Consider the following 262064-nt stretch of genomic DNA (forward strand, 5'->3'; position numbering starts at 1 on the left):
CGGGGGCGAGCCTGGCCGCCAGCACCCTCCCCACGTGCACCCTGGGCCTGGGTCCCGTGGCCACCCCCTGACTGCTCCGACATCCTCTGCACTCCCGTCACTGTTGACCTGGGTGGGGGCTGCAGCAGGGGCAGCAGATGGTCTGGGAAGGGCTAGGTGGCCCTCAGAATGCCTTCTGAGTACCCCAGGGGCGCCATGTGCTCATAGCAATCTTTGGCCATCTTTGGCCGGCCCTTCCTTGCCCTGGTGGGAGTCAGTGAGGATCAACTTGGAGAGCAGGTGCCCCCACTCTGGCCAGCAGGAGTCACCCCCACAAGCCACAGAGAGGAAAATTGCCCCGAGGGTCACTCCAGGCTCGGGCAGACACCAAAAAAAGAGGCAACTGTCCAGTCTGCGGCTCTGCACCCCGGAAGAGCCACGGCACCAGATTCCCCAGCACAGCGGCTGCCCCTGCCCCGGGGAGCACAGCAGGTGAAGCAGTTAGCACCGCCCCTGGAGGCCCGGAAACGGTATTGTTTCTGTTATTAGCAAAGTAACGGACCCGAAGCACCCACCCCACTTCGTCCTTAGGAGCGGGAGCATCTCAGAGGCTGGCACTGAGGGCCCCCATCACCCCCAAAACTCCTCTCTCAGCTGACAGGGTCAGAGCAGGGAGAAGAAACCTAGGGAACTGTCTCCCGAATCCACGTGCAGGCTCGGTAAACACCCTTGTTTCCACTTAGCGCTCCTGGGAGCCCACCTGAGGTGGGGCTGGCTGGGTGCACTGGGATCCCGGTGTTTGAGACTCGAGTCACCTGTGCTAATGGCCCTCCGCCAGGACGCAGCCCGTAGCCCCCACAAGGGCAGCAGCTGTCCCAAATGGATCCACAAAGACAGCTGGCTCCAACTAAAGCAATCCGTGCAACTGCTTCCAGACCCCGGGCTCCCCGGCCAGCCCATCTCCTGGCTGGCTTGTCCCGCGGCTGCCGGCCGGCAGACGCGTGATCCCCGCTCTTGGCAAGGATCTGCACCTGCTTGGCAAGAACACGCAGGGCCTCTCCTCCGGGCCCGGGCTGATTGGGCAGCGTCAGGGGGCAAGGTTCATTTCAGGGGCTCAGGGCCTACGCGCAGGCCCGCAGAGAGACAGAGAGGTGAAGTCAACACTGGCAAGGCAGACAGGAAGGATGTCCTGGACGTGGTCCATGGTCCTTGTGCCTGTCTCTGTCCAGCACCGCCCCAAGTGGCCCCCGGCATCTCCCGCAGGAACAAAGAGGACCGGCTCCCAAGCTGGGGAAGCCCTGAGAGGGGGAGCAGAAGGAAGGGAGGGGAGCGCCTGTGGGGCTGGCGGCAGGGCCTCCCGCGCTCCTGCTTTGAACCTCTCACGCCAGCCCCGGCGGGTGCCCCGCCACGCTCCAGGCTCGACAGGTATGGCCATCTGAAGCTTGGAGGCTGGCCTGGCCCTGCCAGCTGCTCGGCATCTGACCGCTCCCCAGTCCTGCGTGTGCAAGCTGGACAGCAGGCGGACCAGAGGGGGGCGAGACGGCAGTGGCAGCCTGACAGGCCGACTGGTGCTGCAGATGGCTGGTCCCCACCCAGCCTCCCGCCCCCACCCCTCCAGGCCCCGGCGTCCTGCGTGCATCTCCACGAGACAGGAACAGAGCAGGAGAGACATGCCACTAGCCAGGGTAAGCACCTGGACTCTCAGACCTGCCAGGGACCGTGGTCACCTTTAACTCCTTCAGTTTACCAGGAAGGCTCAGAGAGGGCAAGGCGCTTGGCCAAACACACACAGCCGAGCAGAGGCAGAGCCCAGAGAACTCTGTAGACATTCAGAGTGCCTGGTCTGGGACCTGTTCATGACGTCACACTGCTAGGGGGTTAGGAGTGAACTGGCCTGGACGCACATGTACTCATGCGGAGACTGATGACGCGGTTACAAAGTAGCCTGCAGATGGTGATGCACCGTGGAATCCCATTGTCACAAAACCCCACGAATTCCGCACACCAATAGCAAACCTGGGGCGTGGGCTCCAACTTGCTCAGGGCAATGGCTAAGGGAATTTTACTACCTATTCTAAAATTTTCCCTGACGTTGGGCTATTCTGACCAAAAGCCCAGTGCTATTTTTGAGCACGGGAAACAATGGAGAGGAAGGTGACGCGGGGTGAGCGGCAGAGGCGGCCGCTCCGTCCCACTCGCCGCCCGCAGCAAGCTGGGGACTTCAGATTCGGATCCGTGCCTCTCACGGGCGACTGGGGGAGTTGGGGCGCCACGGGTCTCCCCGGTCGGAGGAGCAAGAGCCACTTTCCGCCTCTTCACCCCACCCCTCTGCAGCCCCCCAACTCAGGGCTGGGGGAGGCGAGGCGGAGGGGGGCTGGGCAGGGGTGCGGAGGGCGGGCGGCGCTGGCCCATGCATTATGGAAGACGGTGACAGCAGATGAGGGAAAGCCGGGAGGGTGGGGACGGGAGGGGCGGGAGGGGGCAGGAGGAAGCCATCTCCAGGGCCCGGGCGCCGCCGAGGACCGGAGCCAGCCAGTGAGCGGAGCCGGGCAGAGGGAGGAGCACATCTTGATGCAGAGATGCTGCAGTGGCTCCAGGCGCGCACACACACTCGCGCCCTCGGCCGCCGCCGCCGCTGCCGCCGCCGCCGCCGCAGCGCCCAAGCCGGCGGGCGCCCGGAGGAGCGGGCCCCACGGCTGCCAGCCCGGCCGAAGGGCTCGCCCGCTCGGACAGCGTCCACCTGCGCCAGCCCACACCCTCCTGTCACCCCAGGTAGGGGCCACTCCTTTTTGTCTCCTCCAGCCCCGGGGCTGCCCGGGCACTGCCACCGCGGGCAGGGGCTTCTGGAAATATCCCTCTTGTAACTTGGGAGGGGCCGGGAGGGGAACACCCAGCTGGCCGGCAGGGGCCGGTCTGACTTCTCAGCCCAGCCCCAGGGTGGCTCCCCACCCCCACCCCCACCCTGTGTGCGTGGGCGGCATCCTGCAGGGCCTCCACAGCCCCAGCTGACCGGAGAGCCAGCCCCCCGCAAAGTGTCCAGGAATTCCTGCTGGCCGGCTGCTCAGGGAGAGGGCAGAGGCTCCTGGGCCATCCCCGCCCCGTGTCCAGGTCCGCCCAGTCTCTGAAGCTGAGCCCTGGGCTCTGGCCTGCCCGGGACAGGTCCAAGCATGGAACTGAGCTGGAGTCCCTGGGATTTGGGGTCACCCGGGGCTGCCTCTGCAGGGTTGACCTCTTTGTCAAGTCTGGCCTCCGCTGGAGGTGGGGGTGGGGGCTGTGTGAGAGAGAGGAAAGAGTGGAGCACAAGTTTGAGCGAAGGCCTGACGGGGCGCTGGGACTCCAGGAGGGGAAACTGAGGCAAGTCACATCCCCGAGGGTGGGGGCTGGGGCTCCCTCCCTTCCCCCTCCTCTCCTCCTCGCTGGTGGGAGGGAGGGCTTTGCTTGAAGTTTGTCTTTCCAGTGAGGCAGGGGGCTGGGGCCAGACAGGTGTGAGGAGGGGGGAGGGGCACGGCGGGGTGGGGGTGGGGCTCTGGAAAGAGCACCCTGGGGCTTACATAATGAGCCAGAGGTGTCCAGAACTGAACCCTGCCACCTTCCCCAAGGGCTGGGAAGCCAGAACAGGGGCTGTCGCGAGGCAGTGGCTGGGGAAGGGGAGCGTCCCGTGTTATACCCTTCAGTCTGGGTCTCTGGGGGGCTGTGGGTCAGCACTGTTGGGTGGTCTGGGGGTGGGGTGCCGGCAGCCGGCAGTGCGCGCCATGGACCTCAGCTCCGGGCAGCAGTGGGTTGGAGAGGAAGGGGGCCAAACAGCACCACCCCATGAGCACCTGCTCTCAGTGTCCGCCCGGGAGAGCCTCTCAGTCCACTTAGGCTCCGAGTCCCTCTGCTGCCTCGTCCCATGGCCCACCCAGAGGGACGGAGACCAAGGGCAGCAAAGGGTGGACACCTGTGGGAGAGGCCAGTCTGACCGCACTTCCTGGGGGTGGGGCAGGAAGACAGCTGGGAAGTCTGAACAGGTGCCTGGCCTTGGGAGAAAGAAGTGCCTGCTAGTTAACCCCTTCCTAGCCAGGCTGCTGAACCTTGACAGGGCTTCTGCCACAAGGTCATGGGGAGTCCGTCACCAGTAAGAGAAAGGCAGGAGGTGAGACAGATGGGAAGGGGTCCCCCGAGCTGATGGTACCCATCACACCCAGGGAGCGAGGGAAGCAGAGGAACACTGCCCAGGAGATGCTCCCAGCCCCGCCAGCTGCACGCACACTGACTCTGCCCTCCCTCCGCCTCCTGCCTGGCTGAGCTCTTCCCTCGCACCCCTCCCCTGGTCCAAGCCCAGCTCCGGCTGCGGCCCCCACGCCCCGCGCTGTCCCCGCCAGATCTCACTCCCTTATGCAACTCCATTCCAGCACCTTCTCTCCAGCCCTCATTCAAATAGACTCCCGTGGGAAGGGCTCGCGGGCATTGCGCTCGAGGGGTGGTGGGAGCTGTGGCTGACCACGCGCCCCACGGCATCCTCTCCAGTTCTGAGGCCATCGGGGTCGGGGGGACCACACAGGTGGGATGGGGTGGAGGGTGTGGGTTCCCCGCCAGGAGCCTCCTCCCGAGCCAGTGTGGTAGAGAAGGTGAATTTCTGGGGGATCTGTGAGCCTGGGTGTGGGTGGTATTTGTGTTCTTGGAGGGACTCCTAGGGCAAAACTAGGAGAGCGGTAAAGAGGTGGTGGAGAAAGGAGGCAGAAGCAAAGCTGTCGTGAAGCAAGGTGCATTCGAGTTAGACTGCAGGAGACGCCTCCTGGGCCGTGGCCATGGCGGGGGGTGGGTGTGCTCTCCTTCAGGATGGGGTCTGGTCCAAGGTTAGAGGCAGCTGGGACAGGGCTACCTCTCCCAGCTGCCAGTGATCCTCTCTCAAATGGCAAAAGGCGGGTGAGCCTAAGGACCCGCTGAGAAGCCAGGCACATGTCCGCCCCTCCAGCTGGCTACCTCGCCACCTGGACCAAACCCCCAGGGCCGTGGCCAAACCTGCGGCACTGCAGGGTGTTCCGGCGTGCTCTGCGGCCTGGTGGTCACCATCCAGAGCCAAGAGGTTCTTTCTTTGGTTTGCTAAGTCCTGGCTACAGAATTCGCCCATTTGCTTTGTCTCCAAAGAGGGAGCAAGCAAGCACAAGGGCAGGTCACGTTCTCCAAAGCCCAATAGCCCACCCTGGGGTACACGGGAGCCCCGTTGCACCCTGTGGGAGTCCTTCCTAGCTCAGAAGCCTTTTGCCTCCCATGGACGTCCACCCTCCTCCACACTCAGGGCGCCCCGAGAACTTCCCAACACACATTGCCCTACCCCTACCAGAGGAGCACCCCACCAGTCCCCACCCGGGCCCCTGCAGAGCCTTGGCTCCAGGGATGAGTCGGACCTTCCTGCTACAGAGGCGCTGCCCAGGGCGGGCGGCGGTTCCTGGCCTGGGCAGAGGAAGGGAGCTAAGCTCCAAGCTTAGACCCGCCCCCTGGCTGGAGGCGGGCAGCTGAGGAGTTCGTGCTTGGGTGTGGCTGGGTGAAGGGGTTGAGTGCGACTGTGGGGCGAGGGGGACTCCTCCTGCCCCTCTCTGAGTGGCCAGGTCTGCTGCACCTGCCCAGGCAGCCTGCGGGTTTGCGATGGTCTTAAGCATGACACGGTGCAGCCTGGATGTTGTGACTGTGTGGAAGTAAGCCGGGCGCCGACAGGCACAGGGTCCCGCAGGCTCGGGCGCAGGGGCAGGAGGACGCTTGGTTGGGAGCACTGGTCTTTCCCGGGCACACATGCAGCCAGATGTGGGCTGGGTCCTACTCTTCTCCCCGTCTTACAGATGCGAGACTGAGGCTCAGGAGTTGAGCAGTGAGCTCCATCACCAGGGTTGTGCTGGCGGGGTAGCCCCGTGTGAGCTACTGAGGACCAGTCTGTTGAGTCGGTGGCCTGCCCTGTTAACTTGAATGCTATGATACCAGATGGAGGCCACGGCGGGGACGCCAGGGCTCCCGCAGCCCTTTGTGAGCGGATGATAAATCACTCCATCTCTGTCTCCCACCGGGCCTGGTGCCCCCCCCACCTCCACCCCCAGGAGTGGCCAGCTCAGACCCCACCATGCTCCACTCTCCATCTGTGGGGAGGAGAGAGGGAGAGGCTGGGCCAGGAGCTGGGCACCCTAAGAGGCATATTTGGAGAGAGTGGTCTTTCGTTTTCTGGTGGGCTCTGTGCAAGACTCCTTAGCCCACAAGTCCTTGTTGTGCGCTGTGCCTCCTACCCTTTGTTTCCTGTGCCGGGCTACCCAGCCAGCTCCCCTGGTGCCTCTGCACCCCCAGGTGGCCCCGTTCCCCCATGTGCTGTGTCCCTCCCAGGCCCCGCCCCTCATGGGGACAGCCTGTGCCAGCCTGTGCCCGCCTGTCCCTGCACCCCTCACCAGGGCAGCTGGCCCGAGTGAGGCTTGGCCAGCTCAGGGTTGGCAGGGCCGGCTCGGGCCTGGCGGAGCTCCACTGCAGACTTGGTCTGGACGAAAAGGCCGCCTCCGTCCTGGGCATTCTAGAACGCGTGGGGGAGGGGTGGCTGAGCTGTGAGCGCAGGAGCGCGTTGTCGGTCGCAAGCGCCTGGTTAGGGAGCGTCAGGCAACATCTTTGCTGTCTTCCCGTGCTCGGCGCGGTGCCCAGTGTATGGTCAACAAAGACTGTGATGGAAACAGGTGCCAGGCCTGGCAGGGGGCTGATTGCCTCACCTTCAAGGGGGCTGTCAGCTCCGACTCTTTGCCCAGACTCGTGTGTGTGTACCCAAGGCCCTGGCGCACAGTGGAGCTCAACGTGCACCTGTGCAGGCGCATCTGAGGGCAGCCTCTCCCTCACATCTCTGTCCCCAGAGTGTACCCAGGGCCCTTGGGCTGGGGAGTTCACTGATTTTTTTTTTTTAAATCGGGATTGCACTGTAGTTTAGGAAGAGCAGTAGGATTGGATTGTCTGTGACCTATGGTAATGACCTCCAGTAATAGAAGTAACAGAATTCTGACCATGGTGGGAGTCGGGGTGGGGGGCAACCGTGTGGATGTCTGTCTCTACCTCATCCCAGCACACTCGGGGTAACGCCAGCAGCCCCAACCCCACCCCCGCCCCATGCTCCCAGGCCGGTGCCTGGCCCCGCACTGAGCTCCCAGGATGGGCAGGCTGGCAAGGGGCAGAGAGCAAGGCCAGACACCCCGGGGGGCAACACAGCAGTGCCCAGGGCGTGGTTCTCAACTTCCTGGAGGAGGCTTCCTGTGTGGCTACCTCGAGGGAAAGTCCACGGTATCAGTGAGGCGCCTGGGCTGGAGCCCCCTCCTCTCTCCACAGCTCCCCACTGCGGTGTCCAGACCAGTGCAGCAGCCCTAAGGCTGCACAGTTGCGAAAGCCCTGCTGGGCGCTCGGTGCCTCCTTCACCCTCAGGGCGGCTCCGCCAAGCGTCCTACGCTCTCGACTTTGCAGACAGGAAAACGGAGGCTTCATGGGGGAAGACGCTGTCCGAGCTCACGGGGTTGTTTGGAGAGGAAATCGGTGCTGGAAGTCTGTCTGTCAGATTCCATGTCCTGGGGGGCCCTGTGGTGCCCCAGCGCCTTGCTGCTCTGACGATAACACCTGGCATGCGCAGGGGTGTGCTTTTAGGGTTTCCTGCGACCCACGCCCTGCTGAGTGGCCTGGGCGTGTGCTGCCAGTTTGCCTGGGTTACCCCTAGGGAGTGCTGGAGATCTGTTGGCCTTGTGTGTGAGCATGTGTGCGCGTGCCCCCCCGCCCAGGTGAATAGCCACACTTGTTCCCAGTTGGTTCAAGTCATACCATGTATGCGCAGGCACTTTGCTGAAGCAGGTGACACGGTCAAGCCCCTCTGGGAGCCCACGGCCTTCTCATGCAGGCAGACGCGGCTCCGTGGGTGGGGCCTCCAGGTTGTGGTCAAGAACAGAGCTGAGCATGTGCCCCATGGGTGTGTAAGGGCTTCCTGGCAGGGGTAAGGATGACCAGGGCCTTTGACTCGGTCTCGGCAGTGCCAGGATTTCACCAGGGCTCTCTTCGTCCCTGTGGCCTGGCTGGTCAGGATCATTGCTAATGGGGGCCAAGGTCATGACCCCATCATTCAGTGCCCCTAAGGTACCTGGGAGAGTGTAGGGGTGAATCAGCAAGGCCCCTCTCGCTGCCAGGAAAACCAGGCTGGTCTCTGGAGACTTAATGCAGCTCCCAGAGGGGCTTGGCAGCCCCCACGCGGGCTGCGGGGATACAGTGGGAGGAGGAGAGGGGGTGCCAGAGGAAGATGTTACTGGCTCCCCACGGCAGCTCCCGGCCCCATTCTCTTTTGGACCCTACATCAAGAGAGCGCACTAGCGCGGGCAGGTGGATTCTTGCCTCCCAATTAGTCACTGCCTTTGCCTCCAGAGCGGCCCCCCTGCTGGCTGGAGGAGGGCCGGGTGGGGTATGGGGTAGACCCAGACTCCCAGGGGGCCCGTAGGAGGCACTCAGCCGGGGGAAGAGCTCCTGGGTAATGGCCAAGCCCCTTCCCCTGGGGCCCTGGGGAGGATTAGCATTCCGGCTCCCCCTGCAGCCTCACCCCCCCCACCCCGCCGTCACCGCCCCAGCAGAGGTAAAAGCATGACGGCCCCAGATGTGCCTGGGGCTGGGAGGGGTGCTCCCCGGCTCACCGCCGGCTGTCTGCCTCCCCAGGTCCTTCTCAGCCTCCAGCCAGACGCTGCCCGAGCTCGGCTGAGACTCCGGCTCTCCGGGCCGCACCCCTGCCTGCAGCGCCCACCATGGGGACACCTGCCAGGAGGAAGCCCCACCTGCTCCTGCTGGCCACCGTGGCCCTGGTCTCCTCTCCAGGTAAGAGGGTCCCCTGGGCTCGGAAGCCCAGAGGGGCTGATTAAGTCGCCGTGTCGTCGCCATGGTTTTGGTGGTGCTTTTAGGAATAACAGCAGCGTTGCTGTAGCACCGCTGGGGGCATTTCCTTGGGAACGTTTCCTACGTGTGGGTCTTCCCTTCCCTTGGAGGGAGGGGTAGGAGGAAAGCACTTTTTTGCTTCTTTGCTGCTCACTGTAAATGGAGGAAGAGAGGTGGAGAGGTGCGTGGCTCACCCTGGCCACACAGCGAGATTCTGGCACCGCCGGGTCTCCACCCTCTGGGCCCGGGATGATGCCCCCAAGGCTGCCTCTGCAACGTGGGGCCACTGAGACTCAGCCACACTTATACCTTTTTTTTGTTTTGTTTTAAAAATTTATTTAAAGAGAGAGAGGCAGAGGGAGGGGCAGAGGGAGACGGAGAGGGAGACGGAGAGGGAGACAGAGAGGGAGAGGTCAGTCTTCCATCTGCTGGTTCACTCCCCAGATGGCCACAATGGCCGGAGCTGCACCGATACGAAGCCAGGAGCCAGGAGCTTCTTCTGGGTCTCCCATCAGGTTCAGGGGCCAAAGGACTTGGGCTATCTTCCACTGTTTCCCTAGGCCATTGCAAAGAGCTGGATTGGAAGTGGAGCAGCTGGGACTTGAACCGGCGTCCATAGGGGACACCGGCACTGCAGGCAGCAACTTTACCCGCTATGCCACAGCGCCGGCCCCTTCACTTATGGCTTTAAAATGATCTCAGGTGCACTGGCCACATTTGTTCTGGGCCATCTTAGCACAGACTCTAGAACATTCCATCAAATCGAGAACGTTCTCCTGGATAGAGCATCCTTGCAGATGGACTGACAGGGAGCAGGAGACGGGGCATAGCAGGGAGGTCAGGCGGCGGATCTCATCCCAGAGGAGGCCGGAGAAGGCGAGGGACGGGGGCTATGGGGGCCCCCGTGTCCTGGAACAGGAGGGAGGTGTCTGGCACCTGCTCTCCGAGGGCTCTGCTGGGACCCCAGCCCAATCGACGGGCGTCTCTTTCTGCCCTAAAGGAGGAGGAGCATGCTCCGTGGTCCTCTGGAGTGCCACCCGCCTGGTACCCCACCCCCTCCCCTCAGTCCTGGCAGGGCCCCAGCCGCCGTTCTCACTGGGGGCTGCCACGGGTGTCCGCCCAGACCTCGTCTGTCGGAGCTGCTTCCTGACTGCTGGGAAATGGGTGGAGTGGGGAGCCCTGGGTGCACCAAGAGGGCAGAGGAGAGGTGCACAGGCCTCTCACATGCCCTAAGTCGGGGACAGAGCAGTGTTGGCCCCACCCCATCAAAGGCTGGGTCCTGGGCAGCCCCCAGGGTCCTCAGATCCAGAGGTACAGAAAGGCAACCCCCAGGGGCCAGGGCCCGGGGCCCGGTTGGCCATCTCCCAGAAGTCAGGGAAAGACAAAAGGACCGAATGCCGGCACTCGTCCCTACACCTGCCAGCAAGGGGCTGCTGCTCTCGGTTTCCTTGCTGGCACAGCTGTGGATCCCAGCACCGCAGTGCTAGGGGGGCGGCCAGGAGTACCCCCCAACCCCTCAGCTCTGCAGCCCCTTCCTCAGCAAGGCCTCTGACTCCCGTGTTTGGGAAAAGAGTGTCACCCGCACAGGGAATCGAGGGAGAGTCGGAGGATGCGGAACAAGGACAGCAGGGAAGGGCTGGTGTTGCCTGGGTGTGCGCATGTGCGTGTGTGCATATATGGGGAGAGAGCACGTGCAGGTGTGTGTGTCATGGGATAAAGTGGAGGGTTGTGCGTGTGCAGATGAGTGTGAGTCGCTGTGGGAGATGTGGGGGCAAGGGTGGGTGTGAGAGGGTGGAGGGCGGGAGGCACTGCATGGGGGCTGCTCCGTGGGTGGTGGCGGCCATCTGGAGGGCCTTCAGCCCCATGGCCCTGCACAGGCCCCGAGGCTGTTTTTCCCATGTGGATCCCAGGGCCTCACTGCGAGTGACTCTGACCCCGTGCATCTGAGCTGCAGAAGGGCCTGGGGTGGTTCTGATGGGAAAGTGAAGTTGAGAATGCTGGGAACCAGGCGAAGAACGCTGGGGAGCGGTGCCGTCAGGCTCAGTGGGTGAGACACCCTCGTCCACATCAGGGTATCTGCATTTGATGCCCAGCCCCGGCTTCCTGCTAACGCAGACCCTGGGAGGCAGCAGATGATGGCTCGAGTACTCGGCTTTCTGCCACCCATGTGAGAGACCTGGGTGGGGTTCCTGACTCCTGGCTTCAACCTGGCCCAGCCCCAGCTGTTGTGGTTATTCGGGGAATGAACCTGCGGATGAAAGAGCTTTATATCTTTCTTTCGAAACAATTTTTTTTAAGATTTATTTATTTATTTGAAAGGCAGACTTACAGAGAGGCAGAGGCAGAGAGAGAAGTCTTCCATCCGCTGGTCCACTCCCCAAATGGCCTCAATGGCTGGAGCTGCACTGATTGGAAGCCAGGAGCTTCTTCCAGGTCTTCCATGCAGGTGCAGGGGTCCAAGGACTTGGGCCATCTTCTATTGCTTTCCCAGGCCATAGCAGAGAGCTGGATCAGATATAGAGCAGCCAGGACTTGAACCAGTGCCCATATGGGATGCTGGCCCTGTGGGCGGCAGCTTTACTCACTACACCACAGTGCCAGCCCCACAAATAAATTTTTAAGAAGTTTTTTAAGCAGGATGCAGGCTGCAAGGTGAGGCTACCGAGGCCAAACCCCCAGGTCTGCGCCATCTTGCTGTGAGACTTGGGGTGCAGTACTTTAATGTTTCCAGATCCCAGCTTCTACATCAGTAAAGTAAGAAAATGACAGCGTCTCGTGGAGGGGTCTTGACAGACCTGGAGCCCGGTGTCTGACACAGACAGGAAGCTTAGCTCACGCAGTAGCATTGGCGCTGTCTGTTATTGCCTTTGCTCTTATGTGATTATTATGAATAATGGCACCTGCTTATGAATGCATGTCCACACACGTCTGAAGATACACGGTGCTGTGGATAATGTGCGTGCATGGGGGACGGGCGTGTGTGTCCCCGGCCCTCGGAGTAGCATAAGGAGGGCCACGTGCACCTGAGAGTGACGCCGTGTGCAGGTGTCGGCTGAGTGCACAGGAGAAAGATAGACGACCTTGATGCATCCCGTGCCCTAGCCCACTCAGTGCCCCCCACCCCGCAGAGCTGCTGGCGTTGCTATTGTACAGGGTGATTCCCAGCAGCCTGGCTGCCTCCCCGCTCCCTCCCTCCCCTCCCAGCAGGCTCAGCTGGGGCAGGGGTCCCCTCCCTCGGCCACCATCATTAACTTGGGATTAGGCTGGGCTCTCCGACAGAGATGAGGCAGCCTGGGGCGGCAGTGAGCGGGGGGCTGCCCGCACTGGGCCATTTCAGGGAGCCCTGCCTCCTCCCTCATTCTGAGAGCTGCTAAACAGCTGCCCCCTCCCCCAGGGGGCCAAGGGCTGGGCCTCAGCTGCAGCCTGGCTGCCGCCCGCCCCCCACCCCTGGAAGAGAGCTGACAGCTGGATGCTCTGAGGCAGGAGGCACTAATTGGTTAGGGGGAGCCCTCCACCCACAACCCACCAAAGAGGGCAGGCAGGCAGCGTCATGGAGAGGTAGGAGCCAATTATAGGGGCCTGTGCCCACCCAGTGCCACAGCAGCCAGGTGAACTGGGCCCACCAGTCTGCAGACTGAGCCACCCTGCCCTGGTGATGTAGGACAATGGTGCATGCAAAGAGAAGCCCGGGGCTCCGTCTGCATGCTGGCTGCCCATCTGTTCAGCACTCAGGAGACCTGGGGTCTGGACCGACCGTGCCTGACTTGCCAAGGGACCGTGGGCAAGTCACTCCCTCTTCTGGGCTCCCCTTCCTTGATTTGCAACACTGGGATTTTGTAAGAAGGCCACCTGCCCAGCCTTCCTCCTGGCCTCCATCCCCATCCCGGGCTTCAGCTCAGCCTACCGCTAGGCGTCTCCTCTCAGGGCCCTGGAGGTGAATCTGGAGGTGGGTGGAGACTTCTGTTACTTGCCCAAGGTCAAGCCTGGCCCCAGCCAAGCACTGTTGGCTGGGCCTCATTGAGGGACATTGGATTCTGGGAACACACAGGTGCCCCTGCCACACACCCCCTGCCCTGCGGATTTTCTCTGGAGCTCTGCCTCCGCTCTGAGGACCCCGGCATCTTGACCCTAAATGCCACCGCGCCACTTGCCATTTCGTACTCTCAGCACCGCGTCTCCCTCCCTGGACTCGAGCTCCTGGGGGACGAGGGACTGTGTCTCAGTCATTTTTGCAGCTGGTCTCTAGCCCTGTGCCAGGTACACAGCAGGTGTCCCATACCTGCAGGTGTAGGATGGGTAATTGAACTAACGTGACCAGATGAGGCCTGTCCAACCCATTTAAGTCCAATGTTAAATTCATTAAAATAAAACACACAGCTGGGCCTCTCCGCCTCACTAGCCCCATTTCAAGTGCTCAGCAGCCCCAAGGGCCCGGTGGCTCCCGCTCTGAGCTGTGCAGGACACGGGACGCCCTAGCCATTGCAGGAAGCTCAGATGCAAGCCCAGGCCAGGCCTGAGCAGGGCCCCAGGCGCTGAGGCGGCCTCTGCCTGTGTGCCCCCTGCAGCCTGGACCGCGGCCCCGGGATCGCCCGCCACCTTTGGGCCTGTCTTCGAAGAGCAGCCCCTCGGCCTGCTGTTCCCCGAGGAGTCCACAGAGGAGCAGGTGATGCTGGCGTGCCGCGCCCGGGCCAGCCCCCCGGCCACCTACAGGTAAGGACCCGTGGTGGCTGTGTGCGCAGTCTGGTTCTCCCTCCCCCGCCCCCGGCCCAGCTGCAGACACACAGATTCCACTGCCTGTCCCCTGCTGCAGGTGGAAGATGAATGGTACCGAGATGAAGCTGGTGCCGGGCTCCCGTCACCAGCTGATGGGGGGCAACCTGGTCATCATGAACCCCACCAAGGCGCAGGACGCCGGCGTCTACCAGTGCCTGGCCTCCAACCCAGTGGGCACCGTCGTCAGCAGAGAGGCTGTGCTCCGCTTTGGCTGTGAGACCCGGGGCGGGGCGTGGGAGTGGGAGTGCAGGGCCATGATGTGGAGGGAAGAGGGGCTCTCCCGCCCTCCCACCACGTGTCCTGGTGAACTGCCACTTCCCAGTGGAGGATGCCTTGGGGAGGAGGTGCCAGGCTCGGGGGGAGACGCCTGAGCCCCTGCTGCCCCCCCACCCCCGCAGTCCTGCAGGAGTTCTCTAAGGAGGAGCGGGACCCAGTGAAGACCCACGCGGGCTGGGGGGTGATGTTGCCCTGTAACCCACCTGCCCACTACCCAGGTGAGTCGGGGCCCTGGGTCGGGTTAGGTGGAGGGCACAGGAGGGCCTCTGGCTGCTCAGTGGAGGACGGGCTGACAGGTGGAGAGTGGCCCCGCGGAGGGTAACAGACCCCGGCTCTGGGTGAGTCTGTTTCCAGCTCCATCCCTGCTTCCCCCTTCAGCCTGGAAGTCCCTGAGGGCTGTGCTCCCTGGGGACATCTTCCCCCCAGGGGTCCCCTTAATTCAGAGCACCGGGGGCTCTCAGCACTGGGCCTGCAGGTCCCACTGGCACGCTGGGGTCCCCCTGCACCGTCCTGTGAGCCCAGCAGCCCCTGGTTTTCCTCACCCTGCCACCACCGCCACCCAGGCTTGTCCTACCGCTGGCTCCTCAATGAGTTCCCCAACTTCATCCCGACGGACGGGCGTCACTTCGTGTCCCAGACCACCGGGAACCTCTACATCGCCCGCACCAATGCCTCAGACCTGGGCAACTACTCCTGCCTGGCCACCAGCCACATGGACTTCTCCACCAAGAGCGTCTTCAGCAAGTTTGCGCAGCTCAACCTGGCGGCTGAAGGTCAGGAGGCAGCGCGGGCGGGGAGCCAGGGAGCTGGGGGCAGCTGCACTCAGGGTCCAGGCCCGGCCCCCAGTCCTCCTGCCGCAGGGGGCTGGAGACCCCCCCCCAGCCGTCCAGACACTGTGGGTGCTGACGGATGCTGAGGCCCTAGGCGCAGGTGCGCCTGCCCTGGCAGCATTGGTGCTTGGTGAGCAAAATCCCTCTCTTCCCCAGACCCCCGGCTCTTTGCGCCCAGCATCAAGGCCCGGTTCCCTGCAGAGACCTACGCACTGGCAGGGCAGCAGGTCACCCTGGAGTGCTTCGCCTTTGGCAAGTAAGTGGAGGAGGGGCAGTCCCTGAGGTTGGGCACAGGCAACGCCAGGCTGAGGGCAGGCTCAGTGCTCAGCCATCCTGGTACCCCTGGCAGGCTCCTGGGGCGTGCTGGGCACACAGTGGGTCTGGCCCACACTTGCCAATGCTCTGGCTAAGGCATCCCATGTCAGGGGCCTGATCGCGATTAGAAGACCTGGCTCCTAGCAATGATGCAGGCTCAGCGGCCGGGGTAGCGCCTGCAGGCTCCCACCCACCCAGCCTGCCTGGTTCACACCCCAGCTCTGCCACGGGCTGGCTGCTGGCCGGGCCACTGTGGGTAAGCTGCCTCACCACTCTGTGCCTCAGGTTCCTTGCTTGCAAATGGTGATAGCAGGACGTACCTCCCAGCACTGGGATGAGCAGCGAGTGAGCCCATGTGGGTGGGTGCTGAGGCCAGTGCTGGCATTCACTGAGTGTCCTGTGGCTGCTAACAGGGACTTGCTGGGGTTTTAGCTCAGAAAGTTCTCTGCTTTGCTTTCTGAGGGACGGGATTGATTGGCACGCATGTGCTCCATGAGGGTTTGTCGAATGAGCGAAAGAGCAGAAAGTGTAGCTTGGCCCACTGTTCTTCCAAGCGTCTCGGGATGGCCACTGCTTTGTGGATGGTTATGGGCTTCCGGAAAAGCACACAGAAGGACAACGCGGTAGCCCCTTGCAACTCACTGATGCCTCAGTCCCTGGCAGTACCCTGATAACTCACAAGAAAGTCTCTTTGAAAAGTGGGGCGAGGGGAAGAGGGTCCCAGGAAGACCTGGGCACGGGGCACCGCTGGCAGGTGCGGGGTGTGGGCCAGCCCGCTGCAGGGCACTGACCCCACGACAGGCCTGCGACACCATTGCCGCAGCAAGTGGGTAGAGGAGCCGTTTCTGGCCCCTTTCCTACTCGTGCTTGGCAGGTGTCTTCTGCCCCCCACTCCCCAGCCCAGGTGCCTGCCCTGAGGCGTCTCGGGAGGGTCCGAAGGTGTGCGGGTCCCAGGAGCAGCAGTGCTCAGCCCATCCCCTCTGACTTTGTCTCCCCTGCCAGCCCTGTCCCCAGGATCAAGTGGCGCAAAGTGGACGGCTCCTTGTCCCCGCAGTGGGCCACCGCCGAGCCCACCCTGCAGATCCCCAGCGTCAGCTTTGAGGACGAGGGCACCTATGAGTGCGAGGCGGAGAACTCCAAGGGCCGTGACACCGTCCAGGGACGCATCATCGTGCAGGGTACAGGGCCAGGACATCTCCCCTGCCCCCCTGTCCCTGAGAAGGGACCCCAATTAGGGCTGCACTGGGTGCGGGAACAGAGGCTGGCGCACGGCTGGCTCGGAGCGCCCGTCGGGGTGCAGCACTAGTGGGCACTAGTGATTGACGGCCCTAGAGGGCCACCATGCTTGTGCCTGCCTCCTCCTGCCCTGCCCTCCATCCTTCCCACCCTAGAATGTACATGGCGCCCCCTGCTGTGTGGCACGAGCACTGCACCTTGCCATTCGGTTTTGTGGAGGCTCCTCCCAGCTCTACCAGGTTTTCTCTCCCCTCCTCCCCACAGCTCAGCCCGAGTGGCTCAAGGTGATCTCAGACACGGAGGCCGACATTGGCTCCAACCTACGCTGGGGCTGTGCGGCTGCCGGCAAGCCCCGGCCCACTGTGCGCTGGCTGCGGAATGGGGAGCCCCTGGCTTCCCAGGTAGGAGACCCAGGGCCCCTCACCCCTGCCAAGTGGACAGCCCCTCTGGGTTCTAGGTGCCTCTTTCCCTGAGAGTCCCATGGCCACCGGCTGGGGCAGGACAGAGGCCCAGAGCCCTGGGTCCAGGTGCAGCCACAGAAAGGGCCGTGGCCCTGCGAGCATCCCCTCACCCCTCTGGGAAGCCCTGGGAGTCTGAGTGCTGAGACCTGTGGGGCCGTTGGGGTCTCCCCTGCATGCGCCCCGCCAGCCCCTCCTCCCTGAGCCCGAGGTCCTGATACCCCTGCCCTGCTGGGCCGGGCTCTGCTGCACAGAACCGGGTGGAGGTGTCGGCCGGGGACCTGCGCTTCTCCAGGCTGAGCCTGGAGGACTCGGGCATGTACCAGTGTGTGGCAGAGAACAAGCACGGCACCATCTATGCCAGCGCCGAGCTGGCCGTGCAAGGTGAGGCCCTGAGCACACGCGGGGGTGGGGGACGGCTCCGGTTCCCACCATGGCGGTTCTTTCTTTAAAAAAACTTTTTAGGCCGGCGCCGCGGCTCACTAGGCTAATCCTCCGCCTAGCGGCGCCGGCACACGGGGTTCTAGTCCCGGTCGGGGCGCCGGATTCTGTCCCGGTTGCCCCTCTTCCAGGCCAGCCCTCTGCTGTGGCCAGGGAGTGCAGTGGAGGATGGCCCAGGTGCTTGGGCCCTGCACCCCATGGGAGACCAGGAAAAGCACCTGGCTCCTGGCTCCTGCCATCGGATCAGCGCGGTGCGCCGGCCGCAGCGCGCCGGCCGCGGTGGCCATTGGAGGGTGAACCAACGGCAAAGGAAGACCTTTCTCTCTGTCTCTCTCTCTCACTGTCCACTCTGCCTATCAAAAAAAAAAAAAAAAAAAAAAACTTTTTAGATTCTCTTTTTATTTCAAAGGGGCGGGGAGGGAGGGAAGCGGGGAAGGAGGAGAAGGAATCTTCCATCTGCCGGCTCCCAAATGGCCACAAAGGGTGGGGCTGGGCCAGGCCAAAGCCAGGAGCCAGGAGCCAGGAGCTTCATCCAGGTCCGCACATGGGTGCAGGGGCCCAAGCTCTTGGGCCATCTGCCGCTGCTTTCCCAGGAGCGTTAGCAGAGAGCTGGATGGGAAGTGGAGCAGTCGGGACTTGAACTAGCACCCATAGGGGATGCCGGTGCTTCAGGTCTTGGCTTTAACCCACTGCACGCCAGCCCTATGACCAAAGCACTTCTGAGCTCAAGTACACGCGCACATGCACGCCTGCAACCTCGGTTCCCATCAGCCTGAGTGGGAGCCCAGCGCTGTCTTCATTGCTGCACCAAACACCCACCCTGAGCTACTCAGCTCCTGGCTCCGTGTCTCCATTTATCCAACGTGGGCAGCAACAGTTCTGTCCTTGGAGGTGGTTGAGCGGAATAAATGAGACCACAAAGGACGCATAAAGGGGGAGGGGGAGGGGCAAATAAACACAAGATAAAAAGTGAATCATTTCAAAAGGCAAGAGAAACACAGGATGTGCAGGTGTGTGGTGCAGCAGCTGAGACTCCTCCTGTTGGGATGCCCGCATTCAAGCCCCTCCACCTCCTGACTCCCTGCTAATGCGCTCAGGAGGCAGCAGGTGATGGCTCAAGTGCTTGGGTCGCTGCCAGCCACGTGGGAGACCCGGATGGAGGGTCAGGCTCCTGGCTTCAGCCCGGCCCGGCCCTGGCTCTTGCAGGCATTTCAGGAATGAACCAGAGAAGGAAGGTGTCTCTCTCCCTTTCAAATAAATGAAAATTAATAATTTTAAAATAAGAGATAATACAGCATAAAGCAAATATAGGGGAGCAGGGGGACAGGAGGGCTAGTTGGTCAGAGAAGAGATTCCTGAGGAAGTCAGGTCTGGGCTGACAGGAGTGGTGAGAGCCAGTCACATGAAGATCTAGGAATTCCTTTAGAAAAAAAAAAGTTTATTTGAAAGGCAGAGACTGAGATCTTCCATCTGCTGGTTCACTCCCAAAATGGCCACAATGGCCGGGGCTGGGCCAGGCTGAAGTCAGGAGCTTCATCTGGGTCTTCCATGTGGGTGCAGGGCCCCAAGCACTTGGGCCACCTTCCACTGCTTTTCCCAGGCCATAGCAGGGGCTGGCTCAGAAGCGGAGTAGCCAGGACTTGAACCTGTGCCCCAATGTAGGGTGCTGTCATCGCAGGTGGAGGCTTTACCTGCTGAGCCCCACATTTTGGGAATTTCCAGGCAAATTTTTATAGCAAGGGCGAAGGTCTCGAGGCAGGAAAGGATGTGGCAGCTTCAAAGGACCAGAGAGTGGCCAGCTGGCTGAGCACAGGGAGGGAGGGAGAGACGGAGCCAGGGGTGGCTGGGGTGGGCCCTGGGGAGGAGCTGGACTTCACTCTGGGGTCCGTCCGGGATTGCACCTGCTGGGTGGACTGCAGAAGGAAAGCACAGCAACAGGAAGGCCCCTAGGGGGCGCAGGAGAGGTGGTGGCTTGGGGTGATGAGAAGGGCTGGGTCCAGACTGGCTTCTGGAGGTGGCGGCTCCGCTGGCCTCAGGGTGTGTCGAGTGCTTGTCTCCATCAGCATCACGGGGTTACTCCTGGCCGGGGTACTAGGCAGCTCTCCCCTTTCTTTCCAGCGCTGGCCCCTGACTTCCGGCTGAATCCCGTCAGACGCCTGATCCCTGCAGCCCGCGGGGGTGAGGTCACTATCCCCTGCCAGCCCCGGGCGGCCCCCAAGGCTGTGGTGCTGTGGAGCAAAGGCACAGAGATCCTGGCCAACAGCAGCAGGTAGCACCTCACCCCTCCCCGAGCCCCGCCCCCTGCCTGTGGCTCCCGTGAGCCCCAAGGAGGGCCAGCTCCGCTTTGTCCATGCTGCAGAGTCACCGTGACTCCAGACGGCACCCTCATCATCAGAAACATCAGCCGGTCTGACGAGGGCAAATACACCTGCTTTGCGGAGAACTTCATGGGCAAAGCCAACAGCACGGGAATCCTGTCTGTGCGCGGTGAGGGCTGTGGCTGGGCTCGGCGGGGTGCTGCCCTCGCCACCCTTCTGCCCTCGTGTCCCCATTTGACTCCTAGTTTGGTTCTGAGGCAACCCCAGGATTCCAGGTTTGCTTGGGACCGCCCACTCGCCACCATCCGGAATCTGGTGCTGCCTGCCTGCCTGGCCCACATTCCTGGGGCTGCAGAGGGCTCGGGCCATCTGTGGTGACACAGCCTCTGCCCTGCCCTACAGCCCCCGGCCTGGGCCCTTCTACTCCCCCCACCCCCCACCCAGGGGACTTTTTTTTCTTGGCAGATGCAACCAAGATCACCCTAGCCCCCTCGAGTGCTGACATCAACCTGGGTGACAACCTGACCCTCCAGTGCCATGCCTCCCATGACCCCACTATGGACCTCACATTCATCTGGACCCTGGATGACTTCCCTATCGACTTCGACAAGCCCGGGGGTCACTACCGGAGGGCCAGCGCGGTGAGTCCCAGGCCCACAGCTCCCATGGGGCCCTCACTCAGAAGCCCCACCCCAAGCCCAAGAAGCCCCACCTTGGGTTGATACCCCGTGGTTGGTGCCACCCACAAAACATTCACTTGGGAGAGGCTTGGGGACAAACCTAGAATTCCAAGTGCCTGAAGACTCGCTCCCCTCTGCCGCTCTCACTGTTCTGCTCAGTGCGAATTCACTTGGACTGGCATCAGCCCCTGTAACTTAACTTTGTGGGTCTCCAGTGCTAGTAAGTGTCTGCTCCCACTGAAGACAGGAACACTGAGATGCACAAGGGCCCCCGGCCGTCACAGAGCAGGGCTCCCAAGCTCTGCCTCCGGTCCGCTGCTCTGACCCACGCTCCTGGCTGTCCCTGTGTGCAGAAGGAAACCGTCGGGGACCTGACCATCCTCAATGCCCAGCTGCGCCACGGTGGGAAGTACACGTGCATGGCCCAGACGGTGGTGGACAGCGCGTCTAAGGAGGCCACGGTCCTGGTCCGAGGTGACGGGGCTCCCACTCCCCCCCCCACCGCCATGACCCAGAGGCCAGCTGGGCTGCTCCCGCCTCCCTCCCCGGCCCCCTCCCCCCACAGCCCTGGGGAAGGACTTCCCACAGAGCCTGCTGAGCTGGAGCCATCCCCAGATTCTTCCCGGGTTCTCAATGAGCAGGATATTTTTCTGCCAAAGCCAGACTTTACCACCACCAGAAGTTTGGCTCGGCAGCTTAGCCGCCACCTGGGAAGCCCACAGCCCTCCTCGCAGAGGGCCTGGCTTCAAGGCCCCGCTCCACTCTCCATTGCAGCCTCCAGCTCACACACACCCTGCAGGCAGCAGGTGATGGCTCAAGGGGAGACCCACACCCAATTCCTGACTCCTGGTTTCCACCTGGCCCACCCTTGGTTTTTGTAGGCACTTGGGGATTGAACCTGTCAAATAAAACACATTCCGAGACAGGACTCCTTTCCTGACTGCAGTGCTGAGAAGCTGTTCCACCCCTCTGGGCGTGGCCTCTGTGATGCCCCAGCAGGAGCCACATCACTCTGACCACACGGCAGGCCCTGCCCTGCCCCATCCTCCCACCCTGGGGTGTGCTCCCTGCATCCTCTGCCGTGTTCTGTCTGTTCTGCACCAGCCCCAGTGGGGCCTGGAGGCGGGCTCAAGTTTGAAGCAGCCCAATTCTTACTCACCGTGTTCTGACCTCTTGGTGCAGGTCCACCAGGTCCCCCAGGAGGCGTGGTGGTGAGGGACATTGGGGACACCAGCGTCCAGCTCAGCTGGAGCCGGGGCTTCGACAACCACAGTCCCATCGCCAAGTACACCCTCCAAGCACGCACTCCGCCTGCAGGGAAGTGGAAGCAGGTTCGGACCAGTAAGTAACGAGGCCCTGCTGGGGTCAGCGCTGAGAAGGCCTGGCTGCATGCGGCAGGTGCGAGGGGCCGAGAGCCAGGGCTGAGCCAAGAGCTTCAGGGCGAGGCAGTGGGGAGACAGTCCCCAGGAAGGTGGAAGGCCAGAGGCAGCAGTGTTGTCTGTGCCCTTGAAGAACTTGCTAGAACAGTGAGAACATCCATGAAGGGGTGGGGGCGCACACAGCAGAACAAAGGCAGCAGGATAGGGAAGCCACCTTTATTTGAAAAGCAGAGACAAAGATCTCCCTTCCACTGGTTTACTCCCCGAATGCCCAGAACACAATCTAGCCATCACCTGCTGCTTCCCAGGGCGTTGTGTCAGCAGGGCAGAGCTGGGGCTGGAGCACAGGTGTAGTTCCCACCCCTCAACCGTTCCTGAGGTGTGTGCAGGCCCCGCAGTCGGGGCTGGGCGGAAGGGGCAGTGCAGGCCCAGTGCCTTCCTCTGCATCCAAATGAGTGACTGCTGGCGCAGTGAGGCCCTGGTGCCTTGCAGATCCTGCCAACATTGAGGGCAATGCCGAGACCGCCCAGGTGCTGGGCCTCACGCCGTGGATGGACTACGAGTTCCGGGTCTTAGCCAGCAACATCCTGGGCACAGGGAAGCCCAGCGGGCCCTCCAGCAAGATCAGGACCAAGGAAGCAGGTCAGTGTCGGTGTCTCGACAAGAACCACTGCCAGGCAGACAACCCAGGAACCCTGAGCAAGCAGCCGGTACCCCGAGTTCTGACTCGCACCTGCCCTCGGAGCCCCTGAGAAAGGAGCACCCGTTAGGGCCAGGGCCACTGCTAGACCATCGTGGCCAAAACCCTCGTTCTAGCACTCGGTCAACCTGACTGCGTGAGGATCCACAGATTTTTTTTTTTTTTTTAAGCTAACTTTTTAAACTGAAAAAAGGAAACATGAGAATGAGTCAAAGGCTGAACCTGAACCCAGGACCTCGGCAGGGCACAGGCCGCTGTAATCTGTTCCTGAGGAAGAGGGACACGAGTGTTCCACTGTTTTAGGGGAGGTCTGTTTGGACCTTTGGAACGGTCTGCCAGCAGCCCTCAGTGAAAGGTGTGCGGGGAGGCACAGGCCCCAGCAGGTACTCGCTGGGGGCTCCTGAGTGTCTCCACTGCATTTGCAGCTGGGGACCCAGAATGCATGCCCTGGAGCCCACCCTCCTCCCGCGGACGCAGACCGCGAGGCCCTGTGCCCACAAACACGTCCAGGGAACTCTCCTGAGTCAGAAATCCCGGAGGCTGCGTTGTCTCTGGACCTCAAGCTTCCTGGAGAGTCGAATGTGGGGTGGAGAGGGGTCTCCTCTGTGCTGGTGTCCCAGGAGTTGGTGGGCACAAGACTGCTGGGATGCAAAGGTATGGGCTTTCAAATCCCAGGTGCTGGGTTCAAGTTCAAGTTGTGCCACGTATCAGCTTGCTGGCTCGGGCAAGCCACTTATCTGCTCTGAGCCTTGGTCTCTCCACCCACAGAGGGCGATAATAAGGCCCGCCTCCTCACAGTGGGCATGGTTAAGGCCTTAGGATACAGTCATCGGCGCCAGTGCAAAGTCTCCAGTTGCTGGATTCCCTGCAGATTCCCCACAGCCGAGTTACTCCCCGCCGAGCCGCGAAAGCTCATGGAACACATCCTTGTTTTAGTACCAGCCTTGCCTAATACTGGAGACAATCAGGAAATTAAATCTGCCACTTACACAAAAAACAGTCATAAAACACCCTAGAGACCAAACGACATGCATTTTTTCGTTCATTTCCTGCATTGGCTGCACTTCTGGGCTATTTCTCCCCCTAATTTAAAGCAAACTGGGGTTGGTCCCTGGGACTCAGCTTACATCAACAGGGGTGAGGAGTCACTTATGGGGCTGCTACTCTCTGCCAGCCAGGGCTTCTCTGATCTCCTTCCCGCGCTGGCCCCGAGGGAAACATGGCCAGAGTGACAGCTGCAGGATGAGACCAAGGCTCCAGTGACAGGGTGTCCCATCCCAGGATGCTCTGCCCGGACAGCCTCAGGGCCTTTGTTCCCTCACAGCCTTGCCACTAACAAGTCGCATCTGTGTCCCTGGCAGCCCCCTCGGTGGCACCGTCAGGACTCAGTGGAGGAGGGGGAGCCCCTGGGGAGCTCGTCGTCAACTGGACGGTAAGCTGGCAGAGACAGAGGCAGGCGTGTGCCTCCTGTCCCCGTGCTGTTGGGGTCAAGGCCTTCCCTAGCTTCTGCTTTAACGCAGCACAGAAAGGACTCCTGCCGGGTTCAAACTCAAAAGCCGACAACTTTCCCGTCCCCTCCCCTGGCATCTGCCACAGGCACAGGCATCCTGGGCTGCCCCCCTTTGAAGGGTGGGTGGAGCCAGCGGGTGGGCAGGGAAGTGCGCCCACGGCCCCGCGCCCACGCCACGCTCTTGCCCCTCAGCCCATGTCACGGGAGTACCAGAACGGAGACGGCTTCGGCTACCTGCTGTCCTTCCGCAGGCAGGGCAGCGCCAGCTGGCAGACCGCCCAGGTGTCCGGCGCCGACGCCCAGTACTTTGTCTACAGCAACGAGAGCATCCAGCCCTACACGCCCTTTGAGGTCAAGATCCGCAGCTACAACCGCCGTGGGGATGGGCCTGAGAGCCTCACCGCGCTGGTGTACTCGGCGGAGGAAGGTGGGCTGCCCCTGGAACCGCCATGTGTCCCCAGGGCTGGGCGGGGCGGCAGCCACTCAAACTCTGAGCTCCATTTGCTGGGAGCTGGTGAGGCCCTGGGGTGTAAGCCCAGGCCTCACTTCTGGCCCTTGCTACCCTGGCTCCTTGCAGGGCCAAGGCAATGGGAAGCACCGTGGGCGCTGGGGGTGCTCTGAGAGTCCCCCTTGGCCTTCTTTCTGGGCCCTGGCCTCTCCTCCAAAACCCTCAGCAAAGGCTGCCCCGGAGGCCCTGGGAACCCAAACCCAAACGCATTCTGCATCCATCCCCAGAGCCCAAGGTGGTGCCTACCAAGATCTGGGCCAAAGGGGTCTCCTCCTCCGAGATGAATGTGACCTGGGAACCCGTGCAGCAGGACGTGAATGGTATCCTCCTGGGGTACGAGGTGAGCAGCAGCCTGGAGCCTGGGAGGGGTGCTGGGATTCAGGGCGGCGAGGGAACCCCCGCCAGCTCGCCCAGCGCTCCCCCGGACTTGCCCACTGGCTGCGCACTGAATGGCCAGTCTGTGCAGTCACACGTATGCAAACTTCATGAGACCCCACGGCTGATGCCCGCTGGGGCAGCAAGACTGGGAGGCAGTCTTGAAGGAACCACTGGGCTACAGCTAGCCCTGGGCCCAACAGTCTCTGGCCTCAGACTCCACACAGGGGTATCTGGGAGGAGACATGGTGTAAGAGAAAGGAACAGAAGGAAAAACAGAAACTGTCAGGCCAGCGCCGCGGCTCACTAGGCTAATCCTCCGCCTTGCGGCGCCGGCACACCGGGTTCTAGTCCCGGTCGGGGCGCCGGATTCTGTCCCGGATGCCCCTCTTCCAGGCCAGCTCTCTGCTGTGGCCAGGGAGTGCAGTGGAGGAGGGCCCAAGCACTTGGGCCCTGCACCCCATGGGAGACCAGGAGAAGTACCTGGCTCCTGCCATCGGATCAGCGCGGTGCGCCGGCCGCAGCGCACCGGCCGCGGCGGCCATTGGAGGGTGAACCAACGGCAAAGGAAGACCTTTCTCTCTGTCTCTCTCTCTCATTGTCCACTCTGTCAAAAAAAAAAAAAAAAAAAAAAAAAAGGAGATTCCAGGCGGGGTCCACTACTGATGGAATCAACTCATTCTAGTGAAGTCAGCTTGGGATTCACGCTCACTCACTCAGCGGGGAGATCCTTGATGCGGAGGGTGTTCAGCAGATCTACCAGTGTGGTTGCTGCTAAGATGGGCCTGCATTTACTGGGCAGCCCTCGTAAGTTGGCTGTGGCTGGGGGCTACCTTCCAAGTACAAATGCGCATCCACATCCCCTAGCAGAACCCACTGGGCAGAGCCTGTGCCCCCTCCCCCCACCTGTGCATTAGGCACCTCGGACAGGGTACCAGGAGCTGCAGGGGGAGTCACACTGGTGTGGCCCGGCTCCCTGGGATCTCAGGCTCAGGTCCTGCTTCTCAGACCTGAAACTGAGCCACAAGCCGCCAGGTGACCAGGAAGGAGAACAGAAAAGCGGCAGTCAGGGTAACCCTGAGACCCCGGGCTTGACCGCTCATCCTAGGGTCCCCCTGCTCTTTCAGATCCGATACTGGAGAGTTGGGGACAAAGAAGCAGCTGCTGACCGAGTGAGGACGGCAGGGCTGGACACTAGTGCCCTGGTCACTGGCCTGCATCCCAACACCAAGTACCACGTGACCGTGCGGGCCTACAACCGGGCTGGCACTGGGCCTGCCAGCCCTTCTGCCAATGCCACCACCATGAAGCCCCGTGAGTCTGGCTGCCTGGGGAGAGGGTGGGCCAGGGGATGAGGGAAGCGCTGCAGGAGCCAGCCCTGGGCTGCACAGAACAAGGCCACAAGTGGAAAGAACAGAGCGGGTGGGAGGCCCAGACTCTGAAGCCCCTCTTTGCTCGCCAGCCTTTGGACCTGCATGGGCTTCGTTTCTTAGGAAGTGCAGAATTTCTGGGTACAACTGTTGTAGGCAGATACCTGGGAAAGGGCTGGCTGAAGGCAGGGGTGGGCGTGCAGAACCTCCGGAAGTCTCCACAGTGCTCCCTCCCTGGCAGCTCCACAGCGCCCTCCTGGCAACATCTCCTGGACCTTCTCGAGCTCCAGCCTTAGCATTAAGTGGGACCCCGTGGTCCCCTTCCGAAACGAGTCTGCAGTCACTGGCTACAAGGTGAGGAAGGGGATCCACCAGGCCCAGGATGGGGAGGAACAGCCCCTCTGTGGCTCCAGGGAACATGGGGAACTGCAATCTATAGCAAGAGACCTGGCTGAGACAGTGGCCCAGAGTCTGACTATGAGAGGCACGCGGTACACGAGTGGCTCTCAGTGGCTTGCAGCAAAAACCATAAAGGCAGGGCAGGGACAGTTTGGCTGAGCAGTTAAGGTGCTGGTTAAGATGCCTATGTCTCCTCTTGGCGTGCCTGGCTTCAAATCCAGGATCCACTCTCGATTCCAGCTTCCTGCTAATGTGACCCTGGGAGGAAGCCGGTGATACTCAAGTACTTGGGTCTGCACGTGGCTAAAGTTCCTAGCAGCCTGCTTCTGCTCCTGGCTTGCGGCCACTGTAGGCATTTGGGGAGTGAACCAGCAGATGGTGTCACTGAAGAAAGGCCCAGTTCATGGGGCAGCGATGGCCTGGGTGGAACCCGGGGTCCTTCTAGCTCAAGGTGCTGGCAAGCACAGGTCGGCTGCTCGCAAGCTGCCTTCCCATCAGCGAGGAGCCTGGTCAGCAGGAAACTGAGGGGGTGTCGAGGCAGGGCCTCAGAGGCCCGTCCCAGTGACCAGAGCTGGTAAGACAAGGGTCAGCCCCGTGTAAGGAGGGGCCACCTGGACACCTCCCTCCCACAGATGCTGTACCAGAATGACCTGCACCCGACGCCCACTCTCCACCTCACCAGCAAGAACTGGATAGAGATCCCGGTGCCCGAGGGCATCGGCCACTCCCTGGTACAGATTCGGACCACAGGGCCTGGAGGGGACGGGGTCCCGGCCGAAGTCCACATCGTGAAGAATGGAGGTGCTGCCCGTCCCTGACCCTTGTCCCCAGATACCTGATGAAGGGCTCATTCCCACCCAACCTCACTCCAACCCCAAGGGGAAGGCAGGGAAGAGCCCAGTGCAAAGTAGTCCCAGCCTGCGTCCCTTCCTCCTCCCACATCCAGATGGCCAGGGAGTGAGCATGATCTCTTTAAGGGCAAAGGCAAAAGTCCTTCCATGCACTGTGCGAGCCAGACCCAAAATACCACCTGGCCACCCGCACTCCCAAGGCAAGGGCCTGTCCTGAGGGCGAGGGCTGAGGCCCAGCCAACTCCCCCCCCCCCCCATTTCAGGCACAAGCATGATGGTGGAGAACGCAGCCGCGCACCCAGCCCCACAGCCCAGCACCCTCCTCTCCCGCTCCGTGGCGATGCTGATGCTCTTCCGCTGCCTGGAGCTCTGACCTCGGCACCCACCTCCGACGGACTCGGCCGCCGGCCCAGGCTCCTTCCCGGTGCCAAGGTGGCCCAACACTGTGCCCGAGAGCGGCTGGCTTTTGATCCCTACTTCAAACAGTGCCCTTTTTGTAGGAGGTGGGGTATTTCATATTCTGCCTCAGGACAGAACCCACCCAGATTGTTTTCTTTAAATCATGAGGCACTGGGACTTCCAAGATGATACTGAACCCCCTGCCCGGGCCTTGGAGGCGGTCTGGATGGACAAACGGGCATCTTCAGATTCAGAGCTGGCACCCTGAGGCCAGAGCCCCACGCCCAGCAAACAGTGGATACTGAGGGCTAAAGAGGGACAATGGGTAAACAGCAGCAGCCGACACTGGGCGCTCTCCCGCATCCTCTTGGAATGCACGGCTGGACCTCCACCATCCTCCATACTCCCTGGAGGCCCCCGCCTGTGTGGGCAGCAGGGAACCAGTGCCTGATGCCCGGGGCTGGAGTCTGTGTCCCTTCAGTATCACAGTGGGAGCTGCAAGGATCTAGAGGCTGACACCTGATGGAAAGGGGCACCGCCTTGACTGGAGGCAGGCGTCAGGAGCCAAGTGACGCTGCCCTCCCAGTCGACACTGCCAACCCGCCCCGTCACCCCCCGAGTGACAGAGCCACTGCAGGTGATGAAAGGGCTTAACCCCCACCAAGACCCACCCTGCACAGCCCCTGCAGGGTTTGGGCAGAAGACAGGGATCGTGGCCCACCCTCTGCCTCCAGCTCTGCTGCCAGACCTGGGCTTCTCCCACCTGCAGGCCCCACCCTCTCATGCCTGTGAGGCAGTGCAGCATTGACTCTGTCCTAGAGTCGGAGGCGAGGGCATCAGCGTGGCCCTGCGTGCTCCCAGGAATGCCCCAGATCACCTGGCAAGATCTGCCCCAGACTGCCTGGCCCACTCCTGCGCATTTCTCCGGAAGAAAAAGGGGTTAATAAAGGGGACCTCTCCGCTGAGCTCTGGGTACATAACCAGTCACAGACATCAGAGCTAGAAGAGGTCTTAGCTGATTCGCACGGGCACCTCACTCCAGATGAGCAGAGGGCGGCGCTGAGGGGTTGGGGACGTCCGCCATCAGCCTGGAGGTGAGCGGGCTGAACTCCTGCCTCCGGTTCAGTCTGTCCAGAGCAAGGAGGCAGTGCTGCACGTCCAAGGCCCGAGTCAGAAGGCGGTGACGGTCAGCAGCGGGAGCAAACTCTGCTTCAAGAGGTTCAGGCTGGCGGTCACCAGGCTGGCATGGATGGGGCCAGCCCAGGGCATGGCATGTTCCAAGAGCCATCAAGCCCTTCTTGCCTTGCGAGCCCGGCTTCTGCTGTGACCTCCAGGCGGCTTGACCCTTCTTTTGCCCTCGCTGTTGCTCCGAGAGGCCAAAGCACGGACGGGTTCCCCGAATCCCGCAGCAGTGGCAGCATGACCGAGAGCCCAGAGCCTGTGCTCCAACAGGTGGCCTTTCACACGAGGGAGCGGCGGGTCGGCCGTGGCCTGCACGCTCCCTGAGCCTGTTCTCTGTAGTTTACAGTTAGAGCTCTATTTTGTTATGGTTTTTTAAACTTTGAAGTCCTGCTCTCTTTTCCTGGGCAGGTTTATGTTTTCCCACGACAATTTTCTTCAACTGGAAGCTCCCACACCTGCTCCCTGCCACCACCAGCCCCCTTCCCTGGAGCTGTCACACACGTTCCTGATCCCTGGCGAGGGTGCTAGGGGCTCGGCTATGGGCCTTGAACTTGGCCTGGCGTCCCTCCTGGTCCTACAGAAAGGGGACCCATGCGGAGAAAGGCACCTGGCTCCACGGTAGGGAGGTGGGGGGTGAGCCCGTTTCACAAAGGACTGAACCAGGCAAGTTAGAGGCTGCTGCCCTAAGCTTGCCTGAAAAACATACTTGAGATTGAGACTCTTAACTCTAATAAGGCCCATTGGGGAGAAGAGAAGGCAGCCCTGCTGGGAGGCCCACAAAGGGTTTTAGCCAGAAAAACCTAACCACTGAGCAGGAAGAATTCTGGGATATAGAACCAGATCACAGCGGCTATAATCCCCCGCAGAGGTCAGGGAGGTAGTGACTAAGGTTTAGTAAGAGGGTGGGTGACCTGGGGATATACAAGACAGTAGAATGGAACAGCTTGACGGGGTGGCTTGGAGAAGACATGAGTAGATAGAGGACCCTTGGGAGGGAAGGGAATCTGATTTTGTGTTTTCTGCTGATGGCTGGGGGAGTGGTACCCCCTGCTCCAGCCATGACTCAGCTCTGCCATGACTCAACTCATTCAGAGGGGACAGTGAGGGCCATCACCCATAAACCTGTACCTTGCCCTGCAGCTTAGCAGCCAGTCAATGTGAGGACTAGGGACAGATGTCCAGCCTGGGACACCTCTTCGGGCTCAGGGAGACCCCCCCTCCCACTCTGCACACACCTGAGTTCAGCCTACAGAGCCCTCTGCCCCTTAGCCCTTGTTGCTTTGTCAGGCAGGTGTATGCCGGAGTCTCAGAACAGCAAATGGTAACAACGGTGCTAGGTGGGGAGTGCCAGGGCCAAAGGTGTAGTAGGGGAAGGAGGAGGTGTCTCTTGATAAACAGGAGACGCTGAGGCTGGACATCAGGCGGAATTTCTGCAGCTAGAATGAGTAAAAGAGGACTTCAGAGGACGGGCGGGATTTGGGTAGCCTAGGTTGAGTGAAGTGATTAGAAGGGTGCGATGCTGTAAATGACCCTCCAAACTGAGACTCCTAGAATCAAAAGGTGCTTTGGCCAAGGAAGAGGTGTGGACACCCCATCTGCTGTGGGCCCTGTACCTCAGGGGAGGCCACGGAGGGCGAAGGCTCACCCCAGGAATTCTAGCATAGCTCAGTGCTTTCCCCAGCACATCCTGCCCCGGGGAAGCCCAGGGCAGCTCGGAATGTCGGGCTCCCTGGAGCTCCTCCCTAGCAGAAGGCGGCTTTCTTCCTGGCCTCAGACTGGGGCACCAACTGGTGTCCTCTAGGTCAGAGGGACAGCAGGGACTCTCACCTGTGCTCCCTGGCACAGATGTGCTGCTCTGCCTCCCTAGGTCAGACCTTACCTGGGCTTCATCCTGCGTATGAAGGGAGTTGCCACAGAGGCTCCTGGAGCAGTGGCACTTCCCTAAGGGACTTCGGTGAACTCCATGGAACAGGCACCTGGCAGCTGTGGGGTGCCCCGTGGACTTGTACATACGGTCATGGGTTTGAGGAAGGCTGGGCAATAGAGGAAAACTAGAGAGGAACAAACTGGGTCAGACAGCTTTGCCCAAAGCCCCAAGCGGCCGCAGGGGAGGAAGGTACTCGGTACCCTTCAGTGGGGTACATCCTGCCTTGGCCCTGAACTCCTCCAACTTACCCACTCCATCCGGGGCGTGCACAGCATAGAGAAGCTCACAGCCAGGGAAGTGCTAGAGCTTCGTCAGACCCCTGCCTTGACCTGTTTTTGTTCACACAGAGCCATTCCCCTGGCCCACTGTTTTTCTCTTGTGTAACTTCTAATGGTAGTTACTTCCTGACTCTGGTAGCAGGCAGTTCTTAAATAAAGATGGTTTCTCAACCTGCAGGGCAGTGCGCACAGCTGTGGGTGCTTTTCTCATCAGGCCAAAGCCTACCTCTGCATCCTGCTGCTTAAACCCAGATCCTGTGCCCCGGTGTTCCTTCAAGGGGACCACGCTAACTCCACGATGCTTCGGCCAAGTGTCTAGTACTGGACTAAAGTGCAACGCTAGCTGCCTTCCCTAACTCGAGTCCAGGACTTCACAGTCCACTGTGCCCTGCCCTGTCTCAGAGGTGGGGCAGACAGGCAGCAGAGGCTGGACTAGAACTTGGGTCTGGCCGGCACGGTGGCTCAATAGGCTAACCCTCCACCTGCGGTGCCGGCACACTGGGTTCTAGTCCCGGTCGGGGCGCAGGATTCTGTCCCGGTTGCCCCTCTTCCGGGCCAGCTCTCTGCTGTGGCCAGGGAGTGCAGTGGAGGATGGCCCAAGTGCTTGGGCCCTGCACCCCATGGGAGACCAGGAGAAGTACCTGGCTCCTGACTTCGGATCAGCGCGGTGCACCAGCCGCAGCGCGCTGGCCGCAGCGGCCATTGCAGGGTGAACCAACGGCAAAAGGAAGACCTTTCTCTCTGTCTCTCTCACTGTCCACTCTGCCTGTCAGGAAAAAAAAAAAAAAAAAACAACAACTCTCAGGTCTGAAATCTACCCATTTCCTAGGAGGCGGGGATGTGTGTAAAACTTATGATCTTTCCAAAGCAAGAGCAGTGGTTAGAAGGCTCCTGTGTGTGTGCCCAGGCCAGTGTTCTCCACCTTGGCTATGTATCAGAGCAGCTATAAAACTTGTTTAAAAAACAAAGATGCTTTGAACTCATGATTTACACATATAAGTTGTCTTCAAAAATTCATGGACAATCTGCGTATCTTTTAATCCCATTTTCCATGAACTTTTTGAAATTAAAATCAATTATTTGAAAGGCAGAGAGAGAGAGATCTTCCATCCTCTGGTTCACTCCCCCAAACGGCTGCAACAGCTGCGGCCGAGCCAGGAGCTGGGAACTCCATCCAGGTCTCCTACATAGATGACAAGGACTCAAGCACTTGCGCCATCGTCCACTGCTTCCCAGCACGTTAGGAGGAAGCTGGATCAGAAGTGGAGCAGCTGAACTTGTACTGGTGCTCCAACATGGATGCAAGCATCCCAAGCTTACCCTGCTAAGTCACAGCACCCGTCTCTCCCATGAACCGTTCACAGCACCCATGTCTGTAGGAAACTGACAGGGCTAGCAGCAACGACTGCCAGCCGCAATGAGCACATCCAGTGCACACACCTTGGCTTCCAAATGCTGCTCCCACACCAAAGGAAACCAGAGTTCCTTGGAGAAATGGCAGATTCACAACTGGGGCAAGGGAAGTCCAAGTGTGGCCCTGAGATAGCTTGAACAAGAAAGCAGAAAAATGCTAGTCAAATCAGACCACAGCAAAAGTACAAAACAGCTGGCTTAAAGGGACTCATAGGGTTGGTGTGGTACAGTGGGTTAAGCCACCACTCTAGACACCCACATCCCATATCAGAGTGCTGGTTCCAGTCCTGGCTCCTCTTCTTATTTATTTGAAAAATAGAATTACAGTGGCCGGCGCAGTGGCGCACTAGGTTAATCCTCCGCCTGTGGTGCTGGCATCCCATATGAGCACTGGGTTCTGGCCCCGGATGCTCCTCTTCCAGTCCAGCTCTCTGATGAGGCCAAATTGCTTGGGTGCCTGCACCCACGTGGGAGACCAAGAGGGAAGCTCCTGGCTTCGGATTGGCGTAGCTCATTTGGGGAGTGAATCAGCAGAAGGAAGACCTTTCTCTCTGTCTGTAACTCTACCTATCAAATGAATAAAGATCTTCAAAAAAAAGAAAAGAAAAATAGAATTACAGACAGAAAGAGATCTTCCATTCTCTGGTTCATCCCCCAAATGGCTCCAATAGCTGGAGCTGGTCTGGCCCAAAGCTAGGAGTCTTTTCCAGGTCTTCCACGTGGGAGCAGGGGCCAAGGAGTTGCTTTCTCAGGTGCATTAGCAGGGGCTGGACAGGAAGTGGAACAGCTGGGTCTCGAACCAGTGTCCATATGGGATGGCGGTGTCACAGGCAGCAGCTCTCCCTGCGATGCCATAATGACAGCCCCTCTCCTCCACTTATGATCTAGCTTCCTGCTAATGTGCCTGGGAGGGCAGGTGATGGCTCAAGTACTTGGGATCTTGCCATTCAAATGGGAGACCCGTATGGAGTTCCAGGCTCCTGGTTTCAGCCTGGCCCAGATCCAGCTATTGCAATATTTGGGGAGTAAACCAGCAGATGGAAGACAGCTCTCTCTCATCTCTCCCTGTCATTTTGCCTTTCAAATAACAACAGAAATGACAACAGTAATGGATTCTATACTGATTGACAAGAAAAATCTATTGAGACCTCAAAAACAGCAGGTAAAAAGAAGCATCCTTTAAAGAGAATTATATAAGCTATCACATACAGAAATGAACTCAACCCTTTCACAACCAATCCCCAACATGTAATAAGGCAAGGATCATCAACAAATGCCACATGGTTCATGTGAACAGTGTTTAGAAAACGAGATAATCACAAAGCATCACCCCACAGGGTGTTCACTACCAAGAGGAAACACACGTGTGCACACGCACACACACAGCCCTTAGGAGAGATCTGGCAGCTACCACCTAAGCAAGTCAGCAACCTTCCTGTCAACGAGAGTCACCCTAACACTGTGAGCCTCCCCAAGTGACGCTGAAAGCACGTACCCCCCATCAAAAACACTCACGAGCCGGTCCCCGTGAGTCTCATCAGGAGGAAATGACAGATCCAGCCAGCCATGGTTCACTACAGCTGGGCCAGCTAGACTCTGCAGCAAAAATCAAGTCATGAAAAACAAGACAGGGGTCTGCGGGAGGAGAGAGATAACCACCGTCAGGATCCATCCAAAGGCTCTAAGGTTTTAGAATTCAGAGAAGCTGAACGTGAGTTGACTGGAGAATCACCTTCTGAGTTGATAAAGACAGTGCAGGTGAATGGGGGCGTGACCCCAGAGTGCAGGACCATGACACAAGCCCAGCTGTCATGCAGCTGAGCAAAAACCAGTACATATTCAGAAAGCTAATCGTGACAAAATGCTCATGGGTCAATCTAGATAAAGGGTCTGAGAATGGTCACTAAACTTTCCTTCCAACTTGTCTCAGGCTTTAAAACTTTAAGTTAAAAGGAAATCATAGAGAGCCTTTTGACCATAATTTAAACTAAATTAGCATCAGCAGGGTCAGAAGCTCCCGCAGGTGACCCTGACACAGCTTTAGAGAAACACTGGGCTTTGGTTTCTGCTGCTGCGCCGGCAGCTGGAGGAGAGGGAGAAATGCCTTCATATTCTCAGGGTCAGCTCAGCCGGGGGCCAACAGCCGTTCCCCTGCGGCTTCCACTAGCCAATCACCTAGAGCACGGCACATGGCGGCCCCCGTGCCCCTAGGCTCTTAAGCCTGGATTTCCGATGCCCTCCCTTTGGGGCCTTGGCTGCTTTAAGAGACCAATGCACTTGGCCTTTTCAGGAATAAGTCTCAGGGGACTCAAAAAGCAAAAATGAAAGGGGCAGTAAGCAAAGCAAGGAACTGTCTGGATGACCAGGAGAAGAATCCAGTGCTTTGCTAGGAAATTCAATTTTACACGAAACACAGGATTCACCTGGGCTGTCAGGGCTGTCACTTACACACCTGAGTCACAGATTGGTCCTAACAACCTCTGCCCAACCTGGGCACACATCCACTCAAGAAGCAATTCGTCTATCATCTATCCTGAAGGATTTGGGGAAAACAAACCAGACTGACGATTACGGAGTAGCTTAAACGCCAGAATTTTAAAGAGCAAGACAAGAAAATGTTGTTTCCATACAGCTACTGTGAATTATTTTTATTGAAGAGGGAAAGTGATATTTTCACTAGAAAAGCTGTTAATAAATCCTACAGGAACGCACTGCTCAGAAGAAGAACGCAGGTGGGAGGCATGCAAGTCGTAAAGCACAGATAGAAAATGAACACGAGGATAGGTCCCTTCTCAGGAGTGGCAGGATGCCTGCAGTCAGCTGCCTGCGTGCCCAAGGAGCAGGGGGTCAGGACAGAACCCATCTAGGACGGCATCAGAAATGACTGCCCACAGCTCCCATGAGCTTGTCCCTGCCCCACCCCCACTCATGCTCTGGGCAGTGGGAGGCCTCCCTGTCGGCTGACCCAGGATCAGGCCAGGCAGCCAGGACACGCCCCCCAAGGAGCTCCCGTCAGTCTTTCAGGAGCAGTCCTAGTTGGAGGTGTGCCTCAGCGCCCTGCAGAGGGCGATGCTCACCAACACCCCACCAACCACTCCACCGCAGATTCCTAGGCCCAAGGCCAACGCCACCTTCCTTTTCCACTGCGGGTGGTGAGGCATGGAATGGTTGCCCGGACTGACTTCCAGGCCCTCAGCCACTAATTTCTGATCATCAGTAAGGGACTGATGGAAATTCAGGTTCACCAAGTTAGGAGGAAGGACCCTCAGCCCAAAATACAGCCTCTTGACGAGCTTCAAGTTTCTTAACAGCTGCACATCACAGCGGTAAGTCCCAGAGTCGTACTCCTGGGCAGATAAAAACCTCACAAAGTAGGAACGGGCTTGGAAGGGTCTGAAGACCTCATCGTTAGTTGAGATGATACCCCGAGCAAGTCTCCAGGTGAACCGGAAAGCTTCCTGCCCGACCTCCAGGATCTCCGGGCTCAGGCAGCTGAGCTCCAAGTGCTGGCCGACGAGAAGGGTGAAGTGGAGCATCCCACAGATCCAGTTGGTCAGACACTCCAAGCGCTGAGATTCACACTTCCTTCTCACTCCGTCGGGGCCCACCTCACACACAGTCTCCTCCTTGTAGCCGAGGCCACAGGTGACAGTGCAGGCGGTGGCATTGACGACCACTTTCCCCACAGCTTCTCGCAGCTTCTTAGGGATGGCCAGTGTGTTGGGTGAAGTCAACACCAAAGGCAGGCAGGAGGCCAACACCAGGCTTCCAAGCAGGAAACCAGAGGCCAGAGTCTTCTGGTCTCGGCAGGCTTTCGCCAGCCTCAGCCGGCACCCTTCAGGCATCCCAGGTGAGTGCTCCCGGCTATTGTCACCTAACGCCTTCAGTGTCAGCCAGGGTGCGGGCGTTGTCAATAAAACAAAAGTCCGGTCCTTGTGGTGAAGGTGAAGCCCCAAGGCAGGGGGAAAATCACAACGCTGTTGCTCCCTATCTACACCTGCTAGTGACCTCTGACCTGCCTTCATGCTTCTCACATCTTTTTAATGCGTGTAAATCCATGTCTTGGTGAGACAAAGACGAAAAGACTTTAGAAACAGTGAATTTCCAAACTGCCCAAAACAGTTAAGTTCTACTCTTCTAACACCCTGCCCCTACAGTGGGTAGGACCTTAGTCCAGGGATGGGGAATGTCTGGCCGCTGGCCACACAAGACTTGCGGAAGTCGTTTGGTCTGGCCCAGTCAGGGCAAATGCAAGTGGGATTTGAGATTCTATAAATGTATAGCAGGCTAATTTCTGAGTTGATTATCTCTCATGGCCCGCGAATGATGTTATAAATATCTAAATGGCCCTTTGCAGAAAAAAGGTTCCCTACACCTAAAGAACTTCAAGACTCCAAGTTAAATCTAACCGTAGGAAAAAATGGACATTAAAGTCTAAAAAGGGGGGCTGGCGCCGTGGCTCAATAGGCTAATCCTCCGCCTGCGGCGCCAGCACACCGGGTTCTAGTCCCGCTCGGGGCGCCAGATTCTCTCCTGGTTGCCCCTCTTCCAGGCCAGCTCTCTGCTATGGCCCAGGAGCGCAGTGGAGGATGGCCCAAGTGCTTGGGCCCTGCACCCGCATAGGAGACCAGGAGAAGCACCTGGCTCCTGGCTTCAGATCAGCGCGATGCACCGGCCACAGTGGCCATTGGAGGGTGAACCAATGGCAAAAAGGAAGACCTTTCTCTCTCTCACTGTCCACTCTGCCTGTCCAAAAAAAAAAAAAGTCTAAAAAGGGGAAGAATAATTTGAATTCAGTTCAGTAACTTGACTTGCTTACTCTGCTCCTAGACCTTTTATAAAAAGGATTGGGGGTGGGCAGCGCTGTGGCATAGTGGGTAAGCCACCACTTGCAGTGCTGGCATCCCGTAACAGTGCATGTTCAAGTCCCAGCTGTGCCACTTCCAATCCAGCTCCCTGCTAAAGTGCCCAGGAAAGCAGCAGAGGATGGCCAAAATCCTTGGGCCCCTGTACCCATGTGTGAGACCCAGAAGCAGCTCCTGGCTCCTGGCTTTGGATCGGCCCAGCACCAGCTGTTGCAGCCATTTCGGGAGTGAACCAGCAGATGGAAGAGCTCTCTCTCTCTCTCTGATTCTGCCTCATTGTAACTCTGCCTTTCAAATATATAAATAATTTTTTTTTTTTTTATTTGACAGGCAGAGTAGACAGTGAGAGAGAGAGACAGAGAGAAAGGTCTTGCTTTTGCCGTTGGTTCACCCCCCAATGGCCACTGTGGCCAGCGCGCTGCGGCCGGCACACCACGCTGATCTGAAGTCAGGAGCCAGGTCCTTCTCTTGGTCTCCCATGGGGTGCAGGGCCCAAGGACTTGGGCCATCCTCCACTGCACTCCCGGGCCACAGCAGAGAGCTGGCCTGGAAGAGGGGCAACCGGGACAGAATCCGGCGCCCCAACTGGGACTAGAACCCGGTGTGCCAGCGCTGCTAGGTGGAGGATTAGCCTAGTGAGCTGCGGCGCCGGTCATAAATAAATCTTTAAATTAAAAAAAAGAAAAAAGAAAAAAGACTAAGGAGGCCGGCACTGTAGCACAGTGGGTTATGCCACTGTCTGCAAGGCTGGCATTCTATTTTAGTTCCAGCTACTCTGCTTCCAATTCTGCTCCCTGCTAATGTGCCTGGAAAGGTAATGGAAGATAACCCAAGTACTTGGGCTCCAGCCACCCACATGGGAGACTCAGATGGAGTTCTTGGGTCCTGGCTTTGGCTGGACCATCTCCGGCTTTTGCAGCCATTTAAAGAATGAATCAGGGAATGGAAGATCTTTCTCTGTCTCTCCCTCTGCCCCCCTGTCAATCTGCTTGTCAAATAAATCTTAAAAAAAGAAAGAATTAACCTCTTTGGACTGAGAGGCAAGTGACTTACCCTTCCAGAATGTGTATTTCCTTCTTTGTAAACTAAGATCTCCTTGCCCATTTCCCTACTTGGAGTAACAAGTGATACGTTGCACACAGAAACACTATGTGAACCATGAGCCATGCTCCTGTGTGACGAGTTTTAAATAGAAATGCAAGTTCATTAAAACAAGAGCCACAGCGCCCTTTTAAAAGCAGAAGCTTCATCAGCAAGACGGGCCACACTGAAAGCAATCACACCCTGTTTCAGGCGCTCCTCTCCCAGGGCACCAATGGTGTTTTCTGGGTTGGACGATGCGCAAGGCAGCCTGACTCCGCCCGTGCCTTGTCCCCCCCCCAGCATGGCGGAGCTCGTCACTGGCTCAGATGGAGGTTGCTATGAAACAGCTATGATGTCAGAAGCCGGCTCTCCATCCCCAGATTAACACACAGACACTCTTCCACTGACGAACAGCAGGCTCTGATCTCTGAGACATCTTACTCTTTAGGAGACGATGGGTGGTCAATGGATTTTAAAGGTATTTAATGTAGGAGGGGAAAAGCTAATAAAGAAGACTTCAACTGCACTCGGACCAAGAAAGATCTCTTGGCATTCGTTTTTGTCACCTGCAGAACGCCTAGCACAGTGGCCACTTCAGAGAAATCTCAGAAAACCTACACGGGGTAAAATCATCTTAACAGAGATCAATCCTACATGATTTTTGATTGGCACCAACTTTTGCTAAAATTGCTATTTATTTGTAATCTTATCTAGACATAGGAATGTCCCTTCTAGCTCTGGATTTCCACACAGAAACGTCTTAACAGCACAGTAAGCCACACTTTCTGTGGTACAAAGGCACAGTGGCTGGTGATCAGTGTTTACAAACAAACATTTACACTTGTTCTTTAATAAACATCCGATTTTATTTACAAAGCATTAAAGCTTCAGCAAGAAGTACCCAAGGCTATGTCTCATCTTGTACAAAACTACAGAACATTTTAAAAAACAAAACGGTGTTGAGCAGGGTCGGGGGGATGACAGACGGGAAGAAGAAAATATACAGATATTGTACAAATCAAGAAACTCAAACTGAAATGGACAGAAGGCCTTAGGAACTGGAAACACATTCCAAGAGCATTATGAATTGTCAGGAGCTGCTCCAGGAGGCAACCTGACAGGGTGTAAGCTGACTTACTCGGGAGCCAGTTAGGCAGTAACAGAGCTTAGACATCTAAATGCACAGGCAGAGGAAACCACGCTACTTCCCACATGGAAGTCAGGCAGAAACCCTGGCTCCCCACAGTTTGCACACTACTGCAGTGCACAGCACAGGGGGAACGGGAATGGACATGAATCAGTCTGCAAGAGAAACATGTCTAGTGAGCCACCTACCAATTCAACCAGTCGTCTAACTTGGAGGAAATTCACAAAACGAGCAGTCAAGGAGAAAGTAGCGCAACTGAAAACGGGCATTTTGCAACTGAGGGAGTGCTCTTTCTTCAGTTACTGAATATCCTGGCTCTAAAAGATGGGACGGGACAAGGAGGCTCCTATGACGTGTTCTACTCTGATTTCTATCCTAAAGTCCACACAGCATTCAACTTGTTTGGCTACCTACAGCAGCATCCACCAACGGCCAGGGGTTTCACGATTGGCCCAGGATTTGAAGTCTCCCTCGCTCCAGCGGATGCGTTCTCTGCTCAGCTGAAAGCCCCCCGCAGCGAGGCTACCGAGCCCTTTCCAGACCTGGCTTCCTGACTCGGATTTTCAGAAAATTCCAAACACCTAATATACACATCCATCCAATCTGCTACTTTTTATATAAAGAACAGCAAAGGGGGACGGGAAGCTAAGCAACCTTTCACAGAAAGGAAGTGACTGAAAACACAGCGAGAAAAAGGGGCGTGGACACGGGCAGGGGAGACCAGTGACAGGTGGGGACAGATTTCCACAGGCAGTGGCGAACTACGCACCTTGGTCTTGGGTGTGAACTCTGCTGCTGCTGCTTTGATTTTGGATGGCTCTACTTAGTCCTTGCACAGACTCCCCCACCCCAATAAAAAAGTTTGCTGAGAAATACCTTGGTTTGTTTCCATCTCCAGAAGCCAGCACAGAAAAACAATATCAACTACTGATGATTCTTTGCTAGAGATGGATAAAATTAGCTATCTTCAAAAACCATGATTAATGAGGACGAACTGATACTAGAAGAAAACATGCAAAGAACAAGGAAAAACCCTGAATCGCTTACTGCCCATCTTCTGGAGAAGAATGGGGTGTGGTAGGAGCGGGAGGAGCGGCTGCCTCCTTTATCTTCCCTTTCCAAAAATGTTAATCTTTCAAGCATTTTTCTTTCCTGCCCATCCTTTGTACCCAGTATAGAAATGCAGGAGGTACCCGGGGAGAGATAAGTTATAAATGAAGGAGAATATGCAACCCAAGTTCTCCTAGGCTGCAAAACTTCAGATAAGGACAAGTCACCTGGGGACATGCACTGAGGACAGAAAGCAAACAGGAGATAGAAAGTGACATGTCAGAAGGCTGCTGGGCACAACACAGCTGGATGAGCAAAACACAGGTGTCTCTTCTCCAGCAACACAACTAAGCCTTAAGGTTTAAATGACACAAAAACCCCTATTTGATGTCTTCACAAATCCTCATTCCTGAGAGCCTATTTGGACTTACGCTTGAAAGGGAAGGTAGGGGACATATATTCTTCCATAATTCACTTCTTCATTCAAACATAAACGCACTCCTTCCACCTCCAGGATGGGAGGCAGAGGCCTTTGTTTTAAATTAAAGTCAATCTCAAATGACTGACCACACTGTCCAGAGGCCACATGATGGCAAAGGGGGCAAGCACGAAGAACTTCAGGGTCTTCACAATAGTTCTGAGATTGCTCCTCCTGCTAAAGAAATCAGACACAAAGAGCATCACTTAGTCACTGACAAAAACACTGGCAGAGGCTGGCTGATGCACTGCATGCAAACAGGCAGGGATCAACAACTTCTCCCTTTAAGAAAAGGTCTAACCAACTCCCCAGTACTCTTTAGTGAAGCAACAGATCACCCAATCCCAGCCCCACCCCAACACACAGCTCCAGCCTGCCCCAAGGGAGGGAGGAAATGATTAGAGGTACACGTTTGCCAAGCTGCAAACCATCTTCCAAGATGTTAACACATAATGCTTTAACTTTTCAGGAAGTGATAGAGCAAAGGACATTTCAGGGCTCTAAGCCTTTCGTACTGCAGCCTCTCAGTTACCAGACGATCAGTGGTGAGCACAAAGCCCTTGTCCAGGCGCACCTGCTTCTCGGGTGACACTCTCACTACCCTGGAATCCCGAACAAGGGGAAATGGTAATGAGGGCCTCCACCTGTCTCTATGCACTCAGCTGATCAATCCTAGAAGGTAAAACCAAACGGACACTTCCCTGATTACTCCACAGAAGCTGTTCAATCTCCAAGGGACATCCTTGAGTGGACTGCTCTGAAAATTAACTAGGAAGTGTAAAAAGAGAACACGGTGAAGAAATCCCTCCCAGATGTCACTGGAATGGGAGAGGACCTGCTGCCTGAGGTGTAAGGGTTAGAAAATAGTGGAAAACAAGTACCCAATCATAAAATTCCTCTTTGAACTTGACTTTTAAAGTTCCAGTACAAATGAAAATCAGCAATAAGAATATCTTTACATTTGCCTGAGAACAGACAGACATTACTAAGTACAGTGCTACACTGCAAAAAATCAAAGTTAAGCTTTTCATAGTTCAGCAAGATAATATAACTCAGCACCTGTTTTTCAGACCTCTCCCAACATAAAGCATAATAATGAACCTCTTGAGATTTAAAAAAAACCAACCTCTGGGCAGGCACTTGGCGCATGAGCTAAGACACCACTTGGGATGCCTGCATCTCATGTCCCAGCCTGGGTTCGGGGCTCAGTTCTGCTTCTGGTTCCAGCTTCCTGCTGATGCGTATTGCAGCAGGCAGAGGGTGGCAATGGCTCAAGCACCTGGGTCCCTGTCTCACTTGGGAGATCCAGATGGAGTGCCAAGCTCCTGAGTTCAGCCTGATCCAGCCCCAGCTGTTGCAGCTATTCGGGGAGTGAACCAGCAGACAAAACACAGACCTCTTTGCCTTACCAAAAACCAAAATCTTGACATGGAAGAACACACTCCACAAGACTCAACATTATGTTGGCGCAAGTCCTTGGGACCCTGCACCTGTGTGGGAGACCCAGAAGAAGCTCCTGGCTTCGACTGTCCCACTTTGGCCGTTGTGGCCATTTGGGGAGTGAACCAGTGGATGGAAGACCTCTCTAACTCTGCCTTTCAAATAAATAAATAAACCTTTAAAAAAATAAAATAAAACATGCTTTTACCACCTTCAGGCTCGTCTCACTGACTGTTTCCACAGGTACCCTGACCACATTAGTATTAACAGTTTAAAAAAGAAAACAACTTTGCCATATTAGGCCTAAGCTGTGATGGCAGAATATGGGTGGATCATAAGCCAGCAGCTTTACTCACGGGCACTAAGATGACTAATGAGCACACTACACTGACTGAGAGTGGTCCGTGTTTCTATACATCCTCCTCCCTGGGAACAGACGTGCATTCACAAGGAAATGCGAAAACAGGCAGGAAGGGCTGCGGGGGCCTGCGGGCTGCAAGGAAGGCTTCAGATGCAGCCCTGCCCTCACCAGGGACTCACACAGACAGGCCAGGCTGCTCTGACGGCAGGTCTCCTGCCGGGCTTCCCGGGAATCCAGGTTCACCACTCTCCCAAACATGCGGCTGCCACCAAGATCCATGCGCCACCACAGCAAGTCAGTAAAGCCGCACACAGCCCTCCCCAGGATGCCTTGCAAGCAGGCACCCCCTGCCACCTGAAGTTTGAACATGGTTTGAACATGGAGGTGGTAACTGATTATCAATGGAGCACCCCACGTGGGGAAAAGTCTCGGTACTCAGTGGTATGGTGTTGGGTTATTAAGTGCTGAAGTCTAAATCCACCAAACCTAAGGTGGAATACTCTACATGATGAGCAACTGAGTCTGTATCGGCTTCTCTGTAGAAGACAATTCATGTTCACCAACAGTAATTAACTGACATCAGCGATAAATTAAACAAGGAATCCTGCTTTGTTTTCTAGTACTTATCATTTGGATTAACAAATTTAGCTTAAAAATTTGAAGTGGGGTAGGAAAGGGATCCAAATACAACCACTGAAATGTTATCAATCCCTCCTTGATTCTACTCAACTGGTCACAAAAAAATGAGAGCACAGTATTAATTTTTAAAGCAGTGCTAGGATGGGCATTTGGGGTAGCAATCAAGTTGCTGCTATGGCCTAGGAAAGCAGTGGAAGATGGCCCAAGTGCTTGGGCCCCTGCACCCATGTGGGAGACCTGGAAGAAGCTCCTGGCTCCTGGTTTCAAATCAGCTTAGCTCCGGCCATTGCGGCCATTTGGGGAGTGAACCAGTGGATGGAAGACCCCTCTCTCTCTGTCTCTCTCTCTCTCTCTCTGCCTCTGCCTCTCTTTCAAATAAATAAATAAATCTTTAAAAACAAAAACAGGGGTTGGCACTGTGGTGCAGTGGGTTAACGCCCTGGCCTGAAGCACTGGCATCCCATATGGGTGCCGGTTCGAGTCCAGCTGCTCCACTTCCAATCCTGCTCTACTATGGCCTGGGAAAGCAGTAGAAGGTGGCCCAAGTCCTTGGGCTCCTGCACCCACGTGGGAGACCTGGAAGAAGCTCCTGGCTTCGGATTGGCTCAGCTCCAGTTATCCTGGCTTCGGATTGGCTCAGCTCCAGCTATTTCAGCCAATTGGGAAGTGAACCAGTGGATGGAAGCTCTCTCTCTCTCTCTGCCTCTCTTTGTGTAACTCTTTCAAATAAAAAAAAAGTCTTTAAAAAGAAAGAGCTTCTATATATAAAACAAAAAACTTACAAAACACACATTAAAATAGAAATAGATTCTAATCCCCCCCCCCCTTTTTTTTTTTTTTGACAGGCAGAGTGGACAGTGAGAGAGAGAGAGAAAGGTCTTCCCTTTTGCCATTGGTTCACCCTCCAATGGCCGCCGCGGCTGGTGCGCTGCTGCTGCCGCATCGTGCTGATCTGAAGCCAGGAGCCAGGTGCTTCTCCTGGTCTCCCATGTGGGTGCAGGGCCCAAGGACTTGGGCCATCCTCCACTGCACTCCTGGGCCATAGCAGAGAGCTGGCCTGGAAGAGGGGCAACCGGGAGAGAATCTGGCACCCCGATTGGGACTAGAACCCAGTGTGCTGGCGCCGCAGGCAGAGGATTAGCCTAGTGAGCTGCGGCGCCAGCCTAATCTGGTCTTTTCTAAACAAAGAGATCACTTAGCCTTGGTTCACAAGTATTTGATAGGAAACTGAAATTGTTCTCCATCTCCCAATAAAAATCCCTTATCACCTAAAACTTTAAGTTTCAAAAGGCTTAAGCATTAAGCCACACAGGTACTGTAGCTTCTCTTTGATGGTATCCTATTTTCAGATATTGGGGGGAAAAATCCTTAACGTGACACTGCTTCTAGACTCCTGAGAGAGAAGATCCACCTGCCGGAGCAGAACACCTTGGAGAAAGATCCTACAGGTAAGGTGTCAGAGGCACCTGAAACAAACGTGTATGTCTTGCTCTTCACTGGACATAAACAACCTAGAGCAAATGCAAATGAAAAAAAAGAATCCATCCAGGGGTTCTTGTCCTTTTTGGATCATGGATTCCTATCATCTGATGAAAACTCTGGATATCTTCCTCAGAGAAATGTACAGAATGTTCTGCATACAGGACCACAGACCCCCTGAAATCTATTTATGGACCCAAGTTTTACAGCCGTTGAATTAAGCCAATTCCGGTTTAGTTTGCTCTTAGCAGCAATTTAGAATGCAGAGAGTTTTACTGCTGGGGAAAAGGAGGGAAGAAAGAAAAAACAATGCTGCAGTTAGACGGAGTTGGGGCTGTACAAAGCAAGGCCACAAAGCAAGCTGGGCAGCGCTCCCAATGTGTCCTTACCTGGCAAGGGCTGGCTGAGCTCCGCCTGCACTTTACCCTTCGCTGATCCTTCCAGAGGTAAACCTCTGTCCCCTTTGTAGAGTTTCGGTTTAAATGGAGAATCTTTCTCTTTACCTTTTGATCCTTTAGGCCGGCCTGCTTGCTTCTTCTTGGATTTGCCATCCCCCTTCACACCCAGTAGTGGATGGACTTCTGCAGAAGGACAGACAGGCATGGAAGGACCTGCACCAGCCCTGTCCCCCAGCCCGGAGCTCGTGTCCCACGTCCACTCACACAGGGGCACCAGCCCTGTCCCCCAGCCCGGAGTTTGTGTCCCACATCCACTCACACAGGGGCACCAGCCCTGTCCCCCAGCCCGGAGCTCGTGTCCCATTCCACTCACACAGGGGCACCAGCCCTGTCCCCCAGCCCAGAGCTCGTGTCCCACGTCCACTCACACAGGGGCACCAGCCCCGTCCCCCAGCCCAGAGCTCGTGTCCCACGTCTACTCACACAGGGGCACCAGCCCTGTCCCCCAGCCCAGAGCTCGTGTCCCATGTCCACTCACACAGGGGAAAGACATGGAGAGTGGCCACAAGGCACGCGGCCTGTGTGGTTGGTGCCAAGCCACAGCAACCATAAAGTGAAAAAGCAGCTGAACGAAACAACACTGAGCTGGACCACGCGCACACACGCACGCAAACACATGGGAGAAGAGAGGGCTTCTGAAATGGCCAACCCGGGCAAGACTGCTGACCCTATCACCTGCTGTTGAGCCCTGGGCATGTTATGGAATATCTCACAAACAACCTCAGTCTCTGGTCTCTCCTTTGTAAAGTAGAGGCAGTGAAGCCACAGGAGAAAAAGTCACACAACTGTGAATGGAACAGCGTCAACACCAGGGACGTGTGGCTCCGTGATCAATCTGCAGTGGCTTAAAGAAAAGGGGAAGGCGGATGCCCGAGAGTAACCACAGGCGCGCGTGTGCAGAGACAGACAGACACAGACACACACACACACACACACACACACCCGTGACTGCCCTTCCTGGGCTACGACAATGGTGGTTTCCATAGCCACACAGCCAAAGAGGGCATGAGGAGGAAGGGACTGTCCAGGTCTGAGTTGGACTTCATTACCTTAAAAACCACTCTGGGGAAAAAGAAAAAAAGACAAGGAGACGTAAAGTGCGTCACCGGGGGCAGGAGCTGAAGGGCACAACATCCCCATTTTAAAGAGAAGTGAGCACAGGAGCAACCGTGACAAAGGGGTAACGCCCTACAAAAGACTCTCGTGGGAAAATTCCTTCCAGGTGGAATGGCTCCAGCAGGGAACTGCCAGTTACCGTGAGGAGCAAACAGTGGCGGCGCAGGGGAAGAGGCGGCTCTTACCGTCGTTTGGGACTCCTTGAAGTTCGATGTTGGTTGTTTTGGGCTTCTTCTTGGGAGGCTGGGACCCATCAGCTGAAGACTGCCTCTTCTTCTCTGAACTAGCCCCTTCGTCCATCAAGGAGGTTTGGACTGCATCCGGTGGGGGGCCATAAGGATTTTCCTCTGGGTCTTCTACCTCAGGGGCAATGGGTAAATACAACAGAGCCTTTGAATCTTCCAGCTCTTCATCACTATTTGGAACAGGATCAGACAAGGGATTGGAAAAAAGAGGAGACAGTTGCTTAAACCATGAGCCCTTCCTCTAGCACCTACATGAAGCATAAGCAACAGGTATGATCAAGGACTTCAAGAAAGCCAAGCTCCATAAACGGAAACCAGACAACATGATCAATAAAATCAATCATAAAAACAAACAGGATAAACGGAATATTTCAGTTACTGCAAATTCTCTATCTGGGCAAGGGAAGAAAGCTAGGACTGCAGAAAACAGACTTAATTGTATTTCTCAGACACCAAAGGGGTTCTTTCTTCTGGCTAACAGGCAGATGGGACTGAAGAGACGGGGGACTGAGGACGCCCACCAGAGGCTGCGGCGGAGCTGCCTGACCCCTCCTGCCAGGCCGCTCACCTGCTACAGAAGGCAGCAATGGGGTCCACACTGGTGACATCCACTTCCTCGTCTTCCGCAGCATCAGCCCCTGCAGCACAGAAACACAGCAGAGGGTTGAGAGGGAGCAGAAACCTGCCTTCGACTTGCAGTGTACTGATTTTCATACGCTGAAATTTACGAGAAACAAAGGAGGAAAACCAGTTCATTTTGAGTATAACAAACAGTGCAGAATTTCTCCCACATGCTAGAGTGAGGACCAGTAACACTGGGAATGGTTCTTCAGTGGGGCCTTCCTAGTCTAACTGGGGAGTCAGCTACAGATGATGGCTTCAACTTAATGCCCAAGTGCCACCGTTATATGAGTGTGCTCAGGAGGTGGCAATAAAGAACAATCTCTGTGGAAGTCTGTGAAGACGTCACAGAACAGAATCCAACAATGCCACAGCAGCCCGGAACACCTGCATCCCTGGAGTCTTTTTCCTAAAACACACGAGGTATGCAGTTACCTAAAACACAGAAGTGAGGACCACACTTTTCAGGCTGCAGAGAACTAACCTCAGTCTCAATTTCCTGACTCCTGACACCATCAAGTAGCCCTGGAATCACCGATCACTCCCTGACAAGGCCAACGGGCCTGCTAAACACACACAAACCCCTACCATCTGTAACACCCTGAGTTAGACACCTGGAGGAGAGACAGTCAAATCTGTATGCTCAAGGAGATTTTTATCTAGAAGTTCAATAGAGATAAAAATAACAAAGATCAGTCATAATCATAATAGAAAATGACATCTGAGTGCTTATTATGGTCTAGGGATACCCTAAGTGCTTTACAGAAATTGTAAAGCATTCCCTGAAAACCTAAAAGGCAGGTACTATTTCCCCAGCTCACAGTTCAGGAAACTCAGATTCAAGTATGGAGCAATTACTTTGTGCAAGGCAGTCTGACCCCAGAGCCCATGCTCTTGACCCTTCTCACTGACAATGGAATGACAGCATACATGAGACACAGGGCACTCGGCACGTGTGGCTGCTCTGCCAGGTGCTACACATAAATCCCCACTTAATCGTCTGTAGTTAATCAGAAAGTACAAAGTGAAATGTCAAGAGAGCTGCTGGAGCCCTGGCAATGCCCACATAAGCTCTCAGTTAACACCTTCATAAATTAAGACTCTAAACTCCACGGAACCAGATAAGTCTAAAGAAAAAAGTGACATTTTAGACTAGGTACTGAAACAAATTTACAACTCCAATCAAGACCACTACATAAAGCCATCATTTTCCCTTGAGGAAAACGTTACCTGTCTGTTCAGGTTCACTCTTGTCTTCATCTTCAATATCGAACTCCGATTCCCTTTCCTCGTACTCTACATTTTCATCCAACTCTTTGAAATCTGGTGCAAATGCACTCCAATTTTCCTATTCCATACACACACACACAAAAAAACCACTAATTAACCATAAAAGTAGATTAATCATACAATATGTTGTGGCATAGTAGGCTAAGCCTCCACTTGCAATGCTGGCATCCCATATGGCACCCGTTCTAGTCCCAGCTGCTCCTCTTTCAGGCCAGCTCTCTGGTATGGCCCAGAAAAGCAGTGGAAGGTGGCCCAAGTACTTGGGCCCCTGCACCCGCAGGGGAGATCCGGAATAAGCTCCTGACTTCAGATTGGCCCAGCTTCAGCCACTGCAGCCATTTGGGAAGTAAACCAACGGATGGAAGACCTTTCTCTGCCTCTGCCTCTCTCTGTAACTCTACCTCTCAAATAAATAAATAAAATCTTTAAATATATATATATATATATATATATATATATATACACACACACACACATAAATGAAAGATTCAGAATTCCAAGATTAAATTTGGTAGAGTATAAAAATTAGGTATATACAGGTTGTATTATCTTTTTTTTTTTTTTCTGACAGGCAGAGTTAGACCATGAGAGAGAGAGACAGATAGAGAGGTCTTCCTTCTGTTGGTTCACCCCTCAAATGGCTGCTACAGCCGGCGCGCTGCACTGATCTGAAGCCAGGAACCAGGTGCTTCCTCCTGGTCTCCCATGAGCGTGCAGGGCCCAAGCACCTGGGCCATCCTCCACCACCTTCCCGGGCCTCAGCAGAGAGCTGGAGTAGAAGAGGAGCAACCAGGACAGAACCGGCGCCCTGAACGGAACTAGAACCCAGGGTGCCGGCGCCACAGGTGGAGGATTAGCCTAGTGAGCCGCAACACCGGCCTTCAGGTTGTATTATCTTAAAATATTTCCTATTTGAAACATTCCAAGTTATTAACTCAGCTCTTTCATAGGTAACTGCTGTCTTTAATCCTTTTAAGACGTAATTTGGGATGGAGCTATGGTGTAGCGGATAAAGCCTCCGCCTACAGTGCCGCATCCCATATGGGTGCCAGTTCGAGTCCCGGCTGCTCCACTTCTAATCCAGTTCTCTCCTGTGGCCTGGGAAAGCAGTGGAAGATGGTCCAAGTCCTTGGGCCCCGTACCTTGTGGGATACTGGGAGGAGGCTCCTGGCTTCGCATAGGCACAGCTCTGGCCATTGCGGCTAACTGAGGAGTGAACCAGTGGATGGAAGATCTCTCTCTCTCTCTCTATCTCTCTCTCTCTCTCTGTCTCTCCTTCTGTGTAACTCTGACTTTCAAATAAATAAATAAATCTTTTTTTTTTTTTTTTAAAGTAAAAAGTAGGGCTAGCGTTGTGGCATAGCAGGTTAAGCTGCCGCCTGCAACACTGGCATTTCATATGGCTGCTAGCTCAAATAATGGCTGCTCCGCTTCTGATCCAGCTCCCTGCTAAGGCACCTACAAAAGCAGGAGAGGCCAGCCCTGGTACTTAGGCTGCTGCACCCATGAAGGAGACCCAGACAAAGCTCCCGGCTTTGGCCTGGCAAAGCTCTGGCCGTTGCAGCCCACTGGGGAGTGAACCAGCACCTGGAACACCTCTCTCTGTTAACTCTGCCTTTCAAATAAATAAATAAATCTTAAAAAAAAAAAAAGGCTTAAAGTAAAACCAGTATGTAAAACAAAAACTGAGCTGAAAATAAGAAAAGTCAAAGAAAAATATCTCTCAACTAAGTAACAAAAATATGTTAACAGAAAGAACACTAGATTTCCTTACTAAAAACAGAACTAGTAAATCGGCTTGAGACTAAGACCTTCCCATTAAAGTAAAGTGAAAACAGATGCACTTTCAAAATTAAAAAAGAAAACAAATGCACTGAAACTACTTCATTAGGTCTCAGGACTCACAGCAAAAGAATTCAGGTAACTTTTAGTGTATTACATGTAAGGCTCTTTGGTAAAAAGGGAGTATCTACTTTCAAGGCAAGTTAACCAGAAAAACACTTACGACTTGATTCTGTGCCCAGATAGATACCACTCCACTAGAAATGGATGCTATGATGGGTCGAACAGGATGCCACTAAATTTTAATGAAGCAAAGAAAAACAGGCCATAAGAACAGATTCAAAATATTCTGGTCAAGGAACAAAGCAATGCCCCGCTGCACTCACAGCCACATCCAGGAGAAGTTCTCCTCGCGTCCCGTGGAGAATCTTCACCAGGTTGCCGATGCTCTTCTCCCAGATGTACAGGGCATGCTGCCGGGCCGAGCCCGCCACGATGTATTCCCCATCCCCAGAGAAACAACACTTCTTCCACGGGGTCCTAGAGGACAAAGAAAGGACCCAAGGCGATCTGGCACCCACGCCCATGCAGCACTGTCACTCACTCCTCCCGTGCGACACGCACCTGTTCACCAAGTCCTGCAGTTTCTGCATGGGTTCCGGCTCCCCATCTCTTCCGCAGGTTAAGATTTCTCTGCCATCATAAACTCTGATTATTCGATCTGCTGTGTTAATTAAAAAGCAACTATAGAAAAACCAAAGACACCAGAGGTCAGAAATCCGTTCTATGACTAAGATTAGTGCCACACAACTAAGGAACGAGGGAGAAACTAGGTGAAAACCTACAGACCAGAATACTTGTGTATCCACTGGTCCCCTTCCAAACCAAAACACAATCTGAAGTGAGAGTGTTTTATACTTCCTGCATATTCCTGAACACAACCGTACCTAACTGAAATGTGAGACCTCCACACTTACACGCTGAAGTCACAAGCTACAGTTAAACACACACAAACACTTCATTTCTTTAATCTGTTTTATATACATATATTCTTTTTAAAGATTTATTTATTTATTTGAAAGGTGGGTGGAGGAGAGAGAGAAATTGATTTTCCATTTACTGGTTCACTCTCAAAATGGCTACAGTGACCATGCTGGACCAGGCGGAAGACAGAAGTCAGGAGCTTTATCCAAGTCTCCCATGTGGGTGCAGGGGCTCAAGTACTTGGGCTATCTTCTCTGCTTGCCCATGCACATTAGCAGGGAGCTGGATCGGAAGTGGAGAAGCCAAGCCTCAAACCAGCACCCACATGGGTTGCTGGCATCTCCAGTAGCAGTTTAACCCACAATGCCAGCCCCCAATATATTCTCTTTAAAAAAAAAAAAAGATTTATTTATTTATTTTGAAAGAGAGAGAGAGAGAAAGGGACACAGAGAGATCTTCCATCCACTGGTTCACTCCTCAGATGGCCACTACAGCCAGCACTGGGCCAGGCCAAGGCCAGGAGCTTCATTTGGGTCTCCCACGTGGGTGGCAGGGGTCCAAACATTTAGGTCACCTTCCACTGCTTTTCCCAGGCCATCAGCCAGGAGCTGGATAGGAAGTGGAGCAGCCAGGACTCAAGCTGGCACCCACATGGGATGCAGGCACACAGGCAGCAGCTTTACTCACTAAGCCACAATGGTGTCCCCCAATATATTCTTCTTAATGAGTTAATGAAGCTTGTCACTTTAAAATGTCCAATTTTTTACTGGAATGACACTGGAAAGTTCAGAGATCTATCTAAAATACAATTTATTTCAGATTTTCTTTCTTTTTAAAGGTTTATTTACTTGAAAAGCGGAACAACAGAAAGGGGAGAGAGGGAGAGAGACCTTCCTTATAGTGGTTCAGGCCTTAAATGCCCACAACAGCCAGGGCTGGGCCAGGCTGATCCAGGAGCCAGGTACTCCCTCTGGGTCCCCCCCCTGACTGGCAGAGATCTAACACCTGAACCTCCCAGGAGGTGCATTAGCAGGAAGTTGCTGGAGGCACTCGAACATGAGATGACGGCACCCTAAGCAGCAGTCTAACCTGCCCTGCCACAACGCCTGCCCTCGTCACTTTCTTACACACTTCACTAACGTGAATTAGGAGCCGGCACTGTGGCACAACAGATTAAGCTGCTGCCTGCAATGCCCGCACCCCATATGGATGCCAGTTCAGGTTTCGGTCGCTCCACTTCTGATATGGCTCCCTGCTAATGCACTTGTAGGGGCAGCAGAGGTCGCCTCAAGTGCTTGGGCCCCTGCATCTATGTAGGAGACTCAAAAGAAGCTCCTGGCTTTGGGATGGCCCAGCACTGGCTGTTGAGGCCATTTGGGGAGTAAACCAATGGATGGAAGATCTGAGTCTCTCCCTCTCTCTCTCTCTCTGTAGCTGACTTTCAAATAAATAAATAAATCTTTAAAAAAAAAAAAAAAAGGGAGAGAGAGATATTTTGAACTAAACTGGAATGTCAGTTAAGGATATACAGGTGTTCCTAAACAAAATAGAATGAATGTTATCTCTTACTAACAACCTATTTCTTCTAATTTCTGCTTATCTACTTCTAACTGGGTAACCAAACTTACCACAAACAACATCTGAAACTGAAAGGGTGAACAAACGTTACGTGACTGCACATCCAGCTACAAGGTGCACCTGACGCCATCCATCTGATGACAACAGTTCCTCTCTACCCAGCACTTACTACAAGCCAGGCACTCTCCTTCCAAGCACTGACCACTCAGATACCTTTATGTAAAAAAAATGGCAGGAGCCAGTGTTGTGGCACAGCAGATTAAGTTGCTACTCGCAATGCCAGCATCCTCTATCAGAGAGCTAGTTCAAGTCCTGGCAGCTCCACTTCCAATCCAGCTTCCTGCTAACTTACCTGGGAAAGCAACAGAAAATAGTCAAATACTTGGGTCCCTGAACTTGGATGGCTGAGCCTTAGCCATTATGGCCATCTGGAGAATGAACTAGGGATGGAAGATCTCTCTCTCTCTCTTTTTCTTTCTTTCTTTCTTTCTTTCTTTCTTTCTTTCTTTCTTTCTTTCTTTCTTTCTCTCTTTCTTTCTCTCTTTCTTTCTCTCTTTCTTTCTCTCTCTCTCTCTCTCTCTCTCTCTCTCTCTCCCATCACTCTCCCATCACTCTCCCATCACTCTCCCATCACTCTGCATTTTAAATAAATCCTCAAAAAGAAAAGAAATGGCCCTATAACCTCTAAGTAAGGAAGATGTGACACTGGTCCAATGCAGGAAATTTTATAAATTCAAGAACCAACTACTAAGATTTTCTAACACCTTTAAGGGAGAAAAAAATTTAACTGTAAAATATAAACAAGCTGCAAATCTCAACGTATTTCTGCAGTCTACTCACTTTTAAAGCTGTCTTTAAACAGGTCTTCAAAGAAGGAGGTACCTTTCTCTGAAGGGAGGAGAGAACCTCCACTTTGAATATGACCTTGTCTAAACAAGATAAGAGTCGGTGAACTCAAAAGGCTTCCATAGCCTTGGAAACTCATGACTGGTGCATAGGGAGATTACTGATGCCATAAACAGGAGTGTCAATTTGTAAAGTCAACAACAGGAGTCACTGTGCACTTACTCCTCATGTAGGATCTCTGTCCTTAATGTGCTGTACATTGAGACTTAATGCTATAATGAGTACTCAAACAGTATATTTCGCTTTGTGTTTCTATGGGGGTGCAAACTGTTGAAATCTTTACTTAATGTATACTAAACTGATCTTCTGTTAAAAAAAAAAAAAAAGAAGAAGAAGAAATTATCAATTCCCAACTTGACTCTCACTGGGATTAAACATGACAATAGGTCTGATCTGATTTCATCATCATTTAAAAAATCATCTATTATTTTTCACTTTATGTTTGTGTGGGAGCAAACTGTTGAAATCTTTACTTAATGTATGCTAAACTGATCTTCTGTATATAAAGAGAATCGAATATGAATCCTCATGTGAATGGAAGGGGAGAGGGAGTGGGAAAGGGGAGGGATGCGGGTGGGAGAGATGATATGGGGGGGAAGCCATTGTAATTCATAAGCCGTACTTTGGAAATTTATATTCATTAAATAAAAGTTAAAAAAAAAAAAAAAAAAGCTGTCTTTAAGGACAAGGGCCCACTCACCTCCCCTTCCGGGCAAACTCAATTGACTTTATGGCTGTGGTATTGCTTGTTCCAGTGGTTACTCTGAAGGAAGCAACAAGATCTTGAGAATCTGTTTTTAAGACCAAAATCTAAGTTCAAAGGAGAAAAACAAAAGTTAATATTCTGGTAACAAACAGTAATTACATCTGGCTTCTGTGAAGTGGGCAGAGACTGGGTAAAAACACAAATGTCTACTAATCCCAAACACCTCAACACCATTAGCTGGTATTTCCTTTACCTCTTAAGATAAAGGGTCTTAAACTGTTATTAAAACTTGATGTTTAATAGCCAAAAGCTGGAAGCAATCTAAGTATTCATCAGGTGAATGGACAAACAAATGTGATGCACACATACAACCGAACCTTGAACAAGAGAGTAATTCTGATGCTGCTACAACATAGGTCAACCTTGAGGACATTATGCTAAGTGAAATAAGCCTGTCTCACAGAACACACACTTAGGCTTCTGCTTATATGAGGTACCTAGGATAGACAAGTTCACAGAGACAGAAAGTGGAACGGTGGTTTCAGGGGTTAGAGAAGAGCAGGGAATGGGAAATTACTAGTTAATGAGTACACAGCTCCAGTCTGGCAAGATAAAGAATTCTGGAGACGCACAATTGTAATGGTGGCACATCAATGTATTTACCATCACTGTACAGCTAAAGAGGGTAAATGGTCACACTTACGTTATATGTACCTTACAGCAATTTTGTAATGTCAATTTCTAAATCAGCCCATGTGACCTAGTTCAAAAATTCAATAATATGAGACTAGTCCTGTGGCATAGTGGGTTAAGCCAGTGCTTATGGCACTGCCATCCCATATGGGCACTGGTTCGAGTCCCGGCTGTTCCACTTTTTTTTTTTTTTTTTTAAGATTTATTTTATTTATTTGAAAGAGAAACAGAGAGAGGTAGAGCCAAATGACCGCAACAGCCAGAGCTAAGCTGATGCGAAGCCAGGAGCTTCCAATGGGTCTCTCCCACAGATGCAGGGGCCCAGGCACTTGGGCCATAGCAGAGAGCTGGATCGGAAGTGCAACAGCTGGGACTTGAAGCGGTGCCCATAAGGGACGCTGGCACTCAGGCTGGGGCTTTAACCAGCTAAGCCACAGCACTGGCCCCTGTTCCACTTCTAATCCAGCTCCCTGCTGATGCTCCTGGGACAGCAGAGGAAGATGGCCCAAGCTCCTGGGCCCCTGCACTCACATGGGAGACCTGGAAGAAGCTCCTGGCTTCCAGATCAGCTCTGCTCTGGCCTTCATGACCACTTAGGGGAGTGAACTAACAGATGGAAGATATATTTCTCTGTCATACTCCCTCTGTGACTCTGACTTTCAAATAAATAAATAAATCTAAAAAAAATTAATAATAACCAACGTGCATAATAGAACCACAAATTCTAAGTATAGAAAGAACTTTAAAGCTTGCCCAACCTCTTTTTCCAGAGAAGCACCTTTTACGATGTATCCCAGACACAAGAATCTACATCTTCCCAACATTCCAAAAGGTAGGGCAGGAGTTTAACAGGAAGAAAGAGGGTATGGAGGCCTCAGTACTACAGGACAAGCTTGGCTAATTACATACAGCCCTATAAAAATACATAGTAAGACATTTTCATCAGCAGAGTTCCAGATGATAATATGATTTAAATTTAATTAAATAATTTTTCAGGGGCCATCACTATGATGTAGCACGTAAAGCTGCCGCCTGCAATACTGGCATCCCAGTTCAAGACCCGGCAGCTCTACTTCTGATCCAGCTCCCTGCTATGGCCTAGGAAAGCAGTAGAAGACAGCCCAAGTGCTTGGGCCCCTGCACCCACGTGGGAGACCCAGAGGAAGCTCCTGACTCCGGATCAGCACAGCTCCAGCCGTTGCAACCAACTGGGGAGTGAACCAGCGGATGGAAAACTTCTCTCTCTCCCTCTCTCTCTGCCTCGTCTTTCTGTGTGTAACTCTTTCAAATAAATAAATGAATCTTTAAAAAAAAAGTAATTTTACAATTTAGTGTCAGCCTTTCATTACCAAAATCCAGTAAAGGCCTTTCCATCCTTTTCCAGGTCCAAGAATCTCTGACCATTCTAAATCCAAATACCAGCAATCATGATGGCAAGAGAAAAACAGGGTACAATCAGCTACAAGTAGGAGCCACATTTAGTCCAGTTGTAAAGAAATTCAGAAAGGAGAATAAGGAAGCATGAAATGAATCAACGCCCAAGATGCCTGATCGTGGGCCTGGCACTGGTGTAGTGGTTAAGCCACCACCTATAACACCAGCATCCAACATGGGTGCCAGTTTGTGTCCCAGCTGCTCTGCTTCTGATGGGACTCCCTGCTAATGCACCTGGGAAAGCAGCAGAAGATGGCCCAAGTGCTTGGGCCCTGCCACCTGGAGACCCAGATGGCTTCCAGGCTCCTGGCTTCAGCTGGCTCTAGCCTAGCTGCATCTGTTTTAACCATCTGGGGAATGAACTAGCAAATGGAAGATTTCTCTATCTCTACCTCTTGCTCTGTAACTCTGCCTTTCAGATAAATAAATAAATTCATCTTTAAATTAAAAAAAAAAGTGTTACCCATGTTTCACCACCCTCCAGGTTTCCAGGCTTACCTTGCCTTTTGCATTTCCTGTATAGATATATTCTCCTCGCCTATCAAAAGATGCCACCACGTTCAAATCGGAGTCATCGTCTACCGGCAGAACGACATGTTTGGAATCTGAAAGGGTCAACATGACAGGAGCAGATTTCATGGGACACACGAGAACCTTGTTCCTGTTTAAAAATATGAATGGTATATTGGCTGTTGCTTTGACACTGGCAGACTGATTCCCTGTCCTCATCCCTGATCCCTGTCCTCTACCCTCATCAGCTCTCTCAGTTCAGACAGATTTGAAGTAATGAAAACAATAAATCTACCTGTCTAGTAACAGGGGAAAGACTGAGTAAAATTATGGGGTCCCACCTTAACAAAGTAATAACTAAAATACATACGGAGACGCAGCAAACTAGCAATGCTAAAACACGAAAGTAAAACAGCAAACTACTGATCCCAAAGGTGGTAAAAAAAAAAAAAAAAAAAAAGGCCTGCTTATGCACTCTAATACATATTGTGCTATGAGGCACTACATAACAAACTTTATCCTTAAAGGAAACTTGACTAAGAGAGAACCCAGAGAAATGAAAATAGTTGCATGGTAATGATGGTGAGTAACTTCCTCTTTTTTTTTTTGTTTTATAAAGATTTTATTTATTGATTTGAGAGGCAGAGTTATAGACACTGAGAAGGAGAGACAGAAAGAAAGGTCTTCCTTCCTCTGGTTCACTCCCCAAAAGCCTGGAACAGTCAGAGCTACATTGATCCAAAGCCAGGAGCTTCTTCCTGGTCTCCCACATGGCTGCAGGGGCCCAAGCACTTGGGCCATCTTCTACTGCTTTCTCAGGCCATGGCAGAAAGCTGGATTGGAAGAGGAGCAGCCAGGACTCGAACTGGCACCCATATGGTATGCTGGCACCACAGGCAGAGGATTAAACTACTGCGCCACAGTGCCAGCCCCAGTAACTTCCTCTTAAATGTAGTTTTAATATTGAGCTTTTGAGTTTTAATGAGTAGGGGAAACCCTACTAAAGAAAATTCAAATAATCAAGGCTGAAAAGTTCCAGTTATTATATTTATTCCCACCTTTGCCGATCCCAAAAGTCTTAATACTGTCAGTTTTTAATAATACAACACTCTCCTTCAAATGTATTCAGTAAAAACCAACCTAGACAGAAAGATTATTTTATGTAGAAGATTTGAATAGATGTTTGCATTTGTCTCCTAAGAAATTAAATGGGGCAGGCATGTGGCAGAGCTGCTGGCATCCCATATACGACTACCAGTCTAAGGCTCAGCAACTCCGTTTCCAATCCAGTTCCCTGCTCGGGTGTCTGGGAAGCAGCAGATAATGGCTAAAGTGCTTGGGTCCCTGCCACCCACGTGGGTGACCCAGATGGAGTTCCAGGCCACTGGCTTCAGCCTGGCCCAGATGTGGCTGTTGCAGGCATTAGGGGAGTGAACCAGTAGATGAAAATCTGTCAGTCATTCTGCCTTCCAAATGAATAAAATAGAAATCTTCTGTAAAAACAACTTAAATGGAAACTGTCATGAGACTAGAGCTAGCTCATTCAGTTAGACCCCCCCACCCCAGGAAAGGAACAGCTTAGATTAAACCTACTGATCTCGTGGATGATACTGGACTTTTAAGATGGGTGAAGGAAACCGGAATCTCTGGTCGCAGTCGCCTGAAAGAACATCCCACTGTGACACTATATTATCGGTGGAAGCACTGACAAGCTTATGCCCATCTCGACTCCAGCTAGGAAGAAAAAAGAGCAAGTATCTAAGTTAACATATATAATATTTTATATTCATCTAAGTTAAAATACATCCTTTTAACTTAGTGGTAAAGTATACCACTCTTTCAAGAAATTTTTTTCTTATTAACAACTGTACATATTTTTGGGCCATAGTCTGACATTTTAACATATGCACACAACAGGTACTGATCGAGTGAGTGTGATCATTTCCATGAAGTGCTTGACATGACTTTAACATTGGAGTCCTGGAGCCACCCTTCTCTACTTGCTCGTGAACGACCTCATAGGTTATTATGAACTAGAGTCACCCCATACGCCAGGTGATTCCTCTAACCCAACTCTGATGTGGTACCTGTACCCAAACTCCCTCTATTTCCCTGCCTCTTCCAGCCTGCAGTAACCACCATGCTGTGTTCAGACGGAGTTGTGGTTTTTAGCTCCTACATACAAGGGAAACCAGGTTTTGTGACTGGCTTATTTCACATAACATGATATGCTTCAGGTCTATCCATTTTGCTGCAAATGACAGGATTTCATTCTTCATCATGGTTGCATGGTACAGTCCACTGTGTAGGCACTCCACTTTCTGTACCTAGTTAGCTGATGGTGAACAGCTCCCTGCTTCCGTGCCCTGTGTGATCAGCACGGTGGAGCAGGGCTCTCTGATGATTTCATGGCTTTCAGATAAACACCCAGGAGGGGGATTGATGGATCACCTGACAGTTCTATCACCAGATTTTTAACGTATCTCCATACAATTTTTAGTGGTTGCACTAATTTAAATTCCCACCAGCAGTGTATAAAAGTTCCCCTGTCTCCACATCCTCACCAGCATTTACTTTTTTTTTTTTTTTTTTTTTAACAACAGCCATTCCAACAGCAGTGGCATGATATCTTGTTGTGGTTTGATTTGCATTTTCCTGAGGGTTAGTGATACTGAGCAGTTTTTCACATATTTGTCAGCCATTTGTATTTTTTCATTTAATAAATGTCTATTCAGGCCCTTCGCCCACTTCTTGACTGGACTAGGTTTTAGTCTTTTGAGTTCCTTATAAAGTCTGGATATGAATCTTTTGTCGGGAGGGTAGCTAGCTTGCAAATATTTTCTCACATTGCAGTGCCTGGCTCTCCATTATATTGATAGTTTCCTTTGCCACACAGAAGCTTCTGAGTTTGACATAAATAACAAATTCAAACATCTAAAATCATTTGGCCCTTAGGTATTGTGTATATGTGTTTTTTTTTTTTTTTAAGGAACTGAAAGGTGCGGAATATCTGAAACTTCTGAAGTTGTCCCAGAAGTAGGACCATCACAGTGTGAATAAAACAAACAAAAACGATAAGGATCTGTTATTTGAAGAATTAAGAAAGAATCCCTCCTACCAAGTACAGCTCAACACCCTGGACACCACATAGAAAACAAGCAGACTCTCAAAGGTGGTCACTGACTAGAAACTATAACCCCTGAGGATGACATCATGAGCTCTTTGGATTTTTCACCTCTCCTATCATGGACTGAGTGACGGAGACGTCAACAACCCAGCGAGGTCAATGAGCACTGGCAAAAACCCCAAGAGCCTGGCTTCTTCAGCTCAAAGGACTCAATCCCTCTGGACAGGCACAGGGTCGGCCAGCACGGCCCGGGCGAGCCCAGACATCCACTCTCAGCAGGTCTAAACAGTCACCAGCCCCCATCCCTGGACTATGTCAGAGAAGGCCTGCACCACCCTCAGCAGGAGGAGGCCCCATCACCAGCGCTGGTGAAGACCACATGAGGAGAACCAACAAGGTATTTCTATCCTTCCAAGACGGGCTGGGGTCAGCAGAGACCTGCTCAGAGCCTCACCTGCCCATCAACAATAATGAGGCTAAGTGAGGACCCCCAACTGCTATAACAAAACGGCAATCTCCCTTCCCCCACTGCTGCAGCACCTGAGCCTGCTCACACACAAGATCTACAACTTCACAATATCCAAAATGCTCAGACTGCAACTGCAACTGAAAAAAATTACTTGTCAATCTAAGAACAAATAAAATCTGAACTTTAGTAAGAAAAGTCAATAGATATTAACACAGAAATGGTAAAGATGTCAGAATTACCTGACATGACTTCAGTGCAGTCATAACAAATTCTTCAATGAGCAATTACTAACATGGCTGAAACAAACAGAAAACTGGAAAGTCTCATCAAAGAAACAGAAGAAATAAAATAGACCCCAATAGGGATTTTGGAACTGAAAAACACTCAATTTAATAACTGAAATTAGAAACTCAGTAGATTCAGCCACCAATGGAAAAGAGAGAGGGAGGGAAGGAGGGAGGGAGAGGGAGAGAGGGAGGGAGAGAGAGAAGAGAGAGAAGAGAGAGAGAGGGAGAGGAAGGGAGGAGAGAGAGGGAGAGGGAGGGAGGGAGGGAGAGAGAAGGGAGAGAGAAGAGAGAGAGAGGGAGAGAGAGGGAGGGGGAGGGAGAGGGAGGGAGGGAGGGAAAAGAATTCATAAACTGGGGCTGGCGCTGTGGTAAGCTAAGTTTCTGCCTGTGGTGCCAGCATCCCAAATGGGCACCGGCTCAAGTCCCGGCTGCTCTACTTCCCATCCAACTCTCTGCTATGGCCTGAAAAAGCAGTGGAGAATGGCCCAAGTGCTTGGGCCCCTACACCCACATGGGAGACCCAGAAGAAACTCTGGCTCCTGGCTTCAAATCCATCCAACTCTGACTGTTGCAGCCATCTGGGGAGTGAACCAGTGGATGAAAAGACCTCTCTGTCTTTTCCTCTCTGTCTGTAACTCTGCCTCTCACATATACAATCTTTAAAAAAAATTCATAAGCTAGAAGATGGAATGATAAAAATTACCCAGTCTGAACAGAGAGAAAATAGATCTAAAAGACAAACTGAACAGCATAAGGGACCTGTAAGACAGTAACGAAAGACCTAAGATCCATATCATCAGAGTCCTGGAATGAAAGAATAAAGACAGCGATGCTTAAGTAGCTGAGAAAATAATGGATGCTATTTTCCCAAATTTAGTAAAAGAAAATCTTCAGATTCAAAATTTGAGCAACTGTCAAACATGATGGGCTCAAAGAAATCCACTCCCAGATACCCAAACTTCTTAAAAACCAACGACAAAGAAAAAAATATTGAAAGTAGCAAAACTGTTCTCCTTACTTATAGGGAAAAAACAATTTGAGTAAGAGCAGATTTCTCATTGGAAACCATGAAGGCCAGAAGGAAGTGGCATGACATCTTTCAAGTGCTAAAAACTGTCAACCTAGGAAGAACAGGAAAATTAAATCATGACATCTGTTGCCAGGAGACCTATCCTAAAAGAATGGTTAAAGAAAGCTTTCGGGGCCAGCGCTGTGGCATAGTGGGTAAAGCCGCCGCTTGCAGTCCCAGCATCCCATATGGGCGCTGGTTCGAGTAGGAGACAGTGTGATTACAAACCTACAGAAACTTATCAAGATATTTACAGTAATAACATCTGAGTGGTATTATAACTAAGGAAAATTAGTTCTTTGTGTTAGTTTTCATAATTTCCTAAAATGAGAATACATTGCTATGTAATAAAAATATATTCATGTATTTTTGATAGGAATTCTAAAATTAGATTATGATGGTTGCATGACTCTGAATATATATAAACAACTGAATTCTACACTTCAGCTGGGTGAATTGCTATTAAAAATATGTGTCTATTTAAATCTTTGTTGCAAAAACACAACAGTAAGAAAGAAACACAAAGAACCTGGAAGGGAGCCAGTGCTACCATTTTGCATGTTAGAGAAAAGCTGTGAGAGGCCAAACCTAGACAGGGATTCAGGACTCTTCCCCATCTTGCCTTTACACCATCACTGCTGCTTCCATTTAAACCAGAGGAAATAGCTGCACGGTAAGTAACCAGATCTGATGAGGCGCCTCTTTTTGATCCCAAGTTCATTAAAAAAAAAAAAAAAAAAAAAAAAAAAGCCCCACAATACAAAACTTCTGATGTGAACAAAGCAGTTTCAAACAGAAGTAAAATCAATAGACATATATCTGAGTAGATTTCAGCTTTATAACCTTAATCACTATGTTACATTAAAGGACTAGGCATGCTTATCGTCACTAAAATTGATGGAATTCAAGAATCTGCACAAGGCTGGACAAGCCAACCATCCCATCAATATTGCAATTACACTACAGCTGCAATCTTTAAATATCTCATTTCAGAACTGCAATATAAGACAACGCCTGGTACAGATCCACATTACAGCAAACTCCTTCCTACAAAGGTGTTTCAAGGACACCATGGTTTAGTCAGGATCTACATAAACTATGAGAAATTACCAATGGCTAAGTATTCAAAATTCTGAATTTAAAAAGAGCTACCTGAACTGGCAAATATACAGGCACCATTCTTCCCCCTAATTTAACCTACATTTCTCATACTAGTTTAAAATATCCTTACCATAAGGAACAGACTGGATGGATGTGTGCACTAATTATTTTAGCAATGCCTCTCGTCAAGAAATCCCAGATGACAATTCGGCCATCGTTACAGCCAACTGCGAGCAGTGTGCCCCACCTGTTAAAGGTGCACGTCAGGGCCATGCTGATACAATCCAAAGTCCCATCAGCTTCCTAAAAATGAAAAAAAATACACAGACAGTAATACTAGGTATCCAAATGATCTCTTTAAGGTTCTCTTAACACTTCTCTTGAATTTCAACTACAATACATACTAAAATAATCTCTGTGTGTCTTATACCTATTAGATGAGCCAGAATGAAGAAGTATTTATAAAAGCTAAACAAGAATTTCTGGAAACTGAGAAGGTGTTGTGGTACAGTGGGTTAAGCCACCACTTGGATGCCTGCATCCATAGAAGAGTGCCTGATTGAGTCCTGGCTCCTCCACTTCCAATCCAGCTTCCAGCTAATGTGCCTGGGAGGCAAAGGGCGATGGGCCAAGTATTTGGGTCCTTGCCACCCACATGAGAAACCCAGAAAGAGCTCCCGGCTTCAGCCTGGGGCAGCCCTTGCTGTTTTAGGTATTTGGGGAACAAACCAGTGGATGGAAGATCTTTCTCTTTCTGTTCTCTTTCTGTGTGTGTGTGTGTGTGTGTGTGTGTGTGTGTGTGTGTGAGAGAGAGAGAGAGAGAGAGAGAGAGAAATTGACTCTGCTTTTCAAATAAAGAGGATTTTTGGAAATGGATGTGCTCAATCTCTTATCACTGTAACTTTGTACAGACTTCCTAAGGGCAAACAGGTAGAGTCAAAGCCATCAGCCCAGTAATCAAAGCTCTGAGAATTTATTCTTAAAAAAAAAAATCATAACAAAAAATCATGGAATAATCTACACAAATAATATTAATCAATATAACGCCTTTTAAAATAACAACAATGACTATACAGGAATATATTCCAATTATTAATAAAATATTTTTGTGTTTTAAAGGTAAGGTACACTGGGGCTGGGGCTGTGGCATAGTAGGTTAAGCTTATCCCTGTGGCGCCAGCATCCCACATGGGCTCCTCCACTTCTGATCCAGCTACCTGCTGATGGCCTGGGAAAGCAGTCACTGGGCCCTTACATCTGCATGGGAGACCCAAAAGAAACTCCTGGCTCCTGGTTGTGGATTGGCCTAGCTCCAGCCACTGCAACTATTTGGGGAGTGAACCAGCAGATGGAAGACCTCCCTGTCTGTAACTCTGCCTCTCAAGTAAATAAATAAATCTTTTTTTTTTTTTTTAAAAAGGCTATAGCAGAGCTGGATCAGAAGTGGAGCAGCCGGGTCTCAAACTGGCGCCCATAAGGGATGCCAGCACTGCAGGCAACAGTTTTACCCACTACACCACAGCTCCGGCCCCAATAAATAAATAAATCTTAAAAAAAAATGTAAGGTACACTTATGCATATTATTACTATGGAAAAACATTGATCAAAACTAGAAAAGGACAGAGGGAAAAATAATCTCTGTACAGGTGACGGTACTATCTCAAAACTGTACATTGACAACAGCATTATGAGATTTCCAGCAACACACCTATTTACTTCCCCCAGCTCAAAATTATTTAGTTCCTTTCCAGAGCAGATTTATCACACTCAAGGCTTCTTTGTCAAAAAACAAGAATCAAAAAGCGATTTCTGTTCAAACACAAACACTGGATAGTTTACCTTGTTTCCAAAATCACGACAAAACTAGTCTCTTACCTCTGGATAGTTCTGCCCAAAGGACTCTGCAACAAAGAAAGAGAAGAGTTGATAGAGACATGCCACACGGCGCGGATGGACAGCGCCGGGACAGCGCCCAGCAGGCGCTGCAAATGGAGCAGGGCTCCACAGGGTCAGACCATTTTCATTACCACACCAGGATGGCATCTGCCTTTTTTCTCATCCCATAAACACACTGACAAGACAATATGACCTGTGGTACTGTCACAGAGCAGAAGCAGGGCAGATCTGAGAACCTACCCAATTTCTCTTTAACAAACACTGAAGAGAGTTGTAAAAATATAAAACAGTCATTCTTCTACATATTTTGCTTTCAAAATCAAAATAACTACATGTAAAAACACATAATGAGGGCTGGCACCATGGCTCACTTGGTTAATCCTCCACCTGCGGCGCCGGCATCCCATATGGGAGCAGGGTTCTAGTCCTGTTGCTCCTCTTCCAGTCCAGCTCTCTGCTGTGGCCCAGGAAGGCAGTAGAGGATGGGCCAGGTGCTTGGGCCCCTGCCCCGGCATGGGAGACCAGGAGGAAGCACCTGGCTCCTGGCTTCCGATCAGCACGGAGTGCCGGCCATAGCGGCCATTTGGGGAGTGAACCAGTGTAAGGAAGACCTTTCTCTCTCTCTCTCTCACTGTCTAACTCTATCTGTCAAATAAACACACACACACACACACACACACACACAAAGAGTTAGATTTATTGATTTTACGGGTTATTTTAAAATAAGCCTTAGGGGCAGGCACTTGACACAGCAGTTAAGTTGCCCCCACATGAGTGCCTGGCTGGAGTCCAGGTCACTCCGTTTCTGATCCATCTTCCTGCTAATGTGCACCTGGGAGGCAGCAGGTGATGGCTCAAGTCCTTGGGTTCCTGCCCCCACCATGGGAAAACCAGATGAAGCTTCAGATTCCCAGTTTCGATATGGCCCAGCCCTGGCTATCACAAGTTCTGTGGGAAGTGAACCAGAGGATGGAAGATCTTTGTCTCTTAAAAAAAAAAAAAAAAATACAGTAAATAAAATAAGCTTGAAAAATACCTCAGTTTTCAGGGCCAGTGTTGTGGCACAGCAGGTTAAACTATCGCCTGCAAGGCCAACGTCTCACATGCACACCAGTTTGAGTTCTAGCTGCTCCACTTCTGATCTGGATCCCTGCTAATGTGCCCGGGAAAGCAGCAGAGCACAGCCCACGTGCTTGGGCCCCTAAATGCACGTGGGAGACCTGGATGAAGCCTCTGGCTTCGGCCTAGCTCAACCCTGGCCGTTGCAGCCATCTGGGGAGTGAACCAGTGGATGGAAGATACTTCTCTCTATAACCCTGCCTTTCAAATAAAATAAATCTTAAAAAAAAAAAAAAAATCTCAGCTTTAACTTCCACACTGGTAACCATCAGGAGATATAACCCACAAGAAGAAAAGTTCTCTGGGGCTCCTCAATTTCTTGGGATCACTTGAGATCAGAAAGTTTGAGAACTGCTGACATAGGCAGGTCTAGCCAGTCTTTTCCTTTTCTTTGGGCATTTCAGTTTATCTCCGTATTTACTAAAAAGAAGACCAAGGAAAGGCAAGAATGCAATCAACCAATTAAATTATCTTAAGTCCCAACTATTCTCTAAAAACTCTATTAATACAGCAGCCAACCAGCAACAATTGCCACCCTTCCCAATACAGTGCCCTCCCCTTTCCTGCAATCTGGTTACCCACGGGCCAACAATATGAAACAGAAAAATTCCAGAAATGAATGATTTTAAGTTTCAAGTTGCACACCATTCTGAGTAGCATGATGAAATCTCACCCCAACCCACACTGTACTTCCAAGAAGTGAATCACCCTTGCGTCCAGCATAGCCATGAGGTGTACACTAGGGGCCCATCAGTCACTTAGTACCATCTCAATTTCCAGGTCACCTGTCACGGTACTGCAGTGAGTGTGCTCAAGCAACCCCAAAGCCTCATTACCATGTATGCATATTCAGGAGACAGCATACTGCATGTGGGGTTTGGTTCTGTACATTCAGGCATCTACGGGGATCTTGGAAAACAGCTCCAGTGGAAAGGGGGGGGCTCCTATATTAGCATTTAGGTTGTAACATCATCTGGCAGTTTTCTATACTTATTTCCTAAGCCAGGAACACTTTGGTACAGACATCCCTGAATGCATTTCCTATACTAAATGAGGCCTTGGAATATTAGTAACAATCACCTTGAGCTAAAAGACGGCTTCACGACGGTGTCTGCCACAAGTTTCATTTTAGCAGCAGCACCATCTGTCAGCGTTTATTTATATAATTACATAAACATTTTATTACACTGGGTTTTAAAACTATACTCTGGGAACTACAGGCCCAAAAAAAGGTATTTTACATACTGGGTGTCCAAATAAGAGTTCATCTTAGAAGAAGCTTGAAAACCAGCTTTATTAGACTTTGCCCTTCATAAAAATTAATGCAGGGGCAGGTGTTGTGGTGTAGCAGGTTAAGCTGCCACCTGCAATGTTGGTATCTTATATGGGTGCCAGTTCATATAAGTGGCTGCTCCACTTCCAATCCAGCTCCCTGTTAATGTGCCTGGGAAAGCAGTGGAAGATGTCCCAATTGCTTGGGCCCCTGCCACCCATGTGGGAGGCTGGATGGAGCTCCAGGCTCCTGGCTTCAGCCTGGCCCGGCCCCAGATTGTTGCAGCCATCCGGTGAGTGCACCAGGGGATGCAAGATACCTCTCTCTGTGTGTCTAACTCTTTCAAAGAAATAAATCTTTAAAAAAAAAAAAAATAGAAAACCAAAAAGTGAAAGCGTTAAAACTAATCAAAAAAGGATCTGTATTTAAGAAAAATGAAAATAAAGGTAAATAAGTGACAGAGAAGGTAAATATTTTGATCTATTTTCTTTCAAACTTAAGGTGGCTGAATGCATAAAATTATCCAAAAAGAGAATAACAGAAATTGCTGAAACTGTATCAAGATGGGTTTTTATGAGTGGTGGACACTTGGCACAGAGGTAAGACACCACTTAAGATGCCTGCATCCCATATCAGAGTGCCTGGGTTTGAGTCCTGATGGAGTCTCATGGAATCTATTCCTGATTCCACCTTTCTGCTAATGTGCACCCCAGCAGGCAGTAGGTAAAGGCTGAAGTATTTGGGTCCCTACCACCGCTGTGGGAGAACCGGAGTTCCTGGCTCCTGGCCTTGGCCTGGCCCAGCCCTATGTGTTGTGGGCACTGGGGAGTGAATCAGCAGATGGGAGACCTCTTTCTCTCCTTCATTCTTTTTTTTTTTTTTTTAAGATTTATTTATTTATTTGAAAGAGTTACACAGAAAGAGAAGGAAAAGCAGAGAGAGAGAGGTCCTCCATCTGCTGACTCACTCCCCAGCTGACTGCACCAGCCAGAGCTGGGCTGTTCTGAAGCCAGGAGCCAGGAGCCTCCTCTCAATCTCCCATGCGGGTACAGGGCTTCTATTGCTTTCCCAGGTCATAGCAGAGATTGGATCAGAAGAGGGGCAGCCGGGACTCAAACCGGCGCCCATATGGGATACTGGCACTGCAGGCAGTGGCTCATAAAATAAGTAAATAAATTCCAGGTAAAATAAGTAAATAAATTCCAGGTAAATAAATTTTTTTTTTTCAAACATAAGGCCAAATTTATTTATTTATTTAGAGAGACAAAAAGAGACAGCTCTCATCCACTTTTTCACTCTGGAAATGCCGTAACAGCCAACATCAAAGCTGGGAACCAGAAACTCAACCCAGGTCTCCCATGTGAGTGGTGGGAACCCAATAACTGAAGCCCTCACTGCTTCCTCCCAGGGAATGCATTAGCAGGGAGCTGGAGTCAGGAATCACACCCAGGGACTCCGATATGGGATGGAGGCATCCCAAGCAGCGCCTCAATGGCTGCATAAAACACCCACCCCAAGAAACGGTATTTTATATTGTTAAGTGAAAAGAGCAAGTTGCAAATGTATACAAAAAGGTTATATTTCAACAAAGAATAAAATCAAAGCCCTCACAAACCTATACATAGTTAGATTTACATAAGCAAGGAAAAAGGTATAAAAAGGTAAACCCAGTTAACATTTGAAGGGGGGCAGAAAGATAACTTTATATTTAAAGATTTATTTTATTTATTTGAGACAGTTACAGAGAGACACACAGAGAGAGGGTCTTCCATCCCCAAATGGCCACAGCAGAGCCAATATGAAGCCATGAGTTTCTTCCAGCTCTCCCACGTGGGTACAGAGGCCTGAGCAGTTGGGCCATCCTCCACTGCTTTCCCAGGCATGTTAGCAGGGAGCTGGACAAGAAGTGAAGTAGCCAGGACTGGAACCAGTGCCCTCTTAGGGTAATGGTGCTGCAGGCGGAGGCCCAACCTACTATACCACAGAGCCAGCCCCAAAAGATAACTTTCCCTATATGTATATTTGTAATATTTCCATTATTTTGGTAAATATCTGTTCATTTGAAAAGCATCTAATGCAGGAATAGGGAAACTTTTTATACAATTTGGATTTTAAAAAAAATTATTTTTATCCATTTGAAAGGCAGGTTGACAGAAAGGGAGAGAGAGAGAGACAGAGAGATCCATCCACCAGTTCTCTTCCCAAAGAGCCACAATGCCCAGGGCTGTGCCAGGCCAAACCCAGGAGCTTATTCTGAGTCTCCCATATAGGTACAGGGGACCAAGGACTTGGGCCATCTTCTGCTGCTTTCCTAGGCACCTTAGCAGGGAGCTGAATTGGAAGTGGAACATCTGGGTCTCAAACAGGTGCCCATATGGGATCCCAGAGTTGCAGGAGGTGGCTTAACCCACTATGCCATGATACTGGCCCCAATTGGGATTATTTATAACATCATTTGTGGGCCCTACAACATGATCTACTTAAAGATGAACTTGCTAAGGGACTGGCGCTGTGGCGTAGTAGGCTAAGCCTCCACCTGTGGCACCAGCATCCCATATGGTGCCGGTTCATGTACCATCTGCTTCTCTTCTGATCCAGCTCTCTGCTTATGGCAGCCTTGAAAAGCAATGGAAAATGACCCAAGTACTTGGGCCCTTGCACCCACGTGGGAGTCCTAGAAAGCAGCTCCTGGCTTCAGGCTTCAGGTTGGCCCAGGTCCAGCCATAGCGGACATTTGGGGAGTAAACCAAAGGATGGGAGACCTTTCTCTCTGCCTCTCCTTCTCTAACTCTGCCTCTCAAATAAATAAAATCTTAAAACTTTTTTTTTAAAAAAATGAGCTTGCTATAGATTTCCTGAATTTGGAGTTCCATCTGCAGTTGCTCTGCCAGGGTCAGAACAAATTATCTTGCTGGCCATATACTGTCCCCAGGCAGGACTTCCCCACCCCTGATCTAATGAAAAAACCTTAACAAGTCAAAGACCCACGGGCTGCACCCACAGCAGGGGATGCTCACCCACACAGGTGGGCTCTGTGTTTCTCTGAGGTGCCCACACCTCCACTTATTAACAGCTTACTTCTCATTGTACACGGATGTGCCAGATCCTATACGGAGACTTCTAGACTCATATTATCTCATTCAACCCTCAATTCACTACTAAGTGGCTGTCATTAACCCCATTTCACAGATGAAAGTTTGGCTTAACAGTTAATTGCACAGTTAAAAACTGGCAAAACTGGGATGTGACCTAGAAACCATGTGAATGTACTTCAAAAAGATCACGGAAACTGTGTATTACGAAAAAATTATGCACAGATTTCAAAATTTTTTCACCAAAATACACTGTTTTAATTCCCTTTTCCATGAACTTTTTGAAGCACCCTCAATATTCTTAAATATATCCACACTAAAACACTATAGAATTTTGGCTAAATTTGATCTCAAATTACTACTGTAGGTTTTGGCAAAACACATCTGCCCCTTATTGAAAGTCAAAATTTGCCCATCGTGGGGCCAGGGCTGTGGTGTGGTAGGCTAAGCCTCTTCCTGTGGCACTGACATCCCATATGAGCACCGGTTTGTGTCCCAGCTGCTCCACTTCTGATCCAGCTCCCTGCTAACAGCCCTGGAAAGCAGTGGAAGACGGTCCGAGTGATGTAAGAAGGCATAAAGGATAAATGCATTAGATCTGTGAACTGGAAGACCACACCTTCTCCACACCCCCTGCGGGATCACATGCCCCTACCTGACCACCCCTGTACGCCCACCTGCCAATCAGACTAATTAACCACTCCCCTTTGGAAGTGGATAAAAGGCTAGAGCACGGTGGGCCTCGTGCCCTTGATCCCCTTGTTGCCCCGCGCCTCACGCTCTCTGCCTTTGCTTCACTTCGCTACCCGTGCTAAGCTGCTTGTAGCTGCCCATAACCAAACGCTTGTTGCATGTGGCGCCTGGCCTGCTCTCTGCTTGGTATGGCCCCAAGTTAACTTCCTGACTTCCCCTTCTGCCTTAGAACCCTCACTCTCCTGAATAAAATCCTCACTGAATAAAATCCTTAAAATTTACCATGTTTGCCTGGTCTATTTGAGTCAGTATTCAAAATTCATCTCTGAATTTGTGGCAAGAGCCCACACCCTTGTTGATATGGGAAACATTGATAAGCAAATCGGTTTCACAAGTGCTTCAGTCCCTGCACACACATAGGAAACCCAGAAGAAGCTCCTGGCTTCAGACTGGCGCAGTTCCAGCCAACCTGGGGAATGAACTTGCAGATGGAAGACTTCTCTGTCTCTCCCTCTCTGTACTCTGCCTCTCAAATAAATAAATATGTAAATAAATAAATCCTTAACAACAACAAAACATCTTCCCATCTCCTTTCAATGTCTTCCTCAATCACTGACAATGATCCTCAATCATCAACAGTGGTATCAGGTGCAAGCCCGTCCAGGGCCAAGGAATGCACTCCAACCCCACTGAGTGAACCACCTTAGATCTCTTCCCACTGAGGGCTTTTCTTGTTCACCTTATTTTTCCTCTTTGCCAGAGAAGCAAAACAGCTTAAGCATTACACTTTCCTCTTTGCCTATGGTCGGCACATACATAAAAGATACTTGAATGAGTGGTTTTTAAATTTATTACTTGAGAAGCAGAGAGAGCGTGCACACTCGAGTGAGCTCCCATCCACCAGTTCACCCCCAGGCGCCCTGAGAATTCCATCCTGGTGTCCCAAGTAGGCGGCAAGAACCCAATTACTTGAGCCAGCAGCAAGGCTGGAGTCGGCACTGAAGCCAGGCACTCGGACCTGGGGCCAGGGTGTCTTAACCACTAGGCCAGAGGCCGCCCCATCCTTGCCCGAGTGCTGAATGAGTGCCTGCGGTGTCACACCATGCAGCAAAGGCACAAGACTTCCTTGTTCACACTCCTCGTGACACGGAAAACCCTTTTTTGGTGCCTCTTTCATTCCTGGCTTCCAGCCACATGAGCTTCCCTCCCACATGCTTCCAAGTGGGTGCCCCCTCACAGGCCCACCTGTGGCTACGCGCCCCTCTTCTGCACCGCCCATGGGCGTCGGAGTCGAGGCAGCTCTCAGGGCCCCCAGTGGTTTCTTCAGCTACCTCCTCCTGTTTTCCCGTTGGAATCCTTGCTCCAAATTGCCTTTCACCCTTCCAGACCCCTCAGTCCTCCTCCCTGAAGTCTGGACTGCCACGAGCGCCAGCATTTCCCAGATCTCTTCTCCACTGGCCCTACTGCTTCCTACTCGGCAGGAGTTCGGGTCCCAAGCAGTGGTTTCCATTCTGCCGCCTCCATCGAACAGGCAATGACACTGTCGGGATTTCTTTTAGACAAGTCCAATTTCTACACAATTGGTCCCACGCCACCCCCATCCCATCACTACCAGAATTACTCCACCCCCGGGATCTGACTTGCCTGCCTCAGCCTGTTTTCACAAAGCTGCCAGAGCCAACGCTCTAAGGCATCCTGTCACTCGCCTGCTTGAAAGCCTTCCCTACTCCACAATATATTTCCCTAGAATCGTACAATCAGTTATACAGAAGTATAAATCTAAGAAACAATTCCAATCCGGGGCCAGCACTGTGTCCCAGTGGGCTGTGCATGCTGAGTCAAGTCAGGGATAGCAGCCAAAGATGGTCCAAGTGCCTAGGCCTCCACCACCCGCATGCGAGACCCTGAGTCTGGCTTTGGCCTGGTCCAGATTTGGCCATTTGAGAAGTGAGCCAGATCTATTGCTCCCTTTCTGTTATTCTATCAAATAAAATCTTTAAAAAATAATTCCAGGGGCCGGCACCATGGTGCACTGGGTTAATCCTCTGCCTGCGGTGCCAGCATCCCACGTGGGTGCCGGTTCTAGTCCTGGCTGCTCCTCTTCCAATCCAGCTCTCTGCTGTGGCCTGGGAAAGCAGTGGAAGATGGCGCAACTGCTTGGGCCCCTGCACCCGCATGGGAGACCGGGAAGAAACTCCTGGCTTCGGATCGGCTCAGCTCCAGCTGTTGTGGCCATTTGAGAAGTGAACCAACAGAGGAAGACCTTTCTCTCTGTCTCTCCCTCTCACTATCTGTAACTCTACCTTTCAAATAAATAAATCTTTAAAAAAATAAATAAATATACTTCCAATCTGGCTGAAATTAGTATTTTCATTTTACCTTTGGCTACTTCCCTGTCAGCCCCTAACACAGAACCTCAGTTACCCCCTGCCTAGCACCAGCTGCAGACTCCCAACCTTCCCTGAACACTGCACACACACTCAGGCCTCAACATCTGCCCCGACTCTGGTTCCCTGCACGGGAAATCGCCTGCTCCGAGGCGGCCCTCTGCTAAAACCCTGTTCCACCTGTGAGTGACAGCCCCTCTGCGAAGCCACCCCCAGTCCTGCTGTCAGCCCCGCCAACCACGCAGAATTGCTTGCTCCTGGCTGCTCTCCCAGCTGCAGTCCACTACGTGCTCCCTCTCCAGCGCTCCACACCACAGTTTGTGTCGTCTTCCAGGGCAAAAGCACTTATCTTATTTTAATGTTTTTTCAAAGAGGAGGGCTCAACCCATCGCATATAAATTTAGCTGAGTCACAAGTTTAATAGGACAGAAAACATCAGGAGACTCAGCTCAACAAGCACAATTTCTAGAGATTTAGTGCGTGTTTGTGTATAGTGTGTGTTGTGTGTATAGGCTGTTTACTTCTTACCAGAAGGTGTGGTAAAAATGAGTTTGAAAAGCTGTCTTAGGGCCAGCGCTGTGGTGTAGCGAGTTAAGCCACCGCCTGCAACGCTGGCATCCCATATGGGCACCAGTTTAAGTCCCGGATGCTTTACTTCCGATCCAGCGCCCTGCTAATGCACCTGGGAAAGCAGCAGAGGATGGCCCACATAGGAGACCCGGATGAAGCTCCTAGCTCCTGGTTTCAGTCTGGCCCAGTTCTGGCCAGGGACCATCTGGGGAGTGAACCAGCAGATAGAAGATCTCTCTTTCTCTCTCTCTCTCCCTCTCCCTCTCTGTAACTCTGCCTTTTAAGTCAAATAAATAAATCTTTTAAAAAGAAAAGGAAAGCTGTCTTTATTTAACTTTGTGTCTCCAGTGCTCTCAGAGGGGCTGCAGGTAAAGCCTAAGCGAGGCCCGGGCGACCACACGAGGCGCACATTACCCTTCACGTCCCGTGTCCCACCAGTGCCCTTCGGTGCGGGCCCACAGTCACATCTCTTCCTGTCTCTTCTGCATCTGCAATCATTAACTTCCTGGCTTTAAAACTCAGCTTCCAGAGATTTTCATCTTTTGAACCCAGGCCCTTTTTTAACTTGTCTGATACTCCAGTGCTAAATAAATTCTGCTTGCTGGTTTCACCCTCCGGAATCTTCCATTTCCTGCCATCCTGCTACCTCTATCAGAGGACTGGCCTTTCCTGAACTCTTAACAAGGCTCCCCTCGGCCCCTACGTCCCCTCCCACGCCTTCCTGAAATCACTGCTATGTCTGTGGGGTCCTACACTGCCCAGAGACTAAACAGAGCGGCCCCTTCTCTGCTGCCCAGGTCACTTCTATGGGAAGGCCCCACACTAGCCATGTAGCCACACTGCATGGTCAAGTATGAGGAAGGCACTTAAAAACACGCCCAGCTCACAGGAAGCACTACTTGGACATCACTGTTAGCTAACTTATCGTTACCACTTATTCCTCCAAAGTATCCCCTAATTACAGGCAATCATCCAAGATCCTCCCACTTCTCCTCTGGTCCCATCCTCCAGGCACAAGGTTTCGATGAGCCCGCCTCCGGGATGGTTATCAATCTCGCACACCCAAACCTGTCTCCTGGGCCCTCAAATGCACACTCCACACATCCAAACCCAACTGAACGTCTCTCCCAATGTCCTTAAATTTGATCGATAGCACCACTATTCCTTCCCACTTGTCAATTTACTCTCTTCCTCACCACTCGCACTTATCAAATCCTGTCCACTCCCCCACGTCTTTCCTCCCGTATCACTCATCTACTCCAGCTGTGCAAATCCCAACTGAAACACTCAACCCACACCGCTCTCAGATAAACCTCACGCCCACCACAGCTCCGACCGCCTCACCCACCACAGCAGAACCCTGCAACGGAGGCACCCCCCTTTCCTAAGCACAAACGTCCCAGTCTGGCCTCCAGGAACCTCTACAGAACAGGCGGCGCCGGCCCCGTCGCCTGGCCCTCTCTTCACTCACAGCACCACACGCCGGTCACGCAGCAGAATCCTCCAGGGGTTCCCTCGCTGTGTCCTCACGCAGACATTTCTACCAGCATTCCTCCCCGCAGCGCCACACGACGGCCACTCAAATCAGCTGCAGGAGCTGGGGGCCTCTCTCCCGCTGCCCAAGGGCACGCACGCACTCTTCTTTGCATTTGGTAATGAGTCTTCCAGGGTGCTTCCAGCCACCGCTTCGGTAGTAGGGCTCCGTCCACACCTGCCCTCATCTCCCTCTGCACAAGCAGCTCCGTCCACACCCACCCTCATCTCCCTCTGCACAAGCAGCTCCCTAAAGGCAAAGACCTCTCCTTAAATTACCTCTGTAGCCCTCTGGACAGTCTAATTCTTCTTTTTAAGAGAAACCTAACCCTTAAACACGGCCAACGGTGGAGGCCTCCCCGGGAACCCGACATCCCTAGCGACCATGCTCACAACACCTAGCACCAGTGCAAAGACCTCGAGAACTTGAGCAGGAGGCAGGGAAGGCGACAAGGGACAGCTGCCTCTGCGGTTCCCACCTCAGCGTCCCACACATCATTCCCAGCAGCTAGAACCTTAAACCGCTCGTCAGGATAACCGGGTTCCAGTGCCAGCCATGCCATTGGCTTTGCTTACTGGCTCCTCACGACCGTTTGAGCCTTTTTTCATCTGTTCGATAAGGCACTTCTAGAATACCTCCAAATCCCCTCCTTAGACATCCCGTGATTTTACAAAAAGACCTGCCCTGTCCCGGCGCCCAAACCCCTGAAACCCTTTCCCAGCCTCACTTCTCAGAGCCCGTCCACAACAACTCTGGTCTTGCCTGCCCGGGGCTGCCCCGGCACCTGCGGTCCTTGAAATCACAGCTCTGCGTCCCTGTCGCTCCTCAACCGACCTGGAAGTGGCCTCGGGACAGGCAATGCATGCCGTCTGGTCAGAAGCTGGGCTCCCAGCGCCTGTTACTGCTCCATCCAGGGGCGCCCAGAGACTCGGCGCAGCACCGGATCCCCGAGGCTGCAGCCGGTGCCCCCTCCCGCCGGGTCCCCTCCCTCCAGGACCACACGGTTCTCTAGGACGCAGCCACAGCCCTCCTCACCGAGCAACTCGAGGTTCATCCCTGCTGATTCTGGCCGCCCGGCAACAAAAGCTCGCCCCCCGACTCGCTTCTAACACCTGCGTCTAAGTGCAGAACGCCGAGGAGAGCCGGGCGCCAGCTCCGGAGACTTTCTGACTTGGAAGGACCCGCCGCTTCCGCTGGCTTCCCCCGCCTTCCTTGTTCGTTTCCAGCGGGCTGCCCAAATGTATGCCTAACCAAAAAGTAATACACGCTCCCTCGGAACTGATTAGTTGTGATCCTTTTTTTCAGCTATAAAAGTGCTGTCGCTAATAGTGACTTTTAAAAGGGCGATAGTTTGAGGCCATTTTCTCTGGGGACCTGTAAATCAGCTAGAAGTTTCAGGCATATGGTTAACCTACTACTTCTTGCTCTGTTGTGTGTTCAGCGGTGTTGTCCGGGCGGGCTGCCTGGGGCTCCGCAGGAAAGGTTCCGGAAAGAAGGTCCCATTGACGTAGGAAAGCGGGAAAGCCCGTCCCCTGATGCTGGAGTGTGCAATGCGGCCGCGTGCTCTCCTCGCACGCAGGCTACCTGTGGGTCTCTCGTGAAAAACTGTTTCCTATTATGAAAATATGCCGCTGGTCCCAGAGAAAAGTACGGTGGCATTGTGTGGGCCTTCGTCTAAGGTTTTACCGAGTACCCGGCACTGAGCAGAAGCCGATCTGGAGCGAACCAGCGCTCCATCCGACCAACCTGCGACGAGATACCGTGGGCGGGAACTTATTAGATGCTGGGGGTTGTCACAAGAAGGAGAGGCAGAGGCTCCCGACCCGGGCTGGGTCCCGCTGTGTAGGCTGCAAGCCCGTCTCCACCCCTGGCCCGCTGCACCCCCAGGGCAGCGCTGCAGCCTCTGCACCCCGGCTTCTCGTGTTGTAAAATGGGGGTGATGGTAACAGTACTTACAGGGTTCCTGGGAGGATCCCACGAGCTGACACATGGTGCCTAGACGAGCAAACACCCAGTATGTGTTAGCTGTGATTTACAAGTCGCTTCCCGCTAAGGCATGTCATTTTCTTGAGACCTCGAGTATTTACCCCGTCTGAACAAATGCAGTGATTTAAGCTGCGGTCTGCACTCCTTCACGTGCCCTGAACACAGCCAAAATGCCATCCAAAGGAGTGGCCTGCGGCTGGGCCAGTGCTGTGGTGTAGCAGGTAAAGCTGCCGCCTGCAGTGCCAGCATCCCACGTGGGCGCCGGTTCTAGTCCTGGCTGCTCCTCTTCCAATCCAGCTCTCTGCTGTGGCCTGGGAAAGCAGTGGAAGATGGCCAAGTCCTTGGGCCCCTGCACCCACGTGGGAGACCTGGAAGAAGCTCCTGGCTCCTCGCTTGGGATCGGCACAGCTCCAACCGTTGCAACCATCTGGGGGAGTGAACCAATGGATGGAAGACCTCTCTCTCTGCCTCTGCCTCTGCCTCTTTGTAACTCTGCCTTTTAAATAATAAAATAAATCTTTTTAAAAAAATAAAAATAAAACCACTTTAGAGGGGCGAGCTTTGTGAAGCCGCTGCCTACAATCCTGGCATGCTGTATGAGCACCAGTTCCTGTCCTGCAACTCATTTGTGGGCATTTGGGGAGTGAACCAGCAAATGGAAGACATCTGTGTGTGTGTGTGTGTGTGTGTGTGTGTGTATGTCCCTCACTCATTCTTTCTCTCTCACTCTGCCTTTCAAATAAATAAATGTCCTAAATGCTCACAACAGCCAAGACAGGGCCAGGTCGAAGCCAGGAGCCTGGAACTCCATCTGGGTCTCCACACTGAGTGGCAGAAACCCAAGTATTTGAGTCAAAAGCTGCTGTCTTCCCAGCCTGCACATTGGCAGGAAGCTGGATCAGGAGCACAGAGTAGCCAGCACGCAAACAAGGAACTCTGATATGGGAGGTGGGTATCCTAAAAGAGTCTTTTTTATTTTTAAAATTTATTTAATTCTTTGAAAGAGAGAAAGAGAGAGAGAGAGAGAGAGGCCTTCCACCCACTGGTTCACTCTCCAAATGGCTGCAACAGCCAGGGCTGGGCCAGGCCAAAGCCAAGAGCCAGGTGCTTTTTCCAGATCTCCCACGTGGGTGGCAGGGCCCAGACACTTAGGCCATGCTCTGCTGCTCTCCCAGACCATTAGCAGGGAGCTGGACAGGACATGAATATGGGATGCTGGCGTTGCAGGCGTCGCTTTACCTGCTATGCCACACTACCAGTCCCCAAAGCTGACTGCTGCACCAAACACCGGTTCTCATATTTCCTTTTTTATTTTCTTTTCTGTTAAGATTTAAGATGAGAGATTGTCTATCCGCTGGTTTACTCCCTAAATGGCCACAGCAGCCAGGTCTGGGCCAGTACAAAGCCAGGAGCCCAAAACTTCATCCTGGTCTCCCACATGGCGGCAGGGGCCCAAGTCCTTGGGCCATCCTCTGATTCCTTCCCAGGCACCTTAGCAGGAAGCTGGATCAGAAGCAGGGTAGCTGAGACTCAAACCAGCACTCCAATATGGACATACAACACATATGCATGCCTGATAAGTCATAGTATCTTTGGTTTAATAAACAAGGCAATTGGCGGACTTTTCCTTACAAGGGTTAAACTTTATTATTACTACTAACTACAAAAGGAGAGTACCCAGCTCCATGTATTGAAAGGGAGGAAGAGAAATTTAAATTCTCCCTTCCAGGCCTGAAGTCACTTGTACCTGTCATCCAGACGCTGTGTGAGGAAGGGCTTGGTCTCAGCAAGGCTGAGCTCCCATCTCACTGAACCCTGAATTAGGCTGGCTGGTACTTATTCTCCTCCAGGTAAAATGTCAGGAACTCTGCTGGAGCACCTCCCAGTGAGCCAAGGTTTGCTCTGGCAGCTGGCTCAATGCTCAAATAACAAGGAGTGCAGCGGGGGCCGGGAGAGCGTTGTAGGGTTCCAAGAGTTTCAGCCTGTAGTTTTCAATCTTGGAATTTCTGGGGCACTTCAGAAACCACAGGTGCCCGAGTCCCACACCAGGACCAGAATCTGCCTGAAGCTCGTGTAGGCGCTGCGATGTTCCCAAGTTTGCAGGTGATTCTGATGTACACACAATTTGCCACCAAAATGATCAGAAACAGAGTGAAGGATTTCTCAGAAAATGGATCTTTTTAAAAAAATATTTATTTGAAAGGCAGAGCAACAGAGAGAGAGAGAGAGGGAGAAACACAGAGGGAGATCTTCCATCCAATGTTTCACTCTCCAAATGGCTTCAACAGCTGGGCCAAGGTCAGGAGCCAGAAATTCCATCCTGGTCTCCCACAAGGGGGGCTGGAGCCCAGGTATTGGGCCATCTTCCTCTGGTGCATTAGCAGGGAGCTTGATTGAAAGCAGAACAGCTGGGACGCCAGCGTCACCTGCTGTGCCACGATGCCAGCCCCCCAAAAAACATACTCTTGATCACAATGGTGCATATTGTCACAGAGATCACAGACTCCAGTAGTGAGAGCTAGGAGGGAAAACAGACAGGAGCATCAACAGGGCTTTCAATTCCCTAGGGAGGATAATCGGAAGGGAAAAAAGATAATCTTTTTTTTTTTTTTTTTGACAGGCAGAGTGGACAGTGAGAGAGAAAGGTCTTCCTTTTCCATTGGTTCACTCCCCAATGGCCACTGGGGCTGGCATACCGCGCTGATCTGAAGCCAGGAACCAGGTGCTTCTCCTGATCTCCCATGCGGGTACAGGGCCCAAGTACTTGGGCCATCCTCCACTGCCTTCCCAGGCCACAACAGAGAGCTGGATTGGAAGAGGAGCAACCGGGACAGAATCCGGTACCCCGACCGGGACTAGGACCCTGGGTGCCGGTGCTGCAGGTGGAGGATTAGCCTATTGAGCCGTGGCACCGGCCAATCATTTTTTTAAATATTTATTTTATTTGAAAGGCAGAGTTATAGATAGGCAGAGGCAGAGAGAGAAAGAGAGAGAGAGAAGTTTTCCATCCGCTGGTTCACTCCCCAAATGGCTGCAACATCTGGAGCTGGGCTATTCCAAAGCCAGGAGCCAGGAGCTCTCACATGAGTATAGGGGCCCAAGGACTTGGGCCATCTTCCACTGCTTTCCCAGGACATAGCAGAGAGCTGGATCAGAAGTGGAGCAGCTGGGACTTGAACCGGCTCCCATATGGAATGCCGACACTGTAGGCGGCGGCTTTATCAGCTATGCCACAGCACTGGTCCCAAGATACTTGAGGATACACCTCCAACAATAGGAAAATACACACGCAGAAAGTTATCCATTGCAGTATTGTTTGTAATTTCAAAATACTAAAATGTTTGACATGCAGAGACCTGCATTTTCATTTTTCAGAGGGTCCAGCAAATTATGTAGCCAGTGCACTCTGCCTCAGTGTGTCCACCACAAGCTTGCAGAGAGAAGTGTGAGCGCCCACTCCACGGGGCACCGTATCCTGGTCACCGTTGACTGGCCTCTGGGTTTGACCCAAGCCGAATCCAACTCAATTCCTTTCCCAAGAATTTGCAATGGGGACTAAATGACCCCCAGAATCGGATGCACCTAACGAAGAGAGTAAATGTGAATTAGGAGCGTGTTGGCTCCTGGTAGACAGAAGCCATGTGGCTGAAGATTGGGACATAAAGCGGGGACTCAGGAACAAGGCAAGTCCACCTTTACACCCCTCAGGCCCCGAGAGCGCTGCGCGAACATCTTCTCTTTCTGCTGTGGATCGCGGGCTTCTTTTGTAGCAGGATTCATGTACAGAGACAGGACCCCCAGGCCTCCTAACAGGAAGCAGTCTTTTATTATGCCCGCATAAGGCCCAGGTGGAATTTCTTACTGGAAATCTTGAGCCCGAACAAGATTTTTTTTTTTACACACATACTGAGCCGTCTGCTGTCTGGCAAGGGTTAACACCATGGCTCTGTATTAACAAGCAGAACCTGAAATGGTTACACAGAAGCAGAGAGAGTACAGTTGAAGCATTCACAGGCCAGCAGATAACCACATTTCATTCCCAGGACAGATGTCTCCCTTCTTCTTTTAACCTTGGGAAGGCTTCTACCACACTTTCATCATGTCAGTTAGACTCAAGTTTAATTAAAAGACAGAGGCCTCTGCCTCACTATGAACTGGGCCCTTGTTGCTGGAGCTGGTTGATTGCAAACAGTCCTAACTGACCCGATGCTCAAAACCCATTTGTGTTCGAAGAGTATAGGGAGGGGCCGGCGCTGTGGCATAGTGGGTAAAGCCACTGCCTGCAGCACCAGCATCCCATAGGAGTGCAGGTTCAAGTCCCAGCTGCTCTACTTCCGATCCAGCTCCCTGCTAACGTGCCTGGGAAAGCAGTGAGATAGCCCAAGCACCCACATGGGAGACCCGGAAGAAGCTCCTGGCTTCAGATCAGCCCAGCTCCAGCTGTTGCAGCCTTTTGGGGAGTGAACCAACAGATGGAAGATTTCTCTCTCTGATTCTCCCTCTCTCTGTACCTCTGCCTTTTAGATAAATAAATCTCTAAACAAACAAACAAAAAGTATAGGGAAGGGTGCCTGGGCAAGGAAGGGCAAACAGCAAGAGTATCGTTTGTGAATATCCGCTAAATAAATGAGTCGATCAGTTTAACTGATATAAAGATTTTCAGATTGGTTTAAGACATTCAAAATAGTCCTTTGTGTATCTGCAAAAAAAAAAAAAATACTTTAGACAAAATGCCAAAAATAAAAAGACAAAAATGACAGAATTAGGACACTTAGGTCAAGCAAATGCAATCAGACAGCAGGGGGCGGGGACGACTTGCTCAAGTACAGCTGACGCTCTGTGTTTGGGGCTTTGACAGAAGGCACTGTGGGAAGTTTTCAGTTTAATCGTCCAGCAGAAGATAAACAATAACTTGAGACCTCCACCTCCAAACCTAGAAGCTGTTCTAGCTTCTCAGAGTGGAGAGAAGTGAACTTCTCTGTAGGAAGCACACGTCAGCGCTCTGTGATCCCGGGTTATGCCTGAGTGGTCGATGGAAATGTAGTCTCTCACACCAGTGCTGCTTCAGGACTTCCCAGTTATTTAAAAAAAAAAAAAAACACAGTTCTAGCCTGTGCAGGACACTGTTATTTCTGGTGTTTTTTTTTTTTTAAAGATTTATTTATTTATTTATTTGACAGGTAGAGTTAAAGACAGTGAGAGAGAGAGACAGAGAGAAAGGTCTTCCTTCCGTTGGTTCATCGCCCCCAAATGGCCACTACGGCCAGAGCTATGCCAATCCGAAGCCAGGAGCCAGGCGCTTCTCCTGGTCTCCCACGCGGGTGCAGGCACCCAAGCACTTGGGCCATCCTCCACTGCCCTCCCGGGCCACAGCAGAGAGCTGGACTGGAAGAGGAGCAACCAGGACTAGAACCCGGCGCCCATATGGGATTCCGGCGCCAAAGGCGGAGGATTAGCCAAGTGAGCCAGGGCGCCGGCCCTCCCATAGTTATTTAAGATACGTCGATGGTTCCTGATAAATGAACAGGCATGCGTTTCAGATGGGGAACCCGTGAGAACTCTGTCCCTCACATTATAAGGTAGCCAAACACGGTAGAGAAGCCACGGCCTGAGAAAGCAAGCAGAGAGCTGAGAACAAAACAACTACAGTAGAAGGCGGCTCTGCAGGGCAGGCGCTCGGCCTGGCAGTTAGGATGTGGGTTTAAGGTGCCCTCTGCCCGAGCAGGGGAGCCTGGGTGCAGATCCTGCTTGGCTCCACAATCTAGCTTCCTGCCAGTGCAGCCCCTGGGGGTTGCAGGTGATGGGGGACGGGCAGGCGATGGGCAGCCCAGTTAGTTGGGTCCCTAACACCCAGGTGGGGGACCTCTATTGAGTTCCCGTTTCTCAACTTCAGCCGCCCTGGCTACTGTGGGCTTTTGGGAAGTGATCCAAGGGACTTGACACCTTTCTCTCTCCCCCCATCTTTCAAAGCATATATTTAATATTTTATAGGTATATACTTGTATAGGATAGTATAGTAAAAACAACTTTGGGGGTCAGCATTGAGGCCAGGCTGACATCGCCTACAAACTACCATGCCATATCAGAGTGTGGTTCAAGTCCCAGCTGCTCCATTTCTGATCCAGCTCTCTGAGAAAGCAGCAGAAGATGACCTAGGTACCTGAGCTCCTGCACCCATGTGGGAGATCCGGATAGAGATCTGGGCTCTTGGCTTTGGCCTGGCCAGCACTGGCTATTGCAGCCATTTGGGCAGTGAACCAGCAGATGGAAGATTTCTCTCTGTTTTTCCCTCTGTATGTCAGTCACTCTGCTTTTCAAATAAATAAATCTTAAAATGAGAAACATTTGTACAGCTTCCTGCCAGGCAGTTTTAAAATTTAGAGGACATTGGTGATTTTCTGGAAATATTTATGTTTTCAAATCTAACCCCACTCTCTGAGGGCTCTTTTGTTTTATCATGAGCAAGCCAGATAGGAAAATCAGGTCTTCTGACCACCACTCCAGTGGACTTCTTGTCCTTGGACTGGTGTGCACGGTCACCTTCGGGAACTGTCTGGCAGCTACCTAAACTTTCGTTTCAGAGGCAGTCCCAAGTGGCTGACTGTAGACTAGGACATCATTGGCCTAAGGCATTCTTAGAATAAATAAAAAAGCAACTGTAACTAGACAAGAAAGCTATGGATGGTTCCAGGGTTGGTTCGCCAGCTCTCCATGGCTTACCATTCTACTATCGGCACTGGCTGGCCCTGTCATTCTGATTTTCCTAGCCCTGCTTATAGGCCCATGCATTATAAACTGTGTTACTAGATATGATAGAGAAAGAATTAGCACAGCGAAGTTAATGGTCCTGAAAGCAAATTATGAATCCTAAAAAGTACTAAAGAAGATGAACCCAGGTTTGATTAGTGTCTAGAAAAGGGGAAATGTAGAGTCAAAATCAAAGTGGAATGAGTGTGGCTAAAAGCTAACTGCAGACCTCTTGCTTCTGTACATATTAGCTTTGCTTGCTAACAGCTAAGGGTGGATCTTGTGAAACTATGTGGGCTCAAATTCCCAGGAACCACATTGACATAATGTCCTTCACTGCTATCTTACAACCATATCTTGGATCTGTTAATGTTAACTGTTATCTTACAACCATATTCTGGTTTTCTTTTTATTGTTCACTGCATACCAGGGGCCCGATTTGAAATTGTGAGCCCTAGTGGACAGAATACTATAAAAAACTGTGTAACTCGCTGTTGGGGGCCGCACTCTGGTAAGGAGTGTCGGTCCCGATTGGTTACCTTGCCTCTCATTTGCTTCTCATTTTCAATAAAATTCGTGTGTGACTGTCACTGGTTTTCATAATATTCCATTTTTAGCTGATGAGTGGATGCAACAGGGGTCACGTGTCCATCTTCCCTTTTGTTGTTGGAGTCAGTGGCTGAGCCAAGAGGCAGTGAAGGAGACAAAGGTGACTGCGACCCAGGAGGGGAAGCCTTGGCCAGGGAGGGGGCGGGGCTGCAGCTTCAGCCAACCTGTCTGAGCTACAGGGGGCTAGGCCACATCTTCCCATTTCTCAGGAGAAGTTGGAAATTCAGATTTTGGTGGGGGGAGATCTCTCAATTTTTAACTCAGTGATTAATTTTAAAAATTGTAAAATGTGGATAGACTGGGATTTGTGAGCCATCAGATTGGTCTTAGGGTTCTGGGGTTGGCTTCTTAGTTTTCCTGATTTTTTTTTTTTTTTTTTTTTTTTGGACAGGCAGAGTTAGACAGTGAGAGAGAGACAGTTTTCCTGATTTTTAAGAAAGGCTCTCCCTGTTCCAAGATTATTTATTTCTCATGGTTTTACTTTTTTTTTTTTTTTAAAGATTTATTTGAAAGGCAGAGTGACAGAGAAAGGGAAAAACAGAGAAAGAGATCTTCCATCTACTGGTTCATTCCCCAAATGGCTTCAACAGCCAGGATGGGCCCTGGCCAAAGGCAGGAGCCTGGAACTCCATCTGGGCCTCCTAAGTGGGTGCAGGGTCTCATGTATTTGGACCATCTTCCCCTGTTTTCCTAGGCTCATTAGCAGGGAGCCATTGGAAACAGGGTAGCCAGATTTTGCACTGGTGTTCTGATATGGGGAGACAAAACATGCAGGCCAGGGCCGCGGCTCACTAGGCTAATCCTCCGCCTGCGGCGCCGGCACCCCGGGTTCTAGTCCCGGATGCTCCTCTTCCAATCCAGCTCTCTGCTGTGACCCGGGAAGGCAGTGGAGGATGGCCCAAGTGCTTGGGCCCTGCACCCACATGGGAGACCAGGAGGAAGCTCCTGGCTCCTGGCTTCAGATAGGTGCAGCGCGCCAGCCATAGTGGCCATTTTGGGGGTGAACCAACGGAAGGAAGACCTCTCTCTCTCTCTCTCTCTCTCTCTCTCACTGTCTATAACTCTACCTGTCAAAAAAAATGCACTCTCATGTTTTCAAAGGAATTTTTTGTATTATTAAGATATATCAACTAATTAATGTAAGCAGTGATGTGACTACTTTTGAGGTAAGGAAGAAGACAGGGGTCAAGCCTAAATTCATACAGATGTGCAGTGTAACATCCCCCCCTCATTTAATGAACACTGTTCTCCCCCCACACAGTGTTTCAAAGGTCTTTATCATACACTAAATTACTATTTGTATTTGGGTAATTTCTGGGTTCTAGGTCATTGCATTAATCTGCCTTCTATAGATGTACCAGTACATCTTTTTTCAGTCTTGTTTGTTTGTTTGTTTGAGAGACAGAGGCAGACAGATCCCTCGTTTACTGGTTCACTCCCCTAAGTGCTCACCTGCCAAGCTAGGAAGCAGGCACTCAGTCCAGGCCTCCCACACGTGAGTGGCAGGAGCCCAGTTACTTGAGCCTCATTGCTGCCTCCCAGGATCTGCACTGGCAGGAAACTGGAGTCAGGAGCCAGAACCAGAGCTGGGAATGGAACCCAGGCACCCTTGAGACGGAACCTGGGCTCCCTGGCCACCAGGCCAAACGTCTGCCGCACCGCGTGCCCTTTAGGAGGGCTCATTTGGGGTTCCTCTCATAATGTCTTAGATGGCATTTCTTCTGAGGCTCCATTAAATTCATACATTAATTTAATGGTACCTGAAGTACACAATATGGCTTTCTATTAAGGAATAATTTGGTTTCTCTTTTGTTTCTGTGACCTGACAAGTTTTGAGCACCTCCTCTTTCCAGCCCTTGCTACTCTGGGTTTTATATCCTAATTGCTAAGAGATAGACAAGTCAGAAAGGGCGTGGCATCCCCTTTATTTCCTGTGAAATGCACACTAAGATCCAGCTGTTCACCCATGCTGAGCTTGGATTAGGTGCTGGGGAGGGAGAGAGGGAAACAGGCTGAAACAGCAGGAAATACCAAAGTCCTTTCCAAATGACAAATACGATTATAGAAACACGGAAACTCACTGTGACAAAATACTCTAGGCCAACGAAGACAAGAAGTTGTCTGTGAAGGTATTTCCAACCAGATGACACAACAGTCATAGGAATACTGTACAAAGAACTCTTGACTTTTGCTCAGTAGGCTTTATCATATTTAAGTGACCTTCCCCAAATGTGGGACATTATAATGGGTGAGGACACCTTTCAAGTTTCCATTCTCAGGTCCACCACCTCTGAGCTGTCACCCCTGGAGCAATTTCTCATCCATAAAATGCAGCTAAAGGAGTCGGTGTTGTGTGCAGTGGGTTAGGCTGCCTGTGACAACCTATGGGCACAGGTTCAAGTCCCAACTGCTTCAGTTCCGATCCCACTCCCTGCTAATGCACCTGGGAAAGCAGGGGAAGATGGCCCAAGTGCTTGGGCCCCTGCACCCACATGGGAGACCCCTGAAGCTCCTGGATCCCTGCTTCAGCCTGACCCAGCCCCAGCCATTGTGACCATTTGGGGAGTGGACCTGTGATAGAGGATCTCCCTCCCTCTCTCTGTAACTCTGTCTTTCAAATAAACAAATTTTATTAAAAGAATGCAGCTAAAGTGCCTGTGCCATACATTTTTCTGAGAATCAAGTTCATTAATACATGTAAATGTAGGTATGTTGCAAGGTGTCTGACGCGTAACAAATCTTCCCAGGCAGACGAATCGAATAATTCACAGGCTTTTATTGGGGTTCTGCTCCCGGGCGAGGTGTCCACGCACCCCCCCCACCCCCACCCCCCCACCCCCACCCCCCCCCCCCCCCCCCCCCCCCCCCGTCCCAACAGAGCAATGGAGCTGGGGCCGGGGAAGTCGCGCGTCAGAGATTGGGAGAGCCCCTTTTGTAGATTCAAGGCATGGGGGTTAAAGGTTGAGGCGGGTCTGATCCTCATTGGTTGATCTTTAGGCACCGGGCACCCGCAGGGACCTTGACAAGGACTTTCTTCCTGGGAAGTAGGCCTCTATTCCCGGAAGTGTAGGCCTTCCCTCCTTGCGGGTCCCAAAGCTGCTATATGTAATATTAAATACATGCACTATTAATATGTCAGATTTTCCAAAGAAACACCGAAAAATATTTTTTAGAGTTTTTATGGAAATAGTGATTAAACTTATCAAATATTAATTTGATTATCTAACGTATGATGTTCATTGATTCCTGGTAGAGAATCATCTTTGGACTTTTTTTAAAAACACTTCCTTGGCCTTGATTAATTATGTTTTTGAAATATTTCCACACTTCATCTGGTGTCATTTTCCTTAAAGAATTTTCATCTATAATTGAGAGTCCCTATACAGCTTTCTTTTCATGGCATCCTTGTGAAGTTTTGCTACCAACAACACTTTAGCATCATAAAAGGAGCGGGAGAGTCAGAAATGTTTTTCTCATTGTCCAACCTAGTTTCAATAGTCTTAAGATATTCAGATTTTTTAAAAGGAACACAGAACTACCTTGGTGGTCCTGTGCCTTTTTTGATGCCGATTTTGTTCAAAGAATAACAACCATAGAAGCTTCAGTTGTATTGTTTTAGACAACTCTCAGAAGCTCTTTATTAAGCAGTTAATTAATTTTTTACTTGAAAGGCAGAGTGACAGAGAGAAGGAGAGACAGGGAGAGAGCTTCCTTGCGCTGGTTTACTCCCCAAATGACTGTAACAGCGAGGGCTGGGCCAGGCCCCACATACTTTCTGATCACAGATTTAACTCTCCAGTAAATAAAGAATTCAATACTGTACCTCAAGAGTGTGGACAAAGGCTTTGTACAATAATCAAATCTCAAAATGTCAATTTTGTTCATATACATTACTTTTTTTTGTACTCTGTATATTAGTTACCACATTTGTCTTTTGGGGACTGGCTTATTTCACCAAGTAAGCATAATGGTCTTCAGTTGCATCCATTTTGCTGCAAAAAACAGGATTTCATTTCATTCCTTTTATGGCTGAGTAGTATCCCATCACGTAATAAACCACAATGTCTGTAACCTGTCACCAGCTGATGCACAGCCGTGTTGATTCCGTATCTTAGCTATTGTGACCCAGTTCATTTAACAACAGGGATCCACTAACCTTTCTGAGGCTGGAAAACAAGACTATTAGGGAGAAGGAGAAGGAAAAGAGAAGATCAATCCTTAGAGCACGTGCTAGGCTTGTGCTGGGCCCCCCCAGGCCCTCACCAGTGATTCCTGACCAGTGAAACACCACCGGATGACTGATCAAGTCTCATCCCAGACACTGCTCTAAGACTGTTATCATCCCAGGCCAGTCATCCTCCACCTTGAGACTGTTCCCTGTATACTCCTTAAGTGACAAAGACAGAATACCTGACACAAAGGCACACATGGGCTTATATTAATTGCAGTTCAAATTCAAACACCTACTTTAGCCCAGCAAATCCAGCTACAAAGCGATCAAAAACTGGTAACTCAGGAGGCCGGCGTCGTGGCAGCATGCGAGTGCTGGTTTGTGTCCAGGCTGCTCTACTTCTGATCCAGCTCCCTACTAACGTGCCTGAGAAGGCAGTGGAAGATGGCCCAGCTACCAGGGCCCCTGTCACCCATGGGGGAGACCCAGATGGAGCTCTAGGCTCCTGGCTTGGGCCTGGCCAGCCTTAGTCATTGTGGCCATCTGGGGAGTGAACCAGCAGATGGAAGATCTTTTTCAGATAAATAAATTGTTTTATAAAAAGCTGGTAACTTTTCTGTAGGGGAAACACATATATGTGGGGAGCAATCCGGACTGGACTGAGTTACTGGAATTAAGACTTATTCTATGCATCTGCTCTCCCACAATATGGCGCTGGGAGAGAAGTAAACAGCTTCTGCACAGCTGCCTCCAGTTCAACCAATAAACTGTAGGACTTGCTCCTGATTGGAGAGCAGCGTACTCGGCGTGTGGGCAGCCGAGTTGGGATTGGCAGAGGAGGACTATAAAGGAGGAGAGAGACGGCATGAACCAGGAACATCTAAGGGGAACACCTAAGGGAACACCTGTGCAGCCCCCGAGAGAGCCGGCCGGCGGTGTGCCGCTCCCCTGCGGAAGTGGGGAATGTGGCCAGGGGGAACTGCCCTTCCACGGAGGTGGAAGGGATAGTAGCCAACCCGGGAAGAACCAGCAGCAAACCCGGGGAGGGCCGAGCAGATGAAAGAACAGCGCAGGGTCCTGTGTCGTTCCTCCACGAAGAGGGGGAGCGACACATATATTTTTATTTCTTGCGCTCCTCCACAAGGAGATGGTCTATTTATTTCCCCTTCCCAACATTTATTCACTTTTCCAATCTCTTAAAAAAGTAACTGGTCTATTCATGTTTTGTAATTCTTCTCCACAGCGTTTTTGTTACATTTCATTGTCCTAAGAACTTGTCCAGCTGCTTGCGTGGTCCACAAATTACATGGAAAGTTCACATTTTTTGAAATTGTCATCATGGGTCATAACTTATAACCATTTTTTAAAAGATTTATTTATTTTACTTGAAAGTCACAGTTACACACAGAGAGAAGGAGAGGCAGAGAGAGAGAGAGGTCATCCATCTGCTGGTTCACTCCCCAACTGGCCGCAACTGCCAGAGCTGTGCTAATCTGAAGCCAGAAGCCAGGAGCTTCTTCTGGGTCTCCCACATGGGTGCGGGTGCCCAAGAACTTGGGCCATCTTCTACTGCTTCCCCAGGCCATAGTAGAGAGCTGGATCGGAAGAAGAGTAGCCAGGACTCGAACTGGCATCCATATGGGATGCTGGCACTGCAGGCGGGGGCTCTACCCGCTACGCCACAGCACCAGCCCCTATAACCACCACTATGCCAAGCACCAGCCCCTATAACCATGTTCTATTTGCAATACTGAATAGTAAACAATAACTTTTAGGAACTGGAGGCAGATACTGCTCAGTGAAGTGTCTCAGGGTAACTACACGGTTCCAGCCTGGAACCCGAGCAGCTCCGCCCACTTCCAGAGCCTGGGTCTTCACCCCAGCCCAGCATTCCACCCCTCCTCCACCCTCGTCAGGGCCTCTGGGATTCCACACATAGATAGGCCCTGACAGCCTGTTCCTGGACACTTGGGCCTCCTTGTTATTGATCTGCCGGGGAAGCCATGCTCAGAAAACGGGGGGAAAGGAAGAGGACTGGGTTGTAGGGCTGCACAGCATCCCATGGTGTAAGTACTGTCCCACAACCTTCCTCCATCACCAAATTTAATGTTGCCTCCAACGCTTCGGTATCACAAATACGACGCAATAAGCATCTGTATCTAACTTTGCGTACTTGGACAAACATTTCTATAGAAAGGGACAAGTCGCTTCTGGGGCAGAGGAGTCCTCCCGAGTGGGGTAGAAGAGGCCGGCGGAGAACTGTCTGGTGCCCCCGTGTCTCGCGCCCATCTGTTCTGAAGGCTGCAGGAACAGGGCACCGTCCAAGAAGCAGCGAGCAGCCCTTACCAGGCACCGACTTTGCCCACGTGTTGATCTTGCACTTCCAGACTTCACAAATGGGAGAAACACATGCTTGTTAAATTTACAACTGTCTGTGGTATCTTGTTAACAGCAGGAACACACTAGGACAGGTGAATACCCAGTTTTATCAAAACTAGTCATCGAGGCTGCCGCTGTGGCGTAGTGGGTTAAGCTGGCGCCTGCAGTGCTGGCATCCCATATGGGGACTAGTTCGCATCCAGGTTGCTCCACTTCCAATCCAGCTCCCTGATAATGTGCCTGGGAAAGCAGTGGAAGATGGCCCAGGTGCTTGGGCCCCTGCACCCGCATGGGGGACCCGGAGGAAGCCCTTGGCTCCTGGTTTCAGATTGGCCTAGCTCTGGCTGTTGTGGCCATTTGGGGAGTGAACCAACGATGGAAGACTTCTCTCTCTGACTCTCCCCCTCCCTTTCTCTCTAACTCTGCCTTTCAAATAAATAAATAAATCTTTAGACTCTACTAAGGAACCGGCCATCCCCAGAGGGCCAGGATGTGCCAGGAGAACCGCACTCAAAGGAGGCTTTTCAGGTAGCAGGATCGTGCTACAGGGAGAAATTCTGAAGCTGGTCTCTCCCCACGGAGCCACAGCCGACACAGGAAGGCACCCACATTGCCGTACTCAAGGGCAAGCCTGCGGAGGGATGTGTTCTTGCAAATCCATGCTCAGTCTGAAAGTGCGCACACGGGCTATTTTTCCCAAGCTAACCACCGTGGGGGAGGAGGCCAACACCAGGATGATTTCGGGTCTATGCACACAGGGTAGGGCCTATTTTAATGGTGAAGGGTGGCTAGAAAGGCTAGAGTTAGTGTTGTTCCCGAGCACCTCCTCTGCCGTGTAGGAGCAGGCGGAGAACCATGAGGCAGCCCTCAGCGTGCCGCAGCCTCACAGACACAGCGAGGGCGTAAGATGTGCTGCCATCTCCTGGCCAAGCTGGCGTGGCAGCGGAGCCCCAGGCAGGGGCAGGATGCTTCACGTGATGAGGTGATCAGTGACAGCAAAATGAACAGATGAGCGGGGAGAGGCCCGCTGCACGCCGACCTCCCCTGGTCACCGCGGATGGCGCTGCCCTCTTCCCTGAGGTCTGCGCTCCCTGTCCCCTGCCCCACCTTCCGCTGGTGGCACACAGGGGCCGGGAGCGATGTCAGGGCTGGGGAAGGTTCCTGACAGTGGAGAAACATGTTTCGTCGCTCTCCTGAGGTCACAGAAAGACATCAGACTACTTACCAGTCCTGCTCGAAGATGGATGAGGGGGTCCTGTTATATGGGCAGTGACATAAAGGAGACCCAAAGCCAAACAGGTGTAAACCTAAAACGTTAATGTAATCTTTATTATATACGGCACATCTGGTATTTATGCATCCTAACAGGTAGATAGAATATTCTACAAAAGGAAACCCAGCCATCCAACATTTCTCTAACCAGACTTGACCCATAGTTGCATCTCGGAATTAGCGTGGCCCTGCTGTAACAGTATCATGGGAAGAACCATGTTGCCCAAGAAAGGAGAAAAGTACAAATACTAGAGTTTGTGCCAAAGTAATTTTCTTTTGTTATTGCACTTTTATTCTACATACTTAGTATGTTACAATTTAACACTGTAATAAACATTAGTGCTTTAAAACAAATAAAAACCATTACATGAAGACAAAAGACAGTAAGCTGTCCAGACTGATTTTGGGCAAGCTGGCCTCCCCGATGCTGGCTGTCCTACCCAGGATCTGTGACCACTCAACTGGACTAGATGTTAACAAAGCAGTGAAGTTAGAAGGAAACCTGTTTCAAGAACAGTAGTGCTACAGGGGGTTGCAAAATGCGTGTCTCGAGACCACCCTGTCCTTCCCCACTTGAACAGTGCACTAGCTCTTACACCACACCCATAGTTATGACTTTTTTATTTAAAGAAAAAAAAAAAACAACCCTGGTTATTTGATCCAGCAAATCCAAAAAGCAAGCTTTGGAAACTCAAAGGAAACAACTACTCTTTTGGCAGCCACTCTTCCGGGGCTGTCACTCCTGCTCTGGTGCTGCAGGGAGGAGGGATGTCTCACAAACGGAGTAGCGGAGCACGCTGCCCCTCCGGAGCCAGGCCAGGGGGTGCCCGTCCTCACCAGTCCCGCTGGGCTTCTCAAAGCTAAAGTGTCATTCAGTGCAGCTGTCACCTCGCAGCCCTGCCACCCTGAGCCACTTTTCCCATCAGGAAAAATTTTCCAAATCCTCTCTGGCTGCTCAGGCAGATACAAACAGGCATTGGAGAGCTGACGGCTACGAGCCCATCCTCCCACTCCCGCCTGCAGTGGGAACGCATCCCTTCCTCCACTGTTTCCTTGGGTCCTAGTGTTCCAAGTTACGGGGAGCTGCGCCTGGGCTCCATCCCCTTAAAGTTGATGGAGTCAGAAGCGACTCTCTTTGGTCTGAGAACAATGAGCAGTGCCCCTCCCCAGAGAAGTGAAAGGCCTGCTCCTTAGTGAGCCCCTGTCTGCAGAGGAGCACGGAGGACAGGGCATGCCCTTGGAGTCCCTCATCTCCCAGCGAGCAGTCCTCAACCCAGCCAGACTGACCCAAGGCCCAGGGCGGGCCGCAGCAAGGCGCCTTTCCACTGCCGCCTCCCTCTCAGTCCTGAAGCTGAGGTTTTGAGGGGCCAGACTGCAAGTCCAATACAAATCAGCAGGCCACGCACGGTTCCTGGGCCGCAGTAAACTGCCTTCACAAAGTCCACCTGAGGGACAGAACGCAGTCCGGGGAGTTCTTTCATGCCACGCCTCCTCCCTCAGCTACAATCCCCCATATCACCCAGGAGCACCTGTGACCAAAGCTGGAGGTCAACTCTCAGGATATCCGCCATGCTGAATGCTCTCCAGCCCCGGTGCCACCAGACTTCTGAATACCTAGTGTGAACCCAAGCAATCTTCCATACAGTACATGTCACGGCATCCCATCACTTTAACGACGATGGGTGCCATGGAACAGAGTCCATGATTAGCTGACAATGTTACAAAATAAAAGTAAAGTATACAATGATACACACACAAATTCTCCCACTCAGCCTGCTGAGTATTTAAATAACACCCCCAAATGTCCATATGTGGGCTCTGGCTGGCCTGGAGACTTTGCATCTTCTGTCAGAACACGTTTTTAAAATGAATGGTGAGGGTAAAACAACTGCTTGGCGTGAGAGCCACCCCTCAAGGGACCAAAACCATAGGGCAGGGCCAGAAAACCAGTATGTAAGAGCAAAGGGGGTGGGGTGGGACAGACACAGGAAGAGGACCCTGGGGGTGAAAGATGGACTCTCTCGTGGGTGGGGTGTGAGCTAGGACTTCAGAGAATGTTGGGAATGTGGTCTCCCAGAGGGAAGCAGAAACTCCTGATTAGAGCAAGAGTTGGAGAGTCTGGAAAAGCCAGCCATGTGAGCCCTCTCTAGAATTCCATAGAGAACAGACTTAACAGAGACCACTCACCTCTCTTGACACTAGCCCTCCAGGAAGCCCTGTCCCAGGCCCCAGGGGGGCAAGGCGTTCACGCAGAGAACAGGCTGGAACAGGCTGACCAGAAGGGAAGCTAAGGAGCTGTTAAGCATTCTAAGGCTGAAGGCTACAGCACCCAAAGCCACAGGGCCAGTCACTCCCTGGCTTGCAAACAAAACAAGAGTTAGCAATAGCACGGGTTTGCTGGGTGGCAAGTGTTTAGGGGGGCCACTGGCCTCAAGCTCAAGGCGATCAGAATCAGAGCTCAGGAGAGCCAAAGAATTAAAACTGAACTTTAAAAGTCACACAAGCATCGTTTTGCAGACTCCTTGTCTCAGTCACCTAGGGAAGCCCAGCAGCAAAGGAGCCATTCAGGGCGCACGCCTCTCTGAGGACCTGTTTCCCACAATCAGGAGCAGGCCCAGGGGCCAGAGCACAGCTGGGGGTGGCGTGGGGGCTCCCTTCCTCTGCCCACAAGCAGGACTTCCACCCCACCCGTACAGCAGACCCCCACCTCCCACCTGGAAGGGAGGGGCTGTCAGACACTGACATACAGCAGCAGAGGTGCTATTCCTAGCTAGTCATACTTCTCCTAACAGATTACAGTTAAAATAAGGTAAGAGGGGCAAGTTGCAGAAGAAATCTTGGTTAGAACTCTTACTGATCAAGGCTTAAAAACATCAGTGTGTTAGACTCAGAAAAGAAGTGTTTCTGATTTGTTAAGTTTTCAAAGGAAGCCGGGGCCCCTCCCGTGGGTTGTTCACGGCTCACGTCCCACGGCTCACGCTGCTCTCGGGTCTGCCCTGCCTGCTCACTCTGAAGTACCATGATACGCAAGCTTTCCATCTCGAGATCACAAAGAGGGGGTGAGATCCAAGGGCAGAAGACCAGATTCTGCTCTCAGGTTAGCAGTAACTCAGAATCCCATAGCTTATATTTCTATACATACATATGCACACAATGTTTTTTCTTTTTGTTTTTGTGGCCTCTTGGTGACGTAACAGTGAACCCCTCCCCCAGAAACCAGGGATCTGAGGCCCTGCAAATGTAAACACTGGCGGCACGAGGAGCAGGCAGCTTTGTTTGCACCTCTGACCACTGCAGCCACAATCCCTGGTTGTGGACAGCAGCAACCAGGCCTCTGTAAGGTACCTGGGCCCCACATTCCCCACAGTGCTGAACTCAGCTCAGCTGTCTGGGGCTCCTGACCACTGGGCAGAATCCGACCATTCCTAGCTGGAGCTGGAATCATGTCAACAAGTTTTAAATACTACTGCCGCTGCCGCTGCTGTGCCCGGCTCGTGGTCTTACACACGGATACAGTGAGTACACAATGGAACCTTCGTCTCCTCCTCGGTTCTGAGGCCAGACCGCCACATTCTTCAGCCTTCACACATCTGAGACAATCTTCTGAGGAAGGGATGGCTTGGGACTCCACTGAACTGCTGACTGCCCCCAACAGCCATCCGGCTCTTCGCCGTCCAGGGGTCCTCTCCGCTGGGGAAGGCCTCTAGCTGCCCAGCAGGTACCAATTCCTTCCTAATGCACAAATGTCAAATTCTCCCCGTGGCCACAAGCTGAGGGGGGAAGGAACAGAGCGGAAAGGGAGGCCTTGGCTCTCAGGTGGAGTCATCTAGTCCCCTGTTTGGCCGTTCGGAACTCGACGTGCAGAGCCGGTCCATGATGCCCTGGAGCATGGGCTGGACGATGCCCAGGAGAGGCCTCTTTGAGGGGTCACCGTCCCAGCAGGCTTCCATCAACTGCCAGCACTCCTCATCAAACACAGGGAGGCGCTCTGGGCGGGCCCCTGGAGAAAGGAGCAGGACAGAAGGTCAGTCAGCGACAGGGGGCCGGCGCAACGGAGCAGCGCACACAGCTCAACGCTGGGATCCTGCAGCAGCGCCCAGGATACTGAGAGGCGCAGTGAGCTCCATCGCAAACCTCCAGGTTAGAGTCCAACAGCAACAGGGCTGAAAAGCCGGAACACACTGGCATTGCAAGTAGGAAATTCAGAATTTTAGAGGAAAAAGCCTTCTTGAGATAGATCAATACACTATTGCCTGGAAGCAATAGTCTGATTTGAATGTCTTTTCTGGGGGCAGGCATTTGGCATAGCAGTTGTAGTATCAGTTAAGATACCACTTGGGGGCCAGTGTTGTGGTACAGAGGGTGAGCCACTGCTCGAGACACAGGCATCCCATATCAGAGTTCAAGTCCCAGCTGTTCTGCTTCTGATCCAGCTTCCTGCTAGTACATCCTGGGCAGGCAGCTGAAGATGGCCAAAGGGCCTCCCCTGTGGAAAACCAGGATGGCGTTCCTAGCTCTTGGTTTTGGATTAGCTCAGGCCCAGCCGTTGCTGCCACTTGGGGAGTGAACCAGTGGATGAAAGATACTGTGCTCTCCTTCTCTCTCTCCCTCTCTATCATTCTGCCTTTCAAACAAACAAACAAAAAAAGGCTACCACTTGGGATGCCTGCATCCCACACCCAGAGTTTGAGTCCCATTTCCACTCCTGAATCCAGATCCTGCTAATGAGCACTCTGGAGGCAGCAGGTGATGGTCCAGAGGGTTGGGTCCTGCCACCCTTATGAGAGACCTGGAATGAGTTCCCAGCTCCTGGCTTTAGTCCAGCCCACTCCTGGCTGTTGTAGGCAGGTAGGCAGTAAACCAGAGATGGGAGATCTCTCTTTTCTGTTTGCTTTTCAAATAAATAAAATTAATTAGTTAGCTCATGGATTGCACAACAGCTTACACACGCATGCGGAGTGCCCCCAGTGCAGTGCCAGGGCCTTACGGGAGGGTCAGCACAAAGCAGTGCTTGCGGCTCTTACCTTTCCGCACGTTGTTCCAGAGGTGGTCCTTGCTTGCACACCTCTCAAACGCCTCAGGGAGCTTGACAGAGCCTGAGCAGATATACCAGAAAAGAATCCCAAAAGCGTAGACATCCACGGAATTGTCATACTTCCCTGGAGCAGGAGGAGATGGAAAGCGGTGAGCAGGGAGAGGGAGGCAGCAGCACCACCCGCCCAGCTGCAGGGCTCTGCGAGCTTCTTCCTAAAGCTGCCAACGTCCACTGTGTCTCCCTAAACCCCGCCTGGGAGGTGGGGCACATCTGCAACAGTCGGGGACTTTTGTTCATGGAAAAAATGGAATTAAAAGATAATTTTACTTTGGTGCAAAAAATTTTGAAATCCATGCCTAGTTTTTTCAAAACACACATTTTCCACGAACTTTTGGAAAACACCTTATAGGCATGGACTTCTAACCTCTTCTGCACTGAGATAAACTTATCAGTTAATTCCACCTGCCAGTAACTTTTTAAAGTCCCCTCATACATCATACAGTATTTAATTTAACACTTAATTGCACATTGTCTTTGTCATATACTACCTCCAAATTATTTTAGTGTTATCTGTCATAATATATCTCCATGTAATTTTAAGTTCTTTAATGTGAGAGGACAACTATTCAGTAAGGAGTTATCCAATCAATAGTCCACAGCAGCCAGCATTGTGGCACAGCAGGTTAACCCCTGCTTGTAACGCTGGCATCCCATGTTGGGATGCCAATTCAAGTCCCCACTGCTCTGCTTCTGATCCAGCTTCCTGCTAACGCTCCTGGGAAGGCAACGGATGAATGGCCCAAGTGCTTGGGCCTGCGCCACCCATGTGGGCGACCAGGAGGAATTTCCTGGCTCCTGACTTTAGCTTGGCCCAGACCTGGCTGTTGCAGCCATTTGGGGAGTGAGTCACTAGATCAAAGATCTCTCTCATTCTCTTTCCCCATCTCTGTCTCTCCCTCTCTTGCTCTGCCTTTCAAATAAATAAATAAATCTTTGAAAAATTTTTACAATTAAATAATTGGCTGATTATGGCAATGATGTGCTGATCACCCAGAGAAAAACCCAAAAGAAAATTTAGTGACCCTCATTTGGGTCTCTTTCACTCTTTTACCCACTTCTTCACTTTTCCCCATTTGCCTGAGGTTCCCCCTGTCTGGTTTCTCCCTGGCCTGTGGGAGACCTGCAGGTAGTTACTTGTGGATACTACTTAGCACTCAAACCCGCTGCCCCGAATCCAGCCTCACCTGTGAAGAGCTCGGGGGCCATGTGGATCGGTGTCCCCACAATGCTGCCCGACATCATGGCCTCTGGCTTGCAGAATCCTAGGTCGGTGATCTTGGCCCGGTTCTGCTTGTCCAGCTGCCAACAAAGCAGGATGAGAGTCACCGCTTCTGATCCCGCACGCAGCGCTCTGTTGGGCACCCACGTCCAGAGCAGAGTCGTTCTCACCGACCCCGGCTTCCAACCTCCCTGCCTCCACTTCAATCCCGTGATAGCCTCTTCCCCATATGGTGGGCAACCTGACAGCACTGATGTCTTTGTCTTTCTCTCTCTCTTTGTACACCACATCACTTATTACATGAAATTTTTTTACAATACAAACTAAAAAAAATACAGAAATGCAATCTATGAAATCAGCTAAATGCAGAATGGTTGCTTTCGCTCTCTTCAAGAGGCCATTTCCCCCACTTCAATCAAATAACAAGAACAGGTAGAAACGGCCAGTCATTAGCTTCCCACTTTTGCCTGGAGATGATGATATAAATGCATTTCAGAGACAGTGTCCTCCACCTCCGTGTCCGCAGCCCTGAGCGTGCTGTGTGGCACATGCCGGGATCCTCGTGAACCTCTGAAGAAGGCAGGCAGAGGCCCAGGAGGGACACCGAGGAAAGGGCAGTGCTGGCCAAGGCATCCCCTGGAGCCCCCGTGGCTCTCCCCACACGGCCCAGGAAAATACATCTGTCCCATTTGGCTGCTGCTCCCTACCATTTCAGGGAGATTTTTCTCTTTTCTCAAACTGCTGTCAACTTAATATGCTGTTTAAGTGTTTCCAGAAACACCTTAAGGATGCTCTATGTCAAAAGATTCTTGATAACTTAGATAATAGGACTGTGAGCCCATGGCCTTACTTTTTTAGCTGCAGGCACCCAGCTCAGCTCTCATCCCACATCTCTGATCAAACCTTAGGCAACAGCAATACCTGGACTCCCCCCAAATATCAATGTCATAAAAACAAAAAAGGTAAGGAAAACTATTGTAGATTAAAGGATATTGAAGAAACACGACCACATGGAGCGGGCATCTCCCCTAGCAGTTGAGATCTCGCATCCCACACTGGTGTGCCTGGGATCCTTCTTGCTAATGCCGACCCACAGGTCCCTGCCACCACGGGGGAAACCTGATTGGGTTCCTGGCTCCCAGCGCTGTTGCAGGCATTTGGGGTGTTACCTAGTGGATGGGAGCTCTCTGTCTACTGTAGCTTGCTTTCTCTCTCTGCCTCTCAAATAACCAAATTCTTAAAAAAATTTACAAAGAGAACATGGCAACAAAACACATTGTATGATCCTTGGATTGGGTCCTGGATCAAAAAGACAACATTTAGGACAATGGAATGCAATTGGGATAATTGGAAAACAGTAATACAGATTTCATGTTAAGTAACTATATTGTACCAATGTTAAATTTGAGTGTGATATGACATTTTAGCTTTATAGAAGAATGCCCTTTTTTCTTAGCAAATACATACTTAAGTACTTAAAAATGAAGTGCTGGGGCCAGCACTGTGGCACAGCAGGTTAAAGCCCCAGCCTGCAGCACTGGCCATCCCACACTGGTGCTGGGATACATCCCAGCTGCTCCACTTCCGATCCAGCTCCCTATTAACGTGCCTGGGAAAGCAGCGGAGGACGGCCCAAATCCTTGGGCCCTTGCACCCACATGGGAGACCTGCAAGAAGCTCCTGGCTCCTGGCTCCTGGCTTCAGAACAGTTCAGCTCCGGCCATTGCAGCCATTTGTGGAGTGAAACAGCAACTGGAAGATCCCTCTCTCTCTCTCTGTCTCTACCTCTCTCTTTCAAATACATAATAATAATAAAAAAAATAAAGTCAGGTTTCATAAAATCAAATTTCCACATCACCATTTATTAGTTTTGTGAACCAAAACGATTTGAAATAAATGAAGTGTTATCCGCAACTGACCATCGTACAATTCAGGAGAAGAGCAAGGTAAGTGTGAGTGTGTGTGAGTGTGAGTGTGAGTGTGTGTGCACATGTGTGCCTGCCAGTTTACACAGTGAGAAGGAGAGAGTGTGAGCACTCTGGGAAAGAGGTATAAATGTGGATGACGGGTATATGAAGCTCCATTGCACCACTATTTGCACTTTTCTATAGGTTTAAAATTTTTCAAACAGTATAGGGGACAAAAACCTCAAGCAATAAAAGCTGGGTCTATGTTGAAACGCGTCCCGTCACTTAAAGTTCAAGGTCCCATCTGTCCCGTCTGCTGCTCACTGCTCTTCCTCTGGACTTCTCTTCTGTGTACGTGTACCCTCCAGAAGGCCACTCGGTCCCGGGGAAGGGGAAACAGCGCCTTCTTACCAGCACATTTTTCAGTTTGATGTCACGATGGACGAGTCCCTGGCTGTGCAGGAAGCGGATGCCCTCCACCACATCCAGTGCTATCTGCAACCGCGTCTCCAGGGTCAGCCCAGCCTTGGGGAAACAAAAGAGCTCACTGGCCACAGGCAGGGCAGCTCCTCAGCCGGATCTGCCTGAGCAACTGAGGCTTCCTTCCGTGGGAACTAAAGAGAGCACTCAGAGGCACAGGAGGATGGGACAGTGAGTGTGGAGAAAGGGGAAGAGGGAAGCAGAGGAAAAGCACGGAGGAGCAAGCTGTAGCGGAGGCAAAGCCAGAGCCAGGTGAGCAACCTCAGGTGTGACTGGGAGAGGCGCAGGCAGACAACAGAAAGCAGGCGCTCATTTCTAACTTCTGAATGGACTCTGGAGCTGCCCTGGGACCCAGGGCAGACTCCACGCTGCTTCACAGGCCTGGTTAACCCGACTTCGGCTATGGATCTGGATACCAGCATCACTCCCATCACTTTAGTTCAGGGTCTCTCGGGTTCTGGAAAATGCTCCCTCCCTCTCAGAGGACGCTCTGCAGGGGCTGTGAAACAGCATCAGACTGTGCTGCACCCTGCTCCTCCAGGAGGAAGCGGGGAAGCTACCTGGAGTGTTCGTGACTCCTGGAAGCTTGCGTGGCACAAGAGGGCTCTGTGAGAAGGGACCCTCCTGGAGTGGGAGGGCAGCCTCTGCCTGCTCCTCAGCTCCAGTGTAGGAAAGAGGCAAAAGGAACCTTTCCAATCCCCTGTGGTACCTTTTTTCATACAAGGGGAACTTCATTTCCAGCTCAAGGCTTCCCGTCACACAAATAAATCCTGCAGCAGCACATAGCAGTTCATAAAGAATCAAGATCATCTCAGTGATGTCCGCTCCAAACCTCACTGGGGCCCAGGTCAGAACGTACACTGTGCAGCCTCTCACTACCTACGACACAACGTGAGTTCTACAGCAGCGCCTGCGTAATTCTACAGCCTGTGTCACAGGCTCCCCACGTCTCTCTGTACATCACCTCCCGCCACTCCCCACTCAGGCCATCTGGCTCCAGCAGGCCCAGGGTCCTTACTGTCGTCAAACACCTCTGGCCCGGTACAACCTCTTCCTTCCAAATGCTACTTCCAAACATGTAGGTCAAGCTCAGACTCCAGCCTTCGTGAAACAGTCACTGACAACAGTTCTCCTAAAAGCTCGTGGCAACAACAATTTTCGACATCCTGTAATGGCGCCTACCACAGGGCCTTGTACAAAGTAGTCACTAATAAATATTTGTTGAAGAAATGACCAAAACTGCCTTTCTCCACTGAAAGCAGGAAAGATGGAGGATCAGAGCTGCAGGAAGGCTGTCTGTGCTCCGAGGAGCCTCGGTGTTTAGCACCACCGCGGAGGGCCGAGGGGAGAGTGACAGGATTCCAAATGTGCGCTGGGGCAAATGTCGGTGGGAAGCAAATGCAGTAAGATCTAGTGACTCCAACCAGATCTTACAAAAGCAAGAAGCTCTGATCAGACAGGAACTGGTGAAAGGCAGGGGGCAGCCATGGCTCCGGCTCCTGGCTGGACCTTGCTGGCCCCGCCTCACCTCACCTTCAGCCCCGTGTAGAGGTCCCGGTGCAGTCGCTCCATGATGAGCAGCACAGCGATGCTGGAGCCCCCGCCGTAGTTATAGTCGATGACGGAGCCATGGAGATCCACCAAGCGCTCATGCTTTGGCAGAGACCTGTGGCGAGGAGAGAGGTCTGGGCTGCAGTGTCCGGGCACTAATCCTCACAGCAGGCTAGGCAGCAGGAGGAGGAAGTAACCTCAAGGGCATGCTTAGCCCAGGTGCAGTGGCCGGGACCCTGAGTGCAGACTGAGGGCCCGAGGATCAGCCTCTCCACTGAGGACAAAGAATCACAGAATCTAAAAAGAGACCAGCCTTAACAACTGAAGATGACACTCAAATGGAATGATGGGTCTGAGAAAGTAGGACGGCGGGGAACGTGCAAAGACAGTGAAGGCCTTGAAGGGAATACATGTCTGAGCCAGACACAGAAATACTGGTCCATGGCGTTTGTGAGACCGAGGTATGGAGAGAAGGCGCGTGCTCCAACTCCCGGTACAAAACTTAGGCCAGGCTTCGAACCTCCTTGGATCTTTCCCACAGAGACAAGCGAGGCCAAGACCCACCTCATGTAGTGAAACTCCAAAGCCAGATCATTCCAGTGCTTCTCATCTGGAGGCACAACTGACTTGAGGGCACAAGGGAAGTGCCCGCCCCAGCTGTCACACAGGTACACCACACCATACTGGCCCCGGCCCAGCTCCTGGCCCAGTTTAGGTTTACCTGTAAGGCAGAGACAGTGATAAGGCGGGAGAGACGGAACTTGCTGGGAAACCTTAGTAACGCTCCTAGATGTGAATCTGCCTGGACGCCATGGAGTTATGATTATGCCCGGGGAAGAAACTGGTGGCACCATAAGCCAGCGGCAAGTGCCTAACTAGTTTAACTTACACCATCTTTGATGGCATTTTTGGAACTATATAAACCAAACAGGTTTTAGGAATTCAAAACACATCGGAAAGTGTTTAAGCGACTATGCAAGGAAGCAGCTGTAGACACTGGGATCCTCCAAATTTGGACATAAGAATATCAGGCACCCGGGACCTTCCTCCAATTCACTTTGGGTGAAGCAAGGACTCACGATGCAGCAAAACATCCTGTAAGGAACGGCTCTCCAGAGAAAGGCGGGCCAGGCGGGGGGCGTGGTCCTTCCGAACCTTCAGCCAGAGATCCTCGGTTTTCTCCAGGCGGCCAGAGTGGCCAGCTTCCAGCTGGGAGGGAAACAGGAAGAAAAAAAATGATTTTCAAGTCCCTAGCTTTGGCTCCCCCACCTGTTTTATAGGAATAATGTTTACCACAGATGGATAATTGTGAGAATTAAATCGGATGCATGTAAAAATATTTAGCACATAGCAGACTCTCAACAAAATAACTTTTCCTCTTGGATGAATAATCACATCTGTACACATACATATACATACACAAACATACACACACACACACACAGCCCAAGCAGATAAGCAGATGCCACATAATTAGAAGCTACTATTTAAGGTGGAAAGTCATTGCTTTCAGTCATTCATTCCCAAAATACTAAATAAACATGTATACTAAATAAACGTGTATATAATTCCTACTCCTGGGGAGGCTGTTGTGGCTCAGAGGGCCAAGCTGCACCTGGGAAATCTCCATCCCACACTGGTGTCCTGCCTGCTTCTGACCCAGCTTCCTGATAATGAACACCCTGAGAGGTAGCAGGTTCCTGACACCCACGTGGGAGACCTGGATGGAGGTTTTGGCTCCTGGCTTCAGCTTGGCCTAATCCCAGCTGTTGTGGGCATTTGAGGAGTAAGCCAATGGATGGAAGATCTCTTTCTCTCTTTGTCACTTTGCCTTTCAAACAAATTAAACTTAAAAAACAAATTCAGACTCTCCTATTTCCTTTCCTCACTCTGGGAGAAAGTAACTGAGTTCCCTCCATTCTCCTAGAGCTAAAAATATTCATGTGAAATAGTCATTGATGAAACTCCTGTAATATAATATTATTCTTCAACAGAATAAAAAAGAAAATATACTGAAGATTTTTAAAAAGTATATGATGAAGGGCCATCCCGATGCAGCAGCTGAAGCCACTGCCTGCGATGCCAGCATCTCATATGGGTGCCGTTTCCACTTCGCACCCAGCTCCCTTCTAGCACTCATGGGAAAGCAGAAGACGGCCTAAGTGCTTGGGCCTCTGCACCCATGTGGGAGACTCAGAAGAAGCTCTAGGCTCTTGGCTTCAGTCTGGCCCAGCTCTGGCCGTTGTGGCCATTTGGTGAGTGAACCAGCAGAGGGAAGATTTCTCTCTGTCTCTCCCTCCCTCTCTCTCTGTAACTCTGCCTTATAAAGAAATAAATTCTTTACCAAAAAAGGGAAAAAAACAGTATATGGTGAGCAGGCAGTGGCTGCTCCCCTCTGGCGGAGGCACCTCTCTGCAGGATCCAGCTGTACTGTCTTTCCGGTATACCAACCTGCCGCAAGGAGGCTGCGAACGCCTCGTGAGAACTGTTGAGCCGAGTCCGGAACTGGCTGCAGATGCTCTTGGCCAACTTGGAGGCACTGAGGCTCTCGATGGCTTCCTGGGCCACCTTCCTCTTCCACTCCAGCGTGATGGCAGGTGGGCTGACCCATGTGATGCGCTGGATGATCTGCCAGGGTGCGGACAGTGAGATGGCTGAGAGATCAGAAACGGGAAGCACTACAAAGACCCAACGCCCTTCTTTCTTCTGGGGTACCCACTCATCAGGAGTAAGCTCTGACGACAAGAGCCATATGAAGTCCAAGGTGCCCTCAATTGCATCTACGGCAAAATCAGAACTCAGCCTAGAGGAAAGTATCAAATACGAGACCTGGTCTACGTGCCCACAACCTCAACGCATTACATTCAGTGCCAGTGAGTGTCTGACAGATCACTTTCTGAAGCTAGGAAGTAACGCTACATAGCAGGCAGAGCTAATCCAGAACAGGAGCCACACTCAGGGCTTCTGGCAACAGCAAAGCCTGGTTCTGAGAAAACACTGAGCTTGGGGAGAAGAAATACACAGAAGCTGGTGAGGTAGCCTAATGGCTCCATAAGACATCATTTACACCCCCTACTTATAAGAGCTAAACAGAGTACTTGACTATACAATTGAGAAGGCATACACCAGAAGCCTCCCAGGCAGGTAGCCCAAAACACACGGGTTCCCCGACCATGACAGAAGGTCCTAGAATCTGTCCCTACTGGAGTCACCAGGATTCATGGGAGCCAACAGGGGCTGACAACATGTTTCTCTAAGCAACCCTACCTGCTTGATTTGCTCCCACAGCATCCTTGTAACCGAGGACCCTGAGTGAAACGTGACTTCCACGTGATAGGCGGCGTTTAGGATCTGAAGGAGAACACAGGTGAGAAGATGGCCTGAGCGGAGTGTGCTGCAAACATGTGTACATGATAGTCACTGCGAGAACACCGTCCCGGTCTCAGGGTTTCCAATCTATCTGTCAATATACACAGACTGAACTCGAGCTGCCCATCTGCTTCATAACTGTTTAGGTCCTTTTTCTTCAGCTCCACATGCATGAGCTTCCCTGCGATATTTCAGCTCATCAGCACCTCCCACAGGCAGTGGTCTTGTAACAGGGAAACAAAAATAACATTCAAAGTGGATTGGCAAATAATTGAAAGGGAAGTCTTTTGGAGCCAGCGTTGTGGTACAGCAAGTTAAGCTGCCGCTAACAATGCTGGCATCCCATATCAGTGTGCCAGTCTGAGTCCCAGTTGCCCCACTTTCTGTCAATATTCCTGGGAAAGCAGCAGAGGATGGCCCAAGTGCTTGGGCTCAGCCACCCACATGGGAGACCCAGGTGGAGTTTCTGGTTCCTGGATTCAGCCTGACTCAGCCACAATCATTGTGGCAATTTGGTGAGTGAACCAGCAGACGGAAGATCTCTTTCTCTCTCTTGTCTCTCCCCCTCTCCCTGTTACCCTGCCTTTCAAATAAAAACAAAACAGAACAAACAAACAAAAACTCTTTACAAAAGCAGAAAGAAAGGGTGATCTCTGGCTTATTTGAAGTTTGGCTTGTGTGAGGGCTGTGAGTGCCATCTGGGGTCCGGCCTCCTGACAACCACTCTCCGTGTACCTGTTTGAGATAATTACTGGTGATGTGAACAGAGACGTCCTGAGACTTTTCCAGGCTCTGCAGACACCGTTCCAGGGTTCCGACGAAGCTCTCGCGCAAGTAATCCACTGAGCTGATCAGCTTGTTAGCCACTGCCTGGTTAAGCCGGGAGATGATGAGTTCCTGGATCTGTCGGATGCAGCATTTGATCTCTCTGGTGCCCACTGGTTCTCCGTTTGCAGGGACAATAACATCTATGGGGCAGAGAAACAAGTTAGTCATCCACAGGAGGGGAAGGGGCATCTCCAGAAGTCAGGTGATGCCGGCTACAAAAAGACAGAGCTGGTTGGCGAGTTGCCCCTCGGCACGACCAGGGCCGTGTAACTCTCAGTACTTAAGGCAATACGATCCTGAGAAGCTTCAACCTATCAAAGAAGGGCCTGCTGGTTTTGTTAGCTTTTATGTCATATTTATGGCAGGAGGAGGAATGACACTTATTAAGTACAGTCTATTTGCTAGTTTACAACAAATCTATGTAATAACCAACCTATGTGTGGAATCTAATTCCATCTTTACAACAACTCTGTCAAGTGGGTTTTGCTGGCTATTTTTTATAGACCAGGAAACAACCTCAGAGAGGGGCAGAGTGAACACCAGAAAGGAGACAGTACAGTTAGAGAGTCAGACATTGGCATTTGAATTCAGAGCCCATTGGTTCCAAAGCCTATGATCTATGAAAAACTTCATACTTCCTAGCACAATAGTGAGAAAAGTCCAAGAGTAAGAGATTTATTCTGATCAAATCACTGAACAACTAAAAGGGAATACTCAATTGTTGTTGCCACCATGTCACTATCTTTCAGGGTTAGAAAATCTATTTTGTAAGTTGCCCGGCAAGCTCATGTCTCAGGCCGAGTTTCCTAGACGCAAAGTTCCAGAAGGGATGCACGACCCAGGCATTCCGCTGACGCAGATCCTATGAAGCATCAGCCTTGCCGTAACTAAAGAGGATTCTCTCATCCATGCGGGAGATCCACACTGAGTTTCTGACCCCGGCTTCAGCTTCAGCCCAAGTCTGGGCATTGCGATCATTGTGGAGTGAATGAGTGGATGGGAGTGCTCCCTTTTTTTTTTTTTTTTTTTTTCAGACCTATTGTCATGTTTAATCCCAGTGAGAGTCAAGTTGGGAATTGATAATTTCTTTTTTTACAGAAGATCAGTTTAGTGTACATTAAGTAAGGATTTCAATCGTTTGCTCCCCCATAGAAACACAAAGTGAAATATACTGTTTGAGTACTCGTTATAGCATTAAGCCTCAGTGTACAGCACATTAAGGACAGAGATCCTACATGAGGAGTAAGTGCACAGTGACTCCTGTTGTTGACTTTACAAATTGACACTCCTGTTTATGGCATCAGTAATCTCCCTATGCACCAGTCATGAGTTTCCAAGGCTATGGAAGCCCCTTGAGTTCTCCGACTCTTATCTTGTTTAGACACGGTCATAGTCAAAGTGGAGGTTCTCTCCTCCCTTCAGAGAAAGGCACCTCCCTCTTTGAAGACCTGTTCTTTCCACTGGGATCTCACTCACAGAGATCTTTTTGCCAGAGTGTCTTGGCTTTCCATGCATGAAATACTCTCATGGGCTTTTCAGCCAGATCCGAGTGCCTTTACGGCTGATTCGGGAGTGCTCCCTTTTTAACACTGTCAGTCTCTCTGTGTCTTTCTCCTCTCTCTCTCTTTCTTTCTCTGTCCAAGTTTGTGTGTGTCTGCCTCTCAGCTAACATTCTTATTTATATAAATATAATAACAGAGGTAAGGGACCATAATTAAGTAAGTGATTTTTCTCAGAAAATACTGTTTTAGATTATAAATTTCCTAAAATTAACTTCATATGTAATTATCAATGCTAGACTACCTAAAATGTAATGTACTGGAGTGAAATGAACATTTTGAGATCGACGACTGTATACAGTCCTTGTCTCTTCTGTTGGGGAACAGTGTTTTTCTCTTCATACTATTAGTTGAACTTTTTACTAGGGTAGGGTTAACCTTACAATCATTAAGTAATCTGAGAATAGACCTCTAAGATTTAAGAATGGGAATAGGGGCCGGCGCCGTGGCTCACTAGGCTAATCCTCCGCCTTGCGGCGCCAGCACACCAGGTTCTAATCCCGGTTGGGGCGCCGGATTCTGTCCCGGTTGCCCCTCTTCCAGGCCAGCTCTCTGCTGTGGCCAGGGAGTGCAGTGGAGGATGGCCCAAGTGCTTGGGCCCTGCACCCCATGGGAGACCAGGAGAAGCACCTGGCTTCTGCCATCAGATTAGCGCGGCGGCCATTGGAGGGTGAACCAACGGCAAAGGAAGACCTTTCTCTCTGTCTGTCTCTCTCACTGTCCACTCTGCCTGTCAAAAAAACAAACAAACAAACAAACAAACAAAAAAAAGAATGGGAATAGGAGAGGACAAAGAAGGGTTCAGCATGGGTGGGAGGGAGGAAAGGGTGGGAAGTATCACTATGTTCCTAAATCTGTATATATGAAATACATGAAAATTATATAACTTAAATACATTCTTTAAAAATTAATAAAAAGAGAGCTGGCGCTATGACGTACTGGGTGGGTCCGCAGCCTGCAGTGCCAGCATCACATTAAGGCGCCAGTTTGAGTCCTGGCTGCTCTACTTCCAATCCAGCTCTCTGCTGTGGCCTGGGAAAGCAGTGGAGGTTGGCCCAAGTCCTTGGGCCCTTGCACCCCCGTGGGAGTCCCAGAGGAAGCTCCTGGCTCCTGGCTTCAGATTGGCACAGCTCTGGCCATTGTGGCTAGTTGAGGGGTAAACCAGTGGATGGAAGACCTTCTTTCTCTCTGCCTCTCCTTCTCTCTCTCTGTAACTTTGACTTTCAGATAAATAAACAAACCTTTATAAAATGTTTTAAAAAAAGAAAGCTCTCTAGGGAAAAGGCAGGATGTAGAAGAATATATGAATGTGAACTGGATCACTGGGGGTAATACCCTCCCACCTGAATTAAGGGCCATATGGGTGTCAGTTTGAGTCACTGCTCCATTTCCAATCCAGCTCCCTGATAATGCACCTGGGAAAGCAGCAGAAGATGGCCCAAGTGCTTGGGCCCCTACACCCATGTGGGAGACCTGGAGGAAGCTCCTAGCTCCAGCCATTTGGAGAGTGAACCAGCAGATGGAAGATCTCCCTCTCTCTCTGTGTGTCTCTCTTCTCTCTCTGTTACTCTTTTAAATAAATAAACAAATCTTTAAAATAAAATAAAAACAAAAACCACTAGAGAATCTGGCTGTACAGGGTAAGTATTAGCGCTCCTCTAGATCTACAAATCCTTGTCTTAAGGATAAGCAGAAAGGCCGAGAACAAGTAAGAGTCAGACACAGTTGTGCCCAATAAGCAGCCATCTAGGTAAGCGGATCCACAAGTCCACAATGAAGTTAACAGAGCCAGACATTTGATCTCCTTGTCCCCAGTTACTCCCATGCCTGTCCAGCTAATCACTATATCCAGGCACCAAACACAGTCTGCAGGACACAAAAGACCAAATCAAATATTCCTCTTTTAAAAAGTTAATTTGTTACTTATTTATTTGAAAGGCAGAGATAAAGGGAGAAAGAAAGAGGGGAGAGAGAGATGTATATTCCATCTAATGGTTCCCTTCCCAAATGCCTCCAATAGCCAGGGCTGGGCCAGTCCAAAACCAGAACTTGGAATGTACCAGGTCTTCCATGTGGATGACAGGGACCCAAACCCTTCAGTCAACATCTGCTGCTTCCCAGGGCACACATTAGCAGGGAGCTGCATTGAAAGTGGAGCCAGGACTCAAACCCAGGGGCTCTACTATGGGATGTGGGCATCCAGGCAGCATCTTAACCACTGTGCCAAACATCTGCCCCCAAATAGTCTACTGAATGCCCCTTTTGTCATGTGCGCTATGACGCTGGCATTGAGTTCCGGGGTCTTTAATTAAATATTGAGAAAACTTCTTTGGATTTCTACTATAGATGAGCATTCCTCAGCAACTCCTCCCTGTAGTGGGAACTCACAGGAGGTATATTCAGTTTTTTTTTTTTTAATTAATTAATTAGGGGCTGGTGCTTTGGATCAGTGGGTTAACGCCCTGGCCTGAAGTGCCAGCATCCCATATGGGCGCTGGTTCTAGTCCCGGCTGCTCCTCTTCTGATCTAGCTCTCTGCTATGGCCTGGAATAGCAGTAGAAGATGGCCCAAGTCCTTGGGCTCCTGCACCCAGTGGGAGACCTGGAAGAGGCTCCTGGCTCCTGGTTTCAGATTGGCTCAGCTCCAGCCATTGCAGCCATCTGGGGAGTGAACCAGTGGATGGAAGACCTCTCTCTCTGTCTCCACCTCTCTCTGTAACTCTTTCAAATAAATAAAATATATCTTGAAAGGCAGAGGTACAGAGAGGGAGGGACAGAAAGAGGGGGTAGGGGAGAGAGAGAGAGATCTTCCATTAACAGGTTTACTTCCCAAATGGCTGCAACAGCCAGATCTAGGCCAGAACAAAGCCAGGGGCCAGGAACTCCATCCTGGTCTCACACATGGAAGGCAGGAGCCCAAGCACTTGGGCTGCCTTCTGTACCTTCCCAGGCACATTAGCAGGGAGCTGGACTGGAAGCAGAGTGGCCTTGAGCTGGTGCTCTGATATGGGGTGCCAGTAACACAAACGGGGGACCTTCTGCACCACAGAGCTGGCCCCTCTTGGTTCATTTTTAAAAAGACGTATAAGAAATCAGGCATCCTATGCTTGCTAAAGTCAGCTCTATTTCCTTTGTGTTGATCAGTGTGATGTAGCCGAAAACACCATTCCCACTCACTCGTTCTCCAAAGATGTACTGGATAGAAGAGCCTGTGCTATTTGCTTCAAGGGACAGGATGGTGAGTAAGCCCCAGACCCAACTCCCCTACAACTCCAGGATTTTAGAAAATAGCCAGAAGAACATAAATAACCATTATGAAAGTGGAAGGTGAGCTAGGCCAGAAACAAGTTACAGATGAAAGGCTGTGGGAGTTCAGAGGAGTATTTGTGGGAGTTGTCATTTGTCCAGAAAATTAAATACTTCATGAAAAACAGCATCTGGGAGAGGCCTCCATAGGTAGGCAGGATTTGGAAATTCACAGACAAATAAAAGACATTTCAAGGTTTTTTTATGATTTATTTTATTTATTTGAAAGAGAGAGGGAAAGACAGAGAGGGAGAGATATCTTCCATTCACCGGTTCACTCCCCAAATGACTGCAATGGCTGGGGCTAGGCCAGATCAAATCCAGGAGCCAGGAGCTTCACCCAAGTCTCCCACACTTGGAGCCCAAGCACTTGGAGCATCTTCCACTGCTCTCCCAGGCCATAGCAGGGAGCTGGATCGGATTTGGAACAGCTGGGACTCGAACCAGTACCCATATGGGATGCTGGCACTGTATGCAGCAGCTTTATCCACTACATCACAGGGCTAGCCCTGATAAATATTTATTTTAAAAAGGACAGAACAGACCATCACAGATAGATACCAGATACAATACAACTAGACGTGGTGACAGGGAAAGAAGCCAGGTGAAGACCATGCTGAGTGAGGTTCTGCAGGTGGGTGCGAGGATGAAGGTGGCACCCAGACCTGGGAACAGACTGGGAACAGAACGGCATGGAAATGGAAAGTGGGGGCTGAGGAATCCCGCTGCCTAGACTCAAATCTTGCCTCACTGTTCACTCACTTGTCTAAGCTTAGTTTCCTCATCTAGAAAGTAGAAATAAGCAGAATCCCCCCAGGGAGATTTTTGGAAAGGAAAAAAAAAAATGATGCTGGATATCATGTCAGAAACCTGCCTGGGTCTGGAAAGGTCTTTCCCGGCCTGAGCACCGTGTTTTGGGAAAGCCTCCACGCTGATGTGGGCACATACTCACGACTCGGAATCCAAGGCTAACTTGCAAACTACTTCAACCAGCAGGTAGTCGAGCTAACATTCGTGCACAGAGGTTTACTCTGTGGTCAGCAGACAAAGTCAGCAGCGTCTAACCCTTAGACACCAGCAGTTTTGTTCAATTTCGTTAATAGCCATTTGGGAAGAACAGGGTCTGCCCAAAAAGTTAAAAACATTACTTGGGGAAATCCTCCTAGATTAGATTTCAGAAGCAGCATAAAAAGAAAATGAGGGGTGGTGCTGTAGTGTAGCAGGTAAAGCCACAGCCTGGGATGCCAGCATCCCATGTGGGCACTGGTTCAAGTCCTGATTGCTCCACTTTTTTTTTTTTTTTAAGATTTATTTATTTGAAAGTCAGAGTTATACAGAGAGAGGAGAGGGAGAGGGAGAGGGAGAGAGAGACAGAGAGAGAGAGAGAGAGAGAGGGAGGGAGAGAGGGAGAGCCAGCCTTCCATCCAATGATTCACTCCTCAGTTGGCCGCAACGGCCGAAGCTGCACCGATCCGAGGCCAGGAGCTTCTTTCAGGTCTCCCACGTGGGTGCAGGGGCCCAAGGACTTGGGCCATCTTCTATGGCTTTCCCAGGCCATAGCAGAGAGCTGGATTGGAAGTGGAGCAGCCGGGTCTCGAACTGGCGCCCATATGGGATGCCCACACTGCAGGCCAAGGCATTAACTTGCTGCGCCACAGCACTAGCCCCTGCTCCACTTCTGATCCAGCTCTCTGATAATGTGCCTGAGAAAGCGGCAGAAGATGGTACAAGTGCTTGCGTTCCTGCCACCCACATGGGAGACCAGACAGGGTTGCAGGCTCCTGGCTTTGACCTGGTCCAGCCCAGCCATTTGGAAAGTGAACCAGTGGATGGAGGATCTCTTTCTCTCTCTGTCTCTGGCCCTCTCTCTGTAACTCTGCCTTTCAAATAAATAAATCAGTCTTTAATAAACACTTGCCATGCCGAAGGAGCAAGGATTAAGGCATGGCTTAGCAACATTCTTCAAAGCATTTCTTCTCCAGCTCCTTGAGGTACAGAAAATGAAGATTAGAGAACTATTAGGATGAATTTACTGAAAGCTGAGCTAATGGGCCTCTTCAGGGAAGTGTCTGACAGCAAGGCCAGGCCCCCTGAGCTAAATGTTTTAAAATGGGCTCCTGCTGGTAACAGGGAGGCAGATGACATTACCCTGAGGTCCCTTTAACCTTAAGAGTCAATGTACTCAATTTCCAGCTAGAAAAAGAGCACTAAAGACTCCTGCAGCCCCAGGACCCAGCCACGCTTTCGGGAGCCTACCTTTAAACTCCATGTTGGCAGCATCGTCTAGAAGCTCCTCCTTCATGGTGTTCAGCGTCTCAACAATCATATCCTTCATTTCCTCCTGCTTCCGGTTGGCAATATTCATGAGTGATTCATATAACTCATTCTCCTTTTTTCGAGTGTATTCCAGGCGTTTGGGAGTGATCTGCAGGTCCCGCTGCATGTCAAAGGCCTGGTTAATGAAGACGTCGAGGCAGTGGCAATGCACCAGGTTCAGGGCCGTGGCTGCGTCCACCAGGCGGGTCTGTAGCACCTGGTGAGAGAACGTGCTCAAGTGTCGCAGCTTCTCAGTTTGGTCCACCAGCATGCTCTGGGGTCTCACGTCCTGGCTGGGGGACACACAGTTCCAGGCACTGCTGCTGAGATAGCCCAGGTCAGTTAGCTGGCGGTAAAGTGGTGCTCGCTCGCCCTCCGTTCTGCTGGAGGCGTCTATTATCTCCGGCTTTGGCACTTTGAAAAAGAACACGGGAAAGGAGAAATACTTTCGGATTTCCTGAAGCTCTTGCTCGTCCCTCTCGGAGAGTTCATCCTTGTGGAGCGCATAGGTTATCACAGGCAAGAAATCATTCACCAAGTCACCCAGAACATCCACTGTGGGCCGGAGGCCTTGGCACGGTGCTACCACGACATCCACTTCCTGGAATGGGAAGGGGGTCACATCAGCACCTCAGGGTCAGAACCAAGCCTTGCCTCCCCACAATTCTACAGAGACCAAAATCCGCATCTATAATGGCGCAGTTAGACTTCAGTATGCCCCAATTATCTGTCCACCTCCTTGCCTGGTTAGCAACATACCCTGGAGGAGCCTATGGAGGCAGGCACTCATCCAGAGACACTAAAAAAAAAAAAAACCAACCAATTAAGTGGAGAGGATGGCAGTCCCTTTAGCCATTTCAGATAGAAAGAATATTTGGTCCCAGCCTTTCCTTGTTACTTGGGAATTCCCACTGATTCCCTTTGATGAAGAGCTAAGACAAAGAGTGAGAGAAGGTAACTGTCAGGAAAATTATCAGACTGGGGATGAGTCTGCTGGGAACATTCCTTCCCCTCCTGAGCCCTCCCCAAACATCCCATCCCCACTTTTCTGAAGATTTATTTATTTATTCGAAAGCCAGAGTTACAGAGAGAGAAGGAGAGGCAAGAGAGAGAGAGATCTTCCATCCACTGGTTCACTCCCCAATTGGTCGCAACAGCTAGAGCTGCGCCGATTGGAAGCCAGGAGTCAAGAGCCTCCTCCAGGTCTCCCATACGGGGGCAGGGGCCCAAGGTCTCAGGTCATCCTCCAATGCCTTCCCAGGCCATAGCAGAGAGCTGGAATGGAAGTGGAGCAGCAGGGATTTGAACTAGCGCCCATATGGGATGCTGGCACTGCAGGTGGCAGCTTTATACACTACACCACAGAGTGGGACCTCCATCCCATCCCCACTTTTCTAAGCTGGCTCACTCCCAGGCATCTTTTAACTCTCAATGTGCATGTCGTGGCATACCCCACAGAGACCTTCCCAGGACACAATCCTAAACACTCTTTAATTCCTCCTTCTTCATGTTCATCACATTTTTAATTTACTTATTTACAAATTCCACTGAGGGCAGGGACCACATCTACCTTGTTTATTACTGCAGCTGTAGTGCCTTCCACATAGTCAATCTCAACCTTGTGGAGCAAGCAAACTAGAAGCCCCGTTCACCAAATACAACTGTCCTATTCAAAGAGTCTGCAGGTGGCCTCTAGTCTCAGCCATGTAAGCCTCTACATTTTGGGGAAAGCAATGTCCTTGAGAGATAGGGGCTGCCAATATGTGGGTGGGGCTTCCAGGAAAGCTCTTTGGGGAGGGTTGAGTCTAGCAGGAAGTACGCCCTTCAGCCTTGCCCTTCTTCTTTCCTGGGGTGCAGATGTGACAGCTAGAGCCACAGTGGTCATCCGGAAGACCTTGGCAAACCTGAGGGTAGAAGTCAGCACTAAGGATGATGAAGCAAAAAGAGAGGATCCTGGGTCCCTGAAGACTGTGGAGCTGCCCCACCAGCCATCAGCTGACCAGCTTCAAACCTTTTTATGTGAAGGAAAAGAAATTAAAATTATCCCATTTTCTATAAGCTCCAGATTTAGTTGTTTGTTTGTTCTTTATGATCTTTTACACACAACAGAACCCACTCCTAACTGATACACTCAAGTTCCTAAAGTGAATTTCCTGGCCAGTGCTGTGGTGCAGTGGGTTAAGGCCTTGGCCTCCAGCACCAGCAACCCAAATGGGTGCCAGTTCAAGCCGCAGCTGTTCCACTTCTGATCCAGCTCCCTTCTAATGCTGCCTGGGAAGGCATTAGAGGATGGCCCAAGTCCTCGGGGCGCTGCACCCACATGGGAGTCCTGGAAGAAGCTCTTGGCTCCAGGCTTCGAATCAGCTCAGCTCCGGCCATTGCGGCCATCTGAGGAGTAAGCTACTAGATGGAAGACCTCTTTCTCTCTGTGTCTCTACCCTTTCTCTGTAACTCTTTCAAATAAATAAGTAAATAGGGGCTGGTGCCGCGGCGCAGTAGGTTAATCCTCCACCTCTGGCGCCGGCATCCCATATGGGTGCCGGTTCTAGTCCCTGCTGCTCCTTTTCCAATCCAGCTCTCTGCTATGGCCTGGGAAAGCAGTAGAAGGTGGCCCAAGTCCTTGGGCCCCTGCACCCACATGGGAGACCAGGAAGAAGCTCCTGGCTCCTGGCTTTGGATTGGCACAGCTATTTGGGGAGTGAAGCAACGGAAGAAAGACCTTTCTCTCTGTCTCTTCCTCTTATGGTCTGTAACTCTACCTCTCAAATAAATAAATAAAATCTTTGACAAGGAGAAAAAAGAAAATAAAATGAATTTTCAGAACAATCTTTGATTTGTAAATAAACCTCCCCAGGTCTGTTTCCCAGCCTGTGATTTCTGCTTCTTTTCTGAGCAGCTCCAAAGCACGGAGGACATGTACTTCTATCCACCGCACAGGCTGTTCCTCTACCTATGAGACTCTCCACTGTGGCTGGCATTCCAGAGGAAAAGGGTAGACTGGGGACTCAAACCTGCATCACCACCACAGGCACGCAAACTCCTGCTGTCTCAAAAGCAATCCTGCAGAGAACTCTTGCATATTTTCAAAGAGTTTTAAGAGAACTCAACATAAATGATTAAGTTTATGTCCCTAGGTTGAATATTTCCTTTATCTGAATTATAAAACATACACAACCTTGTTTCTTCCCTTCCAGGTTCACATTCTGTTTGCATCCATTACCTTATGTGAGCAGCAGAGATCTGTGATCAGAGAATTTTAAAAATAACACCTGGGACCTTTTCTTTTTGGACATTCTTCTCTAGGTAAATCAGAAAGGACCAAGAAATGTCAGCCCACCATACCTAGGATCTCTTTTCCACTGACCCTGAGACTTGGTGTGTTCTGTTTGTTTTTTAATCTTTTCCATTTGTAGAAAATCACAAAGGTCTGACCTTCTTTTCAACAAAAAGTAAGCTCTACTCTCAGGTAGGCCACCTGACTTTCATTTGGCTGGCCACGTGAACTCCACAACTAAAAGTGTTCCTACCATCTCACCATTTGTAAGTAGAGCGACCACTGCATAATCCGCCTACTTTTCTCCCAAGCCTAGGCCACGAGAACGTGCGCTGTTTGTTTCATCTGCGCCTAAACTGCACGGACTGTTTGCTGCTGGGAAAACCAGTCTGACACTCATCTTGCCGTTCAAAACAAACCTTCCTGCACTCCCCTGAGTCATACACGCTGCAGGATGAGTCACTTCAGAGAGGCATATTCAAAAAGTTGTAAAGAAATGGCAAGAACAGAACATAAAATTGCATAAATGCCAATGCTATTATCACATATAATAATTAGATAAAGGCTAAAAGGAATCCCAAGAGATGAAAGAGTTACATTAAGGTAGAGAATTATGGGTAGAAATTATTTTTATATTGCAAAGCTACCCTAAATGCATACATTTTTAAAAGGTATTAATCAATCAAATTAATTATAGGAGGAAAGCCTAAATATTTAAAACCAAAGCTAAGTACTATTTAGAAAATCATCAGGGATAGTTTTGTTTGCTTCTTTATTTGGTGGATTTTATTAACATTCTAAAATATACTTTCAGAATCATTCTGTGTGTGCTGCAACAGGATCATTGGCCAGAGCTGCCAAGTCTATAGGTGAAACAATACCTCTGTGAGAGTGTAGCTGACTTGATTTGCTCATACATGCAAATTCATAAAAAAAACCACACCCACAGATCCAGGGGTTCCTAACAGTAGGATATGGCCTGACATATTGGAAAAAAGCAGTCCACTCTTAAATATGCCTTATAATAAACAGCAATGGACAGAAGACAGGGAACAAGCTCTCTCTGCTCCCTTCCCCAGTCCAGGAGCTTGGGCCGTTGGTCTCACTCACTGCTCTATCATGACTGTCAGAAGACAAGCACAGAGCTGCGGCTGAGACCCTGGCAGTGGTACAAATGAGACTGGAATGTGCTATGCAATTCTGCAACACTCACAGTGAAGGGATGACTCATGCCTGACGGTTACAAACAAAAAGGGAAGCCAGCACTGTCTCCTGGAGACTGGGAGTGAAAAACTCATTTAGAGAGGATGAGCCAGAGCTGTACTGCGCCCTATTACAGCTACCTGAGAGGGAAGTCTGACCTCAGTCTGTCTATTTCATGGAAGGCTCCAGCCCTTCCTGGCAATCAGAACAATGACCCTTGCTTAGTTAGCATCTAACAAAGACATGTGGAATGCATTAATGAAGAAATGACGCTTTTCCTACTTGTTCAGAACGACTTTCAATCAGCATATGTATAATTTTCTATCTTTCAACTTTTACCCTACACGTCGATTTGGAATTGCTATTTGCCTCTATTCCAGAATGCTGTGAATAAGCAGTTTGCCCCTAACTCAAGTAAAGAAAAGGAACCTCAGGGAATCAGGATAGTATCCCACAATTCCTATTTCTAATCACAGTGAATTCCTAAAGAGATTTTTCTTGAAGAATGCATTCTGCATAAATCCATGGAATTTATAGAAGTTGATCTGTTAACCATCACTTTTCTTGACAGGATTAAGAGAATAAAACAGAAAAGAGATTAACTACTCTGCAAACATCAAAAACATGTTTTTTATTTTGTTTATACAAAATGATACCATTTTACATGCCAAGGAGCAAGCACGCAGTCACCGAAGAAGACTGATGGCTTTCTGAGAATGCTGGCTCATATTGGCAAAGACTCCTTACTTTATAGCTCCTCGAACATTACTGAACCTCAATGAAATGGGTGGACACCATGGCACAGCAGGTTAAGCCATGGCCTGGGACACCCACGTCTCGTATTGGAGTGTCTAGTTTGAGTCTCTGCCACTCCGCTTCTGATCCAGCTTCCTGCCAATGTGCCTGGGAGGCAGCAAATGATGACTCAAGTATGTGGGTCCTTGCCACCCAAGTGGGAGACCCAGATGGAGAGTTCCTGGCTTCTGGTTTCAACGTTGCCCAGTCCTATCTGTTGTGGGCATTTTCGAAGTGAACCAGCAGTCTCTTTCTCCTTTTCAAATAAACAAAAATAAATAAGTGAACTTTTTTTTTTTTTAAACAGGCAGAGTTAGAGAGAAAGACAGAGAGAAAGGTCTTCCTTCTGTTGGTTCATGGCTGCCATGGCTGGCGCACTGCGCCAATCCGAAGCTAGGAGCCAGGTGCTTCCTCCTGGTCTCCCATGCGGGTGCAAGGCCCAAGCACTTGGGCCATCCTCCACTGCCTTCCCGGGCCACAGCAGAGAGCTGGACTGGAAGAGGAGCAACCGGGACAGAATCCAGCACCCCAACCGGGGCTAGAACCCGGAATACCGGCGCTGCAGGTGGAGGAATAGCCTAGTGAGCCGCGGCACCGGCCAAGTGAACATTTTTTTAAAAACTCAATTAAGGGGCCAGCATTGTGTAGAGGGTAAGCCACCGCCTGCAGTGCTGGCATCCCATATAGGTGCCCATTCAAGGCTGCTCCACTTCTAATCCAGCTCTCTGCTGTAGCCTGGGAAAGCAGCAGAAGATGGCCTGAGTACTTGGGCCCCTGCACCTACATCAGAGACCCAGAAGAAGCTCCTGGCTCCTGGCTTTGGATGGGTGCAGCTCCAGCCATTGTGGCCAATTGGGGAGTAAACCAGAGGATGGAAGACCTTTCTCTCTCTGCCTCTCCTTCTCTCTGTGTATCTCTGACTTTCAAATAAATAAAATAAATCTAAAAAAAAAAAAACCACCTCAATTATAATGGCTGAAGATTATACTGACGATTCAAATAGAAAACAGTTACACGGCCAGCACTGTGGCTCACTAGGCTAATCCTCCACCTGCAGCGCCAGCACCCCAGTTGGGGCGCCAGCCCTGTCCTGGTTGCTCCTCTTCCAGTCCAGCTCTCTGCTGTGGCCCGGGAAGGCAGTGGAGGATGACGTAAGTCTTTGGGCCCTGCACCTGCATGGGAGACCAGGAGGAAGCACCTGGCTCCTGGCTTCGGATCTGTGCAGCGCCAGCTGTAGTGGCCATTTTGGGGGTGAACCAACAGAAGGAAGACCTTTCTCTCTGTCTCTCTCACTGTCTAACTCTGCCTGTCAAAAAAACAAAAAACAAACAAACAAAACAATTACAAACTTAGGCAAAAGCCGGTAGGTAACAGGTAAATGTCTTTGCTTTCTCCACTGTTCTGAAGCCTCAGGTTTATATCAAACAGAAAAGAACTCAGCTACATATAACAGTCCTGCCCTTGACAAGCCACTTAACAAACACGGCCGCACTCCTTGTCCCCACAGCCCAGCTTTCCTTCCTTCCACGTATCCTCCCTTGCATGTCCACAGGGTACTTGGGAGTTTTTTCCTATTTCTCTTTTCACAGGATTGATGCTTTCTTCATTTTTATATGGTTCCCTGAACTATCACTCTTAAACATTAACCATATATTAAGGAAAATACCTTTCTATTCTTTTTATATTTTAGAAAATAACTTAACTCTTGATAGAAATACCCTCCAATGGGGAGATGTAACTGAGTGGGTTTCTAGGCTATCAAATGCTCCATCAGAGATCAGTGTGAAGTCGACCCAAAGCTTTATTCCAGCAGTCATCAGAGTACAAACACAAGCTTATCCCCCTACCTAGTAACGGCATCAGGGTGTAGCTCCAAGGCCAGACAAAAGACCTGGAACAAACAGACTCAACCAGAGCCCTAAATCAGACAAATGGAACATGAGATTACCATATATACATTACACATACATACATATATATGTATTTATATAGATATAGATATAGATATTTACAATCCCCACAACTCAGACGCCTTTAAGGATCTTCACTATCTTCCCTGTGTACTGCAGAGGCAGGTAGCAGACAAGTTGACAACAATGTATTGAATATCCTCTGCTCATTTTGCCCTGTGAACAGTCAGGCACCCAGATATCCACAGACGCAGATGAAAGTAGGAATCAGAAGCTTCATTCCCTTACCACCTCCTAGATTCATCGAGAGAGAGATAAGGAGCAGGCTTTATGGCAGCAGGTGAAGGTGCTGCTTGGGACACCTGCATTCCACATCGGAGAGTCTGGTCTGAGTCCCACCCACTCTGCTTCTGATCCAGTTTCCTGATACTGCATCCTGGGAGGTAGCCTATGACGTTCAGGCACTTGATAGCTTGGGGCCCCTTCCACTCATATAGGAGAACGTAAGAGGATTCTGGGCTCCTGGTTTTGGAGAGTGAACCAGCAGATGGAAGATCTCTCTCTCTCTCTGTCACTCTGCCTTTCAAGTAGATTAAAATAAACATTTTTTTAAATGTAATTGTCTATTCAAGTTATAAAAAGGAAAAAAAAAAAAACAGTAGGAACAAGAAGAGGAAAAGAAGAAGGAAGACTCTACCTTCTAACTTTTACATACAGCTGTTTTGTTTACCTTCTCCTAACATGTCCCTCCTTTAAGATAAACGGAAGTCAGGATGAATTATGAACGCTGTATCTAATAGGAGAAGAGTAATAACTGCAAGTAAGCTGCAACAGAAGGACTGAAGCTCGACCAACAGGAGGAGTCCCTTTGTGGATGGCTGCCAGGGAGGCCTGGTGTCTCCAGGACACTGCGTATTTGCTCACAGGATGGAGGGAGGGGCTGATTATGTGCAGACACTGTGCTAGGTGCTTTACATATAAGCTCTCACTTTAGCTTCACGTCAAGCATAAAATGAGCCCACGGGGGAAGCCTAGATGAAGTTCTGGTCTCCTGGCTTTGGCCTGACTCAGCCTTGGCCATTGTAGCCATTTGAGAAGTGAAGCAGGGGATGGAGGGTTGATCTCTCTGTCTCTTTCTCTCTCTCCTTCTCTCTCTTTCTATCTCTTCCTCTACCTCTGTAACTCTGCCTTTCCAGTAAAATAAGTCAATCTTTCAAAAAAATTAGACAAATGAAGGCACAGAGCAGCTGGCATTGTGGTACAGCAGATTAAGCCACAGATTACGAGGCCAGCATCTCATATCAGAGTGCCACTCCAAGTCCCGGCTGCTCCATTTCTGATCCAACTTCCTGCTAATGTGCCTGGGAGCCAAGAGAAGATGACCAAAGTGTTTGTGCCTTTGCCACCCATGTAGGAGACACAGAAGGAGTTCCACGCTTCTTCTTCAGCCTGGTCCAGACTTGGCTGTTGCAGGCATTTGGGGAGTCAATCAGTGGATGGAAAATTTCTCTGTCTCTGTCTGTCTGTCTCTCTCTGTTGCTTTGCCTTTCTAACAAGCAAATCAGTAAATATTTAAAAATAAAATAAATGAAGGCACAGAGTCACACTGCTAAATGTAAAATGAAGACACGAATCCAGGTCCACTGTACCATATTTCAACAGTCACTGAAAGCCCCACTGTGCGTCAGGCTCTACACGATCGATCCAGTGTTAGGGAAGCTCTTAAAGAAGAATAAAGGACGAACAAGATGATTTTCAAGACCCTAACAATCCTGGAATTTCAAATTAAAACATATATGCTAGCCACAAAGCAAAGGTTCTGCTATGAAATAAGATAATATCCTCCAATTGGTTGAGATATCAAGAGAGAAGTAAAACAAGAATATTTTAATAGCCCCAGAGCTTCTGCCTGTTGGCAATATTTCAACTCGAGTTTCTGAATGGGAGATTTTTTACCTGAGCTGCCCTCTACTCAAAGAGAAACACAAACCCCTGACAAGGCGGAGAACAGAAAGCAAGCCACGTGGTGCAGAAGAGGGCAGACAGGATCCAAGCAGAGGAAAGAGATAAAAGAAAAGATTGAGACTGTAATAAACTAGCTCAGATTCTTTTCCCCAAGAGCTAACCCAGAAAGGCCAAAGATGACTCACTGATGGCGGAGTGAGAAGAGACATCAGCTTCTGGCTGTTCTTTTAAGGGACTGCAAGGCTACCGCAGGGAGCACGGGGATTAGAACAACAACTCGCCTCCAAAGCACAGACACCCTTAACAGGCATATGGACCTGCAACTGGCACTGCAGGTTTCTCCGGCAAAGAGCAGTGCATGCGGGATGGCTCCATGTCACTGTCTGTGAAACGTGTGTCAGGGGAAGCTGAACGAGGTGTTAAATGTACTAAATCCAAAGAACACAGGACTACTGCCTGTGAAGAATTTATCATTCAGTACTCGCCTGAACTTTCCACCTCCTTCTAAACACATCACTTCTGTTTCCTTTTGCCCCATAAAATAATGCTTTAATTATACATGTAGAATATCATTCTTTATTTCTCTTATCTATAGTACCCATCCTTGTTTCTTTTCCCTTAGAATAACTGTTTTTGACCTAATTCCCTACACTCTCTCCTACCAACAGTGTCTTCTTGCCCTAAGGACCTTACCCAGTCTTTTTCCCTATTTCTTTCTTTTTTTTTTTTTTTTTTGACAGGCAGAGTGGACAGTGAGAGAGACAGAGAGAAAGGTCTTCCTTTGCTGTTGGTTCACCCTCCAATGGCTGCTGCGGCCAGCGCACCGCGCTGATCCGAAGCCAGGAGCCAGGTGCTTCTCCTGGTCTCCCATGCGGGTGCAGGGCCCAAGGACTTGGGCCATCCTCCACTGCACTCCCGGGCCACAGCAGAGAGCTGGCCTGGTTTTTCCCTATTTCTTACCTATCAACCCTTGCTTTTAACCTAGATGTACTCAAGAGACAATATGCTATCTAACTAAATTTGACACATAACAAATTTGGTGAGTGGGAGTTTGGGGCAGCAGTTAAGACATGACTTGGGGATGCCCAGGTCCCACATCAGTGTGCTTGTGTGTGAATCCCAGCTCTGCTTCTCATTCCAGTCTGAGCTAATGTGCACTCTGGGAGGCGGCAGGTGATGGCTCACATAGTTGGGAACCTGTCTCCCACCCAGCTCCTGGTTTTAGCCTGGCCCAACCACATCTATGCAGGCATCTGGGGAATGAAGCAGATGGAAGATCCAACCTTTATCCCCCTGCCTTTCAAATACAGAAAAACAAGTAAAATTTAAAAAGTTGCTCGGGCTGGTATTGTGGTGTAACAGGTTAAGTGGCTACCTGCAACACCAGCATCCCATACAGGTGCCAGTTTCACTCCCAGCTGCTCTACTTCCAGTCCAGCTTCCTGATAATACACCTGGGAGAGCAGCAGAGGACAGCCCAAGTGCTTAGGCCCCTGCACCCACATGGGAGACCTGGATGAAGCTCCTGGATTCATTGTGGCCATCTGGGGGAGTGAACCAGAGGATGGAAGATCCTTCTAACTCTGCTTTTCAAATAAATAAAATAAATCTCTCTTTAAAAAGTTGCTTATTACAAAGTTTATTTAAAAAAGCCAAAAGTAGGGGCTGGCCCTGTGGTGTAGCAGGTAAATGTATCAGCATTCCATATGGGCTCTGGTTCGAGACCCAGCTGCTCCACTTCCAATCCAGCTCTCTGCTATGTCCTGGGAAAGCAGTAGAAGATGGCCTAAGTCCTTGGGCCCCTGCACCCGCCCAGGAGACCCAGAAGAAGCTCCTGACTCCTGGCTCCTGGCTTCAGATAGGTGCAGCTCCAGCCATTGTGGCCAACTGCGGAATGAACCAGCAGATGGAAGACCTCTCTCTTTCTCTGTCTCTCCTTCTCTCTCTGTGTAACTCTGACTTTCAAATAAATAAATAAATCTTTAGGAAAAAAAACAAAAGTAAATTTTATTTTATAAGGTATCATAATAAAAATACCAATAAGCAGAAAAAAATTGAGAGAAGCACATCTGGCATTGTGGCATAGCAGGTTAAGCCTCTGCTTGTAAGGCAGGCATTCCATACCAAAGCACCAGTTTAAGTCCTGGCTATTCCACTTCTGATCCTGCTCTCTAATGTACCTGGAAATACAGTAGAAGATGGTCCAAGTGCTTAGGCCCCTTCTACCCTAGTGAGAGCCCCAGAAAGAGTTCAGGCTCCTGGCTTTGCCTAGCATAGATACTGTGCTTTGGAGAGTGAATCAGAGGATGGAAGATCGATCTCTCTCTCTCTCTCTCTCTCTCTCTCTCTCTCTGTCACTTTGCCTTTCAAGCACATAAACCTTTTATTTATTTCAGAGGCAAGTTTTTCATCCTCTCTCTGGTTCACCCCCCAAATGGCCACAACAGCCAGGACTGGGCCAGGCTAGAGCCATGAACCAGGAGCTTCATCTGGGCTTCTCAGATGGGTGACAGGGGTGTAGGCACTTGGGCCATCTTCCACTGCTTTCCCAGGGGGAAATGGATTTGAAGTGGAGCAGCTGGGACTATAACTGGCACCTATGTGGGATGCTGGCATTGTAGGTGGCAGCTTAACCTGCTACACCACAACACTGGCCCCTAAATAAATAAATCTTCTTAAAAAGAGAGAGAAGTTAGTTTTTAGCAACAAACAATATTTAGGAAATTTGGGGGCTGCAGGCACGGTTTTACCTGCTATGCCACAGCACCGGCCCCCTACTATAGCTATTAATTGAGGGTTGCAGAGAAAACTTTACTACTCCAACTGGTTAGAGTTAAGAATCTTTTAAAATTAAGTTTATTTGCCTATCACTGACCTTGCCTAGAAATATTAGTCTACCTCAGTTCCCTGAAATATCCCCCACTGGACAGCACCTTGAGCCAACAAGCAGCCAGTGTGTGGCAGCCTGGCTGCCAGCTGATGTGGACATTTGTCCAAAGGGCCAGAAAGCTCCAGGGGACAGGCTAATGCCAGGAGTAAAACACCTGGAGCTAGGTGCTGGCCACAGTAAACGGCCTGCAGGAACCCATCTTGGGCGATGCAAGTTTAATGATCTCTGCTACTTCTCATTCCTCTTCTTACAGGTGTTCAAACACACAGACTGAGCAACTCGGAGGCACAGCTGTTCTACAGAGGGAAGGAGGTACAGGCTCTGGAAAGAGGGAGTTGGGAGGAGGCAGAAGGAAGTTTTCGTGTATGTAAAGAAAGAACTAGTGAACAGGGGGGTGGGGAAGTGTGCCGCCAGCTGGAAAAATACTGTGCTATCACTCCACGAGGCTCTCCACACTCTCTCAGGTCAAATTCCCAGCTAAGACCTCAAAGGCTGGGAATACTATGCAATGTGGGTCCATACAACTTGTTCTATTCTGGAACAAAATGAAAATGGCTAATTTATGAGGGCTTTAAAGTAACGTATTAGAGAATGAGCATTGTATAAGAGGGCAGGGGGAAATTCTGCTTTGAGAGTTTGACAGTTAAAAATGAACATCCCATTTCCCCTAATTCAATCTTGGTTTCCTTTAGCTAAATGTTTCCTTTCTTCCCCACCCTCTTTACAAACCAGATGGAAGGGCTGTTCAGAGCTAACTCACTGGTCCTAAATATAACTGGGACTAAACAAAAAGCGCTTTCTCACAGGCGTCCACAGTCCTCCAGGTAGCTGTGCAGCGCCCCGGGCAGTGAGCAGAACATCTCTGATGTATTTCACAGGACAGGAGCCGGACTGTAGTGAAAGGGCCGTGCTCGGATTCCACAGAGGCCGCAGGGACCCCTGAGGCTCAGCATCAAGGGGTTCTAAACTTAGAACAACCGCTGGGGTCTGTTATTAGCTCTACATCAAAACCACTGGAGAATAAAGCAGATCCGGAGAAACAGTAGCTGAGGAAGCCTCACAAGCCACATGAAAAACAGACAGGGCTGGAGACTCCTCAAGCAGAGAGTGGGGTATGCATTTTCACCATGCAGACAGACTCACACAGTATCTCAACATCCCACCCAGGTGGGCTTCTCAGTCGAGACCGTTCGTGTGCTTAGCATACCAGCTATCAGCGCAGGGAGCTCCGGGGAGCGTCTGTGCTCAGATACACACTTGAGGAGCTGCTTGCACTTGCCTTCGATGGCTGTCTTGTATCAACCCAACTCATGGAACGAAAGTAAATGAGCACTAGAAATTTAGACAACAATATGAGCAGACACAGAGAAATCAAGAAACTTGCCTCCCTGCAGGTAGCTTTAGTCACATTCTGTTTTGAAAAATCACCACCAACTTACAGTAGTCATTGCAGCTACTTAACAGTGTTTTGTAAGCATACAATGTGTCCGGTCATGGGACCAACCTTACGGGTTCTTACCATCATCTAAAAAAAAACAGTTGAGGGGCTGGCGTGGCATAATAGGTTAAGCCACCACCTAAGATGCTGGCATTCCTCTATGGGCTCTGGTTCAAGACCTGGCTGCTCCACTTCCCATCTAGCTCCCTGCTAATGCACCTGGGAAAGCAGTGGAAGATGGCCCAAGTGCTTGGACCCCTGCCACCCATGGGGGGACCCAGAAGAAGCTCTAGGCTCCTGGCTTTGGCTTGGCATAGCCCTGGCTGGTGTAGCCATTTGGGAAGTGAATCAGCAAATGGAAGATATCTCTCTCTCTCACTTTCAAATAAATAAAAAATAAATATTTTTTTTAAAAATTGAACAGAGAAGAAAATAATGTATTTTACAGAAGGAAAAGCATAGTTTCATGAAACTTTTATTTCAGGTGTGTATCTGGGGGCCAGCGCTGTGGCATAGCAGATAAAGCCACTGCCTGCTGTGCTGGCATCCCATATGGGTGCCAGTTCAAGACCAGGCTGCTCCATTTCTAATCCACCTCTCTGCTATGGCCTGGGAAAGCCATAGCAGCAGAAAATGGCCCAAGTGCTTGGGCCCCTGCACCTGTGTGGGAGAACCAGAGAAGCTCCTGGCTCCTGGCTCCTGGCTTCGGACTGGCACAGCTCCAGCCATTGTGGCCAACTGGGGAGTAAATCAGCGGATGGAAGACCTCTCTCTCTCTCTCTCTCTCTCTCTGCCTCTCCTTCTCTCTCTAACTCTGATTTTCAAATAAGTTAATAAATCTTTAAAAATGTATATCAGTAGGTATGTACTAAGTCCTGATAGAAAATGCTGTTTTTCAGGGCTGGAGCTGTGGCGCAGTGGGTTAAAGCCCTGGCCAGAAGTGTTGGCATCCCAAACGGGCGCCAGTTCTAGTCCTGGCGGTTCCTCTCTGATCCAGCTCTCTGCTATGGCCTGGGAAAGCAGTGGAGGATGGTCCAAGTCCTTGGGCCCCTGCATCCACGTGGGAGACCCAGAAGAAGCTCCTGGCTTCGGATTGGTGCAGCTCCAGCCATTGCGGCCATCTGGGGAGTGAACCTGCGATGGAAGACCTCTTTCTCTGTCTCTGCCTTCCTCTGTAACTTTGTCTTTCAAATAAATAAAATAAATCTTTTTTTAAAAAATTAAAATGTTATTTTTCTTTTTTTTAACAATTATTTTACTGAAAGGCAGAGTTAAACACAGAAAGAGAGATCCTCCATCCACTGGTTCACTTCCCAAATGTCCACAGTGGCCAGGGCTGGGCCGCACTGGAGCTAGGAACCAGGAACTCTACCTAGGTCTCCCATATGGGTGGCAGGGGCCCAGGCACACAGGCCATCCTCCACTGCCCTCCCAGGCACATCAGCAGACAGCTGGATCAGAAGCAGAGCAGCCAGGACTGAACCTGGCACCCACATGGGATGCCGGTGTCACAGGCAGCAGCTCACTCGGTGCTCCACAGCTCAGGCCTGAGAAAAACATTTCTCTCTCTCTCTTTTGTTTTAAAGATTTATTTATTTACTTGAAAGTCAGAGTTACACAGAGAGAGAAGGAAAGGCAGAGAGAGAGAGAGAAGTCTTCCTTCCGCTGGTTCACTCCCCAGTTGGATGCAACGGCTGGAGCTGCGCCAATGCGAAGCCAGGAGCCAGGAGCTTCCTCTGGGTCTCTCACGTGGGTGCAGGGACCCACTGCTTTCCCAGGCCATAGTAGAGATCCTGATTGGAAGTGGAGCAGCCGGGACTCGAACTGGCACCCACATGGGATGCCCACCACTGCAGGCGGTGGCTTTACCCATTATGCCATGGTGCAGACGTCTCTCTCTCTCTCTCTCTCTCTCTCTCTCTTTTTCTCTTTTTCTTTCTTTATTTCTTTCAGATTTATTTATTTATTTGAAAGTCAGAGTTACACAGAGAGAGAAGGAGAAGCAGAGAGAGAGAGGGTCTTCCATCCACTGGTTCACTCCCCAGTTGTCCCCCGTTGTCCACAACGGCCGGATCTGCACTGAACCAAAGCCAGGAGCCAGGAGCTTCTTCTAGGTCCCCCACATGGGTGTAGAGGCCCAAAGACTTGGGCCATCTTCCACTGCTTCCCCAGGCCATCGCAGAGAGCTGGATTAGAAGTGGAGCAGCCGGGTCTCGAACTGGCACCCATATGGGATGCCGGCGTTCCAGGTCAGGGCATTAACCAGCTGTGCCACAGCACCGACCCCAGATATTTCTCTTTCTTAAAGAATAAGTTGTATTCTGTGCATTTCAGGATTACAACATGATGTTATGGACACAAGATAGTGAAATGGTTACTGTGGTGAAGCAAGTTAACATATCTGTCATCTTACTTAGTTACTTTTTCTCTGATAAAAACAGCTAAAATATAAGCCGAGACCCTTAATATAACACAGCGTTATTAACTACAGTCCTCATGGAGAACACTGCATCTCCAGCCTTGTTCACCCTACATAGCTATTTTTTATCCACTGACCTACATCTCCCTCCCTCTCTCCCGGCAACCACTGCTTGATCTGCTATCTCTGAACATTCCACGTGTTCTCGGATTCCATGTGTGAGATCCTGCACAACTCGTCTTTCTGCGTCTGGCTTATCTCACTTAGCACGATGTCTTTCAGGTCCATCCACAGGCAAACGGCAGGACTGAAAACACGCAAGTATTTCTCACATCTTAAAATCTCAGAAACGTGAAAGCCGCTGCACTGCTGGAAGTGTGAAGGAAATAACTAGGGCAGAACACTACAGAGACTGTGCGGACCAAATCCTTGTGGGAGAGGCTGACCACACGGACCTCAGCCAATCAACAAGAACAACCGCCAGGGCTACTGTCACTGTTACCCACGCACTGGAGCTAAGGGTGAGCTCCTCGTGTGAAACCCACCCCCAAAACTCAGCCAAGGGAAAAGGGGGCTCATCACACAGTCCCCTGAGGATGAACAAAGGTAAAAGAAACATGGGCTGTGGGGGAAATGAGACGAGAGCTTCTGCCTACAGGGTGTCACAGGCCATGACTCAATGCAAAGGACTCACTGGGTGACAGGCCAAGTCCTCCAGGTCAGCCGGCCCTTCCTGGCACAGCTAAGCAGGGTGAGGAACTCTGTGTTCTGAGCATGTCTCCATTCTTCTCCTGCCTACTCCCGATCTGACACCGTCACGTCCTTTGCTGATCCCCATGCGGTCTAATTACATAGCCTGGTCCTAGCTGCCCAGTAGGAAGGAAGCCCAGACGAGCGAGGAGGCCTCCCTGAGTGAAGAAGCGAGCCCGACAGGCACTGTGACCTTGGGCGATGCCACAGCATTTGTGCTCTCACTGTAAGAGGGCAGAGAAAATAATCTCCAAATGATGGACTCTTCCTGTCTCCTTACATCGAGCTGGACACACCCTCACTCTCCCCAGTTCCCTCCAAAGAAATGATCTGTCCTGTTTAGTAAATAAATAGCTACCACGAAGGAAAAAACTCCCCAATTCTTCACTTGATCTCCATTCTAAGAGACCCTTAATTAGAAACGGGTAGCTGGAGACAGTCCCAGCAACATCTTCCTACGAAGAAATAAAGAAGGATTTCTAACACGGATGGGAACTCTTCTGTAAAAGCTTACCAAGATGATGCAAGTACCACACACTCCTTTCCCGTTAGAACGAGAGGGAAGGTGGCAAGGAGACAAGCACGTCTCTCAGGGCTTCGCGGCTCATACACAGGGGCAGGGTGGCGCTGCTGCGGCCTTGTCCACTTTCCAGCTTTCTAGATTATGACTTCTGACTCCACCTGCTTCTGCTCAGACCCCAGAGTGTGTGTCACCAAACTACTTTTTGAGAAAGTCAAAACAAAAGGCAAGCTGGTGCCTGTGTGCACAGCTGGTGAGTAAGCACGGGATTGGTACCTGTAAGAGAGCATGGTGCATCGTCACCTCCAGTTCGGCTAAAACGTGAGCGGCATCCTCACTGTCCTCGTGGACCTCCAGGTCCTCCTCGGGGATGGTCTCCCAGGTGCCCTTGTGAGCAGCCAGCGTGTGCACTAGTTCATAATGTCCAGGGAGTGCCAGGCTGACCCGGGTCTGAGTCCCATAGGTGAAGCGGAGGCGCCGTAGCTTGCAGCTCTCTTTACTGCCCAGCTTGGCAGTGGGAAGCACCTGCACCCCCAGCAGCAAGTTCAACAGTTGGCGCTTCACATGACAGTCCTGGCCCAGGATCAGTATGCAAGGGAGGCAGTCCACGATCTGCTGCAGGTACTTTTCTTCCTTAGGCGGGAAGGAAATGCAGCTGAGCTGGCCTGCTTGGGGCAGGGGAGAGGGGGAGAAGGAGAAAAGAAGTAGAGAGAGAACAGTGAGGAGAGTTTCAAGAGACTCACACTGAGACCCCATCAGGATGTCAGGGTTCTAGATGAGAGATTCCAGGAGACTCTCAGTTGAAGGAGATACAGGAAAATATCCCATCAAACAGAATCCCCCTCCTAGCATCTCTCCAGTGAGCCACCTTTTTTTTTTTTTTAATCCAGAAAGATGGCAATGACGTGATCTCTCACCACCCCCTTTTTCATCCAGGGGAGGAACAGCCTAAGGAATTTAGGAGGACCCAATTCACAAACACAAGATCGTTAAAATGACAAAGCCAGAAGGCAACACACTAACTAGGACACAGTCCAATAGCAAACTATACCTCAAAAGTGAAAATTAAAACCTTTTCCATGGACAACTACTACTTGAACATACGTGGCCCATTAAATTTCTCTACTTATGCAGTTTTTCCTTGTTACTTTTCTCACTTATGACATTTTATAACTGCATGAACTAATCTGTGTACACACACACACACACACACACGATGAAATGAAAAGCGATTCGAGTCTGCATGAACTTTAGAATGTCTTCTAGTTCATCTCTCTGATAGCCGGTGACAGCAATCCAGCTGCCAAGTAATCTGTTTTCTTACAAAATCAGGAGCCCGATTAAGATCAATGCCTAGCAATCAAGTCATATCCTTCCATTTACCGGTAAAAAGACCCCGGGAGAGACAAAGGGGAAGAGCTGCCTGTTAGGATAAAATCCAGGCAAATCCAGGAAGAGATGTCATCTATCTCGGAAATACTCTCCTTCCAGGACACCCACCACTAATCCACATGGATGCCGTCCCTAAACAGGTTCAAACAGTGTTCAAGAGAGAACAAAAAGCTCCCCAGGTATGAGAGCCTCTGCTTGAGAAGAACCAGACTCGTTCAGTGCCACTCTCAGAGTCTGAACTAGATCACTCCCCTCTTCTCCACTTGTAAGATCCAGGCAGCCCTCACCAGTGTTCAGAGAGGCTCAGACACGCAATTCTTGGCTGTACGAAGGTCAGTCTTTGAGCCAAATGCAAACATCATAATTGAACTGACTGAATAGCACTCCCTTTAGTCACCTAACCATAAGCTCCATGACACCATCTGTAGGCTGTGTATTTTGTTGGCATAATTGAAGCAGGAGAGGCTGTACCTACTATTTCAAATCCTCAAGCTTCCTTCTCTTCCACACACAGAACCATCCGAAAAGTTAGAGATCTTGTTCACCCAGGCCCTCTGCACATTTCGCTGGGGCACTGCCTTTCCTATGTGTTTGTAAGGACACCACCTGGCCTGCACATATACATCAGTGACACCAGACACTGAAACAAGGAAATCACTCTCCCGTCAAAGAGATGGGCTCCTCTGAAACAGCAAAGAGCATTAGCTGAGTGCATCACCTGTGAGAGGTACTTACCAAGCACAAAATATCCGACTACTGCCTAATCTTTGGCCCACAATCAAAAAGTAAGGGGACACAGCCAACTGCCTGTGTATCTGATCACTGAGCACATAGCAATGGGCTAGTCTTGAGTCCCTTCATACCTTGCTTACAATTAGACTATTCTTACCACGATTTCTTCTGATTATCTGTTTATAATTATTAAACTAGGAAGAACAGCCTTGTGGCACAGTGGGCTAAGGCACCACTTGGGACACCGGCATCCCACATTGGAATGCCTGGGATTCAGTCCTGCTGCTGCTGCTGCTGCTGTTAGAAGGCAGCGGATGAGGGCCCAAGCACTTGGGCCCCTGCCACCCTTGTCAATCCAGATGGAGCTCCTGGCTCCTGGCTTCATCCTGGCCAAGCCCTGGTTGTTGAGGGCATTAGGGGAGTGAAGCGATGGTGGAAGATCTCTGTCTTTCCCTCTTTCTGTCACTCTGCTTTTAGAATAAGTAAATACATAAATAAATCTTTTTTTTTTTTAAAGATTTTTAAGACACAGAGAGGTCTTCCATCTGCTGGTTCACTCCCCAAATGGCCACAACAGCCAGAGATGTGCCGATCAGAAGCTAGAAACCAGGAGTTTCTTCTGGGTCTCCCACGTGTGCTTTCCCAGGCCATTAGCTGGGAGCTAGATCAGAAGTGGAGCAGCTGGGACTTGAACTGGTGCCCATATGGGATGCCAGTGCCGCAGGCAGAGGCTTAACCTATTACCCCACAGGGCTGGCTCCAAAGTATCTTTTTGTTTTTTTTTAAAAAACAATCCATTCATTATACAGAGTCATTATACAGAGTTGTGTACAGGAAGTCATCAGCAAACCCATTCAGCATTTTGAGAAGTCCAGTATCACGATGAACAATTGAAGGCCAACTATCACTCCTGAAAACCTCCTCAGTGTCAACATGGACAGCACATGTGGACAAAATAACACAGATCCCCTGTTCCCCTTGCAGAACTGAACTGGCACTGTCAGCTGGAACAGGAAGCTGGCGGGACTCTTCACTCTCATACACACCTTCCAACTTTCCTCTTTCCCTGGTTCTCCTGAGAGTCTCACATAAATGTCTCAGTATAAATTCACACTAATCTCTCAATTCCTAGAATAAAGGTTGTTTCATAATAATAAAAACAAGCCAGGGGCCTCACTGTGGCATAGTGGGTAAAGCTGTATCCCATATGGGCACCGGTTCAAGTCCTGGCTGCTCCACTTCCTATACAGCCCTCTGCTATGACCTGGGAAATCAGTAGAAGATGGCCCAAGTGCTTGGGCCCCTGCACCCACATGGGAGACCTGGAGGAAGCTCCTGGCTCCTGCCTTCAGATGCAGCTCCAGCCGCTTCGGCCATCTGGGGAGTGAACCAGCAGATGGAGGACCTCTCTCTCTCTCTGCCTCTCTGTAACTCCGCACTTCAAATAAATAAATAAATCTTAAAAAAAAAAAAAAAAAACCTAAATGAACTTTGTTACTGCCTCTACTAAGAGAACAGATAATAGAGTGAAGATAATAGAATAGAGAATAGATAATAGAAAAAAAGTGGCAACTAAAGCCACTTTTCAGGACACGGGGAAGAAGACTCAACACCTCTGAGACAAAGTGTCAACTACAGGAAAGCCAATAAAACACGCTGCATCAGCCAAAACCGCAGCAGACACACCCCATTATTCATCTGATCCAAATTATCACCTTCCCCTCTCCACCCCTCCTCCAAAAAGTCCCGACAAATAAACCTGCTATTGTCAAAACAACCAACAACCAGTGTGACAAAAAAGGAGGCTGAAGTTGAGCCCAGTTTCCAGAAACTACGCTAGGGTTCTCTGTGCAACCTATTGGGCTCAAGAAAGGTCTCTGATATGGATATCGGTATCTCTGCTTTTCCATACATCGCCACCCAAGCCCTCTGCATCTACCACCAGTCTTCAGGTTTCTAACTGATATCTGACTTGTCTTCTAGATTTGAACAAAGGCATGGAGAGAGAAATGGAGCTCAAAGTAGCAGTGTGACTTCTTGTTTCTCTGGGCACATGGCCCGGTGATGAGGAGCACAACACCGAAGCGAGAGCAGGACTAGCGTGCAGGGCAGACCCTGATGGCTGGCTGCACCACTGACAAGCTGGGTGACCTTGGCGATCCGCTCCATCCTTCACCATTCTGAGCCTGGAGTCGCTCATCTGTAAACTGAGATCATCTGTAACATCCATTCCAATTCTAAAATCCTAGGATACTGTCAGTTTTAACTGTTGAGAGAATAATGATGTGATGCTGTTTGCTTGTTTTTATTTTAAATTATATATTAAATTAATTATGCAACCCATGCTCTGGACCACTATAACTACAGATCAGAGAGTTGACTGAAGTGGTCAGGGGCTGAGAGAGCCAACTGTGCAGTCGTAGAGGTCCTCTAAAGAAGAGATGAAAAGCTGCAGCCTGACGGTAGGAGGGAGGAGGAAAACCTGTTCCCAAGCTGGAGCAGCTGCCTCCCTGACAGTTAAAGGACTTCTGAGTTAATCAGGTTTTCTTTGGTAATTAATACAGCAGCATCTGCATATGGGCTGCCAGAAGGTAGCCGCATGGCTTCTCAGCGGGTGCGCATTAACCCTGCCAACTCTGGCTGCAGGAAAATTCAAATCAAATTGTCTTGAGTTCAAACTAAGCCCCCCCCCCCCCCCCCCCCGCCTTGGAGGTTGTTCTTAAATACAGATTATTTTGAGTGGGGTTACTTCTCAACAAAGGTTTCAAACTAAGAGAAGAGCAACTTAAGGAGCAACCATTTAACCATTTTACTTGTTTAAGGTAATGTTTACTGGAGCCTGTTCTGTACACCGATCACTTCATTTGCCTCATCTCAATGCTCATGACTCTGACAATAATTTCTGCCTGTATACATGAGGAAAAAGAAACTTAAAAAGCAAAACAAGTGTCTTCATCTATCTACGCAGACACAACACAGGCTGTGCCGAAGTGATACCTCTCCCAGCAGGGCCAGGTTAATACCTGGAAGGAGGCAAGCTTGCCCTACCACATTGCTTCCCAATCTGAGGCCAAACACAATTTGGGAACTGTAGAACTCCAATTGAAAGCTATTCCAACCTAAGAGGAATAAAGTCTAAGGAGAAAAATTCCGTAGTACCACTAGCTGGTATGCACCTGGGAAAAAGTGTTATTGTTAACCTACCTAAGATCTCTAGAGTCTCTTTTCCAAGAGAAGCCATGGGTGTTTTTCAGAGGAATTCTTAGTGCTCCTCTTATCAGCAGGTGTGTATTACTGATCGGGTTTGAAGTTAAGACCATTCTGAAAAAGGAATCTGGGAGGGAAGGAATGCCTCGGATCTGCTAGGAAAGACACTTTATTTAAATTGTTTGTGCAGTCACGGCAACGGCTTTGTACTAATACATTCTCCTTCTTGCAGTTTTCCACCCCAAATATATATACTTGTGAGAGGTGACTGCAGGCCAGAGTAAGGTGCAGGCCATGGCCAAAGCAGAGAAGGCACTGTACAGAGTAAGTGAAATGGAGTGCCACACCTTTGCCTTATTATACTACTGCAACTTGTTGGGGCCCAAAAAAATAGTATCCCACAGTATGCCACTTTGGTATGCTGGGCACCGTGAGCTGAAGGAGACCCTAGGCTCTCAAAGCAGTCTCTCTCCTGCCCTCCTGTCCGCCCGCCCCGCCCTGCCCCGAAGTGAATCACAGAAACCAGAATTCCTCCTCCTCTGTGTGGTTCCTGCAAAGGAGAACTCCCCAGTCTCACAGGAAGCCGCAAAACCTAGAAAGGTCACTCTCTCCCTTCTCCTTTTAAAGGCTCTCATTCCTGAGGGTTTCTGTCCCGCACCTGGGGGGAAGGGAAGCTACACAGACAAGAAGAACACAGGCCTCGCCGGGTCTCCCTCTCCACGTGTTACTGGATGCTCCTTTATTTTTGTGCAGTCACGTTTTCATGCACCTATCTGGTCTTTATCAAACTTAAGTACAAGTCTTTGTGTGTTCATTTCTGATGGCTCCTGTGTCAGGCAAAACTTTGATTAAATACATCAGTTACACTTTTTTCTCTCTTTTGTTGTAGGAGGTTCAGCTGTGACTGTCGTCTTTTCCACCCCTACAAACTCATGTTGACAAGGATTTCAGGCTTAAACCAGGTCTCCACAGAGTGACAACTGCGATCCCCGCTCTTGGCACCCATGATTTCCTTGCTTGGGTGCTTTTTTAACTTTGGTTGCTTTTAAGACTGAATTTCCTAGAATATATGCTTTTATGGCAATTTTTCTTAAGTCCTCTCTGAAAGTGAGTGAAATGCAAAGGGTTTTATAGCAAAGTGAAGCAACCAGTGACACAAATACTGCATTTCCAATAACTGTATACACCAAAAGCAGAGAAAAGGACAAACCCTAAGCTGAGAAAGGAATGCAATATAGTCGTTCTACCACAATCAATTCTTCTGCAAGCTTTAGAGTATTGAGCTATCCAGGAGTGAAAAGAAAAAAAAATTCTAACCAAGAAACATCATTCTCAAACAAGCTCGGGGACCTCCAGCTAAATTTAAAAGATTTCCAGTGACACAGAAGGCACCACTGTTTAAGGAAAACACACACTGAGGGTTTCAGAATCTTGGGACCAAGGAATACAAGGCACAGTCACTTAATGAGGGGGAAAGTGCTGATAAATGTGTTGTTCAGTAGTTTTGTCACTATACAAACATCAAGGAATGAACACAAACAGCGACAATGCCATCAGGCAATACAATCTTTGGGGATCATGGTCATATATATGGTCATCATTGACCAGAACACCGTTATGCAGCCAAAAGGGACAGTGATTGGCGATTAGAGACTGCATCGCACTCACCGACCAAAAGCTCTCATAGGAAGCTGAAGGTCTACAGGTCTCCTGGCCGGTGGTCATGTCTTCAAGGGTGGACTGTCCCGACCCCTGGGGATGAGGCAGCCTTTCTAGAGGCTGATGCCACCAGGAGCCACACGGAATGAGGGCACTCAGCAGCCTGCTGACAAGTTCCTTTCTGGGTGAAACTGCTCCTGGGGCTGGTCATGCTACAGGGGAACAGAAACGCAGCTGGCAGCTGAGGCTGTAATTTATTGGGATGCAGAGACGGAAGCGATTCCTCAAAGGAAGCCAACTCCATGCTCAGATTCTGTCAGTTGGAAGGCTCTGGATAATAGCTTGGAACCATTAAGAAAGTTCCAAAGGTGGGGACATGTCAGAAAGACAAAAGAAGCAGCTTTCAGAGGGACTCACTTACCAAACCGGGGACAATTTAAGCATAAAAATAAAAAAATGATAGTAAGAGATTACAGCATATTGAAAAAACTCAAAAGCCTGCATTGACATAAATAATTAAAAGAAAAAGAAGGCATGTTCTTCTTTTTGAAGATTTATTTACTTATTTGAAAGATAGAGTTACAAAGAGATAGAGAGACATAGAAAGAGAGATTTTCCATCTACTGGTTCACTCCCCAAATGGTTGCAACAGTCTGGAACTCCATCAGGGTCTCCCACATAGGTGGCAGAGGCCCAAATACTCTGACCATCTTCTGCTGCTTTCCCAAGAGCACTGGCAGGGAGCTGGATTGGAAGAGGAGTAGCCAGGATTTGAACCAGCACTCATATGGGACGCTGGCATCACAGGCTTACCCCGATGCTGGCCCTGGGAGGCTCTTTTTTACAGCAGAATACCAACTACTAAATACAGAAGGAACAAAGGATACAAAACCCACTAAGGTGGACCTTGTGGAGCGGTAGGTTAAGACGCCCTTGGGACATCGACATCCCCTATGTGTGCCTGGGATCAAGTCCTGACTCTGTCTACAATCAGGCTTCCTATGCATGCACACTCTGGGAGGCGGCAGGTGATGGCTGAAGTTCTTGGGTTCCTGCCACCCACAAGCGACATCTGGTTGGAGCTGCAGACTCCTGGCTTCACCCTGACCCAGACCCAGGTGACCAAGACATCTGGAGGGTGAATCAGCAGATGGAAGATTTTCTCTGTTGCTCTGCTTTTCAAATTAAAAAAAAAAAAAAACTTAAAAAAAAAAAAAACAAACACCATTGAGGTAGGTAGGCGTTGTCAAAGGATGCTTGTGGAGGGAAGGTTTTTGAGGAACAGGATATCAGTGAAATCTCAAAACACCTCCTTACAAAAGACTAATCAACTGCAAAGAGAAAAAACGGTGAACTGCAGGTGGAGAGACCGCAGACACCCACATGACTAGTGAGCAAGCTCAACATCTCCAGGGAGGAGCTGATGTTGTGTGCTCTGTGACCTGATGTTTCTGCACCTAGTCTTGCTAAGAACTCTTGACCTGAGGCCCAGGAGGAGGGTCACCCTACAGAATAGAAGGCCCCACTCTTTAAATCTTTTGAGTCAGGAAGGCCAGGGAAAGGCAAGGAAGTGTTCTGGATGAAGCGAGTCTGAAAAGACACGACATGTGTTCCCAGATAGGATCCTGGACCAAAAAGCAAAAAACGTTGTTAGGGCGGCTGGCAAACCTTGAAATGAGGCCTGTGGCCTGGATGGCAGCACTGAATCAATGGTGACTTGCTGGTGTGGAGCGTTGTATGCTGCTGTGTGGAAGCATGCCCTTGTTTGGGAGAAATGCATCAAAGAGTGTTGGGAGGAGGTGAGACAACCTATGTGCATCTTGCTCCACAAAGGTTTAGAAAATGACAGGACATAATATATACGGGAGGTTGCTAATGGAGCAAATACATTAAAATGTTAGCAACAGGGCAATCTGTAGGAAGCAGGATGAGAGTTCTCTGTACTGTACTGTTCTGGCAACACTTACGTAGGTTTGAAAAAATACATACATTTTCAATATATTTATATTTTACATATAAAATATATTTATAGTGTGTGTGTATATATAGTGATCCAGCGGGATTCCTAGCAAAGCTCACACAACTCTGGATCTTAGAGGAAGAGATCAGCAGACAGTATTTTACTTGCCAAGAAAAAACAGCAGGAGAAAATATAACACAGACAGTAATATTAGGACTTGAACAGTAACAGTTCCTTCATTGTCTCTACCCAGCCCTGCACATCACTGGTTATCTCTTCACTCTCCCTGGAATGGTTGACTGTTGCCCATTCGGAATCTGAGTTCAGGGCACTAACCTAAGTCTGGATCGGATTTGGAATCCAACTCCACAAGGCTAAGCAGTGAAGCCCAAAACACTGCAGCACAGGACACACTGATGGAAATTGCCAGCGACCATCAAGTTCATTCATCAAGAAGATTTTGTACCACCTGCAGTGGCCCCTTCTGTTTGCTCGGGGCTAGAAAACACACCGTCACCTCTTTTTTTTTTTTTTTTTTTGACAGGCAGTTAGTGAGAGAGAGATAGAGAGAGAAAGGACCGAAGGACAGTCACCTCTTTATCACACACTAACTACTCTTTTTATTTAAAAGAAAAAAAGGCATTTCTCTTGTTGTTTTTTTTTTTTTTTAAAGTTTATTTATTTGAAAAGCAGGCAGACAGAGACAGATCTTCTGTCTGTTGGTTCACTCCCCAAATGCCCACAACAGCCAAGGCCAGGCCAAGGCCAGGGGCTGAGAACTCCATCTAGGTCTCCCATGGAGGGACCAAGGCACTTGGGCCATTGTTGGCTGCCTCCCCATGTTTGCATTATCAGTAAGCACAGGCAAGACTCAATCCCGGGCACTACATATGGGATGTGGCGTCCCAAGCTGTGGCTCAACCCTACAACACAACGCCCACTCCTAAAAACCACTTTTCTAGGTTGGAGCAGCAGGACTTCACCATCTCTCCATCAAACAAGAACCAACGCAAAAGGCCAGTTGTTGCATCAGGAGAGTGAAATAGGTTTCTGGGATGGCAGACGCTAAGGATGGACTTCCTCCTACTAGCCACTCTCCCCACATTCCTCCTTGCACTTAATTTCTCCATAACATTAAAGGCTAAGGCCAGAGTATATTTCACAGAATAGTCCTAAAAAGTAAACTCCATGTTCAGTCACTGTCCCTCTTAATTTGAACAGGAGCTTCTCCTGAAACTAATCTTATAGCAGCTGCGTTTGTCACAGGACCTTAGTCCTCACGTCCGTGCTCTGGAAAGTTGGCTTGATTAAAAAAAAAAATCCCTAGGAAATTCTCTCCCCATTATGCAGACTGAAAAGGCGGGGGGGGGGGGGGGGGGAGAAACTGACATCTGTCTGACATAATAAGGCACTAAAGCTCTTAATCTGACAAAGCTAAAATCAGACATTTTTTATACCCAAGTAAAGGAAAGAGGATAAAAGCACTTTTTAAAAAGAAATGTAAATTTTTAAAAAACCAAAGGCTTTTATGAATACATAACCCAGACATCCTCCTTTGGGAGGTTCTGCTGCATCACTTGGTTAGACAAGTGAAAAGCACAACGATCCTCAAGCCCTGCTCCCCGCCTCCCACCCAGAGAACAACACCCCAGGGAACGGAGGCTCGGTGTAGATAGCCCAGCTCCAAAGAGCGCGGTCAGAAGGTTCCCACAGGGCTGCGGAGCACACCCAGACCACTGGCACCGCACGTGACGGGCACTTCAACCAGGGTCCACAGGGGATCTGGTCAGTCCCCGGGCTCGGACCAAGTTTCCTTCAGAGTTTCGGTCTGGACTTTGCAGGAACATTTTTACGCACAAGGGAACTTTCTTAGCGAGCCTGATTTATAGCTCCCAGCAAGAGGCACATACCTCAACCACCACTACGTCCATCCTCTGTTCAGATGTCAAGTTCCTGCACTCCCAAGATCAACAACTCCTCACCTGGCAAAGGACTGACTCGATGTTCAAGCCCAGGAACAGCCTACGCTGACTGCACATCCTGCTAGGGGACTCTACCACATCTCTTGGGCTCAGGACAGAAAACGTGCATCTTCCATGGACTCCCCCTATTGTCTCATTATGAATGACATCACTCAGATTCCCCAGACCACACAGAAAGCAAAAGTCATCCCTAGAGGCTGACTGCTTTCCTAAAGGAGGAGCAAATTCACCTGATGTCTTCCTATTGTCAGGGAACACACCGCATTCACCCGCACACCCCACACTCTTCTTGCTGGCTTCTCCATGAGTAACCTCTAAGAAACACACGGAGATGAAAGAAACTCTCACGGTAATCTTTATGAACACCCACTGCATGTGAACCACACACAACTTTCACTACCCCATCAGAAGGGGACAGGGCCAATTCCCTGCACTATCAGAGTGAGCAGAGCATCTCGGTTCCTATCCTATCAATGCCATTTAATCTTATACCCACCCCACCCCTTCAAAGACAGCTAGTGGCTAAGTAGGTAACCAATTTGTAGAAAATCCTCTACAAGGGACATGACAAAACACTAATTTTTCTTTGTAGCACCAATATGGAATTAATAATCTATTAGTTGGACAAGAGTGGTTTACTATTGTGTGTCTAAGGACAGAATCAGACAGCAAGTAAAGACTTGTTGAATGAATGAATATTAAGAATTGGGGATGGAGCTGTGGTATAGTAGGTTAAGCCTCTGCCTGCAGTACCAACATCCCATATGGGTGCTGGTTCCACTCGCGGCTGCTCCACTTCTGATCCCGCACCCTGCTATGCCCTGGAAAAGCATTAAAAAATGACCCAAGTGGGCCGGCGCCGCGGCTCACTAGGCTAATCCTCCGCCTAGCGGCGCCGGCACACTGGGTTCTAGTCCCGGTCGGGGCGCCGGATTCTGTCCCGGTTGCCCCTCTTCCAGGCCAGCCCTCTGCTGTGGCCAGGGAGTGCAGTGGAGGATGGCCCAGGTGCTTGGGCCCTGCACCCCATGGGAGACCAGGAAAAGCACCTGGCTCCTGGCTCCTGCCATCGGATCAGCGCAGTGCGCCGGCTGCAGCGCGCTGGCCGCGGCGGCCATTGGAGGGTGAACCAGCGGCAAAGGAAGACTTTTCTCTGTCTCTCTCTCTCACTGTCCACTCTGCCTGTCAAAAAAAAAAAAAAAAAAAAAAAAAAAAACTTACTTTGAGACCGGCTTTGTGGCACAGCAGTTTAGGCTGCCACCCACAACCTCGGCATCCCATATGCACTCCACTTCCAGTCCTGGCTGTTCTGCTTCTGATCCAGATCCCTGAAGATGTACCAGGGAGGACAGCGGAGATGGCCCCACGTGCTTGGGTGCTTGGGCCCCTGTCATGCATGTGGAAGACTTTAATGGAGTTCCAGGCTTTAGCCTTTGGCCTGGCCCAGCCTCAGCCACTGGAGCTGACGGGTGTGAACCAGAAGACACAAGATCTGTCTGCCCCACTCTCTTTGCCACTCTCCCTTTCAAATTAATAAATAAAATCGTTTTTTAAAAAAGAATTTACTGGGACTGGCGTTGTGGCATAGTGGGCTAAGTCTCCACCTGTGACACCGGTGTCCCATATGGGTGCTGGTTCCAGTCCTGGCTGCTCCTCTTCCAATTCAGCTGCCTGCTATGGCCTGGGGAAGCAGTAGAGGATAGCCTAAGTGCTTGGGCCACTGCACCCACGTGGGAGACCCAGAAGAATCTCCTGGTTCTTGGCTTTGGATCAGCCCAGCCCTGGCCATTGTGGCCACTTGGGGAATGAACCAGTGGATGGAAGATCTTTCTCTCTGTCTCTCTGTAGCTCTACCTCTCAAATAAATGGATAATTCTTTAAAAAAGATTTACTTCCTATATCATAGTGATACTCTGGTCTCTTAATGTTGCATATGACTCATTCTTGGGGACAGGAAAATAATTATTTAGGATATTACTATAGAATGCAATTCCAGTCTAATTAATCATCTATCAAATGCATACCACTGTTCGTTTATTTATTTATTTGAAAGACAGTGACAGGGAGAGATAGAGAGAGAAAGAAGGAGAGATCTTTTATCCACTTCTATTCTCCCAAATGGTCATAAGAGCCAGGCTGGGTCAGCTTGAAGCCAAGAGCCAGAAACTCCCTCCAGGTCTCCCAGTTGAGTAGCAGGGACTCATGTACTTCAGCCATCATCTATTGCTTCCCAGGCGAATTAACAGGGAGCAGGGTTAGAAGTGGAGTAGCCAGGACTCAAAATGGTGCTCCAATATGAGATGTGGGTACCTTCACCTGTTGCACCACAACACTGGCCCCACTGCTGTTCTTTTTTAGAGGCCCAGATAGTAGAATGTGGGTGAATCTATACAAATCTGTATATTCTCTCTTTTCTTTTTTTTTTTCAAATATTTATTTATTTATTTGAAAGGCAGAGTTACAGAGAGGCAGAGGCAAAGCGACAGAAGTCTTCCATCTCCTAGTTCACTCCCCAAATGACTGCAACGGCCGGAGCTGGGCCAATCTGAAGCCAGGAGCCAGGAGCCTCCTCTCAGTCTCCCATATGGGTGCAGTGGCCCAAGGACTTGGGTCACCTTTTACAGCTTTACCAGAACACAGCATGGAGTGGAGCAGCCAGGACTCAAACCAGCGCTCATATGGGATGCCCAGCACTGCAGGCGGCAGCTCTACCTGCTAACACCACAGTGCCAGCCCCACAAATCTGTATTTTCTATGGAAAAAAATACCCTTTTGAATGAGAATTAAATTGCATTCAATTGCAAAACATTCTAATACTTACTAGCCTTGAAACTGAGAGATCTTTATTTGCTTATTACATACAAACACTATGGTAGGCACTGCAAAGATGGGTACAACACAATCTCTACCCTCAGGGGCTCACAATCTACTTGGCTGGATAATATACCCATAGTTACGAGAGAGAGAGAGAGAGATGAGGAGAAAAGTAAACAAATAAAAACATGGTCTGTATGGCCAGAGTCTATAGGAATTAAGCAACAAATATACACCTCATACACATACCTTTAGTTTACTTTTTATAATAATCTATATTTCTATAATATTTTTATACTCAATTTATCTATCTATCTAATTTACTTGAAACGCAGAGTGACAGAGAGAGATTTTCACCTGTTGGTTTACTCCCCAAATGCCCACAACAGCCAGGGCTGGGCCAGACCAAAGCCAGGAGCCAATACCTCCCTCTGGGTTATCTGTCGGGTGGCAGGAAACCATGTACTGGTGCTTCCCAAGCACATCAGTAGGAAGCTGGGTCAGAGTGGAGAAGCCTGGACTAATGTCAAAGAAGCCCTCTGACAGGGCATACGGGACTGAGAAATGGTAGTTTAATCTGCTGCACCACAACACAAATCCTTTGCCTTCACTTTAATAGCAGATTTTTTGAGGTTTTCCATTTTTAAAATATTGTTTTTAAAGTGCATTTATTACAGTAAGATTCCTTGTTCTCTTAATCAAATAAAACAGAGAACAGAAGCATGAAGGGGGAAAAATGGAAAAAGTAGACAGAGCAAAACAAAATTTAACTACCAGATTGAATTTTCATTTTAGTCCATGCTTTCTTGAAAAACTATTTGCAAGATTAAAGTACTAACCACACTGAAATCAGTAATGACTCTTAAGACTAAACTGAACATGCTGCAAATGATAATAAGCTTACAGGCAATGTTTTTTAAGAGCAGGCAGAATTTTCCAGCCCTCTTTAACAGTAGCCTTGTGCATGGGAAACCGATTATCCTAGGAAAGGAAGATTAGGAAGGGGAAAGGCTAAAAAGGCAGAGGGTGCAAAGTGCCACTGTGTTGGGGAGGCCATTTCCTCCCAGGCCCCTCCGAGGGAGCAGGAAACAGCGAGGATAGCAAAGGGCCTGACGCTCTGCACGTTAGGGCAGCTGCAATGAGGGCCTGAGCAGGTCATGTCATACTGTGCTCATTCAGTTCAATAAAATCTCCCACTGAAGCAAATTATGACTGCACGGTAAGCCATGGAGCCTGGCTTATGACTCACTGGTAATAAAGTCTCTCGGCTGCTGCCCGGGTGTATTTTAAATTCCCATTGTCAAGTCAGAAAAGAACGAAAAGCAGAATTGGATTGGGAGCCTAGAGACCTGGGCCTAAATCTGGCTCTGGCCCAAAATGGTTCTGTCCCACATTCCGTCTTTCTGCCCTTATTCCTCCCCTATCTCCACAGTCCAACTTCCTAATCCAATCAATGCTCTTCAACTACATACACACTGAAATAGCACTAACTATGTCAGTTCTTTGATGTATAATGTCTGCAAGTGTCACAACTCTGTGAGGTCAGCATTATCACTTCCATCTTTTTCTTTTTTTTTTTTTTTTTTTTTTTTTTTTTTGACAGGCAGAGTGGACAGTGAGAGAGAGAGACAGAGAGAAAGGTCTTCCTTTGCCGTTGGTTCACCCTCCAATGGCCGCCGCGGCCGGCGCGCTGCGGCCAGCGCACCGCGCTGATCCGATGGCAGGAGCCAGGAGCCAGGTGCTTTTCCTGGTCTCCCATGGGGTGCAGGGCCCAAGCACCTGGGCCATCCTCCACTGCACTCCCGGGCCACAGCAGAGGGCTGGCCTGGAAGAGGGGCAACCGGGACAGAATCCGGCGCCCCAACCGGGACTAGAACCCGGTGTGCCGGCGCCGCTAGGCGGAGGATTAGCCTAGTGAGCCGCGGCGCCGGCCCCATCTTTTTCTTGAGACATAATTCGCCCTTTTTAGGGCCGGCACTGAGGCACAGCGGGTCAAAGCTCCAACATGCATCACCAGCAGCTCATCTGGGCAAGGTTAGAGTTCCAGCTGCTCCACTTCCAGTCCAGCTTCCTGCTAATGCTCCTGGGAGAGCAGCAGAGGATAACCCAAGTGCTTGGGCCCCTGCAACCCATGTAGGAGACCCAGAAGAAGCTCCTGGCTCCTGGCTTTGGCCTGGCCCAGCCTCAGTCATTGTGGCCATTTGGGGAGTGAACCAGCACATGGAAGACCTCTCTGTCTCTATCTCTACCTCTCTCTCCAACTCTGCCTTTCAAATAAATAAAAATAAATCAAAAAATTTTGCCCTTTTCAAGCGAATGATTCAGTGGATTTTAGTTACATTCACAAGGCTGTACAACCATCAACAACCCCCCTTCCCAGAAAACCCTCCCTCTACTAGCAACCACCCCTCACTTTCCTCTCCCAGACTCCCTGGCAGCCACTAACCTACCTTCCATCTTTTCAAACTAGCTTATTTTGGACATTTCATATAAGAGAAATAAAAAAATATGGAATTGTGTGTCATTCCTGTTTTACGTATGAAGAACCCAAGACTCAAACTGGTTAAGAATCTTGTCCCAAGTCACAAAGTTAACAAGAGAGTATACTACCATAGGAACCCAGGTGTGATTTAAGTGCTTATGTCTGCTTTTGACCATTGTATGCTATTTCCCTACGGGGAAGAAGTGAGAAAGAGAAGGTTTTAGATATACTTGGGAAAATGGGGTTTAAGAAGCACAATTATAGCACCATCTCTACTGAGATGAACTGCATAGGTAGGTCCCTCTAAACAGATCATACAGACTACTAGAGAGCACACCCGCCCCAGGTCCACCCACAACCCAGCCAACTTTCTATCCCTTCCCCAAGTGTCACTCTGTTACTTAAACTTTATTAGCCATATATATTTTGAAGAAAACATCTATTTTCCAAAAATAAGCAAACTAGTCCAAGAAAAATGTCTATTTTCAATAAATGTGCTGGTGCTTCTCCCCTCTTTTCAAAAAAGATTTACTTATTTATTTCAAACGCAGGTTTGTTTGACAGGGAGAGAGGAACACACACACACATATACAGAGAGAGACAGAGAAAGAGAAAGACAGAGAAAGAGAAAGATCTTCTGTCTGCTGGTTCACTCACAAAATGCCAACAACAATGGGGGTTGCAGGTCCAGGCCAAAGCCAGGAGCAAGGAACTCCATTTGGGTCTCCCACACGGGTGGCAGGAACCCAAGTACCTGGGCCATCATTCACTTTTCCAGGCACATTTTAGCAGGAAACTGGATTAAAAGGGGGAGTAGCCAGGACTTGAAGGGGCGCTCTAATATGGGATACAGGCATCCCACACTGTGGCTTAACCTACTGTGCCACAACACCCACCCCTCCCCTTTCTTCTAAATTCTGGCATCAGCTGATACTAAATGTGACAAAAAGAAAGTGAAAAATATTGGGAGAAACATACCCATCAGCTAACCATAACCAAAGGCAAGAGCTATCAAAGCTAAGAATTACAACTCACATAAAACGCCTATAATCTAGCCATCTTAGCCGTCTGCTCTTCCCCTCTGCTTTCTGTGTTGTGTAGGTATATGCTTTAGATCAAATTATAACGATCTAAGTTCAGATCTTCCTAGTCCTTTTTATACATTATCCAACATAAAAAAGTAAGTGTACTTTAATGATCATCATTATAATTATTCTTTCTTTCTTAGGAAAAACATATAGAAGGAAAAGACGGATCTCTACTTGCTCAAGGCCAAGACCAATGTCTTTATTTGACGTTGTAATCCCACATACATAGCATATGGATTGGCACATACCAAGTACTCCAATGTTTATCCAACCTACTAATACTTACATAACACCTTACTAGGCAGTTACTTTTTAAAACTATTTATTTCTATTTTACTTATTTGAAAGGCAGAGACAGACAGACAGACAGAGATCTTCCATCCACTGATTCACTCCCCAGATGCCTGTAAAGGCCAGGGCTGGACCAGGCCAAAGCCAGGAGCTAGGAACTCAATCCAGTTCCCCCATGGATAGCAGAGACTCAATTATTTGACCCATCACTTGCTGCCCCCCAAGGTGCACCTCAGCAAGAGCAGGAATCCAGAGCAGAGCCAGGACTCGAACCCAGGCTCTCAGACATGAGACAGGAGACTCCAAAACAGCATCTTAACTATTATGCCAAACGCCCATGCCTCCCAGCCCCCAGCACTGTTCTAAACAAATACATATATTAACTCCCAAGATTCTTAGAGGTAATCACTATCCCAATCCCCACTGCCAGCTGAGGAAATTGATACAACACAGCTGTGGTTGCCCAAGGTCTTCCACTTAACAGGAGGTTGCACCAGGATTAAAGGAAGGCGCACATGGCATTCCAACAAGATACATTTAAGTCACTCTAATTTCTTAAAATTGAGAAATTCATGACAAAGTACAACAGAAAAGAACTCTACTGGATCATAAAATAAGAAAAACATTGGAGCCAGCACCATGGCACAGTGGGCTAAAGCCTAGGCCTATAACACTAGCATCCCATATGGGTGCTGGTTCAAGTCCCGGCTGTTCCACTTCCGATCCAGCTCCCTGCTAATGTGCCTGGGAAAGCAGCAGCAGATGGCCCGAGTGCTTGAGCCCCTGCATCCACGTGGGAGACCTGAAAGAAGCTTCTGGCTCCTGACTTCAGATCAGCTCAGATCCAGCTGTTGAGGCCATCTGGGGAATGAACCAGCAGATGGAAGACCCCCCCGCCTCTGTCTTTGTCTCTACCTCTCTCTGTAACTCTGTCTTTCAAATAAATAAAATAAATCTTAAAAGAAAAGCATTTTTCTGTCTGCTACTCTGCAATACTCCATCCTGCGTTTCTTCAGAAGTGCTAAAGCCTTCACGTCGTTACTTCTGCAACCTCTGAGAGACGGAAAGCACCAGAGGGGCTTGCATCCCCTGCATTTAGGGGAAAAGAAGGCCAATGAAGAGGCTCCGAATCACGCACACTTCACTTACAATCCAGTTTTCCTTGTACAGACCAAGCTACCCTTAAAAAATAATTTTTTCAGAATTCTGTTCCATCAACTCTTTAACTTTTACAGTGATCGTGGGAGTTGGCATTGTGGTACAATAGGTTAAGCCACTCCTTTGGAACACCTGCTTCCCTTATCCGAGTGTCAGTCCAAGTCCTGGCTATTCCAAGCTTCCAACTCAGCTTCCTGCTAGTGCGCCTAGGAGGCAGTGGGTGATGGCCTGAGTGCTTGGGTTCCAAGTGGGAGACCTGGATGGAGCTCCTGGCTCCTGGCTTCAACCTGGACTAGCCCTGGCTGCTGCAGGCATTTATGAAGTGAATCAGGGAATGGGAGATTCCGTCTCTCTCTCTCTCTCTCTCTGTCCTCTCCATCATTCTGCCTTTCAAATAAATAAATCTTTAAAAACTAAAATAATCATGTTCATTTTATTTTCTCTACACTGACCCCAGTGAATATAAAATTATCAGACTTAAGAGAGAGGCTGGTGCTGCGGCTCAATAGGCTAATCCTCCACCTGCGGCGCCGGCACACCGGGTTCTAGTCCTGGTCGGGGCGCCGGATTCTGTCCTGGTTGCCCCTCTTCCAGGCCAGCTCTCTGCTGTGGCCCGGGAGTGCAGTGGAGGATGGCCCAAGTCCTTGGGCCCTGCACCTGCATGGGAGACCAGGAGAAGCACCTGACTCCTGGCTTCGGATCAGCGCAGTGCGCCAGCCACAGCAGCCATTGGAGGGTGAACCAATGGCAAAAGGAAGACCTTTCTCTCTATCTCCCTCTCTCACTGTCCACTCTACCTGTCAAAAAAAGAGAGAGAGAGAGAGAGAGAAGCATTATTTGGGAGTTGAAGGTAAAATGTTAAAAATCTGGGGTTATTACAGGACATTCTAAATGGTATATAAAGAGACGTGAAAATTGTTTTACTAACTGTCTCCACCCTTGCAGTCCAGTAGTTTCACATTCAGTTAACGCCTGATCTTCAGCTGCTCAGCTCCATCCAGCCCAGAAGCACTTTCACTCGGAAATGATGATTAAAGCCTTCCAGAGGTTTGCAAGTTAAGAATTGAGTGTCCCTTCCCTTAACATTCCAAATTCCTGTTAATCAGAAACCAATATTCGTAAAAGAAAGTTGAGACTCTGTCTGAATGAACTTGACCTTACAAAGCTAACTATAAAAGGAGAGAACAAGAGCTAGCTGTCTTTTAAGGAATGGTTTCTACTTTCCGACATGATTATCTAAATAGCTGGGAAACTGCGTCCTGAATATATACTTAGCAAGCGCCACCTCATGAGTCTTCCTGGTACATTTTTGCCCCCAAAGACAACACTCTCCACACTGCAAGGAAGGAGAGCATTTTAGAGAACAAAAGCAAATTTCTCCAATCCTACCCTCCACGCCCTCTGAGAGTTTTTATTTGGGATGGACAAACTCCAGAGGGCGACAAGCATGAAATAGGCTGATTAGTTTATGATGCGGTCAACTAGAAAAGCCAATAAGGTGAAATACAAAGGTATAGTTGTATTTCTTAAGTTGGCCTTTTTTTTTTTTTTGACAGGCAGAGTGGACAGTGAGAGAGACAGACAGAGAGAAAGGTCTTCCTTTTTGCCGTTGGTTCACCCTCCAATGGCCGCTGGGGCCCGCACACTGCGCTGATCCGAAGCCAGGAGCCAGGTATTTCTCCTGGTCTTCCATGGGGTGCAGGGCCCAAGCACTTGGGCCATCCTCCACTGCACTCCCTGGCCACAGCAGAGAGCTGGACAGGAAGAGGGGCAACCTGGACAGAATCCGGCGCCCCGACCGGGACTAGAACCCGGAGTGCCAGCGCTGCAAGGCGGAGGATTAGCCTAGTGAGCCGCGGCGCCAGCCTTTAAGTTGGCTTTTAAAGAACAAAACCCAGTGCCAACCAGGGTGCCTTGAAACGTCTACCTCTCCGATTTTGTTCAGCAGTATTTCTAAAATCAATAGCTGTTTTACAGTAAGAGCAGCAATAGCGGGAGTTTTAAGATAAGCTGAGAAAAGCTGTGAGCTGGGACAGGAGCGCTGTGGGAAGCGCTGCTGGGAGAGGGCGAGGGACCTGCTCCGAACACCGCGGCAGCTCAGCTCTGTCTTCCCAAGGCCTCACAAGCCCACTTCCAGAACGGCAAATCTCTGGATACAGGACGACCAAAGCGCAACTTCCCCGCCGCCTCCCACTTACCCCATGAAGCAAAAGAAAAGCTTTTAAAATGGATCATCCAGGCCAACTAAAAGGAAGAGCAGCATTTAGGGCCCACCAGAATCCGACTAATTTTCAGCACCACGTATGCGATCCTCGTCAGATCGAGGATATTAAATACGAAACTTGGGGCCCAACCCACAAACTCAGAACAACTCAAGCGGCGGTGAGCTCACGTTCTAGTGTGCGGTCAGCATTTACATTTCTGGGGTGTGCCATCAGAATCCCCCAGGGTCTTTCCAGGTGAGATTAGATTCTCAGGGTCCACCGATCTCCCCTGCTCAGGCAGAATCGGAGACAGGGCCCGGGGCACGGCGCTGGGGTGCTGTGAATGCACACTTCGGCTTGAGAATCGGAAAGTTAAACCCACGGCGTCCCCAGGCTGAACCTCCAATGCCCTGTCCCTTCCGAGCCGTCTCCTCACTGAGGCGCGCTGCTTAACCGACTCGCCAGTTCCCCACCAGCACGGAGTCAGGGGAGATGAACTCAAGACGGCGCGCGGTCCCCAAGCATCGTGTCGAGAAAAGCGAGAGCAGCTGGACCCCTAGCGGGTCCCCTCCCTCTCCGCCTCCTTCACCAGCGGGGCAGCCGCATCTCGGAGACCCCCGCCACGAGTCGGCTGGGATTCCCCCTCGGCGACCCCGGGACCCGTTTCCAGCGTCCTCACAGAGCTGCTGGGGTCTGCACCGCACACGCTTCACCAAACACACACACACACCCCCGACCCCAGCGCAGGGCCGCGGGCTCCCGGGACAGCCTGCCCACCGCGTTCCTCCATCCCTGAACCGCCAGCTCCTTTCCTTTCAGGTGGACCCCGGCCCAGCCCGGCCCCGCGCGCGCACCGCCGGGTCCCGGCCCCCTCCTGCGCGCCCCCAGGGCTCCGGCGGGACTTCGCCGGCCCCCCGCCCCCGTCCTCGGGGTGCCCCTCTCCCGGCATCCCGTAGGCCAGGCCCGGGCGCCCGGCCGCGCGGCCCGACGCCCGCTTCCCGCGTCCTCGCGGGTTGTTTGGCACGGGCAGGGGCGCGGTCCTCCCTCCACTTGGCCCGTCCTGCCCTCTCCGCCTCGGGCCTGCCCGCCTTACCAGCCGGCAGCCCGGTTTCGGCGACATCGCCGGCAGGGCCGGGCTCGGCCCCGCCGCCGCCGCCCGCGGGGGAGGAGGGACAACTGTGGTTGTGGGAGCACTTGATGTCGCGGAAGAACTTCTGGGTCTCGCGCAGGTTCTGCCTCAGACGGCCCAGGTAGCGGCGATAGCGACCGAAGCCCCGGCTCAGCTCGCGGATCATTCCGCCGCCGCCGCCGCCGGGGCCGGGACCCGACACGGGCTCGCCGCCCCACGGCGCCCCGTCGCCCTCCATCTCCTCAGCGCTCTCTGCCTGCGCGGGTCAGTCCCCGGCCGCTGGTCCGGCCTCCCTCCTCCCCGCCCCCCAGGGCTTTAGGGAGGAGGAATCCGCCTCCTGACGCCCCCGCCTGCAGTCGGCAGAGCTTCCAGCCTCCGTCACGGCCGCGGCAAACAAACCAGCCCGCAGTGCGCCGCCATCGGAACCTTTCTCGCCACTCTGCAGAAGCGCGAGGGAAGGCTGACGGGGGGGACGCCGTCCCTGCAGGGCCTCCTGGGATTTGTAGTCCGGGCCGGGCCGGAGCCCCGAGGCCGGGGACCGCGTGCCTGTGGCTGGGACTGACTCCCAGCACCATCACCACGTTGGGTGACAACCTGACCCGTGCTTGCGCTTGCACGCTCTCCTCTCTTGAGAAAATGTGTCCTGCCCCTTCCAGGAGCACCCGTGGAGGAATTCTGCAGAATCCGGACGCAGCAGAAGTGGGGTGCCTTACTGACATCAGAGTGGAAGATTTTAGTAGCTAAGAGAAGGAAGGAAGCTCGCCCGCCCTGTTCCCACCCTGCGTGGCTCTCCCCCTTTCCCGGTGCAGCAGATGCTGGGGGCTTGGCTGAAAAGACCCCGGAAACAAGAACACCTCCCTCGCTGGCGTTCCTGACTTGGCGTCTGCAGATGCGGACGGGGGTCGTGAAGGGGCGGCCAGGAACCACAGGCCGAGGCTCTCAGCTGGTTACTTCCAGCGGGCAGATGGGCTGGGGAACGGGAAGTTGAGGTTTGCAGCCTTGCAGACCACTTGTGCTTCTCGTAACTCGGTCTCTGCTAGTATACACGACTCGTCTGGGCACGGACTCCCAGAGCCGTGCACACAAGGACCGGGGAGGGGGGCAGATCTTGGGGACTGGTGCCCCCTTGCCTGTTCCTCTCCTCCCCTCTCCCTGGTTCCTCAGCGGCGCTTAGGAGAGTTTGGGGCTGGACTCCCTGAGCGCCTTGGCCTGGGCAGCTGGGGCAGAGACCCTAGTGCCTCATGCACAAATCTGACTTCTGTCTCCCGCACTCCCCTCTTGAGTGCCGGGGCCCTTGACTAAGTGCTGTCATGATATTTGGAATGACTCAGCGAGAACTTGAAGGCCGCACCTTTCGGGGGGCTTTAACCTTCTAGAAAAGGGGGCCCCTCATCCAAATGAACCTGCACTTGAGAAATGGCTGGCTCTAAGGAAGCAGCCTGGCGCCACTTGAGGTTCTACTTGGCCAAATAGTCTCCGCTGGCCGCCCCTCATCTTTGCAAGGTTGTATTCCCCAAGCAAGGATCAGCAGAACAAATGAAATTACAACATGGAAATTTCCATACAAGATGGTCGATATTCTTTTTAAACATAGGAGAGCTGATTTGCCACACTGTAACTGCCAGCGGAGGAGGTGGGATGAGTGAGCCCCCGGACTGGGGTTGTACCTTGAAGAAGGGGCAAACAATGTGAATAGGTGGGGGTGATCAGAGAGGACTTTATCTCAGGTACAGGTCAGGGAACCCACCTTTTATAAAATTTATTCAGGGGAGTGGGCATGATGGTTAAGCCCCTGCTCGGGATGCCGGCTTCCCACAGTGGAGTGCCAGTTTGAGCCCCAGCTCCTCTACTTCTGACCCCGCTTCCTGTTAGCCTACCTGGGAGGGCGGTGGATGATGGCCCAAATGCTTGTGTCTCTGCCTTCAACCTGGGACACCCAGGTGGAGCTCGAGGCTCCTGGCTTCAGCCTTGCCCAGTCTCCACTGTTCCAAGCATTTGGGGAGTGAAACATGGGATGGAAAATCTAACTCTTTCTTTGTCTCTCCTTCTCTCTCATCACTCTGCCTTTAAAATTTTTAAAAATTCAATAAGGGGCCTGTGCCGTGGCGCAGTAGGTTAATCCTCCACCTGCGGTGCCAGCATCCCATATGGGTGCCGGTTTGAGTCCCAGCTGCCCCCTTCCAATCCAGCTCTCTGCTATGACCTGGGAAAGCAGTAGAGGATGGCTCAAGTGCTTGAGCCCCTGCACCCATGTGGCAGACCTGGAAGAAGTTCCTGGCTCCTGGCTCCTGGCTCCTTGCTCCTGGCTCCTGGCTCCTGGCTCCTGGCTTCAGATCAGCGCAGCTCCGGCCATCGCGGCAATCTGGGGAGTGGACCAAGAGAGAGAAGACATCTCTCTCTGTCTCTCCCTCTCACTATCTGTAACTCTACCTCTCAAATAAATAAATAAAATCTTTTTAAAATTTTCAATGAAACACTAAAAATTATTTATCATAGTTTATTTTTTTAAATAAGTAATACAAGAAGGTGGTATAAAATTCAAATGATAGGAAGGGTACACAAGGAAAAACTAAGCTTTTTTTAAAATTTATTTATTTGTTTGAGAGGCATAGTTATAGACAGAGGGAGAGACAGAAAGGGAGAGGTCTTTCATCCACTGGTTCACTCCCCAGATGGCTGCAATGGCCGGAGCTGTACTGATCCAAAGCCAGGAGCCAGGAGCTTGTTCTGGGTCTCCCATGTTTCTCCCACTTGGGTCATCTTTCTCTGCTTTCCCAGTCCATTAGCAGAGAGCTGGATCAGAAGTGGAGCAGCCAGGTCTTGAAACAGTGCTCATATGGGATGCCAGTACTGCAAGCAGTGGCTTTATCTGCTACGCCACAGCACCGGCCCCAAAACTAAGCTTACTTTTCCACTCCCCATCAGTCACTTAGCTCTCAGAGGGCAATAACTCTAGTAGCTATAGATTTTGTGTGTGTGTGTGTGTGTGTGTGAAGCACAAATGATAGCATACTATACAAACTCACACCAGCATGTAAAAATTTGCCTCATGCTTTTTAGCTGTATAATATACCACCACATGGATTGGCATGTTTTATTTGACAACAGTTTTATTAATGGACCTTTAGGCATTTTGCAGTCTTTTGGAATTGCCAGCCGTGCCACTGTAACTAACCTTCTCTGTACATCATATTGAATATGCGCAAGAATATCTCACTCCCATATTTTATCTGCTAAGGAAAGCAGTCATTTTTGCTATTTAAAATCTTACAGGATGTGACAATGAACTCTTTAAGTCATAATAGCCTGTCAGTAAAAATACATATTTTATTCAAATAGCTAATTCAAAGGACAAGTAGAGGAAATAAGGGTTTGAATGGTGAGAAGAGAGGAGTTGGCGTGGGCATTTGAATCTTGCCTTCCACCTGGGACTACCTGGTCTTGATAATCTGGCTCTGGCTCCTGACTCATGCCAACCCTGGGAGGCAGCAGAAATGGCTCAAGTGGTTGGGTTTCCGGCACCTAAGTGAGAGACTTCAGTTGAGTTTCCAACTCTGGGCTTCAGCCCCAAATGAGGACAATTGGGGCATTTGCAAAGTGAACCAGTGGGTGGGAACTCTGTCTCTCTGCTTCTCATATAAATAAATAGTTTTTTTTTTTAATTTATAGCTGCTATAAAACTAAAGATAAAAACAAGAAGAGAAGATTTAAATTAGAATTGGAAAGTATTTCCTGAAATTTATGAGAATCAAACAATTCATGAAGGTGAACACACAGAGGTGCTTCTAGTCCTTTGTAGAACATCATTAAAGTTCAGGGATGGGGAGGGGTGAGGAATGAGCATTTGTCCTGGCAGGCAAGGTGCCCGTTAAGATGCCTGGGTACTGTATCGGAGCACCTGGGTTCAACTGCCGGCTCTGTTAATGTTGCTATTGGAGGAGAAGAGATGGATGAGAAATACATTTAATTTTGCTTTTCTATTATAAGTTCCTCATGGTTAGATGACTCTTAAACATTTTTATTAATTTATTTGCGAGGCAGAGAGACAGAAAAAGCAAGAGAGAGAGAGAGAGAGAGAGAGAGATCCCATCCTATTCTCCAATTGCTTGCAACGGCTGGGCCTGGATGGGACCAAAGCCAGGAGCTGGGAAGACATCCAGGTCCCCAGCATGGGTGGCCGGAACCTAACTACTTGAGCCATCGCTGCTGCCTCCCAGTGTCTGCATTAGCAGGAGCCACAGGCGAGGATCAAACCCAGGCACTCCAATATGGATGTGGGTATCAACCAACATCTAACCACTAGGCCAAACTCTTAACCAGTTGGATGAGTTCTAGAGAGATCTGAAGCTTTGCTCATCCTGTTCATGTGGGTAGAAATTATATATATACTTTTGGGTCTGTGCTATGGTATAGTACGTTAAGCCTCTGTCTGCAGCACCCACATCCCATATGGGTGCCAGTTCCAGTCCTGGCTGCTCCACTTCCAATCCAGCTCTCTACTAATGTGCCTGGGAAGGCAGTCAAAGCTGGCCCAAGTTCTTGGGCCCCTGCCACCCACATGGGAGAATGGAAGCTCTCTCTTTCTCTCTGACTCTCCCCCTCTCTGTAACTCTGCTTTTCAATAAATAAATATTTTTTTAAAAAACTATTAACATTTAATTCTTCCATGTGAATAATAAGTTTACTAACATAAAGTAACACTATTTTCTATTATACAACATAAAATCACAATCACAAATCCAAGAATTTAAAGACAAATATAACAATTACACATTTCCAAGTTTTCTATGGGTATTTATTTATTTATTTATTTATTATGTGAAAGGCAGAGAGAGAGAGAGAGAGAGAGAGATCTTCCATACACTGGTTTCACTCCACCAAATGCCCCCAATAGCTGGGACTGGGCCAGGCCAAAACCAGGACCCAGGAATTGGATCTGGGTCTGCCATTTGGGTGGCCATTTGGGACCCAAATGCTTGAGCCACCAACTGCTTCCTCCCAAGTTGCACATTAGCAGGAAGCTGGAATTGGAAGTGGAAATAGGACTGTAACCCAGGCACTCGGACAGGGGATGCAGGCATCCCAAATATCCTCCCTTCATATGTATTTTATTATTATTTCTGCAATTGTTATCCGTGAGAGTTACTAATAGACAAATACAATTGAGCTCCAAAAAAGGAAAAATATGGAAGATGAGAAAATACAATTCATTTGCTTACTTTTTCTCTGAATTGGGACAAGATACGTCATCAAATCTAGCAACAAAACACAGCTTCTGGCATCTCAGTACTGAGTTCAAGGGCAAATGCTTGGGAATCCCTGTTCTAGACAGTCCTGTTCTCTGCCTCATCTGCATAGCACTGGCAGAGTCCAGAACAGTGCTTCTCAAACTTTACTGAATCACTTGGGGATTTTGTGAAAACACAGTGTGACTCTGCGAGTCGGGGGTGGTGATGCTTGGGGATTCTGCATTGACGATGCGCTCTCAAGTGGTGCCAGTGCAACTAGCCTGGGCCCACGGTTTGGATGAGCAGCAAATATGTAGAGAAACCAGCAAAATCTCAGGGTTCGGGAAGCAGATCTTGGAGTCAAAGATCCGTGCATTCAGAGCCTAGCTCCGGCTCTTCCTGTTGGTGTGCGGCGCACAGAACTTATTTCCTCCGAGTCAGTCCCTCGCCTGTAAGGTGGGAATAACTGTGCCTTCTTCATAGCGTTATTGTATTAAAAGAGTAGTGCCAACTAATCTAAAATTATGTCTGAATAAGCTTTCTGCTTATATATTTATTTATTTTAAGGGCCGACGCTGTGGTGCAGTGGGTTAACACCCTGGCCTGAAGCACCGGAATCCCATATAGGCACCGGTTCAAGACCCAGCTGCTCCACTTCCGATCCAGCTCTCTGCTATGGCCTGAGAAAGCAGTAGAAGATGGCCCAAGTCCTTGGGCTCCTCTACGCATGTGGGAGACCTGGAAGAAGCTCCTGGCTCCTGGCTTCAGATCAGCGCAGTAATGGCTGTTGTAGCCAACTGGGGAGTAAACCATCGGATGGAAGACCTTCTCTCTCTCTCTCTCTCTCTCTCTCTCTCTCTCTCTGCCTCTCTCTGTGTAACTGTGAGTTTCAAATAAATAACTCTTTAAAAAATAAAATTTATTTATTTGAAAGGCAGAGTTACAGAGAGGCAGAGGCGGGGGTGGGGGGTCTTCCATCTGCTGCTTCACTCCTCAAATGGCCACAATGGCCAGAGCTGGGCCGATCCGAAGCCAGGAGCCTGGAGCTTCTTCTGGATCTCCCACGTGGGTGCAGGGAGGGGCCCAAGGACTTGTACCATCTTCTACTGCTTTCCCAGGCCATGGCAGAAAGCTGGATCGGAAGAGGAGCAGCAGGACTGGAACTGGCACCCAAATGGGATGCTGGCACTGCACACGGCGGCTTTATCCGCTCTGCCACAGCACTGGCCCCAAGCTTTTTTCTCTCTCTCTCTTTTTTTAAAGGCTTATTTATTTATTCGAAAGTCAGAGTTACACAGAGAGAGGAGAGGCAGAGAGAGAAAGAGATCTTCCATTTGATGGTTCACTCCCCAATTGGCTGCAACAGTCGGAGCTGTGCCGATCCGAAGCAGGGTGCCAGGAACTTCTGGGTCCCCCACACGGGTGCAGGGGCCCAAGGACTTGGGCCATTTTTTTTTTTAAGCCTATTGAGCCTTGGGCCATCTTCTACTGCTTTGCCAGGCCATAGCAGAGAGCTGGATCAGAAGAGGAGCAGCTAGGACTAGAACCACGCCCATATGGGATACCAGCACTTCAGGCCAGGGCATTAATCCACTGCACCACAGTGCTGGGCCTCCCCTCCCCCAACCTTTTTTTTTTTTTTTTTTTTTTTAAGAGTAGCATCTGGCCTGTGCCGTGGCTCAATAGGCTAATCATCTGCCTGTGGTGCCGGCACACCGGGATTCTAGTCCTGGTCTGGGTGCCGGATTCTGTCCCGGTTGCTCTTCTTCCCGTCCAGCTCTCTGCTGTGGCCCAGGAGTGCAGTGGAGGATGGCCCAAGTGCTTGGGCCCTGCACCCGCATAGGAGACCAGGAGAAGCACCTGGCTCCTGCCATCGGATCAGCGCGGTGCGCCGGCCGCAGCGCGCCGGCTGCAGCGGCCATTGGAGGGTGAACCAACAGAAAAAGGAATACCTTTCTCTCTGTCTCTCTCTCTCACTGTCCACTCTGCCTGTCAAAAAAAAAAAAAAAAAAAAAGAGTAGCATCTGGACACATGGTAAGTCCTCAATAAGTGGCAACTGCTTTTTTTTTTAAAGATTTATTTATTATTTATTCGAAAGGCAGAGTTATAGAGAGACAGAGGCAGAGAGAGAGGTCTTCCATCTGCTGGTTCACTCCCCAGATGGCCACAATGGCCAGAGCTGGGCCCATCTGAAGCCAGGAGCCAAGAGCTTCTTCTGGGTTTCCCACGTGGGTGCAGGGGCCCAAGGACTTGGGCCATCTTCTACTGCTTTCCCAGGCCATAGCAGAGAGCTGGATCAGAAGTGGAGCAGCCGGGACTCAAACCTGTGCCCATATGGGATGCTGGCACTGCAGGCGGTGGCTTTACCCGCTATGCCACAGCACCGGCCCCTATGGCAACTGCTTTTATCTATTGTGTTATCATTGTGACACACCAGAGTTCTAGTCCTGATTCGCTACTGCATAATCTTGGGCAGTCACTGGTCCCTCGGAGTCTTTTTTTCTCATCCATCAAGTGGCCTAATTGTGCCTGCCTTGTAGGTTATGATGAGTATTAAACCTGAAGTATACCAGATGCCCAGCATCGTGCTCCACATAGAAGGCACTCAATAAGGTAGTTGAGGTGATGAGCACTGTGCCACGGTAGTTCAGCCGTCACTTGGAAAGCCCACATCTCCTGTCAGAGCGCTGGGCTTCCCGGCCAGCTCTACTCTCAATTCCAGCTTCCCGCTAATGTGCAGGCTGGGAGGCAGCAGGTGGTGGCTCAAGTCTGTTCTCTCTCTCTCCCTCTCCCTCTCCCTCTCCCTCTCCCTCTCCCTCTCCCTCTCCCTCTCCCTCTCCCTCTCCCTCTCTCTCTCTCTCTCTCCACCTACAAATAAATAAATAAATAAGACTTTAAGGGGAAGAAGTTAACCGAGATGATGATGGTGATGCTCACGACCATGACTATACACCTAAGGTGTCACCGTGGCTCTGTGACCTCTGTTAACAGGGGGACTCCCATAATCTCAACATCACTGAGTTGTAGGGAGGATAGAATGAGCCATAGTAAGTGAAACTACTTTGAAATAGAAACTCTGTCAGAATTCCAGGGAAATGAGAAAGAATCTGACCTGAGCTCCAGTTCTGGCTGTGTGGTGGTGCAGTGGGTTTAGTTGCCATTTACAATACTGGCATCCCATATCGGAGCGCCAGTTTGAGTCCTGGCTCCGCTGCTTCCTCTACAGCTCCCTGTTTACGCATCCGGGAGGCAGCAGAAGATGGCTCAAGGGTTTGGCCCCCTGCCACCCACATGGGAGACCAATCTAGAGTTCCGAGTTCCTGGCTTTGGTTCTTTGGCTGTTGGGAGCATTTGGGGAATGAGCAAGTGGATAGAAGATCTCTGTCTCTTGGCCTTTCAAATAAAATTGAAAGTAAAAATAAATTTTAAAAAGATTTTTAAATGTTTCCTTTTTAACTTCTAGTAACTACTCACATTCAGGATTATGTACTTTTCCAAGGAGGCTATTTCCAAGAATATTTTGATTTGTCTGTGAGATTCTCTACATGAAGATTTATTAACTCGAAGATTAAAGGTCTATAAAATTGAACTTCTAACTGTATCCTGTTTAATTATACATCAAGTAGCATTTCAATGCTGAATATTTCATCAGTGGCATCGCTGGCTGTTAGGATGCAGAGCATGGGGAGGAAAGGCAATCAATTAAAGGAATTTGGTATAACCCAAACAGATCGTCTTTGTTTTTCGGCCAACTCGAAGAACAAGGCTTTTCAAAACTTTGTGGAGTAACTGACGCTAACACTTTTCCGAAGCAGCCCTGAACATAGTTCTGCCACAATTCATCTCTCTCAGTAAAGTCAGTAGATTGGAGGCTGGCACTGTGGCATAGCGGGTAGAGATGCAGTGCTGGCATCCCATATGGTCACCAGTTCAAATCCCGGCTGCTCCACTTCCGATCCAGCTCTCTGCTAATGTGCCTGGGAAAGCAGTGGAAGATGGCCCAAGTGCTTAGGCCCCTGCACCTATGTGGGAGACCCAGAAGAAGCTCCTGGATACTGGCTTCAGATCAGCCCAGCTCCTGCCATTGCAGCCATTTGGAGATACAAGGATAAAAGATCTCTCTGTCTCTCTCTTTGTCTCTCTGTACCTCTCTCTCTCTTCTCTCTCTCTCTGTCTCTCTGTACCTCTCTCTCTCTCTCTCTCTCTCTCTCTCTGTATAACTCTGCCTTCCAAATAAATAAATACATTTTTAAAAATCAGTAGATTGGTTTGCTTTTTTAAAAAAGGTCATTTATCTCTTTGAAAGGCAGAGTGACAGAGACACATCTTCCATCTGCTGATCCACTCCCCAGATGGCAGCAAATCAGCAGAGAGGCAGCAGTCAGGTCCTGAACCAATGCCCCATTATGGGGTGCTGGCAGAAGCACCCCACGCAGAGCTCTCCCGCACCCCGGGACTGGTCTGCTTTTCCAAGTCTAATGCTTGTGATCCTTTCTCCATCTTGTTCCCTGCCAATACAGTAGAACCCATGCTTTATTGCCTTAGCTACCTAGAACAAAACCTTAAAACAGGTGACATCCTTATTTCTGGGCTGATCCTGGATGGAGAAAGTTGGATAGATGAAGACACACCAACATCCTTTCTACGTCAACAATATTTAGTAGACGTTTTCTAGGTGATACTGAAGCCTGGTTTCTCACTGTCCAACAGGCTTTGTCTGTGTCCATCCAAATGCACCAAACACACACAATTCCTGACACAAAGAAGACGTCTAAAAAAGACGTCTCGTTCCATCCTGCCTGTGCCCTCCCTCTCTCATAGATCCAGCTTTGCAGGGAGGTGGCGTGATGGAAGTGATGGTTAACATGCGAGAGCAGAGGTGGATGGCAGGCATCCCAGTCAGGAGAACATTCTCTAACCCTGAGTTCAGAGGGGAGAAGGACCTCCCTAGCAAGCTCCATGTAAGCCTCCAGTGCATAGAAGGCAGTCGTGGCGCCTACCTGAGCCACTGTCAGTGTGTTTGTGTTGGGGGCTCCTATTATTTTCTCAGAGCTGATTTCAAAAACACTGATCTGGGCTCTTCTCAAAATAGGACCTGTGGGTCATTTAGACAAGTTTCCAGATTACACGCACACATTTCTTGTATAGGGATTATAAAAATTTGTAAAGTGTGGAGGAGTACGGCCGGCACCGTGGCTCACTAGGCTAATCCTCCGCCTTGCGGCGCCGGCACCCCGGGTTCTAGTCCCGGTCGGGGTGCTGGATTCTGTCCCGGTTGCCCCTCTTCCAGGCCAGCTCTCTGCTGTGGCCCGGGAGTGCAGTGGAGGATGGCCCAAGTGCTTGGGCCCTGCACCCCATGGGAGACCAGGATAAGTACCTGGCTCCTGCCATCGGATCAGCGCGGTGCACCGGCCGCAGTGCGCTGGCCGCGGTGGCCATTAGAGGGTGAACCAATGGCAAAGGAAGACCTTTCTCTCTGTCTCTCTCTCACTGTCCACTCTGCCTGTCAAAAAAAAAATTTTAAAAAAAAAGTGTGTAGGAGTAAACAGGAAAAAAATATTAAACTTAAAACGTCAGGGCTGGCAGTGTGGCCCTGTGAGTTAAGCCACCACGGAGACACAGGGATCCCACAGGAGCACTGATTTGAGTCACTACCGGTATCTCCATTTCCGATCCAGCTCCCTGCTCAGGGCCTGGGAAAAGCAACAGAAGCTGGCCCAGGTATTTGATATTAAATAACTCTTTAAAAACAAAAACAAAATGCCATCTTTCTAAGGTTGTTTTAAGAATTAAAGGTGATATGAATTATACAGATAAACTTTGGATAAACAATGGATGAAGGTGGGAGGGTGTGTTAAGAGAGAGGAAGTTTATGCTAGCATATAGGACTGCTGAAATATTTATTTGAAATTAGTTTTTTCTTTTAAGATTTTATTTATTTCTTTGAAAATCAGAGAGAGAGAGAGAGAGAGAGAAACAGAACAAGAGATAGAGAGAGATCTTCCATCTACTGGTTCACTCCCCAGATGGCTGCAATGGCTGGGCTAGGCCAAAGCCAGGAGCCAAGATCTTGTCTGGATCTTCCACATGGGTACAGGGGCCTGAGGACCTAGGCCACCTTCCGCTGCTTTCCCAGGCACGTCAGAAGGGAGCTGGATTGAAAGTGGAGCAGCCGGGAGCCTATATGAGATGCCAGCGCGGCAGCTTTATCAGCGGTGCCACGGCTGGGCCCCTGTTTTTGTTTTTGAGAGAGAGAGAGAGAGAGAGAGAAACTGCCATGCATGCACTGGTTTACTCCTCAATGCCCTTAGTGGCTGGGGTAGCTGGGGTAGCTGGACCAAAGCTGAAGCTGGGAGCTGGGAACACGATCCAGGATTCCCATGTGGGTGCAGGAGCCCAATCACTTGAGCCAGCACCACTTGCCTCCCAGGGTCTGCATTAGCAAGGGGGTGGAGCCAGACATGAAATCCAGGTACTCTGACGTGGCACATTGGCCTCTTAGCTACTGGGCCACATCCCGCCCCCCCCCCCCCCGGAAGGATGTTTTTATCCTGATCTTACTGGTCAGGAATCTGAGACTAGTTAGTGCTTAAAGTCCGTATCTCTATTCTTGGATATCTAGTTCATTTCAAGTCTTTCATTATTATACACAGTGCTTCTACAAACATTTGTTGTTGTTCATGTAGCTTGTTTTCTCCCTATGAATTATTCTCTGGAGATAATACATGGTAGATATACGTGGGTGAAAGGTTACAAACATTCATATATATATATATATATGATATATATATATCACTAACTCGTCCTCTGAAAGATTTGTACTACGTCATTGCATCTTGAAAGAAAGTTCTATCTCCTTTCACTAGCAACTTGTGAGAGACGGAACACAAGCCTGGGTGGACTCACTAATGAAAACAGCCCTTTGTGCCCATTTCTGCTTGGATGTGCCCCAGGGCCATATGACACTCCCTGAAAATGGTCTGTGACATGGCACGCACCCTCCCGAATAAGCTCTCACATGAGATGGCGTGATTTCTCCCTTGCCAGGAGAGGCTTCGTCGATTAAGTTGTCTTTTTCTCTTTGAAGTCACAAGATCAGCAGAAGGTTTTTCACGCAACCAACGTTCCCCTCTTGATTCAGATGGTAGCTCTCCACTCCTGCGTCGGGATAAAGAGGGATGCCTGCTAGACCCAGGGGCTGGGTTTCAACTCATGGTTGGCCAACTCAAACTCTGTGCAAAAAGGCTGGGACCAGGGGCCGGCGCCACGGCTCACTTGGTTAATCCTCCGCCTGCAGCCCCGAAATCCCATATGGGCACCAGGTTCTAGTCCCGGTTGCTACTCTTCCAGCCCAGCTCTCTGCTGTGGCCCAGGAAGGCAGTGGAGTATGGGCCAGGTGCTTGGGCCCTGCAACCGCATGGGAGACCAGGAGGAAGCACCTGGCTCCTGGCTTTGGATTGGTGTAGCTCCAGCTGTAGCGGCCATTTGGGGGGTGAACCAACTGAAGGAAGACCTTTCTCTCTATCTCTTTCTCTCACTATCTAACTCTATCTGTCAAATAAATTAAAAAAAAAAAAAAGGCTGGAACCAATTCCACCAGGGAAAGGAAGTTCTGATAGAACCGGACAAGGTTTCAGCAAGAAGTAAAAGGAAAAGTCGTACAAGAATAAGCAAGCTCCAGGGCCAGCTGTTTGGTGCAGGAGTTCGTATGCCCCTTGGGATGCTTGCACACCATATCAGAGAGCCTGGTTTGAGTCCCAACTCTTCTGCTTCCAATCCAGTTTCCTGCTAATGTACACCCCAGAAGGCAGCATGTGATGGCTCAAGTACTTGGGTCCCTGCCACCCAAGTGGGAGACCTGGATAGAGTTCTGGGCTCCTGGTTCCTGTCTGACTCAGTCTTGAGTCTTGTGGATATTTGAGGAGTGAACCAGCAAGATGGAAGATCTCATTTCTGTCTCTGTAAATTTCAAATAAAATCAAACTAAATAATTTTTTTAAAAGAATAAGAAGGCTCTGTTCCAACTGATGGAAGGCGAATTTGATATTGCTTATTAATATCTTTCCATCTTAGTTATCTTACATGGCAAGAGTATCATTTGAGGTTGTTGGAAGATTTAGATCTACATCATATACACATGCACAGGAACTCAAACGCAGCTATTATTAGTAAAGTCAGAGTTACACACAGAGGAGAGAGAGAGGGGAGAGAGGAGAGAGGGGAGAGAGGGAAGAGAGGGGAGAGAGGGAAGAGAGGAGAGAGAGGAGAGAGGGGAGAGAGGGGAGAGAGCGGAGAGGGGAGAGAGGGGAGAGAGGGGAGAGAGGAGAGAGGAGAGAGGAGAGAGGAGAGAGGAGAGAGAGGGGAGAGAGGGGAGAGAGGAGAGAGGGGAGAGAGGGGAGAGAGCAGTCAGGTGGTAGGCACTGTGGTACAGCAGGTTAAAGCCCTGGCCTGAAGCGCCAGCATCCCATATGGGTGCTGGTTCTAGTCCCAGCTGCTCCTCTTCCAATCCAGCTCTCTGCTATGGCCTGGGAAAGCAGTGGAAGATGATCCAAGTGCTTGGACCTCTGTACCCACATGGGAGACCTGGAAGAAGCTCCTGGCTCCTGACTTTGGATCGGTGCTGTTCCAGCCATTGCAGCCAATTGGGGAGTGAACCAGCAGATGGAAGACCTCTCTATCTGTCTCTACCTTTCTCTGTAACTCTGTCTTTCATATAAATAAAAAGAGGTATATATAGAGGGAGTCAGCAGAGAGAAATCTTCCATCTACTGATTCACTCCCCAGATGGCTGCATCAATTGTCAGGGCTGAGCCAGGAGTTTCATCCAGGTCTCCCACATGGGTGGCAGGGACCCAAACACTTGGGCTGTCTCCCACTGCTTTTCTCAGACCATTAGCAGGGGACTAGATTGGAAGTGGAGCAGCCAGGACTCAAACCAGTGTCCACATGCCCCAATGTCAGTCTGTATTATTACCATTAATAAATGCAGTAGTTTTAATGTAGTCTACACGACAGTGTAGTAGGCATCGTGGAAACAGGAAAAACATTGAAGGCAAGAACAGGTTTGGCTACCTCTTTCTAGCCAGGTACTTTGGGAGAATTTTTTTAAGGTGCATAAAGTGGTAACAAAATTTATTCAAAAGGTGAGAAAGTGAGCAAGCATACATGTGTGAGCGTGGGTCGCCCCACACCAATACCCATCATGAGTGACCCAGAAGGTTGCCTGAAGGGGGCGGAGGGGTGGGAAGGGGACAGAGTACCTCCAGCTGCAGTCTGCTGAGAAAGGGAGAGTAGGCAAGTTTTAAAACTCTTCTTTCCGGGAACTGGCACTGGTGTAGAAGGTTAAGCCTCCACCTGCAGTGTGGGCAGGATGCCGATTCAAGTCCTGGTTGCTCCTCTTCTGATCCAGTGACCCTCTAATGCGTAGTGGAAAATGGCCCAAGTGCTTTGGCCCCAGCACCCATGTGGGAGACCTGGATTGAAGCTCCACGTTCCTGGCTTCAGTCTGGTCCAGCCCCGGCCATTGTGGACATTTGGGGAGTGAACCAGGGATGGAAGACCTCTCTCTCTCTGCCTCTGCCTCTGCCTCTCCTTCTCTCTGTAACTCTGCCTTTCAAATAAATAAATATTTTTTAAAAAAAGAATAAATATAACTTGATAAGAATGCAGATGTAAAATTAAAGACATCCAAATATTGAATGATTTTTGAGATTATTTATATAATTCCTAAAGGAATTAGAATCATCCTAATTCTAGCAACATTGTATACTTTTAACTCATGCTGTGAATAAACACTTTTTCCTTAGAATCATCAAGATTTGTCAGAGACCTCTCTTCCTTCTGTATGTAGTGCTCACCTGCTTCTCAAAGTGTTGACAAACATTACCATTTAATTTTTTTAAGATTTATTTATTTATTTGAAAGTCAGAGAGAGAAAGAGAGGTCTTCCATCTGCTGGTTCACTCCTCAGTTGGCTGCAATGGCTAGAGCTGTGCCAATCTGAAGCCAGGAGCCAGGAGTTTCTTCCAGGTCTCCCATGCGGGTACAGGGGCTCAAGGACTTGGGCCATCTTCCACTGCTTTCCCAGGCCATAGCAGAGAGCTGGATAGGAAGTGAAGCAGCTGGGACTTGAACAGGTGCCCATATGGGATGCCGGCACTGCAGACAGCGGCTTTATCCGATACACCAGGGCACTGGCCTCTACCATTTAATCTTGTGTCATTCATATTCCACTGGTGTCTCATCTCCTCAGCTGTCCTTTAAGGCCAAAAACAGGGACCAATATTTTTTATTGTTCCATATTCCTCCAGGGGCATTTGTGCAGAAATATGATGTGTATTTCACAAATTTTTAAGTGCATTTGAATGCATGTAGATTGTATATTGAACTTGCAGATTGATTCTGATAAATTCTTCATTACAAGTGTTCAGAATTACAGTCAGGAAAGGGTGAGCTATTAGGCTCTTAGTTTGTGGAGAGCAAGCTGAGTGCAGACCTCAGCCTGGGTGAGGACCAGAGCCTCTCTGAGCCTGTTTCCTCACTGAGAGACTGAGAATAACATTTACCTTGCAGGGTTGCTGCAGCACCGAGCAAATGTTCAGATGGTTCCTGGTAAAATGCCCAACACCTGTGGGTCTCTCGCCATCGCAAACACTTGCTCAAACCATTGTATCTAAAAGCACCACCTAGAATAATTGAACTGCCATAGATATTTATCTTCAGATGTCAAATAATAAACAACTGATTCTCTCCAAGCAAAGCTGAAATTTTCTCTGTCTTTTTAAGGTCTAGACTTTTCAGCTTTAAGTAATAGATTGTCTAGAGGTTTGTATGGATTCCCTATGGAGCTGGGAAAAGACACAAAGCAGCCATTTTACCAGTCCTGAGCTTTCACACAGAGCAGTACAATCAGGGTTTAAGTTTATGCTTCACAGACCTTCTCTGTTCACGGCCAGGATCGTCGTGACTTTTCTCCTATTAATGAGGAGCAACAACCACCCAGAAGAAAGCACGCGCGTCCTACCTGAAGTGAGAGGCAAACCTTCCAGCTTTCATAGCACAGAGACAGACACTGGACTCTCCCGCACGGCCCTCGGGGAAGCAGTGCGGGAAGGAGCACAGGGTGGCTGTCCTGGTTTGCTTACCCAGGAGAAACACTGCCTGTTGAGTATCAGAGTGTCTCTGCGACGGTGGAAATCAAACATACAATTTCTGCATTACTTACAGTGACCGCACCTTTATTCCTAAAGTTAAAGTTGAGATAACTAAATGCCTAAAATAAGGTGGACAGAGGTCAAACATACCATGACACATTCAGCTGATAGACTGCTAAGTAGTGATTAAGAATATTTACTTAGACATGCAGACTATGACTAAGTAATAACATACGGAACAACAAGGAAAATGCAACAACAAGGAAAATGCTCCTGAGTACATTTTCAGTAAAAAACTGGGTGAAATTTATTTTAGGCACAGAACTTTCTCCAACTCAGGAGTGATGCAGAACCTTCCTGGTCCTCCCTCTTTCTTACAACAGCCAATAAAAATCCCATCCTTAGGTGGTGGGATTGTGATGTCATCAAGAATCCAGCCAACCTGCCCGAGGATTATTTGCATGGTTTACTCCTCCTACTCCAATAGAACTCAATTTTCTTTTAAGGCACATATTGAATAGAAGTGGCAATCCTCCTACCAAAAGGGAAGCAGATTCCATTCACAAAGGAATATTTGTAATGATATTGGCATTAATTACTGTGATCACAATTATTAGATCTAGACCCTCTAGGGAGAACTTGTACCTCCAGACCACCCCAGTCAGAATGCAAGATCTCACAACGGCTCCCTGACCACTGCTTTCCTATTGATGTTTAATTTTGTTAAGTATTCCTACAGTGTAGGAAACAGGATTTCTTTGGATAATCTACAAGCCTCTATTGACAAAAGGAAAAGCCTTTTACTTCTCCTCTGTTGTGCACTTACCTGTGGCTCTTGGCGCCTCATCCTCCATAATGAAAGCTTCATCAGTTTATCAGACCAAATGGGTGTGGACAAGGGAGCAGAATGTCATAGCTCTTGATCTTCGTGGTTTTACCCATATTGGGTTGCAGATTCGATAGTACCAGGGATGCCTTCCATCCTTTCATTCATGTAACTGGGATTAGATTTTATTTATTTATTTGAGAGGTAGAGTTACAGACCGTGAGAGGGAGAGACAGAGAGAAAGGTCTTCCTTCCGCTGGTTCACTCCCCAAGGGCCACAATGACCGGAACTGCGCTGATCTGAAGCCAAGAGCCAGGTGCTTCTTCCCAGTCTCCCATGTGGGTGCAGGGGCCTAAGGCCTTGGGCCATCTTCTACTGCTTTCCCAGGCCACAGCAGAGAGCTGGATGGGAAGAGGAACAGCCGGGACTAGAACCGGCGCCCATGTGGGATGCTGGTGCCGCAGACGGAGGATTAACCTACTGCGCCATGGTGCCGGCCTGTAACTGAGATTTCTGTTCACAAAAAGCATTAGGCTTGGATAATTCTGCCTTTCTCATATGTCATACAAGGGGCTTGGACAAGGTCACTATTTTTGTTTCATTCAGGTTTACTGAGCATATACCATGGATCAAGTATCTTCACTTTGTGTTATACGGCTTAAGCCTCAAAATAACCATGTGAGGCTAGACATTTTTAGTCTCTATTTGTAGATGAGAAAATCAAAGGTGAAAGAGATTGATGTGGGTGCCCGAGAGCTCACTGGAAGTAACAGAACCGGAATTCTTTAACGAATCTGCTGACACCAACACCTGGTTCTGCTCTCCACCTCATGTATTTACTTGTAATTAAGAGTGCCAAAAGACAATGGCAAAAGCAACTCCTACATGCCAGATATAACCTTTTGCATTGTAAACCTGCTCATTTTTGTCTTATCTTGAATATCAAAACATAGTTTGTGCTTGTAGTTTTCCAAAGAAGTATAGAATAATAGAGTAATCCAATTCTTTAAACAAAACTGCAATCAGCCAAAGTACTTTCAAGTTCCATTTATCTTAGATGCTCAAAGACTTACTGTGGGTAATGAAAGCTGGCCAGCAGCTGGGAGCTAGTGGCTGGCTGCAGGTCATGCAGGTCTCCACACAGACTTCCTCCCCAAACTCGAGTGGCAGTAGCATGCTTGTTCTACAATATGACACTCAGTGAAAGTCAGCAATGATGGGACACATGCAAACTCCCAAGGACAGAACCACGGCGTGGAATGTGCAACTCTTCTGAAACTCTCGATGACATCTGCAATAGTAGTTGAAGCCCTGTGCCAGGCAATGGCAAAGTGCTCTACACACAGTGCCCAACACCCTAGTTGGTACATCCTAGTAGGTACAGTCACTATCCCTACTTCCAAAGAACTGGGACACAATGGGGCTTGATAACTTGCCCCAACTCACAGTCAGTGGAGAGCAGAGCCAGGATTTGTCCTTTAACAGGCCACAGAGTCTGAACTGTTAACCACTAGGCTACATGGTGTCTCCAAAACAGAATGTAAATGTTAGCTAATTTAATTAAACACACCACAGGCTTTTCTGTTGAGCTGCACTACACCTTGTCACACGTAGGCAGGCTTGGGGAAGTTGGCCATCACACTGAATGTATACAGGTATACGGTAACATATCACCACTTAAGGGGCCAGACTTACGGCACAGTGGGTTAAGCCTCTGCCTGCAGTAGCGGCATCCCATATGAGTGCCAGCTGCTCCACTTGTGATCCAGCTCCCTGATAATGAGCCTGGGAAAGCAGCTGAAGATGGTCCAAGTACTTGGGTCTCTGTCACCCATGTGGGAGACCCGGTTGGAGTTTCAGGTTCCTGGCTTCAGCTTGGCCCATCGCTGTCTATTGTGGTCATTTGGGGAGTAAACCAGTGGATGAAAGCATTCTCTCTCTCTCTCTCTAACTCTGCCTTTGGAATAAATAAATAAAATCACACTTAAGACTAACTTCAAGCTAACATAGAAATAAGACATAATTCAAAACTATAAAGCTGCTTCCTGAAAGTTTCACACAGAATCCGTCCAGTTTTCTCCAGCGTAGAAGCAGGCATGCGCATGGGTCACCGTGTGCTCACCATTTGCCAGCCACTGCTCGCCTCCCAAGACTTGCGCCGTGACTGCGGGGCCCCTGTGCTCTTCAGGCCAAGTGAGGCACAGGAGGTGTATTTGTCTGCCTTACACCCTGCACCCCACCGGTTCTATCCAGTCCTGCCCACGATCTACACTGGCATCCTGCCATTCCTTATGGTTGGGAATGCTAAAGCCTTATAGCTTGGTGTTTCCACACCATGCCTGATACTGGGTAGTGGCTATGGGGGATGGTTCTACGTTCCCAGCCCATCCTAAATTCCTATCTTCTAAAAATGGAGCTGCCTGCTTTAGAAAGAAGCTGCTTTAAGGAAGTAAATTCTTAACAACTTGGTCTCTCTAGGACACACATTAAAATGAGCGGTTGGAAAGGGAATAAGACAGAGCAGTGTCAGCAAACTCACGGACTAGTGGGACCGCAGTGAGGCTGGAACGGCACGATGGGTGTGAGGGAGACGGGTAAACTGTAAAATCCTTCGGAGAGCGGCACTGACGCCCGCGCTGAGCAAGCAGCCCCTTCACCAGGGCGGGGCCAGCAGACTCCAAGTGTTAGCACGCGCAGGACGCACCCGTAGGGCTGGCCAGCGCAGACTTCTGGACTACTGCTTGGCTCCGCAGGTCTCACTGGCTTCTGAGCCCTTACACGCTAGCAAGCTCCGCGGCGGTGCCGATACTGCTGCTCCAAGGACCCCACTAGCGCTGAGTGAGCAGGGTCTGTTGCATCCCCAGCAGGAAGGTACCAGGCACTCAGATGGGGTGGTCACGACCTTTCTCCATTTTTTTTAAAAGGTTTATTTATTTAGGTATTTGAAAGGCAGAGAGAGAGAGAGAGAGAGAGAGAGAGAGAGAGAGAGAGAGAATCTTCCCTCTGTACCGCTGGTTCAGTCCCCACATGGCTGCATCTGCTGGGGCCCGGCAGAAGCCAGGAGCTGGAACTCCATCCCGGCCCCCAACGAGGGTGCAGGGGCCCAAGTACTCTGAACATCTTCCGCTGCTTCCCAGGTGCATTAGCAGGGCCTCGAACCCGTGCTCAGGGACGCCCCTCTCTCCATTTCTTGGTAACTCCGACCTTTGCACGTCTGGTCCTGATTAGTCGGTACGGTTGGCCAGGGTTTTATATAAGCGAGAGCACTGCTCGTGTACTCTTCTACACGCATCAACCTCTGCCATTCATACCCCTTCACGCTTCAAAACGGCTTCGCAGTTTGCAAGGAACTCTCACGCAGGTTAATGTGCTTTTAGTAAGAAATGCTTCCCACTTCTGAGCTTAAAGCTAAGACTCAGGAGACCTGCCCTTAAAGCTGGAGAGGGGCTAGGGCCCAGACCGCCTTCGGCTTAGCATCTGCAGCCCTGCACCGAGGCGCCCGTGTGCGACCCGGACCACGCGTCTGGGAGGGGAGGAGTGTTTCAGCAACCGAAGGGATGGATGCGGTGCAACACGCAACGCTAGGGCGGACTACAAACTTCCCCATCGTGGCCCCTTCCCACCGAACAAGGGGACGTGCGGGGCACCCTCACGAGCCGGCCTGGGCGGGTCCCCGAGCCCGCGGCCGCCGCGCCCGCCAGCTCTCCGCAGCCCGCGCTCCGCAATGCCAAGGCGCAGCGGCGGCGCCCTCCAGAACGCTCCCGGGGGATCGCACGGCGCAACCAACCCTAAAGACGCCGCCGCGCGACGCCCCCTCAGCCCTCCGGCCCTCCCATTGGCCGCTTGCCGCTGTCACTCCGTGCGGGCCTCGCCTTCGCCTCCCGGGAGGAGGCACCCGGGCGGGGTAGGTTGCGCGCTCGCCGCGGGCTCGGGCCGCGGCCGCGGCTTTGCAGCAGGCGGCGCGGCGGGCGCGGAGCGGGGCGCACGGGCGGGGGAGCGGGCCCGGCGCGCTGCGGGCTCCGCGGCCGGCCCATGCGGGCCAGGGGCCGGCGGCAGGGCCGGGGGTCGCGGCCGGCACGGAGCGCGGCGGACGAGCACCCGGCCGGCCGGCTGCCCCGAGCCCTGCCTCGCCCGAGCGGGAGGGATGCGCCGCGCCGCGCCGCCCAGCTCCTCTCCGCCCTGCCGCGCCCTGAAGCAGAAAGTTTGGGGGCCGGGGGCTGTCTCCTTCCGTCCTCTCCAATGACTGCCCAAGGACTGCCGCCGCCCGGCCTCGACCGTGACCCGCCTCTGCTGCCCCGGTCGGAATGAACTATTCCAAGCTGTAACCGAGGCGCCCTCCTCGCCCATCCCTCACCCGCCTTTCAAAATCGCCTATCTGTATATCAATTCAAGAAATCGTGGCCAGGCGGCTCCCCTCCGTGTTCACAATTCAGACCCCCGGTCTCGCGCCTGAGTGTCCGAGGGGTGCGGTTTCCCCGAGACGGCGCGCTGCAAGGACGGACTCCCCGCGCCGACCCACATACACCATGAAGAGGTGCAGATCGGACGAGCTGCAGCAGCAGGGCGAGGAGGATGGAGCCGGGCTGGAAGACGCTGCCTGCCACCTGCCGGGCGCGGACCTCCGGCCTGGGGAGGCCGCGGGTGCTAACCCGGCCGGCGGACCAACTTCGGACGCGAGCGCTGCCGCGGCGCCCAAGCCGGGCCTCCGGAGCAAGCCTCCCGACCTGAAGGTGAGCGCCGTCCGCCAGCCCCTAGGCGAGCTCTGCGGGCGACTCGGCCCTCCGCGCCCCAGGCAGAAGTGCCCCGAGCGGCTGGGAGTGATGGGGGAAGGCGATGAGGGGCGGGTGCTGGGGCTCGGACCCGAGCGGGGACGTCAGGGACCCTCGGCGGGTCGGCGTTGGTTCTCCGTTACTCAGCCGGCTGGAGTGTTTGGATAACCTGCGTGAAGTGCTGTTTGCAGACAAAGGGCTAGAGAAATCCAGCATGCTGACGAAAAGTTGACATCACTTTCCCTCCTGTAGGTTGGCCGGGGAAGGAGATTCCAGCGCCCTGTAGCTGTCTTAGGCTGCCTGCGTCGGGATCTTTGGGAACCTTCGGGGGTGAAGCTCAGTTTGTCCATCTGTGAAGGGGGTGTGTGTGCTTCCTGCCGTTAGGTGGAGCTCGAGGTTAAGCTAGTGCTTGGAGATCCCTGCCTGCCTGCTGCCTGCGGAACCCACCCCCAGGGTGGAGGACTGACAGGTGGCCCGGGGATGCTTGGGCTTGGTGTGGGGCCTCGGTTCAAGTTGCACACACGCTGAGCCGGCAGCTTGAATCTGAATCCGAAAGAGCCCTTCGCAGGGAGCTGTTTATCTTCCAGCCCGAGGTTGCCGAGGCGTTGGCGAGTTGTAGCGAATCCCTCCATCAATTAAAACAGCAGCCCGGATAATAACGCACCTTTGCTGGATCTGCGGCAAGGGCGGCCGGCTCAGGCTGCTGGAGACAGCTGGCCAGGGGGCTGAGCGAGATGTCGGCCCGGGGCAGGCACTTGGGTGCCTTGGAGATTGATGCCGCGCTGCCGTGGGGAGGGGGATTTTCTCCGGAGGAGGTGCAGGGTCCGAAAGGACTCCCGTGACGTTAAATAAAGCCTGTGTCCTACGGCAGCAGCCACTGAGGAGCTGGCCAGGATAAGCCAATGACATCCCTCATTTGGCCGGAGAGGCTCCGGATCAGGAAGGCAGAGCCCAGGTGAGTGTGCGTGCTCCGAGCCGTGTGTCACCTGTCTGTGTGCCTTGGGGAGGGACGTGCAGGGGGACAGCGAGGCCCTCGTGTGTACTTTTTAACGGTGGTGGTGGTTGTTCAGACCTGGCCTCTGGTTCTGTGGAGCTTCCCAACCAGTTGTGTGTCCAGAGATGAGAGCCGTTGGCTGCGTCCCATCTGTCCCCCGCCCCCCCAAGTCTACACTGTGTGGTCAGGAGAAGAGATGGTCAACCGAAGGGGTCCCTTTACGCAGTGCTGGGGGAGAGGTGGGTCTACTGCTGCTTTATTCCAGCCCAGCCTGGAGCAGTCCGGCCAGCAAGCCCCGATTCTTTGGACCAGAGGGGACCCTCTCCCCGAGTCTGTAAGGGGCAGCCTGGGGGGCCTCCCCACTGTCCAACTCTCAGGTCAGCATTGGACACTGCTCGCCCATCCACTTTGCCCAGCTGCCTTCCAGAGGGGAGGTTGGCTGGTCCTGAGGTGGGGGCTGCAGTGTCTCTGTAGATAGGGCTGCCTTGGGCTTGTTCACATCCGTCCTCTCTCCTGGGTCACCTAACGCCCTCGTTCTGGTCAGGGAAAGATAGAGTTACAGCACTGCACTTGATAGAGACTTCCTTGAACCAGAATCGAGATCAGATAGAAGAAAAGAAGCCTCGCCCCCACCCCCAGGAAAACATGCCACGGAGGTCAAACACAGCAGTGTGGACCCAGGCTGGCAGCAAGGAGCAGAAAACATAGCCGCTGCCAGCTCGGGAGCTCCGGAAGACGGCAGAGCCTTTCCTGTTTACTTGTCTGCTCCAGCACAGCCTGTTTACTGAGGGGTACTGACGTCCCACCCAGACGCGAACTCCAGGCCCTGGCAGGTCCATTTGCTGTGTGAGCTCGGGCAAATCACTCAACTTTCCTGAGCTTTTCCTGCGGAAAGGGACTGGAGAATAGTAGGCTGTGTCCCAACTTGTTTTTCCAAAGCTAGCACAGTTTTCCAAAGTTGCAGTTGGCTCTGAAATTGGGTGGAAGGTGACCTGTTGTAGAATTCGCTGGTGGCACGAGAAAGAGGCAAGTTGAATTTTTAATAACTGCAGCCCCACACACCCGTGTGTGGCCAAGTTCTGGCTTGCTGTTGTTTTCATTTTAAACGTTGGAGGTAGGAACTTTGGGCCCCTTAGCCCACCTGGCGTTTGCTCAGCACAGCTCCGGCCGCGGGGAGGATGAGGTGCGCTGGACAGGATCGCCTTGAGAGAGGCTGCGACTGAAGTGCTCCGTGCACGTGGGGGAAGAGGAGAGAATTTTAGTCTTTGCCAGACAGAGCTGACTGATGATTAACTAGTGACAGCTGGAGGCTTCGGGGGCCCCTCCTCACACCTGCTCAACCTTCAGGGAGACCCCAGCAGACCCCAGCCTTTCAGAGTCGCATTCCCCAGCCGCCGGTTAGCTCCTTGCTTTGGGGGCTTTGTCCTCATTATCCGGTTCTGGGCTGCTGCTAGAGTGCCCTCTCGCTCGCCACTCGCGGGGAGGAAATGCTGGGGTGGCCGGCCACGGAGAGTGCTGGATGATCCAAAGTACACAGAATTCTCCAGCCAGAAAGCCCAGCTCCACAGAAGAGTGGGAGAGGGCGGAGCTTGGGGGAAACTGCAGAAAGAGACATGAAGCACGCGTTCCTGTTAAAAATACAGCAGGTGGCAGATATTTCTGAGGCCTGCGATGAGTGGCTGAGCATGAGAGGAAGCTGGCTGGGTCCTGCTGGCCGGTGGAAGCTCAAGTCAGGGAGGGAGCTGCCAGCCTTCCCAGCCCTTGCACAGCGGGAGGATTGAGCTGTTTCTGAAAGGAAAGTTCTGGAGGTGTTGGCCAGGGCCCCCCGCCCGCCCGGGTCTTCCCCCATCCCACCCCTCTCGCCTTACACACACACACACACACACACACACACTGAGCTGCTCTTTTGTCTTACAAAAGCCCCTGTGAATAATTTCCCCCAGAGATTTCTGAGCTGTCTGTCCCCAAGAAGCTTCAGATTCCATTATTCCCTTCCTGGGTCTAAGCACTTTATCTTATTTATTTATCTTATTTATTTGATAGAGAGATCAATCTCACATCTGCTGACTCAGAGAGAGAAATCGATCTCCCGTCCACTGGTTTACTTCTCAAATTCCCAAGTGTCCCCGCTAGCCAGGCCAGGCCAAAGCTGGGAGCTGAGGAGTCGGATGGGTGTCCCATGTGAGTGGCAGGGAACCAGCCACCTGAGCCACCACCTGCTGCTTCCCAGGGCGCATTAGCAGCGTGGTAGGGTTGGCAGCAGAGCTGGGACTTAAACCCAGGCACTCTAATGTGCGATGCTCGCATTCCAGGTGACATCTGAGCCGCTGTCACACACGCGCCCTGCTAAGAACTTTGACTCTGGGTTCCAACTCCTGTTTTCTGCACATTTCCGCTGGTCTTCCTGCGGCTCAGAGTGAGGAGCAGGCAAGTGGATTAGAAGCCAGGTCCCTGAGGGAGAGTCCCTGCTGAAGCCCAGGCTTCTGTCTGCGCAGCCCCTTTGCCAGTGGTTGCAGGTGCCTCAGCCTCCCCCCTCCCCCCACCGGCCTGTGTTCCTTCCACCCTGGGGGTCCACTGGAGGAGGGCTTCTGTGGTCAACAGATTCCAAACACCCCTTTGGTAGAAAGGCACTGCTTTAGATTGTGAATGTGGTGTGCTTGTCAAAGGACCTGAAATATGTATGTACAGTTTAAATAACAAAAGCAGAACAGACATCTCATCTCCCTTCTCCCTAAGTCAAGAGAAAGAACAATGACACTCCCAAAAAGCCCCTGCTTGTTTTATTTCAGGGCCTGGGGGTGGTGTGTGTGTGTGTTTTAATTTGACAGGTAAAGAGAGAGAAAGAGAGAGTTCCCACCTGCTGATTCACTCCCCCAAATACCTGCAACAGCCTGGGCTGGGCTGAAGCTGAAGCCAGGAGCTGGGAACCCGACCCTGATCTCCCACGGGGGTGGCAGGAACCTAATTACCTGAACCATCAATGCTGCCTCCCAGGGTGCACATTAGCAAGAACCTGGAGGCAGGTGTGGAACCAGGTACTTCAATGTGGGACGCGGGCACCCGAAACGGCTTCTTACGCTAGACCAAAAGTCTCTTCTAGCCCAGGGTTTTGATAAAATGTATGGGTCTCAGTTTCTCTATTTTTAAAAGACAGACCCCCTGCAGGAGTGTGGGCGGGCTGAGGGTGTGTGTGTGTGTGTGTGTGTGTGTATGTGCGCGCCCCTGGGGCTCTGGGGCCTGGCTGCATCCTGAGCTCCTGGTTTACTTTAGAAGGGGTAAACTCGGGCTCCCAGAGTCCCACCTTTTCAGGTGGGAGCTGGGCCCCCCGGGAGACAGAATCGAGGTGAACCTAAAAACAGGGAGATGGGGGGTTGCTTCTTTTCCAATAGGCACTGCCTTTACCTCTGGGCGACTCCCAGGTCTGCCAGGGTGATATACTTGCGTCTGTGGACACTCACACATCACGCTGTGGATTCAGAGACGTGGGGTTAATCAGGAAAGGGATTCTAGGGGGGGTGAATTTAGAGCAAACAATTGCCACAGGAGAGCAGAGGGCTTGCCACAGGGGCAGGTGAGATGGGACGTGCCAGGTCCTTTGCCCGGTTTGGCTGCAGGGGCCGCTCTCTGAGCCCTGGGTTACCCCACCTGCGCCTTGTGTGAGGCCCTGCCCCACCCCCACCAGTCTTCAGCAGTGTTTGGAGCAGCCCTGACTGTGGCAAAAGGAAACTCTCTGTTCTGCGCCAGGTTGGGTTCTAGCTCCCTTCCTAGCTAGGACTGGTTGTTCCGGGGGAACAGGCCCAGTGTTGACACGATGTGCCTCTTTCTGTGTACCTGTGTCCTCACTGCCAGTGCTATGGACAAGAAGGAATGTCTTCCCCGACAGGGAGTCAGAACAGCTGTGAGGACCTGACTTTGGGGGTTGAAGTATTTAAAAAGTGTGGGTGCCAGGGGAAGAGGCTCAGGCAGCTTCTCCGTGGGGGTCTGAGAGGCCAACTCAAAACACCTCTCTGTTTTCATCTCTCCGCTAAGGGAGGGCATCTCCCATTGAAATCCCCGTACACGAGGAGGGTGCCCTTTTGGAATGAGGCCATGGCTGGAACGGGCCCGCTTTTGTCAGCTAACACTTAAGTGTCTGTGTTGAGAAGTTAGAACACAGCTGTTGGAGACAGCAGGTATGTTTCGTGATGGTATTAGAAAAATAATAATTGGCTTTCCCGTAGTCTAGCTAAGTTAGCTGCTCATATCCATCCCGGAACACAGAGCTGGCTATAAAAGCGGCAGCCCCCGCCCAAGCATTTGTAAAGACAGTGAACTTGCAGCTTCTTGGTCTGTGTCCCTCTCCTTCCGAGCCCGGCAGTTACCACGATGACGGGTGCGGGCTGGAGTTGTGCACAGGGTTGAGCCGCCGCTTGGGCTCACGTCCCATTTTGGAGTGGCAGTTTGAGTCCTGGCTACTCTGCTTCCCACCCTACTCCCTGCTAATGTGTCCAGGAGGCAGCAGATGATGGCTCAGGTGCTTGGGTCCTTGCCACCCATGTGAAAGAGCTGGATGGAGCTCCTGGCTTCATCCTGGTCAAACCCTGGCTGTGGCCTGGTTGTGGCCCTTTGGGGACTGAACCAGTGGTTGGGAGATATTCTCTCTCTCTCTCTCTCTCTCTCCTTTTCCCCCCTCTCTCTGTTGTGCCTTTCAAATAAATGAATAGGGAATGGCATTGTGGCATAGTAGGCTAAGCCTCTGCCTGCAGCACCAGCATCCCATGTGGGCACTAGTTCATGTCCCAGCTGCTCCACTTCTGATCCAACTCCTGCTAATGGCCTGGGAAAGGAGTGGAGGATGGTTCAAGTGCTTGGACCCCTACACCCACGTGGGAGACCCAGAAGAAGCTCCTGGCTCCTGGCTTTGGCCTGGTCCCTGGCTGTTGCAGCCATTTGGGAAGTGAACCAGCGGATGGAAGACCTCTTTCTGTCTCTCCCTCTCTCTGTGGCTCTGCTTTTCAAATAAATAATCTTTAAGGAAAAAATGATAGAGTAAGACAAGTTTTTAAATTGCAGCAGGAGGGATCTGAGACACAAGGAGAAGCTGGTAGAGTGAGCATTTAAAATTGGGAGAGGTAGTTGTAGAGGATTAAGTCACCTTTAAAGGATGGTTTTATAGACTTGGAACAAATAATCAAGTAGTAATTGCCCTGTTGGCCTTGCGGGTCCCTGCCAGGTGATGTTGGGGGCCTTAAGGATGTTAAGGGGTCCTGCCCTTCATCACCCATTCTCATGGGGTGTCTCCCCTGGGTGGGGGGGCTGACAGTTGGAGGGAGCGCTGGAAGCCATGTTGCCAGGCAGTACCAGCTAATTACGAAATGAGCAGAGCGGATAATGAGCCCTCTGGAGTTCAGAGCAGGGCGAGGTCCCTGCAGACTGGAGTGACCAGAGAGGGCCTTTAGAGCAGGGAGGCGGGGAGGGTGGGAGGAGGCAGAGAGAGGGCAGCGACTTTAATGAAACCTTCTTTGCTGTGTCTGCTGAGCCCGTTCTCCCAGGGAAAGGCTTGGTGGACAAGGTGACCTTTCCCAGCCTGCACTGCTCTGAGCGGAATTTGCTCAGCAGTAAAAGAAAAGGAAATAAAGTGAAACTGGGAGTTGGGACATCGTTTGCCCCTGAGGTGAACGCTGTGCTTTATTTTATTTTTAAAGGTTTATTTATTTGGCAGGCAGAGAGTGATGAAGAAAGAGGGGGAGGGGGAGAGGGAGGGGAAGAGAGAGGAGAGGGGAGGGGAGGGGAGGGGAAGGGAGATGAGGGGAGCAGAGGAGAGGAGAGGTGGAGAGACCTTCTATCTGCTGGTTTACTCTCCAAATGGGTGCAATGGCTCAGGCTGGTCCAGACTGAAGCCAGGGGCCGAGAACTGCATCCGGGTCTCTGACATGGGTGGCAGGGGCCCAAGTACTTGGATCACCTTCTGCTGCTTTCCCAGGCACATTATTAGGGAGCTGGATTGGAAGTGGAACAGCCGGGACTTGAACTGGGGTGCATATGGGATGACAGCATCGCAAGCAGCGCCTTAACCCACTGTGCCACAACGCCTGCCCTGAACTTTGTGTTAAAGTCATCTATGATACTGGGGAAGAAAAAAAGATTCTAAAATTCTTTCATCAAAAAGAGAAATTGGGGTTGGTATTATGGCTGGCAGGGTAAGCTGCAGCGTGCAATGGTGGCATCCCATACGGGTGCCAGTACAAGTCCCGGCTGCTCCACTTCTGATCCAGCTCCCTGATAATGTGCCTGGGAAAGCAGAGGAGGTTAACCCAGGTCCTTGAGCCCCTGCAGCCATATGGGAGATCCAGGTGAGGCTCCTGGTTCCTGGCTTGGCCCTAGCCCGGCCCTGGTCTTTGTGGCTGTTTTGGAAGATCTCTGTCTCTCTCCCTCTCTCTCTCTGCAGTTCTGACTTTCAGATAAATACAATAAATCTTTAATTAAAAAAAAAAAAAAGAAATCCTTTCCCCTGTTGTTTCCAACAGAAAGCCCAGATGGGCTGACACAGGCAGCGACCCCCTCTTCACTCTCATTGTGGTCAGCACCAAAGCTGGGGCCATCGCTCCTCTCCTGCACCACCCTCTGTCCCCCACCTGCAGCTCCTCAAGGGCACATGGAGACTTCCGCGATGCACTTTGGAGCCTGAGAGTGGAACTCTGTGGGCTTTTGTAGTGATTAGCTCTCTGATGCTGGCCCCGTTTCCATAGAGACCCTATAAATAGAGGAAACGTTGGCGACCTAGGCTTGCAAAGGCTTGGGGTGACCCAGGCACCCCGCTGAACCCTCACAGCTACACCGGCGGTGGGGCGGAGGGCATTTGAGACCCAGGTGGGAGGAAGGGCCGTGCAGTCAGCTGCCAGGCAGGCTAATGAGCTGGAGGTTGCTGTGGCTTGGACGATCCTCCCGGCTTTTCCGGAATTGGCTGAGAACAGGTGGACCTGTAAGATTTAGAAACAGCTCTTGACCGTTTCGAACCAGATGATGCCAGAGACGCGGTGCCCCGAGGAGCTGTAGCCTTGGCTCACGCAGCTGTGCTGGCAGATTTGGGAGTGGACTTCCTCTTTGGAGGACCCACACCCAGGGAGGAAAACCCACGAGGCCAAACTGTTGGGAAACCACAAGCTTCTGGGGAAGGCTCGTCCACCCACTCTTCCTGCAAGGACGACGCCGCTCGCTCGAAGATGGGTCCAGGGGACGACTCAGCACTTGTGCCTCTCCTAGGGCCCCGCCTGTCGCCACCACCCCCCCCCAGACGTGCCCCCCGCTGGCACGGCGCTGGCCCGTTCCTGGGAGGCGCTGAGGGCCCTGTTTATGTCCCACCTCGAACTTGCAGCTGCCTCCCAGCTCTCTCCCTCGTCCGCGGTGTCGTTTGGCCACCAAAATGGTTTCTGGCAGCTGGGGACGAGCAGAAGTCGACACGGGGACGCCAGTGACATTTCGTAGCTGGAACGTTCTGCAGAGCAGGTGGCGCCTTCGGCTGCGTGGGTGGTGAAGTTCCCTCAAGCAGTCGCCATGGTTTTCCTCCGTTCTCAGACTCGTAGTTGGTGGTGCGTGTGTGCGCGAGGGCTTTTTTTCCATACTCACATTGTTATGTCGAAACTCCTGAACCATCTCTTCTCTGACACCCACGGGCCGCGCGGCCCGGCCCAGGCTTCACGCTGCTATTCTGGTCTCCCTCGCACCTTGTACGTGAGGAAAACCCCCTCTGCGTGGAGCAGGCTCCCTCCTGCTGCGTTGCTCTTGGACTTCTCTTTTGTTCTTTTCCTACCATCGGCTAGAAGAGACTTCTGCGGTCCTGCCTCCCCACCCTCCTGGGCTTGCTTTCACCTGCAGTCGGCTGGGGAAGCGGAAGTGACCGCGTGGTGAAGGGTCCTGCCGGAGCCCTGTAGTGCCGCACGGGCAGATCCACGTCTACACTTCAGGGGCCCTAACTCCCCCTGACTCAGACGATGTTGTTTTGTTTTGATCCTGCCCAAGACACTGTTCTGGAACACATACAAATACCGTATCTACTTTACTCCTGGGTTCTACTTCAGTCTTGGGGTCAGTGCGTGGGCCAGTGAAGGTAAATTAGAATAGAAGTAGGGAGGGGTGGGTGTTTGGCAGAGCGGTTAAGAGGAGCCGCCGGTTAAGCCGCCACCTGGGACACCAGCATCGCCTATCAGAGCACCTGTTCGAGTCCCGGCTACTCTGCTTCCAGGTCCGCTCCCTGCTAATAATGCCCACCTGGGAAGCAGCAGGTGCAGGCTCAAGTATTGAGTCCCTGCCACCCTCCCTCCACTTAGTGGAGTTCCTGGCTTTGGCCTGGCCCAGCCCTGTCTGTCGTGGCATTTGGGGACTAAACCAGCAATTGTCTGTCTCTGTCTCTGTGCCTTTCAAATAAAATATAAAAAATAATAGAAGTTGGAAGCTCATCTGTGTGCCTTGGATGAGCCGCTCGGCTGTGCCGTGCCTCAGTGTCTTCTTGCACAGCGGCTACACTGACGCTGTGACCTGATGTGAGGCCAGCGTCGGGGTGGGACGTGAGCAGAAATTGCCAGGCACTTCAAAAAGCTCTGTTGTGCCATTTTAAAGCAAACTGGCCACGGGGTTAAGGGTCCCGGGCAACGTGGCCAACGGGCACCTCCACCCAAATCAGGCTATGGGGAAGGAAACTCCCCAGAGGCCCCAGACCTCTGGGGCCGTCTTTCGAGGATGGACTTCTTTTCCCGGCGCGGGTCCTGGCGGGGCCTGGAGTGGAATGCTCTGGAGACAGCTCGCACTGTGTAATGTGGCCATTTGGCAGAAGCAGCTGGGCAAGTGCCAGAGCCAGCTGGCCCCATCCCGGAAGCCTGGAGGGCGGTCTGGGATCAGCTGGGGCCTGAGGAAGGGGGCGGTGGCCAGGCTTGTGCCTGGTCTGGGGTGAGCTCCCCTGCGCGCTCTGCCTTGGATGCCCTGGTTCTGCCCAGAACAGACTCAGGTGCACCTCGGGGTCCTGCCTCTAGCTGGCCTTGAGGGGACAGCAGCTCCTACAAAAACCTGGCCTGTGCACAGACTTCTCCAGCACAGGCCCACGGATCAGTTCTCGAGGAGGACACTGGAGGCCTTGGGTTCTTCGTTGGTAGATGGAAAGGTTGCTGTTGCTAATGAGAGCATGCAGAAGGGGTACCTTGAAACCACAGCTCATGGTGAGCACATGGTGAGTTGTGATGGTGCAACGTGGGCGGTCAGGGCCTCACCTACTTTGAGATTTGTGGGGAGACTCAAATAGGACGGAAAATGACGATGCCCTGTTTTCTCACAAGCGCATGCGTGCGCGGTTCTGTACATCCAGGAGTGAGTGCGGCTGTTTGCACAAGCCCTCGGTGCTGAGGGGAGAAGTCACACAGGGTGGGGTCAGCTAATTCAGAGGAGGGAGGATGCTTCCTTCTCGTGTTCTGTGAGATTCAGTTTTCTCTGTAAATTTCTGCTTAGGAGAAATAAAGGAAAACCCAGTCGAGGTTTTTTGGATTTTTTTTTTTTTTAAACAGAGGCCGAAGCTGCCTCATGCACTTACTGGTGGTTGTGCACAGAGGAACGCTTACCCGCGGCTCAGTGAGCCCCACCAGCCGGAGTTAGCGTGTGGGGTCCCCCCTCGTCTCCCCAGTCCCACCCCTGCTCCCAGCAGCTCCCGAGGTGCTAGAGGGCTCAGCCTGGCCAGCTCAGCCATCCCTGCAGGAGCAGCTGTCTGGAAGAATAGCCCCGATGCCTTGCCCTGCAGGCCGGCCAGCTGCCTCTCTCTGACCACTCCCAGCAGAGGCGCCATGGGAGGGTCAGCCGCAGGGCTGCACAGGGCTGTGGGGCCCCTTGCTTTGCTCCAGGAGGACAAAGACACTCCTGTGGCAAGCTGCTCCTGGTATGTGTGCTAAGGAATCGCTGGTGTTATTGACTGCGTTACCAGGTAGGCTCATAGAGCTTAGCTTTATTTTATTGCCAGCTACATCCCAGAATAAAATTGGCTTCAAGTAATGCCAAATTGTACTAGAGTCTGGAGACAAAGATGGGGTTATGTATTTCATGGAACAAGGATCTCAACGTAGGCACAGGTTTGGTGGCTCCACAGGCCATCAGGTCCCCAAGCCTGTCCCTTGGGACACCTCCACTGTCTGTGTGTTGGTCTTCATCTTCAGCCATGTCGCCTGTGGCTGCAGAACCGCGGCTGTATCTCCAGACACGGCCTCAACATTCCAGATGGGCAGAAGCAGGAAGGCCCAGTGCCTCGTGTTCCCAGAAACCCTCCCCTTGTTTTTATTGGCTGGAGCTGTATCACGTGCTTCCTCCTTAGCTGCAAGGGAGTCTGATGAAGCTGGAATTTGTAGCAGGGCATCGTTTGGTCTGTATGAAAGGGGGAAGTAGATAGTAGGTGGGGAATTAGTAGTGTCTACTCCAACACTGTAACCTGATCATATGAACCTGATTTTCCCCTGGGGTGTCACAGTAAGGCGTCTTTAGAAATGGATGGTTGGCAGTCTGAAAGAGCCAGGGCAGTGTATAGGAGGGTCTGACTTGGCAGGAGCAAGAGACTGGTGGAGATCAGCCCAGAGAGATGCAACCATGGGAGCCACGCACTGCCCATGTGTGCTGCTGACCCCCAGGCCGTACACACCCTGAACCTGCCATGGGGCCGGGGCTGGCCTACCACCGTGTGACAGGGTGACTTTTTAAGCATAACAATTATTCCAGGAACTTCCCACTTAACCAGGATTCTCCTCTCTCCTCCTTAAGAAAATCCAGCAGCTCTCCGAGGGCTCCATGTTTGGCCACGGCCTGAAGCACCTGTTCCATAGTCGCCGGCGGTCGAGGGAGAGGGAGCAGCAGGCGTCTCAGGATTGCCAGCAGCAGCAGGGCCTGTCCGACCATGACTCCCCAGACGAGAAGGAGCGCTCCCCGGAGATGCACCGCGTCTCCTACGCCATGTCCCTGCACGACCTGCCCGCGAGGCCCACCGCCTTCAACCGCGTGCTGCAGCAGATCCGCTCCCGGCCGTCCATCAAGCGAGGCGCCAGCCTGCACAGCAGCACTGGGGGCGGCAGCAGTGGGAGCAGCAGCCGGCGCACCAAGAGCAGCTCCCTGGAGCCCCAGCGCGGCAGCCCCCACCTGCTGCGCAAGGCCCCCCAGGACAGCAGCCTGGCCGCCATCCTGCACCAGCACCAGTGCCGGCCCCGCTCCTCCTCCACCACCGACACCGCCCTGCTGCTGGCCGATGGTGGCAACGTGTACCTCCTGGCCGAGGAGGCCGAGGGCCTCGGAGACAAGGTGAGGCGTGGCGGGAGGAAGGGGACAGGTGAGGTGGGGCTGTCTGCCGAGGGACCTCAGGACTGGGGTGCTGGCTGGGCCCCGTCCTGACAGCTGTGCCTGCAGAGTCACCTCCCGGCGCTGAGGGACTCACAAGTATGACTAAGCCAAAACGAGAGATGATCCTCCAAAATGCTGACTTTTGTTTGTGTAGGGGTTTGTTTTTCCAAATGGCGTTTTGCTTAGGCTGGTATTACTTTAGGCTTGTTTTCCTTAAACATGCTGTTGGGAGGCCACTGGCAGTGGTAGTTGAGCCCAGGCTGGGACCAGCCTTGGTTCTGCTGCCTTGAGCCTCAGTTTCCCCAAGTGAAAAATGGAAATAATACTGACAGAGCTGGAAGATGAAAGAGTTCGCAGATGGGAAGCAGCTGGAATGGAGCCTGGGGCGGAATCCTATGTGGCTCTCCAAGGAAGAGAGGAGGAGGAGGATCCATGAGGGGTTATTTGGAAAGGAGAAGAGCTGGTGGATCTCTATTTTCATTGGCTTAGTCGTGTTGCAAATATTTATTGACTACTTATCATGTGGCACAGGAGTGGACAAGTCAAGGTGGCTGTCCTCACGTAGAGGGGAGACGCTGGGTGAATAGACAGTGATGGGATAAGGCTGTGATGGATGCTCTCGGGACCCCGGGAGAGCAGGCAGTGAGTGGGGAGGGGAGCCGTTGGGCTGAATCTTTTTTTTTTTTTTTAAGATTTATTTATTTCTTTGAAAGTCAGAATTACACAGAAAGAGAAGGAAAGGCAGAGAGAGAGAGAGGAGGGTTTTCCCGTCCGCTGCTTCACTCCCCAGATGGCCACAATGGCCGGAGCTGCACCGATCCGAAGCCAGGAGCCAGGAGCTTCTTCCGGGTCTCCCACGTGGGTGTAGGGTCCCAAGGACTTGGGCCACCTTCCAGTGCTTTCCCAGGCCATAGCAGGATCAGACGAGCTAGATCAGAAGTGGAGCAGCTGGGACTCAAACCGGCGCCCATATGGGATGCCAGTGCTGCAGGCGGCAGCCTTACCCGCTATGCTACAGCGCCGCCCCCTAGGCTGAATCTTGAAGAAGTGTAATTTAGCCATGGGAGGACTGGGGGAGGGGAAGGTAAAGTGCGTACAAAAGCGTGCGAGCTGGCGTCGTGGGCTGCGGGGGCTTCCCAGCATCCAGGTGTCAGAGGAAGTTCTTAGAGAGCGTCATCTTCACTGTACATTGTCCCTGGAACCCGCGCACCTGGGCCAGAGCCTCCTCCCGGCCGCACAGACCACTTCCCAGTTCTGTGTGTGCTGACATTTGGAGAAACACCCGTTCAGCAAACAGTGTGTGTGTGCCAGATGCCTGGCCCTGTGCCGCAGCCCAAGTTGGTTCTGCATTTTCCAGCTTAGAGGATGCTTTTGCAGGTGTCTTCATGAATTCATTCGAACGATCCTGTGAGGCAGGCCAGCCGGCAGGTGCTACTCCAATTTCTTGCTATGAAAAGAGTCAGAGTGAGGGGATGTGCCCTGCCCAAGGCCACGTAGATCTTTATTTATTTATTTGAAAGAGTTACAAAGAGGCAGAGAGAGAGAGGTCTTTCATCCGCTGGTTCACTCCCCAAATGGCAGCAACAGCTGGAGCTGATCTGAAGCCAGGAGCCAAGAGCTTCTTCTGGGTCTTCCATATGGGTGCAGGGGCCCAAGGACTTGGGTCATCTTCCACTGTTTTCCCAGGCCACAGCAGAGAGCTGGATCGGAAGTGGAGCAGCCAGGTCTTGAACCAGTGCCCATCAGGGATGCTGGCACTGCAGACGGTGGCTTTTACGTGCTGCGCCACGGTGCTGGCCCTGGCCACAGAGCTCTTAGGTGACAGAGCTGGCTGGAACCTGGCATTCCTGACACAGCTCTGGTGCTCCTTGCACCGTGCCATGCTGTCCTGGCATAATCCACAACCTTGGATGTCTTGCAGAGGAAAGGGCCAGGCACAGGCGGTGACAACCCGTCCATCAGCAGCAGAACGTCGTCACCTGCCAGCCGCCCTCTTCCCTTGCTTCCACTCGTTCAGCAGGCGCTCACTGAGCCCCTCCTCTGAGCCAGGCACTGTCCTGGGCCTCAGGGGCATCACAGTGGGGGGGGGGGCAAAGACCCTGGCCTCTGGGGGCTTGCATCCTGGTGGGAGGAAACAACCATCAGGTAAATGGCTCCCTCGCCCAGGGGTGGTGCTGAGTGCCCAGAGGCAGGGTAAGGAGCGGAGGGTGGTGGGCGTGGGCACGCTGTTGTGACAGGTTGGTCAGAACGGGAGTGAGTTGTGTGCTAGCTGGATAAGTGCATTTTGAGTCGACAGACCTGTCATGTGCTAAGGCCCTGGGGTAGGAATGTGCATAGGATATTTGAGGAGTGGAGTAAACAAAGTGGAAAGTGTGGAATGGAAGAGAATCGGGCAGATGGGCTGGGCGTAAAGGCTGGGGCAGGCTGCAGATCCCACGGAGCCCAGTAGGCCGGGGAAGGCCCTGTGGATTCCGAGGGAGGTCATTGGGCAGCTTCATACAGATGAGTGACACCTTTTACAGAGATCCCTGGCTGCCGGCGGGGAGAGCGGGGAGGCTGGCTAGGGAGTGGTAGGGATGTTCCAGGGTGCCATGGGGGGGCGGGCAGGGGCCGGCTGTGCTTCAGCAAGGGAGCCACACAGGCTTCCAGGGCCTGGCAGCGGGAAGAAGTGGCCGTGAATGGAGCAAGGAAGGCGGCAGCTGGAATTGATGTTTGGCAAGGGCTCTGGCGGGGCAGGACTCAGAGCTGGGCTGGGCATGCGTGGAGTCTGAGGTGGGAACGAAACACCACATGGAATGCCAAGTCAGCAGTCGGAGGGGCGCGTCTGGTGTCCCTGGGCGAGATCCAAGCTGGAGGCATCCGTCTGGGGGTTGTCAGCTCTCAGATAGTGTTCAGAGCCGTGGGACGGGACCGCTCCCCTGCCCCCCCACCCCCCACCGCCGGGAGCATCTGTTCTGAGCCCGCGATCCGCATGTGTCGTTGCGGAGGGAAGCGTGGCCTTGTGAAGTCGGAGCCGGAGGGGCCACGGCAGGAACCAGGCTGTTGGGCCCTCCATGAGCAGGCACTGTGCACGCGCCGGCGGCCAGGCGCACTTCTCTGGGGTGAGTCGGCCCGTGTGTTTCAGAAACCAAATCAGGAAAATCCCGCCAGGCAGGGATCTCTGCTCCTGCAGCTGCTTTATGAGCAGGGGGAATGGGACTCTTGTCAGCTGTGGTTGCCCGGGGCTTCCACGAAGGTCTCAGCTCCCAGGAGCCGGTGGGTGGTGGCAGGTCGCTGGTGTTTGCTGACTTGGCGTGCAGGGATATGGGGACACGTGGCCAGCGTGTGGCTGGGGAGTTTCTCTGTGGGGCTCTCCATATGGCTCATGTTTGGACCACACACTGTCCCTGAGATGGCCAGAGTGCAGGATTCTGATTCCAGAACTGCCTAGGGGATGGCCGCCTGGGTCCAAGGTGATGATGGGGCCAGGGACCATTCCCCTGACTTGTTTCATTATTTGTTAGAACTTTCAGCTTTGCTCTGTGTATTGCCTGGTTCACACTTAAAAACACACCTGTGAGGTTGGCAGAGCAGGCAGTGTTATCTCCATTGTACAGATGAGCAGACTGAGGCCCTAGAGGAATTGAAAGGGCACCCAGCTGGGTCTTGGCAGAAAGGAGGCCAGAGTCCATGTTTCTAGTCTGGCTCCCAAGACCCAGCTGAGATTTGAAATCATCAGGGGCCGGGGACCACTTGCACTCCAGGGATGGGTGTTGTCCATGTCCCATCGGCCATGGGGAGGGCTTGCCTTGTCAGCTGACTCCGCCAGCCCCAGCAGCCACTGGTTGGTGTGAGAAGCCGGCTGATTCCGCCCTGGGCCGGGCATGAATAGGAGGTATTCTTCTCTGTCCAGTAAACACAGCCCGCAGGCTCGCTACTCGCTGCCTGGCCATTGCTGGCGTCTATTTTTAATTCATAAGCCTGCCCCGCTCCCCACACCCTTGCCATTGTTTGGGACTCACCAGCTGGCTTTCGGGCCCAAGCACAAGGCGAGGCTTGACTTCCCCCAACCCCTGGAGGCGGCTGAAGCTCCCCAGAGCGCATGCTAGCCTCTGCCCTGAGAGAGTAGGGCCCCTTGAGCCCCAGGGAGAGCAGGGGGCCAGGGCACAGAAAGGGCTCCCCGTCCCAGGAAGCGGCTTGGCCTTGGAGGTGCCAGTTTGGCTGTGAGGCTGGGCCTTCCAGTCTTTCCCTGTAAAAGCAAACCAAGGGGTCAGAGCCCGGCCCCGCCTTTCTGCCTCCTGCCACATGCGAGGTGACTGCCCTCTCTGGCTTGCCTGTGCTCAGCAGGGGAATCAGCAGAGCATCAGCAGGTGGCACCCGGGTCCCCATCTGCCTGTGGCCTTGGCCCTGGGGAACGTGGGCCCTGAGGTCGGAGAAGGAACCTCTGGCTGCTTGCAGGGGAGATGGAGCCCAGCTGCCTGGCCCCCTGAAGGTATAGGCATCTCCCCCTCTGCTATTATTTTTTTTTTTTTAAGTTTATATTTGTTTGATGAATAGCAGTTCCTGGAAAATGTAGGGTCAGAGGCTGTGTTCCCTTTCCCCCGTCTCCACATCTGGCTGGCCCTGGTTCCCAACCTCCCCGGGCTGGTCCAAGGGTGCTCCGTCAGCGCTAGCTCTGCCCTCCTGTCCAGTGCAGCCGGGGGCAGCACCAGGCCACCGAGAGCCTGCGTGGAGGTGCCCGGTGGAGGAGCGTGGGTCTGGCCTTGAGGGCAGGCAGGGGCCGGGAGAAAGCCGGGGTCTCCCCGTCCTGCAAGGGTGAGGCGGTGAGGGTAGAGGGGTGATGTCCTGGCCAGAGACGTCACTCACGCAGGCGTTATCTCCAGGCCCCAGATGGAGACCAGCGGCATTGGGCCCCCACCTAACCCAGAGCAGCTGGGGCCTCCCGTCCCCTCGGGACACGCCCTACCAGATTTATGCAACAACAAGATTTCTTCTGTGCCCTGGCGTAAATAAGCACCCTGTTTACTCTGCAGGATGGCAAGCGAGGGGCCGCCCCTGGCCCTGGCTCTTGCCAAGAAGACTGAGATCTTGGCAGGTACCCAGGGGCCCTGGTTTATTTATGTCTGGGAGTCTGCTGGCTCGGAGCTGGGTGGGGCTGGCCGTGCTGAGAAAGGCTCCCGAGCTGGTCCCCTGGGCAGCTGGGGGAGGCAGACAGGTGGATCTGAGCTCCTCCTCCAGGGCCCTGCTCTGGGGTCAGTCCCAAACACCGCCCCCTGGGAGCTGGGATGTCGGCTCCATCCCCCCATCTCATTCTGTCTGCATGAGATGGTCGCTGAGGCACAGGCTGCAAGTCCCCGAGGGCCCCGCTGTGGGTGGCTGTTGTGGCCCGCTGCTCGTCAGCCTGGAGCAGGCGCCTGGCCGATTTGCCTTGGACCATTGCTCCCCATCTTGGTGATGAGGAGCCCTTGTGGTCCAGGGCCTGGGGCCCCACTGCAGCAGCTCATCCTGCGGTGCGTGGCGAACAAGCGTCTCTTCCTTCAGCCTCATTTCAGTTCCTCATGGGCAGGTGCAGCCCTTGCCTTGTTGGGGCTCTGTCCAACCAGGAGACGTGGAGAGCAGAAGTGGGGCTCCGTTGGGTGTCCCAGCCGGCAGCCGGCCTGTGGACTGGGCCTTTGTTCCCCTTTCCCACTGATAACCCCCTGACTTCCTAGAGAGGAAGTATCCAGTGTGTTCCAGGGTAGCTCTGGCTTCCAGGAAGATGGAATGCCCCAGGATACAGAACGAGGTTAGAGAACCTCTAGTTTCCAAGCCCAGGTTGTACTCCCTGGCCTCTTAACCCCTTTGCCACCAAGTGCAGGCCACAGCCTGGTTTGGAAACAGGCCCTTTGTGACTCTGCAGCCCCCAGGGGCCAAGGAGATGCCAGCCCAGACACAGGTGGACAGGTCGGACATGCTCCAGGAGGAAGGTGTGCTCAGGGTTCGGGTGTCAGCCCCCCATTGCAGAGCCGATAGCCATCAGTGGCAAGAACAGCCGGGCGTCCGCGGGTTCCAGACAGCAAGGAGCCGGCCCGGGCCTCCGCAGCCACCCGGCGTGTTCTTCCCAGGATCTGCCGTGTGTGTCCCTGAGCTGAGAAACGTGACCCCGGCCCCTCTGGTGCCAGATGAGGCAATGGAAATGCGGTGTCGAGAACCTGATCCTGGCTCTGGCTGCCTCTCCCCCTGGGGCAGAGGGCCTTGAAACAGAAGCAGACTTGAACGCACACCTCACTGTGTTCCTTCTGGGCCACCTGGGCAAGGGCAGGACACCCTGGGAGCCCCGTCTTCTCCATCTCCCTTCTCTCGGGGCACAGATCGGGGGTGCTGCGAGCACCTTGTCCATACCCCACGTCCTCCAGTGGCGGCTTCTCACTGCCCCCCTCCGTGTCTCCTGCCCTCGGCACCCCAGAGCCCAGCCGCTCTCCATAGCTAGTGAATAATTCAGTGCGCCCAGCAAAGGCTAAGCCGGGGCCGTGCTGATATTGTGATCAGGAGGCCTCCCGGGACGGCTGGAAAGGCGAACCCTGCCCTGGAAAGCCGAGTCCTCTGCAACATTAACTCCATTGTATAAGGTTTCCTCTTCAGCCCAGAGGGTGGCTTCAGACCCAGTGTGGTCCACGCTTCAAGCCTGGCTCCTGACCTCTCAGGCCGAGGGAGGCGCGGGTGTGCCCCCGGGACGTGTGGTCCCCTCTCTCTGACTTTGCATTCCTGCGTGTTCTCCTTGAATCCCGCCAGTTTGTGGTATATCCGGGGGGCCCCCATCAGCAGGAACCCCAGGGTTCTGTGTTTCTGCCCTCTGCTCACAGAAAGGAACAGCTCCAAATTGTTCTTGGCACGCAAGGCTGGGTGGAGGGCACTCAGTGTTCTCAAAGTTGAGAACGGTGCGTCCTGTCTGGGTGCCTGTCTCCTGGTCTCTTCCTGGGAGTGACCGTAAAGGCATGGCGTCACGTCTTTTTCACCACCCAACACCATTTTCCATGGGCTTGCAGGTGACCAGGAAGTGGTCCTCTCCAGTGCCCAGCTTCTGTGCCCGAGACGGGCTCCCTCAGGAAGTGCCCATGGCCTTAGATGGCAACAGGGCAGCAGGTGGAAGAGAGGGCTCCTCCCCACTGCCCTGAAGCAGCTGGAACATCTGTGCAGGCTGATGCCATGCCCCGGCTCCCTGCACGCTGGCCCTTCCTCTCTGCTTTGCCAGCTCCATGGCTGCCTCCCCACGTGTGCAGGGAGTCGCGTCCAGCTCCGGGAATCGCATCCAGCTAGGCTGCATGGGTTCAGGCTGAAGAACGTGGACCTGCCTCCCAGTTTCCCAGGGAAGCAGGGCTCGTTGGGAATGTGAGCTCCTAAGGAGATGCCCCTTCCTCTTTTCTTTTTTTAAGATTTTATTTATTTGAAAGGCAAAGTGACAGAGACAGAGAAAGAAAGACATCTTCCATCTGCTGGTTCACTCCTTAAATGGCCACAAGGCCAGAACTGGACCAGGCCGAATCCAGAAGCCAGGAACTCCATGCTGGTCTCCCACATGGTGGCAGGGACCCTGTGGGGAGCAACTTGGACTAGACTAAGTTACTGGAATTAAGACTTATTCTATGCATCTGCTCTCCCACAATATGGCGCTGGGAGAGGACGAAACAGCTTCTACACAGCTGCCTCCAGTTCAACCAATAAACTGTAGGACTTACTCCTGATTGGAGGAGAGCAGCGTACTCGGCATGTGGGTAGCAGAGTTGGGATTGGCGGAGGAGGACTATAAAGGAGGAGAGAGACAACATGCACCAGGAACATCTAAGGGGAACATCTATCTGAAGGAACACCGGTGCAGCCCCCGAGAGAGCCGGCCGGCGGTGTGCCGCTCCCCCGCGGAAGTGGGGAAAGTGGCAGGGGGAACCGCCCTTCCACGGAGGTGGAAGGGACGGTAGCCAACCCGGGAAGAACCAGCAGCAAACCCGGGGAGGGCCGAGCAGACGAAAGAACAACGCAGCGTCCTGTGTCGTTCCTCCACGAAGAGGGGGAGCGACAGGACCCAAGCACCTGGGCTGTCCTCCACGGCTTTCCCGGGCACACTGGGAACTGGTGCTGTAATACGGGATGCCAGTGTCCCGAGCAGCATCTTAACCCGCTGTGCCTTCCCCCTTTAAGATTTATTTTTGCTTATTTGAAAGGCAGAATAAGAGAGAGAGGAGAGAGAAGGAGGTGCCCTCCTGGTCTGAGAGTGAGTTTTGGGAGAGGATACTGACCTCTGCCTCCACCCCCTCTCCCAGGAGGACTTGGGGAGCCTTGGGGCAGCTGCCAGCCCAGCAGGGAGGCCTCCTCCCTGGAGATGTTCTCAAGGCCTTGCCTCGCAGCCTAAGTGCCAACTGCAGCCGCTTTTTAGCCTTATTCTTTGCTGCTAAGGCTTAGGGCTGCCCCACCTTTCAGGATGTGTGGTCTGTGCCTTTTGATAAAGAGAAAGACAATTAGGAAGATTAAGGGGGGGTGGGTGAAGGACAAAGAATAACAAGGCAGAGGAAGGAATTTAATGTTTGAGAAAATGTTAAAGAAATCAGGGACCCGGCACCAAAGTTAAGGAACAGGAGGAAGAGTGGGGAAGGAAAACCCGGATGAAAGGGAACCCTGTGGACGAGAGGGCTGAACCCTGTGCGATGTGCCTTTGCCATGCTCCTTTGAGGATCCCTGGCAGCTACACCCCCAGACTCGGGCTCAACATGGAAGGGTGGAAAGGGTGAGGCAGGAGACCCTGGCATGGCCCAGCTACCTGGTCCCGAGGACCACAGGAGCCCCCTGCCTTCACCAGGACAGACAAGGCGGCAGAGGGGGCGGCCCAGGCTGACCCGGAAGTTCCCGTCCTGGCACGGACCCGGTGCCTCCTTCTCTGCGGATGGAGAGTGGCTTTGCTGTTGGTGTCCTTCCGGGGCTGCCGCTGTAGTGCGCGTGTAGTGTTCTGCCTTCCATTCTCAGCCTTGCTCCCGGTGGCGGCCTTTGCTGGCTTTCTCAGTCCCCGGCCACCTGCAGTGCTGCGGTGTGTGTGTGCACGTGTACACACGGGAGGGGGACTCAGGGCTGGCCGCCCGTTGCTGTGGACGGGGAGATCGTGAGCTCCGTGTGCCTTGTGCAGCTGGGAAGCAGCTCAGCCGCCGGGGGCGTCTCCCAGGTCCAGCCTGCGCGCCCTGTCCTCCGGCTCTCCGTGCACCGCTCGTTCCCTAAGGCTCTGCTGCAGGGCTCCTTCCCCTGGGAGCACAGCCGGCCTGCGGCGGCCAAGCACCCAGCAGGTGGCCAGGTCAGGGTCTCTGCTGGGGTCTCTGACTCCCACCCAGTCTGCCAGGCCACTGGGGGCTTCTCCAGTCCCCACTCTGAACACTGTGGAAACTGAGTCTCCAGGCCCGTCGGGCCTCACCAAGACCTGTGGCGAGTGTGGCGCGGAGCCTGCTTTCCCGCAGCGCCCTGATGACACCTCGGGCTGTGTGTGTCCACCCCTGCGTGGGAAGCCCTGTGCCCCGACTGTTGGAAACGTCCTCGCGCAGGAAGACGAGAGCAGAGGCATGGAGGAAGGAGGCTGTCCCCTGCTAGCTTGCCAGACAGACACCCCTGCTGCCTGCCTGTTCCTGTTCTCTTAGGAGACTACGGCTTCCCCTGACCCTCTCGTCCTGTCTCCTGTCCGTCCGGTACTTGCTGATGGGTGATTCGCTCCTGAATTGGAGCTGAAACCCCTCTTAGGGAGGTGCCAGATGCCAGCGTTTGGGGTGACTGTCCCTGGGTTGTCATGGTGGCGCAGGGTGGCCTCTCGGGAGCCTCTTTCCCCTGCTTCTGGGCCATCCTGACCCCAGAGTGAGCCCAGGGCCCCGTCCACTCAGCGCCTGCCACACCTCCAGTCTCTTGCTATCATTTCCCACTTTTGCTTATAAGGAGAGGTTTAAAATCTTAGGTTGGGCCAGCGCTGCAGCTCACTAGGCTAATCCTCCACCTGCGGCACCAGCACACCAGGTTCTAGTCCTGGTTGGGGTGCCAGATTCTGTCCCAGTTGCTCCTCTCCCAGTCCAGCTCTCTGCTGTGGCCTGGGAAGGCAGTGGAGGATGGCCCAAGTCCTTGGGCCCTGCACCTGCATGGGAGACCAGGAGAAGCACGTGGCTCCTGGCTTCGGATCAGCGTGGTGTGCCGGCCGCAGCAGCCATTGAGGGGTGAACCAACGGCAAAAGGAAGACCTTTCTCTCTGTCTCTCTCACTGTCCACTCTGCCTGTCAAAAATAAAATAAAATAAAATCTTAGGTTGGTGGAGCCCAGAAATGGAGGCAAAGCAAGGGTGTGTCGGGTGTGAAAAGACCAAGCTGTCTTCGCCGCTGCCTAGGACAGAAACTGCAGTGGACGGACGGCCTTCGAGATCATAGCAGAACAGGGAAGGGTGTGGGGTCGTCCTGCACTGCCAAAGGTCAGTCTTGGGCAGGGCCCAGGGCAGTGGAAGGACCAGAGTCTGCCTTCCTACCGTTTACTAGGGGCTGTAAACTATCTACAAATAACCGCTCTGCCAGAGGGGCAGTGTGTGATGCCAGAGAGTGGCGGAGTCCCGAGGAGGGGAGGTTGGGTAGGAAGCGGGGGCCTCTGGGAGGGCACTGGTAGAGCTGCCCAGGAGCGGGGCCTGTGTGGCGTGCTCTTGCCATGCCCCTGTGTGCACAAGTGTGTGCACGGTGTTGGGAGCCCAGGGCGTAGGGCATCCTGGCCCTGGTGATAGGAGCTGCAAGCCCTGGCACTGGCCCCCAGAGATAAGGCCGAGTCCTCCTTATCTCCTCCTTGAACCTGGAGCCGCCCCACCATGATGCATGTTGACCCTCAGTATTTAAGCCCTGAGTCCGTCACCAGGCTTAAGTGGGCACAGAATCCACCTCTTCTGTGAGCTGTGAGTCTGCCCTGGGAAGCTGTCGCTGGAGGGACCCAATCGGCCGGCCGGAGTCACTGCTGGCCACCTCCTCACTCCTCGCTGTTTGCAGTTGCTGTTTGCAGTCTTTAGCTGTGGCCCTTTAGCCCCCTCTGCTGGCCACTCACAGAACTTCCTGTCGGGGCTGTCAGGATGAAGTCCAAGGAGCAAGTGACTGCTGTGAGTGTGGGGATGCTTTCTCTGGGCGGCGCTGGGGGAACAAGGGTGGGGGTGGGACGCGGAGCTGGTGAAGAGGTGGCCGCAGTGGCGCCTGGAGCTGAGAATGGGTTTCTGGGACAGGCTCTCAGGGCAGAGGGAGTCCCTTAGTGAGGCTGGCTGTTGGCTGATCCCTGTAGGCAGTGTGTGCAGGAGACTGCCTTGGGGGGGATGGTGCCGGCTGGTGGGGGGCAGGGCAGCAAGGAGAGAGGGCAGGACTCTGGTGCAGTGGGCCCTGTTGGGGTCTGCTAAGGAGCCTCTCCAGGCTCCGGTGGCTTTGGCCTTCGAAGCCCAGGAGGCCCGCTTCCTGTCTGAGCTGCAGCAGGGAGCCTGTGGGACTGTGCTGTGTTTGTGAGTCAGCTCTGGGTTGCAGGAGGCATTTCTGAGCACGTGCAGTGAGAGGGGCGGAGCAGAGCGCCTGTCTGCACGGGGAACGCTGCAGGTGCACGTGCTCACACACCTCGACACCTGTCACACCTGCTCGTCTCATCACATTGAACTTGTAGTGGCTTTGGGTGGGGTTGGGGGCACCTCTAGAGCCTTGCCCTCCTGCTTGGTGACTCTCTGTGCCTCCTGCCAGATGGGAAGGGACAGCCCCTGTATCCTGGGGGAGGGGAAATCTCCCAGACAATCCGCCCTAATCCCCGGCTGGGCTGCACACTGGAGATGGCGGCTGCAGAGCCTGGAGGCTCAGGCACACCTGCTCGCAGACCCCGGCTGCTTGCTGCAAGCCCAGTGCTGCCCAGGGACTGTGACCCTGGAGGCCCGGCCCCGTCCTTGGACAGCTGGGGCCTCCGAGCCCCTGGCAGTTCGTTGCCAGCACGGCCTCGGGACACGGTGCCCACCCAGGTGAGGCCCCAGTGGGTGGGAGGAGAGGGGCTCCCCCGGGGTTGTGGGGGGGGTGGGATGGAGAAAGGCATTTCTGCTGCACGTCGGGGGTAACTGTGCTCACTCTCTAGCCCCCTACCTCTCCAGTCACAGCGACCAGTGTGACAGGTGCCGAGGGTCCTGGCGTCGGCGTGGGCTCCTTGTGCAGGAAGGCGAGCAAACCCTGGCAGCAGTGCCCCCCACCCCCAAAACCAGGGGCCATGTGGCACTTGGGCTGGGGCAGGGGATCAAATGGAGGGAGGAGGAAGGGGGTGCCCAGTGGAGGCTCCTCATGTCCTGGGAGAAGCAGTGACGGGTGCAGGCAGGTCCAGTGAACTCCAACCCCAGGGGTTCTGAGGGAGCCCCCAGGACAGAGCGTGGGAGAGTGGGCAGAGCCCAGGTGAGAGTGCCCACACCGGGCGCCCCTGCGGGCTGTGGCTGCAGCGGGGAGAGCGCAGGACATCGGAGTGGACAAAAGGGCTTTGTTCTCAGCAGGGCCAGGGACTGGGGAATGGAGGACAGGGTGTGGTTTTGACCAGAAGTGAGAGTGGCCCAACAGAAAGAGGCAGAAGCCAGGGGCGAGGCGAGCTGAGGCGAGAGGACCGTCCCTCCCCCGGGCAGCAGGTGGCAGGAGGAGGCAGATCCTGCCTAGGCAGCAGGGCGCTGGCTGGGCTGCCTTGGGCCGGGTGGGGGCTGCGTGGAGGAGAACGTGGGGGGCTCCCTCGGCCGGCCTTCTGCACGCTGGGCTCCCCGTGGAGTGGCAGGAGGTGCCTCCTCAGCCGCTGGGGGCACCGCTGCCCCTGGAGTCCCCCCTCGCCCCACGTGAACAGGCCAAGGTATACAAGGTGTTGCCTGTCTGTGCCCCATTAAGCATCCAAGCATTTGCCTCCCTGCCTGATGCTGGAGCCCGAGGCTCCCAGCCCAGCGGAGGCAGAGCTGCCCTCCCCCACCCCGCCCCCCAGGAATGCAGAGCTGGCCTGAGCAGCTGCAGGTGGCCCACAGCTCCCCACCAGGATGAGACAGAGCCCAAGTGCGGAGAATGGGGGCGGGGTACTCCCGACTTCGGCACCAAGGCGTGGGGTAATCTTTCCAGCTTGCTCTGGTCACCGCGTCGGGCTGAAGATGGTCGCCCTCCTTGGGTTTTTCCTGGTCTGCTTTACTTACCTCTCCTGCCCTCGGGGTCTTGGTGGGGATGGTCACAGATCACAGCATCTCTGCTGAGTCACGGGGGTCTCCCGGTCCCTAGGCCACACTCACCAGCTGGGCTCTGACCCCCTACCCCCAGCCCCCAGAAACCCAGGCCCTGTTGTCAGGAGCAGCGTCCTGCGTGGACCTTGACCTACTTGGCCAGAGAAGAACAGGGGTGTCGGTCCTAGGGGAAGCACAGGAGCCTCCCTTTTCCAGAGGTGCCCATGGTGGCCTGCTTGTCTAAGAACGACCTTGAGGTTGTCTGACACTGAGCTAGGACAGGAAGGCCCCTTCTGTGTCAGCCGGCCCTCGGGAGGACTAGCAGGTGTTCCTTGTGAAGCTGGGCAGGGGTCACACGTGCTCTCTGCAGGGGTTAGCTGTGTCCAGGCCCATCCTGAAGAATGTCTAAGGCGTTTTCGTTGCTGAAGAGGGAAACTGGGTCACGTTTTGCGATGCACGTTGCTGGTCCCTTGTTTCCCGTAAGCATTCCCTGGGTGCCTCTTGGACCCAGGCTGGTGTGCAAAAGGATGGAAGGGCCGGCATCCCCTATTCAGGACTGGGTTAACATGAGGACCCTGAGCGCCGGCCTGGGAGGAGATGGGAGCCCCAGGGGGGTCACGGGATCCAGCAGCTCCTAGAATCTGGACAAGTGCCTAATCCAGCTTCATTCCGGGTGCTTGAGGGGGTGGGGAGGGAATTCCGCGGTTCAGCCAAGGCCACGGTGAGGGTGGCCCCACCTTCGCCAGCTGTGGATAGGTCTCCCTGGCGCAGGAGGAAGAACAGCGAATGCTGGGCACTCGGTGCTTCGTCGGGCAGTGTCCAGCTCTGCCTCGTCCAGAACATTCGCTGGCCCTTCCTGGACCTCAGCCTTGCACAGGACAAGGTCTGTGGCCACGGCCCTGGCCTGTGGGCTCCCTGAGTAGAGGGCATAGCTCCCCTGAGTGCCTGGCATGGGTGGGGACCATGACCCTCTCTGAACAGCCCCATTCTTAAGAGCTTGCCCAGGCTGTTCATAGGGACCTGTGCGCTGGCCAGGCTGGGCCAGGCGGGAGGGTGGGGTGAGGACTCCAGCTGTGGGGCTGCTGTCCAGGCAGGGCCAGAGAGCTGGGGGTGCTGGGCCAGGTGAGCTCCAGGCCAGCTTGAAGAAGGGAGCCCTGGGGTGACCAGAGCTGAGCAGAACCCCCACCCCCACCCCACACCCCAGGGCCACTCCGTGGGGACCCTAGCCTTCCACACTAGGATTGTGTGACGGTCACCTCTGTGGAGTTTCCATCATCCTCCTCACCCACCAAGGAAACTCAGTCGTCCCCACCCCCCCCTCCCCGGCCCAGCCCTGCAGGCACTTCTTTTTGAAGTTGATCCATGTTGCTACATTCTTCGCATTTTGTTGCCTCAGTCACTTGTTAGGGGTCATTGATAGTGTGTGCGCCCTTGGCAGCGGTGAACTCCAGGTAGATACCAGGGACACTTCTTGGGGGCGTGTAGCCTGGGGGTGGGGTTACTGGGTCACGCTGGAGGCAGCTTCTAGTTTCTGTGGGTGCTTTATCAGCACCTACTTCCTTTCTGCAAAATGGCTGTGGTCGCTCCGATGGGTGTGCGGGGTCTGAGCCGCTTCCCCGTGCCTCTTCCTCACAGGGGCTCGCTTCGTCTCCCGCTCGCTCTCTGAGACAGAATCGGCTCCATTTTCTGGATGAGAGAAGTGAGTCCCACAGCTGGTAACAGAGCCAGGGTTCTAAGTGGGTGTCCCACCCCCAGGGGAAGGCCCTCCTTGCTGTTCTTGGGGGAGTCTCGCCCCCTGCTCCCTCTGCCCTGCTCCGTCACCCTGCACAACAGTCGCATTTCCCCCACTGCATTCTCTCATTTTCCTTCCTTGTTCAAGCCAGATCCCTCTTAGTCCCTCGCCTGTCTGCCCTGGGCTTTCTCTACCCTGGTAGCCCTGTCCCCCTCCAGTGTCTAGTTGCATGGCGGGGAGGTGGGGGACAGCAGGCAGGGCCATGGGAACCCCTCTGAGGGCTGCCCTGTGGTTGGGGGTGGCCTTGCAGGTCTCAGGCATCGTCAGCCTCCGGGAGGGGGCGGCGTTCTGCTGCAGGCTGGGGTCTGGGCCAGAGGTGCAGGACCCCAGCCGTGGGTGCCCCCAGGCCCCCCACCATCAGGCCCCAGGATCATCTCTGCTCCTGTCATTCATCTTCACGGTCAGCTGCGACACCAATTTTCGGTTTTTAACTGGACAGCTCTGCCTCCTGGGCCCCTGGAGGCCTGGGATTCCCTATGGGGATAGGGCCAGTCCTGGAGGCCCTGGGGGGGAGGGGGTGACTGGTCTTTCCTGTGCCTGTGCAGGATGTTCCTTGCCCTCTAAACTCCGGAAGAGCCTGGCAGGGGCTGGGTTGGCCTGTGTGCATCACGGGCAGATCTGAGTGGGGCCGTGTGAGGTCTACACCTGAGTGAGGCCACCCCAACCCTGGGGGCATGGGGGTCCTGGTCCAGGCTGGGGCAGAGGTGGAGGTGGTCCGTGCTTTCCTGACCTGGGCTCCCGATGCCAGCAGAGGTGAGTTTGGTCGTGGATGAGGGTCACCCAACCTGCCCGTGGGTCCCATTCACGGCTTGGTGGGGGGAGTTGGATTGAGTGTGAGTGGTTGTCAAGGTGCAGCCGCAGGAGGGTAGAAGCTACTCAAGGGAGCTTGGAGGTTCCTACACAGCACACCCCCCACTCACCCCATCTCTCACATACAGCCCCCAGGTGCAGGCATGCTGCGTGCCGGGGTGGGTGGGTGAGGTCTCCATGGAGACCACCAGAATTAGGGCTGCGCTCCGGTGGGGGGGAGCTGGAGGTGTCACGATGGTCTTCCCAGGTGGTGTCAAATGCTTCCACCATTGCAGCATTGCTAAGGATGTACACTGGGATCGGGGTGGAGCAGGACGGGGTGTGTGTGTGCAGAAATGCCGGTCTCATCACTGGGTGCTGAGAGCCGTCGATCCAGACCCGTGCTCCGGAAAAGCTGGTGGACGGCTGGGCTCCCTGGCTGAGACTGCTGAGGGTCCACGGGCGCTGCCCACCCTCCTCAGTGGGCCTGCGTCTTGGAGCCAGATAGGATTCAAGTTCTAGGTCTTTGGCTTGCTGGCTGTGTGGTCCTGGGCACTTACCTAACACCTTTGGTTTTGTCTTGGGGTCACTCCCAGGGGTCAGTGAATTCTTAGTGGTGAGCACTCAGAGCTGGGGCAGTGGCCGGAACCGTGTTGTCTCTGGGTTTTGCCAGGGCGTTCAGGACAGCATCACGAGGGGAAGAGAAGAGGCATGGGGAGAGGGTGCTGTGTCCCGGCCACAGCGGGGTCCTCCCTGGGGAGAGAAGGGTTGACCCTGGCACTGTAGACCCCCATGTCACCCGGGAGATAGAGAAGAGGAGGGGCCCTGGGGATAAGGACCCCAGCCCCAGGCCTCCCCACGCCACGCTCGGGCCCCGGGAGCATCTCTTCTCCCATTCATAGGACTCGGAGCCAGCTGCCCCTCTGTCCATCTGTGAGCCAGGCAGTGCCGGCCGGGGGGAGCGGCAGGCCAGGCAGCCCGAGAGCACCCCTGGCAGCCAGGGCACAGCTGGTGTGCACGCCCAGCAGGGCATTTGCATCCACTCCCCGACGGCAGAGACCAGCAATGATGCAAACAGACTCAAGCCCTGTTTTCTGGACAGGAGAGGAGGGTGTGGTGTCCGGGTACAGGTCAGAAGCCTTCTAAGATGGCCGACCTGATTCTTAATATGAAAGACCGGGTGTCACGCTCGGAACGTGGCCTTGTGTGGTTCTGTCCTGATTGTGGAAACCTGTGAGTGTAACCTCTTAAATAAGTTTAGGGCAGCCTCATCGTCATCGTTTTCCTCCCTGGTGGGGTAGAGGAGGGAAGGATTGTGCTGCCTTGGTCCAAACCGAGCACTTAATGAGCACCTCCTGTATGCCTTGCGCCGTGTTAGGTGCTCTCTGGGCACTGTGTTGTGTAACTTCCCCAAAGGCTTGGGGGTAGGTGTGCTTCTACCCACTCTGCAGGCCAGGAGACTGAGGGCCAGGGACATAGAGAATGGGCTGTTTGCCGTGACTGCAGGGAACAAGATAGGAAGAAGGGGCTTCGTCAGGCCTGGTGGGGGGAGGTATTTAAGGAAGACCACGGAGATTCTGTGGAGCAGAGCCCAGAGCCCTGAGTGCAGAGGAGGAGGGACTTGAGGAGCAACTGGGGGGTGGCTCACCCTCGTCCTGCAAGCCCCAAAGGAGGCCCCCATGGCGCCGCCCTCTCCGTGGCTGGGGTTGGCGGGGTTGCTGTTTGCAGCCATGTGTGTCGCTGCCACTGTGCACCTTGACAGAAATCAAGCTGCAGGACTCCTGCCTCTGATTGGCTCAGGTCGTTTCCACTTCCTGCGGGGACCGCTGGGCTGCTGGCTTTGTGCTTCGTCCCTTCCTCCACAGACCCCTCGGCCCGGCCCTGCCTACGTCCGGGGTGTGCTGTGTGTAAAAATACATGGGGCTGAGCCATTTCCTGCGGCTTCGGTGCTGCACAGTGATAAGACACGGGGCGCTGGGCTGCACACAGAGACCCCCCGACAAGCGGGCGGCCAGCGCCAGGCCCACTGACCGGGCACTCCCCGGCTCTCCTATCTCGTGTGGCCTCTGCTTCCTTTCTCCCCCAGCCCCCAGCTCTCTGTGTCTCCTCTTTCTTCATTGCCCTGAGTTTGTGGCGCCCTGATGTGCTTGGGAAGCGCACCGGCCTGGTGGGGTGTGGGGGGAGGGGGAGCTGTCAGTCTTCCTCCTGCACCTTCACCCTCAGCCCCGGCCTGGGTGGCTGGCCCCTGCAGGCCCGGACGGGTCCCTGCTTCCCTTGGCCAGTGACCCCGGGGAGCTTGCCAGCGGGGTGGGTGGGCCTGCGTGGTCATGAAACTGACGAGGCTGCCAGCTGCTCCAGATGGCTGGAAGGTAACAGAGGGGCCAGGGAGAGACAGCCACAGAGGATGCCCGACCCTCTGCCCTGGGCAGTGTTAGTAGAGACGGGGAGGCGTGGGCATCCAGCAGCCCTGAGTTCAGAGAGACAGCTTGTCTACCCCAAGACGTCAACCCTGGCGAGGCCTCCAGCAATGGGGCTCTGGGCTGCAGGCCGTGTCTTCTCCGAGCTGTGTCTTCCTGGGCAGATCTGCCTCCCCTGCCCTGTAGGGACGCCGGGGGAACCACGTAGGAGCATTAATGGGAGCCCCTTGGGATTCCGCTCGCCTTGTCTCTGGCGCTCTCCCCGCAGGTTCCTGTCGATCCTGCACCTGTTTTCCAGATAGAGAAACCTAGAGCAGCCCTGCCGAGCCCCTCCTGTGGTCCCACGACTTACGCCGGCCCCCTCTGCTTGCCCCCTCCCCAGGTTGACAAGGGAGAGGCGGTGGCACTGAGCCTCCCCTCGGGCCCGGGCCATGGGGACTCCGACGGCCCCGTCAGCCTGGACGTGCCCGAGGGAGCGCCGGACCCCCAGCGGACCAAGGCCGCCATCGACCACCTGCACCAGAAGATCCTGAAGATCACGGAGCAGATCAAGATCGAGCAGGAGGCGCGGGACGACAACGTGGCGGAGTACCTGAAGCTGGCCAACAACGCCGACCGGCAGCAGGCGTCGCGCATCAAGCAGGTGTTCGAGAAGAAGAACCAGAAGTCGGCGCAGACCATCGCGCAGCTGCACAAGAAGCTGGAGCACTACCGCCGGCGCCTGCGCGAGATCGAGCAGAACGGGCCGTCGCGGCAGCCCAAGGACGTGCTGCGGGACATGCAGCAGGGGCTGCGCGACGTGGGCGCCAACGTGCGCGCCGGCATCAGCGGCTTCGGCGGCGGCGTGGTGGAGGGCGTCAAGGGCAGCCTGTCCGGCCTCTCGCAGGCCACGCACTCGGCCGTGGTGTCCAAGCCCCGCGAGTTCGCCAGCCTCATCCGCAACAAGTTCGGCAGCGCCGACAACATCGCCCACCTGAAGGACCCCCTGGAGGACGGGCCCCCCGAGGAGGCGGCCCGGGCGCTCAGCGGCAGCGCCACGCTCGTGTCCAGCCCCAAGTACGGCAGTGACGACGAGTGTTCCAGTGCCAGCGCCAGCTCGGCCGGCGCCGGCAGCAACTCCGGGGCGGGGCCGGCCGGCGCGCTGGGGAGCCCCAAGTCCGCAGTGCTGTACGGCGCCCCCGGCGGCCTGGACAGCGTGCTGGAGGAGCTGCGGGAGATCAGAGAGGGCCAGTCGCACCTGGAGGACTCCATGGAGGACCTGAAGGCTCAACTGCAGAGAGACTATACCTACATGACCCAGTGCCTGCAGGAGGAGCGCTACCGGTAGGGGCGGCGGGGCAGCGCGGGCAGGGGAGGGGCAGGGGAGGGGGCCGCCCGTCTGTGGTTCGTGTGCAGGAGAGGAGACTGGGGCCCGGACCGACGGCCCTCTCCTGCAGGGAGCCGGGTGCCCGCGTTCAGATCCCAGCCGTGTGTTTTCCTGTGTGCCCTGTACACACCGGCTCGCACCTGTGCTCCTGGTCCCCTGTCTGTGCAGCCGCGATCACGGGGAGGAGCCAATGAGGCTCCACCCGCGACATCAGACGTGTGTCCATCTGTAGCCCCAGGCATGTGGGTCAGCCTGGACCCAGGCCTGAGGCTGTGCACCCCACTGCCCCCCCGCCCCCAGCCGCACGGCACTGGGCTCCATGCCTGTCGCTTGGCACCTGAGACTTGGGGGACTCTCCTGAGCTGACACTTCTTCATAAAGTTTGGGGAATTGAGACTGTGTAAACTCTTCCTTATGTTCGAGGGTGCTTCAAAAAGCCTGTGGAAACTGGACTCCAGTGTTTGCTTTGGGGGCAAAAATATTTGAAATCCATACATAGAAAGGGTCTTCAGACGTTCATGGGAAATGCATATTCTAAAAAAAAGACTGACCCCCCCCCAAAAAACCTGCACCAAAATGCACTTCGATTTGGGGCCGTGGCTGTGCGCAGTGGGTTAAGCTGCTGCTTGCAATGCCAGCACCATTCCATGTAGGAGCACTGCTCTCGTCCCAGCTGCTCCCGCTAGTGCCCCTGGGAAAGCAGAGGATGATGGCGCAAGTGCCCACTTTTTCTTCCAGTTAGTCATAAAAAAAAAAAAGCTTTTTTTTTTTTTTAATTTTTTTGACAGAGTGGACAGTGAGAGAGAGAGACAGAGAGAAAGGTCTTCCTTTGCCGTTGATTCACCCTCTAATGGCCGCCACAGCCGGCGCGCTGTGGCCGGCGCACCACGCTGATCCAATGGCAGGAGCCAGGTGCTTTTCCTGGTCTCCCATGGGGTGCAGGGCCCAAGCATTTGGGCCATCCTCCACTGCACTCTCTGGCCACAGCAGAGAGCTGGCCTGGAAGAGGGGCAACCGGGACAGAATCCGGTGCCCCGACCGGGACTAGAACCTGGTGTGCCGGCGCCGCAAGGTGGAGGATTAGCCTAGTGAGCCGCGGCGCTGGCCAAAAAATAAGCTTTTGATTCCATTTTTCCACCAGCCTCTGGAAGGACCTCGTAAGTAAGGAAGGTTTGGGTTGTACAGCGGTCAGCCAGGCTGAAGGCAGCCAGGCCCGAATGCCTCCCTGCCCCAGCTGTGTGATCCTGGGCAGAGCAGGCTCCTTAGCGGCTGTGTCTCAGTCTTCCTGTCTGTACAATGGGTACAGCATGTCCTGTCTGGGGCAGGAGTGGTGGGGGTGGTGCGGATCGAAGGCCGAGCACGAGGCCTGCCTGTGGACACGTGGGGTGGGCCGAGTGACCGTTGTGAGAAGGAGCCAGGCCAGCCCTCAGCCCCTTCCCTGTCCCAGGTACGAGCGGCTGGAGGAGCAGCTCAACGACCTGACCGAGCTGCACCAGAACGAGATGACAAACCTGAAGCAGGAGCTGGCCAGCATGGAGGAGAAGGTGGCCTACCAGTCCTATGAGCGGGCGCGGGACATCCAGGTGGGTGGGGACAGAGCTCAGAGGGGGAGGGAGGGAGGCAGGCCCGGGGCTGGGGGGGGGGGCACCGTGCAACGGCAGGCCGCGGGGGAGGACTGCTGTGCCCCCATCTCTGCTGGCAGCCGGACAGAGCTGGGCTGGGCCGGCTCCTCTCCTTCCCGCACACTCCTTTCCTAATAAGCCTTGTCCTTGCTGGGAGGGCTGGGTGGGGCCGGGGTCCCGCCCCCCTGAGCTCCCCTGCGCCCCCTGCAGGAGGCCGTGGAGTCCTGCCTGACCCGGGTCACCAAGCTGGAGCTGCAGCAGCAGCAGCAGCAGGTGGTGCAGCTGGAGGGCGTGGAGAACGCCAACGCGCGGGCACTGCTGGGCAAGTTCATCAACGTGATCCTGGCGCTCATGGCCGTGCTGCTGGTGTTCGTGTCCACCGTGGCCAGCTTCATCACGCCGCTCATGAAGACGCGCCTGCGCATCGGCAGCACCGCCCTGCTGCTCCTCGTCCTGCTCCTCCTCTGGAAGCACTGGGACTCCGTCACCTACCTCCTGGAGCACGTGCTGCTGCCCAGCTGAGCGGCCCGCCCGCCCCCGCCCCCGCCCCCGCCGTGCTGCCCGCCCGCTGGCCACACTTCTCCAGGGGGGACCCCGGGACTCCCAGGTCCCTTCGACTTCTTCCCGTCCGTTCCAGCAGCTCCTGCCCCTGCTTCTGTCTCTCGCCTTCTCCCTGCTGGCCTAAAGAAAGCTCCATGTGAGACATGGGCGGCCAGGTGGAGCCGGAGGGGACGGCGGCACTGGACTGTGGCCATGATGTCTGTCTCCTGGCCACCCGCAGGATGGCCGGGCTCAGGAGGGCCACCGAGAAGAGGAGGAGGAAGAGGAGGGGCTGCGCCCCCCGAGGCAGCTGCCGGGAGCCCAGGCCCTCGCCCCACTTGCTCCAGGCCTGGTTCTGGGCTGCCTTGAGCCCGGTGGACGTGGCTCGAGCCTTCCTGCCTGTCGCTGGATCTGCCACTTTCAGGGAAACAGGCTCGGGGGGCGGGGGGCCCAGCCTCAGCCCTGAGGCCTCCTGCAGCACACCGGGCTCTGTTTGTTTATTTATTTGTCCCCTTGTCCCTTACCCCGTCTTCCCCGCCGAGCCCCTCTCTCTGGAGCCGGGGCCTGTTCTGGCCACGCGGCCTCTGCCTGGTCCCGGCTGCAGGCGGGGGCTCCCAGCGGGAGCGTGGCCTCTCTTTTATACGTCTATTTATTTTGTATGTGTGTACCTGTGTGCAGGAGGGTGTCTGTCTCTGTGTTTTTTTAAGGCTCCCGAGTGTCGTGTATGGATTCTCTTCACGTCCCAGCCTCCCCACGGGCACTTTCCAGAGGGGGGATCTCTCGGGAAAGGAGCGGGAGAGCAGTGCCTGCGGCCGCTGTGCACCTCCCTGGGAAATAAACACCCTCTCAGTTTTCAAACCGTCCTGTCTGGCGTTGGCTGATTCGCTGGTCTCTGCAAGACCCAGCCTTCTGGGTGACAAGGGCTGGGCCACACCTGTTGGCCTGTGCTCATCTTACTCTAGGATCTCCCTGCCTGGCTTTGTGCAGCCCAAACTCTGGCCTCGGTGATGTGATAGGGAGAGGCGACGTCAGCCCTCTCCAGCTCCATCCAGCCCTCCTGGAGCGCCTCCCAGAAAGAGACTTGGGAGGGAGTTTGTTGAGCAGATAATAAGGCACCAGGGGCCTGGATGACAGCAGTCATGCCTAAGTGTGGCCACAAGAGGGCAGCAGAGACCTCACTCCACGCATCTGGCTCTCGCTCTCACTCTCTCACTTTCTTACTCTCTCTCTGGTCCCCAGGAGGCCACCTTGGGGGCTAGCCTGGCCTTATCAAGGTATTTGCTCACCAGGCACCCGTGTGTGTTCTAAAGTAGAGTCTGCCCCCTGCCTGTGGCCCCCACTCCCAGTGGTTCCCACAGAGGGTGCCCCGGGAGACTCTGGGTTCTCAGCAGGATGCCTTGAGGGTCAGGGAGAGGCCCCTGAGTGTCCCTCCTGCGGGGAGGAGGAGGAGGAAGAGATGCTGCCCTCCAGGAGGTGGGGACAGGAGGGCTTGTGGGGAAAGCACCGGTCCCAAAGCCCAGAGACCCGCCACTGGCTCATACCCAGTGCACCTGTGGCCGTCTCATAGCCCCCTCCCCCCCGCCCGTGGGCCGCAGTTCCCACACCTGTAAAACAGGGCAGGTGCAGGCACTGCACATTTCAAAGGGCTCTGCCAGCCCGTGCTTCTGTGGCCCAGAGTCACTGCTGTATCAGGACCCCAGGAGTCAGGGGCAGCGCCCTCAACGCATGAGTGAAGACGCAGGGCTGCTGTCATGGCAGGATGGCACCAGCAGTCCGTACTCACGCTGTGCGTGGCAGGCGGTCCACCAGCTGACCTTACAGGGCCTTGCAGCGGTGTCACACCACCCTTGGGGGCCGCAGGTGACCCGGAGTCCACATTCCTGGCCCCAGGTGGGGGGTGGCCGCTCCTGCTGAAGACATTGCCCGCATTCCTCCTCAAGGTCAGTGCCTTCCCAGGCCGGCCCTTAAACGTCCCTGGCAGCCAAGGCCACCCTGGGAGGTGAAGCCAGCCATCCAAGGTTGGGGGAGGGCAGACCCACCTGCCCAGGGGCAATTTTGGCCAAAAGGGTGGACAGCTCTGGCCAGTGTTTGTCGTGTGTAGGAAAGACCTGTCTGGCTAGGAGCTGGGAGTTGCCCCTCTGAGGTCCCTGACGCGTCTTTGTTGGTGGCAGAGCCTGGTCTGCAAGTGGGAGTGAATCACCCCACCCCTCCTGCCCGGGGTGCACAGGGTGAGACGCTGAGTCACGGCAGCTCCTCTGCAGGGGACCGTCCTCCTTCACACGGCAGGGCCTGGAGGCGGCAGGCCTACCCAGACCATCTGCCTGCAGGTCCCGGCCTACACGTGGGCAGCCAGAGGGCTCGGCCAGCCCAGGGCACTGCCCCAGTGGGCAGGGGAGCGTGCTAGGCAGAGCCGGCCCTCCCTGCAGCCTTGTGGAAACCACGCACCTCCATCAGGTGCAGCTTTGACAAACCCCAGGACGGGCACCCAGCACGGGCCAGCCCAGGGAGCACTTGGAGCCATTCTGCACTGTGAGGGAGGCAGGGAAGACTTGGGGCCACCGTGGGGTGCAGAGGAGGGAGCCATAGGCCAGATACAGGAGTGGAGTCAGATCCCACCATAGGGTGCGCCAGACCAGGCTCCTCCAGTACCAGGAGCAGCAAAATGGCCCTGGGCCCAGCAGAGTGCAGGAGACGTGACTCCCTGCACACAAGCCCTAAGCGTGGTGCCCAGAAGGCCATGGCCATGTGTCTCCTCATTCCTGCTCTGTGGGTGCCAAGGTACAGCCCTGGGCCAGCCCCATAGAGGTGGACAGGGCTGAGGGTGGCCTAGGAAACCCTCTGGAGCCAGCAGAGGCCCCCACCTCCCTCTTCCCCAGGCCCTGAGAGCCTGCTCATTCCCGGACACCTCTCCTCTAAATCTCAGCCAAAGCCCGCCCAGAGCCAAGAGGCCAAGCCCAGTTTGGGAGAAGACAGATGAGGCCTGCCTGGCCCAGGCCGGCTGCCACCACCCCAGCTCAATGCCATGCCGGCCCCAGACCATGGCCTAGGCAGGAGGTTCAGGAAAGAGCAGGAGTTGGCACCAAGGTGCCTGGGTTCCAGTGGAGATGGTAACACTTGGGCCTCAGTTTCCCTAGGGGTCCCGATGCCTGTGCTAGCCAAACCACAGATGGTGGTATGGCCCAGAGATGGCGGGTGCCCCAAATCTCCCCCCATGGGTGCTATCTGGCAGGGTGCTGCCGAGCCATCTGGGCCCCCGGGAAGGGCCGGACTTGGGAGAGCGGCCAGCAGTGAGCCCTCAGCCTGCAGGCTTGCAGCCAACCTGCAGGTGGACATGGAGGAGGAAGCTGGGTCCCTGGCAGGCCTGCTGGCACAGCATTTGGGAGGGAGGGGCGCGGGGACCTGCCCCAGCACATCCAGGCCTGCCGGCAGTCCTGAGTCACCCAGCCGGCCAGGAGGGCAGGCTGGCGGTGACAGCGTCCCCGCCTCCCACGCAGGGGCCTCCCAGGAGAGCCCGCCTTCCTGCAGCACCCCTGCCTTCGGTGCCCCCACTCCCAAAGGTGAGCTGTCCGGGTGCAGCACCCTTCCCAGCGGTGCTGGACAGCCCATCTCAGCCACAGCCTGGGGTCCAGGCAGCCACCACCACGCACAGAGATGACCCGGGGTTCCCGGTGCCCGGGCTCTGTGCCTGCCACCCTCCCGGCTGGAAGGTTCTAGCAGCAGCCTCAGCTCCCTGGAATGAAACCTGAGAGTCGATCTCCGCCAAGTTCAGAGTCTCTGGCTGGTGGGTCAGGGGCTCTGTTCTCTGGCCACACTCAGCACCAGCCCAGGGAAGAAGGTACCGTCTGGAACCCGGAGCTGTGTCCGGCTGTCCCTGGACTTGGTGGCCCCGTCCTGTTCTGTCTTCAGTAAGCCCCGGCACTCAGACTTTGGACAAGGACGGGGAAGCGAAGGTTTCTCAGGAACCCATCATTAAGTGAATGCCACCGGCGCACACACAGACCTGCGTCTGTCTCCCCTCCCCCTCAGCCAGGTGGGGCTGGGTGGGCAGACCCGATGGGGGCAAAGGGCTGCTGGGGAGGAAGGGGCTGGCAGGGGGTCCCCTTCCTTCTCCCCCCACAGCTGTCCTGGAGCCCTCATTATTCGGCAGCCTGGAGTCCACGGGTGTGATCCCAAACCCACCCAGCCTGAGGTTTAGCGAAGCTCAAGGAGACAGATTTGAGCGCCAGCTCTGTCATGCACCCGAAGGGCAGACGGGGTTGAGGGCTGGGTCCTGCCCTTGCATGCTGGTGGGAACATGGGTGCGTGCGCGTGCATGGGGACACACACGCACGCATACGCACACGGCATGCACACATGCATGCAGGCACGTACACACACCCCGCTGGTGGAAGGGCGGGGAGGAGGGCTGGGGGCTTTAGCACGTTTCTTGGGGCCGTGGCAGGTGGGGGTGGGGGCCCGAGAGCAGGGAGCGCCTAGATGAGGCAGCTCAGGTTCCAGCTCCGGAGCCACCTCCAGGTGCTCAGGCCGCAGGACTGGGCAGCCCCGCCCCCCAGGGCAGGGTCCCCCAGGAAGGGGCTCCTAAAGACAGCTCTGGGGGTGCAGAAGTCCCTGCCCAGAGAACTCCTGGGGTGGGGACTTCAGGGACACTGTGTGAGCTTGAAGACAGAGACGGTGGGGGAGGGGAGGGCGATGCCACGCCCCTCCTCATCAGCAGCTGGGACCACCTGTATGTACAGGGTGACCCGGGCACAGGGTGACCCGGGCAGGCACGGCAGTCCTGGATCTCCACACAGGAGGAGACCAGGGACCAAGAGGCTGGCGTGGCTAATAAACAACCAGGCGTGGGTCTCGGGGACTGTGGAGGTGACAGTGCAAAGCCCACTCGGGGGCAGGCGTGGTGGCAGAGGCCATGAGCCGGAGCACGGGCCATGGGGGAGGAACCAGAGGCCAGGGGCCAGGCTGGAGCACCTGCAGGTGAGACAGGAGCCAGCTGAGGGAACACTGGCCGCCCCCAGGGGCGGGGCTAAAGATGAAAGTGATGCCAGAGGCCCCTCCCGGGCTAGGCGGAGGAGGCTGCTGCCCCGGTCACCAGCCACTCGCCACTCGGCTGCCATGTGAGGGGTGGAGGGTGGGAGGCCCGCCCGGACCCCCAGCCCGGACTGCAGGATGCCCTTCTTCTGTCGGGGACCTTGCAGCTAACAAACGCATTGTATGTGTGCTCCCGGACAACCCTGGAGAACAGCTCGGGGGGTTAATTCAGTCCCTAACACACACACACACATGCACACGCACACACATGCACACACACACGCACACAGCAAGGAAGGCAGACCCAGGAATCTTGCTTCTTCCTACACAAGGGCAGACAACAGCCATTCACATCTTAGTGCGAATTAGTGGATCTCCTGGGACATTTTCCCTGCTCTGAGGGAGAGAAAAAGGCTGGAGGTTGGGCTGCTGAGATAAACTACTTTCAAAGAGGCATAAGGAAGAGGCAAAACTGACAAATTCCGTGGACTGACTCTGTTCCTGAGGCTGGTTCCTTAGCCACAGGAGCTTGGCCAGAGCAGAAGGGCTGGCAGGTCGGAGGGGGCCACCCATTCATGGCTCACCAACGCCTCTGAATGCCCGCTTTGTGCGAGATGGCGGACACGGGGTGCGTGAGACAGACTCTCTGTCTGTGAACATCTTGATATCTACCTGGAGAGTGATGGCAGAGTGCTTGGTGACGTCACCGTGGAGCTGGGACCTAAGGACGAGCAGAGGAGCTGCCTGCGGGAGGGGAGCAGGGGAGGAACCGCCCAGCCCAGCGTCCCCAGAGCCCTCCAGCCAGGAAGTCCTTTGTGTCTCCTCACTCGGTTCACCCTTGTCCAGCCGTGCCCAGTACACCTGACCTGGCCCCCACCCTGTGACCACTGAAGAAGGATTTATGAAATCTGGAGCCTAAAGCCCCATCATACAGATGAGGAAAGTGAGGCCCAAGAAGGGAGGTGGCTTGCCCAAGATGACTACATCAAGGCCAGCTCACCTGGGCTCGCACTGGGCGAGATGCCCCACCGTAATGCACACACGCCCGATACCAGGCAGTGACAGGCAGGCAGAGGGTCTGACTCCACCCGAGCAGTGGGCACTCTGAAGTCAGGCTGAAGAGAGATGGGAGGCTCTGGTCAGGAGGGGCCGGCCCACGCCCCACAGCGCCACCCTCTCCAGGCAGGGTCGTGTAGAATTGCAGTGAGGACAGGGAAAGAGTCCAGCCCCTGACTGTCCAGCGTCAGAGGCTGCCTGAGGTTGGCCACTCTGCACCCCCACACGTGGACGCTCGCTGTGAGTCACTCTCCTGAGCGTCAGGGGCTCATATCCGTAGATAACTGAACGGAAAATGCAAATCCACCCGCCCCCAGTGCATTGGGTTCGGCTCCTTCCTGCCCTCATTCTGCCCTGGGAAGAACAGTCCAGTGTGCATGCACCGTCCCACTGGAAAATGCAAACCCTCTGGACACACACAGAGGGGAACGCCTGTCCCCTCCCCATGAGAAAGCTCGGCCACGCTCACCCCATGGGCACTGAGGGGCTCCGTTTTACTGGCTCACGCCCACCAAGCCCCGCAGGTGCAGCTGGGAGGCCTGGGGCGGCTCCCCGGTCTCAGCAAAGCGCCGTCAGCGGCCTGCCTTGGACCTGCACTGGCATCTTCTGCCCTGGAAGCCTGTCTTGCTCTCCACCTGGCCCTGTGCCCCCACAGGCAATGAGCAGCAGGGCAAAGGGCGCTGTGGCCGCTTGTCTGTCTCCCCTCCTTCACGTCTCTGGAACCAGCAGGCATGGTGCAGTTGTCAGGAGCGGGCCCGGGAGTCAGGTCCCCAGCCACCTCCCAGGTCTCCAGCACCGGGGTCACGGGGTCCTGTGCGAGGGCTTCATGTCCACATCTGAAGCTGGGAGGGCAGCAGGCCCCTCCCCTGCAGCCCCGCCTCCCCCCTGCCCTTGACAGACTGGGCACCCCTGCGGCATGCATCCGGCCCCTGTGCGCCTTGTATGTGCCCCCGGCAGTCTGTCGCTCTGTGCTTCTGTGACCCCTCACTCCCATGCCACCCCAGGAGACATCAGTGGGAGGGACTCAGGTGTGGCTGGGGCCAGGGAGGAGCGGAGCAGGCCGTGGTGGGGGCAGGCGTTGCCCGGCTAGCTGCCGGCTGCCCTGAGGCCCGGAGGGAGGGTGTGGTGCCCGCCCTGCCTGCTGAGTGAGGGCAGGTTTGGAAGGAGGCTTAGGAAGGGCGTGGTGGGGACGCCACCTCTCTGCTCTGGTGCGCTGGACAAGAGGGGCGCGCCTACCAGCTTCCTCTGCACAGCCAGCTGGGGCAGGTCACTTCCCCTGCTCCACTGCGCGACCACTCCAAGCCCCTTCTCAGGGTGTGGGCACAGCTGGACCCTCCTTCCTCCCCTCCGTGAGCCCAGCCTCGGTGGTGGTAGACAGGGAGAACACTGGAGCACTGGCCTACGTGCTTGGGCCCCGGCACCCCTGTGGGAGACCTGGATGGCCCAATCCTAGTCATTGCAGCCATTTGAGGAGTGAACCAGCAGCTGGAAGCACTCTCTCTCTCTAACTCTGCCTTTCAAATAAATAAATAAATAAATAAGTCTTTAAAAAAGAAGCGGAGGCAGGACTTGAACCCAGGTACTCTGGTATGGGCCATGGGTGTTCCAAGCAGTGACCTAATCATTGAGTTGAACAGCCAGCCGCCTTGGGCAACTGTGTGTGTCAGAGGACGCCCGTTTGTGCGGCTTGGCCTGCCCTGGGCTCTGCACAGCAGGCTGGGCCCACGCGAGCCGCGTGTGCGGTTACAGCTGCACTGCTCTTCCACTCTGCCCAGACTGCAGCCGCGCTGGAGCCCGCACGGCCCTGCTGGCCTGTTGGAGTCTTGTGGTTCTCGGTTCAGTCTTCCAGTGAATTCCTGTTTCCCAGAAGCCGATCTCACAGTGGGACACAGGTCCTGAAATCATGGGCATTCTCTCACTTGTCACCCTGGCCTCCTTCCACGCCCTGGAACAAATCGAGATCTGCGGGGGGGGGCCCTGGCCCTGGCGGCGCCCTCTTCCGGCCACTCCTTGCCTCCATGTAATTGTCCTCCTAGCCCTCTCACTTCCCCCAGGTCCATCCTGGGCGTCTCCATCAGAGCCAGCTGCCTTGACCCCTCTGCATTCCCACCTCGCAGCCCTGCTGCCCGCACCTGACCTGACACGTCACCTGTTTGTCTTGTTTATCCTCAGAGCGCACACAGTGTGACTGTCATGATGGCTATTACACTTGTTCGGTGAAGAAGGGACACGGTCACAAACAATGACGTGGCTGGGTGTGAGCTCATCCGGTGCTGGGTTTGACTTAGCAGAGCCAAGGCACCTATTTCTTGCGCTTCGAGGGCGTGGAGCCCTCTGTCTTGTGGCAGGGCCAGGATTTGGACAGGAGCCGTCAGATGCCGGGCTGTTAGCACCCCCTCTCGCGTGAGGCACCTTGCGTCTCCTCCCCGGTCTCCTGCACCCCCACTCCCAGACCCTGCCCTCTCCACAGGCGGTCCAAGGCACGGGGTGTCACCCCCGGCAGCCCCTGCTCCTCACGGCGAGGTTTTGTTCCGTCTCACCTGTGCGCACCCTGATAATTCTAACGGGCCAGAACTGAGACAGGACGCAAACGAGGCACAACTGCTCCTTCCATTGCCACCCAGCTTTGCCCGATTTCAGCACAGGTTCTTTTGCGTGTTAATTGGAATCGAAGCCCTCCAGGGCCAGCAGGGACCTCAGAGCTGGGCTAGCTGAAGTGCTTTGAAGTCAGGTGACATGAAAGGCAAAAAAAAAAAAAAAAGTTAAAAAAAAAGTGCTATCTTGGTGGCACACACACGGGCCCTGAATCTTCTCTGAGGGGCCCTTTCCTGATCTCCGCTGTGTAGCTGGGAAATCATCAGTGCGGCTCGATGGTCTCTTCGCAGCCAGAGTCCAGCAGGCCAGCAGGTGGGGTGGGACCAGGGTAGCGTGCGCCTCCTGCCTCCCAGTCTGCCACACAGCAGAGTCTCGGCTCCATTTCTCCGGTGGTGGGGTCCTTAGCTCCTCCAGCGCAGGCTCAGGGAGAAACAGGACAGCTCAGCTGAAAGGTCCCACAGGCGGAGGCAGGGGCGCCTGACTGCGGGCAGCGCGGGGCTCTGGGCGGCCGCGGATCTGCTCCGCCTCCCAAGCACAGCCGAAGCCAGCACTGGTTGTTGTCCTTTGCTCCCCAGCTCTTTCAAACAGGTCTCCCTGTGCACTCAATTCTCATGGGCCAAGACGTGGAGACCGGGAGCTAAAAACCCCGACTCCGTCACTGCCGTGATCCCGGGACGGGGCCGCAGGGACGCACCGTGGACTCGCTGTGCTGCTGGGCACCGGGCAGGTGCTGGAGGACCGCTCACAGATGTGGCCTCGGTCCCAGGCCGCCTAGCACACGGGGCCTGGCTGATGTGGCCGCCGCAGACACGTGCTCGCCCCCGCCCCCGCCCCTGCGAACGTGATGGCAGCCAGGAGTGTGGACCCTGTAAGCTCTCATCGTGAATGATGGGGCAGTCCAGGTTTGACACCAGCCTCTCTCGGGAGGTGACCAGAGGTCTTCTGAGGACAAGGAGGCCATGCTGGCCAAGGGCCATTATTTGAAGGACAGATCTGTCTACCTGGGTCCCACAGCAAGGTATAGGCAGGCTCGGAACCCCGACACCCCACCCCCCTCCAGCTCAACCTGTTCAGGCCTGCTGGTTCCCTCCCCAGAGACCTCAGGCCAGGGGCTGGTAACCTCCTCTGGATTTGCCTGGCCGTGTGTGCACTTGGCAGGGAGCCAGTGGTTGGGGGCCAGCTTTGAGTCAACTCAGGGAGTGCACAGGCAGGGGAGGAGACAGCGGCTGGGAAAGGGGACACACAGACGCTCCCTAAAGGCGCAGGGCAAGGGAGCCTTCTCCTGTAGAGCTGGGGGTGGGGACAAGGGGGGGCACGTTCCTTCCTTCACACACAGGACTGGCCGAGGGGCCAAGTTGGCCTTCTTTTTTGTAATTCACAAATTGTTTAAACGTTTTTATTTGAAAGGGAGGGAGGGAAAGAGAGATCTTCCATCTGCTGGTTCACTCCCCAAACACCTGCACCAACCAGGGCTGGGCCAGGCAACAGCTGGGAGCCTGGAGCTCCATCGGAGTCTCCCACATCGGGGGCAGGGACCCAGGTTCCTGGGCCATCACCCCTGCCTCCCAGGGAAGGAAGCAGATCCAGGCTTGGGTGCGGCTGCCTTAAGCAGTGTCTTAACCCCTGTGCCAAATGACCGCCCCCACGAGTGGATTTGACTGTCCATTGAACCAGTCTTAGGGGTACTGTTGTTTCTGCTAGAATACTTTTTTGGAAAAAAAAATTTATTTGAAAGGCAGAGTGACAAAGAGATTCCATCTGCTGGTTCACTCCCTGAATGGTTGCTAACAGCCAGGGCTGTGCCAGGAGGAAGCCAGGAAGTCCACCCGGGTCTCCCAGGTGGGTGGCAAGGGCCCAAGTATTTGCTTTCCCAGGTACATCGGCAGGAAGCTGTATCAGAAGCAGAGCAGCCGGGACTCAACCTGGTGCTCTGGTCTGGGGTGCTGGTGTTGCAGGCGGTGGAAGCCTAACCCGCTGCGCCGGGCGCTGGCTCCGGGATACTCCCAAGGCTTCCGCACCATGTGCTGGGGTCAGGAGGCGGGGAGCCGTGGGAGCCTGTTTGGCAGAGCCGAGAGGCACAGACTGAGGCCCAACGGAGACAGGCGGCATTGAGAGCGGAAGACACAGGGCGGGGCTTCAGCAGAAAGGACCTTCGTTCTGTCTGTGATGATTTTGTGACTCCTGGGAGGAAATAAACCCCAGCTCGTTTTCACAAAAATTTTCACTTTTGCCTGTAGCTTTATTTATTTATTTATTTATTTTCTATCCCAGCCCTTGGTTGGAAGGGGAGCAGGCACCGTGCCAGCGGGGACAAGGCCTCTCAGGGGTCCTTTCCTGAAAGAGCTGGAGGGGGGGACACGGCCCTTTCCTGTCTCTGATGTTTCAAAGCAGAGCGGCGACCTGACTGTGCGCCTGCGTGACGGCTACAGGAAGGCTGAGCCCGACGGGAGGGCTCGGAGCACAGATGACCTTCCAGGAGGCAGCTGTCACCTGGGCCAGTCACGCTCCATCAGAGCCAGGGCGCGACGGACAGAGAGAGGCAGGCCTGCCCAGACCGCCTCGCCCCTACCTTTCCAGAAGCTCCGGCGTCCAGCTCCCGGACGTGGCTTCTAACCACGCGGGCAGAGCCGAGCCCGATCTAGAGACAACGAGGGCGGCAGCCAGGGCCGTGCGTGCCCAGCGACAGGCCGAGGCCTGCACCTGCTCTGATGGGGTGGCTAGGGCAGTTCCCTCCTCAACTTCGACGAGCGGTGGCCGTACGCAGAGGCGGCGACACAGGGAGGACAGCGCAGTTACAAGTGGGCACGGGCCTTTATTCTCAGTGCATGGCAGTACTGGTTTCTGCTCATCAGCAAGAATTAATCGTTCCAAAAAAAAAAAAAATCCCTTTGAAAACTTTGCTCTTCTTGCCTTCTCAGTGGAACACCACATTTGAATGGCACATCTGCCAATATATAGCACCCCCCTCCCACCCCAAGAACCATATAAATTCATGCGAAATATTGGCCACAGAGCTTAAAGATACCAAGATGCGATACAGGCCGGTGCTGAGCTGCAGTTGAGCTGCAAACACTGGGCACACGTCCTTTGTTTGTGTCATGCAGGCCACAAGAGTCAACCTTATGTTTTTCTCTTTTGTACAAAAATACCAGCGCTTGTTCTACTAGCTAACAAAAAGGACAAGGTGGAACTCCAAGTTTCTACCTGCGTGTGCATTCCAAGAGCACACGCACACAGGTTTGTTGGCACGGACATAGGGCGTATGCACACGTGGCACACACACACACACACACGGGGACGAGACAGGAGCCCCGGGCCGACTGGGCACGGGGGGCTCATCTCCCTCCGCCTCCTGGAACAGCAGGCCCGACGGCAGGGGTGGGAGGGCAACAGGACTGGCACGGAGCCACGCGGAACCGAGGACCTGGTCTACTCTGGGGCGTTCCTCAGCGCCATGGCCTCCGTGTGGTCCCCACGCGGGACAGGTGAGGAAGTGCGCCGAGGGGGATGGTCCCAGGAGGGGGCGTGAGAGTGTGCCCGGCCTCGCTGGGTTTTGGGCAGTGAGGGAATCGCTCAGACTGACCTGGGCAGACGCTCCCCTCTTGACGCTCCGGGGGAAGAAAGCCAAGTAATGAAGCCTCCCTGGACCCCTCAAAGATGGGGGACCCCTACGGGAAGGGCTCAGCCCTGGGCCAGGACCAGTCACTGCTGCCCTGAGGCTGAGCCTGCTGTCCCCGACCCAGCACAAAGCACAAAACCTTTCTAGGGGAGGGAAGGAGCCTCAAATCAGGTGCGCGCACCAAGACTCACTCGCGGAAAACTCCCAGGGGAACAGGAAGTGAGAGAGCCATAAAAAGCAGCGGACCCCAGACCGGAGCGTCCTAGGGACTGGGAGGTGGTGCTGGCCTGGGGAGCACTTGGCCTGCCATTCTCTGAGAAACACACTGCGGGCAGAAGGTCCTGGCTCTAACGGCCGGCTGCCAGGAGCCTGTGGCTTGTGCGGGCCAGGCTGCGCTCCTCCCGGCCAGCCCGGGTTCCCTAAGCTCACGGGAGAGATGCTAGGATGGCGCTTTCTCCCCTCCCCGTCAGACCCTTTCAAACCCAAAGCGCCATTTTGGGGAGAAGCGTTAGGAACTTGTGCCGTATCTGCTCACTGCCAATTGGATCGCTGAAACTCAATAGAAAAAACTTACATAAAAAAAAAAACCAATATATGCACATAAACACTGAAACTTAATTCCATATCAACAAAATTTATATTAAAAAAAGTCTAGAACCCGACAGATTTTTCCCCCCTAAGTACAAGGATGGCTGTTTGGCGAAAGGAAATACAGTGCGCTGGCTCCAAAACCAACGGTGGAGACACGAGGTCACCCCTCGTGTCAAGAGCTAGGTGCGCACTTCCTTCCACCGGGTTCCGTGACGGCACTGGATTGTGAATCCTTTAAATACAAGACATATGGCTCACTCAAAAATATCAGTTTCTAATCTAAAGAAGACTATGTTTTTTTGCATAATATTTCTGTATTTTCTCTCCTATGGAAACTAGCGTGCGCGCGCGCGCGCACACACACACACACACACACACACACAGAAACCATTGACTTTAAAAACCTAGACATGGCCGGTGCCGCGGCTCACTAGGCTAATCCTCCACCTAGCGGCGCCGGCACACCGGGTTCTAGTCCCGGTCGGGGCGCCGGAATCTGTCCCGGTTGCCCCTCTTCCAGGCCAGCTCTCTGCTGTGCCCAGGGAGTGCAGTGGAGGATGGCCCAAGTGCTTGGGCCCTGCACCTGCATGGGAGACCAGGAGAAGCACCTGGCACCTGCCATCAGATCAGCGCAGTGCGCCGGCCGCGGCGGCCATTGGAGGGTGAACCAACGGCAAAGGAAGACCTTTCTCTCTGTCTCTCTCTCTCACTGTCCACTCTGCCTGTCAAAAAATAAAAAATAAATAAATAAATAAAATAAAAACCTAGACATGAGCTCTCCCTCCCGGGTCACCTGTCAGGCACGAGTCTCAGGAGCAGAAACGGTCGAGGAGGAGAGGAGCCTCCGAGCTTCTTATTGGCTTTTTAGAATGATCTGAGGTACTAAAAGACTTGACAGAATTAAATCTTCCGATGTACTTAATAAATATTTATGTGAACACCTTACACCTTGGGTGAGCTGTTTATTATCCCCCTGTGGGTACTGAAGACAGAGAAAAATCGCTGAAGCACGGAACCTGCACAAAACCAAAGCCAAGTGTGCTTTTTCTCTTCCCTACTAGGATGGATTCTGCAGCAGTGCGGGGTGCGGTGGGCGTGGCTTCCTTGCTGGTCCCGCCTTCGACAGACAGCACAGGAGAGTGGGGAGAGGGAGCAGGGGTCTGGGAAAGGCTGGAGCAGGTGGCTCAGGTCACCTCCTCCCCCAGCGGGATTCACACGCCCTGGAGCCCTCTCCATTTTCTTCCCATTGCTCTCGGAGGAGGGGAGTGGGCTTCATTTATTACAGGGGACGGAATGAAGTTGGGGGGCCCCCTCCCATGTGCCCCCACCTGCCCCAGGGAGGAACACTGAGACACCCCCTCGCAAAGCCCCCAGCTCCTGAGGGGCAGGTGGGGAGGGCAGCGCTGGGGAGAGAAGGCACCGGGCTCTCCCCCGTGGCAGCCGGACCCACTGCTGGCAGGGGGCTCGTGGGGGGGTGGGGGGCAGGCGTGCAGGAGGAAGGCGAGGGCAAGGGGGCACTGCGGGGTGGGCCTTTTGGCCCCTGTGAGCCGGTCAATGCCACAGGCTCCCCCACTCTGGATACACATCTTTCAAGGTAAGAATATCTGAGAAAGGCTGGGATCTTCTCAGAGACGGGAGGAACAATGGGGCACGGGTAAGAGGCAGACCCGAGAGCCAAAGGGGACAAGCGGCCGGCCCCCAGGCCCCGGAAGTGCGGGGCTTCTGGTCCCTGTGGGCAGGTGCTCTGGAGTCCTGCTGCAAGGGCCCGGGGGCTCCCTCAAGGCTTTGGGATGCTCACTCGCCCAACCCTTGGCTGATGGCTTTGAAGGCAGCAGTTGCCCCCAGGAGGAGTGCCCGGGAGCCTGCTCCGAAGGCCCGCCAGCTCCTGGTTCTGGAAATCCAAGTCCAGCCAGGGGGCGGGGCACCCCCAGCTTCCCCTTCTGCCATCCCTTGAGGACGAGGCCAGGACTCAGGCCCCTGGTAAACTCTCCCGGATGTGTGCAGGCGCCCCAGCGGAGGCCGCGCTCCCCCTGCACCTGAGCCTCCCCAGCCCCGCCCGCCCGCAGTTTAGAAGCAGAAGGTAGCCCGGCAACAGCAGGTGACCTCGGCAGCCCCTAGCTGCTCCCACAGGACCCTTCCTCAAGGGAGCCTCCCTGCCTGTGCAACTACACCGAGATTTCTACCGGGCCAGGAGGGAGAACGGTGCCGGTCCGCGCGATGCACCCACGTCCTCTCTAGTCTCTCAACAGACACAGCACTAAAAACAGAAACAAGCCGGGGGAAGGGGGAGACGATGGGGCTCGCGAGAGACAGAGAGGATGCCGGGCAGGTGGGGCCGGAAGGGCAGGAGGAGCCAGAGGCCCTCAGGTGAAGCGTTTAAAACGGGACAGTTGTTGTGAGCTCGCTCACTCAGCCGGCTGACTCCACACCTCTCCGCATTTCATCTGGGGCAGGCTGTCTGTCTGTCTCAGCTCTCAGCGTGGCTGATCACCGGCCCAGACCCGCAGGGCAGCATCCCGAAGTCAGGAGAAGGTCACGCAGCTGTGAACACTGGGGTGGGGGTGTCGGGGGTGGGGCTCGGGTTGGGGTGACGCCCAGAGGATTGTCATCATTTCACCACGGACAGCGGACGCCCCAGGAGGAGACTGCCAGTACCCACCCGGGGTTTGACTGGATCCTGCTACAAACCCCAGCTCAAGTTTTGGCTGCCATCCTGGTAGGTCTCTTTTTATTCATCTTTTTTGTGCTCAGGTGGGGAGTGGGGTGGGGTTCAAACACACTTGGGAGCAGCTGATGTGACAGTGGCAATTCGCATCATCGCCTTACGGGAAGAGCAGATGAGAAGGGGTGCAGGGGAAGCAGAGGTGGGGGTCCTAGAACGAGCGTTCACACGGAGGTCTCCAGGCTGTGCAGAGGGCTGTCGGAGCAGGACGCAGCGGCTCCTCGTCCACCGCGTTGTTGCCAGGCAGACAAACCAGTGTTACTTGTGTGGGCCGCATGCAGGCAACGAGAACCTCCAACCGAGTGAGCTGCCCTTGCGGTCAGAGGCATGCACGGGGTCACATCCCATAGCCTCCGCTGGGCCCCCTTCCCCAAGAGAAAACGGAACTCGACTCCTTCACTCCTCCCCTGGACGAGGCTAAAACACAGGTGTCAAAGGACGCTCTCCTCCTGCCTACGAGGGGAGGCCTGGCTCCCACAACCCAAATCCATGTCCCTGTCTCTGCGCCCAACGAAGCCCCTGCCTCCAGCTGTTTGCAAACTGTGAAGAGGAACACGGTTCCGCGTGGAGAAGGGAAAGGGAGAGACGGGGCAGGGAACCCAGTCCAGGAAGCTGTGCTGCACACAAGTGGCGCATCCCAGAGGGCGGGCAAGGGGACTGCACCAGCCCGCGCCAGCCTTTGTCCTCCTGCACCGACAGGAAGGGGTCCAGAGGGAGAAGCTGATGTGGACTGATGTCTGGGACCAGGATCTGCTCCTTGGGCAGCTCCGCTGTCCTCACCTGTAGCTCACTCTCTCGCTCTCCCTCCCTCTCTCTGAGCCTGGGCTGGGAGAATCAGGGTAGGGGGAGAGGACTGGATGCCAGAGAACCTGGAGGGGAGTGGCCTCAGGGCAGCTGTAGCTGCGGGGAGGTGGCTGATCCTGGTCTCCTCTGCAGGGGAAGCTGCTGAGGCTGGGGCGGGGCGGGGCGGGGCGAAGTGCTGAACACTGGGGCAGGGCATCTCTCTCGTTCTGCTGCTGCTCAGGCAGAGCACACTCATGGAGAGGACCTAAGAGTGTGGAGGAGCCAGCAGAGCAGTCAGCCCCGGGGCCGGCGCTGTGGCGTTAGCAGGCTAAGCTGCCACCTGCAGTGCTGGCATCCCGTATGGGCGCTGGTTTGAGTCCCGGGCTGCTCCACTTCTGATCCCGCTTCCTGCTAATGCACCTGGGGAAGCAGGAGATGCACCAAGTGCTCCACCCTCGTGGGAGACCTGGTGGGAGCTCCTGGTTTCAGTCTGGTCCAGCTCTGGCTGTTGTGGCCATTTTGGGAGCAAACCAGCAGATGGAAGACTTTTCTCTCTCTGTTTCTCCCTCTCTATCTTTCAAATAAAGAAAATAAATCTTTTAAAAAGAAAGCCAAATAAATTAGCTGAATCTCCTGTCCTAGGGCTTTCTGCCACTGTGTAGAACCTTCCAGAATACTGGGCAAAGAAGGCTCACCGTCAGTACGGTTGGTCCCTCCTCCCTGGAGAAACCGCACGTCCACTGGCTAAGTTTTCTGCTCTTCCTTGTCCCACCACGGCCTGCAGCCCCCCTCAGCAGGGACGTGGCAAGGACTTCTTGCCGCTCAGTGGGATCAAGCAGCTTAACACCTCAGCTAGGAAGACTCAAGGAGCCGGGCCACACGCGCCCCTGACTGCACAGGACTGAGGACCCACGTTTCCGTCCTCCTAGGATTCCTGCTGTGCACCTGAGGGTGGACTGTACCTGCACGATGCCTCTGCTCCCGATCCCGGTGAGCCCAGGGGAGTGGAAGCTCCACTGGCGTCCAGCGAGCTCCCGCTTCCCACGGCTCCACGTCAGATCTTCGAGCGAGGCAAGTGGGGTCAGGTGGGCCCAAACCAACGCCTTCTCTCTTGGCCCCGGGGGCTACCCGGGCAGATGGACAGGCCCCAGCGCTCCCACCTGCTGCAGAAGTGCAGCCCGCCCTGCTCATCATTTTGGGATCTCAGAACCTCTAGGGGGAGCACTACAGGACGGCGTGCGCCCTCAGCGTCAGTGACGTCAGACTTCCTACTTCTGTTTTAGACGCAGGTGAGGCCTTCCTGAGACAAGTCCATGGGAAATCCACTGTGGAAAACAGACTTTTAAACAAACTGGGGCTGGAATGAGGGTCTGGAGTCCTGCTTGCTGGCTTTTCCTCTCACCTGCTGGGTGGCCAAGCATTGTTATAGGAGATAAAAAGTGATATGGGGATGAGCAGATGGAAAAGATAGGGGAGGCTTTTGGGGGAACAAGGAAGAGCCATCCAGCCTAGACTGCAGACCTTCGGGGATCTAAAGGACACCGGGCACCTGTAAGGGAAGCTGAGCATCAGAGAGCTAGGGCCCCCACCGGGCCGGTGGCAGGAGAGAAGGGGACGCCCGTGGGACATCACCGCCCCAGGTCCGCACCCTCCCTGCAGCGTGGTGTGTGGTGCGGGGACAGCAGTGGAGGCAGGACAGGGCTAACGCAGCAGGCGGGCGTCGTGCAAGCTCTGAGCCCCACCCACTTAGACAACCCCCCGCCCTCCCTGTTCATTCGGGAAGGGGGCTCCTTGAGGACAACTCCTGCTCCTGTCCCAGGAGCCCCGAGCAGTGCCCGGGCACTCTCTGGGGTCAGATGGAGACCCCCCTTCCTCGGCTGGAATTCGGCTGCTTTCTGCTTCCTTTCCAGAAAGCAGGGGAGGAAAGGCCCGGGCTCTCCCTGGAGAGGGAGGCCCTGGACAGCCGTCCAGTGAGGGTGGGACAGATATTCGAACCAGTAAGATCCGGAATGGGAAAATGCCTGACCCTGACTTCCCGGGCTTCCCAGGAGGAAGGCCGGGGCGGCCTGCCTGTGCTCCGGGCGTCTACTGGAGCCAGCACGCGGGCTCCCTCCCGCTCAGTCTCCCGACACTCACCCTTCCCGCCAGAGAGGGAAGGAACAGACACCAGTTAGCAGGGAGAGCAAATGCGGAAGAGAGGCGGGATTAAGACAGGAACGTGGGAGGCCCGAGGGGGAGGCTCTTGGATACTCGCGGGCTGACACTTCTCTTGTTCTTTCTTGCCTGCCTTTGAGCCTGTGGACGCAGCACGTGTCTCTGTCAAGCCCCACCCCCGCAAGTCTGACACCAGAACACTTATGGTTTGCTCAAAAATCTAAACGAATCCAGCTCTGGTCAACCTGCCCGGTTCATAATGCGGCAAGCCATAGACAACGCGAAGGCTCTTCCTGCGGCTCTGTGCCGGGGTTGGGCACGGGGCTGGGCGGGGTGGCCGAAGGCGCGGACTCGACTCGACACGCAGATCTGAGAAGCCCCACGAGGGACTCACTACCGAGAAACTCCTTCACGGCCCTGTCGGGGAAGAGCTGGCTGCCTTCCTGCGTTCCCCTCCGGGAAAAGGCCCAGTGACCGGGGAGAGGAGAGCACAGCGTCAGGCAGGGTCTGACAATCTACCACCGGGACCGCCTGCTCTGAGCCCGAGAGGGGATGGCATTGCAGCGCCAGGCTGGCTGGCAGAGCGGCTCCTAGACTGCACGTGCAAACGAGACAGGAAGGGCTGGCTACCGGCGAAGCAATCGAACCAGAGGAGAGAAGCAAAGGAGGGTTGCTCTTCCAGAAACTCCTAAAAAAAAAAAAAATAGCTTAGTCGATGACGTAAAACACGTTGTTTTGATCCTTCCACGTGCCCAGAAGTGAGCCAGTAGATTCTTAAAGTGAGAGCTTGCTTTATTTATGGGCCCTGCAAGGTAAAAGGTCCAGGACCCTCCACCCTGAGCTACCTGCCCCGCTATGGCCGCCGGGGGCGTGCCAGCAGGAGGGCTGTCTGAGCAAGCCCAGAACTAGCTGGGCTACGGCAGGTGCAGCCGTCAAAACCCACGGGCACGGTGGCTCTCTGTGTGCCTCTCCTCAAGCAATCCCCGCGTCACCCTCAAGTGAACAGACTCCCTGGGTGTCCACTCAGCCTCACCTTGTGTCTGAGCTTAGGAGGGAGAGTTTAGACTCAGAAGGAGTAGAGGAGCAGCGACATAGCCAAACAAAGCAAGAGACAAAAAACAAAAAACCCCGAAAACAACAAAAACAAAACAAAGAGGCAAAGCAAAACAAAAACACAAGGAAAGGAAGAAACAAGCGACGCAGAGGCACAGGCGGAAAACAGGATTCTGGTCTTTAAAATGCTTAAGGTTTAATAGCTTTTCAACATTGAAAAATAATAATCAAAGGGCACACAGCCTGGTTTTAGAGTGGGACTTTTGTCTTTTCTTCCCTTGGGTCAAAGGTCAAAGGGAAAAACCAAAAGGAAAAGCTAAGCACGGTGGGTTAGGGCGGAGGCCGCGTGCTCTCTTGTGGTCATCTTAGCAAATCATGCATCGTAAGAGACTCTCACTCACTGCCCACAGTAGGAGATGACGCGGCAGCAGCAACAGAAGTGGTGGGGGAGGTTCTGACTGCCGCAACCGACACATAGGACGAGCTAGGACCCAGTTTTACGTCAAGGTGCTGCCCCATGGTCTGGCGCCTTAGGACTCCCTTAATAGAGGCTCCCGTCTGGAATGTGTTAATTACTTCGATCTGCAAAGAATCAGAGAGTGAGACAGCTTTGCTCCCCAGTCAGCGAGAGGGTAGGAGAGCGAGGGCGGGCGGTGGGGGGCTGGGGAGGGCACAGGAGAGAGAGAGAGAGAGAGAGGAGAGAGAGAGAGAGAGAGAGAGAGAGAGAAGGAGAGTCGCTCACACACAGCAGTGGTGAGGGGAGGGGGGTGCTCATTGCATATGGCACTTCAGTTAAGGAACGGTTTACCATGGAGCCAAATGCCCGCTCAGGACTCAGAGCCCGGCTGTGCTGGGCATCTGAGTGTGCAGGTGTCCTTGCGTCTTCAGAGCTCAAAGCGGGCTGCCCTGCCTCCGGCCCTCCTTGCACTAGGCAGGGCCTGGAGCCTGCGCATCGTCCTGACCCCGACTGTGAAACAGAAGGCGCTCAGCACCTGCACCAAGTCAAGCGGCAGCCTCTGTTTGCAGGTTCTCCAGGGAAATAACTCACGTGTTTCAGGAAAAACCCAGGGGGTGTGGCAGGCCGTACAGAGGCGGCTGGAGTGGAAAGGCGCCCGAACCCCGAGACTCCTGGGATCACGGAGTCTCCTGGGATCCCCTTTCCCCAGGCTGAGGGGGACAGGGCCCGTGTGCCCGTGGCCAGGGAACGCGCTGGAGTTCCTGAGCGTCCAGCAGTTAGCCCGGGGTGTGGCAGCCGAGGCTCCAGGCCTGTGCCAACGTCTCCTCATGGGCAGGGCAGTGAACGCATTCGCTTCCCAACAATGGCCTTGATCTGCCGTGGTCACCCCTGACCCGAGGGAACAAGGCACAGACCAGAGGGGAGTCCCTGCTCTGTCGTGCACCTGCAGGAATCGTGCCTGGCGCGCCCACACGCCTAACGCCCAGGTCATCTACCGGGGCACCCGGAAGGATGCTGCCTCTCTCGCCTGCTGCACCTCCCCGGGGGGTGGAGGCCGGAAAGTGGGCACCTTGTGAACAAAGGGTTGTTCTCATGGGGGGCGGCCTTCAAAAAGCTCATGGAAAATGCAAATGATGAAAAAACCATGATGCATGGATAACAAGATTTTTTGCACCAAAATAAACGTTACCTTTTAATTCCACTTTCCACAAACTTTTTGAAGTACCTTTGCATTTATGAAGCTTCCTGAGAAGCCGTGAAGTGTTCTGGGTTGGTTTCTGGATTCGGATTCCAGGGAACTGCGGGAGGGCAGGCCTGGCACAGGGGAGGTTCCAGTTCCATGGGGGGGGGGGTGCTGCAGAGACCCCCTAACTCAGTACTCATTCGGGCTGCTGAGTCCCAACCTTGACAGTGAAACTGGACGCCAGCTCGCCTTCCCAAGACTCTGGCCCTTAAGTTTCTCAAAACTTCTGCTTTCTAGAGCTTTTAGAGTTCAGGGAGAATAATCTAGAACCAGGACTGGATAACAGCTTGGCACACCTCCAGTCGCCAGGGGTTGCGAGGACCATGACAGTGAGAAGCAACTGGCTGGCAGGGATCCTGTTAGCACCCCCTGGGGCCGAGGGTTTGGAGCCACGAGGGGACACACAGCTGCTCACAGGGGCAGGTGCCCGAGGGGGTGGCATGGCCGTGGTCACTGCAGCATCCCTGGCCGGTTGTTTCTGTGGCCCGGACTGCCTGGTGCTCCAACAGAGAAAGGTCGTAGGCCAAAGCCAGGCAGCCAGTGCCACCAGACAGAGAGGTGCACGGTCAAGGGGACAGAGGCTGGCAGTGGAGGGAGAGGAGAAGCCGGGGGCCTCAGCCCCCCAGGAGAGGAGACGGGCAAGGAGGGAGCGAGGAGGCACTGCAGTGAGGGGCTCCTGGTTAGGAAAAAAACCACGCAATGGAAGAGGAGGCGGGTGTTCCTGAAGGGAAGAAAAGCAAAGAAAGGTTATTTTGGAAAAGAGTAGACCCCTGGGAAAGCAGAGGGGGCAGAGATGGGAGCCGCGGGCACCAGGTTCTAGGGGCACTTGACGGACTCGGCAGCTGGCGGCTGGGGTGGGCACCGTGCACACCCCCAGGGGCCTGTGCGGGTCCCGCTGGGGTGCCCCCTCTGGGAGGAGGACTCGAGTGAGGGGAGAGCAGCCGCAGGGCTCCCCTGCCCGGCCCTCATCCACTTCCCCGTCTGCCGTCTTGCCCGTGGGAGGCCCGGGCCTGCTGGGTGTGTGGCTGGATGCTTGCGTCTGCTGGGAGGCGGGCCGCACCGGGGACCTCTCTGAGCCAGCTGCAAGGCCAGTTTCGAGGCTGAGCGTGATTTTTGGGATCAGCGGAGGGAGACAGGCCCAAGACGGGGAACCTCGGGATCGGCACAATAAGGTGTGTGGGGTGACGGCAGGGAGAGGCGGAACGGACCAGCCCGATCCAGAAGGGAGCCTCGGCTGCTGCGTGGAAGGTGGCGGGAAAGAAGCCACTCCGAGGTGACAGGCAGGGACTTGGGAGCAGCAGCAGGAGCCGCTTCCTAATCCCACTTCAGAAATGGCAAAAAGGGAAGAGGTTTGAAGAAATGACAGCTTCTTCCTTTTTGAGAAGCAAGCCGGAACCCTGCAAGAGACGCTCGGGCGTGGGGACGCTGCTGTCACAGGGCGGGAGGTCTGAGTGGGAGGTCAGGGCACGAGTTGGTTTTCCTGAGCTCCCTCCAGAGAACGGCAATTCCTGTAACGGCAGCGCGGGGGCCACCACGCGGCCTGCGGGGGATGCTGGCCCAGGATCTAACTTCCTCCTCCGAAGGGGTAGGGACACTGCCCAGTTTCTACCCTGGGGTCTGGTCCAGTGCTTGCAGGAAGCTTGCCCATCCAACAGAGGGCGGCAGAGAGCGCTCGAGCCCCAGCCTGCAGCTCGCAGGCTTGGCAGACAAGGTCCCAGGTCCCAGGCCCCGGGACTCCCTGCCTCCCACGGCTGCCCACGCAGAAACCCCCATCTCTGTCCTGGAGCTCAGGAGCTGGGGCTGCCATGGCCCGGGGAGAGACGCTGGCCGCCCGCCACCCTCTCCCAGCATGGGGTGGTGTCCTCCCCTGGGGCGAGCAGAGACCACGAGCGGAGTACCTGGGTCTGGATCCGGTTCAGGCCCCGGAACCGGAGGATCTGGCCTCGGCGCAGCTCCATCTCGGCGTGGTCGATCTCATCCAGCCCCTCGGCGTCCTTGCTGATCTCCTCCTTGGTGGTGCCGTGCCCGGCCTCCTTCAGGAACTTCAGGGATTGCGTGGGTATCGCAGAGATGATCTGAGGACGAGAAGAGCCGTCACCTCGTGGGGGCCACCTCGTGGGGGCCGGCCCGCGGGCAGTGACAAGCCGGGGGAGAGAGGATGTGGGAGGAGCTGGGCACGTGGTATGCGCACGGCCAAGGCGCAGGGACAAGGCCTGGGTGAGAAGGATCTTCTGGGTTCCCACTCCCACCGCAGCCTGTGTGGTCAGCCTCGGGGAGGGGGTACTCCACGCTTCCACGGCATGCAGCGCCCGAGCAGACTGTGTGCGACTCAGAACAAGTCACTGGGCGAGCTGGGGGCGTGGGCAGGTGGCGCTGGCACCACGTGCTGAGAGGGAGGAACACTTGGGCTTTGTGCTGCGATGCTGGGAGGGGCTGGGGGCTTCCGAAGGAAAGCTGCCGCGTGGCATCAAGGCCCGGGGGCGGCCCCACGGGGGACCAGCAGCAAGGGAGCGACACAAGGGGCCGGCAGCAGGGCAGCCTGGGGCCCGGGCTGCTGCTGTGTTCCAATACACACAGAGGAAGAACTCTCCTACTCCTAAGAGCCTCGATTAGAAACCACAAGGACTGGGTGCGGTGTTATGGAGCAGGGGGTGAAAGCCATCGCCTGCCGCACCAGCATCCCACATGGACGCAGCTTCCTGTCTCGGTAGTTCCACTTCTGACCCAGCTTCCCTGCTAATGGCCTGGGAAAAGCAGAGGAAGATGGCCCAGGTGTTGGGCCCCTGCCACCTACATGCGAGCCATGGAAGAAGCTCCTGGCTCCGGGCTTCAGTCTGGCCCAGCCCTGGCCATTGTGGCTATCTGGGGCAGTGAACCAGTGGATGGAGGATCTCGCCCCCTCTCTCTCTGTAACTCTTTCAAATAAATAAATCAATCCTTTTTTTTTAATATCGTTTATTTGAAAGACAGAGAAAGAGAGATATCTCTTCTATCCACTATTTCACTCCCCAAATGTGTGCTACCAGTCGGGCAGGGCAGGGCTCAAGCCAGGAGCCTGGAACTCCATCCAGGTCTCCCTCTTGGGTGGCAGGGGTCCAGGTACCTGGGCCGTCATCCGCGGCCTCCCAGGGAGAGCACTGGCGGAAGCGGAGCCAGGCCTTGAAGCCGGGTGCTCTGATACGGCAGGTGGGCTGCATCAAACGCGGCCCCAGACCCTTCGTTTTTCTAAAGCTGAGTTCCACCGCAAAGTCCCACGCCCGCCTCAGGAAGCTAAGGGATCTGCCTGTGCCTAAGCACGGATAGAGAGGAGGCCAGGAGTTTCCGACGCGCGGCCCCTGATGCTCTCACCCCGGAAGACGGAGGGGACTTGAGGACTTGGGTGAGGAGAGGGGAGGGGAGGCTGAGGGCAGCTGGGAGCCCCCGCAGGTGCTCGTCCCGTCTCACACAGAGGAGAGGGGTCTGCAGGCCGTGCAAACGCGTGGGGAAGGCACGCGGCTACTCACCTGGCCCCACAGGAGTTCTCCGATCCCAAAGAAGAGACACCACAGCCACTGTGACAGGCTGAGCTTTGTGCAGCTGAAGGGCTTGCCCCCAAATTCCACAATGAGAACCTAGAACAGAGAGCGGCGGCCCTCTAGACACGGCCGCAGATGCCACGGCTCCCCCTGCCCTCGCCGGGAGTTCTGGTTGGCTCGCTGCGGGAGGAGAGGGAAGCCTGGAGGGGGAGTGGGGAGGCGGGGAGGTGGGGAGAGGGGGAGGCAGGGAGAGTCCACAGAGCAACTGGACGGGCAGGCAGGCACACGTGCTGTGCTCGTGACTCCGGTAAGGTCAGAGCAGGGGCGTGGGGGCGTCCTGGGGCTAAAGCCAGCGGGCGACCAGGAGAGTGCACAGCATGGAAGGGGGGCAGCGAGGGAGGGACCCTGCTGAGGCTGTGGCTGGACAGGGGGCTCCCAGTCCCTGGTACCCCCAGAGGGCAGGGAGGAAGGGGCCTGACCCTTTTATCTCAAGGGCCCCCATCTCCCTGACCCCAGTTCCCAGGCTGGACTCACTGCCAGCCCCGTGCCCCTCCCATCACTTCTCTTTCTCCGTGCCTTGCACGGCACTGTGCAGCAGAGCCCTGGGAACAAAGGGGCGGGGGGGAGCCTACACCTTGCTCGCACGCACACTACGTTGCCAGGAGGCACGGAGGTGGGCTGGAACAGCCTGACTGACCGTCCCCTGGTCACTCTGTGGAACGGACGTGTACTTAGGAAGGTAACGAAAGGATCCATCTTGTCTTATTTGCATGCAGCACGTTGCCTTGCTCTGGAGCACTGGGCACACTGGGCTCCCGTCTAGAGCAAGGTGCGCGTGGAGCTAAACTGGGAGCCCCAAGTGCGTGTCCTGCGGCCGCAGCCCCACCAGCTGCTCCCTTACTCCCTCTCCGAAGTACTTAGGGCGTCCTGGCTCCCAGCCTGGGGTCCCCGCCCCCGCCCCGCTCCCGATGGGCCCTCACCTGGCTGATGAACGTGCCCAGGACCACCGAGCAGAAGATGAGGTTGTGGTAGATGCCGGCGAACACGTTCCTCTCGCCGTGGATCTTGCGGGAGTTGATCTCGTTGAAGAGCTGCATCAGCACGAAGGTGTTGAAGACGATGGTGTAGTGCTGGCTGGGCGGCGAGTGGAGCGGGGCCTTCCTCCCACTGTCGATGTTGAAGAACTTCTCGCCTGTGGGGCGAGGGCAGGCTGAGTGGGAACACGCTGGCATGGCTACCCAGGGAGCGCATGGCTCGTGTGCACCCCAGGTGGGCAGCAGTGAGCCGTCCTGGCTCCTCCTACTTTAGCAGCCAGCCCTGCACTCAGCCTGCCTGCCTGGATCTTCCATTGTTCCATTGTATCTATCTGCCTTCTGGTGAAAATAAAGCCAACCACAGTAGGGCTGACATAGTTTTGCATTTTAGGGCCCCTACAGACTCATCCTACAGACTCATCGTCTGTATGACCTGAGCCACAGTGTTCTCACGGCATGGAAAGGTGTAAAAACCCACCCTTGTGAAATTCTTCAGTGCGCCGGGCAGCGGCAATGCAGGCAGTGCTCAGCAGGTGGCGCCATCACTCCGGATCTGTGTCAACCTCTTTCCAGGGGCCATTCTCGGCCTCCATCTCCCTCCAGCACCCCCACCGCTGCCCCAGCCCCCGGCCCCGGCTCACCAGCAAAGACCAGGAAAAAGATGATGGTGAGCTGATAGATGGCGTGGCCCAGGATGTTCTTCATCATGGTCCGCGAGATCAGGGGCTTGTTGCGGCCATAGGGGCGCCGCCGCAGCAGCGCGTCGGTGGGGGGCTCGGTGGCCAGGGCCAGCGAGGCGAAAGTGTCCATGATCAGGTTCACCCACAGCATCTGCACGGCTTTCAGCGGGGAGTCCTGGTGGGAGGAAGGTGCGGTCCCTTCAGCTTGCCCCAGGAGCGGCCCCTGCCCACTCAGGAGACCCCCTTCCGCCCTCGAGCTGGGTGGCCTCGCTCCCACTGTCCACCTAGACTTCCAACCTGGCCGTGCTGTAGAAATGCACCTAACCTCCGGGCCGCAGATGGGCCGGCGACACCGCCCTGGCACGGCTGTTCTTGGAGAACAGACATGGTGCACCCTCGTGTTGGTGCCCACGGTGCTGGTCAACACATCAGAGCTCTGAAGGGTGGACAGTTTATCTTCACTGGAGACAGTCGGCCCGGGGGCTCCGACATCGTGGGGACGCCCGGTGTACGGCGCGCTCCCCGGCCCCTGCCTTGTCTCCCTCATCTGAGCCCACCGCAGGCCCCACTCACCTGAGTGATGCAGGCGCCCGTGAAGGCCACGATCACGGCCACCACGTTGACGGTGAGCTGGAACTGCAGGAACTTGGAGATGCTGTCGTAGACGTTCCGCCCCCACATCACGGCCTTGACGATGCTGGTGAAGTTGTCGTCAGTGAGGATGATGTCCGAGGCTTCCTTTGCCACGTCTGTGCCTGCAATCCCCTGGGTGGTGGTGGGGGAGGCGGGAGGGAACCCGGTGAGGGCCTGGGCACCTCCGGAAGCCAGACTCCACTTCCTGATGGCCAAGAAACTTCCGAGCTGGGTATGAACACTGGAGGGCGCCCCAGAGGAAATGGGGGTGGGGTGGGGGTGACACGCTGTGCCAGGGTCCCTACAGAGAGGGGCCGAGAGGGAGGGAGCCCATTCTCCCTGCCTAGGCCTGTTGGGAGCACAACTACGCAAAAGCGAAGTGGCTCGATGCCTTCACAGAACCTGATGTGCAGCCCTAGCAAATATACCTGTGGGCGGAAGACCTGGAAGAAGGCAGCCGGCTGGCTTTAGCTGACTCAGTGGATCAGTATTGTTACTGCTGTTTGGAAAGGATGACATATAGTTTAGGATAAAGCGAACGATGATTATGTTAATGCCACAAGTCAAAGTGTGGAGCATACGACATACAAATATAAAACCAGGGGGAGTCAAATCAAACGAGCAGGGTAGAAACTGGGAAGTGAGAATTCTCTCTTCCGAATGTGAAGGGGAGCTTGTTTTTGTTTTTTTTTTTTTAAACTTGAAATATTCTTGAAAATAAACAAGGGCAAAACCCAACAGGAGACAGTAAGAGCGTAACTCTTGGCTTTGCCTCCGAGAAGGCCTGGAAGCAAGGAACACCCTCTGGCTCCGGCTCTGTTCCCCACTGAACGGGACGGGGACTCCCAGGAGAAACGTGTGACGCCGGGCGCAGGCTCAGGCATCTGAGCTAAGGCCTGGAGAGAGCTGTGGGGGCCCCGCACTCAGCGGCACAGGGGCTCCGCGATGCTGAGGGGGCTTCTCCTGGCGGAGGGTGGGGCAGCCTGAGCGCCAAACACACACGAACACACCGGAGAGAAACATACCGGCTATGCTTAAACCCACGAGGCTGTAAAATCGTGCTTAGAAAAACGCTCATCAGTCACCCTTGGAGGTTCCTAAGAAAACAAACTCGTCATCTTGAAAACTGGGGAGAGGAACAGCTAAGCTGCCTTTCACGTAGGAACTGAACCACACAGTCAGCTTGCTTCATATAGAAGCAAAGCAAATAATTATTAATAGAAGTAAACCCATCAAATTACTTTATTATCCTTTTGCAGCCCCTAATGAGAGGAGGGATCTAGAATCTGATTGCTTCTAGAACTACTCACTTACAGGGATTACAAGAGGTGAGGGGAAATGTAAAGGGACATTCCAGGGATACGACCAACAAAATCCACACTGTGGGACAGTCTGTGTAGACAAGCAACACAGTTCCTTCAACGCTGAATCGCTGGGGGAAAAGGACGGAAGGGGTTGTGTAGGAGCTGACATCACTGGCCTGGGACTGCTGTCCTTAGATAGGCCCGTCTGCAAGGCGGGCGCTTGGCCGGCGTCCGGGAGCCTGGCTCTCCGAATGCTGGCAGTGAGTTAGCTGGCAAGGGAGGCGCGCTGGGTCTAGGCCGCGCCCAAACGGCGTGCTTCATCTGAGCACCTGCTTCCCCGCCGGGGGCCTGCGGTTCTGGTGCTTGCCGGGCAGGAGGGGCCTGTGTGACCAGTCCTAAAAGAACTGCGTGTGCGGAGACCGGGATGGGCTGCCGGGGGTGGGAACATCACGCGTGCATGTTGCGGGGTTTCTGCAGATGGCGGGAAGAGGGGACTCCGGGAGACGCCCCGGGAGGACAGCGCAGCCAGGCCTGGGTCCCCACACCCTGCCAGGCTCCTCCCCACATCACTGGCACCATCTTTCTGTTTATTTAAAATTTATTTATTTTTATTTATTTGAAAGGCAGAGTGACAGAGAGGGAGAGGGAGTGGGATAAGGAGAGGGAGGAGAGATTTTTTTTTAAGATTTATTTATTTGAAAGGCAGTTACAGAGAGGCAGAGAGAGAGAGAGAGAGAAAGGTCTTTCATCTGCTGGTTTACTCCCCAGATGCCCTCAATGGTCAGAGCTGGGCTGATCTGAAGCCAGGGGCCAGGAGCCTCTTCCAGGTCTCCCACGTGGGTGCAGGGAGGGGCCCAAGGACTTGGGCCATCTTCTACTGCTTTCCCAGGCCGCAGCAGAGAGCTGGATCGGAAGTGGAGCAGCCGGGACTAGAACCAGTGCCCACATAGGATGTCAGTTGTCAGTACTACAGACCGCGGCTTTACTCGCCACACCACAGCGTCATCCCCAGAGGGAGAGAGACAGAGACAGAGAGAGATCTTTCACCCACTGGTTCATTTTCCAAATGCCCACAGCAGCCAGGAGCCAGGTGGAAGCCAGGAGCCAGGAGCTCCATCCTGGTCTCCCGAGTGGGTGGCAGGGACCCAAGCACCGAAGCCATTATTTCTGCTGCCCCCCAGGGTGCACGTTATTACCAAGAAGCCAGAGAGGACAGGGAGGTGAGATTTGATCCCAGGTTCTCTGGTATGGGAAGCAGGTGTCCCAAGCACAGGCTTAACCCCCTGAACCACAACACCTGCCTCAGGCTATAATAAATTTTTTTAAATATTTATTTTATTTATTTGAAAGGCAGAGTTACAGAGAGAGAGAGAGGGAGACACACACACACACACACACACACACACACAGAGGTCTTCCACTCACTGGTTCATTCCCCAAATGGCTGCAACGGCCAGGGCTGGGTCAAGAGCCAGGAGCTTCTTCTGGGTCTCCCAGGTGGGTGGAGGGACCCAAGCCCTTGGGTCGACCTCTGCTCGCTCAGGTGCATTAGCAGGGATCTGGATCAGAAGTGGAGCAGCTGGGACTCCAACCAAGCCCTTATGGGGTGCTGGCATCGCAGGCGGTGGTTGTACCCACTGTGCCATAGTGCCGACCCCTGCAGTAAATCTTAACCACGAGAACAACCATATGCTGAGTCCTAATGAGTACATGAATACAAGAGTGGTCTTCGGGACGTTCGACACAGGATTCCACAGGATTGGTGGTTTTCAACTTTTGAGTGCATCAGAATCAACGAGAGGGCTTTTATAGACACATATTTCTGGGGCCAGGGTTGTGGCACAGCACACTAAGCCACTGCCTGCAATGCTGGTGGTTTGAGTCCCGGCTGCTCCACTTCCAATCCAGCTCCCTGCTAATGCGCCTGGGAAGGCAGCAGGAAATGGCCCAAACACTTGGATCCCTGCCACACACATGGGAGGAAAGGATGGAGATCCTGGCTCCTGGCTTCAGCCCAGCCCGGACCTGGCTGTTGCGGCCACTGGGGGAGAGAACCAGCAGATGGAAGCTGTGGACTGAGATGCGAGTGATGTACCCACCGCTGCAGTGCATGGATCTTTACTGGATTGTGATTTGGACAAATAAACTACAAAATAACACCTAAGAGCCAGCTGGGGCAACGCGAGCAGACTGGCCACGTGACAGTAAGGGTTAGTCTTGCTAGGCAATAATGGCGTTATCTTTCCTTTAGACACATTTTACGGACACACACTTATCATGAAGGGACATGGTCTGGAATTTTTATGGATCAAATGACACTGATGTCTTGGCTTGGCTTCAAAATAGTAAGAAAGCTGGGAGCAGGCTGCTGGCCTCGGAGCTGCGCCGGCCGGTCCCCCAGCAGAGCGCCTCTGGCTCCCGAGTCCGGCTTCCTGCAAAGCAGACCCTGGAAGGCTCGACCGCCTGGCTGCTGCCACCTGTGTGGGAGACCTAAACGGGGTTCCTAGGGCCCAGCTGTGGCCTCGTCCAGCCCTTGTTGGTGCAGGCATCTGAGAGTGAACCAGAGGACAGGTTTTCTCGCTCTGCCTCTCAAAGCAAATAAACAACAACAACAACAATAATAATAAAAACCTCAGGTGTGGATAGTGGAAGTGGGTGGGACTGGCCACGTGTGGATCGTTGAAGCTGCCAGACAGACATGGAGGTACGCTAGCCAACTCTGCTTTCTGGCTCACGCTCACACGGAACACAGCTATAGCCTGGGCACGCGGCTCACGCTCACACGGAACACAGCGGCAGCCCGGGCACACGGCGCATGCTCACACGGAACATGGCCTTTCTATAGTCTGCCCAGGCGGACATCACCATGTTTCAGTTGCTCTTGCTGTCCCGGGTCACGATCCTCCGTGACTTCCCTGCCTGTGCCTGATCCGTCAAGCCCGGCGGGTCTCCCGTCACACGTGTTAGCAGGGGCCAGGTAGGTGGGTGGGAGAGACGTAGTCAGGGGAAGGAGCACACAGAGGAACAGGAAGCAGCTGGCCACTGGAAGCGTGTCCCGGCCTCCCGACGGGGACGGCAGCTTGCCATGGGACAGGGACACCGCGCTGACCTTACCATGGCAAAACCAACGTCTGCCTTCTTGAGGGCTGGCCCATCATTTGTGCCATCACCGGTGACAGCCACCACCTGCCGCTGGTCCCCAACGGTGCTGTCAATGATGCCTGAAAAGCAGACATGTGCCCCGGTGAGCTCGAGGCTGCCTGGCGGCTTCCGCCCGGCGCTGCCTCCCCGCCCCCGCCCCCACACGCCCCTCTCCATCCTCTCTCCCTTCCCCCTGCTGCAAGGAACCTCCCAGGGCCCTCAGCTGCGGCTGGGTGGCGCCGCGGGCTGGGAAAGGCTGTCCTGTGCCGAGACGAGAACAACACGGGGAGGATTTGAAGGCAGACAGCTGGGAGTCGCCTGCGCCACTCTCCCCCACGAGTGGGCAGGCCGGGAGGGGTCCTGTCTCCTCGGCCTCACACGTCCCTTGTTGTATCCCAGAAGTGTGGCCCTGCCCTGACCCGTTCCCAGGGCTACCGGCAAACAAGACGTGAGCAGGCTTCAAAAACCCAACACAGCCGCAGGATCTGGCCACCCAGGGCTCGGCTGCTTGCTCTCCCCATCCGCCTGGTGCTCTCGGGACAGGAGACAGCCCCCTCCTGCCTGTGGCCGCCGGCACCAGCTCACCTTTCACCAGCGTGTGCTTGTCTGTGGGCGAGGACCGGGCCAGGACCCGAAGCTTGGGCCAGATCTTGTCCAGCTTCTCTTGTTCTACCTGCCAACGCCAGACACACCGTGGCTCAGCCAAACACGCAAAGCCACCTGGGAAGATCTGTCTGTGCCACACACGCCGAGCTCTGAGAGATCTGGGGCAGACAGGGAGCGCTTCTCCCGGCCCTGGAGGAGGTGACGCCAACTTAGTCTCCAAGGACAGAGCTATGGATGGCGGCCGCCGGGGTCAGCTGCTGGCTCCGGTGGCTACAGTGGTGCTTCGGGGTCTTAGGTTTGATTTCTACGTAGACCAGGAAGCTTTGTTCTGCTCCACACCTGGGCCATGGCCTCTCACAGCCTGAGCCACTGGGGGGCCACACGGCAGGGGCGACGGAAGAAGCCGAAAGACACAAAAAGTTGGCTTGTGAACGATGCCAACAAGAAGGAAGACAATGGCCTGTTTTGCCAAGTGAGTGGCTCTGGGAGAGAGGGACACTGGACGTGAGTTTAGAAACTGGCTGCCTTCTCCCAGTGCCCCTGATGCCTCAGGCTGGTGCCTCCCACCCAGGACCCACCTCCAGCCCAGCCTTCGTCCCCAGGGAGGCCCAGGTGCCTCCCACCCAGGACCCACCTCCAGCCCAGCCTTTGTCCCAGGGAGGCCCAGGTGCCTCCCACCCAGGACCCACCTTGAGCCCAGCCTTCGTCCCCAGGGAGGCCCAGGTGCCTCCCACCCAGGACCCACCTCCAGCCCAGCCTTCGTCCCCAGGGAGGCCCAGGTGCCTCCCACCCAGGACCCACCTCTCCCTTTTCGTTGCGAATGAGTCGGTTGAATTCTTTGCCTTCTAAGCACAGGAAGTCATCGCCAGGTGTCAGGATGCCACATTTGGTGGCGATGGCTCGGGCTGTGTTGACATTGTCCCCGGTCACCATTCTGACAGTGATGCCAGCTCGCTTGCATTTGGCGATAGCTTCTGGGACCTGTGGGGGAGTGAGGAAAGGAGAGGTGGAGGTGGCAGCAGTGGCCTCTGGTGCCTCCAGTGTGGACAGCAGAGAGGCCGCGGACACGCACTGCCCCGGGCATGGGCTAAGTGTGGGCACTGCTACATCTGGGGTTTCCTCACTTCCGTCCACCCGCGACGGTCACATTGGGATAGGTCCTGTTGTGCCAGGAGATGAAGGGGAAGTTTGCGGGGCAGGAGTACAAGCTCACCCTTGCACTTACAATCCGGGCTCCTCGGCAGGGCAGAGATGGCATCGGAGACCACCCAGCAGCTATCTGTCCCACACCCTGACCCACTGAGCCATGCTCACCCCCTCAACGCTTTGCACAATCCCCTTTCACATCTCTGGGCCACGCCAGCGAGGCTCCGTCTGCCTGAACCTGCCTGCAGCCCAGACGTCATCAGCTCCCTAGGAGCCCGGAGAGCACTCAGCGCCCAGGGGATGTGCACCACAGGGGTGTTGGCTGAAAGGCGGTGGCAGAAGTCAAGGCTGGTGTTCCAGCTGATCGCACCAATGGTGTGTCCGCTGATAGCTCCACTTCTCCCTGACTCGCACGCCATAAACCCCACGAGTGCTGCCTCCCATCACCCACCACCCCAGAGCAGCTCTGGGGAACTGGAAGCCCCGAAACACCTCCTGTTGTGGGCGAGAGGCAGCCGATCACCCACATCTTGCTTCCCACTAGGTCTCGGCTGGGCCTGCACATGGTCCCCACCACCCTGCCCCAGGCCAGGCCAGCGCCTCACCTCTGGGCGCACGGGGTCCTCGATGCCCACGACGGCGATGCAGGTGAGCTCAGTGAGGACCTCGCTCTCGTTGTCCCAGGAGGGCTCGGCATCGTCGAAGTCCCGGTAGGCTATGCAGATGGTGCGCAGCCCCTCGCAGGCCATGGGTTCGATGACGCTGCGCACCATGTCGTCGCGGTCCTTGTTCTTGAACGGGACCGCCTCCCCCTTCTTGTCCAGGATCCGATTGCACCTGGGGAGGTGCAGGGTCAGGAGGCGGGGTCCCCCCTCCCACTCCAGGCTGCTGCCATCCCCACCAGGCGCTCTGGCCGCTCGGCTTTATTCCTAGTGACACCCCGCTCGGCTTTATTCCTAATGACACCGCTTCATGGCCAAAGAGCTCCTCTAGCCGCCACCCTCTTTTTAAGGCGTCCAGGATGCCAGGATGCGTGGGGCAGTGCCCAGGGGAGCAGGAGCTGTGACTCTCCCACGTCATCTGTGCTCTTGTTTTTTGGCCAAATATTTATTTATTTATTTGAAAGGCAGAGTTACAGAGAGGCAGTGGTGGGGTGGGGGCAGTTTGTGGGGGTGGAAAGGAAGTCTTCCATCTGCTGGTTCACTCCCTAAATGGCCACAATGGCCGGAGCTATGCGGATCCAAAGTCAGGAACCAGGAGCTTCTTCCAGGCCAGGTCTCCCACGTGGGTGCAGGGGCCCAGGGACTTGGGCCATCTTCTACTGCTATCCCAGGCCATAGCAGAGAGCTGGACTGGAAGTGGAGCAGCCGGGTCTCGAACTGGCACCCATATAGGATGCCAGCACTGCAGGTGGGCGGCTTTACCCTCTATGCCACAGCGCCGATGCCGTCATCCATTCTTACTATACGGGAGGGCACATCTGAGTTGCCAGGGGATCACCTGCTCTTTGGAACCTCTTAAAACCACCCCGACTTGTTCAGTCCCTGCTATTAGAAGACTGCTCGGTGCTTAGGGGGCTGCTGCATGAGGACATGTGTGTGAAGAGAGGGTGCCCGAAGCCCATTTGGGCACTGGCTGGTTCAGACCAGCTGGCCCCACATCCAAGCGGGGTCAGCTTTCCATGGCTTATGGATGTCTGGTCCTAATCACCTTTTAAGTTAATGCAACTTGGGCCGGTGCTGTGGTGTAGCGGGTAAAGCTGCTGCCTTCAGTGCCAGCATCCCATACAGGCACCGGTTCGAGTCCCAGCTGTTCCTCTTCCGGTCCAGCTCTCTGCTGTGTGAAAAGCAGTGGAAGATGGGCCCAGGTGCTTGGGCCCCTACACCTGCGTGGGAGACCCAGAAGAAGCTCCTGGTTCTCGGCTTCAGATTGGCCCAGCTCCGGCTGTTGAGGCTATTCAGGGAGTGAACCAGCGGATGGAAGACCTCTCTCTGTCTCTCTGCCTCTGTAACTCTGCCTTCCAAATACATAAATAAATCTTAAAAACAAAACAAAACAAAAGCACGCAACTTTCCTTCATCAGAATCGCGGACAGGTGTGACGGGGAATGATTTCCACCACGGGCCGTGTGCACGGCACCTCACCGGCACGGCTGGCATCGTTTCGGGAGAGCGTTCCTCTCCCTGGGTTCGGATGGCGAGCTGGAGGCTTCGCTGTCTAGGGTGCACCTGGCCGTGCCACTACTGCCTGTCATCACCCTGAGCAAGCTGAACTCCCCTGGGCCTGGCTTCTCCCCTGCACAGAACAGGTCAGAACTGGCCCTGACCTCACTAGGGTGAGGACTGAAGGCAACGGGCCACGCAGAGTGTGGGAAAGCAACGGCTGGCTGAGTAAATGCCAGCAGGCTCGTGGGGCCGTGCGGGGCCCGTGCGGGGCCGGGGGAGGGGAGGCAGGGGGCGGTGCTCACTTGCGCAGCATGATCTCCGAGGCGCCCTTGCTGTACATTCGGAAGCCGCCGGCGGGCTTCCGGACGACCGTGCTCATGGACTTGCGCACCGAGTTGAAGGTGTACACCTTGTAGAGCTGCTCCTCGGGCACCTCGTTGCGCACCGCCTGGTAGTCCTGCTTCAGATCTGCGACAAAGCCCAGCAGAGCACACTCGGTCTTGTTGCCCACCTGCCGCGGCAGGCCTCCCTCCTTCTCCGGAGGCTGAGGGAGAGAGAACACACAGGGCACCGTTGAAGACGCCGCCGGCCGGGGCTGGAGCACCAGGCAGGGGAAGACCTCCCCTGCAAATCTTGCCCGATCACACCCGGAGTGTGGGGGCGAGGAGTGTGGGGGCAGCGGTGGTGACGGGGGTGGGGGGGTCTTTGTGGAGAGCACGCAGCACGGTGGTCAGGAGTGAGCCTGATTCCAGGGCCATCCGGGATTTCCCAGCTGGCTCTAGCTCGTGTCTCGCCCTGTGTGGCTCTTATTCCCACACCCGCCCTTTGTTCTGAAGTGCGGATTTTTTTTTTAAACAGGCAGAGTGGACAGTGAGAGAGAGAGACAGAGAGAAAGGTCTTCCTTTGCCGTTGGTTCACCCTCCAATGGCCGCCGCGGCCGGCGCGCTGCGGCCGGCGCACCGCGCTGATCCAAAGGCAGGAGCCAGGTGCTTCCCCTGGTCTCCCATGTGGTGCAGGGCCCAAGCACTTGGGCCATCCTCCATTGCACTCCCAGGCCACAGCAGAGAGCTGGCCTGGAAGAGGGGCAACCGGGACAGAATCCGGCACCCTGACCAGGACTAGAACCCGGGGTGCCGGTGCCGCTAGGTGGAGGATTAGCCTAGTGAGCCGCAGTGCTGGCCTGAAGTGTGGAATTTACTGGTGGGCCCGATCCTGCCGCCAGCGTGAGTCCCTCCCGAGAGACACTGCCTACACGTGGCCGCTGGGCCCCAGGTTCTGACGGCTCCTCTGTGCTCCAGCTACCGTCCCCATGTGGCCCCAGGGAGTCCCCTCCCCGCCCCCTGCCCGCCCCCCACCCCGAGTGTGCACGGGGAGGAAGGACTTAACCAGGATCTTGGATGTGTAAGTGCTGTTGATGGCAATGCCGTTGACGATGAGGTCCAGGACCTTGGGCAGGAAGACGTCGGGGCTGGGCACCTGGTGGTAGTGGGTGCCCCCGACATAGGCCTGCACCACGGTCATGCGGTTCATGGTCAGCGTGCCGGTCTTGTCGGAGCAGATGGCCGTGGCGTTGCCCATCGTCTCACAGGCGTCCAGGTGCCGCACCAGGATGTTGTCTTTCATCATTTTCTGCAAAGGGGAAGAGACAGAAGGTGGCTGACCGGACTCTCCCAGATACAGACCCAGGGGCGCTGCCCAGCCAGGTTCCCGCCCGGAAACCTGGTGACTCTCTTAGGATCCTGCTGGGTTATTTACACGCTGATGCAACCAACTGAGATACCCACCACGGCGGAGGCCGGGAAGTCCGTGCGAGCCGGGTCCTCCCACCAGGAGCTCACGACACCCTCCCCTTGTGTCCGGTCGACCCTGCCGCACCTTTACAGAGTAGGCCAGGGAGATGGTGACGGCCAGCGGCAGCCCCTCGGGCACGGCCACCACCAGCACGGTGACGCCGATGATGAAGAACTTGACGAAGTACTGGATATAGACGGGGGTGCACTCGGCGAGCCACGGTCTGCCCTGGATCATGAAGTTGTCGATCACGAAGTACAGGATCAGGATGACGACAGTCACGGCGGACATGATGAGACCTGTGCGGGGAGACGGGTCACGGGAGGCTCCAGGGGCGCCAGCGCCAGCCGCGGCCTCGGCTGCCACTTCAAGGACATCACAGCGGGAGGGGGAGGCCCCCGCTCTAAAAGACACAGGCTCCTGTCTCAGCGCTGCTGGCTTCTGTTCCCTGGCCACGCTCCTCGCTCAAATACGGGGCTTGGTCTGCCTCCTGGAGCAGCCTTCCACAGGACCCACTCCACCCGACCTGAGACCGCCACACTTCCCCTAACGACGTGCTACCATGTCTGTCCACGGCCTGGCAGCTCAGCGACTCCGACTTCTCCCCCACCCGCCTGTGAGTGCCGGGGTGCTAGCCCATTCCCGGTGCAAACGAAGCCCTCAGGACGGTGCCTTTGACCAAGCAAACGTTCGTACAGCGCCCACCCGTGGCCAGGCCCGGCCCTCCCTGCAGCTCTGGGATGCAGGTGACTGTTAGCCCCTTTTTAAAGAAAGTAAGGCCGGATGGTCTGCCGTACTGACGCTGGTGAGCGACGGTTTCCCGGGATGTAGGCGGCCCCAAGCCCACAGGGACGGTTGGTCACCTCACACCCGGAGGTCCCTGCAAGAACTCCCTGAGGGTCAGCCAGCAGCTGGCCGCTCTGAGTGCCGGAGGGGCCACCATCAGGGCCCACCTGTGCCCGGCGGGGGCAAAGATCTGGGGAACGCTCTGCTGTAAACCGTGCTGGGTCTGGGCTCTACTGTCCTGAGCCCTGACGGACTCCGGGGCCTCAGAGCGGGGCTCGCGTGAGCAGGTCGACTCCAGCACATTCCTGGTACCCTGCTGGGTTAGGGAGGGTGCGGAGTTTCAGGGGGTGCTTGCTCTGCAGGGGGTGGGAGGCACCGCAGCTGCCCACTCTAATCCTGGCCACGATTGAGTTTGCCCCTGGAGAAGAATAAGCCTATGCCGGGCTCAGTGACGTCCTGCCGTTCGTCTCATCCACGGCAGTCAGAACCACAGCGCCAGGACAAAAGGAGGGTTCTGCACAACAGAACCTCCCATGATGCTTAGCACGCTTTCTCTTTGCGCTGCTGGCCACGTGCGACCACTGGCCAAGTGAAACGTGGCCTACTGTGACCGAGGGACTGAGCTTTTGCCTTTTTCATTTTAATCCATCCCAGTGGACATAGCCACAGGTGGCTGGTGGCTGCCGCGGCCTATGCCACGGGTCCAGTGGGACACGGCTCCCCAGACTCATGCAGAAGCTTAAACCCTGAAGCCTCACGTTAGCAGTGAACGGGTCACCGATGATGGGGGCCCAGCAGGTGTTTGGGTCACTGGGGCCGCCCGGGAGGGAGTTCTCAGGGGCAGGGTTGGTTATCTCAGCCCAGTCGGCCCAGCTTCTCGACTCACGTGACTGCACCTGCACACCCACTCTGCCCTGGCCCGCCTCCCCCTGACCTTGAGCTGTGACCCTCCAAACTGAGATCCGCCACCTCCGGCCCCACACGCTGCTCTCGGTGAGTCACACAAAGCTGACCCGGTGCGCCTGGTGAGCAGGCAGCACGGGGGAGGCCAGGTGGAGGCAGACCCGCCGCACCGGCGCCTCAGCGAGAGCCCCATGCGAACAGCACACACAGAGGTGTGCCCGATGGGAGGGCGGGCTCAGATAATGAACTCCTTCTGCTCCCTCCCCCCATTGGCCCTGCCCCCCACTGCTGAAAGAAGGTGGGGGGACAGAGGCAGAGAGCACACACAGGGCTGGTGTGGGGGAAGCCACCTGCTCACCCTGCACTCACAAGTGCATTAGGCGACCTCCGGACAGGGCCCCTCCGACCCTGCCCTCTTCCTCTAGCGTGTCCGCTGCCCCGGGCTCTGCCACGTGCCGCGGCTGCTGCTCGAGGGAACAGCCGAACTTCGGCCCACGGCAGCCTCTCCTCGCCTTCGGGACGTGGAAGCCAACAAAGGGCAGGAGAGCAGGCATCTGTCTGTCTTCCCACGCTGGCCTCACACACGGGGAGACGCCGCTCTCTCAGAAAGCCCAGGGGGTGTCCGAGGCGCGGCAGAGACAGGGCCCCAGCCAGCCAGACCCCACCCGGCTCACCGGCTTTGCCGATCTGGACAGCCGGGCACGTCAGCTTGCCCTGCAGCACCGACTTCTCCTTCTTGTGCACCTTGCTGGCCTTCTTGTCTTTGTCCTCGTTGTCGGCCCCCTCCTGGCTGTTGAGTGGCTGGATCTCCAGGGCCACGCCATCCTGGGTCTTTGCTAGGGCGCACAAACAGGACACGTGAGCGGGCAGGGGAGCAGCATGGAGCAAGGGGCAGGCAGGCAGGAAGGGAACAGCCCCCAGTGTCCTGACATCTGCTCTGACCACGCCCGGCCTGTGCTGGACACGGAACCTGCCGTCAACCCCCTATTAGGGCCCGGGGGTGAGCGTCTAAGCACTGGAGCGGGGGTGCTTGAGGGTCCTGGATTTCCTTTCTGGAAGCAGCTTCCTGGCAGCCCCTCGGAGCCCCAGGCCAGGTTGAGTCCAGCAAGGCCATGCATCGCGGCCCTGAGTGCCGATGCCAGTAGCCATCCTGCCTGGAACCCAGGGCTTAACATCTCAGACCCTGGATTATCTTCCAGCTCCTTGTATGAGCAGATGGAGGGGAGAAGGAGGACCCCTCCCTGCCCTGCCTGACCAAGGCCCCCCCGGGGGGTCCGTGTTTTGGGGGAGAGGGAAGTCGCTGGTGTGAGGGGTGTCCCTGGAGTAAGAGAAAGCCGGGACTAAGACGGACGTGGAAATAAACGCACTTTGCTTTTAAAAGAAGAGTAAAGGAAAACCAGCAATGACGGACGGCCGTGTCTGGCCCTGGTTCTCCAATGCAATGCTTTTTATTTCTAAAGACGACGGTGACGTGGGGCACAGAGGAAAGCAACCCCGCCCCTGGCGCTGTGGTCCCTGCGTGGCTCAGCCCACACTGAGGCCAACCTGCCCGACACGTTGTCACGCCCACACACACCACGGAGAAACGGTGCAAACACGGCGACCGCAATAGAGACACACAGCGGACCAGGAGGAAGACAGCCTGGAGAGAATGCAGAGCGAGGTGGGGGGAGGCTGTAGCCCAGCGCCCCTCGGAGACCAGCAGAGAAGACCCCGGTGAGGAAGCCGGCAAGAGGAGGGTGCAGGGACTGCCCACCCTGACTCCCTCCACCGGGAGGACCCTGGAAGTCTCCCAACTCCAAAAGGATGGCCCTTGGTGTTTTAAAAAAAAATCCAGCTGAGGGCAATGAAGCAGAGTTAGGCACCCCGGAAAGAGCAGATCCTCCCGGTGCCGGGTGAGACCTCGACGTAAGGCTCCAGGAGCCAACAGCAGAGGGCGCTCTTGCCCCATCTTAGATTGAGCCTGGGCACCTCCCCACCCCATCTCTGCACCTTCCTCTGGGTGAGGCGTCCGGGCCACAGCAGCAGGTAACAGGTGTATGAAGAGGGGAAGGGAGAAGGCGGATGGCCTGAGAGGTCTGGTTTGAGCGTGGACAGGTAGAAATGGCAGGTGAGTGTGTGAAGAGGTTACCTTTGTTGTGATTTTCAGGGACTCCTTGTTTTTTACCTGTTTGAACAAGAAAGAACAAAGTGGGGTGGAGACCCAAAGTGGCCAGGAAGAGATCCGCTGTCCAGCCTGCTGGCCTTGCTCCGAGCCCAGAAAGGCGCCAGCCACGGGGCTGGGGGGAGGTCGGGTCACAGCCGGGCCTTCGTTTGATCCCCATGGACGCGGCGGCTGTCCCAGAGCCTGGGGACACTGACCAGCAAGGTCACAGCCCAGCCACCTGCTCTGGGAGTGTGCCCGGGCTGAGTCGCACCGCCTGGGAAAACGGGGGCGGCAGGGTGTTGGGGAGAGGGGTGTGAGCGAGCGGTCTGTGCGGATGGTGGCAGCCCGGGGGGTGGGGGTGGGGGTGCAGGAAGCTTCCTCCTTATCCGTGTGGTGGGTGCAGGAAGACATAGTCTCTCCCGAAAGCAGTGGGCTGCCCTGAGCGGCTCCGGCCAGGGGGCAGAAGTCCCCTCTGCCCGAGAGAACTCTTCCCCTCCTGTGATTCCTTCCAAGACCGCTCTCCCACTGACAGCCACTAGAACGCCCGGCCCCGCCCCGAGGGAGACAGCGCGGGCAGGAGGACGACGCGGGGGAGTGCTGGGCCCACAGCGCCTGGCCGGCTCACCTGGGCAGGCTCAGGAACCCGTCCCTTCCAGACCCAGCAAAGGCGCCGGGCTCGAGGCCCGACTGCAGCCTGCCCTGGGCGCCCAGCGCCAGGAGCTGGCATCCATCAGAGCGGGGCTCTTCCTGCCAGGCGTCCGTCGAGATGAGCCCCCTCACTCTGAGCCCCCCTCCCCCCGGATGCCCCTTACCTTTCTTCTTCTTCTCCTCGTCATCCTCACTGGCCCCCAGCAGAGTGAAGATGATCCCGGCCTGCGAGTTGACACCCACAGCGGTCACCACCATCCGGCCAGAGCCTTCCATGACGTGGGTCCCTACACGGGAAGGGAGTTGGGCTTCCGGATCCAGCCACGACGTGGCACGAGACACCAACGCCCCCCACGTTAGTAACGCCCACGAGACACTCGGCAGTGTCCAGGGCAGCCCTGACTGAAGGAACAGAGCACGCGCAGGAGGCGGACGGAGGCGACCCTGAGGGCGGGGCACGGGACAGAGCCCGAGGAGGGGGCAGGGTCTGGATCCCGGGCCGAGGCAGGGGCCCTACCTGAGAGCAGCATGGGGTCTTTGTCCAGGGACTTCGGGACATGGTAGGACTGCCCTGTGAGAGAGCTCTCGTCAATCTGCAGGTCATTCCCCTGGATCAAGACTCCGTCGGCCGGCAGCAGGTCACCTGGCACGCACAGGGGAGCAGTGACGGAGCCGGAGGCGAGGGCGGGGGCCACCCTCAGCGCCTCCACGCCGGCTCAGCCCTCCGATCACCAGGGAGCACCCGGGGAGCCCCTCAGAGCCAGCTTCAGCTCTGTGCAGAGCAGGACAAGACCCCCTGCCTGCAGTCGGCGACCCCAGCTCCCGTCGCTCTCCCTATACCTTCCCAGGCCTGAATCTCACAGAGCCGCTCACAACCCACGACACAGTGTGGGCCTGCCAGCTACCCACAGAGAATCCGTTCCCAGGGAAGCGAGCACGTGTGTGTGTGTGTGTGTGTGTGTATGGGGGGGGTCTCACCTTTCAGCCACTCCCAAGCCCCCTTGGGCGCAAGCGGGCTCTTACCGTACTTGATCTGGGCGATGTCGCCCACCACGATGTCAGCCACCGGCAGCTGGATGAGCTGGCCGTTGCGGATCACGGAGAACTTCTGCTCCTGCTCGATGCGGCTCTGGAGGCCCCGGAACTGCTTCTCCTTGCTCCAGTCGTTGAAGGCGGTCACCAGCACCATGATGATCACCGAGAACAGGATGGCTGCCCCCTCGATCCAGCCGGCTTCCGCCTCCCCTTCATCCTCCGAGCTTTGTGCAATCTGACCACACACTGCGCCGGGGGAGGGAGACAGAGGGTCACCAAGGGGCTGGGGGGGGGGACTGTGGCACCATCCCCCCACGATGGCATGGCAGGGAGGGGGAGGAAGAAAGCAGAACCCTTAGGCTATCACAGGGCAGTGGGATCGTGGGGTGTCTCATCACCAGGGTAACAATGTTTATCCGGGAGAAGCACAGGACCGAACGGCAAAAAAAAAAAAATCCCATGCAAATTACAGGCAAGTCACATAGACAGACCTGGTGACTCCCAACACGGTGGGGGCCCCAGGGCTGCTGCCCGGCGTGCCAGCCAGCTGCCGGGGGCCCTCGGAGAGGCAGGGCTGAGAAGCTGGTGGGTGGGGGGACCCTGGACATTCTGGGGGAGGGGGAAAGACCTCCGAGCGGGAGGATGGGTTGGAGAAAGAGCTTCCTGTCTCTGGGCAGCGGGGGTTAAGCTTTAAGCTGCAGCCCCTTGACCACCAACCCCGGGGGGCTCCCTGGTGGTGGGGACGAGAACCCCGGGACCCGGCCAGGCCACGGGTGGCACTCACGCTCATTTTCTCCGCCGGGCGGGCGATAGAAGGACAGGACCAGGGAGATGATGACCGCCATCTCCAGGATGATGAGGGTGACGCCTTGGGCTTCCCACATCAACTCTAAGAAGGTCTTGGGCTTTTGTGGGGGGATCAGGTTCTGCCCAAACATCTGCCTGCGTTTCTCCAGGTCGGCAGGGTTCCCAGAGAGACCTGCAGAGGAGGAAGGGGAGGGTGGGCTGTGGTGGAATGAGAAGGCCATGCCAAGGTGGCCACTGGCAAGCGAGCATCAGTTACTCAGGAATGGCTTTGAAACCCACCTGGCAGCGGAGCCTGCCTGGCAACAGATTGTGATTGGATGGCTTTGGAAACTGCCTGCCAACAGGCTGTGATTGGATGGATTTGAAACTGCCCGGCAACAGGCTGTGATTGGTTGGGGCATAGACCGCCCCTTGACCAGATTGGCTGGTCTTGGCTATATAAGATGTTGTAGTAACTGAAATAAACGAGTGGGCTGCTCGCCTGAGGCCTGCTTTCACCCAACTCCCGGAGTCTGTGTGGTGACTCCATGCCTCTTGCCCCCACCACGCTGCTCCTCTCAGAAACAAATCCACTGCAACATTGTTGAGAAATCAACCGCAACAGGGGGCGACCCAGGAGGGGGCAGCTAAAGAACTCTTTTTGACAAAGCGCCTCTTGCTTCCTGGTCTTCCCACCCGGGAGGCCCAGTGAGTGTGGCCAACTTTCCCAATCTGCCCAGGACCGCAGGGTCTAGAACCTTCCAGCTCAGGACGGGCGGAGTGGGGCTGGCTGGCCGCAGGCGCCACTCACACCTCCCGTATCTCAGAGAGGCCAACCCAGGCGTAGGGCTTCTCCGGCTTCTCATCGGGTGCCCTCTGGGCGCCGACCCCGGGAACAGCAACATTGAAACGGTTCTCAGGCTAACATGAGGACGCTGCCCAGGATTTGAACAGGGCCGACCTCCGTCCACGGGCTTCACGCCGAGGCCATCTGCCCATGGCCGTGGGCAGTGCAGGCGCCGCCAGCCCTCGAGACCCGAGGCGCTCACTCACTGGGGCAGAGGCTCCGAGACCGTCAGCCCTGCAGCTCGGCCACACACAGCCCGGGGAGAGGTCCAATGTCCCAGCAAGTCCCAAGCCCTCGGAATGTGCTCAACAGGTACAGAGAAGCACCGCTAAGAGAGGGGAGGCCGCGACCTGTTCAGATACCCCCCAGGCCAGCACTGCGCACACCCTCTCCAGTGACACACACCCCACATCACACACACCACACCACACCAACACACAGCACTTGGGATCTCACTGTATACAATCCCCACCCGGCACACCACACAGCACACACACGTGGTCCACAACACCCCCACCCCGGCACACATGTCCTAAGAGTTCTCGAGCCCCTCTCCCGGCCCGGGGAGGGGGGGGGGCTCCTCTCTAAGGGAAGCCCTCGCGCAGTGACTAACGCCCACCGGCTCCAGCACGCTGTTTACACAGAGCAGCGAATGAGTCCTGGTTTGGCACTGGGAGTTCTTGGCTGCCCGGCTGATGGGTTCCCCACAGGCAGGGTGAGGCCGCGTGTTTGAGTACAGGTCAGCAGCTGAGCGGGCTTGGTCGGCGGAGGAGACTCGCGACTCGCACACCCCGCTGGGCTTCACCCAGGCGGCGTGCACCAGGCAACACCAGCGGAGGGCTGGCAGCCCAGGGTGACACAGAGGACCTCATGGCCGGCCCGCTGTGGGGGCGTGAGCACAGAACCAAGGGTGCAACTCGAAGGACAAGGATGTGGGTGAGATCTAAGGCCAGACGAGATTTTGAAAATGGGAAAACAGGAACTCACAGGAATACTGTTGCAGGGCCTACAACAGCCCCCAGGCCCCACCCTAAAAGCAAAAGCCACGGGCAGGGGTCCTGTCTGGGAAGGCAGTCGCCGGGGAGGCCGCCTGGACGCCTTGCTGGGAGAACTCTCACTGGCCAGTGCTGGGGGGGGGACACAGGGGCTGGGCGGGGTGAGGGGGCGGAGTCCGTGTTCCTCCCCAGGGCGGCCCCCCCTCACCGTGCCCAAGTCCTTCACCCTGGCCAGAGTCCCGCAGGGAGGCACCCCTGCCTCCGCTGCCCTGAGAAGCCAGGTTCCCAGTCTGGAGGGAAAGCAAGGGCCTGGGAAAGGAGAATGGGGCAGGGCCTCAGGGTCCCCAGGCAGGCAGGGGCAGGCCGAGTGGCCCGAGGCCAGGGCCTGGCCGCCTCATGCCCCCCAGGGACTGGGCTGGCAAGGCTGTGACGAGTGGCGACTGCCAGGGTTGGTCACTTGTTAATGCACCTGGGCTTCTTCCTGAAGCGGACCCCCGTGTGGAGGGAGGGACGCCCTTCCTTCCCTCACACGGCCAGTGGATGATGGTGGGGCAAACCAGGACGGCAGATATTAAAAGACGTGCAGGGTCCTCCTCCTCTCTCCCAGCCCCATGTGCTGTAGGCGGAAGTCCCACCAGCTCTACCTTCAAAGTACAACCAAAGTCCGGCCACCCCCCCGCCCACTGCTGTTGCTCTGGCCAAATTATGGCAGGCGACTTCTCCTCGCCTCCACTCCACCCTTGTACCCCTGTTATCAACTCCGTGGCCAGAGGAGCTTTGTTAAGACCCAAGGCAGGGGGCCGGCGCTGTGGCGCAGCGGGTTAAAGCCCTGGACTGAAGCACCGGCATCCCATATGGGTGCCAGTTCGAGACCCGGCTGTTCCATTTTCCATCCAGCTCTCTGCACGTCTTTTAATATCTGCCGTCCTGGTTTGCCCCACCATCATCCACTGGCCATGTGAGGGAAGGAAGGGCGCCCCTCCCTCCACACGGGGGTCCGCTTCAGGAAGAAGCCCAGGTGCATTAACAAGTGACCAACCCTGGCAGTCGCCACTCGTCACAGCCTTGCCAGCCCAGTCCCTGGGGGGCATGAGGCGGCCAGGCCCTGGCCTCGGGCCACTCGGCCTGCCCCTGCCTGCCTGGGGACCAAAGGCCTGGGAAAGCATGAGAAGATGGCCCAAGTCCTTGGGGCCCTGGCACCTGCGTGGGAGACCCAGAAGAAGCTCCTGGTGTCCGATCGGCATAGTTCTGGCCATTGCAGCCATCTGGGGAGTGAACCAGCAGATAGAAGACCTCTCTCTGTCTCTACCTTTCTCTGTAACTCTGTCTTTCAAATAAATAAAATAAATCTTAAAAAAAAAAAAAAAAGACCCAAGGCAGGACATGTGACGTGTCCGCTCAGAGCCATGTGGTGGCTTTTACTGGGGGGCGAAACTGGGCACCAGGGACCTTGTGATGCCCTCCCAGCCCCCCGAGAGCCGCCGGGCCCTCAGCCCTGGCCCCCTCCTACTCACCCCTGGCTCACTGCCATGCGGCCAGCTGGCCTTCCTGCTGTTGTGGGAACGCACCGCACAAGCCATCCCTGCGCCGTCCCACGGGTCTCTGAGCTGCTCCACCCAGCACCCCCAGTCACCCCCATCTTGGCGGCTGCTTCCCCCGACAAGGGCTGTCACCTCGCAGGTGACATGATGTGGTCTCTGGGGGTCTGTCTGAGCCCTCCACGGGGGCAGGCAGCCTGGGTTCCCCGGGCCTACAGCAGTGCCTCCTCCACCACGCACACGCAGATCGCTGAATGAATGGAGCGAATGAGTAACAAAGTGGAGACTGGGTGCCAGACGCTTCCGGCACACCCGTGCCTCTCGTTCAAGCACCACGAGGGCAGCTACTCTCAAACCCACTTTACATGGAAGCAAGCCGAGGCCTGGCGAGGCGGTGCCACTCCGTGGGCTAGGGAGCAGCAGTGTCTGTACCCCGGGGAGGTGGCTCGATGCCCACTGGGGGCAGCCGCGCTCAGCTGAGGCTTCGGTCTTATGTGAGCAGCCTGTCCCAGCCAGCCCCAGACCTGCCAGGCTTTGCACTGAGGCTGCTGCCTGCTGGGAGCCGCCCTCCCTCGCCCCACTCCTCACTCCACGGGGCAGGCCCCACGCCGCCCCCACTGGACGCATTTGGGGGCAGTCGATCCTGTCTTCCTGTCTCAGGGGTGGGGGACATCTAGGCGGTCGGATCTAACCTGTAGGCCTGTTTTGGGCTTAAGAGAGAGAACAAAGTGAGACCTTAGGGTCAGCCTCGCCCTTGCCTCGATGCCCCCAGTCACACCCCTGCTTCCTCTCTGCCATGTCTTCTCATCTCTGCTCCACCTTAAGCTGTCCTGCGCTCAGACTGCAGCTGCCTAAAGAAGTCAAGTGTCCGCCCAGTTCCCAGCCTGCCCTGCAGCAGGGCAGGGCAGGTGGAGCCCTTGGAATCCTCTCTGCCATGTGGCCTGCACGGGGAAGCCATGTGGGCCTGGGAGCCCGGCCAATCCCCAATTTTGGGCTTTTCCATTCCAATTCTTTCTGCCCCAGGAGGCTCTCCGGCCTGGTCTCAGCAGCTGTCAATTCACACACATGCTTGTCCCGCCCCGGGAATCCCGGAGAGGGGAGAGGGTTTCCCCTCTTAGAAATCCACCAGGAGGCCAGCACCGCGGCTCACTAGGCTAATCCTCCGCCTTGTGGCACCGGCACACCAGGTTCTAGTCCCAGTCGGGGCTCCGGATTCTGTCCCGGTTGCCCCTCTTCCAGGCCAGCTCTCTGCTGTGGCCCGGGAGTACAGTGGAGGATGGCCCAGGTGCTTGGGCCCTGCACCCCATGGGAGACCAGGAGAAGCACCTGGCTCCTGCCATCGGATCAGCGCAGTGCACCGGCCGCAGCGTGCCGGCCGCAGTGGCCATTGGAGGGTGAACCAACGGCAAAAGGAAGACCTTTCTCTCTGTCTCTCTCTCTCACTGTCCACTCTGCCTGTAAAAAAAAAAAAAAAAAAAAAAGAAAGAAAGAAAGAAAGAAAAAAAAGAAATCACCAGGAAGACAGGACTGGCCCCCAGAGTGGGAGGGCGCCGGCCCCACCCAGCCCCGGAGGACTCCTGGCTTTGAGAACCCCACGGAACCCCTGCCCAGGAAAGGCAGAGAGTGTTGGGCGGTGAAGTCACTGCCCCAACCCGAGCCTGGGCGGGGTGGGGAGTCACCACCGGCACAGGGGGCGCGGGAGGACATTTGTGTGTGCTGAGAGCCTGCGCAGGACCCAGGGCCTGGGAAGAGGAGTGGATGGTGAGCGGGATTAGTTCTTTCTTTCTTTCTTTCTTTCTTTCTTTCTTTCTTTCTTTCTTTCTTTCTTTCTTTCTTTCTTTCTTTCTTCCTTTTTTTTCGATTTATTTATTTGAGAGGTAGAGTTACAGACAGAGAGAGGGAGAGACAGAGAGGCTTTTCATCCGCTGGTTCACTCCCCAGGTGGCAGCAATGGCCAGAGCTGGGCTGATCAAAGCCAGGAGCTTCTTCTGGGTCTCCTACGCAGGTGCAGGGCCCCAAGCACTTGGGCCATCTGCTGCTGCTGTCCCAGGTGCATTAGCAGGGAGCTGGATCAGAATTGGAGCAGCCAGGACTCAAACTGGTGCCCTATGGGATGCCAGCCCTGCAGGCGGCAGCGTTACCCACTAGGCGACAGCACCGGCCCCTACTATTAGCACTTCTAACACTAGTGCTGTTTATATACCGTGCACAAGTGTAGACGTGCATGAGGTGATACAGAGAGTTCTGGAGGCGGGCATTTGGCTCAGTGGTTAAGAAGCTGCTTGGGATGTCCACGTCCCATGTTGGAGTTCCTGGCTTGAGTCCTGGCTCCCCCGCTTCCAATCCAACTTCCTGCTAACACGGACCTGGGCGGGGCGGGGGGGAGCAGCAGTTGATGGCTCCAGTTCCTGGGTCTGTGCCACCCATGTGGGAGACTCAAAATTAGGTCAGACATTTGGGGAGTGAACCCTTAGAAGGAAGGTCCCTTTCTGTCTTTCAAATAAGTTGAAAATGAAGAAATAAAAAAATTTGTTTAAAAAGTTGTAATATTTTCCCAAGTGCCAACAGATAGCTGCCCCCTCCCCCCTTAGAGACCACTGCTCCAGGGAGTTCCAGGAGGGGAGATGGGGCGGGCAGGAGGGGGTGACCAGGAGGGGGGATGGGGTGACCAGGAGGGGAGATGGGGTGACCAGGAGGGGAAATGGGGCGGCCAGGAGGGGAGATGGGGTGACCAGGAGGGGGGATGGGGCGGCCAGGAGGGGAGATGGGGTGACCAGGAGTGGGAGATGGGGCGGCCTGGCGGGGAGATGGGGCGACCAGGAGTGGGCGATGGGGTGACCAGGAGGGGAGATGGGATGGCCGGGGTGGGGGGATGGGGCGGCCAGGAGGGGGATGGGGTGACCAGGAGGGGAGATGGGATGGCCGGGGTGGGGGGAGATGGGGTGACCAGGAGGGGAAATGGAGTGACCAGGAGGGGAGATGGGGAGATGGGGTGACCAGGAAGGGGCGATGGGGCGGCCAGGAGGGGAGATGGGGCGGCCAGGAGGGGAAATGGAGTGACCAGGAGGGGAGATGGGGCCGGCAGGCGAGTGAACAGGAGGCACAGAGAGCCGGGCCTCTGCCTTCCTGGAGGTTTCCTGCCCTGTCCTCCACTGGAACATCTGTTTTTAGGAGCTTTCGGATCAGCAGGTGGCAGCGTAGCTCCCATCCACCTTTCCTCCTCTCACCTTGAACTCTCGCCCCCGCTCCACCAGAAATGATCCTCACAGCACCCTGGGCGTGCGCCTCGCTGAGCTTTCTGCGGTCACTTTGGCTGCCGCAGCTCGGGCACCAGGTTAGGAGGGAAGGAGGCTCCGGTCAGAAGGAGGTCCTGGGGGGTGGGGAGGGGTGGTGGTGGACAGCTGAGCCCAGACAGCCTGGAAGGGGCCCAGCCACACTGCAGTGCGCATGGTCAAGGCAGGACCCGCCCTTATCAAGGGAATGCCTAGATGGGGGTCGGGTGGGGGAAGTCCTCATCAGCGTGGGGGAGGCAGCCCGGCTGAGAAGGGCGCTGGTCCTGGCTCGCCTCCCTGCGCAGGGAACTCCAGGCAGCACCCGGGACCTCCGTGTCTGGTTTGAGTGACAGGCCCAGGGCTGCGTGAGGGACAGCTGTGGGCCTTCTCTTTCCAGCCCAGCCGCCCCAGAGGCTCCACAGAGGCCTTTCTGAGAGCCGGGCCTCTGGGTAACCAGCGTGACGGGGAGAGCGTCCCTGCGTTCTCCCCTCGCACTGGGCCTGGACCCCCATTGCTGCGTCCCCCGGGGCTCAGCAGCCACGCTTGCTGGGCTCGGTTTTCAGCCTTCCTGTGCTGCCTCGCATGGAACCAGCGGGGCTGGGGGTGGGCAGAAAGATGGCTGGGGCGGACAGTGCATCCACCCTTGCAAGTGGGGCTTTGGCTCTCTTTATTTAGCTCCAAGGTGTGAGCGCCGGTGGTGTGACACTGGCTGGTAGCACAGGCTTGCATTGCGGGAGAAGGTGGCAGAGCAGAAGGCGAGAGGAGGGCATGCTGGGAGCTTTCTCTGCCCTGTGCAGAGTTGAGGTTTTCAGAAAAGGCAGAGAGCAGGGGGCTGGATGCAGGGAGGTATACCCCGAGGGAGCTGCCCATGTAGCCCTGTGGACCAGAGGAGGAAAGGAGGCTGGTCCCCCAAGTCCCCCTCCTCCTGCTGTGACCTTGAGCGGGCAGCTCCGTCCCTCGGGACTGGGAGTCTGGCGGGTAGAGGAGCACTTCTCCAGGCCGTGGGCGTGTTAAGCTGGAGCTGCTGAAATGGGGAGACTGCTTTGCACCGCCTGGGAGGAAAGTGCTTGGTTAGCAACAGCAGCTGTCTGCATGCCGCAGGGATTTGAAGGAATTCCTTCCCCTTGTCCCTGTCAGGCAGGACAGGAAAGCGTTCTCCTGCCCGTTCTTGTGTGCCAAGAGGGGACCGCCTTCCCAGCCTGAGAAACTGCTGCCTTGCAGGGACAGCTGGGAAGTCCCGCCCGAGCCCCACCCTTTCTGGAGCTGATAAGGGGTACCCCTGCCCCCTGCCCTGGGCCTGCTCCGTTCACCCCGGAGCTGCGAGGACCAGGGCGGGGCCCAGCTGGCCAGGGCCCAGGTCTCCCCCAGCCTCGCTACCAAAGGGATGGGGCAGACAATGGCCGTGACTCATCCAGAAGCCATCTTCCCATTCCCACCCCTGCAGCCCAGCCCAGGACAGTCCAGCTTGTTCCCCGCGGGGCTAACGACCAGCTTTCCTGTGTCCTCAGCCAGTCCTGTGTCTGCCTGTCCCCTGCAATCTTGGATGAGGGCTCATGGAGCACGGAGGAGTTGGGGGGCGAGTGTGACCCCAGCAGGCCCACGGTCGAGACCCCTATGAGCCATGCCCTCCCCTCCCCAGGTACCATCCTGTCTTCAGCCCTTCCTGCCTGCCAGGGATCCCCTCTTGAGAGACCAAACACAGGGGCAGCAGGGAGTCCCCTCCCCTCCATCTGGGACTGGGACAGGGC

At 53.7% G+C, this 262064-nt stretch overlaps 6 protein-coding genes and 2 long non-coding RNA genes across 32 annotated transcripts; 3 read left to right on the forward strand and 5 right to left on the reverse strand.

Moving 5' to 3' along the window:
• The first annotated feature begins 2468 nt into the window (after positions 1–2468).
• On the forward strand, positions 2469–31253 carry CNTN2 (contactin 2). 2 transcript variants are annotated; one of them, XM_051821204.3, is made up of 23 exons: positions 2471–2751; positions 8659–8814; positions 13437–13581; positions 13682–13857; positions 14043–14138; positions 14484–14693; positions 14907–15006; positions 16068–16243; positions 16566–16702; positions 17014–17143; positions 19319–19469; positions 19560–19687; positions 19984–20159; positions 20552–20672; positions 21381–21539; positions 22070–22219; positions 23639–23709; positions 23980–24214; positions 24523–24635; positions 25798–25984; positions 26282–26394; positions 27072–27240; positions 27554–31253. In XM_051821204.3, exons 1-23 carry the CDS (start codon positions 2559–2561, stop codon positions 27661–27663), a joined length of 3402 nt encoding a protein of 1133 aa, XP_051677164.2. In that variant the 5' UTR covers positions 2471–2558; the 3' UTR covers positions 27664–31253. The 2 variants fall into 2 exon arrangements, 1 of the variants encoding a protein (XP_051677164.2); XR_016219556.1 differs by lacking the exons at positions 25798–25984; positions 26282–26394; positions 27072–27240; positions 27554–31253 and having other exon boundaries at positions 2469–2751; positions 24039–24214.
• A 3881-nt stretch (positions 31254–35134) lies between these two features.
• Positions 35135–37128, reverse strand: TMEM81 (transmembrane protein 81). Its single transcript, XM_002717448.6, has one exon. The coding sequence runs from the start codon at positions 36512–36514 to the stop codon at positions 35522–35524; it is 993 nt and encodes a 330-aa protein (XP_002717494.3). The 5' UTR covers positions 36515–37128; the 3' UTR covers positions 35135–35521.
• A 2156-nt stretch (positions 37129–39284) lies between these two features.
• RBBP5 (RB binding protein 5, histone lysine methyltransferase complex subunit) lies at positions 39285–77189 on the reverse strand. Of its 12 annotated transcripts, none has more exons than XR_011381368.2 (14): positions 77007–77189; positions 65283–65308; positions 63538–63710; positions 58948–59088; positions 57343–57505; positions 54712–54821; positions 51168–51287; positions 50930–51083; positions 50767–50838; positions 48702–48819; positions 47419–47488; positions 46791–46961; positions 45535–45612; positions 39285–41286 (listed from the first exon to the last, which is right to left on the reverse strand). XR_011381368.2 is itself a non-coding variant. In XM_008268527.5 (14 exons), exons 1-14 carry the CDS (start codon positions 77023–77025, stop codon positions 41261–41263), a joined length of 1500 nt encoding a protein of 499 aa, XP_008266749.1. In that variant the 5' UTR covers positions 77026–77189; the 3' UTR covers positions 39285–41260. The 12 variants fall into 12 exon arrangements, 9 of the variants coding, with proteins under 9 accessions (XP_008266749.1, XP_008266748.1, XP_008266747.1 ...); XR_011381367.2 differs by having other exon boundaries at positions 45421–45612; XR_011381366.2 differs by having other exon boundaries at positions 39285–41289; positions 45421–45612.
• Positions 77190–93165: 15976 nt separating this feature from the next.
• Positions 93166–154474, reverse strand: DSTYK (dual serine/threonine and tyrosine protein kinase). 4 transcript variants are annotated; one of them, XM_002717566.6, is made up of 13 exons: positions 153988–154474; positions 132205–132593; positions 114705–115365; positions 107492–107724; positions 106655–106738; positions 105839–106015; positions 104467–104596; positions 103952–104108; positions 103370–103502; positions 101768–101881; positions 99415–99529; positions 98160–98294; positions 93166–97135 (listed from the first exon to the last, which is right to left on the reverse strand). In XM_002717566.6, the coding sequence occupies exons 1-13, from the start codon at positions 154259–154261 to the stop codon at positions 96948–96950; spliced, it is 2790 nt and encodes a 929-aa protein (XP_002717612.1). In that variant the 5' UTR covers positions 154262–154474; the 3' UTR covers positions 93166–96947. The 4 variants fall into 4 exon arrangements, with proteins under 4 accessions (XP_002717612.1, XP_008266746.1, XP_089168226.1 ...); XM_008268524.5 differs by having other exon boundaries at positions 132205–132596; positions 153988–154407; XM_089312100.1 differs by having other exon boundaries at positions 131923–132593; positions 153988–154054.
• Positions 154475–175136: 20662 nt separating this feature from the next.
• On the forward strand, positions 175137–210904 carry TMCC2 (transmembrane and coiled-coil domain family 2). 9 transcript variants are annotated; one of them, XM_051821216.3, is made up of 6 exons: positions 175824–175962; positions 176873–176956; positions 187760–188290; positions 206899–207839; positions 209330–209465; positions 209715–210904. In XM_051821216.3, the coding sequence occupies exons 3-6, from the start codon at positions 187787–187789 to the stop codon at positions 210024–210026; spliced, it is 1893 nt and encodes a 630-aa protein (XP_051677176.1). In that variant the 5' UTR covers positions 175824–175962; positions 176873–176956; positions 187760–187786; the 3' UTR covers positions 210027–210904. The 9 variants fall into 9 exon arrangements, with proteins under 9 accessions (XP_002717610.2, XP_051677176.1, XP_089168229.1 ...); XM_002717564.6 differs by lacking the exon at positions 176873–176956 and having other exon boundaries at positions 175137–175962; XM_051821213.3 differs by lacking the exons at positions 175824–175962; positions 176873–176956 and adding an exon at positions 185873–186194.
• Positions 183477–185698, reverse strand: LOC149122510 (uncharacterized). The gene is made up of 2 exons (XR_016219557.1): positions 184337–185698; positions 183477–183954 (listed from the first exon to the last, which is right to left on the reverse strand). It is a non-coding gene; the product is annotated as an uncharacterized LOC149122510 (long non-coding RNA).
• A 14320-nt stretch (positions 210905–225224) lies between the features above and the next one.
• LOC108178220 (uncharacterized) lies at positions 225225–229776 on the forward strand. Of its 2 annotated transcripts, none has more exons than XR_016219558.1 (2): positions 225225–225649; positions 227081–229776. It is a non-coding gene; the product is annotated as an uncharacterized LOC108178220 (long non-coding RNA). The 2 variants fall into 2 exon arrangements; XR_016219559.1 differs by having other exon boundaries at positions 227368–229776.
• On the reverse strand, positions 229102–254139 carry LOC100356734 (plasma membrane calcium-transporting ATPase 4). The gene is made up of 19 exons (XM_008268523.5): positions 253663–254139; positions 252867–253124; positions 252361–252486; positions 252008–252130; positions 251181–251216; positions 249724–249885; positions 247445–247659; positions 246956–247198; positions 245872–246113; positions 244010–244241; positions 243060–243239; positions 242238–242325; positions 241626–241732; positions 237148–237339; positions 236536–236749; positions 235841–236052; positions 234849–234956; positions 233244–233420; positions 229102–230227 (listed from the first exon to the last, which is right to left on the reverse strand). The coding sequence occupies exons 1-19, from the start codon at positions 253904–253906 to the stop codon at positions 230039–230041; spliced, it is 3348 nt and encodes a 1115-aa protein (XP_008266745.4). The 5' UTR covers positions 253907–254139; the 3' UTR covers positions 229102–230038.
• Between the last annotated feature and the right edge of the window lie 7925 nt (positions 254140–262064).

Source organism: Oryctolagus cuniculus, chromosome 13 (genome assembly GCF_051225735.1).
Source record: "Oryctolagus cuniculus isolate XC-2025 breed Fujian yellow rabbit chromosome 13, ASM5122573v1, whole genome shotgun sequence".
Taxonomy (NCBI): Eukaryota; Metazoa; Chordata; class Mammalia; order Lagomorpha; family Leporidae; genus Oryctolagus; species Oryctolagus cuniculus.

Excerpts from the sequence above, each read along its gene's own strand:
- CNTN2 (XM_051821204.3), top strand. The coding sequence starts at position 2,559 with ATGCTGCAGTGGCTCCAGGCGCGCACACACACTCGCGCCCTCGGCCGC. Across the intron at positions 19,470-19,559 it reads ATCCTGGCCAACAGCAGCAG|AGTCACCGTGACTCCAGACG; the intron begins GTAGCACCTCAC and ends TCCATGCTGCAG. Across the intron at positions 20,160-20,551 it reads ACTACCGGAGGGCCAGCGCG|AAGGAAACCGTCGGGGACCT; the intron begins GTGAGTCCCAGG and ends CCCTGTGTGCAG.
- TMEM81 (XM_002717448.6), bottom strand. The coding sequence starts at position 36,514 with ATGAAGGCAGGTCAGAGGTCACTAGCAGGTGTAGATAGGGAGCAACAG.
- RBBP5 (XM_002717447.6), bottom strand. Across the intron at positions 57,506-58,947 it reads CAGTATCATCCACGAGATCA|GAACAAGGTTCTCGTGTGTC; the intron begins GTAGGTTTAATC and ends ATTTTTAAACAG. Across the intron at positions 51,084-51,167 it reads CTGCAGGACTTGGTGAACAG|GACCCCGTGGAAGAAGTGTT; the intron begins GTGCGTGTCGCA and ends TTTGTCCTCTAG.
- DSTYK (XM_008268524.5), bottom strand. The coding sequence starts at position 154,261 with ATGGAGGGCGACGGGGCGCCGTGGGGCGGCGAGCCCGTGTCGGGTCCC. Across the intron at positions 101,882-103,369 it reads ACCTCTACACGGGGCTGAAG|GCTGGGCTGACCCTGGAGAC; the intron begins GTGAGGTGAGGC and ends TGTTTCCCCAAG. Across the intron at positions 99,530-101,767 it reads TCAAACTGAAAAATGTGCTG|CTGGACAAGCAGAACCGGGC; the intron begins GTAAGAAGGCGC and ends CTTTGTTGGCAG.
- TMCC2 (XM_051821213.3), top strand. The coding sequence starts at position 185,946 with ATGCCCTGGTTCTGCCCAGAACAGACTCAGGTGCACCTCGGGGTCCTG. Across the intron at positions 188,291-206,898 it reads CCGAGGGCCTCGGAGACAAG|GTTGACAAGGGAGAGGCGGT; the intron begins GTGAGGCGTGGC and ends CCCCCTCCCCAG. Across the intron at positions 207,840-209,329 it reads CTGCAGGAGGAGCGCTACCG|GTACGAGCGGCTGGAGGAGC; the intron begins GTAGGGGCGGCG and ends TCCCTGTCCCAG.
- LOC100356734 (XM_008268523.5), bottom strand. The coding sequence starts at position 253,906 with ATGGCCTTCTCATTCCACCACAGCCCACCCTCCCCTTCCTCCTCTGCA. Across the intron at positions 233,421-234,848 it reads GAGAACTCCTGTGGGGCCAG|ATCATCTCTGCGATACCCAC; the intron begins GTGAGTAGCCGC and ends TCTCGTCCTCAG. Across the intron at positions 230,228-233,243 it reads TGAACCGGATCCAGACCCAG|ATCGAAGTAATTAACACATT; the intron begins GTACTCCGCTCG and ends GATTCTTTGCAG.